Consider the following 244,939-nt stretch of genomic DNA (forward strand, 5'->3'; position numbering starts at 1 on the left):
GGGCTTCCTACACTTTCGCCGTTATCGCTCAATGGCAAACTATACAGAAACAGATTGTACGAGTTTTGTCTTTTTCTTCCTACATCGTCCTGCCAGTATTCAGTACGACAATGAATGCCTGTATTCGAAAATGAATGCGTGTATTCGTTATATCTGTGATGTTCTTATGCACAGCTATCTTGGCTGCGTGCAGGTAAGCCCAGAGATTTTCACACCCACTGTCTTAACAGTCTTATTGACGTACACTGTTCCCCATACCTCTCATCGACCTTAAAGCTCTTGCCTGAACAACATGGCAAAAACATCCGTTCCCATCAGGGCAAAATTGTTTCTGTCCCACGCCATCGTTCAGCCACTTTCGTGAAGGCTTTCCCATTAGCAGGGATGCGACTAAGGAATAACCTCCCGCGCAATATTAGTGAACTGAATAACATTTCCAGCTTCAGAAGACAATGACATATCTAATAAAACAACAATTATTATTACCCTTTTACATCCTTCTTTCCGATCAGGTCTTCATTTCCCAGCATTCTTAGCTGGTGTAGTCTCCTTAAATGTCTTACCCCAGAACACGCTATATCAGAAAAATCTATTTTGTAAAGCTGTAAATTCTTTTTATATCTGTCACTATCGTCATCCTCATCGTAGTCGCTATTAGTAGTAGTAGTAGTAGTAGTAGTAGTAGTAGTAGTAGTAGTAGTTGTCGTTGTAGCACAAGTACTGCTAGTATTACGAGGGGGCGTTGAATAACTAATGCAATACATTTTTTCTCTAGGCCAATTTCGGTTGAAAAAATGCAGAATCTGTTGTAGGACATCATGGAATGTTCCCGCTTCAGCCCCTACAGTTATGATACGTGCCGGCGCTTTACGTAGCCTTCTAAATGGCGTTTCTAACGAAGGTGCGTTCCAAGCAGAGCGCTGTCATTGGGCTTCTTTTGGCGAAAAACAAGAGCATCGCGCATATTCATGCGAGATTGCAGAATGTCTACAGAAACCCAACAGTGAACAAAAGAACGGTGACTCGGTGGGCGAGGCATGTGTCACCATGGCAACAACCCGCGCAAACCTGTCCGATCTCCCGCATGCCGGCCGGCCCCACACAGCTGTGACTCCAGCACTGTTGAAACGTGCGGATACTCATTCGAGGTGATCGACGGATCACAATCAAAGACTGGATGTCTCTGTTGGTAGTGCTGACACATTCGTCCACCAGTTGGGGTATTAATGGTGTGTGTCCACGGAGTTCCTCATCCACCCTACATCCCTGATCTCGCACCTTCGGACTTGTTTGCTCCAACGAAGGATGCCCTCACGAGATGCAGCTCGTCGACGATGGGGACGTTATTGATGCAGCAATGCGTTGGCGCCGATGTCGACCAGTAGAGTGGTACCACGCGGGCATACAGTCCCTCCCAGTAAGGTGGCGTAAGGCCGTCGCAGTGAACGGAGATTATGTTGAAAAATAGGGTTTTGTAGCTAAAAGCGTGGGAAATAATATGGCGTACTGGACTCCTGAATAAAACCAACCTGCTTTCAGCAAAACATGTGTTGCATTACTTATTGAACGCCCCCCATTGTCAGAATTATTCTCTCACATTGTCACTATAGACACTCAAATCGCTTTAATACTATTCTCGTATAAAAAATTGTTATTTCTTAGAGAACTATGATGTAAAAGAAGATACTGTATGTGTGAAAGCCTGGTCCCATGTAAGAGGGGGCCTTATGGCCCTAATAAGATTAGGTTAAATAAATAAATAAAAATACAATATGTATCGTTCACGAGCCGCATCAGAATACATTGCTGGCCATTAAAATTGCTACACCAAGAAGAAACGCAATGATAAACAGGTATTCATTGGACAAATATATTATACTAGACCTGACATGTGATTACATTTTCACGCAATTTGGGTGCATAGATCCTGAGGAATCAGTACCCAGAACAACCACCTCTGGACGTAATAATGGCCTTGATACGCCTGGGCATTGAGTCAAACAGAGCTTGGATGGCGTGTACAGGTACAGCTGCCCATGCAGCTTCAACACGATACCACAGTTCATCAAGAGTAGTGACTGGCGTATTGTGACGAGCCAGTTAATCGGCCACCATTGACCAGACGCTTTCAATTGATGAGAGATCTGGAGAATGTGTTGGCCAGAGCAGCAGCCGAACATTTTCTGTATCCAGAAAGGCCGGTACAGGACCTTCAACATGCGGTCGTGCATTATCCTGCTGAAATGTAGAGTGTTGCAGGAATCGAATGAAGGGTAGAGCCACGGGTAGTAACACATCTGAAATGTAACGTCCACTGTTCAAAGTGCCGTCATTGCGCACAATAGGTGACCGAGACGTGTAACCTATGGTACCGCATACCATCACGCTGGGTGATACGCCAGTATGGCGATGACGAATACACGTTTCCAATGTGCGTTCACCGCGATGTCGCCAAACACGGATGCGACCATAATGATGCTGTAAACAAAACCTGGATTGCATAAAAAGTTCTCGGTTTACTTGCCGCGTCAAATTTGCATAAAATCCCAAGCTTTCGATGACTACCTCCGTCATCTTCGTCAGGGGTAAAACTGACTGTCGTGGACCGGTGAGGCTTCTGCTTTTATAAGCAGTGGACGGCTTCTCATTGGCTGGATGACGTCACGGTAAAACCGATGCGTACTGAGGTGGCGGCCTCTATATCCATAGATTTTGTTTGCGCGCTTTATCCAGCGTTGCTTGCAGCGCCATCCATCGCAACAGGCGGAGAACTGCGAGGAATGTAAGAAGTCTCCCTCTGCGCTCTTTCTATATCAATTGCGCGCTTCCATGCATTGCTGAGTGCATAACCGGAATCTCTGTTGAAATTATTTTCACAGAGTCTAATTTCAACTGCTTCTCCGATGACAGAGTCCCAATAGTTTGAAGCGTGAGCAAGTAGTCTTGTTTCATCGAATAAAATCTTATGTTTATTTAACAAACTGTGCTCAGCCACCGCTGATTTTTCTAGATACCTGTATTTCAGGTGACGCTGATGTTCCACACTGCGATCGGCGACAGTTCTTATAGACTGGCCCACATAACTTTTGCCACACTCGCAAGGAATGCTGTAAATTCCCGGTACTCTCAGGCCAAGATTATCTTTCACGGGTCGCAGCATTTCCTTAATCTTCCTGGGTGGCCGGAAGACTGGTCTGATTCATTGCCGGCTCAGGACTCTGCCGATCTTGCTGGTCGTTGCACCGCAGAATGGTAGCCGCGCGATGTGTTGGTCCTCTTGATCTGTTCGAACAGCGTCCTTTCTTGGTTTCTTCGCCAGAGTAGATCTGATATCACGACCAGAATAACCATTTTTTTATGAATACCGTCGTCAGATGGTTAATCTCGGAGCCGAGATGATCCTATGGATATCTATGGATATAGAGGCCGCCACCTCAGTACGCATCGGTTTTACCGTGACGTCATCCAGCCAATGAGAAGCCGTCCACTGCTTATAAAAGCAGAAGCCTCACCGGTCCACGACAGTCAGTTTTACCCCTGACGAAGATGACGGAGGTAGTCATCGAAAGCTTGGGATTTTATCCAAATTTGACGCGGCAAGTAAACCGAAAACTTTTTATGCAAGGACTCCGTCGCGAAAGACTTCGTAGTCAAAACCTGGATTCATCCGAAAAAAGTACGTTTTGCCATTCGTGCACCCAGGTTCGTTGTTGAGTACACCATCGCAGGCGCTCCTGTCTGTGATGCAGCGTCAAGGGTAACCGCAGCCATGGTCTCCGAGCTGATAGTCCATGCTGCTGCAAACGACGTCGAACTGTTCGTACAGATGGTTGTTGTCTTGCAAACGTCCCCCATCTGTTGACTCAGGGATCGAGACGTGGCTGTACGATCCGTTACAGCCATGCGGATAAGATGCCTGTCATCTCGACTGCTATTGGCACGAGGCCGTTGGAATTCAGCACGGCTTTCCGTATTACCCTCCTGAACCCACCGATTCCATATTCTGCTAACAGTCATTGGATCTCGACCAACGCGAGCAGCAATGTCGCGATACGATAAACCGCAATCGCGATAGGCTAAAATCCGACCTTTATCAAAGTCGGAAACGCGATGGTACGCATTTCTCCTCCTTACACGAGGCATCACAACAACGTTTCACCAGGCAACGTCGGTCAACTGCTGTGTGTTTATGAGAAATCGGTTGGAAACTTTCCTCATGTCAGCACGTTGTAGGTGTCGCAAACGGTGCCAACCTTTTGTGAATGCTCTGAAAAGCTAATCATTTGCATATCACAGCATCTTCTTCCTGTCGGTTAAATTTCGCGTCTGTAGCACGTCATCTTCGTGGTGTAGCTATTTTAATGGTCAGTAGTGTACTTTGACAATACTCCAAGAACATGAGCGTGCTTGTGTGACTGCCCAAGCCACCTGGCCTCGGCTACATGAAACCGCTCTCCTATTAAACCTGCACAACTACATTCTGTATGAAGAATAGATTATGCAGTGAGTTTCCGATTCAGAATTCGCATTTGAATGATGGTTATTTGTGAGAAGATGGTGTTAAGCCTCGTTTAAGAAAGAGAAACACCCATCAATAAGTGTCAGGATTGAGAATGGCAGAATCGTGGGCTGTCTAGACTGCAGTTGTCGATCCTGGATCACCTTGGGTTGTCAGACGTTGACCACTGCTGCGGTTTCCTTGACGTGGTAGCAGAGACGAGAGCGCCGGCAGTTTTGCGCCCAGCAACACTGGCGCCACGCCGTCTTTTTAAACGCGTCCCGTCTTTGCTTGCAGCATCACGATGGACGTATCCATGTCTAGAGACTCAGGAGCTCGGTCGTTGGCAGACTACACTGAAGTGACAGAAGTCTTAGAATACGTCCTAATGTTTGTCGGACCTCCTTTTGCCCGGCCTAGTGTAGCAACTCGACGTGGCATGGACTTAATAAGTCGTTAGGTGTCCCCTGCAGAAATACTGAGGTATGCTGCCTCTATAACCGTCCTTAATTGCGTAAGTCTTTCCAGTGCAGGATTTACACACGAGTTGACCTTTCGATTACGGCCAATAAATGTTCGATGGGATTTATATCGGGCGATCTGGGTGGCCAAAGTATTCGCCCGAACTGTCGAGATGTTCTCCAAACCAGCTGAAAACAACCGTGGCCCGGTATCATGTTTGCAAACATGAAGTCCATGAATGGCTGCAAGTAGTCTCCAAGTAGCCGAGCATAACCATTTCGAGTCAATGATCGGTTCAGTAGGACCAGAGGACTCAGCCCATACCATGTAAACACAGCTCACCCCCATTAAGCAGCCACCATCAGCTTGAACAGTGCCTTATTGACAACTTAGGTCCATGGCTTCGTGGGGGCTGCGATATACTCGAACTCTACCATCAGCTCTTACCAACTGAAATCGGAACTCATCTGATTAAGCCAAGGTTTTCCAGTCGTCGAGGGTCCAACCGATATGGTCAAGAGCCAAGGAGAGGCGCTGCAGGTGATGTGCTGTTCGCAAAGACATACGCGTCTGTCGTCTGCTGCCTTAGACAAATTTTGCCACACTGTCCTAATAGATACGTTCGTCGTACGTCCCACACTGATTTCTCCGGTTGTTTGGCTCAGTGTTGCTTGTCTGTTAGCACTGACAACTCCACGCAAACGCCGCTGGTATCGGCCGTTAAGTGAAGGCCGTCGACCACTGTGTTGTCTGTGGCGAGCGGTAATCCCTGACATTTGGTATTGTCGGCACATACTTCACGTTGTGCATCTCGGAATACTGAATTCCCTAACGATTTCCGAAATAGAATGTCTCATGCGGCTAGCTCCAACTACCATTCCACGTTCAAAGTCTTAATTCCCGTCGTGCGGTCATAATCACATCGGAAATCCTTTCACATGAATCACCTGAGTCCAAATGACAGCTCCAACAACGCACTGCCCTTTTACATCTTTTGTAGGCGATACTATCGCCATCTGTATACGTGCATATCGCTATCCCATGACTTGCATCACCTCAGTGTATGCCTCCGAACGAGCCCTAATTTCTCTTATCTTCGTGGGCCTTACACGAAATGTACGTTGGCGACAGTAGAATCTTTCTGCAGCAAGTTTCAAATGCCAGTTCTCTATATTTTGTCAATAGGTTCCCCGTGAAGGACGTCGTCTTCGCTCCAGGGATTCCCATCTGCGTTCAGGAAGCATCTCCGCAATACTCGCGTGTAGATCGAGCCTACCGGTAACAAATCTAACAGCCCACCTCTGAATTACTTTAATGACTTCCTTTAATCCGACCTGCTGGGGATCCCAAACAGTCTAGGAGTATTGGAGAATGGGTCGCACTAGTGTTCTATACGCTCTCTCCCTTACAGTGAACCACACTTTCCTCAAACTCTCCCAATAAACTGAAGTCGACCATTCGCCTCCCCTACCACGTCCCTTACGTCCTCTTTCCATTTACGTGTCTTAGTTACAGCAAAGACACGTGCTCACTGAGTACATACGGCTATGTTCTTCACTTTTTAACATCTATTGACACGTGACGATTAATTTATCACTTCAGTTTATTGAGTACCGCGGTCGCGTATATCACGTTGGCTAGTGGTGCAGCTGTATATAAATAAACTTTACGAAAATTTCAAAATTTTGTAGCACAGGTTAAGTGCATGACAATACGAAAATGATTAGGAGTATGTAACTGCATATTAACTCAAGACATCGAGAATCCCTTGTACAAGGAAGCAATCAGAGCCAATAAATGTCATCCCATGAAATAAAGGAAGATTGGATACGATCCTGGGTATCTACCTCCACGCAATTAGCATGCGAGTCTACAAATCACTAACAGTAGTTGCTAGTGGACTGTTAATAATAAATTTCCGACCAAACACAACACTCACAAGTCAGACCAACGTACAAGCTAGGGGGAGTATAGGTACTCATATTTAAAAGAGGCTTGCAAGTTTCTCAGCACCTGTGACAATGGAACAACCGCTGTGGAAACGAGGGACAGAATCTCGGGTAATAAATCCACCTTTATGTACCGATAGCTGTTCAGATTCCCTCGGGAGGAAATGATATCGCATGTAGTATCAAGTTCCACCCCGATACATGACTCAACAATGCATGCTGCCAAGCTGCAGTCACAACGGTACAGCCTAACGCGTAGGCGACAACTTATGCTTCTCGACAGGAAAAAGCAGACCTAGTGCGAAAACTTTAGGGGAGGCCGGGGCGGAATGGACTACCGGGCTAGAATGGTCTCGATCGTCTAATTTCGTCTTGAGGCGCTAGGGTGCGCTCAGAATGAGAAATGTTCAGCAAACCATTGTCTGTTACCGTTTAGTAAGGTTGCAAATGTTCTCGCGCGCGAGTTGCGTAATCTGTCTATAAAGGTGAGTGAATTCGCTGTTCTATTATTACTTTCCGGACCATTTCCGACTAAGGTAAGTCTATCGATTTTCTTCTTCTTCTCCTTCTCCTCCTTCTTCTTCTTCTTCACAAGCAACGTTTAGTCCATCTAAATCAGCATTTTCTTAGCTACATTTGTATACAATGCAGTTGGAAATAATTATTTACGGTGGTTACTGAATATTTTCTCAATAGACATGTGTTTTTGGACGGAATGGTCTACTGATATAGTCTGTTCCTCCCCAGTCGCCTTTTATTCTTTATTTGACGAATTCTACGGAATGGTTCGCCGTTCTTGTTTGCAGATGGTACGTCACTGAGTACGGAAAACGGAGAGAGAAAATCATTCCACAAAAAACGTGGAAAAAAACTGTTGAATCGGTAGTTAATAAAACAATGGCCCACGAAAAACACATCGAAACAATTTTTCGTTCCTTTGACTACTTTAAAACTATAAGCAAAAATGAAAAAGGGCAATCCTCTTTCAACAACTGACAAAACCTGCAATAAAGACGAGTGCGTTTTCAATAAGGAGGATAGGTCACCGAAACTAAAAAAGAAAACCTGAGTCCACACTGCACGGGGCGGAACGAACTTAAGACACTTCTTTAGTTTATTGATATAACAAACGAAATATTTTATGCTATCTTAATTTGCAAATTTTATTACAAAAATATTTAAACAAACGGTTCCTAATTTTTCTACCGTTTCTTTCGTCATTGAGACCTCCAAAATATGCTCTAAATGTTAGTCGGACAGTTCCGCCTCGATCTCCCCTACCTTTTAGCTACTGAGAACGACAGGGCAGGCATACAGACGCCTTTCCAGTGTCATATGGTTTGCTGTTTCCGAAAGAGCGTTACAAAAATGCTCAAGTGGGTATTGATACATGAAATATATTGCACATCACATCAGAGCTTTTAAAAATTTTAGAACGTACGTTTTGAAAAACGTGATAAAGATACCGCCCTCGTACACTTAATGATAATGACGGTAAAATTAGACAAGCTGTGGTTTTTATACAGCGGCTTACCGACAATAGCGCTTCCCTCATACCAGAAGAAAACTGAATATGAAGGGACAAATCATACTACTACACTATGTAACCGCCCTCAGTTCATCGTACGATGCCTTGCGGAATGTTCACGTAGATGAAATACCAAGGAATACTTCGGAATACGACAGACACTCTTTCACTAATTACAAGTTAACTTCATCAGCCAGGAGGCGTTTTAGCTCCGTTCTATAATTCTTAACATTGTGTCACATCAAACATGATTGTATGAAACGACTGCTTTCTCTTACAAAACACCTCTAGAAAAAAAAGGTTTAAAGTGTGACGCCCACTCTACATCGAGATCACCATGGACGGAGCACAAGCTATGTCTTTTCCGTAAGAAAAGTTTCCGTCATTTGCCAGAGGTGCGTTGAGGGAAGAAGGGAAAACTTAATTTTGAACAGCCCGACAAAGATTTGAACTCTGTTCCTCTGAAATGTAAATAATACAACAGTTCTATGGCCTGGAGATTCTCCGGAGGAGAAACTGTTTCGAACCTGTTTCCTCTGAAATAATGCATCAGTTAGTTTCGCTTTCGTGTTGCAGGGAAGTATTTTAACTCCAAAAGCACCTCGCTCAAATGTACACGTAACATAATTCCTAGACAGCGCAAGCAGGATCGTGGATGAAGCTGGAGAAAGCATTATAAGTAGGATTCTTGGCCAAATCTAAGTAAATATTTCATTCATCGCAGTTTCCCGCTCTTAAATTGGATGCCTGAATAATTTTCACGTTCATTTGGCATCGCATGATTTGCAAAATAAAAAAATAGGAAAGAGAGAGAGGAAGATTAGGTTTTATGATGTCGATGTCAGAGAGGGGCATGAAAGTATATCGGCGTGACTTTATTGAAGGTGCTATTCCGATATTCGCCTTTAGTGATTTAGGGAAACCACCGACGACGAAATTCAGGATGACGTACGAAACAATGTCCAGTGCCTTAACAATTGCGCCACATTACCCGTTAATATGAATTTTGCGTTAGTAAAATGTGCTCTAGTGGTGTAAATACAATAGGACTGAAAGGAAGAGCAAGAAGGTCTGAGCAGAGACAACGAGAAACTTCACCAAGGCTGTGGCAGAATCGTTATACACCTACCTAACCATTTGTGCAAATGATATGTATATGCAGCCTTCAAACTCAAGTTTTAGGAATGGGTAAAATTGGAACTTTTAGCTTTTGCCGTAACAATCTACACAGCCAAAGTCAAAACAGGCATGAGCAGAAAAACACGCAACGCAACTGCATTATCTTATCAGAGTAGGTCGCGCATAGATAACATGACATTAAGCATTGGGAGAGTGTTTCAGAGAAAGCTTTAAAACGTCCCTTTTCTTCGCTTCAGAGACAGCGGCAAAATGAAGATGTTCTATCGAATCCCAGAGGTTCTTTCATCTTCAAATAACTCACTTTCTTTTTCAAGCACTGCTAGTGATATCCTCCGTATGTTTAGTGGTACTGGGTCTTTAATAGAGTTTTCTGCGCCATGAAGGTCCTAACTTATTTTTAATAAATTGTTAACTTTCACGTACCGCTACTGAATTACAGCGAATCCTCAGTACTGAAGAGTATGCAGATTGTCACATTCGGAAGCTGTAGGACTTGCTTGTTCTGGGCGACATACCCATGGTGGTAAGGCATTAACGTTTAACGACGTGGTTATCCCTATTCAGCGATTCCTTTGCTCATCGTCAAAACTAGACCTGTATATATTACGTCCCCAAAGATCACGCTGTTAATGAAATGTTAAAACATGACGCAATTTTTTTGTCTCGATGAGATAATTTAAAATTATTTATTCACCGCATATGAAAAGATTAGTTCTTTGTGAAACTTTGGACCGATGACGAAAACCGTGGAAAACGGAAACATGTACACCATAAGTGTAGATCCAAGGGGAGGGTCATGGAGTCGTGCTCCCCCCACCCCCCTCCCAAAAAAACACAGTAATAAGGGTGTCTGTATTCTTACATATAAAAATTTCCAAATTTCTCAGTTAACTTCCGAAGCACATTCTAAGAGAAAGAAGAAAAAAACAAAAAAAATTGACGCACCACGAAGGAATTATCTGAATTGGACGGAAATCCATAGATCTGATGCACATGTACAGATACATTATTACAACTTCAGAAAAATTGGGTTATTTATTCAAAAGCAAGAGCTTCACAAATTGAGAAGTCAGTAACGCGTTGGTCCATTTCTGGCCTTATGCAAGCAGTTATTCGGCTTGATATTGATTAATACTCCTGTCGAATGTTCTCCTGGCGGATTCTGTCCAATTGACGCGTTAGATCGTCAAAATCCCTAGCTGGGTGGAGGGCCCTGCTCATAACGCTCAAAGCGTCTTCAATTGATGAGTGATTCGGCGTCCTTGCTGGCGAAGGTAGGGTTTGACAAGCATAAAGACAAACAGTAGAAACTCTCGCCGTGTGCGGGTGGGCAGTATCTTGCTGAAATGTAAGCCCAGGATTGCTTGCCATGAAAGGCAACAAAACGGGGCGTAGAATAATGTCTACGTACCGCTGTGCTGTAAGGGTGCCATGGATGACAACCAGAGAGGTTACGAAAAGAAATGGAACCCCAGACCACCACTCCTGGTTGTCCGGCAATATGGCAGGCAACAAAAAAATGGTCAAATGTGTGTGAAATCTTATGGGACTTAACTGCTAAGGTCATCAGTCCCTAAGCTTACACACAACTTAACCTAAATCATCCTAAGGACAAACACACACACCCATGCCCGAGGGAGGACTCGAACCTCCGCCGGGACCAGCCGGACGGGGCAGGCAACAGTCAGGTTGATATCCCACTGCTGCCCACGGCGCCTCCAGACACGTTTTCGCTGCTCAGCGGGGCACAGTTAGAGGCATGGCTCATCACTGAAGACAATTATACTCCAGTCAATGAGGGTCCAGGCTGAAGACGTGTCTGGGGCGGTGGAATACCAACTTGACTGTCGCTCGCCATAAGGCCCGCCTACCAGGAGTAATGGTCTGGGGTGCCATTTCTTTTCATGGCAGGACCCCCTTTGGTTGTCATTCGCCGCACCCTATCAGCACAGAGGTACGTCGATGATATACGTCCCGTTTTCTTGCCTTACACGGCAAGTCATCCTGGGCTTACATTTCAGCAAGATAATGCCCGCCCACGGTGCGAGTTTCTACTGCTTGTCTCCGTGCTTGTCAGACCCTACCTTGGCCAGTAAGGACGCCGAATCTCTGCCCAATTGAGGACCCTTGGAGCATTACGGGCAGGGCCTTCCAACTAGCTCGAGATTTTGACAGTCTAACGCTTCAGCTGGACAGATTTCGGCGCGATATCCGTCAGGAGGACATCCAACAATTTCATCAATCAATGCCAGGCTGAATAATTGCTTGCAGAAGAGTCATTGAGGGAAGCAACACGTTACAGACTTCCTCTATTTGTGAAGCTCTTGCTCTCAAATCACCATTTTTTCTGAAATTACAGGGCTATTACAAATGATTGAAGCGATTTCATAAATTCACTGTAGCTCCATTCATTGACATACGTAGAAAAACTCATAAAGTTTTGTTCGGCTGAAGCTGCACTTCAGGTTTCTGCCGCCAGAGCGCTCGAGAGCGCAGTGAGACAAAATGGCGACAGGAGCCGAGAAAGTGTATGTCGTGCTTGAAATGCACTCACATCAGGCAGTCATAACAGTGCAACGACACTTCAGGACGAAGTTCAACAAAGATCCACCAACTGCTAGCTCCATTCGGCGATGGTATGCGCAGTTTAAAGCTTCTGGATGCCTCTGTAAGGGGAAATCAACGGGTCGGCCTGCAGTGAGCGAAGAAATGGTTGAACGCGTGCGGGCAAGTTTCACGCATAGTGATGTGAAAGATTCAGTGTTTAAACCTCCTCTACCAAGAAACGTGCCAGAACTGCGAGCTCGCATCAACAATGCTTTCGAACTCATTGATGGGGACATGCTGCACCGAGTGTGGGAGGAACTTGATTATCGGCTTGATGTCTGCCAAATCACTAAAGGGGCACATATCGAACATTTGTGAATGCCTAAACTTCTTGAGTTTTTGTATGTGTGTGCAAAGCATTGTGAAAATATCTCAAATAATAAAGTTATTGTAGAGCTGTGAAATCGCTTCAATCATTTGTAATAACCCTGTATAATCAAATGGTTCAAATGGCTCTCAGCACTATGGGACTTAACAGCTGAGATGATCAGTCCCCTAGCACATAGAACTACTTAAACCTAACTAACCTAAGTACATCAGATACATCCACGCCCGAGGCAGGATTCGAACCTGCGACCGTTGCGGTCGCGCGATTCCAGACTGAAGCGCGTACAACCGCTCGGCCACTCCAGCCGGCTGAAATTGTAATCACTTGTATTTCTGTACATGTGCATCAGATCTACGGATTTCCGTCCCATTCGGATAATTCCTTCGTGGTGCGTCGTTTTCTGTCTTAGAGTGTCTAAGGTAGCATGAAAATCGCGAAAGAATTTTAGGAAATTACAAGCTTTGTTTGACACATTCTGGTCAAACATTCTACAAACAAAAAATCAGACACACAGTCCGTGAGTCCACACGTAGAACCAGAAAAGCATATGACGTTGAATGAGGCAATACGGAAAGAGAAAGACCGTCCTTTAAAATAAAAATAAAAAAAAACGAAATCTTTCGCGAACATAGGCGAAAAGAAACAGCACTCCCCTCCCCTCTTTTAATTTACACACTGGAATTGTCTTTGTTTGCGCAACTGTGTTCACAATGCTTAGTACTGGTAATGGTATACATATAATGTATGTCGTGTAAATTACGACGTTGTCGAATCGAAGTTAGGGAGTTGCTTGCAGCTACATTCCTTAAATTAATTACATAACACACGTACTTTTCAAATTTTTGGAAAAATGGTTTTAAAATTTTGTATTTCTCTTAACTACGACTTGTTGGAAGTTATTCTAAAGCGATGTACTAAGCACTGATCTAAATAAATTTTTATTATAATATTGAAACATTTTACATAGTCATTGTTTTCGTGAAGGCATCTGCGACATGTTAAACGTGTTTAAGACTGGGGGGGGGGGGGGGGGAGGGGGAGAGGGTAAGCTCTTCCCCTCGCCCCTTATTCCACAACAAGTGAACCCTGGATCCGCATGCAGACCACAACTTGACAGAAAATTACAGTTTAGTAAGAGTCTAATACTACGTAGCTAGATTCAGGAAGCAGTGTGTAGAATATTGGACTAATAACCAAAAACGGAAACATCTCAAGTTAATGACGAAACCATGTTTTATGAGAAGTTCTGCCATCTTGGGCTTTAACAGGACGCAGATTAAACTCATAGCAGTTATAATGACTGGCCATGGGAACTTCATGAAACACACGCACACACGATGGTTATAGAGAAAGGAGCTAAGTGCAGACTGTGCAGTGTGAGGGGATGAAATCACACCACATTTAATCTTCCGCCGCGAAGCACTGTATGCCAAACGACAAAAAATTCTTTGGTTACCAATTCCCGAAAAGACTGTGTGTAACAAAGATCCCGTTGCTCTACTATTACTTTCGTATGGAACTGGCTTGCTTTGCTAGAATGACAGGGAAAGAAACCGCACAATAAACTTAGTTTCAGCGCGGGCAACAGGGGTCTAAGACTACTGTTGTTTTGTCTCCCTGACAAAATAAAATCAAGAGTCTAATACTGTATCTACTTGAAACACATCTGGCAGACAGCAGGCACTTGTTACAGATGACACTAAAACGTAACACGGTTTTGCATTTTTCATCTTATGAAAAAAAGCTGCCGATAACCAAGGGGTCGTGGCATAGTCCTGAGCAATGATTTTGTTAAGTCAGTCCGTGTACGTAATGCACGGAGGCCCGTCATTCTATAAGAAACTTGTACGCCCATAGAAATGGTTATTCTCTGTAGGAAGAGAAGTAAATGGAGGAAATAAACAATGCAGTACGCTGCTGCCAAAGCCCCGCATGTAGTTCATCAAACGAGCAGCCCAACCAAGTTTACGTTGTGCAAAGGTACCTACAGCAGTCGAAGAAATGGAATACGTATGGAAGAATATACTCATCCTATCAAGGGACATCTGATAAGTGGAAGAAATTAGACTGGAAACTTCAGACAGTGCAATGTTTGCTCGCTGCTAGCAAATACGGCGTCATATACATGTTCTAATCTAATGCCAGCTACAGCGCTAAATATCTTGAGACAATGAGTTCTGAAACAGTGAGTAAGGACACTAGTTACTGCTGTTACCTTTCTTTTTCCGTTGAGTATAGCAGCTGCGTGCCACACTCGCCGGTTTACCTTTCCAAATCGTTTCATTTTCCATACTACTTTATCTCGCTACTAAAAACCGTCATACCAAAGCATACTTTTATGACGTATTCGAGCACTGAACTCCGAGCTGTAATAAAGAAATATTTGCAAATACAGCTCGTCTCTGAATTCAGTACATCTGTCACCGCTTAGAACTTTAAGGTCAGATACGATTTATTAACTCATTTCTTTACTCGACGTAATTAACTACCTGTTTAAGAAATTGGCGAAGGAATTAAGGATTCCATTTAGAAGGAAAAAAATAGTCGTGAAATGAAAATTATTATGGAGGGATTTTACAATCTAAATAAAATTTACTTTATACCATACATTTGGTCAGTTTACGTTAAAATTTAGTAAATGTCATCAATAAGTTTCCGAATTTGGTGAAGAACCTCGTGCTTTGGAACGAATTCTGCATACCCACGTATCGATCAATTACACATTGGGCATTAGCGAACAAAGAACGACTAAAAATTTTAACTTTTGCTTGATAAATCTTAGTCTGCACACCTGGGAAAGTTCGCTACTTCCTGTCGTGTATACTGCAGGATTTGTAGTAAATGCACTCAAAACTACTTATAACTTGGGGAGTCATGTGTCTAATTCAAACCCCTGATATTCTGCGCAAAAAAGGAGTGAGAAAGAGTGAGAGAGAGAGAGAGAGAGAGAGAGAGAGAGAGATGGTGCAGTGATTGATAATGCTGTTTGGGTTCAGTGCTATATTCTCCAAGGTTTAGTACTAGTACAGTAGTAGGCGCTACAGTCTGGAGCCGAACGACCGCTCCGGTCGCAGGTTCGAATCCTGCCTCGGGCATGGATGTGTGTGATGTCCTTAGGTTAGTTAGGTTTAATTAGTTAGTTCTAGGGGACTGATGACCTCAGAAGTTAAGTCCCATAGTGCTCAGAGCCATTTGAACCATTTAGTACAGTAGTACAAGGAAACAATACAAGCGAACACACAAAAACCATGACACCAGGCGCCCGAAAAGTGCCCTTTTTTCACGATATTTTCCATTTCGCTGACAGCAGAGAACTTTAACAATTGACAATAATCTTACAAATACACCATTTGCATATCTTTTCTTAAAATCTTAATATGTGAAAGCTCTCCCATTTTCTGTCTGTGATGGCAGCTTTCATTTCACTACTGACTAACCTACATCTAGTAGCTGAAAACACACCATTAGAAACAGGGTTTTCTATGACTGTATGCCTAAATTAACAGCTGCTCAAATGTACCACATTGCTATTGTTTATCCAATACAACCAGGATCCAACAAAACCCAAAATAACATTGCTTCGATTTTTGATGGACGGGCTGATGATCTGAATGACTTCTTGGGCAGTGTCACCAGAATTCTTTCATCCACAGCACCAAAACTCTGCACGCGGTCCAAGTGTAATTATTACAGTGTATAATTTCTTTAGATCGATAACAATTTATCATAAGGCTTTATAAAGCAGGTACAGTACCATACTGAAAAGTACTCACTCTACATTTAATAAATTGTGCTTCCTTATCAGAACGAAACCTGTCCCTTGTTTACGTCAAGTAGTCTATGTTTGCTTGCAGGATGACTCGTATTGCTAATCAGATCAGTAAAACGTTCAACAAAGTTTCTAACACCACTTGAAAGCATAAAAAATTCAAATATCTGCAGTGGTTAAGACACTGTTCTTTTATTAGGGATTCACTCACTCTCCCGCGAGTGCGTATCTGTATGGCCCTAATATTGTTTTTTTTTTCACTTTCCCTAAACGTATTCAAGCAAAAGTGAAATAATAATAATAATAATAATAATAATAATAATAATAATGTCTAGCACAAACTGTACTGTATATTACATTTGCAATAATGTATTTGTAACCAGGATATTACACTGATAATTTACAATAAGCAAAATAATAATAATGTCTAGCACAAACTGTACTGTATATTACATTTTCAATAATGTATTTGTAACCAGGATATTACACTGATAATTTACAATAAGCAAATGTGTGGATCTAGATGGGCAGCGAAATTCTGCCGCAGTAGAACTTAATTTTCTGTCAGTAACCTCGGCATGTAAACATTGCACTTAGGCCTACATCTCTTCCTTAAAGCTTTAAACTATTACTAGGTCCGGCTACATTAGAGGGGGTAGATACCACAGTTTTTAGTATTTCCCTAATTGTTTGGCAAACTAGTTCCAGTGATGTTTCTTTGGGGTGTGAAATTTCTGAACAGTCGAGCGCACTGACTCCGTATCATTCTCGTCTCATTGGCGCTGGCGCCGTGGGGCACGCCGTTGCCCGGCAACGCAGCCGCTTCGTTTACATCATTCAAGAGACAGATTTTATAGAAGCTTATTTGAGGAGTGCAGCTTACCTGTTTTTTCCTTTATTTCGCACAAAACACTGAAGAGAGCTGGCTTCATACGGTGACAGTTAAGTGTGTGTTTCCTGCAAAGAACAAAAGCAATAACCACAAAATTCAGAGATGTGCATAAATTACAAAATTAACAACAAAAGAACTTTTTTTTAACAATACGTCCAATGCGATTTCCATGAAATGTTCTGTAGCAACGACCAGGTATGCGTAAATTTCCCACAATAAAGGAAAATCACAGCTTTGTGATGATTCTTAAATGCAATCTACCATCAAATGTGCGGAATAAGCTCTTAGTGAAAGTGCTTCGCGATAGGGCTATGTGATTGGGTACAAGTTGTTGAACTAATCCATTCACGAAAAGTTTGGAGACGCTGCTATAAACATAGCAAAGTGTGATATTTGTATGTAGCATCCCTGTCTATTCCGTTCTGTTGGAATTCAAAACAGTATATACTGTAACTGCCGGTACGGCATGTTTAGTACGAAAGCAGCAAAGAATTAACGCGTAACTACAAGACCAAAATTGTGAAAAATTCATGGTAATATAACGCATAATAGAGGTGCTGAGTTTTTAACAAACTTATCTGAAGGTGACAATCCTGCCAAGCCACCGAAGTTTGTAATAAGTAAGCTAGTGAAAATATTAGTCTCTGATTAAATTGAGATGTGGGATATGAATGTCTTAGACGGTATGTGAGACCGACTCAGTAATCATGCATCGTTTAGAGATTCTATAAACAGAACAATGCGCCACATTTTAGCAATTTTTGAAAGTAAAGTGTTAGTTTCAGTACCTGGCCTGCGCTTCGTCCAACGACTGGTCCGTGATATTCATTATCTGCTGCAAAATTTCGCCAATATCTTGTTTCCTAGTTTCTTGGTCTGGCGTTGTTGGTCCACCGTGATTTGGATCCACAGGTTGCATGCCATAAGGCTGGGGCATCATTCCGACTTGAGAAGTCACAGGGTGCATCATTCTGCTCTGATCGTCCATAATATTTTGACAGTACACTCCTGACCGCGACCCTCTTCTGTTCGAACTCTCCTTATTTTCAGGCCGCCGCCGCTACGGAAAAATAGCGAGCGACACACAATAGCAACGATACCTCTCCTCGCGAAGTCTAACAAGAACTGAGGTTCTAGCACCTCAGCCAAGCTCCAGCGTTGCTACGCTACAGCACGACCCCGCCACTCTCCCCTCCTCACCTCTTCGTGCTATCCCCACCACCCAGCTGTACCACGCATCCGTTCGATTACATCGCGCTTCCCTCACGTTGACTCTGTAAGATGAAAATGCAGCAAGCGGGTCAGGACGTTTTTGCTCATAATCGTTTTCCTCTCCCTCTATACATTTGTGTTGGTGCTAAAGTGGACACTTATTAATCTATTCCCCGCTTACAGTTTTAATGTTATACAAGTTTTACAGCAAATTTCACCGCAATATGAACCATTGAAAGCGACCAATGAAGAAAAGAGTTTAATTCCTCTAAAAAAAAAAAAAGTGAAACGAAGAAAAAGAAAACTGCCAATCGTAGCGAATACGGGAGGTGTGTCCGCGAGCCATTCACATTGGCTATCATGGTATCTAGAACTGCCGATTGGTCACAGCGAAACTACAGCGTCACTTGTGGCTCTCAGTTCACAAAGAAAGAATGTTAATAAAGTCTTGTTCTTATGAATAGTTAAAGTAATATTTAGTAATGAAATTGTGCCTTTACTTCAATTTATCCGCTGTTTTGTGGTGCAGCCTACACAATCACATGTATTTAAGAGATTTTATAGCTGAGAAAGACTGCGTTGTGTTGGCCTACGTTTAATGAACATAGTCAACACATGAAGACAAGGGCTGACCTAACCTGGATTACACGTTTCGTGTTGTGAGTGTTGGTCAATGAGAATAGTAGGAGGAATTGGGCAATAATAAATCTGTGAAATCAGCGTCGTGGTAGTTTACCTAGTGCCCGCCTACTTGCGCGGCTGATTCAAATTCGTAATGAACAAGTTATTCTCACGACAATTTAGGGAATCATTTACAGAAGCTTTGAATTATTTCTCTACGAGAAAAAGATCATATATACTTTTATATAAATATCTCGTGCAACTAGCGATTATTTGGACTAAAGAGCAGTTTTTCATAACCAGTGCAAAATGGAACACCGTAAGAAATTTATAAGTACAAGTAAACAATATAGAATGGCAAGGCGTTCATGATAACTGAACGGGAACCAATACATGAAAAGCAGCCAGCGTAAAACGCTTTCTCCTGAGTTATTTTATGTGAGTAGAGATGGAAGAAGTGATGAGAGGCTGGGGTTTTGGGGGCTGGTATGATGTCTTGAAACTGCGCACAGATTTACATAGTGAATCCTTGCCTCTAAAAGAAACCCACTTTCTGGCACGTATATCTAGTGGAAAAAAATCATTCCTGATGTTACGGGTACTCACCAGCTATTAATCATTTATTTGTCATTCGACCATTTGCTTGGAAACTACAAAGAACGCAAGTCAGGGTGCACAGAAGGGTTTTGGACCCTGCTCTTCCCGAATACAAGTCAGTGTATTAACATCAGCTTAGACACCTCACTTGGTATATGATTTGAAAAGAAAACCACATGTGCCTAGCCTCAAGTAGCTTACATCATGCACAAAAAATATAAACCATGATGTTACATTACAGGTCTGTAAAATGGTAAACACATGAACGCATTAAATTACACTTCTGAAAACTATGAACATACAAACACATACCAACACTTATCCTTCACAACTGTTCTTCACTGAGGGTTAAACAGGAAATCAACAGCAGAAACATTCTTGTGAAACAACACACCCAGCGGAGATGGTACATTTGTTAACAGATTAAAAAGTAATCAACAGTAAATGAAGATCTAGTATTTCTGTAAGCGAACATATTCATTTACACATTACAAACACTTATCAACAAGAATTGGTTTTAACTCTGCTTTAAAAGTTGTTTCCTTCTCCAACCTCCTTACATACGTTGGCATTGTATTATAAAGTACTAGTACTCACTGTTCTGCCAGGTGGTATGATAGAGACACATGTCATGTCGTATCACTTTTGGACCACTTTCAGCCAGTGTAGTCGCTTCAGATACTTTTTGCAGAATGCTGTGCCTGCTTGCCATACTTGCGGCAGGTGGTTGGCATAATGTTTATGAGAACTGTTTTAGGATTTGTTCTTAACATTACATACAAAAACCAGATCAGTTGTGTTATATTTTGACCACAGCTTTTCAACCTGAAGTATTGGGAGCAAAACCAGATGTAACACAATAAATGTGTAATAATACAGCAAGCTGCTTTTTAGCAACAAGGGAAGAACCCACATATGAATGTTTCAGAGCCATCTGTCAGTTATTGTCCAACTAACTCAAGTACTTCCAATGATTATTTTGTTGATTTAGATGATGTTCCATTTGTGCAAAAGCTTGGTGTGGTTATATGAAGTAAGAAAGATAGTAGTAGTAAAATGAAGAAGCAATGATCTTAATGTCATTAAAATTGACAGAGATATTCAGTATCATTTTATCACCTGATGAAGAAATAATGCCCATGCTACATTGTCAAATAAAGACTGTCAACTAAGGATTTATTACTAATTTAATGTTCTTTACCTCTAGATATTACCAGTAGGCCTAAATGGACCAATCTTAATATCCCATGCAGTATTTTTAGAAAAGAAATTAATATACAGTGTGTTATTGGTTCTACTAAAAGCCAAAACTATCATATATTTATGAACGGCCTCATAACTAGGAAAGGGTCATTCTTGCCATCCAGAAGCCCATAAGAAGACATTTATTCATTATACTATGTAATAAGTGAGTAAAGTGAAGTAAATCAATCAAGAGTTTTTCAAGATTTTTGCTACCAATGTTTCCCCTTTATATTCTATGTATTTATTTATATACTATATATATAGCCAAGTACACCCCAATGTTTATTAAAGTATCATGTAAAAATTTGAAATAAATCAACCAAGAACTTTTTGTGATTTTTGTTAAGAATATTGAACAATGACTGGTCTTTATATAGTAGTATAGATGATACCACTGTAGCTCATACATCTTTGGATCCAATATGTTCTTGCTAATTCAATATGGAGTGCCGTGAAGTTGTCTGTCTTATAACTATGGTCACTGCTATTTGTTTGCAGTTCTAAGTTTACTCATGTCATTAACACACATTTGTATATTTATTTGATAGATTTATTTCATCCAAGGATCATCTTACAATGATATAAAGGCTATCACACAAATACAATAAACATCAATAGCTCAAAATATAGATATACACAGAATACTTAAATATGATGTATAAGGATAGGACAGATGGTCGGCCGTTGCCTTCATGAAGTGATGCTCTTGGCACTTGGATGAAGTGATCTGTTGTTGTTGTTGTGGTCTTCAGTCCTGAGACTGGTTTGATGCAGCTCTCCATGCTACTCTATCCTGTGCAAGCTTCTTCATCTCCCAGTACCTACTGCAACCTACATCCTTCTGAATCTACTTAGTGTATTCATCTCTTGGTCTCCCCCTACGATTTTTACCCTCCACGCTGCCCTCCAATACTAAATTGGTGATCCCTTGATGCCTCAGAACATGTCCTACCAACCGATCCCTTCTTCTGGTCAAGTTGTGCCACAAACTTCTCTTCTCCCCAATCCTATTCAATACTTCCTCATTAGTTATGTGATCTCCCCATCTAATCTTCAGCATTCTTCTGTAGCACCACATTTCGAAAGCTTCTATTCTCTTCTTGGCCAAACTATTTACCGTCCATGTTTCCCTTCCATACATGGCTACACTCCATACAAATACTTTCAGAAATGACTTCCTGACACTTAAATCTATACTCGATGTTAACAAATTTCTCTTCTTCAGAAACGCTTTCCTTGCCATTAACAGTCTACATTTTATATCCTCTCTACTTCGACCATCATCAGTTATTTTGCTCCCCAAATAGCAAAACTCCTTTACTACTTTAAGTGTCTCATTTCCTAATCTAATTCCCTCAGCATCACCCGACTTAATTCGACTACTTTCCATTATCCTCGTTTTGCTTTTGTTGATGTTCATCTTATATCCTCCCTTCAAGATACCATCCATTCCGTTCAACTGCTCTTCCAAGTCCTTTGCTGTCTCTGACAGAATTACAATGTCATCGGCAAACCTCAAAGTTTTTATTTCTTCTCCATGGATTTTAATACCTACTCCGAAATTTTCTTTTGTTTCCTTTACTGCTTGCTCAATATACAGATTGAATAACATCGGGGAGAGGCTACAACCCTGTCTTACTCCCTTCCCCACCGCTGCTTCCCTTTCATGTCCCTTGACTCTTATAACAGCCATCTGGTTTCTGTACAAATTGTAAATAGCCTTTCGCTCCCTGTATTTTACCCCTGCCACCTTTAGAATTTGAAAGAGAGTATTCCACTCAACATTGTCAAAAGCTTTCTCTAAGTCTACAAATGCTAGAAACGTAGGTTTGCCTTTCCTTAATCTTTCTTCTAAGATAAGTCGTAAGGTCAGTATTGCCTCACGTGTTCCAGTATTTCTACGGAATCCAAACTGATCTTCCCCGAGACTGGCTTCTACTAGTTTTTCCATTCGTCTGTAAAGAATTCGTGTTAGTATTTTGCAGCTGTGGCTTATTAAACTGATTGTTCGGTAATTTTCACATCTATCAACACCTGCTTTCTTTGGGATTGGAATTATTATATTCTTCTTGAAGTCTGAGGGTATTTCACCTGTCTCATACATCTTGCTCACCAGATGGTAGAGTTTTGTCAGGACTGGCTCTCCCAAGGCCGTCAGTAGTTCCAATGGTATGTTGTCTACTCCGGGGGCCTTGTTTCGACTCAGGTCTTTCAGTGCTCTGTCAAACTCTTCACGCAGTATCGTATCTCCCATTTCATCTTCGTCTACATCCTCTTCCATTTCCATAATATTGTCCTCAAGTACATCGCCCTTGTATAGACCCTCTATATACTCCTTCCACCTTTCTGCTTTCCCTTCTTTGCTTACAACTGGGTTTCCATCTGAGCTCCTGATGTTCATACAAGTGGTTCTCTTATCTCCAAAGGTCTCTTTAATTTTCCTGTAGGCAGTATCTATCTTACCCCTAGTGAGATAAGCCTCTACATCCTTACATTTGTCCTCTAGCCATCCCTGCTTAGCCATTTTGCACTTCCTGTCGATCTCATTTTTGAGACGTTTGTATTCCTTTTTGCCTGCTTCATTTACTGCATTTTTATATTTTCTCCTTTCGTCAATTAAATTCAATATTTCTTCTGTTACCCAAGGATTTCTACTAGCCCTCGTCTTTTTACCTACTTGATCCTCTGCTGCCTTCACTACTTCATCCCTCAAAGCTACCCATTCTTCTTCTACTGTATTTCTTTCCCCCATTCCTGCAATTGTTCCCTTATGCTCTCCCTGAAACTCTGTACAACCTCTGGTTCTTTCAGTTTATCCAGGTCCCATCTCCTTAAATTCCCACCTGTTTGCAGTTTCTTCAGTTTTAATCTACAGGTCATAACCAATAGATTGTGGTCAGAGTCCACATCTGCCCCTGGAAATGTCTTACAATTTAAAACCTGGTTCCTAAATCTCTGTCTTACCATTATATAATCTACCTGATACCTTTTAGAATCTCCAGGGTTCTTCCATGTATACAACCTTCGATTATGATTCTTAAACCAAGTGTTAGCTATGATTAAGTTGTGCTCTGTGCAGAATTCTACCAGGCAGCTTCCTCTTTCATTTCTTAGCCCCAATCCATATTCACCTACTACGTTTCCTTCTCTCCCTTTTCCTACACTCGCATTCCAGTCACCCATGACTATTAAATTTTCGTCTCCCTTCACAATCTGAATAATTTCTTTTATTTCATCATACATTTCTTCAATTTCTTCGTCATCTGCAGAGCTAGTTGGCATATAAACTTGTACTACTGTAGTAGGTGTGGGCTTCGTATCTATCTTGGCCACAATAATGCGTTCACTATGCTGTTTGTAGTAGCTTACCCGCATTCCTATTTTCCTATTCATTATTAAACCTACTCCTGCATTACCCCTATTTGACTTTGTGTTTATAACCCTGTAGTCACCTGACCAGAAGTCTTCTTCCTCCTGCCACTGAACTTCACTAATTCCCACTATATCTAACTTTAATCTATCCATTTCCCTTTTTAAATTTTCTAACCTACCTGCCCGATTAAGGGATCTGACATTCCACGCTCCGATCCGTAGAACGCCAGTTTTCTTTCTTCTGATAACGACATCCTCTTGAGTAGTCCCCGCCCGGAGATCCGAATGGGGGACTATTTTACCTCTGGAATATTTTACCCAAGAGGACGCCATCATCATTTAATCATACAGTAAAGCTGCATGCCCTCGGGAAAAATTACGGCCGTAGTTTCCCCTTGCTTTCAGCCGTTCGCAGTACCAGCACAGCAAGGCCGTTTTGGTTATTGTTACAAGGCCAGATCAGTCAATCATCCAGACTGTTGCCCTTGCAACTACTGAAAAGGCTGCTGCCCCTCTTCAGGAACCACACGTTTGTCTGGCCTCTCAACAGATACCCCTCCGTTGTGGTTGTACCTACGGTACGGCTATCTGTATCACTGAGGCACGCAAGCCTCCCCACCAACGGCAAGGTCCATGGCTCATGGGGGTGGGGGGGGGGGGGGGGGGGGGTGATCTAGGAAAACCCAAATCAGAATGGCCATACAGAGCAAAACCCATGCTCTCGAATATGAGGCCAGTACTTAAACAGCTGCACCATATCATTTTGCTGGTCACTATTACACAATGTTCTTTGACTTACACATAAATATCTTCTGATAACTAATAATATAAAAACACAGTTTTGCTCTTCCTTACCACATTAAAGACACTGGTTAATGACTTCTGGGTCATAAAGGTGTTTCTACGCCCACTGCGATAACTCCAGCAAGTTCGGACAACCAATATCTGGACCACCAACACTTCAGTATGCTTTGTGGTTTCTTCCTGTCATACTCTCTGTCCACCTGGGTGGTGGGGACTGCAAAAACAGTGATCAGTGATCTCATATTGATATGCAACATGATGTTATAGTTAGTCTCTTTCATTATTATTCACTACTCTGAGTCCTCCAAGTGATCTTTAGTTGTGCAGTATGCATTAGTTAAGGACAATGTTTTACCTGCCTTTTTTGGACAGATATATTCGAGTAATGCCTTTCATTTTGTTGGGCAATTTATTACACAATTTTATTCCCATATACAAAATACTGATTTGAGCTTTTTGTTTATTTTTCCTTGGTAAATGCGATTCAATACTGGCTCTTTTTCTGTAATTACATATAGAACTATTAGTGGAACATGTAGTATATTATCCTTGCTATGCACCACAGATTGGTAAATGTAATCAGTTGGTGCACTAGGTATGCCCAGTTTTTCTAAATAGCTCTTTACAATGAGCCTGGCCACTATTTGTAGTTATTATTCTTATTGGCCTTTTCTGCAGTATAAGGAGGGTAATGTAAGCATACTCAACTTTTATTGATTGGCGACTCCATGTTGTCTTGTGCACTACGACCAGGTAACAGGTAGTCAGTCTATGTGATTGCTGTAAGCTTAGTGACAACAGTGCATCCCAATTTAAGTTATACAATATAGCACTGAAGATGGTCACCCAGTGACAGAAAATCGATTTTGCAATAGTAAAAAATATACGACCAATGCTGTCTCTTTTTTCAAGCATACTCAACTTTTTAAACAACAGCTTTCATCGTGCCCTTGTGGAGCTGTGTGTCAAGATTCGAATACCCCTTTTCAGTTATGTAAAAATTTCTTTTAATTGCCTATTACTTTTATTGTAAAAGAACTATTACATAAGATACAGGGAACTGGAAGTAACCAAGTAAGCCACCTTCCGAGGAGCATACTTCAAAAATGATTCTCAGTGCAAAACATGCACAGAACTCAGTCTCTGGGAGAGTTTTGTTTCATGGTCTTTCCAGTTTAAATCTTGATCACCATCCATTCTCCTAAAAGTTTTGTACATTGTACTCTTCCTAATTTATTTCTGCCCAGTACCAGTTGGAGACCATGGTTTTGATTCATTTTTCCAAACTGAATGTAATTTATTTTCTTCACATTAAGGATCAGCTCATTGGCATTGAACCATGAATGCATGGACTTAAGGACTTGTTGTAGCCAGAGATTTCTTAACATGGTGCAGTATTACCCTAGCGTCATCTGCAAACAACATGATCTTAGCTACAGTTTCTGAGGACTATATGTCATTTACATAAATAAGGAGCAGAAGGGTACCTAACACACTTCCCTGTGGTACACCTATTTTGACTTTCTTTGCATCAGATACTAATCTGATTTTATGTTTAGAGTGAGCTGATGTGAGCTAGGCAACCTGTGATCTGTTTTGCAAATGTGGTTGAAACCACTTGTTTTCTATCCCTTTGATCCCCATTACTTGCAGCTTATATAAAAGAATTTCATGACTAATGGTATCAAAAGCTTTAGAAAGATCTAAATGAACTTCTATGATACTACTGTTATTTTATAGGTCTCTAATTATTTCACCTGTGTAATTCATTATTGCTGTTTCTGTATTTTTACCTGTTTGAAAGCCATGTTTGTTATTATTCAGTAGCCTATTGTCAGTCAAATAATTGGTGATCTTTCCAGTACTTTATAGAATGCTGATAATAGTGATCTGGGTCAACAGCTTTCAACTTTATGCCCATTACCACTCTTTACTGAAAGTATCACTTACAAAATTTTTAGTCATTACCATATTACCAGTTCTTTGTCATTCACCAGCCATGGCTGGACAGACAGTGTCAATTTTGCAGTAGTATTACCACATTAAAATTAATAAAAAAATTGCGATTCAACCTATGATATTAAGTGGATACTATAAAACATTTATTTAAGAACTAGATTACAATATACATTGCAGTAACAAGTCAATCATTTAGTAAAATAGCAAACTTGTTGTTTTCATTGGCACTGTGTAGCAGTTCTGGTAGACACTGTTCTAACAAAGACAAGTATTCTTCTATACTGTACAAAGATAGTTCATTTAGTACACACAAAATTTTAGTTCTAAATTATATGACTGAAAATCCTTAGGTAGAGCATTAAATAATTTTAGAGCCACCATTGGGAAGCTGTTTTGTGTGTTAGTTAATTGACATCTTGGCCTGTCTATACTGTCCTTATAGCAAGTTTTGTATTGATGAACATCACTTCTCATTCTGTAAGCCTCATGATTTGTCTTTGTGTGAACAAGGCAATTGAAAATGTATTGGCTGAAAACAGTCAGAACATCTAATCTGGAAGAAATTGGTTTGCAGCGGCCATTCTTTTTGCTTGAGGTAATGATCCTCATTGCTTACTTTTGTAATAAAAGCACATCCTTGCAGCCTGCAGAATGGCCCCACAGCAACAGCCGGTAGCTGATGTGACTGTGGAACATAGCATAGTATACTGTTAATAGGTACTGGTGTAGTATAACACTTTTCAGCTTCCTCAAGAGGTATAGGACTCATGAGAGTTTGAAACATACGTGTTTAGTGTGTTGTTGCCAGGTTAACTTGGTATCAATGAAAAAGCACAGAAGTTTAACAGCTGCTGTGTCACCCAGTTCTCCAGTATTACTTAGGCTGCATATCATCCTCTGTGTTTTCTGGTCATTAATTTTCATCTTGTTCATGATGAACCAAGCCTTGGCCTCACTTCTGCTTGTTGAACAGCTTGAAGTACGTTCTCCCAGTCTGAGAACAAAGTTGAGTCTTCTGCAAACTGCAAGGTGTCCCCATTGGAGCCTACGTCATTATAAAATTAAGAACAACAAGGGCCCTTTTACTGATCTCTGTGGCACACTATGTTTTAGCTTCATTTCACCTGATTCTGCTCCTTGCACTGATACAATCTGTCATCTGTTATTTATGTAGGATTCAAGAGTTTGTAGAACAGCTCCCCCAATACCATATGATTTTAGCTTGCTGAGCAGGACCTTATGTGAGATACAATCAAATGCCTTACTAAGGTCACAGAGCACCAGTGCTATAGACTCCTTGTCTTCATAAACCTGGGTTATATTTGTAACTAAGTCAAATACTGTTGTTGTAGTTGACTTGCCCTTCCAAAAGCCGTGCTGTGTGTAATAAAAGAGGTTATTTCCTTCACAATAACTTAATACTGTAGCTGATCTGTCATTATGGACTCCATCACCTTAACTAGCACTGGTATTATAGATATAGGCCTGTAGCTTGACACTTCATGTGGATTACCTTTTTTGTAAACTGGTACTGTGCATGCTACTTTAAGGAAGTCTGGAAATTCACCAGCATGGAGGCATTTATTTATTGCTACTGACAGTGGTTGAGCAATTTTGCAGACTATAGTTTTTAATATAGTACAGGACATGCCATAAATCTCAGGGCTCCCTCAGTGTTTGTAGTCTTTTAGTATTTTTATTATGTATTTTGGATACACTCACTTCCAAATTACTGTGCTGCATTTAATTCCAAATTTCATGGCAGCTGCAGGATCTGTTCTGATGACAGGAATTTCACCTACTGTGCTTTCTGCTATGTTTATAAAATATTCATTAAATTAATCTGGGGTGCAAGAAGTAGAGCAAGAGGTGGGCTTTGCCTATGTTGATTAATCAGATCCCATGTGCCTTTCAAGGATTGTGAGCTTCTTCAATAAATCTGGCATTGCTTTCCATCTTTGCTTTCTCTACTTCTTTTCAGTACATCCTTTTGGCCTATAGATAATTGCAGTATAGTCTGTCCTTGATGCCAATATCTCCAGTGGCTTTGACATTTAGTAGTCATACAGTGCCTTTTATTTTAGCCAATCTGGATGTATACGAGCTCTTTACTTTCACTGTTTTCTGTATGTATTTTGATTTGGCAGTCAGATATCTCTTGGGTTTTAGTGGAAAATTTTCATCAAATTTGGCTTTAAGAGTCTGGAACATGGGACTGAATGTATCATTTGATGCCAATCTGTAGAAGACACTGCAGTTCTGAAATCAACTAAATTTTTCTTTGTAATAACCCTACTTCTGAAGACATGATTTGAATGCTGTCTGGGAATTTGTTGAGTACTTACTGAGTTTGTCCATAGCTTCATGACTACCGCACTGTGATCTGTAAGCATAGGGTCAACCACATTTACTTTGTTGTCACAACTATTTAGGTCTGTAACAACTGCATCAAGACAGATATGTCCTCTTGTTGGTAAATAACCTACAAACAGTCCATAGCTGCTTACTAAGTTCATAAAACCTCTCTCTTTGTCACTACCTTCTCCAATATGGATGTTGAAGTCTCCACATAAGGTGGTGTTTGCTCCTAGGCACATGAGATGACACAGACAGCTTTCCAATTTGTTGATGATGTTTTCAAAATTGCCATTTGAGGAATGGTACATAGAAACAACAGTTAAGTTAGCATCCGTGGGGGAACACTCCCTCATTAAATGATAACCTGACAATATGAGCTGGGGGCTTTGCAATTTTTGAAGCAGTACAGATTATAAATGACACTGGTACCTGAAAGGCAAGAGAGAATTTATGTTTCTGCTGGTTATCTGCACATAAGGGGAATGGGATAGCTGATGCAACAGTGAAGGAAGCATTTACCAAATACACTTGGTCTCCCTAAATCCCATAGTACTGTATTGTTACTAGATCTGCATCATTTACCGGTTGTGACTGGATGGGCTGCATCAAGATTACATACGAGTTTTTACAGTCTTTCATATGACATGTAAAGAAAATTTCTCACAATAAGGATATACTTAACAGATGAAAACAACATTATTTTGTACAACAAATTTGGTCATTTGAAAAATTCTCCAATCGAGTAGAATGGATGCTGTTTCAAATCCTGTGCAATTTTCCTTTTGGATAATCCCAGCAATAGACACTGCAATTCTTGAGACAGTATGTTGAACATTTTTAGATCAACCATTGGAAACCATGTTCCAGACAATCAACGGCTTGGTATATCAATATTCCTCTTGTTGTGGGTGTCATAATTACATATTTCTTGCCTCAAGCTGGAAGGCCTTTGATTTTCTTTTACACTGGTGAGGCATAAAAACACATACTGGCTGAAAATGGTCATTATTCCTAACTGAGTGAATACAGGCCTAGGTTTGCAGCCCTCCAATCTTTTGCTTAAAGTGATGATTCAATAGCTTTTTAGCATTAATATGTTCTTGCAACCCAAAGAGTGTCCCCATAATAGTAGGCTACAGTTAATGTAGCTATGAAAGAGTGCATAATACACTGTTATAAGGTACTGGTAAGTTAATACACCCTTTAGTCTCATGGGTGAACTTGGAGCACACACACACTGTATGCTCATTCATTGATAATGCATGTCAATCAGGAATACCAGCAGTTTGACAGCTTCCATATTATCCTGCCATCCAATGTTGCTGAGGCTGCATACCAGATGATGTGGTTTTTCTTCATTCATTTACATTTTATTTTTGACAAACCACTCTTTGATGTTCTCAAAAAGCATATCTGTTGCTTGTAGAGCTTGTGCAGCAGTTTTTCCTTTGGCAAAGAAGGTGGTGTCATCAGCAAACTGTAACATGTTGTTGTTACAACCTATATTATTGACAAAAATAAGAAACAGGAGAGGTCCTATGACAGATCACTGGGGAACACCATGCTCCAATTTTTGTTCTTGGGGGCTTGCTCCATGATTGATACTACCTGCATTTGGCTTTCAAGATAAGTTTGAAGAGTTGGCAGAACAACACCTCCAATACCACAACACTTCAGCTTATTAAGCAGTATCTTGTGCAAGATGCAGTCAAATGCCTTGCCAAGGTCACAGAGTGTCAGTGCCATAATTTCTCTGACCTCAAACTGCTGCCTTATCTTTGTAATTAAGTCAAGTACTGCTGTACCTGTTGACTTTCCTTTCTGAAAGCCATACTGTGTGTGCTGGAAGAGTTTATTGTCTTCATTAGTAGTATAGTAGTAGTAGCAGTAGTAGCTTTATTCTTCTGTAGATTTCTTTTTACAAGAATATAGGACATGTCAAAGTATTTACAAGTTTAGTCCAATTTAAAATAAGCTAGTTCATATACACATACATTTACAGACTTCTAGTTAGAGACAATCATTAGATTTACTCCTGGTATACAATACTTTTTTTTTACAAGTAACTTATTAAATAACATAATGCCACACTGTTCACACACTATACACACATTGTTTCATAACACTTCACTCACTATACACACAAACGCACACACACTGGTGATCTCTGGGCCATTCTCCGTACCACAACTTCCCATTTGCTATCCTGATAAACTGAGTCAGCATCCCTCTACAATGAGTGAGATGTTGAGCTCAGAAAGAGGAAGAGATGTTAGTATTATGCAATGCATAGCTTGGGGGTAAGTTTTTCTAGAAAAGGTAAAAAGAAGGGGAAAAAACATAGTGTGAAGGTGTTATGTGGAATGCTGGATGTTTTATAATCATTATTATTATTTATTTGTATAACATTTTTTTTACCAAACCCTTGCTCTGTTTTATCTAAGTAAACCTTCAATGTATAAAATGTATTGCATAACAGGTACTTTTTAGCTACCTTTTTAAATAAGTGTATTTTTGGAATTTCTTTGATCTCTTTTGGTAATTCATTGTACAGTTTTATTCCTTGGTAGAAAATGCTGTTTTGAGTTTTATGTATTGTAACTTAGTATCCTGTGTTTTATCACAGACTCTGTAACTTTAGCTAAAATTGGAATTATTTAAATCAGTCTAAAACTGAACACTTCAAGTGGTTCACATTTTTTGTAGACTGGTATAGTATGTGCCACTTTCAGGAATTAAGGGAAGACACCAATGGATAAACATTTGTTGATTACCATGGCTAGTGGTTGAGCAAGCATTGGAATAATTTTCTTCAGGACTGTGCAAGACATGCAATAGATATCTGCACTCTCTGAATGTTTATATGAATTCACTATTTTTGCAATGTCCGTAAGGTGCACTTTGCTCAAGTTTTTAATAATGCAACAGCTGTAGGGTACAAGTATGAGTCTGGAATTTCACTTACAGTATTTTCACTATCCCAACAAAATACTGTTTCAAGACATCAGGATTACAGGAATTTACAGTGGAACTAGGCTTGTTCTTGTGCTCATTTACCAGATGCCAAGCTTCTTTACATGGATAATGAGACTCTTTGATGAACTTGTCATTGTATTTCTTTTTTGCATCCTCTACTACACCCTTTCTGTAAATTCACTTGGCTCTGAAGTAGTTACAATGAAGCAGCTCCTTAGTTGAAAGATCTAAAGCTATCTTCATCCAGTCTCAGAACATTATGACATGCACTTTAATTTATCTAGCACAGGTATTCACCACACCTTCCATGTAATAGGTTTTTCCCTTCCTTGTGATTCACCTACAGGATTCTTCTTGGGGATTATTGGGAACATGTCATCAAATTCTTATGTTTTGGAACAGACAATCAAATGAATCACTGGCCCACATTTTTGCAATTTTCTGTTGCCAGTTTACACCAGACAGTGCTGCTTTTAGGTCATTTGGTCTCTCTTCTTTAATAAAACTTCTTCTGAGAGTGTTATGTGCTTGGTTGCAACTTAATCGCACTCTTCATACAAACATACGTACATACATACATTAATCCTTGTTCCATAGATCATGAATACGACATTTCGTAACATATCACTTTAACATAAATTTTCTTTACACAAAATTATTAATTAATTTTTTTACAGTTACTACTTCATATCTAAGAATTCATTTATTGAGTAGAAGGAGTTGTCATTCAGAAATTCTTTTAATTTGCTTCATACTGAGTTCCATTGCTACATTACTAATACACTGTGATCTGCAACCATTGGTTCAGCTACACTGATATTATAATCCCAAGTACTGTGACACTGGCCCTTGTGGGGCCCATAGCTGTTTATTAAGCTCATAAAGACCCTCTCTCTAATACTTCAACTACGTGTATGTACATGGAAGGCACCACACAACTCAGTTTTAGACTTAAGGTATGTAAGATAAGATGAACAGTTCGTCATCTGTGCAATAAAGTTTTCAAAGTTACCATCTGCTGAATGGTTTACAGAGATAACAATGACATCAATATTTGTTGACACTATTGTAGCCAGTTCAAGATCCAAGCCTGTACAAAAGTACCTTCTGCTTCAGTCAGCCAGTGCTCACAGATACATAATGCATTTTGTTTCACTTCCTCTATAAAGAATGATAAAAGGTCCACGTTGGGTCTTAAACATTGCAGAATAACACTTATAATAACTTAATGTGTATTAGTGTCAGCATTAAGATCCTTTGTGTGTGATAATCCAAGGCCCCGACCTTCAGTTTCAGACTGTTAAGGCAAGACATGTTAGTAGAGTGAATAAAGGCTGAATATGTAACACTGCTGTGGTGGAATAATTTTGACACACCTATCAGCTACTTTTCTGTTAGGTTTTTATTGTTCTTATTTTCCATTTTGTGACATGCTAACATAGTTCTTTTTTTGTCAAAGTGGGGATCATTGTAAAAAATGTTACAATAGTGAAATATTGGGTTACTGTGAGTTGTAGTGTTGCAGTAGACTGTACTCTGTGATATTTTGAAATAAATATTGGAATGTTCCCATTAGGTGACTGGTGGCTGTCTATAACTAAAACTATAATATCTACTGGAACATGAATTAAATGCTTTTCATAATTCAGTCATTCACTCTTAACTGTAAAATTATATACTATATAATCTCCAAAAACAGTCAGATAACCATATTCTTATTTGTTACTCCTACAAAAATGATTAACAGTATGGCAGATTATCAGGAAAAAGTCAGCAACGATATCATTTTAATTGATATAACTATGGATTCTTGGTGAAACACTGTATGTTGTTTTAAGTAAACAGTTTTTTGCCTTTTTTAACAAATCTTTATTATTTTTTGTATGGTTTTGGAAGGCCATACATAAAATAATAAAGTTTTGTGAAACAAGGCAAAAAATCATTTCGTTTAGTTAATACAAGCAAGTTTATCATACCTCAATCAGTTCACAGATACACAAAGCAAATATATCCAAATAAATATAGTAATTCCATAAAAATTCGTAGTGAGCTAGAATTTCTAAAACTTTTATTGTGTGTATAATATACTTACAAGTGACAATGGTAAGGTGGATGTAAGTGAATTCAGTAGCTGGCATTTCAAATACTTTTTCCTTAATCAAATCAGAATGTATTTGGATTTCTTTATACCTTAGATTCTGCTTTGAAGAGATAGCTGTCCCATGATGTTTATAATGAGATATGAAGAACTGCCTAGAAGAAAATCAGGTATATTTACAGTTTCTATTTGCTTTTTTAAATTTTTTATTTATGTGGATAACATCAACTTTTAAGTCAGAGTCTAGTATTATTTCTATTTCTTGTAATTTGTTGGTTAGAGATTGAAAATTATGATGTGTTATATGAAATTGGAGGAAGTTGGTTTTATTTTGCTTATTATTACTACTACTTTCTGATGAACCACTTACCTCAAATAACATCCTAAATCTGTTCATCTTGTGTTCTTCCTTGGTCTGTTATCTATTAAAAAATCATTCATATGGGGAAGAAGGCACATATTTCCTTCTGTTCACTTCACTGGCTAATGCTGCTGGTGTTGTGTCTTGTGTATTCATTTCCACAGGAGAGGTTGGAACTGCTGCTGCTGCTGCTGCTGTCTTCAAAGTGCTAGCATAACTTTTCCTGGGACATATTCCTTAACACTCTTTGTGTACTGTCAGTCTGAGAGGAATTCTCTGATGATGTTCCTGAGGTTTGGGACACTTCACTTCACTTTGTATGAATATTATTAGCACTTTCTGGTACTGTTGGGATTATCTGAGCTAGAGGAATGGCAGCTGAACTAGACGTACAATGAGTATTCTTCATAATTTCCATGATTTTTTTTACGGACAAAGTTTTTCCCTCCCTTTAAGATGCACACCATGCCTGGTAAAGAGTTCAAAATCCATATCCCCTGTGTGTAGGAAGAATGAGTTCCGAAAGGCTATGCAGATTTTGTAATAAAGTCTGTTTGCTTTCTCAATCTCTTTGTTTACACAGGAGAAATTACGAAGGTTGTATCTGTGTAGAATTCCTAAAACAATCATTATTTGCTTCTCCAGTAACATCAGTGTTTTCCTTATGCATCTTGTGGCTCCTTTGAGATCATTTTTATAAACATTGTTGGCACCTGCTATTAATACCGTACACCATTTGTTATTGGAACAGTTCCTCTGCCCTGATTGTCAGAATACATAAAGATTTTAAAACATTTCATCAGTTCTTTACATAAAGATGCCTTGTTGCTACTAATTGCTTTCATCTTATTTGCTGTAGGTGGAATAAATGAAGGCTTATTGACTGCATTTAGTGATGTGAGTGATTGTTCTTTGTTGCTCTTGTGTTTGTTATTTACCTCCACTATTATATTTCTTAATACTCTTTGAATTAGGTATATTTGGTGTCAAAGTGTTGTATTTGGTACTTGGAAGCATGTGATAGTTAATCCTAGGCATAGTATGGAAAGTTGCCTTGCACTCATTGATCTGAAACAGTTCATCATTTTTTGACTTCATAGGAGTTTGAATAATATCCCTTAGTGAATCTTCCAGCACCTTGACGTAATTTTTGGCATCCTTTAATTCACTGAGGAGTGATTCTGTCACAGAAAGTTCCTCTCATATCTGCCTGTATGAGTAAGCATAGCTCGGGATGTGCGCCATTTGCCCCCACCTCTCCCTAGCCCCCCCCCCCCCCCTCATCCACCCTCCGGTCCCCTCCACCAAACAGCCACAACATATGACAATGTGGCAATGTGGTACACCCAGTGTCATTGCTGAGCAGTGCATGCAGAGGGGCATGGGTAGGAGTGTGCATCTATGCATGGAGCTATTGAAGTAGCTATATGTTATACAACATGCACATTATGCAACAAATTTAATAATTTTTAACATTGCCATCATCATTGGTATAAGAAAAGCTGTTCCATTCTCCACTTCACCCTCTTAGGAGTTGATTTTTTCTTTTATTTTCTTTTTTACTCTCTACATTAGCTTATGATCTTCCTTGGGATTCAAGCTATCTCCATACCAAATTTCATTGAAATCACTTCAGTGGTTGAGTGGTGAAAACAAAACAGGCAGAGCTATGTTCTCATTTAACAGTATTAGTGTGGGAATATGGATTAAACATGTTAAGGATTGCATAAGTACTGTATTCACTACACTGAATAGTATTATGAAGAACATGTCAACCAATAATAGTATTTTCACACATATATTTAAGTTCAAAATTCAAAGAGTAAATAACTTTTTCAAAGAGTAAATATTTTTCCTTAATTCACATAACATTCTTCAAATCAATAAATAACTACATACTTTCTAAAAATAGCCCATGTTCTTCCTAAGGGTTAAAGCTATCGCCAAACCAAATTTCACTGAAACTGGTTTAGCAGTTTAGTCATAAAAATGTAACACAGAGAGTTACTTTCACATTTATAATATTAGTGTGGATAATTCTGTGTAGAGTGTATAGACCAAATGGATAATACCTTAACAACATTTAAAAAGTGAGTCTTTTGGTTCAGGTGGCTTTTGGAATACATAAAGTAAGCAAGAGTTGTGTGTCTACAAGAGAAAGCTAACACATAGGATATAGAAAACTACTGGCCTGCCTCTGCTGTCACTTTCCCAAAAGCAATACAATCAGCTATAAAAGATAGACTAAAGACTTTAAGATATCACTTCAAGAATTAAGTATGGGTAGTATTATTGTGTGTGTGTGTGTGTGGGGAGGGGGGGGGGGGGCGTGGCGTGATTCATTACTCAAATGCATTATAAGGTGCTTATTAAGGTGTTTACCAATAAATTTGAATCAGTGTGTGTGTGGGGGGGGGGGGGGTGTAGGTGGGCATGCCCAGTGGGGATCTGAGTTGTGAAAGGGGGGGAGAAGGATTTATTTACTCAAATGCATTCTAAGTTGTCAAGTAAACTGCCTTTTTTTATAAAAAGAGGTACAATGAAATCCAAAATTCTTTTAAGTGATTTTATGGCAATGAAGGGCACTGAGGAAAAGTATCTGCAATGAAAGAGAGCAACAATTTCTGTCAAAATGGAGGGAGGTTAGAGTGGAAGAGCTTAAAGGGATGGGAAAGTGTTTTGTAACCTGCAACATGCTGCTACTCCATGATATTGAGAACATGCTGAACTGTTGAGCTGGCCATTTCACCTACATAAAAAGCACAACAGTCATAATGAGGATACAGAGGGATGTTTTTGTATATTCAAGTTGTGACAGAATTCCACTACTCTTTGAGATGTTCAAGAAAGAATAGGCTCTCTCAGTTGCAAATGAGACTGTCTATTCTTTCTTGAACATCTCAAGAGGTTGCTGTACAATTAGCCACAAGATGGAGTGGTGTGGTTTTCACTAGTATCTGATGTCACAAACATATTGTGACCACAAAGCTGGCCATTTCATCTGTGTACATGCACGTAACTGATAGTGAGGATACTAAAGCAGACATCATATTTTTATTTAAAGAAATCATAAACATTTCATGCATTACCACCAAAGTGCTAGAGATATTTAAATGGATAATTCAACTTAAGTTAGACTGGCTAGCTCAAGATTTCCAAGTGGGAATATGAGATCAGTACAGCAGAGGAGCTGAGAACATTGTTCTGGAGCTCTCATGTAGGAACCATTGGTGTGATACAGCAGAAAAAGATCAGGAGATGATGGTAGTCTGTTTAACTTATTCTAAGCCAGAATCAGTAGTAGGATACAGCAGTAGAGGAATAGTGCTCTAGATGCTGAGGCAAGAACAGCCACATTAGTACCTAGAGCGTAGACAGTTTATACTAAGTCTTTTTGTTACGTGCTTCTGTGAAGAAATGAATAGTATCTGTGTATGTATCCATCTCGAGTGGAGTTTATTAATTTCTTCCTAAGTGTCTGAATAATTTACAAGAGCTCTCTGCCTGTGTGCTGTGCAGTATTTTCAGTGATATAGCATCTTGCCCATCTGATTTTTGTGACTTTATTTAGTTGTATCACCTTCAGGGACATGTAAAAGACACCAGAACTGGTTTGTATTTTTCTTGTTTATACTTTGTATGTATCGTAATTTTAGTAGTGTAGACTTAGGCTGCCAGTAGTTTGATTTCTTGTTGCGGGCTGTTTGTAATTTCTCAGTAACTATCTGACTGCTTTGGTTAGTACATATTTTTGTGATTTTATATAGTTTTACATAGAAGGAAATGAAAAGTGACTGTGCTTGATTTGTGTGGACACAAGGTGAATTGAACACAGTCAAGAATTAGCCAGAAGTGCATTGGCTGTATCTTTGGGCAAAAGTCAACTGTGGAAACTATCCACACAGTTGTATCCTTATGCTGTAGCAGCAGATACACTATGCTGACTATTGTTGATAATGCAGAGAGACAGGAATTCATGTGATCAAGCAAGCAAAGCAAAGCTCCAGGTTCTGGGGCTGATGGGCCAATTGGGACAGACTAACTGCCATGTCATCCCCTGCCAAAAGCATCATTGGATGTGGTGTGGATGGGTATGGGGTCACACACCTCTCTTCTGGCCATTGTCAGCTTTCTTGATCTAGGGGCTACTACTAATTATTCAAGTAGCTTCTCAGTTGGCCTCATGAGGCTGTGTGCACCCTGTGCCAATCCTCGTACCTCAGAAAAATCCCTGGCAGTAATGGAATCAAATTATATCATACTTGAACAGTTAGACACAGACACATGAGGGCAGCATTTTAGACATTCTAGTAACAAACAGATAGGAAATTTTTAAATAAATTAATATAAATGGGGTGAGGTGGAGGACAAAGTGACCATATGGCTAGCGTAGCATCAGTTAGTACAAGGGTTGTAAGAAAGTTTAAGCAAGATAAGAAACTATTTTTGCTTATAAAGCATGACAGGAAACAAATTTCACAGTATCTGAGCAACTATAGCTCTGATGAGGAAGAAGATGTGGAGCACAAATTGATAAAATTCAGAAGCATTGTACAATATGCCTTAGGCCTGTAGGTGCTGAGCAAGGTCATGACGAATGAGACTGACTGTGCTTCAGTGATAAAGTGAGCGTAATGAGAGAGCAAGCCAAGATGTGTTCAATAAATTTGAAAGTAAAATTTTGCCACCTGATATGGTCATAAATCCTAAGAAGTTTTGTTCATACATAAAATCAGTAAGCAGATCAAAATAATCTATTCAGTTGTTCAGTGACCATACTGGCACCAAAATGGAAGATGGCTGAGAGAATGCTGAGATACTGCATTTCGTATGGTTTCACTGTGAGAAAGTGTAATACAGTTCAGTTACTTAGGTGAAATAACTGTGAGAGTTTCAAATTATACAGGGATTATGCAAAAGAACTTGCTCCCCTTCTAGCAGCAGCATATCATAGGTCATTTGGACAACAAAGGGTACGAGGCAACTTGAAAACAGTGCAGTTTCATTCCTATTGTCAAGAAGGTTGTCAGATAGATAATACACTGAGGCACCAAAGAGAATGGTATAGACATGTGAATTCAAATACAGAGATATGTAAACAGGCCGAATACAGTACTGCAGCTGGCAATGCCTATATAACACAACAAGTGTCTGGCGCAGTTGTCAGATTGGTTACTACTGCTACAGAAGTGAGTTTTAACGTGGTGTTATACTCAGTGAATGATTGATGGAACACAGCATCTCCAAGGTCACAGTGAAGTGCGGATTTTGCCTTGTGACTATTTCATGACTGTACTGTGAATATCAGGAATCTAGTAAAACATCAAATCTCTGACATCGCTACAGCCAGAATAAGATCCTGCAAGAATGGGACCAACTATGACCGTAGAGAATCATTCAGTATGACAGAAGTGCAACCCTTATGCAAATTGCTGCAGATTTCAATGCTGGGCCATCAACAGGTGTCACCATGTGAACCATTCAATGAAACATCATTGATATGGGCTTTCGGAGCTGAAGGCCCACTCATGTACCCTTGATGACTGCAGGACACAAAGCTTCATGCCTTGCCTGATCCCATAAACACTTATATCAGGCTGTCCATGACTGGAAACATGTTGCTTGGTCAGACGAATCTCATTTCAAATTGTATTGAGTGGATGGATGTGTACGGTTATGGAGACCAACTCATGAATCTATGGCCCCTGCATGTCAGCAGGGGACTGTTCAAGCTGGTGGAGCCTCTGTAATGGTGTGGGTCATGTGCAGCTGGAGTGATATGGGACCCTTGATACGTCTAGATATGAGTCTGACAGGTGACACATATGTAAGCATCCTGTCTGATCACCTGCATCCATTCATGTCTATTGTGCATTCTGATGGACTTTGGCAACCAGCAGGACAATGGGATACCCCACATGCCCATAGAGTGGCTCCAGGAACACTCTTCTGAGTTTAAACACTTCCGCTGACCACAAAGCTCCCCAGACACCAACATTATTGAGCATATCTGGGATTTCTTGCAAGTTGCTATTCAGAAGAGATCTCCACCCCCTCATACTCTTATGGATTTATGGACAACCTTGCAGGATTCATGGTGTCAGTTCCCTCCAGCACTACTTAAGACATTAGTTGAGTCCATGCCATGTCATGTTGTGGCACTTCTGTATGCTTGTGGGGCCCCTACACAATATTAGGCAGGTGTACCAGTTTCTTTGGCTCTTCATTGTAATAGGCTGTGTAGCAGGTAGTGTAATAGGCAGTGTAATATCAGTGAAGTCAATCTGTTGTAAAATTCTGGACATGTCTTATGCTCACATATTATGACCTTCTTGGAGAACAAAAATCTCTACCAAAAAATCAACATGAATTCTGCAGACTGAAATCTTACAAAACTTAGACTGCTCTGTTTGTTCATGGTGTCCAACACACTGTAGACAACACTGTCCAGGTTAATGCCATGTTGCTTGACTTCTGGAAGGCATTTGATACAGCTGCACACTGTCAATTAATCAACAAAAGAGGACATGCTTTCAGATAGAACTCAACATTTTACTGTTACCAAGGCGAAGTAGACAGATGTAGATGCAATTGTGGTGATACTCCAAGTACATTCAAATTACCCAGTGAATAACCTTGGTATTTCCATAACACTGTTTGCAGATGATGCTGTTAATTGAGGAAGACCTGTAGATGATCAATGATTGGTGCAGCAACTGGTAGTTGACCCTGGACATGAATAAAAGTAACATATTAAATAGGTGAAGAGATCTACTACTGTTCAATTACACTATTGGTTGTAAATCACCGCAAACAGTAACAACTATAAAATACCTAGTAGTAACCATCTGGATCAATCTAATGTAGAATGGCCATATAAAATGAGTTTTTAGGACAAGAAGATGCCAGGATAAGATTCATTGTTCTGTTATTAAGGAAATTCTTCCATGAAAGAAGGGGCTTACAAAACACTCATTCACTTGAGTCTTGAGTATTGCTCATCATCAGTCTGGGACTCTTAACAAGATTGATTAACCAAAGAAATTGAGAAGAGTGGCATGTTTTATCAAAATTAAGAACATTACAGGCCTTCTCAACAAACTCCAGTGGCAGGTGTTACAAGAGAGGGGTCATAAATCAGGGAGAGGTTAATTGTTGAAATTTGAGAATGGTAGTACCCTAGCCAGAGACTTTTTGGTGCCTCCCATCCATCACCTGCAACTCCTTTGTTTTTGAGTTTCGGCATTTTTAGTTGTCATACATTTTTTATTTGTCCTATAAAATGAAGATTGAACATTACAAGAAAATGTTATTGTTAACGAAATTACTTAAAATAAATACATCAAGGACTATGCACTTAAAAGTTATATTTCTGCTTATCTATTTGCCATGAATAGGAAAACTATATCAAAGTAATGGAAAGAACGAGCTCAACATACATAGTGTCACATTTTGAATGGGAAGGAGGCATGTATGAGAGAAAGACACATTTCACCTTACAATAACAACAAAACAAATCAGACAAATGCAGTTTGTTCACAGAAATAAAGGAAAAAGAAAAGAATACATTTTGATCTGAAATCATGAATATAAACATCAGTCTAGGGAGTTATCAAAACACATATAAATCTTTTTGTCTAGGCCTCTTTTTGATAAAATCATCAATTATGTCATCAAAATTCATCCTGTTTACATTTCCACTTTTAATTTATAATACAGAAAATGTGTTAAGTCTTCCTTGCAAAGCAGTAGTTCAGGGATAGTTTTTAATTTTTATAAAACAGAGAATGACCTACCTACATACATACAGACATACATACATAGTCTCACACAGAATCCAACAAAAATATAAATGAATATTAAGTTTAGCCGGCTGCAGTGGCCGAGCAGTTCTAGGCGCTTCAGTCCAGAACTGCGCGACTGCTATGGTCGCAGGTTCAAATCCTGCCTCGGGCATGGATGTGTGTGATGTCCTTAGGTTAGTTAGGTTTAAATAGTTATAAGCTCTAGGGGACTGATGACCTCAGATGTTTTAAGTCCCATAGTTCTCAGAGCCAATATTAAGTTTCTAATACAGTCTCACAGTAAATGTTGATTGATAGGAAAAGTTTTAGCATGGAGTGAAATCTTTCAAGACTATCTAATGGAAACACAATCATAATCCCAGTTTCCAGTTGTTGCAGCTTGCTAAGCAGAGGAATAGGTTCATGCATTGCCAATGGCCTTTGGCCAGTATCTCCTGAAAATTCAGTAAAAGCTGCTTTTATTGCTGCCCAACAATACTGAAGAGTGTGGCAGCATTTGCGACAAGTGAATCGTCTTGTTGCTGACAAACTCTTGGTGATAGAATTTTTTTTTTTTTACCTTCTTCTCATTCAAGTTTCCTTCCAAGTATTTCCGCTATATAGTACTTGCAGAAAAGAAACTGTAGGAGTGCTTGAAGAAATCTGAGAAATGAAATTGCCTTGAGGAAAAAGCTCGAGTAAAGAAGCAAATGCAGTGATGTCACAAATAAATTGTGAAATGAATTTAAAATAAAGGAAATGTATTGATAAACAAACCTGTTCGCAAGCATTCAGCAGCATTCTTACCCAAAAGATTTAGAGAATATCCAGAATGCGGTATTCACTCAAGCCAAAGTGTTGAATCTCTCAATTATATTTTGCAGTCCTACATACTTTACTGGCACATTAAATGCATTGTCATACAACTGTCCTCTTGAGTTGTGGATGCCAGTTTGAAGGTTTTACAATCATTAAATAAATTCTCTGCTACGTTTGAAGCTTAGTATCCTGTGTTTGGTTTAAACTGTATAAATCACTCTGTAGGAGAGAATTTTCCATTCTCTTGATAATGATGATGAGGAGGAGGAGGAGGATGGAAAGGTTTGAAGGGCACACAACAGCAAGGTCTTTAGCACCAATCCGTTCTCTTGAGAAACACGCTAGTTCACAAGAGCTAATTGGTCCTCATGGTATAAGTCTGGTATAGAATTAACAATTATAAAAAATACTTTGCAGTCCAGATTTTCTTAACAGCCTTCTGCTGTCTGTATCCGAGATGATAAGAACAAACTTTAAACATACTTCAGTTGATACAGATGGTATGGTTTTACAAGTACACAAAAGTATCTACTGTCAAATGGAAACTGGACACTCCTTAACAGTGAGAAGTATTGTTTGCTCTTCTGCTCTGTAGTCACAGTCAGCAGGTGGATGGAAACACCATTTCTTCAAAGTGTAACCACATCTCCCTTGGCCTGTCCTAATGCAGTTCAGCTCTGACCAGGCTTGGCATGGAACGTGGAACCCCTCAACTTTCATTGCTGCATCTTGATCCATGAGAACACTATTGGGTGGACATTTGTTCCAGCGTTGTCACCACTAAGAGGTCACATCAAATGAACTGATTCCTTCTGAATCGATGCAGGGTGGTTTGGTGATTTCAAACGAGTTATTGGGTGATCTTGTAGGCCATTGCACAAGGGAGTGTTCTTACAAGAAGAGATCTACCTGAGAAAGTTTGCACTAATAACAGCAGCAGAAAATAGCATAATGGGAGTAAGATTTGTCATAAATAATAAGATATAGGGCAGAGAGTGAATTACAGTGAACAGTTCATTAAGAGGATTATTCTCATCACAATTAACAGAAATATCAACAACAACAGCACAGGTATACCTGCAATCACAAGCAGAAGATTAAGAGACAGAGAGATTATATGAGGACAGTGAAAGGGTAAGTCAGTACTTAAAGGGAAATGCAAATTTAATAATCATGGAGGATGGGAAACTTGAAGTAGGGGAAGGAGTAGAAAATAGAGTTTTAGGAGGAAGCTTGGTAGTAGGAATGAGAGAGGAGCAAGGCTCCTTGAGTTCTGCTACACATTTCATATTGTAATAGCATATACACTGTTCAAGAATCACAAGTCAAGGAAGTGTACTTGAAATTAGCCTGGATACAGATGACAGCTGGATTGCATCCTGATGAGACAGATATTTCTAAATCAGAGAAGCAGATATAGATTCAGATAACAATTTACTAATGATAAAGAGTAGGCTGAAGTTCAAGAAATTTCTCATCAAGAATCAATGTGAAGAAGTGGTGATTCTGAATGTAAAGGAATGGTGATGTGCATTCAAACTTCTCTGAGGCTTTAGATACTGTAAAAATGAGTACCACAGTAGGCAGTTCAGTTGAGGAAGAATGGACAACCCAAGAAAGAGCAACCCTAGTAATTGCACAGACAAATATAGATACAAGGGAGGTAACTGTGAAGAAACTTTGGGTAACAGGAGAAATACTTCAACTGATGGACAAAAGAAGGAAGTATAAAAGTCTAGGAAAGGACAAGAATACAGCAATATAAGTCACTTAGGAATGAATCAACAGGAAGTCCAGGAAAGATAAAGCAAAATTCCTGTAGGAAAAATGTGAAGGAATTGTAAAGGAAATGGTCATATGTGGGACAGGTTCAGCACATAGAAAAGTTAAAACCATTTTCAGTGAAATTAAAAGCAAATGCATCAACGTTAAGAGTGCTACCGGAATTCCACTGTTAAATGCAGACAAAAGAGCAAGTAGGTGGAAAGAGTACATTACAGGTGTCTATGAGGAGCAAGGACTTTCTACTGATATGATAGAAGAAGAAGTGGCAGACTTTGGCAATGCAGTAGTAGGGTTAGAGTTTTGGAAGACTTGCAATCAGTCAAATAAGAAGGAGGTATAGATCACATTCCTTCATCATCATCATCATCATCATCATCATCATCGTTTAAGACTGATTATGCCTTTCAGCGTTCAGTCTGGAGCATAGACCCCCTTATACAGTTCCTCCATGATCCCCTATTCAGTGCTAACATTGGTGCCTCTTCTGATGTTAAACCTATTACTTCAAAATCATTCTTAACCGAATCCAGGTACCTTCTCCTCGGTCTGCCCTGACTCCTCCTACCCTCTACTGCTGAATCCATGAGTCTCTTGGGTAACCTTGCTTCTCCCATGCGTGTAACATGACCCCACCATCTAAGCCTGTTCGCCCTGACTGCTACATCTATAGAGTTCATTCCCAGTTTTTCTTTGATTTCCTCATTGTGGACACCCTCCTGCCATTGTTCCCATCTACTAGTACCTGCAATCATCCTAGCTACTTTCATATCCGTAACCTCAACCTTGTTGATAAGGTAACCTGAATCCACCCAGCTTTCGCTCCCATACAATAAAGTTGGTCGAAAGATCGAACGGTGCACAGATAACTTAGTCTTGGTACTGACTTCCTTCTTGCAGAAGAGAGTAGATCGTAGCTGAGCGCTCACTGCATTAGCTTTGCTACACTCGCTTCCAGTTCTTTCACTATGTTGCCATCCTGTGAGAATATGCATCCTAAGTACTTGAAACCGTCCACCTGTTCTAACTTTGTTCCTCCTATTTGGCACTCAATCCATTTATATTTCTTTCCCACTGACATTACTTTAGTTTTGGAGATGCTAATCTTCATACCATAGTCCTTACATTTCTGATCTAGCTCTGAAATATTACTTTGCAAACTTTCAATCGAATCTGCCATCACAACTAAGTCATCCGCATATGCAAGACTGCTTATTTTGTGTTCACATATCTTAATCTCACCCAGCCAGTCTATTGTTTTCAACATATGATCCATAAATAATATGAACAACAGTGGAGACAGGTTGCAGCCTTGTCTTACCCCTGAAACTACTCTGAACCATGAACTCAATTTACCGTCAACTCTAACTGCTGCCTGACTATCCATGTAAAGACCTTTAATTGCTTGCAAAAGTTTGCCTCCTATTACATAATCTTGTAGAACAGACAATAACTTCCTCCTAGGAACCCGGTCATATGCCTTTTCTAGATCTATAAAGCATAGATACAACTCCCTGTTCCACTCATAACACTTCTCCATTATTTGCCGTAAGGTAAAGATCTGGTCCTGACAACCTCTAAGAGGCCTAAACCCACACTGATTTTCATCCAATTGGTCCTCAACTAATACTCGCACTTTCCTTTCAACAATACCTGAGAAGATTTTACCCACAACGCTGATTGAAGAGATACCTCTGTAGTTGTTACAATCTTTTCTGTTTCCATGTTTAAAGATTGGTGTGATTACTGCTTTTGTCCAGTCTGATGGAACCTGTCCCGACTCCCAGGCCATTTCAATTATCCTGTGTAGCCATTTAAGACCTGACATGCCACTGTATTTGATGAGTTCCGACTTAATTTCATCCACCCCACCGCTTTATTGCACTGCAATCTATTGACCATTTTTTCCACTTCCTCAAATGTGATCCTATTTCCATCATCATTCCTATCCCATTCTACCTCGAAGTCTGAAACATTACTGATCGCATTTTCACCTACATTGAGCAACTCTTCAAAATATTCCCTCCATCTGCCCAAGGCATCCACAGGATTCACCAGCAGTTTTCCTGACCTGTCCAAAATACTTGTCATTTCCTTCTTACCTCCCTTTTGAAGCCTGCTAATTACACTCCAGAATGGTTTTCCAGCAGCTTGACCCATAGTCTCCAACCTGTTTCCATAGTCTTCCCACATTCCTTCAGAATTTCTAAAATCACTGGGAGAAGTGGAAACTAAACAAATATTCAAATTAGTAAGTAGAATCTATGAGGGGGGACATAGCAATGGACTTTTGGAAGAATGTCATCCACACAACCCCAAAGATAGCAAGGGCAGATGATTGCAAGAACTATCACACAATCTCTGGTACCCTGGCCTGGCTAGTTTGAAAGCCCACCAGAAGGCATGGATCTTAATGAGAGCTGCTAGATAACACTCCCATAATCTGTGCATACAGCTGTCACTGCTGCAGTGCTGTCTACAAAGACACATCTCTCCTGCTGGCCTACATGGACTCGTGGCTGCTCTTTAAAGCCAACAGTGCAGCCATTCTGTCAGCCACTCATGATTTCACTGGGCTACAGTATTGATCTTGCTACACATCATTTTTGAATTCGCTATTGTCTTACATTTGATCTTGGTTTACCTCTGGTCTTCTTCCACCATACCATCACTGCTGTTTGCCCTTCTCTGTTATTCTTTTTCTGTTTACTTTCAGTGGCTCACTGTTAATGCCCTCAGCCAGTCAGCCAGTCCCAACTGATTTATGATCCATTTGCAGTCTTTTTAGACTCAAGTCACTATGATTGGAAATGATGTATAAGGTTAGCAATGTCACATGGATGTGAAGCTCATGGAACAGCAACAGCAACAACTGCTCCTGCAACAGGGATTGCAACAGCAGTTCTAACACCAGTTTCAATGATGGACTGAATTGTTCCAACAGGAAACTCAGTTATTGTTGGATTGCTTACAGGTTTAGGGTTTACAAACCATCCAGGTTGTGGTCACTTCCAAGGTGGAGAGGCACCCATCTGCATTTCTGCCATTTGATGACACCCAAGAGTATTGGGAAACGTATTTTCAGTGAATGAAACAGCATTTTGTGACTTTTTGAGTTTTGGATGATGCTCTCCAACAGTCACTCTTCCTTCCCTGGGCTTCCCCAGAGATGTTTTTCTTACTTAAGAAGTTGACTCCACTCTCAAATCCTGTCACACTCACATTCAAGGAGATTTGTTCATTGCTGTTCAATTACTATCTGCAAAAATTCCACATGGTCACATTGTACCATGAGTCCCATCAACACTGCAAGCAACTTGATCAGTCATACCACTCATGGGTGGGGAACTGCAAGGGATGAGTCAACATTGCAATATCACTTGCTGAATCCAGCTTGTAAAACTAGATGTGGCTTTGATCCAAGACACAGTGGTCCAACTGGTTCCAGATCTAGAAGTATGCACTGCTGCCTTCAAGCTACACAACCCTTCCTTGGATGATATTTTCAAAATTTCTCTCCCTTTCAAGGTCAGCAAATGAGAGCCTTGTGGTGACCCCAAGTGGCTTTGATTCAGCAGCTGCCTTGAGTGCAGAATTCTTCTAAGTCTTTTTCCCAACAACAGCATCATGATTTGTGAATTTTGGACATGTCAATGGCCTCTGAACAGCTTGCCACACCCCGTCAGCACAAGCAGTAGGGTTTCCTATCATGTTCTGACTGCTTCACAGCACACCCATGTGTGGACTGTCCAGATTGTTTGGCACACTGCACAAATTGCAGGCAGAATGGGCATCTCCGAACTGTCTGTCATCAACCATCAGGACAGTCAGATGCGACTCTTCCCATGCATTGTGGGACATTGGATGAACTTCAGGCAGTTGTTTCTCAGGCTGGTCTATCTGCTGCTAAGTTGCTTATCAACCTCATGATTGTAAACCAGGATGTCCATTTCCAGGTGGACACAGGAGCTACTGTTAATTTAATTATTCTCCCAACATATGCTCATCTTGGTTCCCCTAGCTTGACCCCACCCTCCCTTATGTTGGTCAGGTGTGGTGACAGTTCAGTTTCTCTCTGGGATCAACTCAAAATCCATGCTACCAATCAAAAAGGTAATACAGCTGATAACCCTGTTTTTTGTTGAGATTCATTACATCCAGAGTCAGTGCCCCGTTTCTGTCAGGCACATCCTATTCCTGTGTCCTTACAGGTGGCTCTAAGCAGGAACTCGATTGCCTCCAAAGAGCTGGGCTAAGTGAACCTGTTAAAACCAGTGCTTGGGCCACATCCATGGCAGTGGTCAAAAGCCCAATGGCTCCCTCTGATTATGTGGAGATTTTAAATTGAGAATCAATGCCCAGGCCCAGGTGGAAACTATCCCACACCACATCCGGAGAACCTCCTCATGAAGCTGGTTGGAGGTGAATATTTTTCTAAGATTGACCTTGCTGATACATATTTTCAGATCCCACTGGGTGAGGAATCACAGTGCTTTATGGTTGGCAACACCACCTTCGGTTTATACAAATACAAGCAATTGCCATTTGGAATCTTCTGCTCTGGGAATCTTCCAGAGATATCTGGAACAGTTAACCATGTCCATCCCTGCTAGTACTAACTATCTCAATGACTTAATTGTCATGGGCACTACGTATCAGGACTACCTGCACAACATTTGTGCCATCTCTTTACTACAGTGCATGATGCAGGTCTCAAGCATTGCTTACACAAATGACAGTTTTTTCTTGAGAAAGTAGAATACTTCAGACACTTGCCCACCAAAGAAACAATCCAGTCCATTGAGTGGAATGTTTTTGCCATTAACTCTCTACCCTGCCCTCTGGCTATGGTGGTTACCATCCATTGGTTGTGCCTTACAACGATTGATACTCCAAGAGGCTTGGAGCACCATCATACCAATCAACTTTGTCTGTTCCTACTGACTGCACCCCACTAGTGGATCAACCTGATCTGGAACACCCAACCTTGACATTCCCCCATCCGCACCAGTACAACTTGTGCTCCAGAGCATCAGTGGCGGTTCCCGATGACAAAGGCATGGAAGTGGAGGTCTCCTTGCATTCTCCACCCTCTCATTCATTGTTGCCCATGCCATCATTACCCTTGTCACCACACCCCAGCACTTTGCCAGGCACCCCAGTTTATCTCTCTCTCAGCTTGCGCTCTTGACATAATACTATGTGTGCTGTTGACATTCCTGGCTTGTGTACAGTTTCTCCCCACACTGTGGAAGATGAATGCGCCTGTGACCTTCAGTAACAACCATGGTGTTGCAGTGGCAAGTCCTGTTGCCTTATGTGATGAGAGAAAATACTGACATCATCTGTACGAGTTGTACACCCCAGAGTTGGCTCCTCAGTTGGCTGGCTATACTCACGTTGCTCTCATAATTGGTTTCTGTGTCTCATACACCTATAGTCTCTGAATGCGACCTCAACAAGTAACCAACCTTTGTTTTGGATTATCAACCTTTTTGTCCACCCTGGTTGATAGTCAAATGTGCAGGCCAAAACCAACACACCCTTCCAGAAATGGGGGTAAAACATGACTGCAGGGGGCAGGTGGGGGGGGGGGGGGGGGGAGGGTAGCATGCAAGAGATCCAACAGTGTATGGGGCCATAATTCATGCAAAAGCTCTGCTACAATATGCCCATTTACCAGGGTGGTGTGATACATGGGTAAGAAAAGTGAAAGAGCATCATCTACCAGCATGATTTGTACCACCTTCCTCATCTGGGTATTCTAACCATCAATATCACCTCTGAACAGTATGCAGAATGGATGGGCGAGGTGGTCAGGTGCGGGATACCACTGCGGCAACAGAACGCCTGAAACTCCAATGCTGTAAACTGGGGGGGGGGGGGGGCAATTATTTGTGACTGGTGCACCCTCTACTGCAAGTATAGTTGTGAGCACCCTGATGATGTATCTCACTGTTGTGGTGGACATCCATGCTGTATAAGGGAAGCTGGACAAGGCATCCACCAGTATCAACCACATTTCCCCAAGAAAGGGACTGATGAAATCTATGTGTGCAATATTTCATAATTAAGACAGTTAGGGTCATGGTAAAAACTTCTAGGGAGGGACCACTTGGTTTGTGAGCAGGCGTGATATTACCTCAGTGCATGTTTGATATGGGTGCTTATTGTAGGCCAATTAAATGCCATGGAGCTAATGTTTTCTTGTGAGACATCCCCAGTGAGAAGACTGCAGCAACTGGAGGACCTGTGGATCAAGTGAAGATGGAACTACAACATGGCACTCATCATTCACCACTGTAAGCAACAACACTCCCTGACGTACACTGAGCCACTCTTGCATACTTGCTCAGGACTCATGGGCAATCTGGATAATTTATCAGCATGTTATGTGGTGTCCAAAAAATTGATATCATAAAAATAATGGCTGAGAAATAGTGCCCAATGCTGTAGTCTCAGAACCACCTTGTCATGTAGTCCAGCCTTAGGGTTAAACAATGATACCAATGGTTTATGGTGCATGACAAAGTGAAATTTGGAGCCATACAGAAAAATGTAAAACTTTTTAAAACCATAAACCATAACCAGCAACCCCCCTCCTTCTCTATCTTGGAGTTGAGTTAGTATTTTGTGTGGGCAAGAAGGTCTGAGATGTAAAAGCAATCACTTGTCCTGATATGTCCGGATTTCTGCAGTCCTATACTGCAATTTATTAGCAATCTGGATTAAGAATGAGATTTTCACTCTGCAGTGGAGTGTGCGCTGATATGAAACTTCCTGGCAGATTAAAACTGTGTGCCCGACCGAGACTCAAACTCGGGACCTTTGCCTTTCGCGGGCAAGTGCTCTACCAACTGAGCTACCGAAGCACGACTCACGACCGGTACTCACAACTTTACTTCTGCCAGTACCTCGTCTCCTACCTTCCAAACTTTACAGAAGCTCTCCTGTGAACCTTGCAGAACTAGCACTCCTGAAAGAAAGGATATTGCGGAGACATGGCTTAGCCACAGCCTGGGGGGATGTTTCCAGAATGAGATTTTCACTCTGCAGTGGAGTGTGCGCTGATATGAAACTTCCTGGCAGATTAAAACTGTCTCGGTCAGGCGCACAGTTTTAATCTGCCAGGAAGTTTCATATCAGCGCACACTCCGCTGCAGAGTGAAAATCTCATTCTGGAAACATCCCCCCAGGCTGTGGCTAAGCCATGTCTCTGCAATATCCTTTCTTTCAGGAGTGCTAGTTCCGCAAGGTTCGCAGGAGAGCTTCTGTAAAGTTTGGAAGGTAGGAGATGAGGTACTGGCAGAAGTAAAGTTGTGAGTACCGGTTGTGAGTCGTGCTTCGGTAGCTCAGTTGGTAGAGCACTTGCCCGCGAAAGGCAGAGGTCCCGAGTTCGAGTCTCGGTCGAGCACACAGTTTTAATCTGCCAGGAAGTTTCAATCTGGATTAAGCTTTTCTTTGGATTGAAGGTAGCAAGGCAAGGGGGCAGAGCATAAACTATGTTTCACCCACAGATAAGGTTGATGACAAATGTCTGGCGTCTGACCAAAAAAATTCACACCTTGCATACAAAGCTGATTTAGAGGGTGTGAGACCTATCCTGGCTTTTCTGTCTACCACTCACTCCACTAAGGTTTTGGCCTCTTTTGTTTTTCTCCATGTATAAAGCTTTTAGTTCATGATCAATTTTGAGACTTAATGTCTCATCTTCAGATGCACCATAATATACTTCTGATTGATGGTTAGATATTAATTTCAGAGATCACAGCAGGTTATCAGCTGAAATCTTGTGAACACTCCCTATGGCTGCAACACCATGCAAGGTGACCCTACACCAGTGGGGGCAAGAGACAACAGGAGAAATGGATCATGAAATAAAACTGTAACTGCAACCTGAGGCTGTTCTACTACTACTACTACTACTACTACACCATGAGGCTGTGTTCCACCCATCTGCTATGATGCTTATTGAAGATGATTTATTTTTGTCTTGTAATTTTATGTGTGCTCATGCACACTTCATTTCATAGTTTTGATGGTTGTTCTGTGCATGTTTCACCTCCATTTACTCAAACCATTTGTTTCATGCAATATATGTTATTATTTCAATTATAATGTAGTGTTCTCTCATTGTTGTGTCTTCGATAATAATGCAGTGGCGTTAAGGTATTTTAGAATCTTGGACAATACACTCTAATTGATGTTCTAGCTTATGTACCTGTGACTTATTCTTTTCTGTATCTTTGAAATTTTAACCATATTGCCAGTTATTCATTTCATGTTGTCCATTAAGACTGTGTTTACTTCTTGTCACTATATGCTTTATTTACATGAGTTTTTTTTTTCTGTATAAATACTTATGGTCTTTTTTTTTAGTAAGGGTTTTCATGGGTGATGATGGAAATATACACCCAACGAGCCATCAATCTTTGTTCATCTTTTGTGTAGTTGTAGCAGTTACTCAGATATAACATATGCTGTTCTAATAAGATGCTCTTCTCAACTGTTTTCAAGAAATCAATGTTAAGTTTTATGAGTCTGTTGAATACCATACAAGAGTGCCAGCTATTGAGCTGTGGCATTAGAACAACTAGCTAAGGCACCAGACTAAAAGTCTGCCCTTGCTACTACTGGGTCATACTTTTTCCCCCTCTCCTAATCTTCCACCAAACACTTGTATTATTGCAGTGAATCATATTGCTTTATGAAAAAGAAGAAGAAGAAACAACAGTTATAATCATCATCATAATTATCATTGTGGTATATCCAGTATATGATTTAATTGAAGTACAATAAGTAATCATGATAAAATGAACATTTATCATCAACATCTTAGTCGTGTGTATCACACTGGCCTGTACTTGCTTCTAATAACGTAGAATGTATGTGTGATATGCTCATGAATATGTTGTGTTCAACAGACTTGTAAAACTTGGAGCCCAATTTCTCAGAAACAGTTGAGAAGCACATTATTCTAGAGCAGCATTTGTTACTCTGACCCTCAGCCAGCCATCATTGTTGTCTCCTGGCACTTATTGAATTATTTAAAACTATAGGTTATGCTTATATTGTCAATTTTAGTACTTGGGAGGACTGTTTTAAGGTTTTTGCTTATTACTTACTTGGTACTCTGGTGACAGTTTCATTTATAAAAATTTTGCTATGGAGAATTGTGACTAAACTTTTATTGAACTTGATACTGTTCCGTATTATAATGGAACTATGAAGTACCTAACTAATAGTAGGCGTTCACTGTTTATTGTTTGGTCTTAAATGAATGGGCCTGGCTTGTTCAACTGGCTGAGTATAGATGATGCATTTGGTATGAATTTGTAATAATAGTTCAACTTACCAGGGAATGACTGCAGCTCCTTCACATTCTGAGAAACAGGCAACTTATCAATGCTGTGATCATTGAGTGGTTTAATCACCTCCCTACTTAAGACATGCCCTAAATGCTTGACACTTGGTGCAAAAAACATACACTTTTCCAACTTACAATGTAGATTGCTGTCTACCAGCACCTGAAACACTACCTGTAAGTTTTCCAGATATTCCTCTCTGGTGACAATTAAATCATCCAGATAAGTTGCACACTTCAGGGTATGGCAAACTCTCTGCTCGATAAAATGCTGAAAAATTCCTGGGGTTGATTCAATGCCAAAAGGCAATCTGGTCAACTTATAGAGGCCAACTGGCATATTAATAATGAGCAACTGCTATGACTCAGCATCGAGGGTCATCTGCAGATAGGCATCTCTCAGATCAGCCCCACAAATAACTCCTCAGTGCAATGGCTTGGGTAAACTTCCACCTAACTCTGGGTGTTGATTGTGAATTTAAAATCACCACACAACTGTACTGCCCCTGTGGATTTCTAACCACCACTAAAGACATTGCCCACTAGCTTGATGCTATAAGTGAAATAAACTTTAATTCCTGTATACTGTCTAATTCAGCTTTGACTACATCTCTCATAGCAAATGGCAAAGGGCAAACACTGTGAAACTTAGGGGTCACAGATGGCTTAAGCTGAATGTGGGTCAGAAAAGCCCTTTGCTTTACACAATGTTGGCTCAAACAACTGTTAGCAGGGCTGCAAAAGTGACTCAAGGTCATGAAAAGGAATGACTGGTGACACTAAATTAATATGATCAACAACTCGGAAATGAAATGCCGTAAAAGCACCCAACTTCAAAATATTTGATGCTGAAGCAGAGCATACCACTAATGATGTTATTTGGTCTCCACATACTTATGTTTTGCCACCACAACCAGCTGATGCCTCAACACAATTCATTTGTGACTTAGAAGGCCACTGTTTTGTTCACTGATTGTAACCCAGCTCATGATACACAGTCAAATTGATCAACAAGGCTGCAGCCCCAGTATCAAGCTGAAACTCAACTGAGCATCCCAAAATAGACAATTGCAGCACAAGCTTATGAGCCATTTGTCAGATATATGAGACGGGCTTGTAAAGTGCATAAATAGACAATTGGTCAACATCTGAGCATTATGGTGCATAGCACAAACAGCAGTGATGTGGCCCCTGCAGTTGCACTTGAAACAAACTTTATTTAAATGTGGATATTTCTACTACATGTGTGGCAACTGAGGAAAGCCCCACAATTTAAGGAACTACCCAATACCAAAGGATGAATGCTGTTTCTGTGAATTGCGAAAACTGCTGCACCTTTTGAGTGAAGGCCACCCCAATGGCAAGGAAAACTGATTCCTAGTATCTACATTTCTAATTTGCTTTACAGTGCGGCAATAAGATTGCTTTTTGACTGCTAAGGGTGACCCAGACACATCAGCCCTAGGGAATGAGACCTGCTGTGCCAGCTAATGACATACTACAGGACAAATTTAAATCCACTTCCACCATGTGGCAGTCATTGACAAAGGCTTCTTGATCCACCACAGACAGTTTATACAACTGTGCTAACTGTGCTGCACCAGCTAGAGCAGCTAGAGATGCATCACATTACTCTTAGACTTTCACTCAAAATGGCTTATCTAGAGCTAATTGAATAATTAAATTGCAGATAATGGAATCTGTGTAACACATGCCACACTGCTGCTCCTGCCATAATTCCATAAACCGATTCTCCATGATGATGCAACACAACTGATGCATTCTTGAGACAGACTCATCACCACATTTGCTACTCATTCCTGGAGTATGGGTTTAAAAGAATTAAAAGTATAAACTCACAATTTGGAGAATACGTGGGCCATAACAAGTTGATAACAGTGAGAATTATAATGTCCAAAGAACTAAACCAATCAAAACTGCACACAAACCAGAAATTTCAACAGGACATGTTGAATGTCAGGGGAGTCAAATGGGAGATACTGCTAAACGAGGAACCATCTATATGTGGCAGAATATTAACAGGTCTGGCTCCTAACTAGCAAACACATAACTGAACTGCATTGGTGGTTGCCTTATTGTGTTGCCTCAGACACTAGAGACTGTTCCCAAAACACATTGTGCAGGCATGCCCTGTTGGCAGCCACTGTAACCAGTTCGCTGACTGCCAGCATCATTGGTTTCACATCCTTCATTGCCTTGGCATTATTGGCAGGTGAAGATACCAAAGTAAGGTCCTTATATTTGTCTCAATTATTAATGGTGATAAAGTGGACATAGTACAACAAACAGAACGTTGGCTGAAACCATAAGTGAATAGCAGCAAAATGTGAACTTTCCAATCAAATATATGTAGCAAAGACAGGCTGGATGCCATTAGTGGTGGAACATTTGTTGCTTTAAATATATTGAGCAAGCAGTAAAGGAAACAAAAGAAAAATTTGGAGTAGGTATTAAAATCCATGGAGAAAAAATAAAAACTTTGAGGTTCGCCGATGACATTGTAATTCTGTCAGAGACTGCAAAGGACTTGGAAGAGCAGTTGAACAGAATGGACATCATCTTGAAAGAAGGATTTAAGATGAACATCAAAAAAAGCAAAACTAGGATAATGGAATGTAGTCGAATTAAGTCGGGTGATGCTGAGGGAATTAGATTAGGAAATGAGACACTTAAAGTAGTAAAGCAGTTTTGCTATTTTGAGAGCAAAATGATGGTCGAAGTAGAGAGGATATAAAATGTAGACTGGCAATGGCAAGGAAAGCGTTTCTAAAGAAGAGAAATTTGTTAACATCGAGTATAGATTTAAGTGTCAGGAAGTCGTTTCTGAAAGTATTTGTATGGAGTGTAGCCATGTATGGAAGTGAAACATGGATGATAAATAGTTTAGACAAGAAGAGAATAGAAGCTTTCGAAATGTGGTGCTACAGAAGAATGCTGAAGGTTAGATGGTTAGATCACATAACTAATGAGGGGGTATTGAATATAACTGGGGAGAAGAGGATTTTGTGGCACAACTTGACTAGAAGAAGGGATTGGTTGGTAGGACATGTTCTGAGGTGTCAAGGGATCGCCAATTTAGTATTGGAGGGCAGCTTGGAGGGTAAAAACCATAGAGGGAGACCAAGAGATGAATACACTAAGCAGATTCAGCAGGATGTAGGCTGCACTACGTACTGGGAGATGAAGCAGCTTGCACAGGATAGAGTAGCATGGAGAGCTGCATCAAACCAGTCTCAGGACTGAAGACCACAACAACAACAAATATATTGATATTACGTACAGAAGTTATTATTGCTTTGGAATGTGAAATAACCTGGGTGAAAGTAAGCATCAGAGATGGGTGAGCCATGGTACTCTAATACTATTATACACCACCAGCCTTGGAAAAGTAGTGGCAGAATACTTCAAAGAAAACTTGGAGAGTATTGTGTGTATATTTTATAATCATCCTAAGGTAACATGGAGAGATTACTATAGACTGGATGACTTACTTGATCAGAACAGTTGCCACTGTTAGGAATACATGTGACACTGTTACAAATGTCTTATCCAAATAAATTACTTTGGGCCATTAGGTACAGAGTCGGCAGCTCGTGGTCTTGCGGTAGCGTTCTTGCTTCCTGTGCATGGAGTCCCGGGTTTGATTCCCAGCAGAGTCAGGGATTTTTCCTGCCTCAAGATGACTGGGTGTTGTTGTGTCATCTTCATCATCATCATTCATCCCCATTACAGTAGGAGGAAGGCAATGACAAACCACCTCGACTAAGACCTTGTCTAGTACAGCGGTGCGGATCTCCTGCATCATTCCCTACGCTCCTCAGAGTATGGGACCTCATCATCATCTGACTCATGGGAGCAGGCTGCTAGGTCTTCTGCTCACAAAGAGACCCAAAATTTTTGATTTAGTTAATAGAGAGGAGGGGATCAGTGACTGTTAAGTTGTTACATACAGAGATGTGTCCATTAGAACAGTGTGGCAAAATTTGGCATTAATGGCCTGTGGTGGCAGACGACTGAAGAAAATGCCTTTGCTAGCAGCACGACATTGCCTGCAGTGACTCAGTGACTCATGACCATATCGTTTGGACCCTAGATTACTGGAAAACCATGGCCTGGCCAGATGAATCCGGATTTCAGTGGTAAGAGGTAATGGTAGGGTTTAAGTGTGGTGCAGACCCCATGAAGCCATGGACCCAAGATGTCAACAAGGCATTGTGCAAGCTGGTGGTGGCTCTAAAATGGTGTGGGCTGTGTTTACATGGAATAAACTGGGTCTTCTAGTCCAAATGAATCAATCACTAATTGGAAATCATTATGTTTGGTTACTTGGAGACCATTTGCAGCCACTCAAGGATTTCATATTCTCAAACAATGATGGCATTTTTATGGATACCAATGTGCCATGTCACCAGGTCACAATTGTTCACTGTTGGTTTGAAGAAAATTATGTACAATTCAAGTGAATGATTGGGCTACCCATCAAACATTTATTGGACATAATAGAGAGGTCAGTTTGTGCACAGAATCCTGCATTGACAACACTTTACAATTATGGATGGCTATAGAGGCAGCATAGCTCAGTATTTCTGCAGGGGACTTCCAATGACTTGTTGAGTTCATGCCATGTCCAGATGCTGCACTACAGCAGGCAAAAGGAGGTCCAACCCGATATTAAGAGGTATCCCATGATTTTTGTCACCTCAGTGTATCATCAGTGATTACAGGTCTTAAAAGAAATGTTAAGTAGCAAAATAACTGCACTTAATGAGAGCAACAAAACTAAGTTTTCAGGTTATCTGAGCAGTCAGTATCAATGTTTCATGTCTGAGAACAAAAAAGGGAAGTTGTACAAATGTCATAAATTCAAGAATATTGTACAATATGCTTTAGATGTACAGGGTGTTCAGAAATTCCCATTACAAACTTCTAAGAATTGTAGAGGGGAGTGAGTACATAATATGTTGAATAGGAACCCATCTGTGGAATTGCCATCCGACAACGCTACAGAGCATCGAAATTATAGGCACTGGCACCTGTAAATGTAAGCATATTCAATGTGATTCCTTGATGATGTTACAAACTTCCTAGCATGATGGAGAAGGATAAATTTATCAATTTGAGGTAAGGGTCCCTGTACCAGAAATGAATGAGTCAAAAGTTACAACTGAAAACAGTTCTGATACTTCTGACAGTGAGATACAGGTACTGGTACTACTGTTGCTAAGATCGTAGGGCAGGCAACTTTCAGAGGTATTACTGTGGTCCAAACAAGAAAAAAATATCCAGTAACTATTGGCTCTAAAACACATACCTAAGAGCTATGAGTGCTTGTTCATCTGTGCTACTGTGAAACACATCTCCCCGATTGAACAAGTGCTTGTAGCTCTTAAGGTATGTATTTTAGAGCCCATGTTTACTGGACATTTTTTCCTTGTTGTGGTCCATACTACCACCGTCGTTACTTGCCTACCCTACAGTCTTACCAACAACAGTACCAGTAAATGTATTCCACTGTCAGAGGTATGAGAATGGTTTTGATTTATAACTTTCAGCTCATTCGTTTCTGGAATAGGGACCCTTACCTTAAATTGATACATTTATCCTTCTGCATCATCTTGGAAAGTTTGTAACATCATCACGGAATCACTCAGTATACATGATGGACCATTATTATCCATAATGGGAAATATCTCGGGCTAGAAATGAGATACAGCAAAATGTTTTCGATAAAAGTTGTTGGTGGCAAAGAGTGTCTCACATTGCTACTATTGGCTGTGACCTTAAATGTGATTTTCAAGGTGGTTTGGAGGTTAAAGTGATTTTTTTAAATGGGGAAAGAGCAGCAAATTTTATGTATAAAATGATATATTACTCAGGGTCAAGGCAAGGTTCAGTGAAGGTCAAATAAGCAAATATGTTTTAAGTTCCTGTAGGGATTAACACAGAATAAGGGAGGGATACAACAAAATACAATATTAGATACAGAATGAAATTTTTACTCTGCAGCAGAGTGCGTGCTGGTATGAAACTTCCTGGCAGATTAAAACTGTGTGCCAAACTGAGACTTGAACTTGGGACCTTTGCTTTTCGTGGCAAGTACTCCACCAACTGAGCCAACCAAGCACAACTCTGCTCCATTCTCACAGCTTCAATTCTGCCAGTATCTCATCACCTACCTTCCAAACTTCACAGAAGCTCTCCTATAAGAAAGGATAATGTGGAGACATGGCTTAGCCACAGCCTGGGGGATGTTTCCAGAATGAAATTTTCACTCTTCAGTGGAGTGTGAGCTGATATGAAAGTTCCTGGCAGATTAAAACTGGGTGCTGGATCGAGACATGAACCCAGGACCTTTTCATTTCAAAGGTAAATGTTCTACCGACTGAGCTAAGCTTCAAAGGTCCCAAGTTTGAGTCTCAGTCTGGCACATAGTTTTAATCTGCCAGGGAGTTTCAATGTTAGATACAATTTGAAGGGACATCCCAAGGGGTGAGAGGTGAGGGGACTCACTCACTGACTTGTAAATCGATGACACACATTTTATTTACGTTGTGATGTATTTATTTTTGCCAATAAACACGCCAATTAAAACTAAAAGTTCAAATTTCCCAGCACTCTTTCCAAATCTGATGTTACAAATAGAGGTTTCCATGAGATAAAATTAGATCTTCGAATGATTGTCAATAATTACGTTTAAGGTCATGGTTATTGGTAATGATATGCGACCCCTTATGCTCCTTTCAATTTGAATCTAACATTGTATTTTGCTGTATCTCTCCTCTGTTCTGAGTTAATCCCTACTAGAACTACAAATATATTTGCGTATTTGACCCTCATTGAACCTAGCCATGACCTCAAATACTGCATCATTCTATATGTAAAATTGGTGCTCTTCCCGAATTTTAAATGAAATATTAGCATTCCTTTTTAAAGAAATCGCTTTAACCTCCAAATCACCTGGAAAATAACATTTGGGGCCATGGCCAGAATTTTAATTTCCCACAACATACACAGTTAAATCAGAGATTTAATGTACAGTGGACTAATGAACACTGAAATTACGATACAAATGCAATGCAGAAACAATATATATCAATACCATTAATATAAAAAAGATAATTATTACAGTCATTTATTTGACATAAAAGTGCTAAGCATAATTAACCACCATTTGCTTTCTAGCTCAGACTTTCACATTAGCATTCAGAAATTCTTCCAAGGAATAATAGGATTTCTGTACTAATAACTTTTGTAGCTTTTGTTTCAGTTTCCCCAGCTCCATGCTGTGGATTTGTTTCTTTCTAGAATGTTGTAAAAAATTTTCATGCCCATATATTCAGGGGTTTGTTCATTAATGTACAAGTGGGAAGCACGAAATTCCCCTTGTTTCTATTGATGTACTGATATTTAAAACTATTGTCTATAAATAACGTAGTGTTACTGTACATAAAAATAATCAGTTCATAAATATACAAACAGGGGGAACTTAATATTTTTAAATTTCTTAGTAGTGGGTGAGAGGATTCTTTTGGTTTTGCATTACACATATTTGTAAAAACAAATTTTTGTAATTTTAATATTGTAATAATTGTACTCATGTTACCCCCAAAAATAATGCCATACTTTATAAATGACTCAAAATGGCTGTGGTCAACTACTTTTCTCGTCTCCATGCTAGTTGAATGTGGCAGAATCTTCATTGCGAAGATCGGACTGTTTAATTTATTTGCTAAGTACTCTCTATGTGAAGACCAGGATAAATATGGTCCAGATGCATTCTTAAAAACTTAACACAACCTACTTGTTTCAGTTCTTGGTTTCTATGATTAATGTGAGTTTCATTTACCTTATAGTTTTTAGTTTTAAATTTCAGTAAAAGTGTTTTTACAATATTCAGTTTCATTCCATTTAGTTGGAACCAGTTTTCTAAACTGGCTAGTATATTTGTGACAGTGGAGAGAAATTGTTCCAAGTCATTGATTATGACAAGGTCAGAAGTATCATAGGTGAATAAAACTGAATGTGAATTTATGTTAACGGGCAAGTCGTTTATATAAAGTAGAAATTAAATTGAACCTTGCAGAACACCTTTGAAATAATCACCCATTCAGAGAAGGAATTTCCCTTACTTGATGATATAACTACACGTTGTTTTCTGTTTGTGAAATAGAACCTAAACCAATCTAAAGTACAACCCCCAATTCCATATATTTCCATTTTACATGGGAGCAAGTGATGGTTTACACAATCAAATGCTTCAGAGAGGTCACAGAATAATCCTGCAACTTTTCACAACTTTTCTAAGATGGAGCTGATTTTTTCCACAAACTCATTAGTGGCCTCCATTGTGCTTTTGCCTTTTTGAATGCCATATTGATTATCTGAAATCATGTTTGCTTATCTATAATTTTTTTAATTTCCATTCCCACCACTATTTCAAATATTTTTGAAAATATTGGAAGAATACAGATTGGTTGGTAGTTCCCCATATATTCTCTTGAGCATTTTTTAAACAAAGGTTTTATCTCTGCATACTTTAGGGCATCTTGAAAACAGCCTGCTTCAAGTGACTTATTAATTATTGTACAAAGGGGTTGTGCTCTTATCCTGGCAGATGATTTAATTACTTTGTAGGTATGCCATCCCACCCATAAAATTTTTGGCTGAAATTTTCTCAGATTTGTTTGTTTTAATGTTTCTAGTTTATCTTTGTGTGGTATACCTTTTTGGTAGGGTTTTATTCAAAGGTATTCTTCTGCCTTCTGACCTAAATATACTTTTTCTGTGTAAGCATCTACATCTACATCTGATTTTGATACATTTATAAAAAAGTTATTGAATGATTCTGACATCTGAGGACGATTTGTTATAATGTTATTTCCCACTTTAATTTTGGAAATATATTTACTGTCAGTTCTAATTCCCAGTTCTGATTTTACAATAGGCCATACTGCCTCTGATTTGTGTTTATGAGCCATGATGTAATTATTATTAGCCATTTCTTTTGCTGTTTTCACTACCCTTTTAGATATGGTTTTATGCTGTTTGACATAATTAATGAAATAATGCTCTTTGTTGTATTTCAATTCCTCATGCAGTTGTCTTTTTTTCCCGCTGGGTATTTTTATGCCAACAGTGATCCAATTTAGCTTTTTTGACACTTTTGTGTGGCATACTCTAGGTGGAAATATTTCATTAAATATATGTAAAAAATTTCTAAAAATGTGTTAAAATGCTCAAGATTGGGATATCATCTTGAAGTTGCCACTCCACCTCTTCTAATTTAAAGCAGAACAAATTTAAATTTTCAGCAGTAAAATGTTTTTTGCTATAAGTTTTTCTAGTGCTTGGTTCATCTGCATTAGTTATTTTGATAAATAGAGCAATATGTAAGCCTCTTTGTCACCTACAACTTTTATTTAAATATTTTGTCGTACCTCAGCTCTACCCCAAGTTATTCCCCATTATGGATTACAAAGGTCCACACCGTACAAATATATTTACAGTTACTGACACCTATAACTCTGATGCTCTGTAGCATCTTTGGATGACATTTCCAGACATGGGTTCTTATTCAAACTATTATGTACTCACTCCCCTCTAAAAGTCCTAGAAGTTTGTAATGAGGATTTCTGAACACCCTGTATATAGGCTGAGCAAGGTTGTAAGTGATGGGAATGTCTTGCTGTGGTTCAGTAGCCTTGTTAAAAAGTTGCTACAAAGGCAAATAGAGCTTCATCACAGATTTGAAAGGAATCAAAGACTTGTTGACAAACAAATGCTGAACAAAGCCAATATGAACATAAGGAATGTAAAGTGAGAAGCATCTGTTGAATCTGAAGTAATATTTTGCCTACCAAATTGATGAAAAATCCTGGGAAGTCCCAATTCAGTCAATCACTGATCATTCTGACAGTAAACAGAGGAGCACACAGAGAAAGCCAGACTAAAGAGTATGGTCTTTCAAAATTGTTTAACTGTGGAAAACCATACTATCAGTATTTCTTTCAATCATCACACAGATGCCGAAGTGACCAATAGTGAGATAAGTTGTCACAGAATATAAAATCAACTACAATCACTTAACACATGCAAGACTGCTGGACCTACTGGGATACCAGTACAATTGTATATTGACTAAGCATAAGGACTTGCTCCCTTTCTAACAGCAGTTTAGTGTGCATTGCTGGAGTAATGAAGTATTCTGAGTAATTGGGAAAAGACATAGGTAGCTCTCAGTTTCATGAAGGATTTTTGGACAGGTATGCAGTATTATAGGCCAATATCACTTACATCATTCTGTTGTAGAATTAGAAAATACATTTTATACTTATGTTTGACCTTTTCAGTGACTGAAAATCATCTCTGGAGAAATCTACATGGATCCCATAAACAGTGATCTTGTGAATCTTGACACATGTTGTTCATCCATGCAGTCCAGGAAGTTATTGATAGTGATGTCCAGAATGATACAACATTCTTTGGCTTCCAGGAGGTATTGGATACATTTACACAGTCCCCTGATAAAATATGAGCTCATGGAATACTGGGCCCATTTTGTTGTTGGATTGAGGGCAGATAGAACACAGCACTTTTTTTTTTTTTTAATTGGCAGAAATCGTCAGATATTAATTTAGCTTTGGAGATATCCTAAGGGAGTGGAATCATTCTGAAAGGTAATCAAAAATTCCTGACCAAAAGAACTTTTCCCATTGTAACAGATATTAATATTCTCTTCCATTCATAAGTGGAATGTGCCCATATGCCAGTGTGCAATCAGTTATTACTCTAATGCAGGGATGAACAGTCCATGGCCTGTGGGCTGCATACGGCTGACCATTCATCTGATGGCAGTCTGCCCCCTTAGTTCTTTTTAGTCCAGTCTAGCTGGCATTGGAGCAAGGGTATCCCAATTTGAAAGTAATAACTTGTGTCAACGGCACAATATTTTTGAACTTGCTAACCTTATCTAGTGACAATAAGGGGTTAATGGCCCGTGGTACAAGCAAGTCCGTACGCCATTGCTCTAATGTCACATTACAAATACCTATGAGAACAGAGTGTATAAGGCTTGAGCATTTTTGCCAATTATACCATATAAACTGGTTCTCAGAATTTCCTAGGAGGGTACTTGCAAGTTACTAAATGTAGTTTTTAGATAGTTCAGATGATGCAGCAATTCAGTTACACTCATATGTGGGTCATACAAGTCTACAACCATAAATGCAAAAAATCTACATTAACATATGTAGTCCACAAGTACCCATATGGCATGTGTAGGAGAGTACATAACATAGCTACATGTATATTACTTAACATTTTCCAACACATAGCAGTAATATACTATGAAGAAACAGTCAGTCTTGGTTGCAGAGATGTATTTATTATTTTTTATTGGTGAATAAATAATAAATACAGCCCTGAAACCAAGACTGACTGTTTCTTCATAGCTATATTATTTCTTCTTTTCAGATTCTGTTCATAAAAGGACTGCCAGCATGCCTTTATGTAAACTGCAATATCTTAAAATTTACTGCCATGGTCATTATGTGAAATGTAGCCTGCTGGCCATTAAAACAGCAACACCAGGAAAGATGAAAATAATGAAATTTTGCTTATTTTGTATATAAAGTATACTAGGAAGAAGACATGATTATGTTTGTAGGTGATTTGGGGGTATACAGGGTTAAAATTTAGTACATCTGTCAGAACCACCGCGAGTCAAACTTAGCTCATATGACATAAAGGTATAGCATACCACACTGCCTCAGCTGTTCGCCAGAGTTCATTAATCATAGTGGCTGACAAGTGGTGGCATGCCAGTCTCTCAGCAACTGTGGCCAGATGTTTCCAGTGAGTGAGAGACCTGGCGAATGTGCTTGACAGGGCAACAGCCAAACATACTTCATGTACAGGTGTAGTAAGTCATCACAGCACAGACAGCAATTGGGCTTATGTTATCTTGTTGAAAGATAATGTTGCAGAGTCCTATAAGATAGGGTTCAGCTACTATCCTTAACACATCAGAAATGTAACAGCTGCTGTTAAAATTACCTGCTATGAGAAGCAAGTGAGAAATGAGATTCCACATCACCATGCCAGGTGCTGGGCCTGTATAATGATGATGAATGTGTTTTGTCAATGTTCAATCTCTTCAGAGTCTATACATGTGGCTATGTCCATTGCGATGCTGTATATAGAACTGAGACAACTGCAAAGATGACAAGGTGCCATGTATGTACCTAAGGATTGTCTTTAGACACCACATTTTCAGTACACCTCTCTTACCACCACTTGAAGAGAAGCTGCAACAATGGCCACTGTGCTAGTTGTGCATGATGATCCACACTGTCTGTGCGGATACTTGTCTTGCAGCTAACATGGCCATTTTCTGATTCAAGGTATGTGATGTGGCTCCACAAACTTGCACAGAGTCATGTAGCTATTGAGATCATGTATAGTGCTGAGTATGGCCATCCTCAGCCCTCCATTCTGTGTGGCAGTCATGGGCTCCCAACTGATGGGAGCAGCAGTATCACACAATGACTACCTACAATTTTGAAGGGTCACAGTCCTGCCACTGTCAAATTCTAATGTGCTGATAGACATTTATCCTTCTTGCAGGAGGCGTAACATGATCCTCTCACAATTAATCACCATTAAATTCTATTTCTGAATGCTAAAACTGCTGTGTAATCTTTCTTTCAAATAGAGTTACTTTTACCTCATTTGTGGGGTTGCAGTGAAATACTAATCCTTTGCACATCCAGGCATGTTGCACACTTCTTGGTGTTGCAATTTTGATGGCCAAAAGTGTATGTGGCTGGAATTAATATAAATCTGGACTTCATTTGATATACAACACTTTTCCTATAACACCTTCCATGAAGGCTGTTGGCAGTTCTCTGACACATTCATGTTTTCTAATCAAATTCATGATAAACTACACAGCTCCTTTTCAACTTACTCTCTCTGTTCAGCTGATGCAACTTAGGAAGACCTCATACTAACTGACAATAATGTGTGGCTTCAGCAGCCAGAGACAGTGGTCATGTGTGTGTGAGTTGTGTTGCATGTATCTGTGTGTGTAGAAGAAGGCCTTTTGACCAAAAGCTTAAGTCTTTTTGTTGTGCCTGTCTGCAACTCAGCATCACCACTAAATGGTGAGTAGTATCTTTTTCATAATACTGTCATTATTCCATCCTGGATTTTCCATTGTTTGATAATCAAGACTTGGTTAGACAAAAGTTTTGTAGGCAATGTCATTTGGGGATAAATTTCCATTCCTAATGATTCTGCCAATGCATCTGAGGCTACCATTTCAGCAACAGTCCTATCATACTTCCTTATGCACAGTACTACTTCAGTACTTAGGATACTACTCCTCTGAGCACAAGAGACTGCATTATGTTCACTAATAAGTCACCCCTCCACCCAGCCCTGCATCCATTTTCTTCTCTGCAAAAATCAACCTGTATTTTGCACAGTCATGTACTCAAAATGTCAGTGTTTCACAAAATGGCATTAAATTTCTTATCATCTGTGGTCCATATAGTGGCATACACAATGCACACCACAGTCAATAAGTTTTGTAATGTTACTTATAATCCATCTTGATTGCAAAATGTTTATTCATATAGGTGCTATGTGGGGACGGGTTACTCTGCTAACCGAAATATCAGATCTGAAGATGGTTCTAGAGGAACCAAAATCAGTCATATGAACAAACATTTTACAATCAAGATGGATTATAAGTAACACTGTAAAACCACTGATTGTGGCTATCCCATCAGATATTATGTCTGATTTTGCAAAATAAGCTTTGTGGACACATCTCGGAAACACAGTACAATATTTGACATATCATTGTCCCTGAACTGTACTATATAGGTGTCTCTCCTGGTTTACAGCTGGAAAACTGGAATCTCCTCCATTTATTATAGCATGGCCAAACAGTTTTCTCAGAACCAATCCACCACTCTGATTCTTGATATAGGGTCAAGGGTTTCTTCCAAGTACCATGCAGATATTACTGTCATTAATAAGTGAAAGTATTTCAGGGACTGTTGCCAGTTATAGAGTTAAAAAGGACAGTAACAAAGTTTAAATTATCAACTTGAGAAAATAAAGTTACAAATTACTTTTTTGTTTGTTTATGTGTATATGCTACAATTCACATGAAAATGTTTTAAACAAAGAGCCATTGGGTGCACTTCAATAACTTTCAGATGTGTAGACCACACTTTTTTTATTATTTCCAAGAACCACTTACGTGTTTTGGCATTTCATTTTCAAAGGCTATAAAATTGTGTGTGTTGTCTGCTTTACAAAAAGGCCTTTTGGCTGAAAGCTCACATGGTTAGCAGTCTTTTTGTTGTGCCTGTCTGTGACTCACCATCTCTTCTACATGGTGAGTAGCAATATATCCTTTTCATAATACTGAAAGTTATCAAAATTAAATGTATATACCTGCAGTCATGGTACTCACTAAAATCTCTGTGCCACAGTACTGGATCAGGTGCGAAAGGGGCCAAAACACAATGGCACAACCCGCTGATGAACTGGACATGTGCTGCACCACACATATTTAAATGTTCTTCAAAACTGCAGACATGGATCTGCAAAGAAACAAAAAACTAAATATGAAATTAATTAAATAACTTTTTTGAGGTAATAATTAAACCATTGACTACCCCTCATATGGGCAAGGGTGGGTATTACCCTTTGTAATTCACTTAGGCAAACTAGTCATCTCTCTCTGGGTAGAACTACCCACAACTGCTCATGAGACTTAAAAGCAGGTTTCTCCATTTGAGTATATCTCACATGTTCTGCTACCCAAGCAGTTGGTTCTGCATGTTGTGGGCACCTGATCTATTCAAACTGAGAAGCTTACATGGAAGACTGTTCTAGAAGTTACAGTGTCTTTACTTTAAGTCCTCCACCCAAAGTATCATAAAACACTACAAATGATTAAATGTGCATACACTCTGAAAGGGAGGACAGTAGTCTTCACTACCTAATCTAAGCAATGAAAGCAACTGTGAATGGCTTATGAACTCAAGTGATGTTCATCATTGATTCTAATATTAATCATAACCTACATCTATCTGCTCACTGTACATTTGCATAGCTGATAAAACCACTCTCGTGTATCAAATAGAACCACTAACAAACATACTGAATTCTCCTGAATTACTTCTTGTCCTGACTGTTATTTCCATGAGAATCTCCATTACATGTCTTACTCCCTTCGTATTCTAATCTTCCAGGAAAATCAGCTTCAGGTTCATCAGCTGAATTTGAATTGTGTTGTTTTATGTGTGCTTTCAGTAAGATACAGTACCCCACACCTAGGCTGTACAGGGACAACCAACCTGAACACAATCTGCCATCAATCCTTGAATGGAGACAATCTTACCAAGTCAGACAAGTCAGATATCATAGCAGCATTGTAGATATCAGGTAACATTGGACCCACATGTCGTGTCAAAGCCATCATCCCATGTGTGCCATTGCACAACCTATAATGGCATCCTAAAGCCTGTTAATTGTAAATAACATAGTTTCTAGTCATTTGCAGGTAGCAGCCGATTTTCCCTGTACTTTCGCACAAAATTGAGCAATATGGCACTGAACGTTTATTCAGAAGAGTGGGTTGCAAATTCCTACACTGCCACCTATAGCCACAGATTTATGTACTCATGACAAAATCTGATTGTTTCAGCTCATATGCCCATGGTGCACAACTTTACACTTCTCTACACTAAGAGCTAGTTGCCAGGTTTGCACCTGGCTTGCTTAAGATCTAGTTGGATATTACCATACATTTGTTTCAAGTAATACTGCATGAAAGACAACTTTTTACTTTACATAAGTGTGAAGTATCAGCAACAATGACAACTGTAAAACCATTAACCTATATTCAGAACAGCAGTGGCTCAACCAAATTACCTTGGAGTGTGCCAAAAATTACTTCTTTATGTGGATGAACTCCCATCCAGGATAACATGCTGTCATCTACCTTCAAAAAGTCCTCAATTCAGGCACCAATCTGGCCAGATACAGGTACCAGTGTAGTACTGAGTCAAATGCTTTTTGAAAGTTTAGAACTGTCAAGTCTATATACTCATAACTACAGATTTAAAGACATTATCTGTAAAAAGTGCCAGTTGGATTTTATATAATTAACATTTTCAGGATCTAAGCTAGTTATCATGGAGAATGACATTTTATTTCATGTATGTCATTATGTTTGAATTGCGAATACTTTCTAAAATTCTGCAAGAAATGGGGGCAAATGATATATGAAATATTTATGGATCAGTCTTTTGCAGATGAGTGTAGATTGAGTCTTTTCCAATTACTTGAGACAGCTAACCACTTAAAGGATCTGGAATAAAGTATCATTAACAGTGAAATTAGTTCAATTGTAAATTCTGTGTGATACCTGACAGGTACTCTGAAAAGCAAATGAAATCTACAAACTCAATAACAGTTTAAAGATAAGCAAACTCATTAATGCCAAAATCATTGTCACTTGCTGAAGATGAATGGTGGCATTATTTGTAAATAAAGGAGCATTTGAAAGCATAATTCAGTATTGCTCATTGGAATGTTACTCCACTGTTACTTTTGAATCATTTCCCAATTTTTTTGGCTCTTCAACTACAAAATTTTATACCTACCATTTCCTCTTCCTGTTTCCTTTTTTTTATCCTGATAATAAGGTTTTCAAAAATCTTAAAGCAATAAATTAGGTGAAATCCTTACATTTATGTCTGTGTATCTGGAATCTGGTTCCCTTCTGTCAAAAATATTGTTAATAATATATATTGTTAATAATTTCTTGAGTGATTTGTGAGCACAAATTTGCATTGTGCACAGACCTGTGAGTGTCTGAAGACATAAAGAAGAAACAGCATAAAAATGTTTTGAGAAACAGAAGGAACACTGAAATCTTGTGGATTAATTTAATAAGAATTTTGAAGTGTTAATGAAACAGCCAACAAGAAGCAGTTAAAACAAATGTTGCCAAGGAAAATAAAAAATCTCTTATTAAATAGGTAAGTGAGACAAAGGAGAGGACATGTTGCTTAACTTGAACTACAAATACAGGAATAAAATACACAGCAGCAGCAGCTTGGCTGTTTTTCGCTCACTGATGAAGATGCACAGTAAAGAGAGAAGTAGTATATTATTTATTACACTGAAGAAATTAAGGTAAAATATATTTACTGGATCTTTTTACAGGGGAAAAGTTACAGTATATGAGGGTATAAGATTGTTGCTGTGTCTTGAAACTTGAAACGTTATTAACCAGTATCAGTACATCAACAAAGTGAACGACTGTCGTCTACGTAGCTCCTAAATTTGTGATTTTTTGTTTTAGGCTCGCTCTTTTAATTACTATTATACGTGTTGTGGTGTTGTTATGGTCTTCAGTCCTGAGACTGGTTTGATGCAGCTCTCCATGCTACTCTATACTGTGCTAGCTACTTCATCTCCCAGTACGTACTGCAGCCTACATCCTTCTGAATCTGCTTAGTGTATTCATCTCTTGGTCTCCCTCTATGGTTTTTACCCTCCAAGCTGCCCTCTGATACTAAATTGGTGATCCCTTGATGCCTCAGAACATGACAAAGATGGCGCCGATAGAGAAAGTACGTGTAGGTTCAGCTCCCAGTTATGAAGATAAAAGTAATAGTAATTGTAAATTGTGTATCAGAAAAGTTTGTAAAGGAATTCAGTGTAGAACCTGCAAGTAATGGTTTCATGAAAATTGCTGCAAGATCAACTTAAAACTCGTAACTGATGACTATTTGTGGACCTGTGAGCCGTGCATAGCAGCCACATGTGAAAGTAAATTTTCAAACATTATCAAAAATAAGGACGAAATAATCAGAATGCTACAAACCTATATTGAAGTGCTAGAAGTGAACAACGCTGTCCTCCAAGACCGATATGTTGTTGTTGTTGTGGTCTTCAGTCCTGAGACTGGTTTGATGCAGCTCTCCATGCTACTCTATCCTGTGCAAGCTTCTTCATCTCCCAGTACCTACTGCAACCTACATCCTTCTGAATCTGCTTAGTGTATTCATCTCTTGGTCTCCCCCTATGATTTTTACCCTCCATGCTGCCCTCCAATGCCAAATTGGTGATCCCTTGATGCCTCAGAACATGTCCTACCAACCGATCCCTTCTTCTGGTCAAGTTGTGCCACAAACTTCTGTTCTCCCCAATTCTATTCAATACTTCCTCATTAGTTATGTGATTTACCCATCTAATCTTCAGCATTCTTCTGTAGCACCACATTTCGAAAGCTTCTATTCTCTTCATGTCCAAACTATTTACCGTCCATGTTTCACTTCCATACATGGCTACACTCCATACAAATACTTTCAGAAATGACTTCCTGACACTTAAATCTATACTCGATGTTAACAAATTTCTCTTCTTCAGAAACGCTTTCCTTGCCATTGCCAGTCTACATTTTATATCCTCTCTACTTCGACCATCATTTTGCTCCCAAAATAGCAAAACTCCTTTACTACTTTAAGTGTCTCATTTCCTAATCTAATTCCCTCAGCATCACCCGACTTAATTCGACTACATTCCATTATCCTCGTTTTGCTTTTGTTGATGTTCATCTTATATCCTCCATTCAAGATACCATCCATTCCGTTCAACTGCTCTTCCAAGTCCTTTGCTGTCTCTCACAGAATTATAATGTCATCGGCGAACCTCCAAGTTTTTATTTCTTCTCCATGGATTTTAATACCTACTCCGAATTTTTCTTTTGTTTCCTTTACTGCTTGCTCAATATACAGATTGAATAACATCGGGGAGAGGCTACAACTCTGTCTTACTCCCTTCCCAACCGCTGCTTCCCTTTCATGTCCCTCGACTCTTATAACTGCCATCTGGTTTCTGTACAAATTGTAAATAGCCTTTCGCTCCCTGTATTTTACCCCTGCCACCTTTAGAATTTGAAAGAGAGTATTCCACTCAACATTGTCAAAAGCTTTCTCTAAGTCTACAAATGCTAGAAACGTAGGTTTGCCTTTCCTTAATCTTTCTTCTAAGATAAGTCGTAAGGTCAGTATTGCCTCACGTGTTCCAGTATTTCTACGGAATCCAAACTGATCTTCCCTGAGGTCGGCTTCTACTAGTTTTTCCATTCATCTGTAAAGAATTCGTGTTAGTATTTTGCAGCTGTGGCTTATTAAACTGATTGTTTGGTAATTTTCACATCTGTCAACACCTGCTTTCTTTGGGATTGGAATCATTATATTCTTCTTGAATTCTGAGGGTATTTCACCTGTCTCATACATCTTGCTCACCAGATGGTAGAGTTTTGTCAGGACTGGCTCTCCCAAGGCCGTCAGTAGTTCCAATGGAATGTTGTCTACTCCGGGGGCCTTGTTTCGACTCAGGTCTTTCAGTGCTCTGTCAAACTCTTCACGCAGTATCGTATCTCCCATTTCATCTTCATCTACATCCTCTTCCATTTCCATAATATTGTCCTCAAGTACATCGCCCTTGTATAGACCCTCTATATACTCCTTCCACCTTTCTGCTTTCCCTTCTTTGCTTAGAACTGGGTTTCCATCTGAGCTCTTGATGTTTATACAAGTGGTTCTCTTATCTCCAAAGATCTCTTTAATTTTCCTGTAGGCAGTATCTATCTTATCTCTAGTGAGATAAGCCTCTACATCCTTACATTTGTCCTCTAGCCATCCCTGCTTAGCCATTTTGCACTTCCTGTCGATCTCATTTTTGAGACGTTTGTATTCCTTTTTGCCTGCTTCATTTACTGAATTTTTATATTTTCTCCTTTCATCAATTAAATTCAATATTTCTTCTGTTACCTAAGGATTTCTACTCGCCCTCGTCTTTTTACCTACTTGATCCTCTGCTGCCTTCACTACTTCATCCCTCAAAGCTACCCATTCCTCTTCTACTGTATTTCTTTCCCCCATTCCTGTCAATTGTTCCCTTATGCTCTCCCTGAAACTCTGTACAACCTCTGGTTCTTTCAGTTTATCCAGGTCCCATCTCCTTAAATTCCCACCTTTTTGAGGTTTCTTCAGTTTTAATCTACAGGTCATAACCAATAGATTGTGGTCAGAGTCCACATCTGCCCCTGGAAATGTCTTACAATTTAAAACCTGGTTCCTAAATCTCTGTCTTACCATTATATAATCTATCTGATACCTTTTAGTATCTTGATATACAGCTCTACAAAACAGTAGTGCTTCGACAGTGTGTGTAGATCGGTGTTATGTACGTCGTGAAAACGTAACCGTCGACGACACCACATTTATATACAAGAAAGGAAACCCACAAGTGAATAATGAAGCCTCAACAGTGGACAAAGTTCAGTGCTTGATAAACAGTGATAATTCAAATAACAAAAACAGTGCATCTAAAATTGTAGTAGACGGCAACACGTGTACACAAAACACGCGTGGTTGCATAAGAGAAAGTTCTGATCGCATACGTAAACAAACACAACGGAAAAATAACGTAAAAATATTTGGAGGTAGTCATGCTCGCAATATTTCGATGTGCATGTCTAACTCTGCTCAAGATGGTTAGTGTATATCAGCAATTGTTAAACCAGGAGCAAAATTTGTGAATGTGGTAGAAGACATACACACAGAATGTGCTAAATTCACGGAAAAAGACTGTGTTGCGATAATCGCAGGAGCAAATGATGTTTATTGCAACGAGGCCAGCACTTTCATTAAAAAGCTACTCGTATAGCTGCAGTTATTACAGCATACAAACATAATACTAACAACTGTGCCCACGAGATATGACCTGGCAGACTTGTCTTGTGTGAACAGAGAAATTCGCCTAACGAATAGTAAACTGAAACACTTTTGCACTAAGTTTACGAATGTGACACTACTGGATACAGACAGGTATGAGAGACACTGTTTCACAAAGCATGGACTACATCTAAATCAGTTTGGCAAAAATAAACTAGCAGCAGACATTGGAAAAGCTTTTCATGAAATAATAGGCCTAAACAATAACGATTATGAAAGCAGACCAGTCATAGCCCTATCTAACGAGGGAAACTAGTGAGCTGGGCCAACTCTAGCAGGATTTGGTCCAGTAACAAAAATCTGCAACAAGTAATTAATACGCAAACGAAAGTTCACTCAAACAGCAATAGAATTAAAGACAAACAAAAGTTAACAGTGTTTCATCAGGACATAAGAGGCCTATACTGCAAGCTGGATCAGTTCACAGCAAATATAGAAGACACAAAAGGTATAAACAGTGCCCACATTTTGTGTCTAACAGAACACCACATCACTGCTGGTATTGAAGTGGTCCCTATTCCCAACTATTTTTTGGCAACGTCTTATTGCAGGAACTATATGGACAAAGGAGGAGTAGCTTTATATGTAAAAAACAATGTCTTGTTCATGGCAATAGATGTACAAAGATTCTGCTTTGAGCTACATTTTGAAGTATGTGCTATAGAGGTGCCAGACACTGTCTCCAGATTAACAGTTGTGGCAGTTTACAGGGCACCATCTGGTAATTTTAAAGTGTTTGTTAAACAATTAGATACTCTTTTGTTGTACTTAAGTAGAAAAAATAGGGGCATGGTAGTTGTTGGGGATTTTAACATAGATTTCTTGGTTAATCCTCCCTGCAAGGTGGAGTTTGAAAATCTCATGTGCACGTACAACCTTGTTCCCGTGGTTAGCTCGCCCACCAGAACCACAACCTCTTCCAGTACTCTCATTGATAACGTTTTTGTTGATCAGAGTAAAGTCAACCATATTAATATTGAAATGGTTATAAATGGTCTGTCTGACCATGATGGACAACGAGTTACTTTCAACAGCTTGGGAATTCCTCTGAGTGACACCTCACTTAGATGGAAAACAGTAAGGAAAATAAGTGAGGAAGCTATTCAAACATTCAGATCATGTCTTCAGCATACTGACTGGACACCTGTTTATCTAGCAGAAACTGCTAATTCAAAATACAATTTATTCACAAATGAGATGGCAGGTACCTTTGAAAGTGTATTTCCAAAAAAGTCATACAGAGTCCAACCTGCTAGGTCTGGAAAAAAAACCATGGCTTACTAAGGGCATCATAGCTTCCTGTCAGAGAAAAAGACAACTCTCCATAGCATCAAAGACTTCTAACTACCCTGCTCAGCTAAAACATTATAAACTCTACTGTAAAATTCTTGCCAAAGTAATTAAAAACTCTAAAAGTATGTGTATAGCATCTGAAATTACTAATCTGAAAATAAAATTAAAACAATCTGGAATGTGATAAAGAGAGAAACAGGGACTGTAAACTACACCAAAGACAAAAATATTGTTTTAACTGTTGACAACTCAGAGATAACTAATAGTGAGGAAATTGCTGAAATCTTTAACCAACATTTTTTAACTGTCCCAACACAGATAGGTTGCCATGGTTATGTAGATAAAGCTGCCTGTATAATGAAAAATAATTTTCCAGAACCTTTCAGTCAAATAAGTGTGCTTCCCATTACTGCCAATGAAATCAAAAAAATCATACAGTCTTTGAAAAATAAACATTCTGCTGGTATCAACGATATTTCAAGCAAGCTGTTGACGGCTTGCTGTAGTGAAGTGACCAAAGTTTTGTCTCACATCTGCAACACATCCATGCAACAAGGAGTGTTTCCAGACAGAATGAAATACTCTGTTGTCAGGCCCCTGTACAAAGCAGCGGATGCTACAAATGTGTCAAACTCTCGCCCTATTTCTCTATTAACAACATTTTCAAAAGTCCTAGAAAAAGCTCTGTACAACAGGATTGTGGCACACCTTGGTGACCTGAACATCATTAACAGTCAGCAGTTTGGTTTTCAAAAGGGAGTTTCAATAGATAACACAATTTTCTCATTCACAAATGAGGTTCTAGAGTCTATAAACAGCAAGAGGCTGCCAATTGGTGTCTTATGCGAACTATCAAAGGTGTTCGACTGTGTAGATCACCAGATACTCTTCAAGAAGGCCTGTCATTATGGAATTACAGGACCTGTAGGGAACTGGTTAAAATCGTACCTCGAAAGTAGGAAGCAGAAGATTATTGTAGATGTTTCAGATAGTGTATCACAATATATAGTAGACTCTGAGTGGGGAATTGTGCAGCATGGAGTGCCACAGGGATCAGTGCTTGGGCCCTTGCTGTTCCTCATATATGTTAATGACCTGCCTTTATCCATCAATAAGCAGTGTAAATTTACAATGTTCGCTGATGATATGAGCATTGTGGTGGATAATGTGTCAACTACTGACTTAGAATCCGAGGTCAATGATATCCTTAAAGAAGTTCTGGGTTGGTTTAGTATTAACTCCCTTTCATAAACCTGAAAAAAAAAAAAACAAATTTTATCTAGCTCCAGACAACCCACAAAAACCCAAAAGAAATAGTTATCACACAGAATGATCAGATGATAAAGCAAGTGTACTTATCAAAATTCCTAGACGTATACGTGGACAGTAGGCTGAACTCGGAACATCACGTTCTACAAACACTAAAATGGCTGACGTCGGCAACATTTGCTTTACGAATTTTGTCACGCTTCAATGACATTACCATCTCAAAGTCAGCTTACTTTGGCTACTTTCATTCAGTCATGTGTTATGGCATCATCTTCTGGGGCAATACACCTGCCGCAAAGAAAATCCTCACAGCACAAAAAAGAGCAATAAGAATCATTTGTGGTGTACCCCCACGAACCTCATGTCAAAATCTTTTTAAACGACTTGAAATACTGACAGCAACACCTCAGTACATATATTCACTGATGTGCTTCATAATAAATAACCCCACTCTGTATGAAACGAATTGCCTACATCATGAACATAACACCAGAAGAAAACAGGATTTCCACTGTGAGTTAAAGAACTTGACACTTATTCAGAAAGGGGTACAGTATGCGGGAATGAAAATTTTCAATTCCCTACCCAACAGCATCAAAAGTATAAGGAGTAGTACATCAGTATTTAAACGTAGCTTGAAAAATTATTTACTTGAGACTTCACTTTATTCACTAGAGGAATTCTTTCAGAGAAATAAGTAAAACCCAGATTGGAAAGATGTTTTTAAATTTTTTGACACTGTTTACTGTTAAACTAATGTAATAATGCCCTAATGTAAAAATTCATGTTTTTATCATTTCCATTTTTGGGTCACTTTTAAACCCAAAGTGGGAAGTTTTGATTACTGTTCAAGGTTAAAATAGATGCAATAATGCCCTAAATATGAAACTGCTATCTTCACATTTATGTTGACTAGTTTTTAAGCTAATAAGTATGACTTTTGTGCACTGTTATTAATACTATAACAATGTCTTTATTCTATGTATTTTATTATGTACATTGACACATTCCACATCTGAGTGACTTGCTCACATGTACAGATCTATGGAACAAGTATATAAATAAATAAATAAAATAAATGTCCTACCAACCAATCCGTTCTTCTAGTCAAGTTGTGCCAAAAACTCCTCTTCTCCCCAATTCTATTCAATACCTCCTCATTAGTTATGTGATCTAACCATCTAATCTTCAGCATTCTTCTGTAGCACCACATTTCGAAAGCTTCTATTCTCTTCTTGTCCAAACTATTTATCGTCCATGTTTCACTTCCATACATGGCTACACTCCATACAAATACTTTCAGAAACGACTTCCTGACACTTAAATCTATACTCAATGTTAACAAATTTCTCTTCTTTAGAAACGCTTTCCTCGCCAATGCCAGTCTACATTTTATATCCTCTCTACTTCGACCATCATCAGTTATTTTGCTCCCAAAATAGCAAAACTCCTTTGCCAGTCTACATTTTATATCCTCTCTACTTCGACCATCATCAGTTATTTTGCTCCCAAAATAGCAAAACTCCTTTACTACTTTAAGTGTCTCATTTCCTAATCTAATTCCCTCAGCATCACTCGACTTAATTCAACTACATTCCATTATTCTTGTTTTGCTTTTGTTGATGTTCATCTTATATCCTCCTTTCAAGACACTGTCCATTCCGTTCAACTACTCTTCCAAGTCCTTTGCTGTCTCTGACAGAATTACTCAACTGTCATCTTAAATAATGTTATCAAACAAAATTTTGAAGAGCTGACACATGCTTTATTCATATTCACATACAGTAATAAAACTAGAGAAATAGAACTGTAGAAAACTGTAAAGAAATGAGTATAACTAAAGGCACTTAAACATGCCTTTGAATTCCTTACAGAATTCCATTACAATAAAGAGAGTGTTGGTGTTTATGTCTTAATGGATTTTATCTTGCATCTGAGAAATGACAAAGAAGGGGTATGCAGTCAATACAGAACACCATTTGACATTTGTTTAATGAAAATCATGTGACGATGTGCCTAGAATATGGATGATGGAAAACTGAGATAAAGTGAGTACAAGCAAAACTTAATGGAAGTGAGGTAAATCAATGGCACCCTCTCTCAAATCCTGCATAGAATATAATTTTTTATGGTATTAGAAATTGGTCCTGGAAATGGCAGTTAATATATATACAACTTGATCATCATCATCATCGTCGTCGTCGTCATCATCATTATCAGCTATTCAACATCCACTGCTGTGTATAAGCCTGTGCTACATTTTTCCGTGCTTTATTATTTCAGCTACACACTTCCATACCTGCTCCTGCAGGTTTTCAAGCGTCATATACTCACATTCCATTAGATCATCATCATGGCCCTTTCTTATCTTTTAGAATCTTGGCAAAGAACTTTCTTGGTCCAATTAGGAAATCTTAAAATTCTTCCAAAATATTAAATTAAAGGAAGATATGAGTGACCTAAATGTGATGTTCAGGGACACCAACCTGCAGTATTTATTAAAAAAGTATAAAACTTGCACAAATACATAGAGGGAATCCCTTAAAAAACTGAAAGCACAGTACTATGTAGACAGATAAGGCATTGTAGTAATGTTACTAACATAGCCTGGAGAATAGTAACTAATGAGTGTGATAAGAGAGAGCATCTTGGATGCAGTAATATAGTGCTAAGGGAAAATGGAATGTTGGTGAGTGAGCCTAAGAAAATATGTAATGCTTTCATACAAGAATTTAGTAAGACGTGCATGGAAGAAACAGATGACTTAACACCAGCAATAAACATAACTAAAATGAGTAATTTGTTTTTCCTTAAGAGTGTAGCACAACACTATGTCTAGAAAATAATCATGAAGGTCAAAGTAAAACCAGACACTAACTGCGATGATGTATCATCTAGACTATTTGAAGAATACAGAAATGAATTAATAAAGCCACTAACACATTTAACAAACAGTTCAGATGGTTGAGAGACTTTTCTTGATCTTTCAACACTCACTGAGATTTGACTGAAGTATAAAAAGGGAGCAAGCACTGACAAAGAATTACAGGCCAATTCCATTTACCTTGACACCTGAAACATTACTTGAAAGAGTAATTCCAGACCAAATAAAATCTTTCTTCTTCAAATATAACCCAATCATGGATTCTGAAAAGGGTAATCCCCAATAACAGCAGTAGTAACTTTTTGTACTTGAGATGTTGAACAGACTGGATTTAAATAAATAAATAAAAAGTCATTGAGACTATTGTAGATTATTTTCTTATCTCAGTGATAGAAGAGATTGTGCCAGATTATATTATAAAAATGAAGGTAGATTTTAATAGGGAAATTATAACTATGCTGATGATACATCCTTTATTAGCTGGGACAGCACTGAATAGTTAGCAATCAAAAGCATTAAAGAGAACTTTGGTGTGATCCCAGAATATCTTATCATGAATGAACCCATAAGAAATAGACATAAGGCAGTTGCAATGAAGGTTTTGTGAAATTGTACAGTAATTGATATCAAGTGGACATAAATGTCAAATCAGTGTCTTTAGTTGAAAAATCTGATAAACATTAAATTCTAAGCATTGTGAAAGATGAGTATGTTTCTTGGAAAGTGCATATCACATCTGTAAAAATGTGAGCTCTAACATTTATTTATCAATATGGCTTGTAACCACAACAACTCATACTATCCTAAAATAGATCTACTATGGGTTAATCCACTAATATTTGTAATACAAGACTGCAGTTTGGGGTGAGGTATCTGAAGTCTATATGGACAGGGTATTTGAGCTTCAGGAAAGAACAGTTAAGATAATTACTGACATAAATAAACACCAGTCCTGTAGAAACTACCATTTCAAGTGTAAATTACTAATTGTGTACTCACCATAAAACAGAACGTAGAAAATGTAACAATATTATGAAAAGGAAAGTTGCTACTCACCATATAGTGGATATGCTGAGTTGCAGATAGGCGCAACAAAACTACAATCTTTTTGTTGTGCCTATCTGCGACTCAGCATCTCCACTACCTAGTGAGTAGCAACTTTCCTTTTCAAAATATTGTTACACTCCTTTGTGGATTTCCCATTGCTAGAATGTAGCAAATAGCAGATTGAATAGAGAACTCCATTATTATCGTACAAAAACAAGATACGATTATCATATGACATCAACTAATAAAAGACCTACAGATCATAGCCCACTAGCTGTAAGAAGGCATTTGTTCAACAACTTGCCTAATAATATAAACCTTCTCTATCGAAGTATTTTGAAGGACAATTTGAAATAGTTATTAATTAAAAGACATTTAGTTTCATATAGTCCTGAACAGGACTATTCATTATATGTTAGTGACAGTAAATAATTATTTGCTACTATTTAATGTACCAATTTTTGTATATACACTCCTGGAAATGGAAAAAAGAACACATTGACATCGGTGTGTCAGACCCACCATACTTGCTCCGGACACTGCGAGAGGGCTGTACAAGCAATTATCACACGCGGACACACCAGGAACCGCGGTGTTGGCCGTCGAATGGTGCTAGCTGCGCAGCATTTGTGCACCGCCGCCGTCAGTGTCAGCCAGTTTGCCGTGGCATACGGAGCTCCATCGCAGTCTTTAACACTGGTAGCATGCCGCGACAGTGTGGACGTGAACCGTATGTGCAGTTGACGGACTTTGAGCGAGGGCGTATAGTGGGCATGCGGGAGGCCGGGTGGACGTACCGCCGAATTGCTCAACACGTGGGGCGTGAGGTCTCCACAGTACATCGATGTTGTCGCCAGTGGTCGGCGGAAGGTGCACGTGCCCGTCGACCTGGGACCGGACCGCAGCGACGCACGAATGCACGCCAAGACCGTAGGATCCTACGCAGTGCCGTAGGGGACCGCACCGCCACTTCTCAGCAAATTAGGGACACTGTTGCTCCTGGGGTATCAGCGAGGACCATTCGCAACCGTCTCCATGAAGCTGGGCTACGGTCCCGCACACCGTTAGGCCGTCTTCTGCTCACGCCCCAACATCGTGCAGCCCGCCTCCAGTGGTGTCGCGACAGGCGTGAATGGAGGGACGAATGGAGACGTGTCGTCTTCAGCGATGAGAGTCGCTTCTGCCTTGGTGCCAATGATGGTCGTATGCGTGTTTGGCGCCGTGCAGGTGAGCGCCACAATCAGGACTGCATACGACCGAGGCACACAGGGCCAACACCCGGCATCATGGTGTGGGGAGCGATCTCCTACACTGGCCGTACACCACTGGTGATCGTCGAGGGGACACTGAATAGTGCACGGTACATCCAAACCGTCATCGAACCCATCGTTCTACCATTCCTAGACCGGCAAGGGAACTTGCTGTTCCAACAGGACAATGCACGTCCGCATGTATCCCGTGCCACCCAACGTGCTCTAGAAGGTGTAAGTCAACTACCCTGGCCAGCAAGATCTCCGGATCTGTCCCCCATTGAGCATGTTTGGGACTGGATGAAGCGTCGTCTCACACGGTCTGCACGTCCAGCACGAACGCTGGTCCAACTGAGGCGCCAGGTGGAAATGGCATGGCAAGCCGTTCCACAGGACTACATCCAGCATCTCTACGATCGTCTCTATGGGAGAATAGCAGCCTGCATTGCTGCAAAAGGTGGATATACACTGTACTAGTGCCGACATTGTGCATGCTCTGTTGCCTGTGTCTATGTGACTGTGGTTCTGTCAGTGTGATCATGTGATGTATCTGACCCCAGGAATGTGTCAATAAAGTTTCCCCTTCCTGGGACAATGAATTCACGGTGTTCTTATTTCAATTTCCAGGAGTGTATTTATTACATTAGTGATATGATTTCACTGATGTAAATGTACAAAAAATGTCGATGTCCAAAGCTGTAAAGAATAGGGAAAATAGCTTATCATTAACTTATCTTCCATTCATTCACCTGGCTACATGTCCCACTAACCTCCATTACACTGTGGTCATAATTATGTCTTCCATTCCAATACCAGTTTTCTCCCTGATCCATTTGTTTAGTTTCCATTCCTCCTAGTAATTTCTTACACACATCTCTCCATTGACTGCTGAGTAATCCTCAGTTTTTAGTGTTTTTTTATATTAAAAGTCCATGTCTCTATGACACAGACCAAATCTGGTCCTAAACACTGATTGTGAAATGTCTGTTTCAGACACTCTGGGAACTTATGTTTGAAAACCTTACTCAGTTTAGCAAAGTACACCAGGCCATTTTTACTCTTCTCTTTATTTATTTTGCAGTTCACCTGACTAGTATGTTGCACTGTCCTAAATATAAAAACTCATTGACTGCCTAAGTAATGTCATTGTTGATTAATACTATTATTTCAATATGTTGGTTTACATTAATTTTGTCTTATTATAACTAATTATCAGGCCTACTTTCAAACTTGCTGCATTATGATCCTTCGCTTGTTGAAGTCTATCTGTGCTTCAGGCATACAGTATGATGTCATCAGCAAAGCAAAAGTAATCAAAATATGTTCCATTAACATTTATGTATTCCTTCCCGTTTTTTACCAGTGTAAGGACATGTAAAAATCACTAAGAATTGCTAAGAGTAGTTTTGGTAATACACTACCTCCTTGTCTGACTCCTCTTTCAAATCTGAGTTTCTCACAATTCTAATGAGGTCTAATGGAAGCTGTAACAGAGATGTAAGTAAAGTGTCCAAGGAGGAATGGTCAGTATACAGGGGTATAACAGGAACCATCAGTTGAAGCAAAAAAGTCTAGTAAACATGGGCTCTAAAATGCTTACCTTAAGAGCTATGAGCACTACTCCATCTTAAATGCTGTGAAACACATCTTTTCTATTGAAAGCTCTTTGCTTTCCGTATTTTGAGAGGTGGTAGTATGGACCAAACAGGATAATAATGTCCAGCAAACATGGGCTCTAAAGAATATACCTTACGAGCTATGTACAGTTGTTCAGCTTTGCTACAGTGAAACATCTCTTCTGCTGCATAAGCACTCATAGCTCTTAAGGTATGTATATGTTAGACAACAAAATTAGTAAGGAAATGTGAGAGTAAATTTTTTTCAAAGTTCAAACAGCTGGAAGTACTCAAGCCATGGAAGTGTTGCCAGCCACCAGCCGGGAAGAATAAACACTTCAACACCTTTACTGGATCAAGAAGACAGCCACCTTGGCACTCTTAGAGAGACTGCAAGCAACTCAGCAGAAAGTGGTTAGACTAGTGCAGACCAAACTGCTTTTGTTACTACTGTAACGTTACATAAGAGACATTAGGTAGGATGGAACAACATTTAGCAAGAGTTTGACTAAGCAGTAAAAAACCTGTACCAAATTCGTTAAGCAAATGTAGATGGACTAAAGACTGCTGATGACTCAGAAAGAATAGCATAAATTCAGTCATGAAGAATGATGTCATAGAGCAGATCCTCTCCTTGGCAACATAAATACTCCATGCCCACTAGCTTTTGGCACTCAATCAGTACAATCGACGGTGTTCATGTCATTCACACTCAGTTCTGTGGTTATGGTATGGCAACATCTTTGGTGTGAGATTGTTCTAATGTTGGTCTTGCACTTCCTGCCTTACAAGATGATCAGAGATCCGAAGCCATGGCTGATGGAGTCCAATAGCCAGAACTGGCACCAGCACAGCAGCCAGCACTGATGGGTAGACTGAGCATCTATCAACACAACTCCAGTTCAGGGCAGAAGCTGCCCTAAACTCCAGTGTCAGACAGGTCTGAAGACCTACCATATTGAAGGGCCAGGTTGAGCATTCAGCATGACTACATGGCATCTGACATTGTGGTCTGCCTGAGGGGATAATGCAGGCAGCGATCTGGGAAAGGCCAGGTACTCCCCAACACAGCATGTGAATCAAAACACAAGAACATTGTGGTCACTGCCACCTCCAAGCAGAACTACTGATGGGGTGTGGCTACCTCACCAGCAGGTAGCAAAACTACCCCATCAGGGTGTCACTGACTTCTACTCTGAGCTGATGCAGCACCCTCAGCAGCCATGAATCTGCTATTGGATTCAGCCGATTCTTCTCTGGATTACGTAGCTACCAGTCAACGCAGAAGAAACAGCACCTTTCCAGCCAGGCAGAAGGCAGGGCCTACACATTTTAGAACCCATGTTTAATAGACTTTTTTTCCTTCAAATGATAATTCCTGTCATATCCCTAAATATTGGCCATTCCTCCTGGGATGCCCTGTGTTTCCTTCAGTACAGTAACATATGTTGAATCAAAGGTTTGTGCAACAGATTTGATAATAGATATAGGTTGCTCATAATTAAAGTTCAAGTTTCACAATGCTGCAGACAGTGTACCATTGCTCAGAATGATGTCAAATTTGAACAGCATATTATCAACATGGGGGAAATGTCATGGAAAAAAATGGAGCAATAGATGGTGCTGTAAGCATCAGAATATGCACACCAATGAACCTGTGGCACACGGCTGTTTCATAGTTTGCATCCAAGATGCGCAACATGATTGTCCCCATGAAGAATTGTGCACTGCTGGTAAAGCTTTTTTACAAGAAAGTGACTGCACCAGTATTCCTGCAGAAGTATGAGACACTCAAGAGTATGAAAAAAGGCATTGCTCCAATGTCTGCTAAGGCTCAGGAGAAAATGAGCAAAAAATTTGAAAAGAGAAGTTCTTTTGAAGGGCAATATGGCAAATGGAGGAAACAAGTTAATCCGACATCTGTCAAAGATGTGGCCACAGCATTGCAGGATGGGTCGAATGGTGGTGTGAAAACATGCAGCAGGCAGAGAATTGCCCAAACACTGGACATGCCTATGAGGATGGTGTACAAAATACTATGATACATCCTGCATTACTATCCATACAAAATCACCTGTGTTCAGGAGCTGCTTCCTGCTGACCTGCTAGCAAGACAAATGCTTGCTCTAGAACTTCTTGCTCACATGGAAGTGGAAAATGAATGGCCATGGCACATTTTGTGGACAGACAAAGCCCATTCCCGTCACTAAGGACATGTCAATATGCAAATTGTGGAATATGGGCAATAAAAATCTGCACACACATCAACCAGTACAAATTTATTCTGCAAAGGTGACTGTGGTGCAGGCTGATGGCATTGTTTATCACAGGGCCATATTTTTTCAAGGAGATGAGTCCTGTGGGTCCTATTACTCATACCATCACCATCATGCTGTGAGAGTCTTTTGTACACCAACTTCATTCCAACCCTTCAACAGGATGGATATGTGGGTAGGATCATTTTTATGCAAGTTGGCACTTCTCTGCACATTTCATAGCCAGTGAAGTTGCTGCTGCAGAGGCATTTTGGAAATTTTAGAACTAACAGCCATCACCTCCCTACAGCCTGGCCATTGAGATAACCTGACCTTAATCCATATGACTTTTGGCTGTGGCGTTATCTGAAGGATGCTGTTTTCAGTGTTCCAAATAAGAAGACACGCATTGCACAACATATTCTGAATATGGCCCCTGAAACACTTCAATCTGCTATGGAACATTCTGTCTCTCAATTTCAACTTGAGGCAGAAAATTGTGGATAGTGTACTGAACATCTCCTATGCCAGCCTCACAACAATTAGTAACAGATGTTATTTTGCTTTTTATGTGGTTTTTGGCCACAGGACAATTAAAAACCGATTTTCCCATCCGATGTGATACAACCTTGCCGTGGTTGATGGGCTTACTTAACTAACAGTGTCACACCTGGTGACTACCAAACTTGTACAGTCATGTACATTGCACAGTGTGGATGGAGTAATGTGCAACTCAAACCATAGCCATAATATTGTGGTTTGTCATTTGTAGCAGACCCCATTTATGTTAAGATGGATACAGTGCCATCTACTGGCAAAATTTTCATTAAACTTTTTGTTCCATGAAGTTTCCCCCTATGTCAATAATATGCAGTTAAAATCTGATGTCATTCTGAACAGTGGTTATATTTCTACAGTGTACTGAAACTGAAACTTAAGTATGGAAACATTGTGTATCATAGTTTTTGTTCATTTTTCTTTACTTACATAGGGCCTCCCACTTTAAACTTTCCAGGAGATCATCTCAAAGAACCTAAATCCTACAACAATAATTTTTAAGGTAAAACTTGTCACTGAGAATTTTTTTGTGTGTGGGTGTGGAAGGATCACAAAAGAACCATGTTAAATTTATCCCATGACACTGCCATTGTTGAAAATTTGGCATTTTTTCATTACTGAGAGTCCAGATATTTTATTATAGGTTATGGTTCTATTATAAATTATAAATTTTCACCATTCACCACAAATTTTATCTCCACCAAGTTGTATCTCAGTCCTAGGTAATTGCACCCTCTGAAAGAGGGTAATAGGAAAAATGACCTTGAAGTATTACTCGGTTCTTTCAATTTGACACCCGTTATTGATTTTCCTACTCGGGCGGTAAAGGATAGCAGCTCACTGATAGATAACTTCTTTATAGACCAAGATAAGTTTAACCAGATAAATGCTCAGCCTGTTGAGAATGGTCTTTCTGATCATGGCGCACAGCTAGTTACAATATATGACATATCTCCATTCAGCGATACTAAACAGTCCTCCAAAGTAGTACGTTCAGTCAACGATTTAACAATTGCAAATTTCAGGGAAAGCCTACAGCAGTTAGACTGGGATGAGGTGTACCGTGAACCTGATGCCAATTTAAAATATAATTTATTTCATGACATTTTTGTAAATGCATTTGAAAACTGCTTCCCCAAGAAAATAGTTAAATATACTCGTAAGAAACCTTGTAACAAACCATGGCTTACTAAGGGTATAAAAATATCTTGTAACCGGAAAAGGGAAATGTATCTGACAGCAAGAAAGAGTAGTGACCCAGAAACTATCAAACATTATAAAAACTACTGTGTTATATTAAGAAAAGTTATTAAAAAATCCAGAAGTATGTGTATCATGTCTGAAATCAGCAACTCTGATAATAAAATTAAAACAATTTGGAATATTATTAAAAGAGAAACAGGTCAACCAAGAGCACAGGAAGACAGTATTACCATCAAATTGAATGAAAACTTTACGAACAAAAAGTCAGAAGTTGTGGATATAGTAGGATCCAGGTGTTCATTAGAAGATGCTAGGCTGTTAATGGAAGAGGCCATACCTATGCAATTTGATACAATTGAAATCTCACCCACTTCTCCCTCTGAAATTAGGAAAATAATAAACTTGCTTAAAAGCAAAAACTCACATGGAATTGACGGTATTTCCAGCAAAATACTAAAAGCTTGTTCTCAACAGATAAGTAAGATTCTGAGCCACCTGTGTAATAGCTCTCTGTGACAGGGCATTTTCCCTGATAGACTGAAATATGCTATTGTTATACCTTTGCATAAAAAGGGGGATAGATCTGATGTCAACAATTACCATCCAATCTCCCTTCTAACAGCTTTATCCAAAATTTTTGAGAAAGTAATGTATTCAAGAGTAGCTTCACATATCTGTAACAATGAAGTACTATCAAAATGTCAGTTTGGTTTCCAGAAAGGTTTTTCAACAGAAAATGCCATATATGCTTTCACCAATCAAATTTTGAATGATCTGAATAACCGCACACCACCCATTGGGATTTTTTGTGATCTCTCAAAGGCTTTTGATTGTGTAAATCATGAAATTCTGCTAGACAAGCTCAAGTACTGTGGCATGAGTGGGACAGTGCACAAATGGTTTAATTCGTACCTAACTGGAAGAGTGCAGAAAGTTGAAATAAGTAGTTCTCATAATATGCAAAAATCAGCACATTCCTCAAACTGGGGAACTATCAAGAATGGGGTTCCACAAGGGTCAGTCTTGGGTCCTTTGTTGTTCTTGCCATTCTATATTCATGAAGAGGCAAAGTTAGTTCTCTTTGCTGATGATACAAGTATAGTAATCACACCTGACAAACAAGACTTAACTGATGAAATTGTCAAAACTGTCTTTCAGAAAATTACTAAGTGGTTCCTTGTAAACGGACTCTCACTGAATTTTGATAAGACACAGTACATACAGTTCCGTACAGTGAATGGTATGATGCCATTAATAAATATAGATCTTAATCAGAAGCATATAGCTAAGGTAGAATATTCCAAATTTTTAGGTGTATCCATTGATGAGAGATTAAATTGGAAGAAACACATTGATGATCTGCTGAAACGTTTGAGTTCAGCTACTTATGCAATAAGGGTCATTACAAATTTTGGTGATAAACATCTTAGTAAATTAGCTTACTATGCCTATTTTCACGCGTTGCTTTCATATGGCATCATATTTTGGGGTAATTCGTCACTGAGGAATAAAGTATTTATTGCACAAAAGCGTGTAATCAGAATAATAGCTGGAGTCCACCCAAGATCATCCTGCAGACATTTATTTAAGGATCTAGGGACATTCACAGTAGCTTCTCAGTATATATACTCTCTTATGAAATTTGTTATTAACAACCAAACCCAATTCAAAAGTAATAGCAGTGTGCATAACTACAATACTAGGAGAAAGGATGATTTTCACTATTCAAGATTAAATCTAACTTTGGCACAGAAAGGGGTGAATTATACTGGCACTAAAGTCTTTGGTCACTTACCAAATAGTATCAAAAGTCTGACAGATAACCAACAAGTATTTAAGAAGAAATTAAAAGAATTTCTGAATGACAACTCCTTCTACTCCATAGAGGAATTTTTAGATATAAATTAAAAAAATATATTAATAAAAAAATAAAAAATAAATAAAAATAAAAAAACACAACAAATGAAAAAGTTGTTATTATTAACTTAAGTATGTTGTTAAATTAACTTAATTATGTCATGTATTGGAAAATTCGATTCGTTCCACATCATTACGAAATATCGTATTCATGATCTATGGAACTAGTATTAATCTAATCTAATCTAATCTAATCTAACTAAAAACTTATTTCATTACTCTACTAGACAGTGCTGTACTGACAAAAACAGGGTATACTTCAATTTTTAGTAAGAACCCCTATTTTCATCAGTTACTGTCCTGTCTTAGATGAAGTTAATATAATTAGTTTGTGTCACTCCACCCCTTAGTCTGCAAAAAAGTTCATATGAACGATTACCCCAAAGAAGGTGTATTTCTACAGACATTTTTTGCAAAAGTTAAAATGAATACCCTTTATACACTCTTGGAAATTGAAATAAGAACACCGTGAATTCATTGTCCCAGGAAGGGGAAACTTTATTGACACATTCCTGGGGTCAGATACATCACATGATCACACTGACAGAACCACAGGCACATAGACACAGGCAACAGAGCATGCACAATGTCGGCACTAGTACAGTGTATATCCACCTTTTGCAGCAATGCAGGCTGCTATTCTCCCATAGAGACGATCGTAGAGATGCTGGATGTAGTCCTGTGGAACGGCTTGCCATGCCATTTCCACCTGGCGCCTCAGTTGGACCAGCGTTCGTGCTGGACGTGCAGACCGTGTGAGACGACGCTTCATCCAGTCCCAAACATGCTCAATGGGGGACAGATCCGGAGATCTTGCTGGCCAGGGTAGTTGACTTACACCTTCTAGAGCACGTTGGGTGGCACGGGATACATGCGGACGTGCATTGTCCTGTTGGAACAGCAAGTTCCCTTGCCGGTCTAGGAATGGTAGAACGATGGGTTCGATGACGGTTTGGATGTACCGTGCACTATTCAGTGTCCCCTCGACGATCACCAGTGGTGTACGGCCAGTGTAGGAGATTGACGGGTGTTGGCCCTGTGTGCCTCGGTCGTATGCAGTCCTGATTGTGGCGCTCACCTGCACGGCGCCAAACATGCATACAACCATCATTGACACCAAGGCAGAAGCGACTCTCATCGCTGAAGACGACACGTCTCCATTCGTCCCTCCATACACGCCTGTCGCGACACCACTGGAGGCGGGCTGCACGATGTTGGGGCGTGAGCGGAAGACAGCCTAATGGTGTGCGGGACCGTAGCCCAGCTTCATGGAGACGGTTGCGAATGGTCCTCGCCGATACCCCAGGAGCAACAGTGTCCCTAATTTGCTGGGAAGTGGCGGTGCGGTCCCCTACGGCACTGCGTAGGATCCTACGGTCTTGGCATGCATCCGTGCGTTGCTGCGGTCCGGTCCCAGGTCGACGGGCACGTGCACCTTCCGCCGACCACTGGCGCCAACATCGATGTACTGTAGAGACCTCACGCCCCACGTGTTGAGCAATTCGGCGGTACGTCCACCCGGCCTCCCGCATGCCCACTATACGCCCTCGCTCAAAGTCCGTCAACTGCACATACGGTTCACGTCCACGCTGTCGTGGCATGCTACCAGTGTTAAAGACTGCGATGGAGCTCCGTATGCCACGGCAAACTGGCTGACACTGACGGCGGCGGTGCACAAATGCTGCGCAGCTAGCGCCATTCGACGGCCAACACCGCGGTTCCTGGTGTGTCCGCTGTGCCGTGCGTGTGATCATTGCTTGTACAGCCCTCTCGCAGTGTCCGGAGCAAGTATGGTGGGTCTGACACACCGGTATCAATGTGTTCTTTTTTCCATTTCCAGGAGTGTATTCACGGTGCTTTTAGCTTGGTGCAAGTCTTTCTACTTGACACCATTTCATCAGCTTGCGAATCATGTGTCTTAACTGTACATTTTTATCATAACAGCCTAATTTCTCTCAAACAGCGGCAATAGAACTACTGAGCTGAATGTTGCTATCCAGTGGATCAATTACTATCAACTACATTAGTGCCCTCACATCATGAGCCTCTATGGAGATGTCTGTGGATACCCACAACATTTATGCATAGTCTAGTGATTATGAAAGGCACACTGCTCTCTCCCTGTCCCTTGTCAGCCAAATACTATTTACAAAAATTTATTCCACCACCAGGATTTGAAACATTTACCTCTAAGTTGAATGCCACAACGTGCATGCCAGGCTGCAGAAGCTTCTGTCTATGACATGACTAGGTAATGATGGTGGCTGGTGCTGAAGATATCACTTATTAAAGTTGAAAAAATATGAGTAATGTAAGTGGGGTTTCCAAAAACAGTTTTGAGAATATAGACTAACTAATTATGAGAGCTCATGTTCTGAATACTGAAGGGAATAATGTTAAGAAGTATGAAAAATTTTAATACCTTACTATTTTATTTAATAAACAGTCAGGCTATGAGAAGGATATAGATGGTGACAATCACAGGTAAATGATGTTTTATCAGTGTGTTATAAACTTTTTAATTGGAAAAAGGCAGACTGTTTGTTATAGAGGAACATTAACTTTGTATAGCTGCTGCAGAATACAGCCACTCCATAAAACTTATTCAAATTGTACTACATGATACTTCCTCATGAAAAAAAGATTTTGAGGTGAATGAAACTTCCTGGCAGATTAAAACTGTGTGGCTGACAGTGACTCGAACTCGGGACCTTTGCCTTTCGCGGGCAAGTGCTCTACCAACTGAGCTACCGAAGCACGACTCACGCCCGGTACTCACAGCTTTACTTCTGCCAGTATCTCGTCTCCTACCTTCCAAACTTTACAGAAGCTCTCCTGCGAACCTTGCAGAACTAGCACTCCTGAAAGTAAGGATATTGCGGAGACATGGCTTAGCCACAGCCCGGGTGTGAGTCGTGCTTCGGTAGCTCAGTTGGTAGAGCACTTGCCCGCGAAAGGCAAAGGTCCCGAGTTCGAGTCTCGGTCGGGCACACAGTTTTAATCTGCCAGGAAGTTTCATATCAGCGCACACTCCGCTGCAGAGTGAAAATCTCATTTTGAGGTGAATATCTGATGCTGCCTTAACACAACAGTAAGTGTATAATGATGGTAAGAATTGGCATCAGAAGTGCAGAAGGTTTGAAATGTCATAAAAATTGTAAACATTAGTTGACAATAAACTACAAATTATATAAACAATTGGCACAGGGTTTTGCCATTGCCAAATGAGGGCTAAGAAATAGGTTTTATGAGTAGTGCCCCTGACATCCACATGCACATCAAAAGCAATTAAAAATTTACAGTACTGAGACACTGAAAATAAAAAACACAATTGGCTATCAAATTAATGCTTATGCATGCCTGATTGCTCCTCTCTTCAACCTCCTGTCCATCAACATGCCCCAAATAAGGTAGTTGCAGGGCATGAGATTAGATAAGTATGAAGGCTACCTCATGACTGATCAGTAGATTTGGGATAGTTAAAAGCAATGACTACCACTTTACTGTCCTTCAAGCAGAGCAAAAACAGATAGGATATGATGTGATCATGGCTCATTTTGCAAAAGTCATGACATTGTCACGCAGCAAATCCTATTCCTGTGTGTGCATATAAATTTTTAAAATTGTTATTTGGCGCAGATGGCAGAAACCAGGTCTGGTTCGTACTGTGTGTCATAATCAGTAGCTAGGACACACAAAGAGTGACAATTTTGCAGAAGGCAGAGCACCACTCATAATACATTTTCACATTGAGCCAATCTGTAATCAAGTAGTGTAAATGGCGCAGTATGACAGCACCCAATATGTCATTCTGTAAGCCCTGCAATATGGAGTCATAACATGTAACATCTGATCTCAGTCACTCCATGGTTTTCTTGAACTGACAGAAAGTGCATAGGCAAGGGGAACTGATAATATCTGAGAGAGCGTGGTGGGGACAAATCTGCTGACACCTCTGGATAATGAGGGAAAATAACAGCACTGCCAGCCAAGATATGTCCATCTTAAATACCCCCATTTCAGAAACCTCAGTCTCAGTGTCTGATGATGCCATCTGCATCTCTGATTCTGGTGGAATGCCACCCTTGTTAGTTGACAGGATAACTTAGTTGGCGAATCATGATGTACTGCCTGCTGCCCAAGTGAAGACTTCACCTCGAAGACTGTGGCCAGCTGGTTGTAATGAAACTTAGCCCCTGCACAAGCTTCCACTGCTGTTTGTTCACCTCTGCGACTGCTTGAATATGTGGATGAGCCCAGGCCATCCTCTGGTGAAGTGTCATACCAAGTGACAAAAAGACTACTGGGCAGGGCTCCTGAATACCGCCTCACTGGCTGTACATGGTACTGCCCCCCTGGGTGTATTTTGTTTTGCTGATTTGGTTTCTGGCTTCCTCTTCCATAACACCTGCCATCCATGATATCCAGTTGGCACCCTCTTAAGTGCACATTCATCTTAGAGACTGATGGGGCGAGCCACACTAGCTGCAGGTGAGTAATGGTAGCTGTGTGCCTACAGACTCCTGTTCCAGTATCTCCACAACATTGCTATTGGGTTTTGACCTACACCATGGCTGCAGACCACAAAGTGCTGTGTTCACATTCCTTTATGCTCTCAAGTGTGTGATTCAGCATGCCCTCTGCCACACCAGAGAAGCCAATTCATACTGTAAAATCACAAGCAATAAATATGTTTCCAGACAACACTGCTTAAGTGGTGCCATGACAGCCAACCATTCCAGTCCCAATTTTGGCTTCTGCACCTACAGCATCACCATCTCACTTGCTCAGCTTCCAGAAGCACTAAAATCCTGACCCTACGGGCGGAACCCTATATGCTTGGTGGATCCTCCAATGTTTGTGTACTGGGCAACAATTTGTTCCAAAACCAATATGTAGTTTCTGTTGACAGATTAAACCCTTACAGTCTGAATTTTCCTCGTTTGACTATAACTATTCTTAATTCTGTATGTCATTGCAATGGGTAGAAAATAGCTTTAATATAAAGAAAACAAGATGAATTACAGTTTTTTCATTTTCTCGCTTCAAAAGAGGGTTTGAGAGTCCCGTCAGCTCACAATGGAACCATCATTGACAAACAATCCTTCATGAGTAGAGATACTAATATACAGTTTTTTTCTCTCTCTGACAAAAAAGCCTTACATAGAGTACACATTGAATGATGTCATGATTCTACACTATTAATTGCATTTTTTCCCAAAATCTCTCATATGAGTTCCTAGGCTTTAGGTTTGAGTTTGAAGATTAAAATTCCTTCTTTTTTCTTTTATTTTGAAAAGAGCTGGGAGATGTTTGTACTCCCTGAGTAACCATTTGCTGGTACTCAAGCAGACAATCTTGACCATTGACTTGTGAATATATTACATAAGACTTTGAAAATGGTGTACTGACAGCATCGAAAAACAGCCAACGTCACAAATTTTTGCTTTACAATCTCTACCACAAATAGATCTGAGCATATTGTCTTTGTTGACTCCACTCATGAGTGAAATGTAACATCTAACCACAACTGGGACAGTTACATACATTTTTGTACCACCCTTTTGTTTGCATTTCTTTATTTTTTTTTTATTTACATGTCAAGTTCTGTAGGACCAGATTGAGAAGCAAATCTCCAAGGTCTGGAACATATCAGTACATGAAATTACAACTTAAAACTAATAACAGATAAAATAAAATGTTTATGAAACTGAAAAAAGTCAAGCCATAAGTTTAAGTAAACACAATCAACAATACAACAGGAAACAGCTTAATTTTTCAACGCACTCCTCAACAGAATAGAAGGAGTGACCCATGAGGAAACTCTTCATTTTTGATTTGAAAGCATGTGGAGTACTGCTAAGATTTTTTAATTCTTGTGGTAGCTTATTGAAAATGGATGCAGCAGTACACTAATTTGTGTGTCGAATCATCACTCACTTCAGATAGTAAAATTCACAGCATTAAGTCTTTGAATAAGATCCTGAATGTGGGCTTTTAACGACGGTTTACTGCCTATCTGAACACCTAGAAATCTGAACTGTTCACTTTCACTGATCATATGCCCATTCTGTGAAATTAAAATAGTTTTTGTTGAATTGTGTGTTAGATACTGTAAAAACTGAGTCTTACTGTTATTTAGAGTTAGTTTATTTTCTACGAGCCAAGAACTTGTGTCATGAACAGCACTAATTGAAACCAAACCAGTGCTGCACACAACATCCTTTACTACCAAGCTAGTGTCATCAGCAAACAGTAATATTTTGGAGGCACCTGTAATACAGGAGGGCATATCATTTATATAAATAATAAACATGAGAGGCCCCAACATTGATCCCTGGGGCACCCCACACTTGACTGTACCCCACACAGACTCCACATCACAGCCATTCTCAACACTGCAAATAATCACCTTTTGTTGTCTGTTGCTAAAGTAAGAGGTGAACCAATTGTGAACTACTCCCCATATTCTGTAATGGTCCAACTTCTGGAGCAATATTTTGTGGCCAACACAATCAAATGCCTTTGTTAAATCAAAAAATATGCTTATCATTCAAAACCTCACAGTGAAAAGAGAATATAGCATTTTCAGTTGTTAAATGACTTCTAAAGCTGAACTGTACATTTTATAGCAAATTATGTGATATAAAGTGATCAATTATCCTTATATACACAGGCTTTTCAATGACATCAGCAAACACTGATGGCTTAGAAATAGGTCTAAAATTGTCTACATTATCCCTTTGTCCCTTTTTATAAAGTGGCCTTACTACTAAGTACTTAAATCGTTCAGGAAACTGACCAATCCTAAAAGAAAAATTACAAGTATGACTAAATATGGGGCTACCATGTGCAGCACAGTACTTTAATATTATTCTAGGAGCTCCATCATATCCATGACAGTCCTTAGTCTTCAGTGATTTAATTATTGACTCAATCTCCCCATTGTCTGTATCACAGGAGTATTTCAGAGATCAATTTCAGAAAGGCATTTGCCAAGAGTGTTATACGATTCCCTGTAGAAACTAAATTTTGATTTAATTCACCAGCAATGCTCAGAAAATGATTGTTAAATACTGTACATATATCCAATTTATCAGTAACAGAAATATTTTTACTACAAACTGACTTTATATCATCAACCTTGTGCTGCTGACCAGACACTTCCTTCACAACTGACAATATGGTTTTAATTTTATCCTGTGAATTAGCTATTCTATTTGCATACCACATACTCTTTGCCTTCCTAATAACATTTTAAACACCTTACACTACTGTTTGTAATGGGCTACTGTAGCTTGATTATGACTACTTCTAACATTTTGATATGATTCCGCTTTGTTCTACATGTATCCTTATCCCACTAGTCAGCCACACAGGCTGCCTTTTACTGCTAGTACCCCGTTTAGAATGTTCTAATGGAAAGCAACTCTCAGAGAGCATGAGAAATGTACTAAGGAAAGCGTTATATTTGTCATTTATGTTATCGGCACTATAAACATCCTGCCACTTTTGTTTTTTGACTAGGTTTAAAAAACTCTCCATTGCTGTTGGATTAACTTTCCTATATAGTTTGTAATTGTACATGACATTTATTTGAGTACAAAAGCCTTTTAGTGTTAAAATTTGTGCATCATGGTCTGAAAGGTCATTCACCCTTTTACTAACAGAATGCCCATCTAGTGATGAAGAATGAATAAAAATATTGTCTACGGCTGTGCTACTGTTCCCCTGCACCCTAGTCGGAAAAAAACATCATATGAATATAAGAGATCTACCAACATCCTTTTTCTTGGACCATCATATAATAAATTTATATTGAAGTCACCACATATAACTAATTTCTGGTACTTCCTATAAAATGAATCAAGAAGCCTCTCTAGCTTGAGCAGAAATGCTCTGAAGTTAGAGTTAGGGGATCTATAAACAACAACAATTAGAAGTTTAGTTTCACAAAATTCAACTGCCCCTGCACAACATTCAGATATCTGTTCAGTGCAGTGCCATGGACTCAAATGGAATACTGTTTTTTACATACATTGCCACTCCCCCACCTCGCAAGGAATTCCTTGAAAAACAGCCAACTAATCTGTATCCTGGTAAAGGAAGCCTGTGAATTCTCAAATTATTTAAGTGGTGCCCCGATATACCAATAATTTCAGAGTCAGCATTTATAAGCAGTTCACTAACTTTATCTCTAATACCTCTTATATTTTGATGAAATATGCTAATTCCTTCTCTACTTAGAAACATGACATCCTCTAAAGATGAGCCCTTAGTTAGTGGTACTTCCTTCAAGCAGGTATACCCATCAACTGACTTCAATGTAAAAAAGGTGCAGCTCTAACACCAACTACCACAGGAATTTTTCCATGAGTGATCCCATCAGCACCCACTACACTGTCACCTATAAGGTTCATTTTGACTATTTCAGTTCGGTGACATTTGAAATGGGCATTTCCTTGCTATGAAATTTGACTGTTAAGTGTACAAACCCCATGAGCTCTTATATGTAGTTCTACAGATAAAAAGTACTTGCAGATCACAACTATATTATTATCATAGAAAAGAGTTTTCAAGTTTTGCAGTACACATCCAACAAGTCTGAACTTTTCTTTGCTGTCACTGGGCATTTTACTCTAGTACACATCAAATTCACAGATATATCCAGACATATCTGTGTGAGACCAAAGGTTACATCCAAATTTCACAGGCTCCATTGGATTGTAATTCATTAGGGGAGATCACCATATGCGTCTAACATTACTTTCACTGATACTCTGAATGTACTGACACATTCCACGACCCTGGAGATTTGCTCCTCAATTTGGTCCTGCGGAACTAGACGTGTAAAATAAAATAAAAATAAAATCTGGAAGCTTTAGTGTCTGAAGGTTTTCATTCACTGTTGTAATTAGAGACATACTTTACACAGTTCATACTGTTGGGAGGCACACTAAAATTGTCATTCAAGTACATGAATGATAGAATTTGTTTTACATCTCTCTTTCGTTTGCTTCAGTCATGACTGGAACATTCATGTCACTGTCACAGCACCAGTAATGATGTTTATACAGCACGTGATGATAACTGAAGAGAAGTTCAAGACCAAGAAACCTGTAAACTGTTCTTTAGATATGGCTTACATCATTTACTACAACATATACACTGACCAGCTAGAATATTATGACCAAAAAACCTGCTATCGATGTAAACTTGTCCAGGTGATAGCAGTGTCATCTGGCAAGGAATGACTGCTAGTCAGACACGCTCATGGTGCATGTAGTATCAGTGAGCATGCTGTCCGTATGTAGAGGAAGGTGTGCTATCTATCTGAGTTTGACTGAGGGCAGATTGTGATGGCCTGGAGGCTTGGCATGAGCATTTTGGAAAATGCACGATTTGTCAGGTGTTTGAGAAGTGCTGTGGTGAGTGTCTTCTACACATGGCAAAACCAAGATGAAACCATGTCCAGACATTGTGGGATTGGGCAGCTACCCCTAATTACAGATGCTGGACATCATAGACTGGGCAGACTGGTAAAACAGGACAGGCGGCGAACTGTGGCGCAACTAACATCAAACTTTAATGGTGGGCAGAGTACAAGTGAACACACAGTGCACTGCACACTCTTAACAATGGGCCTCCACAAACGACGACCCATGCATGTGCCAGTGTTAACACCATGACACTGGCAACTGTGACTGAAATGGGCACATGACCATCAGCAATGGATGTTGGCGCAGAGGCAGTGCATTGCATTGCATTGTGTGACGAATTCCAATACCTTCTTCATCATGTCAATGGAAGGGTGTAAATCCATCATGTTCCAAGAGAACAACTCGTTGACACCAGTATTACAGGATGGAGACAAGCTGGTGCCGGCTCCATTATGCTCTGGGGAAAATTCAAATGGGTATCCATGGGTCTAGTGGAGCTTGTGCAAGGCACTATGAGGGCCAAGAAGTATTGTATACTGGTTGCATATCACATACACCCTTTCATGACAATCATGTTTCCTGATGGAAGTGGCATTTTTCAACAAGATAATACACCACATCACAAGGCCAGAAGTGTCATGGAGTGGTTTGAGGAAAACAATGGTGAGTTGTAACTGAAGTGCTGGCCCCCACAACTTGGCAGATCTGAACTCAGTCAAACACATCTGGAGTGTGATTGAAAGCAGCATCTACATCTACATGGTTACTCTGCAATCACACTTGCCTGGAAGAGGGTTCATCAAACCATTTTCATACTACTTCTCTATCATTCCACTCTCAAATGGTGTGTGGGAAAAAGGAACACCTAAATCTTTCCGTTCGAGCTCTGATTTGTCTTATTTTATTATGATGATCATTTCTCCCTACGTAGGTGGGTGTCAACAAAATATTTTCGCATTCAGAAGAGAAAGTTGGTGATTCAAATAGATTTTGTCGCAAAGAAAACTGCCTTTGTTTCAGTGACTGCCATCCCAACTCGCATATCATATCAGTGACACCCTCACCCCTATTGCACGATAATACGAAATGAGCTGCCCTTCTTTGCATTTTTTCGATGTCCTCTGTCAATCTTACCTGGTAAGGATCCCATACCATGCAGCAATATTCCAGCAGAGGACAGACAAGTGTAATGTAGGCTGTCTCTTTAGTGGGTTTGTTGCATCTTCTAAGTGTTTTGCCAACAAAGAGCGGACTTTGTTTCATCTTCCCCACAATATTATCTATGTGGTCTTTCCAATTTAAGTTGCTCGTAATTGTAATTCCTAGGTATTTAATCGAATTGACAGCCCTTTTAGATTTGTGTGATTTATCGTATACCCAAAATTTTCTTTTCTTTTAGTATCCATGTGGATGACCTCGTACTTTTCTTTGTTTAGTGTCGATTGCCACTTTTCACACCATACAGAAATTATCTCTTGATCATTTTGTTATTGGTATTGATCGTCTGATGATTTTACTAGACGGTAAATTACAGCGTCATCTGCAAACAATCTAAGGGGGCTGCTCAGATTATCACCTAGATCATTTATGTAAATCAGGAACAGCAGAGGGCCTATGACACTACCTTGCAGAACGTCAGATATCACTTCTGTTCTACTCGATGATTTACCGTCAATCACTACGAACTGTGACCTCCCTGAGAGGAAATCACAAATCCAGTCACACAACTGAGACGATACACCATATGCCCACAATTTGATTAATAGTCGCTTGTGAGGAATGGTATCTAAAGCCTTTTGGAAATCTAGGCATATGGAATCGATCTGAGATCCCTTGTCGACAGCACTCATTGCTTCATGGGAATAAAGAGCTAGCTGTGTTGCACAAGAATGATATTTTTTGAATCTGTGTCGGTTATGTATTCATAAGTCATTTTCTTCAAGGTAATTCATAGTGTTTGAGTACAGTATATGCTCCAAAATCCTACTGCAAATTGAGGTAAGTGATATGGGTCTGTAATTCAATGGGTTACTCCTATTTCCTTTCTTGAACATTGGTGTGACTGTGCCACTTTCCAGTCTTTAGGAACAGACCTTTCGTCAAGTGAGCAGCTGTATATGATTGCTAAGAAAGGTGCTATTGTGTCTGCATACTGTGAAAGGAACTTGATTGGTATACTATCTGGACTGGAAGACTTGCCTTTCTCAAGTGATTTGAGTTGTTTCTCAACACCTAAGATATCTACTTTTATGTCGCTCATGCTAACAGCTGTTCTGGTTTTGAATTCTGAAATATTTATTTCGTCTTCTTTTGTGAAGGAATTATGGAAAACTGTATTTAGTAACTCCGCTTTAGAGACACCATCATCAGTAACATTTCCATCGCTACCTCACAGTGATGGTATTGACTGTTTTTTGCCACTGGTGTACTTAACATACGACCAGAATCTCTCTGGGTTTTCTACCATATTTAAGACAATATTTCATTGTGGAAACTATTAAAATCATGTTGCATTGACATCTGCACTAGCTTCCGTGAAATTTAGACAGTTCTTGGGGATTTTGCGTTCTTCTGAATTGGCATGCTTTTTTCGTTGCTTCTGCAACAGTGTTCTGACGTGTTTTGTGTACCATGGTGGATCAGTCCTGTCTATTATTAATTTATGCGGTATGAATTTATCTATTGCTGTCGATACTGTATCTTTGAATTTGAGCCATATCTGATCTGCACTTACATAATTAGCTTGGAAGGAGTTGGAGACTCTCTCTTAGGAAGGCATCAAGCGAATTTTTATCTGCTGTTTTAAATAGATATATTTTGTGTTTATTTTTAGTGGTTTTGGTTGATATGGTTTTAAGCCTTGCTACAATGACCTTGTGTTCACTAATCCCTGTATCCGTCATGACACTCTCTATTAGACCAGGATTACTTGTGGCTAAGAGGTCAAGTGTGTTTTCGCAACCATTTACAGTTTGTGTGGGCTCATGAACTAATTGTTAAAAGTAATTCTCAGAGAAAGCATTTAGTACAATTTCAGAAGATGTTTTCTGTCTTCCACAGGCTTTGAACATGTATTTTCACCAAGAAATTGAGGGTAGATTGAAGTCTCCACCAATTATACCTGTATGAGTGGGTACTTATTTGTAATGAGATTCAAGTTTTCTTTGAACTGTTCAGCTATTTTATCATCTGAGTCAGGGGGCTCATCGTCCCCATTCCCAGAATTTATGTGAATTAGGTGGTGTATGTGTGTGTGTGTGGGGGGGGGGGGGGGGCTGCATGCAGATGTGGTGCCAACTCTCTCCTGCTGCCTACCAAGGCATCACTGCTTCCATGCCATGATGTGTAACTGCTGTTATCTGTGACAAAGGTGGACATACCGGCTATTATGTAGGTGGTTATAATGTACTGGCTGATCATTGTAGATTGCTCTTAAAAACACCATTTTCGGTCACATTGTGTGATAGAATAGTCAAAAATGCATCCATTACACAATCCTTCAGTGTAAAGTGTTGCTTGATCTCTCTATTTTCCAATGCAAATTTTAAAAATGTTAGTTACGCAGTTTTGTCTTCAAAATTTATGAAAAACTTTCAGGATATGATTAATGTATTTGTTAAAGCCCTCAGGTTAAGTGGAGGGGAAGTGTGTATCATCAGCTTGACTATCAGCAAGTTTTGTGTTATTTTTCTCTTCTTGTGTTCATACAAGTTGCTTTCTGATTCTTTATCTATCAGATCAGTTTAGAAATTACTGCCACCTTCAAATTGGGTTGATTTTCTGGAGAATAAATGAAAGTATTCTCTTCTTGACTGGTGGGTGGTATGATGTCCTTTTTCTTTTGTTAGGTTTATAATTGTTGAGTTCAAATTCTTCAAGAACCTATTCTGTTTCAGAATGACTACTTTCCTCAAGTGGTATATCAGTGTTAAATAGGAAAACCTACAGGAGTGGCTCCAGTTTCTCCTCATCTTTCAACTTTCTCAGCATAATCTGCTGTGCAAAAACACAAAGGCCTAAAATGACACATTACTATATGTTCTTTTTTTATGAAGCAGGTCTCTCAAGTCCCACCAGATCATAAATGGTTAATGATTGTTCCTCACACAAGAATGGAGCCAATGTTGCCTTTATACAATACAGCAACTCAAATGGTCAATACTGGAAGAATTCTTTAGTCACATTTGACTTACAGGAGTGTTTTCTCAAATTCACGTTTTTTCTATTCACAAAACCCATACAACTGCAAATAGGTCTGATCTATGAGAGATACACAGCCACCATCAAATCCATCAGCACCAAACATGACAAGCATAGTGTTTATGTAGTTTTCTCTTTGTTTTAAGCATGGCTGGATATTTCCAAGTGATGTACAATCTTTTATCAATATGTGTAGGGTGTTCAGCATGACTTGATACACACTGCATGGCATTAATTAGGACTTAGCTGCAGTTTGACTTCCACAGATTACTTGAACAACAACAGCACCCGTCACACCATTCCCACTACAACTGCATTCTCCCAGGGACCGTTTCCATTAAAACCCTCCCTACCTGAAATTTGTCATATGTTGCAAGAGAAAAGTGGCATGATGATGTAGCATAAATGTAGAAAAGCATCTATTTACAGAGAGAGAAACAGTGAGGATATGATCTAGATGCTGATAGGAAACTAAATAAAATTGGTATCCAGTTCCATCAGTCAAATGATTGAATGGTAAATGATGCCTTTATGGTACCAAAGATGACAGATATTGTATTTTAACAGCAAACATAGTTAGGACACTTTGTTTTAATGTCACTGGTTAAAAATTAAAAATGTGATATTCTGTTACAAAAATAATCTGAAGTCTCTTTACAGTTTTGGAATGTGACTAGTCCATGTATGAGGATGAAGAATCACCTGACAATTAATATGTCAAAAGAATATAGGTGAAAATGTCAATATGGTTCATTTAACTTGTTCACAATTTTAAAATTGGTCATAATTCAGAGGAACCTGGATTCACTATTAGCACACTGAAGCTAATACATAACACAATAAAAATGTCAGTGGAAACTATAGATTTTAAAATGCGCATCATGAGTACTTACACATCAGTTTATACAACAGGTGTGGAAAATATATTGTGTATCTGCACTGCTGGAAGATTTTAGTTGTCACTCCCAGTTTAAAAATCCAGGATGCCTTTTGAAGGGCTGCTGGAGTGTTTGTACTACAATTAATATAAAGGTGCTGGACATCATTAACATTATTAGTAAGTTATGATCAAACTTTCTCTGGGCGCAGGGGGTTATGAGAGTAACTCTAGCAAACAAAACACACAATTCCATACCTTATTACCTCCAGACAAATGTATGCTTAGAATGTAGTTACATGCATTAGACAGGGTATAACACTGTGCAGCAGTAGACCAAAGTCCATGGAACAGCTGGCCAGCTTATACATGCACTGCTCCACATTAGCACACTGACACGAATTCAGGGTTAATGCAAATAAGGAATATTACATACAGAAAATAATATTTCCACATTTTAACTAGTAGAATGCATGGACTAAGTCATAGCTTACTAGCACACTATTAAGCCACCAGATTAACAAAACTGAACAAAGAGTTCAACAACCCACTTTCAAGTGACAATCACATCCTATTACTCAATGAATTGTTAAGATGAGGCACAATAAAAAGTTATGTCCACAATGGAAAATATCTTTAGTGATACTGTGAAACCAGAAAAGTTAAAGCAAAACATCAGATGATGAAATTCCATAGTATTACCAAGACACTACTAAAATGGCTTTAGAAAGGTAAGATTGTTCAGTGGGTAATTGAAACTCATCATACATAAGAACACTGATGCTACTTAATAGCAGTTACGAAAAACAGGACTATTTGGGAATTTGGCCACATAGTGTTATAGGTGTAATGTAAGAGATCTGAATCTGAGACAGCATACAGATTGTTTAGACAGGCTGCAGGGTAGAACTTTGACATGAATAAAGCACTGTCTCAGTTTTGTTATGTGTAATAAATCAATGTATTGAAGATGGAATAGGCAAATGCCTTATCCCTGTATGTATGATGATGGTGATCAAAATAGTTAGGACGCCAATGAGCCATGAACAGTATCATAAGTATATTCCATACAGGACATGGAACAGGTAACAATAGGTTGATCTGACTGCAACTTATCAAAAACTGCACAAAGACAACTGACACATTAATAGTGAAACCTCTGTACAAATACACTGTAAATATGATCAACTGATGACTGAGAGGAAGTTGACAAATAGAAATAAGAACCGGATAGCATTAACAATTACAAATCTACACAGTATCAAAGCAAAAATATATTATTTGTAAAGTTTCAATTTCCCTGTATCTTTCAGTCATTTACGCAGTTTTTTTATGTATTTGTCACTGGAAGAGTACTTTTATGTGTCACTATTTTCTTAAGTACAAACTGTTTTTAATTTTTTGCTGATTACATTTGTAACATTTCCATCCAAAAGTGAGAAAGTATCAATCCACAGAAAATACTTGAAGGACCACGAGGACGAATGATGAAAGTTCACTGAGATTAACATGGGAACTGGTAACTTATTACAGACAGTATGTAACTATGATATCATTCAGGCATGAAAGATCATAGTCCCTTAGTTATCTCAGGGAAATGACTGGGGCTGAATGAGAAGAATGATCAGAGTTCACACACCAGCAGGCAAAGGAGATCAAGGTCCATTTGTTCCCCTCCACCCATATCTGATAACTTCAGCAGTACTTGTTTTGTTTTCTGGCTTGTTGACATTCTGTGTACAATAACATAGACTAACCAGTTTAAATAGTATACACGAGTTATGTCAAATGATTTTTAGTGAAACAGACAGTGAAGAAGGGAACTGTGTACACAGTGATATGAAAAAATTGTGAACGTCAACTAACGAGATACGTAAGAATCACAGGCACTTTCGCTACAAGCGTTTTAAAGTTATAATTTCTGAGGAACCACAACGTATTACATCTAATCATAATAAACTGGGTGATTACAACAAGAATCAGTATCTGAGTGAATTGATCACCATTGTAACAGTCCAGTGGCGGCACAACAGAAATGATAACATACAGTCAAATAATCAAGTCTCTTCTTATTGTTATCATGTATGTGCACATGTTGATGGTAGCAATACATTGCAGGAGGTAATTGTTTGCCACAAAGCCTTCTTAGCATTACATGGTATTAGAAATTGCTGTGTACAAACTTTACAGAAACAGCTGGCTGAATCCATAAATCTCAGAGAGTCAAGGTAAACATGGAAAAAGGCCAAATCAACTATCTGAGGAAACTAAATCCAAAATTTATTCCTTCATTAAATCCCTGAGGAGAAGGAAATCTCATTATACTTTAAACGATTCATCAAGGGTGTACCTACCTGAAGGGCTAGATAAAGCCAAACTGCACTGAATGTAAAATGTGTCTGCCAAAGAGCATATTGTTGGTTTAACAAATTTCCATGAAATTTTTGATGTAAACTTCAATATTTCTTTTTGATACTCTTGAAAAGATAGAGGAGGAGGAGGAGATTAGTGTTTAACGTCCCGTCGACAACAAGGTCATTAGAGACGGTTGAAAAGATAATGCCATTGTTGTCATTGAAATCAGAGATATCAGTGTTCAAAAAAGAATTACTAGGTCTACTGACACACAAACTGAAGCATCATTAGCACAGAACCTACTTACAACAGGAAAAAAAAAAAACATTTGGCAAGAGGCACAAAGTTTTATTCCATCAAAAGAAACTGCCAAAAATAATCCAGAAAACATGAATAAATTGAGGTAGTTACTGTTGATTTTCAAAAAGTGTGCCTACCTGTAATATAACATCATCTGAAATAAACTATCATTGTCAAGTGAATTTCATATCTTTTAATATACATGTATTGTCAGTTTCCACCTCAGTATTTTAAACGTATGATGAAAGTGTCACCCGGAAGGAAGCAGATGACATTTGCTTTATGCTTAAACAGTTCTTTGAGAATATCCTCAGCCCAAAAGTAAAACACACAACACTTTTCTGAGAATTATGCGCAGCCCAGAACAAGAATTTCACAGTTATGCATTTTTTACACTACACAGTTCATACACTGATACAATTTGCAAACTTTAAAAGCAGTTTTACCTATAAGAGGCCATTTTTTAATGGAAGGAGACGAGGATATGAGTCTTGTCAATGTAAGACCTTACACTGGGGCATCAGATTACTTGAGGGATGTCATCAGAAATAGCAGAATCAAATCATCACCTTCCACTGTCACCAACTGAGCCACAGACATCAAATTTGAAACTTAGACAGACTTTTTATCTGGGCTTTATGTTAAAAAGTGCCTCATGCCTATATGAGTAGACTAGATTCAGTTTTTGTGCCATAGACACAAAAATGAGAAGCTTCTCATGGGTGCAGAACAAGTCAGAAATTATGATTGAAACAGACAAAATGAATCAAAATTTGTGCTGCGGCCAGGACTCAAATCCAGGTCTTCTTGCTTGCTAGGCAGAAATGCTAACCATTACACCACTGCAGTATGATGGTCAGCATTGCTGCACGAACTACCTAAGCTGAGTTCCCTCCCCAACACAAACTTCAATTCATTTTTCCCTTACATATTGTCACTACTGCCAGGGCTCTCCGATAATGGCAAGCACCCCAGCATTGGACGTAATGGGAGGGCACTCAGCTTAGGTAGTTTGTGCAGAGCAATGTTGACCATCATATTGTGGCGGTGTAATGGTTAGCATTTCTGCCTGGCAAGCAAGTCCTGGCCACAGCACAAATTTTGATTCATTATCGGTGATAATAAAAAGAGACTTAAATGTCTCAGGGAAAAATTTAATTATAAGATCTATAAAGTCAGAAATTTCTGCACAATGTTCTTGAATTTACACCACAAATGAGTCTCTTTACACACTTTTTCACCCTAAAATTTTTTGCTCAGTTTGACGAGTTACACCAGAATATAATCCCACATGACATAATAGAATGAAAGTATGCGAAGTATGAAAGTTTTTTTATATTTATATCTCCTTCATCTGACATCATTCACATTGCAAATACAGAATTGTTTAGGTGCTTCAGCAATTCTGTGGTATTCCCTTCGCAACAGAATTTATTATTGAGTTGTAATCCCAGAAATTTAACACTGTCAACCTCTTTTATCTGCACGTCTTCACATGTTATACACATGCCAGAAGGAAATCTCATACGGGTTCCACACTGCAATAATAATAATAATAATAATTTTATTGTCTTTAAGCCATTACAGCAATAGACAGTCATACACACAATACAATACAGTACAGTACATGCTATAAAAGAACAGAATTGTTAAGAACGTTACAGTTTAATATCACAGGTCATGAAATCCTTTATATTGTAGAAAGGGTTTACAACTAACCAGTCATAAAGTGTTTGTTTGTATTGTTGCTCTGGTAAATTTTGTATAGCTTGTGGAAGTTTGTTAAATAATTTGTGGCCCATAAGTTCATAACTATTAACTGATTTTGACAGGGCGTATAGATAGAGCTGTTTGTCCTAGTGCTGTAACAATGTATATTTGCCCTGTGTTTAACTTTAAGCAAGTTCTTTTTTGTGTAGATTAAAACATAATAAATATATAGGTTTATTACTGTCATGATTTTTTGTTGAGTAAACAAAGGTTTACAATGAGCCTTGTATGGTGAGCCTGTAATTATCCTAATAGCTTTCTTTTGCAGCAATAGTATATCATGCACACAAGTGGAGTTTCCCCATAAAATAATACCATAGGATATGATGCTTTGGAAAAATGAGTAGTTAGATACTCTATCATAATTTTTAGGTACACAGTGCATTAATCGCCTTAACAAATAGATTACCCTAGACAATTTACCACTAATATACTTAATATGTGGATTCCAAGAAAGTTTATCATCCAAATATACCCCCAAAAATTTAACACAACTAGGATCATCTGATGGAAACTTGTCTTTTAAATTAAATACCATCTGCTGGGTTTTGCTTTCATTAAGCAAGAACCCATTTGCTTTAAACCAGAGTGAAGCTTGCTCAATTGTCTCTGTAACACGTTTTAAGGCTATTAAGATCATTACTGCTGTTCAGAAACGTTGTATCATCAGCATATAGTACTGTTCTGGATTTAATAAATGATGGCAGATCATTTATCATTATTAGGAAAAGGAAAGGGCCCAGCACGGATCCCTGCAGAACACCTACCTTAACTTGTTCTATACTGGACATTTCTTTCCCAACACAGACGGCTTGCTTGCGGTTTTGTAAATATGATCTTAATAGCTTAAGGCTGTTACCTTTAACACCATAAAAGTCCATTTTTTCGAGTAGTAGTGTATGTTCTACACAGTCAAAGGCTTTCCTCAGGTCACAAAAAGTCACTTGAGCAAAGCATTTATCTTCAAATACTTGATGGATGTATTTAACAACATTGTCTATGGCATCAATGGTTGACAGGTTTTTCCTAAAGCCATACTGTGATCCACTTATTAATCCTATGTTATCAAAGTAAACAGATAATTGTTGGTAAATTATGCATTCTAGAACTTTTGAAAAAACTGGAACTATGGATATTGGCCTGTAACTTGAGACAGAATTTTTATCTCCTTTTTTATGTACTGGAACTACCCTAGACAGTTTAAGCTCATCAGGGAAAAAACCCTCCAGTATACATTTGTTTATACAATATGTTAGGGGGTACACTATACAGTCTATTACTTTCTTCAGCATGTTACAAGACAGGTCATATATGTCTACACTGTCTGATGATTTTAACTGTTTTACTATTCTTAACACAAAACCAGTTGAGACCTCAGAAAAATTGAAGGTACTTGTGTTTGTTGACGACCTAGCAATATTTTTTGACAGTAACTGTGATGAGCTGATTTCAGGTTTAATTATAGCACTTCCTACTTCCTCAACTGATTTAATAAAAAAGTCATTAAATTCCTGGGGGGAGATACTAATTTTGTCACTTCTTTTATCTTTGGCGACACTATTTATTAGTGTCCATGCTGCTTTGCACTTATTGGTGGATTTCTCAATACATCTGAGATTGTGTGCTTGTTTGGCTTCCACAATTGCTTTTTTGTACACATTCCTAGATCTAACATAGGCTAATTTAGCATGGTTGGTTTTCAGATTTTTATAAATATTGTACAACAACATAACTTGATTTTTCATAGTAGACAGCTGTTTTGTATACCATGTATTTTGTCTATTTGGAACTTTTGCTTTTAGGACTCTGTAAGTTACTTTGCATTTCCTTATTGGGATGCAGTCATTAAAGTGTCCCAAAAATGCTTTGAGAAACCTATCAAATAGTACCTTTGCTGGCAGATAATTGCTTAGAGTCATTTCAAAGTTTAATGACAGTCAACTAGCTTTAAACCATTTATTACTATCAGTGAAAATTTGATTAGCAGCAATTTCTAAATCTGTACTTGACTTGCTGTTTACTGCAATGTTTTCATCACCTGCAAACAAAATAAATTTAGAATCTGGGAATGTAATAGACGAGATACTGATCTCAGGTATTCCAATGCACTGTTTACTGAACCTGATAACCCGAAGCTGTCAGTAACAGAAACAAAGTACTTGTTTAAGAGGTTTGCAACACTACATGCACTTGTTATCAACGTCGTATTTATTTTTAGAGCTATCTGTTCCTCTTTCTTTCTGGCCCCACCTGTCTCTGTCCTCAAGATTTCTGGATTACTTGCTTCAATATGTTGCAGTATTCTTTGGAATACATTACAATGCTAACATCAGAGCTGTTCCTAGATAGTAGATATGACCAATTAGAATTTTAAAGGTTGACCAAAAGGAGGCAAGATTAACGCTTCAAAAGGCAAACTACTTTGGAAGCTATACGTAAGCTGTTTTTGTTGGTAATCAAGGCACAAAAACCAGAACGTCTTCCAAGCAAAGTGACCCAAATGTACTGAGAGAACATTAGAATGGAACACTGTGCCTTAAATCCACACAATTGATGGACCAACTACATTTAAAATAGTTCTTGACCAATTCCGATTTTCAAGCATTCTATGATTCACGGATTCCTGCCCTTGGTTTGGACAATGAAGTAGAAGATGACAGTGAGCATGCAGGCAACCAACCAATTGATTATGCTCCATAACTGGTAAAAACGATCTATGTTGTGATGCCTTTTTGTTTTGAAGTTAAGTGTTCGTGTCCCATCTGTTAAATGTTATTTTTATTTCTGAATATGTAATAAATGATATATTACAATGTACAAAGCTTAATAAATTTATTTTTATATCTATTTTTAAGTTTTTTATTCGACCTGAAACTTAAAAAAGCTAATACTAAAAACTGTTTTGTGCAGGACTATGATCATTCTTCCCTGTGGCCCTTAACTTATCAAATGAGTCCAGAAAGTTTTATGCTAAACCACCTGGAAAAAAAACCTTAGTCTTAATTAATAAGAGAATAGGAGAAAAGGTGCAAAACACTGTTCATTGTAATGTCTGCCGAGGGTAAGAAAAAATGTGATATTATGAACACCTCATTAACAACTACTGGTTATTTGTCATTTCTGGAAAGGTAGGACAGATGATCGTGAGGGTTTAAATGACTAAAGGCATTCTTTTGAGTGAAGCAGAGACATTAGGTTTCATTCCAGTTGCACATTGTATGATATGAAAGCCTACATTTAAATAGAAAGAACCATTTGCAGTAAAGCAGCTCTTAAGGGTATAAGGACACACGTTATCACACAATGCATTTTTTTTTTCTTTTATATCTAAACCTACCATTATACCAAAACTCAGTGGTAGCCTTTTCCAGGAAGTGCTAATCAGAATAAGAAACCGAAACATGAAAGAAGGGAAGATAAACAAAGGAATTTGATTTGTTGAAAGAACTCTGGATAAGACCAGAAGATCTGCAAATGAGAGTAATTTGAAGGTCAGCTCTTGAGTGTGTATCTTTCCAACTCCTCCCGAAAAGTTGTAAAAGTCTTCTGTTCTCTGTCACAAAAAACCACAGATCTGAAGAAGAATTTTAGAACTCAAAGAGGAGGAGAAAAAAATTGAAAATATGCACTCATAACATTACAGGGCAGCTAACACACTTGAAGGCATATCGCTTAGAAATTTCAATACACAGTTCATTTTTATTTTTTTCCTGCTTCCCTCTGAAAAATGATCTTAAAATGCATACTTTTGTATATCAGGAAACTTTCCACACCACTAGTACCATCAACATTTTTCTGCAGAAGACACATTTTTCACTCACAGTTAGGGCAGTGTGTTGTTTCATAACATAAAATCAACATAATATTGTCTCTTCAAATTAATACAAATTTTCATGTATAGAGAAGTGTCAGCAGTCAGTTAAAGTTAAAATTGCTTCAGGGTCTCTGATGTAGTTTATTGACAGCTCATTAATTTTCATGTTGCACAAATTATTTATTAATGCCTAACTAGTTTACCTAAATCTCTAGTAAACAGTTGTGTACATTATCTGATCAAAAGTATCAAGTACCCACAAACCACTACATGATGTTTAATTGATCATTAGATGTCTCAAAAAGTGGACGTGCCAGTATAAAAGAAGGTGGCAAACACTGTGTTATCAATAGAGAAGTAGTAACAGCAGAATGGATCAATTAGTTGAGCTCAGTAACTTTGAATATGTACTAATCATTGGATGTCACCTGAGTAACAAACCCATCAGGGACATTTCCACCCTTATAAATCTCCCAAAGTCAACTGTCAGTGATTTGATTGTGAAATGTAAAAGCGAAGGGATGACCACAATTAAATCAAGACCAGGCACACCTCAGGAACTGACAAACAGGGACCATCAAGCATTGTGGAGGGTGGTTGAAAATAACTGGAAACAAGTGTTTAGGACAGATGAATCATACTATCCACATGGCAATCCAATGGAAGGATTTGGGTGTGGTGAATGCCTGGAGAATGTTACCTAGCATCATGTGGAATGACAGTAATGGAGGAGAAAATGTACTTATTGTACAAAGGTGTTTTTTGTGGTTGGGGTGTGGTTCATTTATTGCATTTAAAAAAATTCTACATTCGGAAGGATAAATTGTGTTCTATTTACAGCACTGTGTACTATGTTCACTAGAGGAACAGTATGGAGATCATGATTATATGCATCAGCATGACAATGTACTCAGCAATACGGTATCATCTGCACGGCAATGGTTTGTGGAAAATAACATTCCTCAAATGAACTGGCCTGCCCAGAATCAAAATCCAAACTTGAACCCAACGGAACACATTTGGGATGAGTTAGAATGTTGACTCCATTCCAGACACCAGACTACCTTCTCTGGTTTCAGTTCTTAAGGAGAAATAAGCAAACATTACTCCACAGACATTCAGTCACTTCACTGAAAGTGTCCCCAGCATAGTTCAAGCTGTCATAAAAGTGAAAGGTGGACACACCCCATCCAGATGATTTATATCAGATAGTGTGAATGTAGATTTGAACAAACACAAGGAAGTGGTATCATAAGCAGGAAAGGACAGAATTAAACACTTCAAACAGCATATTTTATTTAAATTTAAAATTTCTCTCCTTACATATCCACAAGAATAGTAAATTCCAAACGTGGTCTAATTTCCATAATATGTAGTTATACACTCTAATCAATAAATGCCAATATTACAATGAGCATACTATTGTAATGTCAACAATTCACTTATTTACAGAAATGTTATTTGTGGATACATGAAATAAGAGCCACACTGCAATGGCATCTACAAAAGATTTTATATGGATTATGCACTTTTTAATTTTTTTTTTTTTTTTTGTCAAAAGTGACAAATTTACCTATCTGCTTAGTTCTGAAACATGGTGATAGCATGAAAAATTTTATAATATGATGCAAAATGTAAGCTTTGTTTCTGTACAGTACTCGATATAGCAGCTGTGAATTTCATTAGCTTTATTTATTCAGATCAGTTAAAAAAACTTATGGTACAAAACACAGCTTTTTGAAAAGCACTGTACATAGCTATTCAATGAGACTCTTGCATGTACTCAAGGACTCTTGTTAAAATCTCTGCCCACCCAAACTGGCTGGCTTATAGCTTACTTCCACCCTCAGAAAGAGAAAGGAGGAAGGAGTGTCATCACTGTAGTGTTACATCTATCACTTACACAGAATATATCATTATCGTGTTAACAACACAAGAAAACTTTCCTTTGGTACCATAACTTCAGCTATATGCTTTCAGACATATGATGCAAATTTCTGAACTCTTCTGTGGTGCTTATACGACAAACACAGGCAAGATGAACATAAACACTACATACAGACAATGTGCATGAAGCTATTGACAGATACTTCATCCATTAGGGCTATTCCATAGAACAGCTGCTTCTCCAACATGGTTGAAACACATCTCAACTGCTGCAAATACTGCAAGCAAGCGGCGATCTAGCGCATGCAAATGAGCAGCTGTCAATACTGGTGCTATCTGGCTGCCTTGCAACAATTTCTCCATGGAAAAACTCAGTGCTCCACCAGCTAGGACTCGCAAACGTTCCCAAGTTGTCTGCCGAATACTGCAACAATAAGAAGCAGAAGAAACTTCTAGACAATATATATTATTTCAATCTGCACAAATTGTTAGTCAAATATATCCAATATATAAAACCTACATGGTAACAGAACTTCTTGAATGAAATATGAATTCTCTCTCTCTCTCTCTCTCTCTCTCTCTCTCTCCCTCTCCCCCCCCCCCTCTCTCTCCCCCTACACACACACACACACACACACACACACACACACACACAATCACACACACACTACAGCATCCCACATTCAGAAATTCTTCTACGGAGTTGGGGGAGTTGTCAAGCAAACACAATTTCAGTATGTTTCTGAAATGAATATATTATCTTTCAAATTCTTCACAGAACAGGATAAGTGGTCGAAGATTTTTAGGTCTGAATACCTCAGTCCTAACATTAAGGTTGAATGAGGACTCATGTGATTCATTTTTCCTTCTAGTACTGTATTTACAAATGTTACTTATGTTTTCAAACTGTGGTTGTTGAACACAAACTTTATAAGGAAGTAAAAGTACTCAATGCCATTGTCAATGTGCACAGCTGTTTAAAGAAAGATTTACAAGAGATTCTAGAGTGTACACCACATGTTAACCTTATTACATATCTATGTACAGCAAACACATTCTTCCTCAACAAAAAGTTGCCCAGAACATGATACCATAACACATTAGTGAGTGAAAACAGCAAAAGCAACTCAACTTTTTGGCATTTCCAAAAGCAAAGTCAGCTTTTACCCTAATGCAAAATCTGCAGAGCTTACATTTTTATGGAGGACTATAACAAGTGACTTTCAGTTCTACATCTACAGCTGTGTCTCTTAAAACCACTGAAGTGCATGGCAAATGGTACTTTTCATTGTAACAACTATTAAGGTTTCTTCCTGTTTTATTTGCGTATGGAGCATGAGAAGAATTATTGCTTAAACACCTCTGTCATGCTTTGATTAATCTAATACTGTCTTTGTGGTCCATATTGGAATGACAGGTCGTGGCACTATATTATATTCCTGGATTCCTCACTTCGAACTGGTTCTTGAAACTAAGTTTTTACAGGATAATTTGTGTCTGTCTTCAAGCATTTCCCAAATTCAAGTTTTTAACATCTATGTGACCCTCTTCCATGAGTCAAACAATCCTGTTATCATTCCTGCTAATCTTTTTTGTCTATGTTCAATATCCTCTGATAGTTCTATTTTAGCACTGGTACCACACATTTGAATAATATTCTAAGATCGGCCACACAAGAGTCCTGTAAGCAATTTCCTTTGTAGATTGACTGAATTTTCCCATTATCCCTATTAATGAACTGAAGTCTGCCACCTGTTTTACCTTAGACTGAGCCTGTGTCATCATTCCATTTCATATCCCTACAAAGTGTTACACCAAGGTATTTGTTTAACGTGATTGTTTCTTTATTATCTACAGAAGGCATGACAATGCTCTTCTCAACATTACCAGTGACGGTAATTCACGGGCCGATGGTGGCTCAGTAACAACTGGGGAACAGAACCCTGTGAGAGTAGCAAACTCATTGTGTGAACTGATCTATGGGAAGCAGAGTGTCTGAACCCACATAAATACACGCACAGCAATATACTCAGCATGTGGGTGGTGCCGGTGGCTAATGAATAAGCACACGACACCACTCAGCACAAAGTGAAAAACGAAGTCCACGGCAGTTTAACTCCATGTGAGCACTGCCTACTCTGCTTATTGCCACTCACAAGTAAACACTCCCATCAGTGGGTCTGCCCATACAACGCGACATGTGTGTCATCCATGGCAGGTTTCTGAACTACTCCACTGCTCTACCCATGACAGCTCATCTGCCCCCAATGTGACGTTCACTGACAGGGGTACTAAAGTTTCCAACTGTGACCCTCTGATATTGTAGTAACAAGATACTACTTTTTTCGTTTCGTGAACTTTACATTTTTGAACATTTAAAGCAAGCTGCCAATTTTTGCACCACTTTGAAGTCTTATCGAGATCCAATTAAATATTTGTGCAGATTTTTTCACACAGTACTCTGTTGAAAGTAACTGCATCACATGCAAAAAGCCTGAGGTTACTATTACTATTGTTTGTCATGTCATGAATATACAACACGAACAGCTGGGCACAACACACTTCTCTGGGGTACATATGATGTTACTTTTGCATATGTTAATAACTCTACATCCAAGATAACATGCAGTGTCCTCCCTACAAAGAAATCCTCAATCCAGTTACAAATTTTGTTTGATAGCCCATACAACTGTATTTTCATTAAAAAATGTTGGTGTGGTGCTGTGTCAAGAAATACTGCATTTACCTGACTGCAATGATCCATGGCTTTCATCATATCATGTGAATAAAGGTAGAGTTGGGTTTTGCCTCACCAATACTTTCTAATTCAGTGTTGGTTGGCATGGAGGAAGTCAGTCTATTTGAGATAACTTATTATGTTTGAGCTCAGGACATGTTATAAGATTCTATAATAGATGGATGTCCAAGATTATGAAAAGTAGTTTTGTGGATCACTTCTGCTACCTTTCTTGTAGATTGAGTGTTACCTGTGATTCCTTCCATCTACTGGGCTCTCATACAGCTAAGAATTGAGAGTAATCTGTTTCATTTATTGATTTTCCTTCCTGCATTATTTCTAATGTGTTATCGGATGAGCAATTTTAGGACTCCCCTTGGTAGGTGAGGGATGTACTACAGAAATGAAGCAGCTACTCGGGTAGGAGACTGCTTGCGGAGTCCACATGGGGTCTTTTTTAGGCTAGGCAGGAGGTTGAGGAACTCTGATGAACATTGGCCAATCGACAAGCCAATAGCAAATCCAGAGTAATGACACTTCAACTGCAAAAATTTTATCAGTAAATTGTCACAGCACCTGTAACAAAGGTCCTGAATTTAGTCCCCTCCAGCAAATTTCTTGTGCTCAAATTGTTCTCAAGACTGAGAGCTGGCCAAAACCCGAAGTAGAAAGCTCAGACTTTTAGCGATTCACACAACACGCCATCTGCTTCACGTCTGCTGTGCAGCGAGCTACCTTAATTTAAGTATTAACTGTATTTTTCTTACTTGTCACTTCTTCTTCCGTGTGTTTTTGCTTTTAGGAAGCTTTAATTGTCGAGTGCTATTAATAGTATTCCATAGATTTCGTGTTTGTTTTGAATACAGTCAGAGAGAGTCCCTTTAGTCAACCATAGTGCCAGTAGTGGGGGGTAAGGTGTGGGATGCGTCACCAATAGCCTCTCCCACACAAATGTCAACCTCTCCGGCACGTGGTATCCCCTGCTACGCTAACGAGGCTCTGGCGACCGAGTTTCTCCCGGGATAAGGAGAACCCTCTACTAAGTCAACGACCTTCTAGAAGGGCGGATGAGCTGGTAGAGCAAGGGCACCCTCTTGTCCTTGAAGTGAGAAATCACTCCTAAAGACGGAAGAATCACCAAGGGTGGTCAACGGCATAGGATGCTGAAGGCAACGGGAAACCACAGCATTAAAGATCCAATGGATATCCCCAGGAAAACTCATCATGGCAGGGTTCAATGTCAAATTATCCGGAGTTTCAACTCCCCCACTCGGATCTCCGGGGGGGAGAGCCTTGAACAATGCCACAAGTAAATACAAAAATAATGCAACAATAGCAACTTGGAATGTAAGATCATTATACCAACCAGGCAAAGTAAATAATGTTATACAAGAAATGAAACGCCTAAAAATTAACATTTTGGGTGTAAGTGAAACAAGATGGCCTGACTCAGGAGAAATGACCATTGACAACATGAAAGTATATTACTCGGGAAATTCTGATAGCCAGCACAGGAATGGGGTAGGAATAATTTTAGATGAGTATGCTAGTAAATCTGTCAAAAGCATTTTACCAATCTCAGATAGAGTAATCAGTCTACATTTACAAACGAAACAAACAAATATTAATTTAATCCAAATCTATGCTCCAACAGCCGACAAAGACCAAGAAGAAATAGGAAAATTTTATGAAGAATTAACACAAGCAATAGGAACCTCAAAAAGCAGAGACATTATTATCATCATGGGAGATTTTAATGCCAAAATAGGTGAAGGAAGTGAAGGTGATCTTATTGGACCTTTTGGTTTAGGAACAATAAATGAAAGAGGAGATTTGCTGTCACAATTTTGCCAGGAAAACAATCTGTCTATTACAAACACATTTTTTAAACTCCCTAAATGAAGACTTTACACTTGGAAATCACCAAGAGACTGTAATGAAGAAGTTTGCAGAAATCAAATCGATTTCATACTTATAAACAAGAGGTACAAAAATTCTATTCATGGTGTGAAAACATATCCAGGAGCTGATATATTTTCTGATCATAACTTTTTAGTAGCAAAGTTCCATGTGAAACTGAAAGCCATACAAAAGAAACAAAAGAAGGACTATATAAATACAACTATTCTAAGAGACCCCTTGACTAAACAAAAGACTTCTGAAGAGATTAATAAGGAATTAGTTAGGATAAAGAATAATCAAACAGAAGACATTGATGGCAAATGGGAACTTATAAAAGACACATTAAATAATGCATGTAAAAACACAATGGCGACCAAACACGACAACATGAAAAAGAAGTGGATGACAGAGAAGATATTACAATTGATGGAACAAAGAAGAACACTTAAAAATAGAGATGAAAGTGAGTATAAAAGATTACATGCAGAAATACGAAAAGAAACACGGCGAGCAAAAGAAGAATGGTACAAGGAACAATGCTCTGAAATTGAGAGTTATGAAACAAGACATGATAGTTTCAACTTACACAAAAAAGTTAAAGATTTAGCTGGACTTAATAAAAAGAAAAGTACAAGTTTATTGTTAGATAAAAATGACAAAATAATTCCTGATGTTAAAGGTAAACTGGACAGGTGGACAGAATATGTCAAAGAACTATTTGAAGATACAAGAAAAGATCAAAAATTTTATGATAACATGATCGGAGAACGAGGACCAAGCATATCGAAAGAAGAAATATTACATGTTATCAACAAATCAAAGACAGGAAAAGCCCCTGGACCGGATAAGATACCAAATGACATCCTGAAACTCATAGGAATAGACCATATAGATATATTTGTACAACTGTTTAATGATATTTATAATTCGGGAATTATTCCTAGGGATTGGTTGACATCTACCTTTGTTATATTACCCAAAAAGGCTAATGCCAAAACTTGTAATGATCACCGTACAATAAGCTTAATGAGTCACACCTTGAAGATATTTCTAAAAGTTATACACCAACGAATATACAAAAAAGTAGAAGAAGGTATAAGTGAAACACAATTCGGTTTTAGAAGTTCCCTCGGTACAAGAGAAGCATTGTTTGCTTTGAACATATTAGCGCAACGATGTATGGAGGTTAATCAGCCACTATATGTGTGCTTCCTGGATTATAATAAAGCATTTGACAAAGTTCGTCATGATCATCTCATAGAATTGTTAGAAAAGAAAACACTTGATAAGAAAGACATCCGCATTATATATAACCTCTACTACAATCAAACCACAACCGTGAAGGTAGAAAATGAGTTATCGAATGATATAGAAATAAAGAGGGGTGTGAGACAAGGTTGCGTTCTCTCACCCTTATTGTTTAATATGTATTCAGAAGACATATTCCAGGCAGCTCTATCAGATGAAATAGCTGGCATCAAAGTGAATGGGCTAAACATTAACAATGTTAGGTTTGCTGATGACACTGCACTACTAGCTGGAAACCTCAAAGATCTACAATTACTTCTTGACAAAGTCGCAGAAAAAAGTGAAGAATTTGGCTTGACTCTTAACGTAAGCAAGACTAAGTTCATGGTGATATCTAAAACACACCAACAAGAAAATCTTACAATCAATAGGGAGAGAGTTGATCAAGTACGTAAAATTAAATATCTCGGAACAATTGTAAATGAGGAGATTGAAAGCTCAGAAGAAATTAAATCGAGAATAGGACAGGCCAGAAGTATCTTTAATAAGATGAAACATGCATTCTGTTCGAGAGACATTTGTTTAAACACAAAAATGAGGTTGCTAAGATGCTATGTATTCTCAAAATTACTATACGGAATGGAAGCGTGGACATTGAAAAAGAAGGACATGAACAGTTTAGAAGCTTTTGAAATGTGGGCATATAGAAGAATACTTAGAATTAGTTGGGTGTCGAGGATTACTAATCAAGATGTCCTAAGAAGAATGGGAAAGGAAAAAGAATTAATTAAAACTATTAAAGTAAAGAAGCTACAATATTTAGGCCATGTTATTAGGGGAGTAAATTACAAAATATTGCAAATAAGAGAACGAGGGGTAGAAGACGGACATCCTGGATTGACAATTTAAAAAATTGGTACAACTGCTCAACGTCAGAACTCCTTAGATCAGCCAAATCAAGATCAGAAATTGCCATGATGACAGCCAACCTTCTTAGAGGAGACGGCACATGAAGAAGAAGTGCCAGTAGTGGTAGTGTTTGTTTTCAATACAGTCCAGAGACAGGTAGTGCTAATTTCATTGTTTTCTACAAGAAGTGGCTAGCAATCACAGTTTAGTCAATAATCAGCCACCTTTAGTGAATTAGCAGTCTAGTTAAAAGTTGATTAACTGATTAACTCTCTTCAGTAAATTGATTCCTTAGGATGGATAGGATGTGTGACTGCTGTGTACGGACGCAGGAGGAGCTGGCCACTGTTCGCAAACAGCTGAACATGTTGATGGCCGCGGTCAGCCGTCTTCAGGCTGCTGCCTTGGAGTGTAGTGGCAGTGGGGAGTCTGGTGTGTCGCAAGGTACACCCCAGGTGTTACATGCTTCACCCACTGTCCCTGCTGTCGAGACATCTTCGCGGATACCGGGCGTGGTTGGGCCACCCTCTCCCCAAGGGGAGTGGCGGGTTCAGCGGCATTCGCGGCGCAGGGTAAATGTGGAGGCTGGCCGTGTGGCATCGCCCGCTCTGCCTGTGAGTGGACATGTGGCTGCTCCTTCAGCAAGGTCCGAGCAGGCACACGGGGGGAGGGGTTTATTAGTTATTGGGAGCTCCAACGTTAGGTGGGTGATGGAGCCCCTTAGGGAAATAGCAGAAAGGTCAGGGAAGAACGCCAGTGTTCACTCTGTCTGCTTGCCGGGGGTCTCATCCGAGATGTGGAGGAGGCCCTACCGGTGGCGATAGAGAGCACTGGGTGCACCCGACTGCAAATTGTTGCTCATGTCGGCACCACTGACTCCTGCCGTCTGGGTTCAGAGGTCATCCTCAGTTCGTACAGGCGGTTGGCGGAATTGGTGAAGGCGGAAAGCCTCGCTCGCGGGGTGGAATCAGAGCTAACTATTTGTAGTATCGTTCCCAGAACCGATTGCGGTCCTCTGGTTTGGAGCAGAGTGGAAGGCTTAAACCAGAGGCTCAGACGATTCTGCGGACATCTGGGGTGCAAATTTCTCGACCTCCGCTATTGGGTGGAGAAATGTAGGGACCCCCTGAATAGGTGAGGCGTGCACTACACACCGGAAGCGGCTACAAGGTTCAAAATGGCTCTGAGCGCTATGGGACTTAACATCTGTGGTCATCAGTCCCCTAGAACTTAGAACTACTTAAACCTAACTAACCTAAGGACATCACACACATCCACGCCCGAGGCAGGATTCGAACCTGCGACCGTAGTAGTCGCACGGTTCCGGACTGAGCACCTGAACCGCTAGACCACCGCGGCCGGCGCGGCTACAAGGGTAGCGGAGTACGTGTGGAGTGCACATGGGGGTTTTTTAGGATAGAGAATTCCCTCCCTAGGCCCGACAAGACGCCTCCTGAGACGCAGCAAGGTAGGATTAGGCAAAATGCAACAGGGAATAACAATATTAATGTGCTAATAGTAAACTGCAGGAGCGTCTATAGAAAGGTCCCAGAACTGCTCTCATTAATAAACAGTCACAACGCCCATATAGTACTAGGGACAGAAAGTTGGCTGAAACCAGACATAAGCAGTAGTGAAATCCTAAACTCAGATTGGAATGTATACCGCAGAGACAGGCTGGACAGTGAAGGGGGAGGCGTGTTTATAGCAATAAGAAGTGCAATAGTATCTAAGGAAATTGACGGAGATCCGAAATGTGAAATGATTTGGGTGAAGGTCATGGTTAAAGCAGGCTCAGACATGGTAATTGGATGTCTCTATAGGCCCCCGGGCTCAGGAGCTGTTGTGGCTGAGCACCTGAAGGATAATTTGGAAAATATTTCGAGTAGATTTCCCCACCATGTTATAGTTCTGGGTAGAGATTTTAATTTGCCGGATATAGACCGGGAGACTCAAACATTCAAAACTGGTGGCAGGGACAAAGAATCCAGTGAAATTTTTTTAAGTGCTTTATCTGAAAACTACCTTGAGCAGTTAAACAGAGAACCGACTCGTGGCGATAACATATTAGACCTTCTGGTGACAAACAGACCCGAACTATTTGAAACAGTTAACGCAGAACAGGGAATCAGTGATCATAAAGCGGTTACTGCATCGATGATTTCAGCCGTAAATAGAAATATTAAAAAAGGTAGGAAGATTTTTCTGTTTAGCAAAAGTGACAAAAAGCAGATTACAGAGTACCTGACGGCTCAACACAAAAGTTTTGTCTCAAGTACAGATAGTGTTGAGGATCAGTGGACAAAGTTCAAAACCATCGTACAATATGCGTTAGATGAGTACGTGCCAAGCAAGATCGTAAGAGATGGAAAAGAGAGCCACCGTGGTACAACAACGGAGTTAGAAAACTGCTGCGGAAGCAAAGGGAACTTCACAGCAAACGGGCTATGCGAGAGGCGTTCAATGAATTCGAAATTAAAGTTCTATGTACTGACTTGGCAGAAAATCCTAAGAAATTTTGGTCTTATGTCAGAGCAGTAGGTGGATCAAAAAAAAATGTCCAGACACTCTGTGACCAAAATAGTACTGAAACAGAGGATGACAGACTAAAGGCCGAAATACTAAATGTCTTTTTCCAAAGCTGTTTCACAGAGGAAGACTGCACTGTAGTTCCTTCTCTAGATTGTCGCACAGATGACAAAATGGTAGATATCGAAATAGACGACAGAGGGATAGAGAAACAATTAAAATCGCTCAAAAGAGGAAAGGCCGCTGGACCTGATGGTATACCAGTTCGATTTTACACAGAGTACGCGAAGGAACTTGCCCCCCTTCTTGCAGCGGTGTACCGTAGGTCTCTAGAAGAGTGTAGCATTCCAAAGGATTGGAAAAGGGCACTGGTCATCCCCGTTTTCAAGAAGGGACGTCGAACAGATGTGCAGAACTATAGACCTATATCTCTAATGTCAATGAGTTGCAGAATTTTGGAACACGTATTATGTTAGAGTATAATGACTTTTCTGGAGACTAGAAATCTACTCTGTAGGAATCAGCATGGGTTTCGAAAAAGACGGTCGTGTGAAACCCAGCTCGCGCTATTTGTCCATGAGACTCAGAGGGCCATAGACACGGGTTCACAGGTAGATGCCGTGTTTCTTGACTTCCGCAAGGCGTTCGATACAGTTCCCCACAGTCGTTTAATGAACAAAGTAAGAGCATATGGACTATCAAACCAATTGTGTGATTGCATTGAGGAGTTCCTAGATAACAGGACGCAGCATGTCATTCTCAATGGAGAGAAGTCTTCCGAAGTAAGAGTGATTTCAGGTGTGCCACAGGGGAGTGTCATAGGACCGTTGCTATTCACAATATACATAAATGACCTTGTGGATGACATCGGAAGTTCACTGAGGCTTTTTGCAGATGATGCTGTGGTGTATGGAGAGGTTGTAGCAATGGAAAATTGTACTGAAATGCAGGAGGATCTGCAGTGAATTGACGCATGGTGCAGGGAATGACACTTGAATCTCAATGTAGACAAGTGTAATATGCTGCAAATACATAGAAAGATAGATCCCTTATCATTTAGCTACAAAATAGCAGGTCAGCAACTGGAAGCAGTTAATTCCATAAATTATCTGGCAGTACGCATTAGTAGTGATTTAAAATGGAATGATCATATAAAGTTGATCGTCGGTAAAGCAGATGCCAGACTGAGATTCATTGGAAGAATCCTAAGGAAATGCAATCCGAAAACAAAGGAAGTAGGTTACAGTACGCTTGTTCGCCCACTGCTTGAATACTGCTCAGCAGTGTGGGATCCGTACCAGATAGGGTTGATAGAAGAGATAGAGAAGATCCAACGGAGAGCAGCGTGCTTCGTTACAGGATCATTTAGTAATCGCGAAAGCATTACAGAGATGATAGATAAACTCCAGTGGAAGACTCTGCAGGAGAGACGCTCAGTAGCTCGGTACGGGCTTTTGTTGAAGTTTCGAGAACATACCTTCACTGAAGAGTCAAGCAGTATATTGCTCCCTCCTACGTATATCTCGCGAAGAGACCATGAGGATAAACTCAGAGAGATTAGAGCCCACACAGAAGCATACCGACAATCCTTCTTTCCACGAACAATATGAGACTGGAATAGAAGGGAGAACCGATAGAGGTACTCAGGGTACCCTCCGCCACTCACCGTCAGGTGGCTTGCGGAATATGGATGTAGATGTAGATGTAGAACATATATCAAAAACACAGAGTAGATGCCATAGGATGAGGAATGTCATTGCAGTTGACAAAAATATTGTCTCTATTGATATCGAATTTGAGAGTGACAGTAAAGTTATCTGGTCCCGTATAACCAATATAGATGAAATTAAGTTCATTTTTGGATGTTCTTATTAGCTGTCTGATTCCACTGTGAAAATTTTAGAGTAATTCAAAGAAAGTCTATGGCCACTAGCGTGGAATACCCAGCTTATGCAATATTATTTGGAGTTGACTTTGACCTACTGAGTATAGATTGGGATGTCTATGGATTCATTGCACAGGTTACAGTCAGTGCAAAGTACTTTTGAACACATTTTGCAAAATCTTTCTTGAGCAGCTAGTTAGACAGCCCAAGTGCAATGGAAATATTTTAGACCTTGTTGATACAAACATGCCTGACCTTATAAATGGAGTCAGTATAGAGACAGAGATTAGTGATCATTATTTCATCTAAGCCAATGTCGTCATTATTGGTAATAAATCAATCAAGAAGGCTAGAAGAGTATTTCCGCTAGAAAGAGCAGATAAGCAGTTGTTAGCAATCCACTTAGACAATGAACTGACATCATTTAATTCCAGTATGATGGACATAGAGGTACTGGGGCAAAGTTTCACTTAGACAATGAACTGACATCATTTAATTCCAGTATGATGGACATAGAGGTATTGGGGCAGAGTTTCAATAAATTGTAAATTGTTCCCTGGAGAATTTTGTGCCGAGTAAGCAGATTAAGGACAGAAAAGATCCAACATGGTTTAACAGTGAAATTAGGAATATGCTGAGGAAGCAAAGGCCGTTGCACTCTCAGTTCAAAAGAGGACATACAAATGATGACAGGGAAAAGTTAGCAGAGATTCATGGGTCTGTAGAAAGATTAATGCGCAAAGCACTGCTGCCATCATACGATAGCAAACACTCTTGCTGAGAACCTGTGAAAAATCACTAAGCAGGTCAAAGGCTTCTATCCTGTCATTCATCAACCACTCTGGTGCGGAAATAGATTATAGCAACAGTAAGGCTGAAGTTTTAAGTTTCACATTTAAGAAATCATTCACAAGGAGAATCGTGCAAATGTTCTGTCATTTGACCACTGCACACTCTCCTGTTAGGAAGATATGGTAACAGGCATCCCTAGTGTAGAGAAGCAAGTGACAGAGTTGCAAACAAATAAGCCGTCAGGTCTGGATGAAATCCCAATTTGGTTTTACAAAGAGTTCTCTATGGCATTGGCCTCTTACTTACCTCGCATTTATCATGAATCTCTTGCCCAGTGCAAAGTTCCAATTGACTGAAAAAAAAAAAAAGCACGGGTGCCTCCAGTATATGTTGTTGTTGTTGTTGTTCTATCCTGTGCAAGCTTCTTCATCTCCCAGTACCTACTACAACCTACATACTTCTGAATCTGTTTAGTGTATTCATCTCTTGGTCTCCCTCTACGATTTTTACCCTCCATGCTGCCCTCCAATACTAAATTGGTGATCCCTTGATGCCTCAGAACATGTCCTACCAACCGATCCCTTCTTCTAGTCAAGTTGTGCCACAAACTCCTCTTCTTCCCAATTCTATTCAATACTTCCTCATTAGTTATATGATCTACCCATCTAATCTTCAGCATTCTTCTGTAGCACCACATTTCGAAAGCTTCTATTCTCTTCTTGTCCAAACTAGTTATCGCCCATGTTTCACTTCCATACATGGCTACGCTCCATACAAATACTTTCAGAAACAACTTCCTGACACTTAAATCTATACTCGATGTTAACAAATTTTTCTTCTTCAGAAACGCTTTCCTTGCCATTGCCAGTCTACATTTTATATCCTCTCTACTTCGACCATCATCAGTTATTTTGCTCCCAAGATAGCAAAACTCCTTTACTATTTTAAGTGCCTCATTTCCTAATCTAATTCCCTCGGCATCACCCGACTTAATTCGACTACATTCCATTATCCTCGTTTTGCTTTTGTTGATGTTCATCTTATACCCTCCTTTCAAGACACTGTCCATTCTGTTCAACTGCTCTTCCAAGTCCTTTGCTGTCTCTGACAGAATTACAATGTCATCGGCAAACCTCAAAGTTTTTATTTCTTCTCCATGGATTTTAATACCTACTCCAAATTTTTCTTTTGTTTCCTTCACTGCTTGCTCAATATACAGATTGAATAACATCGGGGATAGGCTACAGCCCTGTCTCACTCCCTTCCCAACCACTGCTTCCCTTTCATGCCCCTCGACCTATAACTGCCATCTGGTTTCTGTACAAATTGTAAATAGCCTTTCGCTCCCTGTATTTTACCCCTGCCAACTTCAGAATTTGAAAGAGAGTATTCTAGTCCCTCCAGTATATAAGAAAGGTAAAAGAATGGACACGCAAAATTACAGAGCAATATCCTTAACATTGGTTTGATGCAGAATTCTTGAACATATTCTCAGTTTGAATATAATAGATTTCCATTAGATGTAAAAGTTTCTGTCCACAAATCAGCATGGTTTCAGAAAGCACCGCTCGTGCGAAATTCGGCTTGCCCTTTTCTCAACCTTCAAACTATGGATGAAGGGCAATAAGCATAGTCCATATTTCAGGATTTACAGAAAACATCTGACACAGTGCCCCACTGCAGACTGTTAATAAAGGTGATATGGAAGAGGTTTCTTAATACGTGAGTGGCCCAAAAACTTCTTAAGTAACAGAACCCAGTACATTCTCCTCAATGTCGGGTGTTCATCAGAGACAAGGGCATAACCATGAGTGACTCTAGGAAGTGGGATACAACAGCCATTATTCTCTACATACATAAATGATCTTATGGACAAAGTGTTTGCTCACGATGCTGTGGTGTTATGGAAGGTGTTGCCACTGAGTAACTATAGGAGGATAAAAGATGACTTAGACAAAATTTCTAGTTGGTGTGATGAATGGCAGCTAGTTCTAAGTGTAGAAAAATGTAAGTTAATGCACATGAGTTAGAAAAATAATCCTGAAATGTTCAAATACAGCACTAGGTAGTGTGTTGCTTGACACAATCATGTTGATTAAGTATCTAGGCAAAGTGATATGAATAGGAATGAACACTTAAGGATTGACTAGAGAAGGCGAATGGTCAACTTTGGTTTATTGGGAGACTTTTAGGAAAGTGAAGTTCATCTGTAATGGAGGCCACAATAGGTACACTAGTAAGACTCATTCTTAAGTGCTTGAAATCTGCAACAGGTCAGACTGAAGTGAGACATCAAAGCAAGTCAGAGGCGGGCTCCTAGATTTTTTACTGGTAGGTTCGAACAACATGCACATATTATGGAGATGCTTTTGGAACTCAAATGTGAATCCGTTAAGTGAAGGCAACATTCCTGTTGAGGAACACTACTGAGAACATACAGAGAACCAGCATTTGAAGCTGACTGCAGAGCAATTCTACAGCCACCAACATACATTTCCAGTAAGGACTGTGAAGATGAGAGAAATTAGGACTCGTACAGAGTTTTCCCTTGCTCTATTTGCTAGTGGAACAGGAACAAAAATGACTAGTAGTGGCACACGGTATTCTCCACCACATACCATACAGCGGCTGGCAGAGTATTTGTGTAGATGTGGTGGTGTGCTCAGGCCTTGTGCAGCACTTTTAAAATCTAAGTTCAATGAAAGTCAGTTAGCAGAGAACCACTTATTCATATTCAAGAAAATGATGTTAATTGTGTTTTCAGTGTTGAAGTTTCCTTATTAGGTTTATTATAACGCTTACACTGTCAGGAAAGAGAACTATTTCAGTACCTTAGATTGCAATGACAGTTATTTTACATATAACAAGAAAACCACCAGCTCCAATATTGATCCCTGTTGTCCACATACAGTGATTAGTCTCCACTCTGAGGATGTTGCATCATGATGAACATTCCCTGGCTTACTTAATTTGGCACTGCATTCTTTTCAGTAGAAAAAGTGAAAAGCCGTTATCAGCATGATCTCTGATACCAAATTACTTGAGATTCCCTATGCAAATTCTGTGCCATACAAACAAATGTTTTTAACAAGTAACACAAAATATCACTTGGCAATATTTTGTCATTTAATTTTTGTATATCCTGATTTCCAAATTGAACACTGGCATGTTCTATGGAGAATCTTCTGAAGCTCAAAATCAGGATCATGAAAGTTGACTTCTTATCACAGGACTTACATTTACAAATCATCTGGTACCTGTCAGAAATTTGTATTACAGTTACAATAATGTTTATGATAATAAATAGAAGTATAAAAGTGAAAATATCATTCTGGAAATAGAAATATAACTTTAAAATGATATTTCTACAGGTAAACAGCTATATGAGGTGTGTTTAGAAATTTTGTAATTTCACTGGTTGTATTAAGTCGATTCGTGCAATTTTTTTTTTTGTTGTTTTGGTAAACGTGTCTGAAATGTATCAGTACAGTGGTAGCCATATTGGATGTTTACCCTGTTGTCAGCTGTCAACAGGGGTGGTGGCAAGGGGAGGGGGGGAGGCTATGGGGGCTAGAGCTGCCCCCTCCCCCCAACAGAGTATCATATTACACTGGATAAAATGACTTCATAAATCAGCAAATATATTACTCCAACAGATTCAATCATTTTTTTATTATTATGTGGCAATATAGGTTGCAATGTATTTCAAACACATTTTAACAAAGAATAAGAGCGGCAAATAGCTTACTATCGAAACCAATAAATATCATTTAACTTAAAATGGGCGTCTTATTGTTTATTAATACACATTTTTTACCCTGGCCTCCTAAACAGTAACCAAATTTTACGAATTTGTCAGTGGAGGACCACAATTTTCCTTTTGTTTTTTGTTAAGTGATATTCCACCTCCCCCCCCCTCCCCTCCCCTGGCAGCAGACTTCTAGAATCATCCACGGCTGTCAAGGTTACATGTGTGTGCTTACAAGAGGCGATCATAGACTTGTTTTAAAAATAGATCAGAGAATTTTTACTGAATTTTGCAATAAAAATGGAATAAAATCAACAAAGTTTTGGAAATGTTGAATACTGCTTTGGATCAGTCAGCTACAAGTAAAACGTAAGTGAACTACGTCCACAATAGATAAAAGACAGTAACTACATGTTCATAATAGCCACTATGCAGAATTCTGTACGATGCACGTCAACTACCAAACTATGTCCAAGAATGAAACGGAACACTCATCTGCAGAGCTTTGTGCCGAACACAATACAGTGATTTCAACAGCTACTTGACGACTCATGTCACATAGATTACCTCCACAATGACTCCTCTGAACTGTCCCTCCAGACTGCCCTAGGCTTTCACAATCCCTGCCAGAATAGCTCAGTGTTCTCCTCTTATTTCATTTTTAATCAACTTGTCCTTCACATGTGAGTGATTTTCCTCCCAAAGCACTTGGTAGCCATCACTAGTAAGGCTACAGAATATCATCATTTTGTTCTCAGAAACATAGATCAGTTGCAATGGAAAAATTAACACTGGTGCAAATGAAATAAATATGTGATGTTGTGGAACACATTCTTGTAGAATTTCACCACACAGAAAGTATGATTACAAAGAGTAAAGACAACCATTAAGTACTGTACTGTATCTCAGTTACTGATGTGCTCTGCATCTTCCTTCAATGTTTAATGGACTGATGACATGCATGTCACTGATGCAGTTCCTGCCTCCCGCAATCACTTTTATTTAAACTTTGTAATTTCTGTAGTGTTCTGCGACTGACTTACAGAATATTGTAATTTACTAGAATAGTCTGTGTATGTATAAATATAAGAACTCAGGCAGGTAGTTCAGCTCCGCATGTACTTCATGTATGCTCAGTAAACACACTTTCAGTGTAAAGTGTTACTTCGCCATGTCAATCACAGCGAGTACAACACACAACATGCCACACTATGTTTCCATTCAGGGTATCTGAGGCGTGTTGTGCGCTAGTTTAAAGAAAAAAGACAAAGGTTTGATAATTATTACTCTGCACGATATCAAACAACAAGGGAGTTCTATGATGCTAGACTATCACCAATGACTACAGCTGACCTATGGGATGTAGATCACTGCTACATCCTGGTCGAGGGGTCTCTACAACATGCCCCAATTGTTTCATATCACCACAGGTTTCAACCACCTACCCAGGAACCAAAATCAGGAAAACTAAATGAGGGGATCATCTATGGAGATGAAACCACCACAGACGAAAATTCTCTATGGACAACAATGGCCAAAGCAACAGGAAATCACACTGATATAATCAATGAGCTCCTTAGTCCCACATCAGCGGCCACTTTACAAACCCTGATGGGAATGGTTTGGTGACATATCAACTAGTTTTTCCATCAAAGATTTTCTGTGTCCAATGAGTCATTGTCAATGCCTGGAAGAGCAGGACAACTGCCTCCAGCACAACTGGATCCAGAAGCCAGTCCTTCAGCTCCAGCACCATGGGAGTTTTTGACATGCCCAGATGTGGAAATGGCAGAAGAAAATATTCATCACCATCTCCAGCACTGGTGGAAAGCAGCATTATGCAGTAGTTATCAGCAGCTACACCTCCAGACCACATCGGCCAGATGCAAGACACTGAAGAGTTTTCCAGCCATACTAGGCATCTTTGGGGAAAAGGGATCTTATATTATTGCCCTCAATGGACAAAGATACACTGATGGCAGAGACCACATTCATCATATGTCAGACAGTTTGGACTCATGTGGTATTAACTATACCATGTGACCATTGGCCAAGCAACAGTGATATTTGTGGAGCTACAGAGAAGCCGATATAACTAGCAACAGAGCAGGCTGGAGTTAGTTTCCCTTTGGACAGTCACCTCAACCTGATCTTTGCCAGCTATGCTACACCAGTCACCTTGTTGCCACTGCAGCTGGACTCTGCAAACTTTGTCATTTCAGTCTGCTGTACTGCCCCAGAACTTTGACCCTGTCAATAGTTTTCAAAAACAGGTGATAGACTTTGATGGAAAACTCTGAACTTACTCACATTATTATCAAGTATCACTAATTGCACCTGGAACTTCAGGCATCAGTTCCTTCTTCTTTGCTTATTTTCTTGTGGATTTCAATTTTTCCTCAACACAACAATCCAGTGATTTAAATTGTACTAATGTCTCATTGCCAGTAAATACTGTAGCTGTAAAAGTGTTTGTTTATTTGCTGCATGTTATAGTTGTATGGTGAAAACCAGGAGTCATGGAAAAGCATTCTAGAAAATTATAAACTATGTTTGTCAGAGGATACCTTCAGCTTCTTCCCACGTGGAAGATCTTCCATCCTCGCAGCCTGCAGAGAAGTTTTATGACAGGAAAAAGTGCCCATTGACAGACCGATCACAGCTACAGCTGATACTGAATCCATCCACAGATAGGACAAACAAACCACACACAGTTAAGTGATGGGGAGGGATCCAGCATTAAGTTAACAAAAAGGACAGGAAAATCAACTTCTTGAACCTAGGCGAAAAAAACCAATGAAACAGCATTCCCTCATTCACAAACTCATGTAGCCATGGGCTGGTGTCGTGTGTTCACAATCTTAGTGTTAAGCGAAATACTGATGGTGGTGAATTCACACTCCTGTTTTATATTATTTAAGTTTTGATGTTGTCAAAGCTGTGGGAGTTTGTTGCTATCACAGATCTCAGATCAACTGCATGAAAAATGTAATTCTGAAATTTTCAAAAAATGCTTTTCAAATGCCATATTTTCCTGAATTTGAATTCTAAAGTGATGAGCTATCCCATGGAAGAGAGAGGGAAGGGAGACTGTTAACATACTCTACCCCCCCCCCCCCCCCCCCAAGGGACCGATCCTGTGCCTGAATATCAAGATCAAGTGAGACAACAGCTGATTTGTTTGAGCCACTTGCAAACACAGCCCTGTTTCCTGTAAAGTTACAATGGTGGTAGCCTTACAACCTGAAATTCTGAAGTGTTTATCCTGCAAACACAAGCATTGTGGTCTTTCTTGAGCACAAGTTTCAGGTCCTTTACAAGTGTCTTGAACTTTTGAGACTGCCTATGTTCCACTGCAGTACAACAGTCACTTTAGCAATGATATTTCTCTTATTACCTTACTTTTCTCTTGACTTGCTCAGCACTTTGGATGGCTGGAAATGAGGAAATAGAAGTTGTTTGTTTCCTCTGTCCTCTGACAGACTTAAATTCCCATATGTTGTGTCCAAAGGAAGCCATATAACCCATCAGGCATAAGTAATGTGAGATGTCCCAACACTTCAAGTGTGTGTGTGTGTGTGTGTGTGTGTGTGTGTGTGTGTGAGTGGGGAGGGAGGGGGGGGGGGGAGACGGAGGGGGCGGGGGAGATGGCAACTTGTTGATATCTCCTTGTATTTAGAACTAACTTGTATAGACTTTATAACATTCTAAGACTGGTAATGATCACTCAGTTTGGAATGATGAGTTTCACGCAATGTAGACCTAACTAATGAAGATTGAGCCTTACATGGAGAAGTGGCGGAGACAACTAGCAATTCAAAAGTCAATAACAACTTATAAAAAAATTTTAACCGTATTTGGAGAAGGCTAGATCGCTACTCACCATAGAGATGACCCACTGAGTCACAGACAGGCACAACAAAAAGACAGTTGCGCATTATGCTTTCCACCAAAGCCTTCTTCAGCAATGAAAACACATACACATTCACACAAGCAAGCACACATCATGCACAAACGACTGCTACCACTGCCAATTCCAACCAGAATGATAAGCAATACTAGAAGCAAGCTGCCAATGGTAGCAGTCATGTGTGCTGAGGTGTGCTTGTTGTGTGTGTGTGTTTTCTTCGATGAAGGTTTTGGCCAAAAGCTATAATGTGGAACAGTCTTTTCGTTGTGACTGTCTGTGACTCAATGGGTCCTCTATATGGTGAATATAATATTGTTGATATTTCAACCAGGAGTTTCCATTGTTTCGTAACAAAATTTTCCAACAGATAACATACCATCATGTACTACCTCACACAAATAATAGGTTCGTAATTAACAATATACTTTATCTGCCTCAGAATACTTGACTAAACTCTTTGCTAAGCAAATTATAGGCAGTACTTCATTAAAAAATAACATTTTTTATGATATTTCTGTAACCGAAATTCACATTTGCATTTAAAACATCATTTCTGTTATAACAAAGGGAAAAAAAACCTGGCAATTGCACAGTTTGAAATAATCATGGTACTAGACTCAAAATAAGTTGTCAACTACAATTCCCTCCAAGATCATCAGCTACGTAGATCTTTTGAAATAATTCAAGCAAAGCATTCTGTTTAATATAATTCATTATGGATATAAGGTAATGGCTGTTATGCTTTTATAGTAACAATTGGTAGCTTTCAACTGTAATTTTTGTCCTACACACAACTCAACCTTTTAGCATTTTAATCTCAAGAGCCATTTTACAACCTGATGATGAGAGCATTGTCGCTCAAAAGATGTTAATGAGTTGTGTGTAGGACAAAAAGTTATGGTTGAAAGTTACTAATTATTACTGTAAAAGCATTCTGTACCTCTTAATGTAGTGGCTGATAAAACTACATAATTTAGCAGCAACTACTTACATGCAGCACTGGTACAGAGGTGCTAGTATGTCCAGATGGTCTTGTTTTGGGTGTCCAAAACTGAAAAGAATTACCATCATGTAATGATTGTAGCAAAAGGAGATGTTCTAGAGAATGTGGAACTTTATAATGTTTTAGTATGTCAAACTATAACTTGCATAACATTACCTCTTTCCATTATCCAAAAGCAAAACCATTGAATTAGAAACATTATCAAAAACTTCATAGTGATGTCGATCTCCATTGTCAATCAGGAAATCAAAAACTGCTGCATCAATAAGGTCTAAAATTCTAGTACTCTTCTGTGGATTATACAAGCGTGAAGTCATAACCTTTGTGCAGTAGTTATTATCAACTTCCCACCTGCATGAAAAAATTATGATTTAGCAAAGATTTTTCACAATTAATAAAGGCATTTAAATGTTTGTTATGAAGCTATACAAATGGGCAATAAATTCATCAGGAATTCAACTTATTCTAAAAATCTGATCTGTGCTTATTCCAAAGTGATTGTTTTCAGTTTCATTAAAACAACACTTCAATTTCGGTGCTCGCACTATTACATGTTTACAAATATTTTGCTACATGAATGAATATGGAAATTTGGAGTATATTTTAACTTACGCATATGACTACTAAGTCTTTTCTTTCAGTAGAACCATCCAACTTTATGAGGGTATATCTTTTACATAAATACATACACATACAAACCTGTGGTTCTGTTGACAACTGCATTTAGGTTTGAAGTTTTCATTTACCTTCCACAAATGTTCATTGTGCTCTCCACAAGGCACACGACAAACATCCAGGTGATAGTGATACTTGTCCAATACTTTTATGAGCATTTCTAAACCTACATCCTACATGCGTACTCTGTAATTCATAATTTAAGTGTTTGACAGAGGGTCCAATGACCCACTTTCAGATTATTCATTGGCTGTTGTACTAACAAATAGCGCTTGGGCAAAAATGAACACCTAAATCTTTTTGTGTGAGCTTTCGTTTCTCTTATTTCATCATGATCATCATTTCTCCCTAAGAAAGTGAGGGTCAAGAAAGTATTTTCGCATTTGGAGGAGAAAGCTGGTAACTGAAATTTCGTAAAAAGATTTCACCACATCGAAAAATGCCTTTGTATTTTGTGATAAGAAACAAATTGCCCTTCTTTGAACTTTTTCAATGTCCTCCATTGATCCTATCTGGTATGGATCCCATACCATGCAGCAAAATTTCAGAAAAGGATGGATAAGTATAGTGTAGGCAGTGTCTTTAGTAGATTTGGTGTATCTAAGTATTCTGTCAATGAACTGGAGTCTTTGGTTTGCTTTTCCACAACGTTTTCTATGTGATTGTTCCAACTTAATTTTTTTCTAATTGAATGCTATTTAGTTGAACTGACAACCTCTAAATTTAACAGAATTTTTTTTTAGTACTCATGCGGAGGACCTCATACTTTTTATTGATCATGATTAATTGCAGCTCACCATACATATATATCTTGTCTAAATCACTCTGCAATTCTTTCTGATCTTCTGATGACTTTACTCTAGTCTAGTTTGGTAAATGACAGAATCATCTGCAAACAATTTAAGAGGGCTGCTCAGATAGTCTTCTAAATCGTTTATGTAGACTAAGAACAGCAAAAGGTCTATAACACTTCTCCGGGGGAAGGTTTTACTAGATGACTTCCATCAATCACTCAAAACTGTGACCTTTCTGAAAGGAAATCGTGGATTCTGTGGCACAAATGAGACAATACCCCATAGGCACACAATTTGATTAGAAGACACTTGTGAGGAATGGTGTCAAAAGTCTTATGGAAGCTTCAGATCTCAAGTCAATAGCACTCGTTTTCCTTGTGGAAACTATTAAAAGCATTTAAGTCTGCACTAAGTTACAAGGATCTGTAAACTGTTGACAATATTGGAGATCTTGCATTGTTTTAAATCTGGTATGCTGTTTTTGTTGTTTCTTTAACAATGTCCTGACTTGTTCTTTGCACCACAGGGATCTGTTCCATCTTTTATTAATTTACTGTTATTTGGGGTTCCTGCATTTTCTGCTGTTGCTATGCAGTGTCACAGAGTACCCAAAGGTGTTGGAATGAGAGGCACATAGACAGAGTCTTTCACAAACACAAGAAAAAGTCATATACTGTGAAATCAAGTGATCTTTTAGGCCAAAATCTCAATGCAAGAGCTTTACATCACTCACAGCCATTCATCATTGAAGTCACTCATTGTTACTAAATATTCTTACATGCAAGTATCAGTGCGACTGCCTTTCGTCCTGTTGAAAAATTAAAGACCTTTTGTTCCTGTGTTTGCGCCATCTTGACTTGACACCCACATTGGATAATGAACAAGTGAGCTAACACCACAAGGGACTCTCCTATCAGCAACCAAATGAACTTTTAGTTTCATCACAGCAACAATAGTTACTTAAGTTTCCTCTGAGTCTTTTGTGGTTGCATGCTTCAATAAACTCTTCTTGGTCTACAATCCGTGTCACTTCAAATAAAACACTTGAGCTTTCGACAGGTGTCTCCACCACCATCATCATCAAGAGTTAAAATCACTACTACCGAAGCTGACACAGTGCTCTGCTTATACAGATGCAAAGGCAGTGTCTGGAACCTTCCAGAAAGGGCTAGAGTGAAGCATGCACAGAAGGCAAGTTGGACTACTACTAGCAGCGATGTCCTGCTGCAGAACTGAGGGGTCTCAAATGGCGCAAGTGGCCAGCATAATGTCTGAAATTGTCACTCCACATATCTACAAGTGTCAAGCCTCCAGTTTTGCTTTCCAGTTTTGCTTTCACTCAATGTCAAAAGCCCACCCCCAACCTGTACACAAGAAAGTGGTCCCGAGCACTAGTTTACTTTCCATCAAAACTGGATGTTGCATGAAAGATGTGATGAGCAATATTTGTTTGGGTCAAATCCAGCTACACATTACAAAAGCAAAATTGCAGATATCTCCCATAACACCAGAGAACAGCATGTGACGACTCTTAGGAGAGATACCTGATACATTTGCTACAACTTTCATTTATACAGTCTGCGTAGAGGTAGTTTTTCTATTTACTACTCTTCTGGATGCCAGTGTGCAGACTGTCATATACATACTGATGGCATAATACCATGATACACACTTTAGTTCAGCATAGGGAATCCACTTTGTAACCCAATATTCTAAAACCTCTCTCATTTATGAAACACGTACATTCATAAAGCCAAAATGCATAGTTTTCAGAGCAGATTACAAACAACAGTGATTATGAAAACAGTGTTCCAGGAAACAAGTAACATTCTCTTTCCATTAAAATAAATTTTTTTTGAATCTGTAAATGTTCTGTTAAGGACTTTAAATCTTAATTCTTAGAAAACAATCCTCCAAATATCAGCTGGTTGCTTGGGTGTGAACACTGCCCAGCAGAACACTGGAACCACTAGGAATGCTTTTGTTTGATACTGTAGGAACCACTGACTTTTCAGACCAGCCTAATACAACTGAGGTGTGTGTGTGTGTGTGTGTGTGTGTGTGTGTGTGTGTGTGTGTGAGAGAGAGAGAGAGAGAGAGTGCTCCAGGGTGATCACCACAGCATGCCCAGAGCTCTTAGCTCCAGAACAACAGCTGACAGATCACTCCACACTTATTCATTGGCAAAGTCATGAACAACCAACACCAGGAAAACAGTAATCTCCAGCAGTCAGCAGATTATTAACTGCCACAGCATGAGGAACAGTGTGTGCAGTTGTCAGGTGTGCATTACACAAAATAACTGGGGCGATAATACATGGTGCGGTCACATTAATGCCGCTATCCAAAACTGGTGCCGAGGCAACTATGGTGCACCGCAGGCCACAAACAACAGGAGTGAACAATGGATTGGGAGATGTGTACAGTCGAATTGACGTAATACTGTTGAGAAATTGACTGATCAAATGAACCACGGGGCTACCAACAGTGGCTTCTCAATGACCATTCAGAGAACATTGCCGTGTATGAGCCCTCGCCAGACCAGAATGAATGGGTGACAAAGCACATGGGTGCAGATTGCCATGTTTCTGTGTGGGAAACGACAACAGCAGCCTCCCGCGCCCAGCACTCAAGTCTGCCAACAGCACCAGCCTGGGCAACTAGCACGATGTTTAGCGGTAGCCATTACAATGCAGTTTCTGGTGGATACTGGCTTTACTTGGACAACTACCAACCAGTATCCTATATGCCACATCCGAGATTTTGCATGCCAACTAACTGAGTGCACCGTTTTCTTGACATTAGGTCTAGCAAAAACATTATCAAATACCTATTGCAAGAGAGGCCATCCATAAAACTGCAATAGCTATGGCCTCTGGATTATTTGAGTTTCCATACCTGTCGTATGGCCTACAGAAAGTGGCGTAGACTGTTCAGCGCTTTTATGAACTTCCCGCGAGACCGCTACGGTCGCAGGTTCAAATCCTGCCTCGGGCATGGATGTGTGTGATGTCCTTAGGTTAGTTAGGTTTAACTAGTTCTAAGTTCTAGGGGACTAATGACCTCAGCAGTTGAGTCCCATAGTGCTCAGAGACATTTGAACCATTTTATGAACTTCCAACATGCAGAATTATCGGTATGTGCTGTAACTATTCATTGCACATTTTTGACATGGTTTTCACGCCTTCAGAAATACCATTTTTGATAATGTTATGATGATATGAAAATGGGTCTCAGCCCAAAACTAGTCGTCGAGTGGATAAAAAAACTTTGGACTGGTTTCTCATAATACTGATTTTCAGCACTTTATCGATGAAGTTTTGTAGGGATTGGACAAATGTTTTGCATACGTACATGATGTATTTGTGGCATCCACAGCCTCAGAAGATGAAAGACATCTATGCATAGTTGACTACAGAAATCTCGTAAGCCTGGCTAAATGCGCAATCGGTGCTAATGAAGTAACATTCCTGATATATTGGGTTTCTGCAACCAGTACATATCTGCCAGCTGAGTGCATCAATGCACTTCCAACTTACCCAGTCCTGAAAATGATGCATGAAGTGTGTCGGTACTTGGGGATAAACTTTTGCCATTGTTTTTAACGCTGAGCTACTGAGGCCCAGACACCACTCCATACCTGCCACAAAGTGCATGGTTCCATTCTTGTCACTGGACTGAAGAACTACAGTCAGCATTTGAAGCCTGCCGGACAGGTCTCATGCCAGCAACCCTCTTTACACATCCAATTACCAATGCCCCACTAGAAATTTTCTCAGACACCTCATCCCACACTGTTCGTGCTGTCCTGCAACAGTATGTAAATAGGTACTGGCAACCTCTAGGTTTATTCTCCAAGAAGGTCACAGAGAAGCAGCACTCTTGGCCACCATTTTACACAGAATTTTTATTGGCTCATGAAGAATTAGAAACTTCCAGTTCATGGTGGAAGGGCATGCGTTCCCTACACAGCATGTTTAAAAAAAAGTGTCACATATTCCTACAGGAGCTAGTTTTGGACAAAACTAGAAAAAAAAAGTTTCTGTAATTTTATGTCCGGAAACCAATATCGGTTGAAAGATGGGCTGTTAAGAGTTGCTGTATCAACCATACTCTTGTGTCTCAGTCCTGCACGAGCAGTGACTTTATCCCTATCATACGTGAAGCAGGCAAGCTCTTCAACCAGCAGACCACCTGGCTCGATAACAGTTCCGCCATTGACTTCTACAACACATTACTTAAGATCTGCAGTTCACAGTCTGCATTTTATTTACAGGTAACGCATGATTCACGAGAGATGGCAAATTATCACAATACACACAAGTAGTCAGATGCAAATCCGCCGAGAGACCTGCAGGGCCCTCACCAAGGCCAGGCCGCCGAAATCGAACATCACAACCGAGGAGACGCTTGCACTCAAGAAACTACGGGAAGACAACAGCATTGTGGTACTGCCAGCAGACAAAGGGAACTCCACTGTCATCTTGCAGCGGGTGGATTATGATGAGAAAGTACGCCAACTTCTGGAGGACCCTGCATACAGAATTCAGGAGTGTGACCCCACAGACAAGGTGGCCAAGAAGACTAGTGCTCTCTTGAAGGAAACAGGGATGCCCGATAAGATCATCGGACAACTACGGGAATAAGCTCCAGTGCCACCTAGACTGTATGGTCTGCCTAAAATACATAAGGAGGGCGTGCCCCTACGTCCTATTGTCAGTAATATTGGGGCACCTACGTACACAACAGCCAAGTACTTGGAAGGTCTCCTGTCTCCATATGTGGGGAAATGTATTCACCACATCCGCAACTCAGAAGATTTCCTGCAACGCCTCAAGCAACTGCACATCACAGATTCGGACATCATGGTTAGTTTTGATGTGGTATCGCTGTTCACCAGGGTCCCACTGAAGGACTCACTAGAACTGATTGCAGAGGAATTTGACGATGCTCTTTGGACCTGTTCAGTCATACACTGACATCCACGTATTTCATGTACAGAAACCAATATTACGAGCAAACTGAAGGTGTAGCTATGGGCAGCCCACTGTCCCCTGTGGTTGCCAACATGTTTATGGAGAGTTTTGAGGAGAGGGCATTGGAGACAGCCACATTTAAACCCACATGCTTCTTTAGGTATGTGGATGACACCTTCGTGATCTGGCCACATGGGATGGACAGGCTCAATGAGTTTCTTGAACATCTTAACTCATGCCACCCTAATATCAAGTTCACCATGGAACTGGAGAAGAATGGCCAGCTGCTATTTCTGGATGTACTAGTCCAGAGGAAAGCAGATGGATCAATTGGCCACAGTGTGTACCGAAAACCAACACACACTGATTTATATCTGCAGGCCAGCAGCTGTCACCACCCTGCACAGAAGAATGGGGTTGTGAAGACTTTGGTCCACAGAGCACGTGCCCTGTCAGACCAAGAGAATCTACCTATAGAGATAGAACATCTCAAAACAGTTTTCTCCAAGAATGGATACACGGACAGACAAATTGAGAGGGCACTCCAATCAGCCACTATACCACAGGTTCCTGAAGAAGACCAAGATGAAGCAAAGAAGGTGGCATATCTGCCCTATGCTGGCTCTATTTCTGCCAGAATCAGTAGGATCCTCCGTAAACACAATATCAAGTGTGTTTTCTGTCCATCCAACAAGATCGGGGGACTGCTGGGGAGTGTCAAAGACGACCTGGGGTTACGAAAACCAGGGATTTACAATATACCTTGTCAATGTGGCATGTCCTACATTGGCCAGACGACAAGAACTGTGGAGATCAGGTGCAAAGAACATCAGAGGCACACTAGATTAAGACAGGTAACTAAGTCAGCCATTGCTGAACACTGTCTAGAACTAGATCATGCCATGAAGTATGAGGATACCAAGATTCTAGCACAAACACCCAGATTTTGGGACAGTGTTATAAGAGAATCGATAGAAATTAAAATGGCTGACGTTCTTATGAACCGTGACACAGGGTACCAGCTAAGCAGAGCCTGGGATCCAGCTCTGGAATTGTTAAAGGAGCAACGGGGCCAGCTGCAACACTACACAAACAGAAGAACCAGAGACATGGAGATGGAAAACGAGCCCCTGACGGACTGCCAGGCGCACCAGACCGAAGTTGGAACACCCAGAAGTGGGACTGGTGGGCGCGGACCGCAGAGGGAACATCCAGAGCCGCAGAGGACGAAAAACGGAGCGGCAACACTCCAACAGGTCGTGGTGAGCGGGCGCGGACCGCAGGGGGAACGCTTGGTACCCCAGACCATAGATGAAACCCCCAGGAGCGGGTTTGGTGGGCGCGGACCGCAGAGGGAACACCTAGAACCGTGGTGGATGGAAAACGGAGCAGCAACGCTCCAGCAGGTCGCAGGGAATGGGTGTGGACCACAGAGGAAGTGCCTGCAGCCGTTGGTGGAGGGGGAAGGCCATAGGCATAAATACTGGACCAGGTCCACTCGAGGAGCAGTCTCAGGTCGCACCTGATGAAGGTCACGAGGTACGTGACCGAAATATCGTGCAAGTACGACGCCGATATCTGGCAGAACACCCGACAACCCAAGATGTCATTAGATCACTGGAAAAGCCTGAAGAGTTACAATATGCAAGCTGTTTTAAAAATTTCCCCACCGACGTTTCATCTATGGAGGAAAGCATTTCCACACCTGTGGATTTCACCAAGCTGGCGGCATCACAAAAAGATGATGAAGATTTAAAGAACCTGGTGAAAGACAAGATGGCCCTGCACTTGCATCACACTCCACTGCCAGGCACTGAGGAGCTGATATACTGCAATGAGTCAGCAGGCCGACAGTGGCCGTATGTGCCTGTCCTTCTGCAATGACAGGTTTTCAACACTCTACATGGACTCAGCCACCTGCAGATCTCGGCTACAAGGGTGCTAGTAATGTAGCATTTTGTATGACTGGGTACAGAAAAGGACTGCTGTATGTGTACTCAGACCTGCATTCCCTGCCAGAAGTGCAAAGTGATACGGCACGTACAAGTTCTGCTCAGAAGTTTTGGCATACCAGAGGCACAAATTTCACACATCCACCTGGACTTCATAGCCCCCCTTCCCAGTTGCATGTAAGTATGAGTACTGACTTTTGATGACTGACTGATACACCGGGTGGCTGTTAGTATTCCCACCGCAGACACAAACTATTGAGAATGTGGCACACGCATCCACCTGCAGTTGGATTTCATGTTATGGCTGCCCCCAGCTACTGACTATTTTTTTATTTTTTATTTACATGTCAAGTTCTGTAGGGCCAAATTGAGGAGCAAATCTCCAATGTCATGGAACGTGACAGTACATGAAATTACAACATAAAAGTAATAATAGATAAAAATAAAATGTTTATGAAGCCCAAAAAAGTCAAGCCATAAGTTTAAGTAAACACAATCAATAATACAACAAGAATCAGCTTAATTTTTCAAGGAACTCCTCAACAGAATAGAAAGAGTGACCTATGAGGAAACTCTTCAGTTTTGATTTGAAAGTGCGTGGATTACTGCTAAGATTTTTGAATTCTTGTGGTAGCTTATTGAAAATGGATGCATCAGTATACTGCACACCTTTCTGCACAAGAGTTAAGGAAGTCTGATCCAAAGTCACATTTGATTTCTGCAGTGAAAGCTGCTTATTCTTGGGAATAAGCTAATATTGTTAACAAGAAATGACAGTAAGGAACATATATATTGAGAGGCCAGTGTCAAAATACAGAACTCATGAACAGGGATCACCAAGAGGTTCATGAACTTACACTACTTACTGCCCGAGCCACCTGTTTCTGAGCCAAAAATATCCTTTTAGAATGTGAAGAGTTACCCCAAAATATAATACCATATGACATAAGCGAATAAAAATAAGCAAAGTAGACTAATTTTCATGTTGAACGATCACTCACTTCAGATACAGTTATTATTATTATTATTATTATAATTATTATTATTATTACAGGATTAATCAATACAAAGATTAATTAATAACATCATCATCTTGTGTTCCTGTTATCCTCCGCCAAGCCTCTTTATCCAGCGCATCTTCCTTGTCGATGCTGCAATGTTCCATTACTCCAAATGTGGTCTGTCCAAGAACGTCGTGGTCTTCCGTGCTTACATCTACCGGTTGGTTTCCATTCATAAACCTTCTCTGGCAACCAATGATCTGGCATTCTCATCATATGTCCATACCATTTCAATGATTTTCTTTCAGTTCTATCTATCACTGTATCATTTGCCTTCATTCTAGCTCTTACATCATTTAATGGTTCTGAGCATTATGCGACTTAACTTCTGAGGTCATCAGTCGCCTAGAACTTAGAACTAATTAAACCTAACCAACCGAAGGACATCACACACATCCATGACTGAGGCAGGATTCGACCCTGCGACCGTAGCGGTCGCTTGGCTCCAGACTGTAGCGCCTAGAACCACACGGCCACTCCAGCCAGCTCTTACATCATCATTGGTTTTTCTTTTGATTCTTGATATTCTGGCACTCCCACGCAGATAATCCATTTCCACAGCTGTTAGTCTTCTTTTGAGATCTGCATTTAATATCCATTTGCTGTTGGAAATATTCTTATCCCACAAAATCTTACATTCTGACACTTTTCTGCTTTGCTGTATTCTATATTTTACTTCTGTTTGGCCCAGTCCATTTTTATCAATATGTGCCATGAGATATTTAAATTTCTCTTCCTGTTGTACCACTTACATTGATTAGAAGTAGGTTTATATTATGCAACTTTGTATCTGTAATTACGAAGTGTTTATTCTTTGTTAGTTAAGATCACTGATTTGTGACAGGAAAAGATAAATGATCATTTAAAATAATGAAATTTTATAATATGTGTAAGTTTATAAGACAAGCAATGTGTACTGGAAGCTCGTTCATGCTTAGGGCACTTGTACTGTAAAATGTAAAAGATGTAGAGAAGTCCCTCCGCAACGTAAGTGGCTTGGTGTGATGTAAAAGGTGGTTTTGGCTGTCAAACTGGGCGGCTCCTTGGTGTGAACGGTATGTAGTCAGTAGCTAGGTGTTACATGGTACACATAAACGGAGCCAAGGGAGGCAACTGGAAGCCACTTTGCAAGGAAGTTTGCCTCAGATGTGGATTTGGCAGTCGCTTGGTACTCTCGGCAATAAGGAATAGCTCTAACACATTAAAAATCTGCCACCAAGAAGAAATTTCATAGATCAATCAAACATGAAGAGCCGTGAGTACAGTTAGTCACCATGTTGCTTGCCACCACAACTTCGCCACTGCTCCATGAACTTCATGCATACAGATATGTATGCATGGACCAGTTAATTTGTGTGAGTGATTTCAATAATAATCCAAGTGCTATAAATCTGTGTTGGGAACCATATCTTCTATCTTGATCATGAACCTATGCAGGATCCTCTCCTAAGTGTTCAGAAAAGCGAGTATCCTGTTTCAAATGAATTAATGATTTATTTATGTTTGTCAAATGTGCAAGGATTAGCAAGAGTTGAAGTTAATTAGAATTTGCTAAAGTGCTCTCAGTTTAGTGCAAAGTATTGTTTTCCAAAAAATCTGTGCAAGACTGTGTAAATGTTACTGTCTAAAATACATGCTTCACCGGTGATGAAAAAGGAACATAAGTTAAACTTATATGAAACATAATTTAGCCTTGATTACTATTGTGAACAATTTTTTTAAGTTAATTGAGCCCAGTGTTGAACAATTTGTCTTGAAAAGTAAAAACATAAACTATTAAAAGTGGAGCAAAGAATTAACTTAAGTCGAATTAAATTTTGCTACTGAAATAATCATAGGGTTTGATTAGTGATATTATACCAGTTTATGGGTCCCCACCATATTCTTCTCATATTAGAAAGACAATTGGAATATTATTGCTACTAAAGAAATCTGATATCTTTCTTTAAATGGGAGTATAAACAGTGTAATTGTGATATTATTTTTTAAATTAGTTGTTGTTACATGTTAGTTAAGTCAGAAGCCCCTCCTGGCCAATTTTAGTTCTGCATTTCTTCCAAGTAGTGATCTTGAGTGTAACTATTATTAGTATGAGTTTGGTACATTTTTGCTTTCTATGATTACCAGTTTGTGCATTATCGGTAACTACTGCTCCCCGCAGTTCAGTGTCCTGTGTCAGTTTGTACACTATGTGCTATTCAAAGGGAAATCTTAAGGAAAGTCACTTCAATAACTACGAGGGCAATCCCAAAAATAAGGTCTCCTATTTTTTTATAAGTACATTGACTTGTTTATACCTACAATGGTTTACATTAGTTTACAGCTTGAACATTTAGCTATTTTTCAACATAATCACCATTTCTGTCGATGCATTTTTGTAGATGCTGTGGCAGTTTTTGTACGTCAGTGTCATACCAGCTCGCCGTCATGCTGTTCAGGATGTTATGAACCTCTTCTTTCACCTCGTCGTCAGAGCTGAATCGCTGCGAACACAATTAATCCTGACAGGTACTGTGAGACTCTGAAAAAACTCAAACGGGCAATTCAGAACCGGAGAAGAGGAATGTTAAGAAGAGTGTACACATTCTCCATGACAATGCTCGCCCACACACCGCTCGGCAAACCGTTGCTCTCCTGCAACAGTTTCAGTGGAACATAATCACCCACCCACCCTATAGTCCTAACTTCGGGCCCTTGACTATCACCTGTTCCCTAGGTTAAAAGAACATTTGGCCAGAAAGCGATTCAGCTCTGATGACAAGGTGAAAGAGGAGATTCATAACTTTCTGAACAGCATGACAGTGAGCTGGTATGACATGGGCATACAAAAATTGCCACAGTGTCTACAAAAATGCATTGACAGAAATGGTGATTATGTTTAAAAATAGCTAAATGTTCAAGCTGTAAACTGATGTAAACCATTGTACAAATAAACAGGTCTATGTACTTATAAAAAAATTGGAGACCTAACTTTTGGGATTACCCTTGTAATACTCAATTTTCTTAAACATACATTTCTAAATTAATGTGCCTAATTGGGCTGCAACCATTCATTTTGTTTATTCATATATGAACTTTTCTACTTTCATTAAACCCCAAAGTTAAAGCCTGTTTAGTTTTTGCTGTTAATTGCAATAATTTCAAAATTATAGTCCGATACCTTCATCCATTAGATACACGCACAGTCACATTTCCCAAATCCTCTCGGAGGGTAACAGCAAGTTGTGTCATGGCAGGCTAGTGTTGTACTGTCTCATAACTGCTTTGTCATTGATGTGTACTTCAAATTTAGCATCACTATTCACCACCAGATACCCTGTTTTTGTTACACTCATCTGTAGTCCCCATCTGTTGTATTTCTGATACAATTGCCGTATCATGAACTCAAGGTCATAATCATCTTGTGCTACAATAGCTTGATCATCAGCAAAACTTAATGAAAATATTTTTACATCGTTGACAGTGATTCCCATTCCTCTGTAGCTGTTCTTCCAATTTCAGAGAGCCACTTCTACATATCAGTTGAACAAGACGGGTGACATACTGCAACCTTGTTGCAAACCTTTAATGACATTCATAGCTTCTGATAACTTTGAACATCGTTTAATCTGTACCACATTATCTCTGTACATTTCAGTAATAATGTGTAAGAGGTGATCATCCATACCTATAGCTTTCATAGCTTCCCACAGCTTAGATCTAGGGACTGTATCATAAGCTTTTGCTAAATCTACAAAGGCAATGGGTAGCTCTTTCCCTACTGCTACTGTAAATTGAAATTCCCTCAAAATGGAAAAATGGGAATAGAAAAGACACAAACTGCTATAGAGGCATTAGTGCAACTCTACAATGTGCCACTTATTTGGCAAGATAATGTTTGAAAAAATTAGGAAAAATGTTGGCCAGAGGGTTTAGGCCGAATAGATCATGTACAGATACCCTATTTATTTTACAACAACTAATGGAGAAATTCAGATACAGTTCAAATAGTAAAAATGGCAGCATTAAGTCTTTCAACAAGATCCTGATCGTGGGCTTTCCATGACAGTTTACTATCTATCCGAACACCTAGAAGTTTGAACTGTTCAGTTTCACTAATCATATGCCCATTCTATGAAATTAAAACATCTGGTTTTGTCGAATTGTGTGTTAGAAACTGTAAAAAAAAATGAGTCTTACTGTGATTTAGTGTTAGTTTATTTTCTACAAGCCAAGAACTTGTCAAGAAATTAGAGTTACCCATAATACTAGGGGGCATACCATTTATATAAATAAGGAACAGCAGTGGCCGCAACACTAATCCCTGGGGCACCCCTCCCCCCCTCTCCCCATTTGACCGTACCCCACATCACAGGCATTCTGAACACTGTGAATAATGACCTTTTGCTGTCTGTTGCTAAAGTAAGAGGTGAACTAATTGTGAGCTACTCCCCGTATTCCATAATGGTTCAACTTCTGGAGCAACATTTTGTGATCAACACAATCAAACACCTTAGTTAAATAAAAAAAAATATGCCTAGCATTTGAAATCTTTTGTTTAACCCATCCTGTACCTCACAGAGAAAAGATAAAATAGCATTTTCAGTTGTTAAATGAATTCTAAAGACAAAGTGTACATTTGACAGCAAATTATGTGCTATAAAGTGATCAATTATCCTTACATACACAGCCTATTCAATAACTTTAGCAAACACTGATGGCATAGAAATAAGTCTAAAATTGTCTACATTATCCCTTTCTCCTTTTTTATAAAGCAGCTTTATTACTTAGTACTTTAATCGTTCTGCAAACTGACCATTCCTAAAGGAAATATTACAGATATGGCTAAATATGGGGCGAACATGTGCAGCACAGTACTTTAATATTCTGCTAGGAACTCCAACATATCCATGAGAGTCCTTAGTCTTCAGTGACTTCTGACCAGGGTCAACAGAAAATGGAGTGATATCCAAGACCAGACTGACTGATTCTCATCTTTGGAACCTGGAAAATGGTAAAGGTGTCTAATACAAGTCTATGAGTTAGAAGCCAACAGAGAGGTTACCATTAGAAGAGTCAAATTCCTAATAACTGCCAAACACATACTGTAATTTAGACTGTTAAGGGAAGGCCTGTGTAGTACACAATCAGTCTCATGTGCGTTCATTGCATTGGAGAGAATCCCATGATTGTATATGCATCATTTTCAGTTAAAAACACTGAGACTCCCCTGTCACAGTGAAAGTTTATTGGAGTATTGTTAAATTATAATGTCAGTATGATTTTACTCAGTGCTGTATTTTCCTAGTTGGACACAGGAACAATAATGTTTATGCACTAGTGAAGCAATGGCTGAAACTCCTTAACATGCAGTGGCAAGCTTTGACACATAACTGAAACATGTCAATGTTTGTGACAGTGCTGGCAAACTGTAAAGCACTCTAGGTAATTTATGAAACACTCTGGAGGAGCTGCAAATTATTCAATAAAGGAAGAAAGACTGCAGATGGTGAATAAATGCAGACTGGGGACAGATGCTGGCATTGCCATTTCAAAGGAAGCATCCTGGCTATTGCCTTAATTTAGTGACGTCACAGAAAAATTAAATCTGGATAGCCATACAGGGATTTGAACACCTGTCATCCTGAATGTGAGTCCAATGTCCCACCACTGAATCATCTCACTTGGACAAATCATAGAGGTTTATCATAAACATAATAAAAATTTCATCCTTTGCAACTGAATTTATTTCTACATAACAGACATGTTTCACCTACTCAAGTTAGGCAACTTCAATGGTCTATAATGTATAAAAAGATTATTTAGTAACACATATTTTGATTTGGTATTTGTAATGATTCTTTGGCAGTTTTGTTTAAATCTAGCAATTTCAATTTATAACAATAAATCTAGCTATTTCAATTTATAACAATAAATCTAGCTATTTCAATTTATAACAATATGATTGTGTTTTTTACTTACATCTGTTTTGTGTCCTGTGCATGCACCAATTTGTTGTCCTATATGTGCTAAATGCAAATAGTACACATTTCTTCAAGTAAAGCAGAGATGCTGAGTCACAGACAGGCACAACAAAAAGATTCTCACAGTTATAGCTTTTGGCTGTGTGTGTGCGTGTGTGTGTGTGTGTGTGTGTGTGTATTGTTGACAAATGCCTTAACGGCTGAAAGCTATAATTATGAGTATCTTTTTGTTGTGCCTGTCTGCGACTCAGCATCTCCACCATATGGCGAGTAGTAACTTTCCTTCTCTAATATTGTTACATTCCATCCTGGATTTTCCGTTGTTTGATTTCTTCAAGTAAAAATTTATTTGCACATTCAGCATGGATAACGGCAGTGATGCACTGTGACATGGAAGCAATGAGGCCTTGGTAGTTCGCTGGAGGGTGCGGGCATCACATCTGTACACACAGTCACCTAATTCCCTTAAATTCCATGGAGGGGGGTGATGAGCTCTGATGCCATGTTCAATCAAATCCTAGATGTTTTCAATTGAGTTCAGATCTGGCGAGATGGTGGTGGTGGGAGGGGGGGGGGGCAGCACATCAATTGGAAATCGCCACTGTGTTCCTTGAAGGACAGTGACATTGCGCATTATCTTGTTGAAAAAATGACACCGCCGTCGAGAAACATGATCGTCATGAGCAGTGTACATGGTCTGACAGCAGTGTATGATACTCCTTGGCCACCATGGTGCATTCCATCAGCTCCACTGGACAAATGGATGCCCATGTAAATGTTCCCCAGAGCATAATGGAGCTGCCGCCAGCTTGCCTTTGTTCCACAGTATACATGTCAAAGATGGTGACATCATTGGCACATGCCTGGATCATCAGCTGTGGAGACCCACTGTTAGGGGTTTTCGGTGCACTGTGTGTTCAGACACACTTGTACTCTGCCCAGCAGTAAAGTCTGACATTAGTTTCGCCACAGTTCACTGCCTGTCCTGTTTTACCAGTTTGCCCAGCCTACGATGTCCGATATTTGTAAAGAGGGGTGGCCGCCCAACCCCATGGCTTCTGGATGTTGTTTCACCTTGGTTTTACCATGTGTTGAAGACACTCACCATAGCACTACTTGAGTACCTAACAAGTTGTGCAGTTTCCAAAATGCTCGTGCTGAACCTCCGGACTATCAAAATCAGTCAAACTCAGATAGATCGTGCACCTTCGCCATTCTACACATGGACAGCACGCTCACTGACACTACACGCATCATGCGTGTGTCTGACTAGCAGTCATTTCTTGCCATGTGACACTGCTATCACCTGGACAGGTTCATATTGATAGTACACAGGCATAGTCAATTGCTCTACAAATCATTGGAAAACAGCAGGGGTGCCACCAAAAGGAAGGCACAAATATCGATTACAGACTAAAAGAAGAATTCAAATCCAGAATGTGCTGAGACTTTTTGTCCACAAGAACCTGCAGATATGCTTCAGACAAATCAATTTTAGAAAAGTACTGGCCACCCGATATTTTCGCTAACAGTTCCTCCTCGTACTGCGCATTGACAATAGTGCTGAAGTTGCCACAATGGCGAAGTTTCCCTGATGACTTCTGAACTACAACCAGTAGAGACGACCATTCACTAGCCATAATAGGTTGCACGACCCTTAGACCCTTACAAATTAAAGTCTGTCCAATTCTGCTTTAAGTTGATCTTTCAGGACGACAGGAACAGGACATGCACAACAAAACCAAGACCGAGCCATGGATTTCGAAGGTATATGAGCAGAAAAATTCGTAGCACACACTATCCCTACCAAAAATTCCACACACAATTTTTCCAATTGAGAATACAGTACCTGATCGGACACAAGGTGAACTGGGTTGGTGGTAGAAAATCTAAATGCCTGCAAAGCAGCCATCCCGAACAAGTTCTCAACACCGGAATCAGCAACCACCAAAATAAAATGGAACAAAGCACTGACATGTAAGAGGCAGATGCCATAAAATGTTCCAACAGCACAATGTTCTCTTTGTTATAACTAGAGACCGGATTATATGCATTTGCATGTTGCACATGCATTTGCATATTTGTCTCCTTTTTACTGGTTATTGCATATTTTAACTAAAAACTAGTGACAATGCATATTTTCGCTCTATGTTTACAGTATTTTAAAAATTTTGATGGTTGGTCTCTAGCTTGACCTAGTTTTCATGTCTCACAGATTGACTGCGACCTAGAACTGTGTACATTCACTAACCGGGAGGCCACTGCATAGCGAAATCATTACAGAAGAGGAACAGGAACAGGCAGACAGAGTCAATGCTCCTGCACCCACGCTCCCGGTTAATCCTCTCCACTGTTCTACTGTATGTGTCAGCAACAATTAAATTAAAGTACGCAAGCTTTTAGTCGCCCATCCATTGTTTCAGTTTAGCTTTCTATTTATTTGTAAACAGTTGAACATGTTTACAATGTTTAGTGTGTAACATGCTGTGAACCATGCAACCCGGGGAAAAAAAAATCGTTTTGTGGATAGCTGAACACCCTGGAACATTTACATATGACAGAATCGTTCCATATTTTTGAGTTTATGAGAAAAATATTTCATGCAAAAAAAGTTTCAAAAAGACCAGCATGTCAAGACAAACCTTCATATTACAGGAATGCACAAGAAAGGTCCACGACAACAACTAGTTGCAGTAGCAGGGATTTGTCCAAAGGTAACCAGAAAAGTCAGTTTAACATGGATCTATGTGAAGCATTCATTCCTCTTCACAAACTTTCAAAGGCTTCCTTCACAAATATTGCTTAAATCAAAACATACCAGATGAATCAACATAGTGTAAAAATTACATACTGACAATTTACATACATGTTCTGGAAGAAATACGCAATTAACTCCAGGACAGCATTATCTGGATTTCAGTTGATGAAACTACAGACACTTGTGGCCCTTTCATTGCAAATATAACTGTTGGTGCTTTAAAAGAAGAGCCTTCTTCCTATTTAGCGACCTGCAAAAAACTTGAAAAAGTAAATCATTCTATGATCCCCAGATTTGTGAATGAGTGTATTAGAAAAATATTTCCCGAATCTTCTGCAGATGAAAGGGTGTTTGTGTTTATTTCAGATGCTGCTACCTATATTATCAAAGGACGAAAAGCCCTCCAAGTATTTTAACCAAATTTGATTCATGTGACGTGCTTTGCTCATGGAGTACATCACCTTGCTGAAGAAGTACGTTCCACATTTGTGAATGTACATAAACTGATTTCATCTGCAAAGAAAGTGTTTCTATAGGCTTCTGCTCGCATCAAGACCTAGAAAGAAAAACTACCAAATGTGACTTTTACCTCCCAAACCAGTGGTAACTCGTTGGGGTACGTGGATTGAAGCTGCGTTGTTTTACAATGAACATTTCGAGGCCATTAGAGGGTAGTAAACAACTTTGATAGTGCAGAGACTTTGGCAGTTTGCCAGTGCAAGGAAGCCTTTAATGATTCTGGAATTCAAAAAAAGACATTGCTGTGATTAGCACTCGTACTTCCCCTATACCTGCAAGTATTAAAAGCTTGAAACTCAAGGTTTGGCACTAAATGAATCTACTCAGTTAATGAATATAATTATTCTAGTGAACTCCTCATTGCCAGAAGTATTCCCAAGAAAACTTAAAGAAAAGTTTGAAAAATTTTTAAACAATAACTCGGGCTTTGAACCCTTGTGCCAAATCGATAGTTTTATTAATGGGATGGGTCAAGTTTTACCAGAAACAATAAGTGCCAACATAGTACCCAAATTCAAATACTGCCCCGTTACCTCAGTTGATGTATAACGGTCCTTTTTCTGTTTATAAAAATGTTTTGAGTGATTGAAGACACAATCTTACTACCGAACATTTCGAACAGTGCTTGGTTGTTTATGTTTACAATAGTAGAAAAAGTAAGATAAATTGTAAATTATGCTTTGGTCCAATAGTATTAATTAAAAGTTGATACTGTTCAAAAAAATTCACGATTCTATGTTGTTTTTTAAATAAAATATTACAGAGTTTTTGTGCATGCCCCTCTGCGTGCAATTTATCTCAAAGTTGCTACTGTACATATCGACTGTTTTGCTGTGACTCACTCGCTTCACATCCGCTTGTTACCAACAACAATAGCAAATGGACAATTCTTGAAACATGGTATGCATCCCCATTTGGCAAATTTTTAGAAAAAAATCCCAGAAAGGACCACTTCCTAACCTCTACCACAAAGTATTCAGAAAATGATATCAACGTTCTAAATGTACTGATTTTTCGCATGGCCGGCACTCTTCCTTGTAATTGATATGCACAGGTTTGACTTTTAAAATATAATTCATGCAGTAACTACCATGTTTTTTTATTATTTGATCTTGCATATTTCAACAGATTTCAAGCACTTTTATGCATATTTTAAGGTTTTTATGATGCATATAACCTGGTCTCTTAGTTATAACTGACCAGCTTCTGCATGACCATAGTCAATCTTTGCCTGAAGATTACAAGTAGTGTTGAAACATCACAGAATGATGCCTTGGCTTGGCTGATAATTCAAGATGACTTCATCAAAGCCATGATTATTTTATCATATACGCATCATGAGGTATTTGTTGACACTACCACCCAGAAACTGCAGATTTTTATAACCACATCAAGGTAACTGTAGATTCTGTGGATGAGTAAGACGCCAACTACTGAAGTGGTTGACATACTAGGTGATGGTCAATGGAAATATTTTACCAGGTTCTGGACATTAGTACCGCCAGTTCATATGTGATATATAACTCCTTCAAACATAACTCACAGGCAAAAAGGCTTGAATACATGAAGAACCTTGCCACAACTCTCATCAAACCTCAGCCAGAAAGAATGTTGAATGACACAAAAATAAATTTTGAGCTCCTGGCGTGTATTTAAAGTGTTTTGGGGATATCAGAAGAGATGGCTGCTTACACGTTAAACAAAAAGTTTGAAATGAGGAAAACCTCCTGCTCGCATGAACCTCAAAAGAAAAAGATGAGTCTTATGTTTGTTTTCTGTGTAACAATCCAGTGTGTCTTGAATACACAAATAAATAAATAAATAAAAAATAAAAAATTAAAAAATAAGTAAACAATGTGCAGAATAGTTGTGAAGTGCAGGTATTTTTCCTCACTGCAAAAATATATATTCTTTAGGTTACAAAATAGTAGTCCTTTTTTCTATGTGTTGTTTGCCACATGTATTGATAAGTGAATATTTTCTTTGTAGCAGATGATAGCTGTGAATATTATACATGGGTGTTTCTTTGTTCTTTACAAAACATCACTGTTATCAAATATTTGCAATATCGTAAAAATGTAAAAAAAAAACATAATACATTATCATATATTCAGTTTTTAATGATTTGCAATCAATCACTTAATATTTTTACTAATCCACATAGTACCAAGTTTGAAATGAGTATGGTAATTTTCTCTTAATTTTTTGATCTGAATTAAAGCAAGCTGTATAAAGCATTCATACACAGAGTTTTGTCAGCATATAGTATTTTATCAGTTGCTGTTAGTCACTAAATACTATTCTGTACAATTAGGATATCAGATTTGAGATTTTTATAAATTTAAGGGAAAAATAAAGCAAAGTGGTCTGAAGATCTCACCTCACAAACTATGTCCCAACCTCACAAGTTAAGGGTTAAGTGTAGATGGTTGCCATTTGTACTTTATTGTAAGAATTAACCCGTGGCTTTTGAAGTAGTCATGTAATGTGTGATTGGTTAAAACGGATGAATTGTAATACTGCGCTATCATAAAATTCTTTGTTTTTAATGTTTTATCAACAAAAGAAACTCGTCCAAGGTTTGTATATGTTCATAAGGAGTCTATTCCTTCATTTTCAAAGGTTAAAAGCTAATGCTTTACTTCACTTGAAAATTACCATTGTGAACGATGCCTCCACACTGAAACCACTGGAAAAAAACCCTCCATGACAGCCCATAGTATGCTACTGGATGATCAGCAGTTAAATAGCTGATAGCACAAGCATATGTGAATGAAGACTAATAACATCATGTACAAAGCATTAATTATGAGAAAGCTTCAAACAATATGGATGCGGTAATTATTGAACACTGACCAAAAGTAAACACAAAAACAAATTCCTCAATGATGTTCAGACCCAACTGGCTTTTTGCACCAATTTGTTACTGTAGATAAGAGACTGATTCTCCAATGCATGCCAGAAATTAAATAGCACTCAAAGCAACCCACTGGCTTTACACCAAAACTTACGCCCTATTTAATCTACCAGACATTTCCTATGATGCAAAAAGAATTCTTCTTATTTGTTTTCTTGCAAAGTATAAAAAGGTAACTGAATGACATTATGAAAGTCTGCTGAACAAACGGGATCGAAACATTTATGACAAGTGGTACAGATGGTGATAGGATACAAGCTACTTTCATCAGGACAACAATGCATCTGTCCACACAGTGGCTTTGCCAAGAAAGAGAGATATTTTAAGTACAAACTATTGTAAGATCTACTCCACCATATCTGTCATCTCAGTTCCGAAAGTAAATGCCATTTGTACATGCAATACAGTATTTGTCACTGTCAAGTTGAGAGTTATTTTCCATGCATTTTCATATCTACAGCAGAATGGTGCTTGCATCGAATAATAAAACTGCTTTCTTAAAAAGTTATAGTTCTTCATTGTTTCATATCCTATCATCCAATAGATACTAATTATCATTTACTTAAATATTAAGATTCCCTAAATCTCTTCCATATCATGCAATTCCCAGTATGTACTAGTTGAAAGGAATACTGCTGGGGAAAAAATAGAAAAAATAATAATAAAAAAAATCAGCTGTTAAAGTTTAACAGTTGGTCACAATTTGGTTAACACCAAAGACAGGCACCTCCAAACAAAGCATCAGTATTTAAAACTTCCTCGCAGATTAAAACTGTGTGCTGGACAGAGACTCGAACTCGGGACCTGTGCCTATCGCGGGCAAGCACTCTACCAACTGAGCTACCCAAGCACGACCCATGACCCGTCCTCACAGCTTTAATTCTGCCAGTACCTCATCTCCTACCTACCAAACTTCACAGAAGCTCTTCTGCGAACTTGCACTTGCCCGTGAAAGGCAAAGGTCCTGAGTTCGAGCCTCGGTCCAGCACACAGTTTTAATGTGCCAGGAAGTTTCATATTGGTGCACACTCCGCTGCAGAGTGAAAATCTCATTCTGGAAACATCCCCCAGGCTGTGGCTAAGCCATGTCTCCGCAGTATCCTTTCTTCCGGGAGTACTAGTTTTGCAAGGTTCGTGGAAGAGCTTCTGTGAAGTTTGGAATGTAGGAGACGAGGTATGACAGAATTGAAGCTGTGAGGATGGGTCATGAGTAGTGCTTGGGTAGCTCAGTTGGTGAGCACTTGCCCACGAAAAGCAAAGGTCCCGAGTTCGAGTCTCAGTTCGGCACACAGTTTTAATCTGCCAGGAAGTTTCATATCGGCGCACACTCTGCTTGCTGCAGAGTGCAAATCTCATCCTGGCATTAGTATTTAGATTGAGAAAACACCAAGGATGCGAACAGCAAATTAAATTCTGGCCAAACTACGAAAATTTTGTCTGCATATGAAGTTCTGTTTATTACATCCAAATTTTACTGCAGAAAGTTAATATCCACACAAAATTAACTTAACAATATGAAGAAGACTTACCTTGCAACAGCATCAAATTTGTATGTGCGCTGCCAAGGATGTCTGTACTTCTTCAGCTTATAAGACTCGGGCAACCAATATATCAGTGCACCTTCCATGACATCTTTGTGTGCACACACAGGATCTTGAGGACTGCAGTAATAACACACTCCATATAAACATGTGTCATTACCTGAAAACAGTTACAAGTCTTAGATGGTGTCCAAAACTGAGAACTATGTTCAGTTGTTAACTAGATTTTTTATTTTGATCCATAAAATAAAAACATTTTCCATGTACACTTTCACCAGTTGTACCTACACATTTTTGCTATTGCAAAAGAAACTTAAAAGATTTTTCAAAAAATGTCGGGAAAAAGCTTCCTAGTTACTTATTTTATGTCTGCTCCTGTTATGATTGTATAATCCATAAACAAAGCCAATTTTGTTGTGAGCTGAATGTAGAAAGAATGAAAATAACAGTAACAAGAAAATCCAAGTCCTCAGCCAGGTCAGTATCCAAATAGCAGCTAAGCAGGATTTGTAAGTACTCGTGCAGCATACTATTGAAGACTGACTTGCATCAGCTACCCTAGTTCTGTGCAGCTATTGGCAGAACCTGAAGGATGAGAGTCAGTTAAGAGTTCTCAGTGGCCAATGTCAAGATGCCCTACAGGGTATTTAAATGATAGTGCAGTGTGAAATAACTGTGAAAAGCTGAGATGACCTGGAAGGAAACATGTTCTGATCATCCTTCTGGACCATCAACAAAACCTTCTTCAGAACTGGGTTACACGATGACGCCAAGACTATCTTGCATGCTATCAGAGGGAATTTATCCAAGGTTATTTGGAGATGTTGATTCAGGGCAAAACAAACAGTTTCCTGGTGGTCTAATCACATGTTGGGGCCAAGAAGCAGGCAGGACAGTACATCTGCATTGGCATGTTGGACAGTGAGATGAAAGTGGATCTTGTAGTGGTACCCACTCAAAAACAACACCTTGTGCTGCAGATGCTGCACTGTTTTATCTGCGAGCTTAGGACACTGCCTGAGTATTGAAATCCAGGGTTAGTGGTAGTCACAGGTGGAATTTGCTGCCATCCAAATACACACGACATTTCTTAACCTTATACAAATTATTGCTAAAACCACCTCCTCAGTTCTGGAATATTTGAGATGTGCAGAGTTGAACATTTTGGAGGCAAAGGCAACTGGGGACCTCGTACCATCCAACAACTTGTCAGACAAAACTCCCACAATGCTGTACTGGAATGTCAATGTCAACATCAGGCCCGGTGAATGTGGCATCAGACACGAATCCACCAAGATCGTCCTTAAGGTGGTGAAAAGCCAGATGACAGACGGCCGACCATACAAATTTGATGCCCTTCTTGTGCAGCTTATTGGGAGTGGTGTGTGTGTGTGTGTGTGTGTGTGTGTGTGTGTGTGTGTGTGTGTGTGTGTGTGTGAGATCTGTGCCACTTGCGGAAGAAACATGGCATAGCATGTGATTTTACCCAGAAATGAATGCAAATGTTTTATTAGATACCGGCATTTTTATGATTGCACAGACATGGTAGCACATGAGCACGATGCCTCTGTGACTAAGAATATGCCTCAAGTATTTGAAGCTGGGGCAAAGAAACAGCACTTTTCCAAATGAGGTTGTAAGCCGTTTCCCTGGAGCTGTTCAAAAAGGTATTCAAGATTCTTTTGATGTTCCACGTGCATAGAACCCGTAACAATGGCATTGTCCAAATAATTATCACAGTGCAGAATATCTTGAAGCCGTTGTTGTAAATACTTTTTGAAAATTGTGGATGAACACACAATGCTGAATGGTATGTTATTGTATCTGAATACACAAAACAGCATATTTAAGAATAGTAAGTCATGTGATCTATCGTCAAGTGGCAGTTGGAGATACGCAGCCTTTACTCCAATCTTTGAACAATAGTGGCCTCCATCCAGTTTAGTTAACAACTCCTCTGGGCAAGGCAATGGACAGAGATCAGTGTTAGACTGGGAATTACTAGTGAAATGAAAATCACTACACAAGCTTAACAACCAATTCATTTTTTTAATGACAACCATCGGCATTGCCCATTGACTTGTGGAAACTGTGGAAATAATGCTTTGATCCTGAAATTGCACAAGTTATGTCTGAACAGCCTCATAGAACACACATGGAAGCTGGTGACCTCTGAAACATTTGGGCACAGCAGAATGCTTCAGAGAAATGTGAGCCATATAATTACATGCATTGGTTCAAAATCTCTTTGTACGAATTGCACAGACTGTCAAGATCAGAAAAATCCACTACCTCTGACTCTAAGTTGACTTGGTCCTCTACTTTGAAACCAAAGATGGTAAATAAAGGTGCTAAGGAGGTTAGTACACATTCAGTGTTTTTGTACTTCACCATCAGTGACAATTCTCTGAGTAGAAGAATGACCCTGAGGCAGTAAGAGAGGGTCTGGCACAGCAGAGGTGAGGGTGCCCAAATGGAATTCCATAGACTGACCAAACAGCATAAAGTATGAAATGATCTTTCGTGGTGGCATGGGAGCCACTTGCTCCGCAGCCATGATAGTGTAAACCATTGTTTTATCCTCATGTCACAGCTGAGGATGTGGCTGGCAGGTCGCCTGTTGACAGAGGTGGCCCAGCTTGCTGACCCCAAACAGTCCACTGCACGATGTGGGCATCTGCTTCTGGCACGCCCACCACTGCAGTTATGACAGGACTAGAGTTTCTTTGACTTGCGTGTAGTTCATTGCAACACTGACAAGAGAGGTTCTGAACCAACCAGTTAACATTACAAAAAGGGTCATTCAACACTGACAAGGGAGGAGAACGATCAATGCAGTTAAGTCTCGCAAGGGACATTGATGATCTGGATGCCCATGAATTCAGGTGAGACTTATGAGCAGAAATAGAGGATGATGAGTCAAAATCATCAGCTGTCCACTGTTTGCAGTGGAAACTAACTGCTTTAGAAGCTTGAATGTCATTTGCAAAGGCATGCTGAGCTGCTGATGCAACCTCAAAAGATTTAGCAATTTTACGCACTTCAGCAAGACTCGGATTGGACTAGGCCAAAGCATTAGCCATGAACTCCCTTGCCAGGAGCAAGTGCACAATCACATCTCAAATCAATGGTTCCACACATGAAACTTTACAGCTCTGGCATTTGAAATAGTGCTTGTGTGCGAGACCCTATTAGTTGGTGACCAATGCTGTGCAAGATTATCCACATGTTGTTTATGACACTGAATAAACCATAGCCTTGCTGCAACAAGGTGTACCTGCTAACCATATTATTCAGTTAACAGATCACATAGATCATTGAAAGACAGGTCACCAGGGACCGAGAGAGGTTGCAATTTCTGCACCACATTGTATAACAACTATTAGAAGTCAAGAGCAATGGATTTAGCTGCCTAACAGATATGCCATAAGCAAAGTAGTACAGTTCAAAATGGTGGGGACAGACTTCCCAGATTTTCGAAGACTCATTAAGGCCACTAACAGTGGTATGGGCATAGCTGTGGCCACAGACTGACATCATTGCTTTTGCTGCTGCTTGTGCTCCTCCTGAGTTATGATCTGCAAGAGCACCTCCTGTTGTTCTTTGTGCTGTTGCTGTTGTAGTTGGAGTTGTTGCTGTCAAAGTTTTGGAAACTTGGGATCCATAACACTGTTACTGATTGTGAAGCCATAAGCACACTAGGATAAGACCTTGTCACCACTTTTATGTCCGTTCCTGGTATTAATGCAAAAACTGTAAACAAAGCAAAGTTCGAGATCTGAACACAAAAGGAACACCAATAATGATAACCAGAAAATTTAAGTCCTCAGCCAGGTCAGTGTCCAAATGAAAGCTTGGCAAGATCTGTAAGAGCAGCATAATATTAAAGACCCACTTGCAGCCACTGGCCTAGCTTCATGCTGCTAGTGGCTGGGCCCACATAATCTGTCACTCATGCCTCCAGTGATGCCTGTCAATCGCTAACTGTAACGTCTCTGACCCATTATCGATCTTATCTGCTGGCACGGATTTTAAAACTTATACATAATAGGTTGCAGTTTCTTACTTCCTGTGAATCACTTTACACAAGGAGCTGCACTGAGGATGATGAGAGAAATGATGATGATGATGATGATGATGATGATGACGATGATGATGTCATATGTGGTCCTTATATTGGTGTCCATGAAAAAGTTCTTTCACTGAAATCGTACAGGCTTTTTCAGAAGTGATGGTCAATATTCAGTGATATGACAGGAATCATCATTCAAAACAGAAAAGTCAAGTAAACATGGGATCTAAAATGCATACCTTAAGAGCTATGGGCACTCGTTCATCTTCACTACATTGAAAAATAACTCTTCTAATGAACAAGTGCTCATAAATTTAAAGGTATGGATTTTAGATCACACGTTTACTGGGCATTTTTTCTTGTTTTGGTCCATAGCACTACTTCTCAAAATATGGACAGCAAAAAGCATGCAGTATATGGTTTGTTTCACAGTATCGAGGATCAAGAATTGCTCACAGCTCTTAAGGTATGCGTTCTAGAGCCCATGTTCACTTGACTTTTTTTGTTTCGAGTGATCATTCCTGCCATATCCCTGAATATCACCCATCACTTCTGAAACTCCCTACACACAATTTCAAACCATTATGGAACTTTTTCCACCAACATCCCCCACAAAATGATGAAAGGAAAAAAAATTACTGCTTACTACACTTTTGTTGTTTGTGCAGTAAAACTTCAGCATCTGATATGACATTTTAATTTATCACTTTTTTTACTATGAACTCTATTCACAACACAGTTTGCAGACAGTATCAACATATACCACTGAATATACCTACAAACGTATATCATTGTACAACACACATTTCAGGAGACATGATGCCATATACATCAACATGTGTAAAAAACTTGCGTTTGCTTGAAATGGAGCACAAATTACACTAACTATATTGATCCAGTGTTTCATAATGAAAGTACCGAATAATTTCCAAAAAACTTTAAGCACAATTTCAAACATTTTCTAACCTTGTTCTCACTCACACGTTTAACACCACGTATTAACACTTTAACTCATTTCCAGAACAATCAGATGTCTGAAGCTGTTTTATACATGAGAGTTTGATTCTTTAAAGAGTGTATGAACTAAATAACAATGAATTTTTGTCACACTAACGTTCAATTTTGCATGAAAATATATAATGCATTGTGCAATTCCTCCTTGTTGGTCAAAGACACTGAACATAGGAGCTATACAGCACTCCAGCTGTATGTGCATTCAAGTGACATCAACACTTCAAATAGAAATCTTACACATACATGGAAGGTTTTAATGAAAACTTACATTTACAAAAAATAAATCTGATAAAAACAAAAACCTCATTAAATAAAATGCTAATAGCAGATTACAAGAAAATGTAATTTACTTTTAAATAATAAAAATTCTACACTTTGTCAGGCTGTTTGTCAGAAATACAAATAGTCTTTCGTACCTATAACAATGCACCATTCACAGCAACAACCACCCTGAGACATGTACTCAACATCAGGAGTACCACAGGGAAGTGTGAAATGACCACTCTTGTTCTCTACATACATAAACAATTTGAAAAATAAAGTGAACAGCAATCTGCAACTATTTGATAATTATGCTTTAGTGTGTGAGGAAAAGTGTCATCTTTGAATGATTTTAGGATACAGGAAAATTTTGACTGAATTTCTTTTTGATGTGATGAATGGCTGCTTGCTCTACATGTGAAAAAATGTAAGTTAATGCAGATGGGTAGGAAAAACAACACTCAGAAGTAACACTGTAAAATGACATGAAATGAAATGAGCAAGTAAGGTTGGTTGTAAGGATGGCAAATGGTCACCTTTGGTTTATTGGCAGAATTCTAGGAAAGTGTACCTCATCTATAAAAGAGGCCATATATCAAACACTTGTGCAATCTGTTCTTGATTGCTGCTCAATGAGTTAGCTAGCTAGTTAGTTAATGTTCTATAGATCATCTGAACAGTTGGCAACAGGAAGGGCATCCGACCACACCTTAGAATTAACATGCCATGTCCAATACTAATGGGTAATAATGGTAATTTTTTCTCTACTGTTAGAGGTATGGACAGCACAGTTCTTCTCAAATTGTGACAGATTACTTATAATGAATTTCACCAGTGGATATATGTGTTGTGAAAGTGCAATTAAAATGCCTAACTCCTTGCAGAGCTATCTCCATGACAAGTGTGTGAGAACACCACATATTATTCTTACTGGTCACTTCTGTGCAGTCAGTACTTTCTTTCTAAGTTGTGACTTATCTCAGAAGCTTAGTCCACAAGACATTGTTGTGCGGAAATATGCGAACTATGTCAGGAGGTTGATTCATTTATTTTCAAGACTAGCAAGTATATGAAGAGAAAAAGTAGCTGAACATAACTGTTGGAGAAGATCAGTAACACACTTCTTCCACTTCAAGTTTTCGTAAATACATACACCCAAAAATTTGGAGCATCCTGCACATTTACTGATTCCTGTTCCATGTGCTACATCAATTGAAGTGTGCGCACGAATAATGCTGTATGACACATTTTGACATTTTGTAGACTCCCCATGGAATAATGCTGTATATGGCAGTCTGAATCACCTGCTGTATTAGTTCACCTGCTCACTGTTCGAGGGAAGCACTAAACAGCGAGGAGACTTATGCAATTTTATGCCTCTGTGCGAACAATGCTGTATGTTACAAGAATGGTGGAGTGTAACAAATTGATGCTTAGTGCAAGTGGTTTGAAACGTACAAACAATGTGGGGAAAAGGAAAATTAACATTGGTAACTGGCAGGATATTAAGAGGAAAAGGCTTCATGATGCTGGATTGCAACATAAACCAAGAAAAGAAAGGAAGTTCCTGCGAAACAGACTCCAATGCAGGTGAATGGAATAACACTGTACATGTCTCTAAAAACACATGTTATGTGCACCTTCTGCAAACATTACAGTAAAAATGTGTAACATGAATAAAATTAATTATAGTTCTGTTGTTATCATCAATGAAAAAATATAATACATGATCTGAGCACTGCTATATTATTAAAAGAGAATGTGACATATGATAATCCAGTTGAATATTAGGCAGTAATTTTGATCCTTTGCATAATTCAGGATTGTATATGCAATGCAGGAGTGTGCTAAAAGAAGGATGCAAGGACATAATCCTGGAAATTAAGTTAAAACTGTACGAAAAATATCATGCCTTGACATATGACAAGCAGCCACACAAAAAAAAAGATACGACAGATGATACTTCATGGAAACAAGCTACTATCAAAAGAAGTGTGTCAATAAACATTGCCTGACAGATTCTGCATCATCTAGCGATGAATACAGCATCTTCAATGTAAACAGAAAGGGGGAATAAACACTCCTAAAGATGACTGAGGAAAACACTGCAATAGGCCATATGCCTTATCAAATGATGGTAGGGTTCTGATTCGGGAACACAAGAGTTTTCCAAAACAGATGAACCATTATAGCAAGAATAAATCCTCAAAAGAATGTCTGCACCCTAATCTCAATGTCTGCAGAACGTATCGATTGTTTACCAAAATGTTTCCTGATAAATCAATAAGCATGTCATACTATCAGAGTGTGTTTCAAACAGATTTCAATTTGCATTTCAGAACACTTAGGTCAGATACTTGCAGAGACTGAGAGTTGTTGTTTAAGAAAATGATCGCAGCTTCAGATGAAATAGAAAGGCACAACATTGAACTTGAGAGTCTCTAGCATCACGAGAAAGCAGACCAAGCACACAAAGAGCTACAAAAAGGCACAGAAATGGCTTAAAGGAACAACAATATACACGTGTTGACCTACAACAGGTTTTGCTCTATCCTACATTGGGGCACTTCATGATATCCTACCAGAGACAGCTGTCGTCATATACTTTCATGGTTCATGACACTGGTACTGCAAACATGACAGTAAATTTGTGAGATGAATCCACCACAAGAAGAGGTTCAACTGAAATAGTTTCCCATCTGCTTAAATTTGTGATGAACAATTACAATATGCTTGAAGAAGGTATGGAATGCAAACTGATTGTATGGTCTGACTGCTGTGTTGGGCGGAACAATAACTGGACTTTTTTAACGCTTTATTTCTATCTGGTCAGCTGCAAGTACTTCATGGAAATACATCAAAAGTTTTTATGTTCGGGTCATAGTTTCCTACCTTGTGACAGGAACTTTGCAATGATAGAGAAAAGAAAGAAGGTGTCAAAAGTTACAGTTCCTTCAGAAATTACTGATGTATTCTGGTTGAAGCTGTGTAATGATGATCCTCAAGGTGTAAGCGTGTGTTGTCGTCACAACGTGCTTCACCCATGGGAAAAACAATATACTGTAAAATGTGGCTGTGAACTTCAAGTAAAACATTTTCCATTACCTTCTGGTTTTCAGTTGCTCTATAACGGAGCACTGAAACATCACACACACACACACACACACACACACACACACACACACACACACACACACAAAAGAGGAGAGAGAGGGAGAGAGAGAGAGAGAGAGAGAGAGAGAGAGAGAAGGGGACAATGATGAAATATATGGAGCCAAAATACAGGCATTTTTACAAAAACCTGCAGTGGGATAAGTTGTTTTAATGTACCAATTTATGTCTCAACTTGATAACAAGCTCATGTTCTATTACTTTTTTTAAGACAAAAGTATCATCTGCAGTAAGTGCCAATTCTGGTTGTTGAATATTAAACGGAAGGTCATTTACATGTACAGCATGATTATGATTAAAGTTACACTTCCAAACTGCTGTAGAAATAACACCACTGGTCAGAATGATGTCAAATTACAACATAATATTACAGGAGGAGGAGGAAAACCAATGGCAGAACAAAAATAAATAGTTAAAAAATGTAGGAATAGATGGCACTGTAATCATCATAATTTAATAGTGGTCAACCACAAATGACAAATGAATCCTACAACAATGCCTAAGGTGTATGTTTGACATCAAACAAACTGTACTACTCAGTGTGCATGGGTGTACAGGTGTAATACTGTTAGTTATGTAAGCCCATCCACCATGACAAGGCCATATCACATCAGATGGGAAAAATCGATTTTTTATTGTCCTGAGGCCAAAAACCACATAAAAAGCATCACTCACATCGGTTTTTAATTGTCCTGAGGCCAAAAACCGCATAAAAAGCATCAATCACACCAGTTTTTAATTGTCCTAAGGCCAAAAACCGCATAAAAAGCATAAATCAAAATCAAATCGGATTATTAATTTCCATGTGACTGGTGCAAAACATGTTCAATATGCTGTCCACCATTTTCTGCAACAAGTCAAAATTGAGAAACAGCATGTTCCACAACTGATCAAAGTGTTTCCGGGGTCACATTCAGAATGTGCTGCGCAATGCATGCCTTCAATGCAGCTAAGTTTGCAGTTGGGACACTGAGCACAACATATTTCAGATAGCCCCACAGAAAGAAGTCACATGGATTAAAATCAGGTGATTGGGATAGCCAGGCTGTAGGGAAATGGCGGCTGATAATTCTAGATTTTCCGAAATTACGCTTCAGCGGCTGTTTAACTGGATTCACAATGTGTGGAAGTGTGCCACCTTGCATAAAAATGATCCCATCCACACATCCATACTGTTGGAGAGCTAGAATGACATGGTTGCACAAAAGACACTCATAGCACTTACCAGTGACGGTACTGGTAACAGGACCAGAAGTACCTGTCTCTTCGAAAAAATATGGCCCTATGATAAATGATGTTGTAAACCCGCACCACACAGTGACCATCTCAGGATGAAGTGGTACTGGTTGATTTTCCATTGCCCATATTCAACAATTCTGTGTATTGACATATCCTGTCAAATAAGTGGGCTTCGTCTGTTCACAAAATCTTCCACGGCCAATCACTTTCCACCTCCATGCGAGCGAGAAATTCTAAAGCAAAAGTCAACAGGAAGCAACTCGTGCACATGGGTAATTTTGAATGGATCGCAAAGAAGGATGTTTTGTAGGATTTTACGCATCGTGCTCACAGGTATGTCCAATGTTCGGGTAATTCTCCAGGCACTACATGTTTGCACACCACCACTTGTCTCCTCCTGCATTGCTGTGGCCAATGCTTTCACTGACGTTGAATCAGTTCGTTTCCTCCCTCTACCAGGTTGCACACCAAAAGAATCCATCTTTTCAGATTTCTGAATCATTTTCTCCAGACCCATGGCAGTCATAGGACCAATGCCTTTTTTCAAATCCTTAAGTGCCCGGAACTTCCGCAGAGTGATGTGAGCACAGTCATTGTTCTTGTAATACAGTTTTATAAGCAGAGTGCGATCCTACATTGAGACAGCCGTGGTGAATGTCACAGACGGGAAAGGAGGAAAAGCCGTGTACCCGGTGTGTTTATACCAATTTCAGTGGATCGTTTGTTGACAGGTGTTTTCATTTACGTATTCTGACACATACAGCGCCATGTATTGATCAATTTTTTACACTATCTTTTTTTACTGCCATATGTTTTCCCCCTTCTCCAATAATATTCCGTTGCAATTTGATGTCATTCTGACCAGTGGTGTTATTTCTACAGCGTTTTGAAAGTTTAGTTATAATCACCCTGTATATGGTGTCACAGGAGGAATGGTCAATATTCAGTGATATGACAGGAATGACCATTCGATGCAAAAAAGTCTAGTAAACATGGACTCTATAATTAACACCTTATGAACTATGAGCTCTTGTTTAGTAAAAATAGGTGTTTTCACAGCAGTGAAGATGAACAAGTGCTCACAGTTCTTAAAGTACACACTTTTTTTCTTGTTTGTTCCACACTAACACCTCTCAAAATATGGAAAGCAAGGAATTTGAAGTAGAAGGGATTTGTTTCACAGAATCAAAGACGAAGAAGTACTCACAGCACTTAAGTATGCATTTTAGAGCCCATGTTTACTGGGCTTTTTTGATCTGAATGATCATTCCTGTGATGACCATTCCTCCTGGGCATCTTGTACACGGAATAGGGGTGAACCCAGAATTGAACCCTGTGGGAATCCCTTTCTGATTTCTCCCCATTCACTAAAATTTTTTAACCTTCCAACATTGTTTGAATTATTCAGCACAAATTTTGCATTATGTTTGTTAAATAAGATTCAAAGCAGTTGTATGTAAATCCATCAATCACATCAAACTTGAGTTGATTTACACAATCAAACGCCTTGGTAGATCACAAAAAATTCAAACTGGTGGTGTCAGCAACCCTTCTGTAATCCAAACAGCATGTTGTGTACCACACTTAAAGATTACACAACAAATATCACGGGAGGCCACTAGCTTGGCATCTCTCAGTTCCGATCAGCAGCCTTCCGGTGGCACTTAAATTAGAACCACTTTCTGCTTTCGTACCATGTCCATCTGCGCATCATACTAGTCTGCCAATAGTGTTGCCAAACACCTAAGAGAACGCTGCTTCCACGTTGTACTGGCAGAGATGGAAATCCTTCTGCCAAGAGGTACAATGCTGCAGACATTCTCATAGTTCCAATCTTGTAATCAGGCAGTACAGTACAGTTCAGTGCCTGCCGCCAGCTAAGTATGTCTCCTACATTTACAGTATGGAGAACATTTCAACGAGTTCTGCTGAGAAGATAACATTCTGACTTAAAAGCCACTATTTATGGAAAACTAGAACAATAAAAAGGGTTATCTGAATGCATGGTGTCTGTTCCTTTGAAAGAACAGACACCATGCAGATCCCACAGCTGTGAAACACTATGTGTAAACTGAAGGGGGATGACTGCTATCGGCTGCAGCAGGACATTATCAGTGGCAACAGGCAAAAATGTGTACCGGACCAGGATTAAAACCCGGTCTAGTACACATTTTTGCCCATTGCCACTGATTCCGCTCAATGTCCCACTGCAGCTGATAGCAGTCATCCACCTTCAATTTCTTTTGGAGGAACAGACACCATGCATTCAAATAATTCATAAGCCTGGCTGGGCATGGATCCACTTCCTTCAGTGCGAATGCACAAATACGACTGACCACTTGTGGGAATCTCTGAGTAGTGAACGGGAATGTAATGGGCAGGGATTGTGGGTAGGTGGTGCTCGGTGGGAGTATGGATTGGCTATGAGGTGTACCAAGACAGTTTGTCCAGTTGCGATAATGCTCTGTCCCAGATGGTGCAGCACCCGTCTAGAAAGCAGGAGATCCGGGGTTCGACTCCTGGTCCGGTACACATTTTTCACCATCACGGCTGATTCCGCTTAATGTCCTGTTGCAACTAATAGTAGTCATCCCCCTTCAATTCACAAATAAAAAGAATGTCTGCAAAGTTACATTCATGGTGAAAATACCATAAACTGCCACAAAATAGCAAATTTATTTAGATTTCATTGTATAAGGTTTAGCAAAATCAGGCACCTTGCATCAAACAGTACCAAAGTTAAGTACAATTTTTGAAAATATTCTTAATAAATGGTATTGGTAATTTCTTACTGTGTTATCACATTTTTGTTCTAGTGCCGTCCTGTCAATTAATCATTTTAAAGTTGATAGTTATGGCATGCTGTCTGTCAGCTTTAAAGAACTATAACAGTAAAATCACTTTTATGCCACTGGCAATGTTTGGGTCGAATTAACAGTAGCATTCAGTTACAATATTCCCAACATTTGGTGACGAAGAGAAGGTTAAAACTTGTTGTCCATTTATGTCAATAACATTTGGTGACAAGACACCAGTTTACAAGTTACTTAAAAACTTTCATCATTTCTCAACACCAACAACAAGACAGTGCAAACCCACAGCATTCTCGTCATCAAGGATGACAAGCAAAGAGAAAAATTACTGGACATAACAGTCAGAAAAAAAGCAGAACAATTTTTTATTTTCACTTATTTCTGAGTGTATGATTCATTACCTTCATTTTTGTGACAACATCGCATGGCTTTTTATTCTATGATTGTTAGATTCTAGAACTGCTAATCCATTTCCTTTCCAGGAAGATTTTTGTCAATTCTGTAAACTATTCTGAGCATATTTTTTAGACATGGTCCAAACGGAACTCACCCTCCAGTCCATGCTAAACTTATTGCAACAACTCTCAGCTATCCATGAGCTCATGATAATGCACTTGGCCCAATTTGAAGAGAACAAGGATGTAGGCCACAAAGGGGAAGATCAAGGCCAGGGATGTAGCCTTTCGCCCTGCTGTTCAATGTATACACTGAAGAAGCAATGACAGAAATAAAAGAAAGGATCTAGAGTTGGATTAAAATACAATGTGAAAGAATATCAATGTTAAGATTGATTTATGCCATTGCTGTTCTTAGTGAAAGTGAAGAAGAATTACAGGATGTGTTGAATGGAATGAACACTCTAATGAGTAAAGAATGTGGATTGAAAGTAAATCAAAAAAAGACAAAAGAAATGAGAAGTAGCAGGAATGAGAATAGCGAGAAACTTATCATAATTGTTTCTTACGGAGCAGATGAAGTGATGGAAGTCTGCTACCTGGGCAGCAAAATAACCCTTGATGGATGGAGCAAGGAGGACGTAAAAAGCAGACTAGCACTGGCAAAAGGGGCATTCCTGGCCAAGAAAAGTCTACTAGTACCGCACATAGATCTTAATTTGAGGAAGAAGTTTCTGAGAATGTATGTTTGGAGCACAGCACGGTATGATGGTGAGATATGGACAATGGAAAAACCAGAACAGAAGAGAATAGAAGCATATGAGCTGAGGTGCTACAGAAGAAAGTTGAAAATTAAGTGGACTGACAAGGTATAGAATGAGGAGGTTCTCCGCAGAATCAGCAAAGAAAGGAATATATGTAAAACACTAACAAGAAGAAGAAGGGACAGGTTGATAGGACATCTGTTAAGACAGCAGGGAATAACTTCCATGGTACTAGAGGGAGCTGTAGACGGTAAAAACTGTAGAGGAAGGCATAGATTGGGATACATCTAGCGAATAATTGAGGTCATAGGCTGCAATCGCTACTCTGGAGGGGAAAAAAGGCCACAGCCACTGAAATTTACGATGCCACCAATACCTTTTGAAGCATTCAGTGGAAAAGTGAAATCGTGGAACAGCTACATCCAGCATCTGGAGCAGCACTACCTCATGCATGAGGTACCAGATGATATGGAATGAAAACATTTTTATTAGAGTATGCAGGTCCCATTGTATTTTAACTTTTTCAGAAACTGTCACCTACTTGTGAACCTGTGACTCTTACTCAAACATTAAAGAAATTCTTGCAAGTTCATGTTCCTGCTGCCAGACATAGGTTTTTTCAATGTTTGAAGAAGTCAAATCAAAGTATAATGAGTGGATTATTCAGTTACATAGACTGACTCGGGAATATAAATTTCATTGTGAAAATGATCAATGTAAGAAATATAATGCAGACTCACTAATTTGTGACATGCTTACCATGCATTCCCCAAACAATAATTAAAGAGTGACCTGCGTAGTCTAACAAACCAGTCTTTGCAAGACTGACTGCCACAGATTTGGGTATGTGAAGAAATGTGGTTAATAATAACAAATCAAGTAATGTCCATAACGAACATGTGCGAATTCAAAAACTTTCATGGATGAAATGTCACATAAATTCCTTCTTTTTTGTCAATAACAAGTCATTATGTGTAACTCTGCGAATTAACCAAGTGTCAACCAATTTCCAAATTGATAGAGGGTCGTCATTTTCAATCATTAATGTACTAAAAATTAGGAGCATTAGGGTGAACAGACTTTCAAACTTGCCTGTTCAGTTATAGTAATCAGGAGATTAGAGATGTGACATATAAACAATTTGTGAAACAGGTTATATCCATAGTTCTAATTTCAAATACAGCAATGAATTTACCAGAACTGGATCTCTTCAATGTTTTGGGCTTCACCTTTATGAAGGAGTGAATCAAATTCAAACTGACATCCTGACTGGTAAGTTCAAAAATATGACAATATTTTTCCCAAGAAACAAGCAGTATTAAAGAGGACGAGATACACATTATGCAGGAGATAAGCGTGCTGCCGAAATCTGGCAAAGTACACAACCTTCCATATGTGTTAAAAGATAAAGTAATGAAAGAAGTTTACCATCTTCAACAGAATGAGGTTATAGAAGCCATAACCAGTAGCCAATGTGTGATGTCAATCACAGTTGTAAAGAAGCGAACAGCTCACAACTCGTCTGCATAGATTTCACAGCAAAGGTTATGGCAAAGTTAGCTGATTGTGTGTACTTTGCCATGCTGGATCTTAAATACTCATATTTGCAAATCCCTTTGGATGAAGACAGAGAGAAATTTAAGGTGATAAATACTCCATTTGATGTTTCTTATGTATTACAACAGGTTAACCTTCAGAATAGCCAGTGCACCAATTTTGTTGAAGTGGCATTTAGAACAATTAATCTGGAAAGCTCCAAACGCTTCTGCAAAGTTTGGAAGGTAGGAGACGAGATACTGGCAGAAGTAAGGCTGTGAGGACGGGGCGTGAGTTGTGCTTGGGTAGCTCAGATGGTACAGCACTTGCCCGAGAAAGGCAAAGGTCCCAAGTTCGAGTCTCGGCCCAGCACACAGTTTTAATCTGCCAGGAAGTTCCATTTTTATCTCTGATTTTTAAAAACTTAATTATCCTATAAATTTCACTTGCTTCATTTGACCATAATTGGCATATATTTCACATTATGTAATATTTAGTTACAAAATTTTATAAAAACATTCATGTAACACTGAATTAAGAACTGTAATAATTTTTCATAGAAACCAGTAATGTGGATGAAAGTAAAAGATATTTGTTATTTTAGCGGTGTGACATACTTCATAAACTTTAAAAAATCTGCATTTCTAAATTATGTTCAATGACATATAATTATTTTATTTTTATAAATTTGTTTATATCAGGAGTCATGTTTTCTTGGTAACTGATCACTACAGTATGCAGGAAAATATGTACCAAAATTATTTTGATTAACTACAGGTTCTGGAACAATCTTGAACTCCAAGCTGTAATATATCACTGCACTGGGCTACATGCCAAAAGTTGTTAAGTCTTCATTTAGCTTTCATATAGGACAATCTTTGTATTGCTCTCAGGTACAGCAGTGTTTGTTTTAGAGCATCACAGTATGTTTGGTCTCTGGGCACTGTGAATCAAGTGTGCACCATGTACATTATTTTTATGTAAACTCTTAACTTTTATTTAAAAATGTATCTGAAACATCTTACTATTTTGTCATATTGTAAACAGCATTTGTTATAAAAACTATGGAAGACACTCTTTCGCAAAGTGTTTAAAGCTGAAGTATGAAGTTAGTCAAGAGCTTCTGTAAAGTTTGGAAGGCACGAGACGAGATACTGGCAGAAGTAAAGCTGTGAGTACCGGGCGTGAGTCGTGCTTCGGTAGCTCAGATGGTAGGGCACTTGCCCGCAAAAGGCAAAGGTCCCGAGTTCGAGTCTCGGTCGGGCACACAGTTTTAATCTGCCAGGAAGTTTCATATCAGCGCACACTCCGCTGCAGAGTGAAAATCTCATTCTGGTATGAAGTTAGTCATTTGTCATGTGTGAAGTGGAAATAACCCACAAAGTCTTGAAAATGTGAACAAGTATCTTCACTTGCATTTTAAAATTCTGGACCTGATCATCACCACCACCTAGACAGCATTAAGAAGTCAACTGGAGCCACAAAAACTTCAATACACATCTACACAGCAGATCATCTTATTGATGTATTTGCATTTCTTCAATAACAGTTTACATAACAAAGACTTTTAATTGGACTTAAGGAACGGCAGTGTTAGATGTGGGGAGTTGTGAAACTGATATTACTCTCTGGTTTTCTAAGAAACTACACAAGAATGCACCATGGAACACAGTGTACACAGAGGTAACATCATAACATGAGTAAACAAGTCAGGGACAAAGAAGTTAAACTTCATGAACATTAAAGCTGTTTATGCTGATGTGAGAACAATTAAAGGAACTATTTGAATGAAACAAAAGGAACAACACAACACAATACTTATTCTATGCATTAGCAATACCAATAAAAATAATGAGCTACAGACATTGCACATTGTTATATATGTGTCACTGACTTGTTTAACACGGGATTCTTTGATACTATTACCTAGAATAATACTCTAAACTAATGAACTCTCTGTAGCAATACATGGTAATATACCAAAAACATCTAAAACACCTGGGAGAACAAGGCTGCAATGATATGCAAGATACTATAGAATTGTTAAAACTATACAACAGAATTCTAAGAAAGTGAGACAATATACACAGTTCTATGAATTAAGAAGGCCACAGAATAATCTCCATTAGAGAGATATGTAAGAGAAATTAATAAAAATGACTGCACAGTATTTTACCTTCTTGGTAGAAAGTGTCTAGAAGGCTACCAGCTGCTACTGGCATCACTTCACTCCTTAAATTAATTTTGCGTCCAACCGTCAACGGGCTGCGCCTCAGCCCAAGTAGCAAGGACAGATGAAATGCAGCCACCTCAGCATTATGCCTGTCCTTGCCCGCATAAACAGGACCTTCTATTATCTGTGACCGTGAATACCTGAAATGTATTTTAATTACGTTTGCATATTTCTGGATTCAATTATTTTTGAAGTCTTTTGTGAAGGATACAGTACATATTATCTAAGGATTTTCTTTCATGCTATACACTGATTAAAATGCCCCCACACCATTTCAGGTTTATTTATTTATTTATTTATTTTTTGATTAGGGAGGGTGGGAATACAAACCCATATGAGAGTAATATTAAGTGCTGTAATTTCAGCCATAAGGTACACAATTCTTGACTCTAATGACTAAAAATAAATGCTGCATGCTACTATCAATATTAAAAGAGGGATTTACAGAGAAAGATGTAATATAAGTACTCCAGTTAAAAAATTTAAGTTAGGAAAGCTTTCTAGAAACAAAGGTCTGACAGGCAGCAAAGCAAATTCTAAATCTACCCTAAAATCATTTCTCCTGGACAACTCTTCCTGTTCCACGACCGAATTTCTAATGAAAAGCTGATAGCCTCTAAAAGGAAGAGGAGGAGGAGGAGGAGAAAGAAAGAAGTGTAGTTGCATGAACAGGATTTAAAAAATTGAGTGTTCGTTAATGTAAACTGAGTCAAACCACATCATTTCGATGAAAGGATCATTCAGATGACCTATTGAACATGTAAAAAACTAACTGGTCACAAACACTAACAGAAATAATCAAAATCTATTACTGCAGCAGCAGCAACATCATCATCATCATCATGAGTAAATCTCATTTACACTAAATTATGCTGATAATCTACTCCCATCATCAACCTAGTTCAGACAAAAAGTACAATGTAGAATACGCATCTTATAATTTTCCAGCTGTTACCATAATGAAACTACTAACAAGGGAACCACATGGCAATCAGATTTTTGACCGTTTTTCATGTACGGTATGTGAAGTTCAGAACTCAAATATTAATACGCCAAAATACACTCCTGGAAATTGAAATAAGAACACCGTGAATTCATTGTCCCAGGAAGGGGAAACTTTATTGACACATTCCTGGGGTCAGATACATCACATGATCACACTGACAGAACCACAGGCACATAGACACAGGCAACAGAGCATGCACGATGTCGGCACTAGTACAGTGTATATCCACCTTTCGCAGCAATGCAGGCTGCTATTCTCCCATGGAGACGATCGTAGAGATGCTGGATGTAGTCCTGTGGAACGGCTTGCCTTGCCATTTCCACCTGGCGCCTCAGTTGGACCAGCGTTCGTGCTGGATGTGCAGACCGCGTGAGACGACGCTTCATCCAGTCCCAAACATGCTCAATGGGGGACAGATCCGGAGATCTTGCTGGCCAGGGTAGTTGACTTACACCTTCTAGAGCACGTTGGGTGGCACGGGATACATGCGGACGTGCATTGTCCTGTTGGAACAGCAAGTTCCCTTGCCGGTCTAGGAATGGTAGAACGATGGGTTCGATGACGGTTTGGATGTACCGTGCACTATTCAGTGTCCCCTCGACGATCACCAGTGGTGTATGGCCAGTGTAGGAGATTGCTCCCCACACCATGATGCCGGGTGTTGGCCCTGTGTGCCTCGGTCGTATGCAGTCCTGATTGTGGCGCTCACCTGCACGGCGCCAAACACGCATACGACCATCATTGGCACCAAGGCAGAAGCGACTCTCATCGCTGAAGACGACACGTCTCCATTCGTCCCTCCATTCACGCCTGTCGCGACACCACTGGAGGCGGGCTGCACGATGTTGGGGCGTGAGCGGAAGACGGCCTAACGGTGTGCGGGACCGTAGCCCAGCTTCATGGAGACGGTTGCGAATGGTCCTCGCCGATACCCCAGGAGCAACAGTGTCCCTAATTTGCTGGGAAGTGGCGGTGCGGTCCCCTACGGCACTGCGTAGGATCCTACGGTCTTGGCGTGCATCCGTGCGTCGCTGCGGTCCAGTCCCAGGTCGACGGGCACGTGCACCTTCCGCCGACCACTGGCGACAACATCGATGTACTGTGGAGACCTCACGCCCCACGTGTTGAGCAATTCGGCGGTACGTCCACCCGGCCTCCCGCATGCCCACTATACGCCCTCGCTCAAAGTCCGTCAACTGCACATACGGTTCACGTCCACGCTGTCGCGGCATGCTACCAGTGTTAAAGACTGCGATGGAGCTCCGTATGCCACGGCAAACTGGCTGACACTGACGGCGGTGGTGCACAAATGCTGCGCAGCTAGCGCCATTCGACGGCCAACACCGCGGTTCCTGGTGTGTCCGCTGTGCCATGCGTGTGATCATTGCTTGTACAGCCCTCTCGCAGTGTCCGGAGCAAGTATGGTGGGTCTGACACACCGGTGTCAATGTGTTCTTTTTTCCATTTCCAGGAGTGTAGTTCAACACAACTCTCAACACTTCTCGAGAAAATCAACTCTTACATTTTCTGACGTCTTAAATATGCTAAAGAAGGCCATGTAGCTGTGTCGTAGAATGCTCGCCTGGCATATGGGGGTGGGTTTTGATTCCTGGCTGATGAAAATTTTTAAATGAAGGTGCCTGTTTTGCTAACAATTCCATGAAGTTTAAAATACATAAATATGGAAAAAAATCAGTAGCCACTAAGACTGGTAATTGTTGGCTTGTGTCTCATTTCAGTCTTTTTTTTTAAGACACAAATGAATTAATGACATTAGCTGCTAGTGGGCATAGATTAAATCAAGGGGGGAAGTTGAATATTTGTGCCAGACCAGGATTCAAACCCATGTCTCCTGCTTACTAGGCAGATGCACTGACCACTGTACCATGCAGACACAGATGTCATCGCAATTGCACTGACTGCAGTAGCATGCCTCCCATCAGATCCTGAGTCTGGATGCTGCAGTGCTCGGTGCATCTGACTACTAATCAGGAGACCCAGGTTTGCAGCCCATCTGGCACAAATTTTCAACTTTCCCCACTGATTTAATCAATACCCACTGGCAGCTACTGTCATTAATTAATTTGTGCCTTTATTCATAGTGGCTGCAGGATCAAAATGGTATTTGTTCTTACAAACATGTCTGAAAGAACAGACACCGATATTTATTATTTTTTTCATACAGTTTGAATACGAACATCATTTACATATAAAATTCATCAACTATATGCTACTTAGCAGATTTTGTTATTTTCATGATAAATGGACTTCTCCTTGTTTCTAATTACATAGCACACACAAATCTCCAGTTTTCATTGCAAATTTAAATTCTTAATTTCTGATCTTAAAAAAAAAAGTTTAAATTACGAAAAACATTACAAATTAAATTCTTTTTCATCCTTGCGTATTTCACACTTCATGGGACATGCATCTTTGGTTAAAATTTTGGCAGGACTAGGAACGAAATCTGTGGCATACATGTGGTAGTTGAGCATTCTACCATGCAGCGACATGACCAGTCGAGACAAATTGACCTTGATTTAACTTATTGTAGGTGGTTCAAAAATGTCAAAGTCAATTTTCTCGAGAATTTTTTAGAGTTGCACTGACTATTTTGGGGGATTAATATTTGAGTTCTGAACTTCACACACCATAAATAGAAAAAAAAGAAAAAAATCAAGAATCCAACTGCTGTGAGATCAAATTGTGGGCTGAAAACATTCAATTCTTTTAGAGATAGCTAATCTACTCATGGCAACATCATTCATACAACAGATCTTTTATGTTACTGTTCAGTGGCAGTTAAACACTGTTTCCCTTTACCACATTACAGTTTCAGCTAATGAGATGGAAACTGTGCAAAAGAGATCCTCTCAATGTTCATCTCCAGTGTTCTGTCAACCTTGATTAATCCTAATCCTGGTTATTATTTCTTCATTTATATTTCCAATAATCTCTTTTTCTGCTTCATTCTGTCAGCAACCACTAACACGGTGTTCTTTTTCCATTACTTTTGTTGTCTTGTCTCCTGATCATTTTCTGTTAAAGATTATTTCCTCTTTATTTCAAAGATAATTTCCAAATCAAAGTTTAGAAGTTAATTTTTCAAATTCTACAACTTAATGCAAAAGGAATAGCAACAAAAAATCCGTTCAGCATGCATTCTCTTCACTCACAATGTCTCAATATGTCAGATACTGCCATTGTCAGCTTCTTAGCTATTGGCTTGAGTAAAAAATCTCAGTACAAAGAAATACCATTGATTTCTGTAATCTACAGGGACCATTTGCAGGTATTAGTAGTAACTATTTAAACTGGCAACTATTTCTGCAGCTTTTTGAGAGGCCATCCTCCTCAATTTTATTGTTCTCTGAACCACATTTCTTCCTTGGCTGTTCATACTCACATGTATTTTCCTGTAATATTCCACTCCTTTATTTGTACACACCATGTTATCATATTGTCATCTCCCATCATGGGTCCCTGTGGTTTTGTTGACCATTTCCACATTTGTCATTTGTTGAAATGGACACTGTCTTCAATCCCATAAAATATATAATCCAAGGCTGTTTCCCATTTATAACATTTCTGCTCCTCCCTTTTTTATCCTTGCTTGCTCTCTCTCTCTCTCTCTCTCTCTCTCTCTCTCTATCTATCTAATCTATCTATCTATCTATCTATCTATCTATCTACCTCTCAGTGGTTAAGCTCTCCCTTTTTCAATTATTGTTACTGTCACTAGTAATTCACTCATCGTCTCTATCCCTTTTCCTTTCTTTCTTCCCAGTCAGTCCAATCATCCTGATTTTGATTTTCCTTGGTTGCCCTTTAGAGGAATGTGGGATGATTCCCATGACAAGATCACTGCCAATTCTTCCCACATCCCAGTACTATGTCCTCATGACCTCAATAGGACCGAGCGAGGTGACGCAGTGGCTAGCACACTGGACTCGCATTCGGGAGGACAACGGTTCAATCCCGCATCCGGCTATCTTGATTTAGGTTTTCCGTGATTTCCCTAAATCGCTACAGGCAAATGGCGGGATGGTTCCTATGAAAGGGCACGGCTGACTTCCTTCCCCGTCCTTCCCTAATCCGATGAGACCGATGACCTCGTTGTCTGGTCTTCTTCCCTAAAAACAACCCAACAACAACAACCTCAATAGGGACTGAGAGCTAGTTGCAAAATCACTTGAGTTCATAATATCCACATCCTCATTTCTTTATATGAAAATCTCCTGAGCTCATTTGTGCATTTGGAGGGGGAAGTGAGGTTCAAATCCATGTGGATTTATGTTTTCTGTGGTTTCCCTAAATCCCTTAGGACGACAAGTTCCTTTAAAAACACCACTGATTTCCTTCTACATCCTTGTTCTGTCTTAGTGTATGCTTAGTCTCTAATGACATCCTCCTCAAAGGTATGTTAAAATCTAATATTCCTTCTTTGCAGGGGGTACATGAGCACTCTGTTGTTGGATCTTCTTGGAGCCAACCTAACCTAAAATGTTTTCAAATTGTTCTGCTGTCTGAGTTGTGGCTGGAGGAAGGACAATAGCAGCAACTGCTCTCTGGAGTTACTCTTGTTGCTGATGGATTGCCATATGTAATAGCAGTGTTGAACATGCCACGAAAAACTTTATGCTATACCTGCAAATCTACTGTGTCATGAGTGCCATTACAAAATGAAAGAAATGTAACTAATCATATGATCACACACTTGTGTAACTTATTCCTTCACATTGTCACATTTGTAACACTATGAACATCAATGTGGCATCTTTACAATATTTCTAATATGTAATACTGACCCTGATCTCAAAACCTATTAAATTTATCTATCCAGCAGCCTCTCTATTGGGTTCAATGTGATATACAATAAAGGGGAAGGGTGTGTTTAGCTGCTATGTCATGGAATTAAGTCACTACATATGCAATTGATAGACTGCTGATTACTAAATAAAGTTTTAAAATTTTCAAACACACACACACACACACACACACACACACACACACACACACACACACACTGAAATACCAAAGCAACTGATACAGGCATGCGTATTGAAATACAGAATATGTAAACAGGCAGAACAAGGCACTGAGGCCTATATACGACAATAAGTGTCTGGTACAGTTGTTAGATCAGTTACTGCTGCTACAATGGCACGTTATCAAGATTTAAGGGAGTTTGAACATAGTGTTATGGTCGATCGCAAGACACAGCATCTCCGAGGTAGTGATGAAGTGGGGATTTTCCTGTACGATCATTTCATGAGTGTACAGTGAATATCAGGAATCCAGTAAAACACCAAATCTCCGACACTGCTGTGGCCGGCAAAAGATTCTGCAGGATGGGACCAATGACAACTGAAGAGAATCATTCAGTGTGACAGAAGCGCAACCCTTCTGCAAATTGCTGCAGATTTCACTGCTCAGCCATCAACAAGTGTCAGTGTGCAAACCATTCCACGAAACATCATCGATATGGGTTTTTGGAGCCGAAGGCCCACTCATGTGCCCTGGATGACTGCACAACACAAAGCTTTACGCCTGACCTGGGCCCCTCAACACTGACATTGGACTGTTGATGAGGCTGGAAACATGTTGCCTGGTCAGACGAGTCTCATTTCAAACTGTATCAAGTGGGTGGATGTGTATGGGCATGGAGACAACCTCATGAAGCCGTGGACCCTGCCTGTCAGCAGATGACTGTTCAAGCTGGTGGAAGCTCTGTAATGACGTGGGGCGTGCACAGTTGGAGTCATATGGGACCCCTGATACGTCTAGATATGACTCTGACAGGTGACACATACGTAAGCATCCTGCCTGATCACCTGCATCCATTCATGTCCATTGTGCATCCCGACGGACTTGGGCAATTACAGCAAGACAATGCGACACCCCAAACATCCAGAATTGCTACAGAGTGGCTCCAGAAACACTCTTGTGAATTTAAACACTTCTGCTGGCCACTAACAAAGATGAACATTATTCAGCATATCTGGGACATCTTGCAACATGCTATTCAGAAGAGATCTCCACCTCCTCGTACTCTTTTTGTATTTGTGAACAGGTCTGCAGGATTTACGGTGTCAATTCCCTCCAGCACTACTTCAGACATTAGTCGAGTCCATGCCACATCATGTTGCGGCACTACTGCATACTCGCGGAATGAGTGTATCACAAAGAAAGTACACACATTTTTTCAGTTCTACTTAAGACACAGTGAGAATGCATGCAAAGTAGTGCCCTCCCTTTAATACAAAGTCAAGACATTGTTACTCAGATGTAAGTCTTTCTCTGACTACAGTCCAATGAGTGAATACTGGGGTTCATTTCGAAGAAGTCCATATTATTGGCAACAATATTATATCAGCAACGTTACCAACACTAGTAACATAATATTAGAAACAACATCATATTAGCAACAAATCAAGTACATGTACTGGGGCAGCAGGGTTAGAATTCTTAGACAACTGAGCAATGGACATATTGTTCTGATCGCCCTTCTCTTGGCTACAAATACGCTTTGTGGATATACAGAACTGCTCCAAAATCTGATACAACTGAACAAAGTGAAAAATAACCAAATAGATAATGCATCACATTACAGTGTTAATAAGAGTGAATATTCTTAACATAGCCAAAATAGGTGCATTAGATCCTGAATTTCATACTTCCAGGAAAGCTTCTCATCTACTTTGAAATCTCACAAATTTAAAATTTTTCCAACTTACTCATTATTTTATCATATCATTCAAACAAAATCTCCCTTTCACAAGATTTTCACATCGGAAACTGTATGCAGTATGCTTTATCACAGTTCAGCAAGTTAAAGTGGAAAAGAAAGGTTAATGCTTAAGATCCCATTGATAGTGGGATTATTAAAGACGTAAATGCAGAGCAACTGGGACAAAAGTATGAAAGTAATCACGTGGAGACGAAAACAGAAGCAAGTAGCAGTGAAATGTCGGATTCAGGTATAGGCGACGGTAGTCTGTCAACAGAGATGGGAAGCCCTAATGCAGTGTCGTCACCAATCATGGAGTCGCCCAGACGGTATGAGCGTAAATTTAGGCCTGACCTGTCTATTGTTGGACATGCTCAAAACAACACTGAGTGATAAAAAAAACATTATTACATGAAAATAAACAATTAAAGGAAGACATTAAGCACCAGAGCGAAGATATTATGTTCCAAAAAGAAGATATTAGGCGATCAGTAGACAACCAGAAATTATTATTGCAAGATAAGAAACAATGAAAGGAAGATATTAAGTGATCGGTAGAGCATATAAATGAACGACTCAGTAAAAAGACCGATGAGACTAATGAGGCTCTAAAGAAGCTGGCTGAGTCAAATCATCAAAGGATAGATGAACTTACCGTTCGGTTTGAGGAGAGCGTTGCAGTCAATACTAAACGTTTTGAAAGGGTAGAATTGGATGTCAAAGGAGTGAAGGAAGAACTTACTAAAAAGGGTGATGTTTACGATGAGCATTTCGAACAACTGAATGAGGAAGTGAAACACTGTAAACACAGGATATCAGCTGTTGCGCTGAACCAGGATGCTTATGCACGGTGAATAGAAGAGGTGTAAGTGAGGTAGGACAGACTAAGGAGCAGGTCGGACAGCAGGTGAAGAATCAGGTGAAACCACTATTACATAATGGACACATTGCAGGAGGTAACTTAATTGGTATGCAAAATGTCTTCCTTGGCATAGGGAATTTTAAGAATTTCGAACCAAATGGCAGGTGGTATCCCAGAGATTTCTCAGATCAAGTTAAGGGCATGTTACCTGAATTACGGGATGGGTAGATCACACCATCCAAATCCAAAAACTTTTTACTAACTTACACTCATCGTTTTCTAAACACGAAATAAACCATTGATGAAATTTTCATGAAATTCCATTCAGCTACAACATACACAAGAGTGTGATGTGCTACTCACAATTAAATCCTTTTGCTAAATCATGTAAGACATCTATTAATCTCAACTTCTCACTTAATCCTAAAAGTATGCATATGGTATAAACTGATAGTTGTAATTTCATATTACTGATTCTCTGTTCACATTGTACTGGCATGCCAAACTACACCTTCACAATTTTGGAGTATTCTCTGAAGTGAAATTTTGCAAATATGATCTGGCTGTCCTTCAATTTATAAGACTCCAATTTTCTCCTACCTGATTTCTTAATTGAATTAGTTATTCAAAATGATTTATTTCAGACTACTGTGTGTATACTTGCAATAACTTAGCTGGGAAGAAATAATTGTGGAAATGATGAGTGTTTGTTAAAAAGTATAACTTTAACGTTCATTATGTACACTCCAGGAAATGGAAAAAAGAACACATTGACACCGGTGTGTCAGACCCACCATACTTGCTCCGGACACTGCGAGAGGGCTATACAAGCAATGATCACACGCACGGCACGGCGGACACACCAGGAACAGCGGTGTTGGCCGTCGAATGGCGCTAGCTGCGCAGCATTTGTGCACCGCCGCCGTCAGTGTCAGCCAGTTTGCCGTGGCATACGGAGCTCCATCGCAGTCTTTAACACTGGTAGCATGCCGCGACAGCGTGGACGTGAACCGTATGTGCAGTTGACGGACTTTGAGCGAGGGCGTATAGTGGGCATGCGGGAGGCCAGGTGGACGTACCGCCGAATTGCTCAACACATGGGGCGTGAGGTCTCCACAGTACATCGATGTTGTCGCCAGTGGTCGGCGGAAGGTGCACGTGCCCGTCGACCTGGGACCGGACCGCAGCGACGCACGGATGCACGCCAAGACCGTAAGATCCTACGCAGTGCCGTAGGGGACCGCACCGCCAATTCCCAGCAAATTAGGGACACTGTTGCTCCTGGGGTATCGGCGAGGACCATTCGCAACCATCTCCATGAAGCTGGGCTACGGTCCCGCACACCGTTAGGCCGTCTTCCGCTCATGCCCCAACATCGTGCAGCCCGCCTCCAGTGGTGTCGCGACAGGCGTGAATGGAGGGACGAATGGAGACGTGTCGTCTTCAGCGATGAGAGTCGCTTCTCCCTTGGTGCCAATGACGGTCGTATGCGTGTTTGGCGCCGTGCAGGTGAGCGCCACAATCAGGACTGCATACGACCGAGGCACACAGGGCCAACACCCGGCATCATGGTGTGGGGAGCGATCTCCTACACTGGCCATACACCACTGGTGATCGTCGAGGGGACACTGAATAGTGCACGGTACATCCAAACCGTCATCGAACCCATCGTTCTACCATTCCTAGACCGGCAAGGGAACTTGCTGTTCCAACAGGACAATGCACGTCCGCATGTATACCGTGCCACCCAACGTGCTCTAGAAGGTGTAAGTCAACTACCCTGGCCAGCAAGATCTCCGGATCTGTCCCCCATTGAGCATGTTTGGGACTGGATGAAGCGTCGTCTCACGCGGTCTGCACGTCCAGCACGAATGCTGGTCCAACTGAGGCGCCAGGTGCAAATGGCATGGCAAGCCGTTCCACAGGACTACATCCAGCATCTCTACGATCGTCTCCATGGGAGAATAGCAGCCTGCATTGCTGCGAAAGGTGGATATACACTTTACTAGTGCCGACATTGTGCATGCTCTGTTGCCTGTGTCTATGTGCCTGTGGTTCTGTCAGTGTGATCATGTGATGTATCTGACCCCAGGAATGTGTCAATAAAGTTTCCCCTTCCTGGGACAATGAATTCACGGTGTTCTTATTTCAATTTCCAGGAGTGTATTTTAGACTTCCTGCCCAGTATCCGTTTTCAGGCAGATTGTCTGAAGGGCCTGATGTTAAAATAATTTTGGAAAGTACTTTTGGAACTCACAAAATAAGGAGTTGCCCTGCCACACTTGTCGGGCTGAGGTGCTAAGTCGTGGGCTCTGTAGGGTGGAAATGGGGTTTTAGAGTGTTTCACTAAAGTCAGGAGTTGGCAATTCTTCATGATAAACAAAGTTACTTTTCAGATATGGAAATATTACAAGAATCAGAAGTTTTAGTTGTTCTCTAGTTTTTTAGGTCACTTGCCTTTTAGTGACTGAGCAAGTGGCTGACAGGAAGAAACATTTTATATCAGATCGTAAATCCATTAGGTAGCTGGAAGCAGGGGATGGTGTACGCACACACACACACACACACACACACACACACACACACACACAAAACTGGGTAGGTGGGGCGAATGGGGTGGGGGGCGATGAGTGCCTTAGGTTTAGGCCAGGAAGGTGAAGGATGTGTTATAAGTATAGCTTCCATCTGTGCAACTCTGATGAGGTAGCAATAAGCCTCTATTGGGACTGGAGTACGTCATGCTGGGTGGATGGACTCTGCAGGTCTTGCATCTGGGTCTTTCACACGGGTATGATCCCTGTGGCTTGGGGAGGGAGTGGCATAGGCAATAGAGGTGGAACAGGGTGTTATGGTGGTTGGATGGGCAGTGGAACACCACTTTGGGTGGGGTTGGAAGTATCTTGGGTAGGATGTCCCTCATGTCAGAGCATGATGATTGATAGTCAAAGCCCTGACAAAGGACATGGTTCAGTCATTCCAGTCCAGGAAGGATTGGGTGGTAAGGGGACTGCTAGGAGGAGATCAACATCTAGAAAGGTGGCTCAGTGGGTGGAGGAGGACCAGCTGAAGTGGATGGGAGAGGAGTTGTTGAGGTTGTGGAGGAATGAGGATAAAGTGTCCTGGCCTTGGGTCTAGATTATAAAGATGCATCAACAAATGTGAACCAGACCAGTGGTTTGGGGTTTTGGGAAGCAAGGAATGTTTCCTCCAGGTGGTCCATGAAGAGGTTGGCACAGGAGGGTGCCATGAAGGTGCCCACGGCTGTGCCACAAATTTGTTTGTATACCTTCCCCTCAGAGATGAAATAGTTATGAGTTAGGATGTAGTTGGTTAGGTTTATGAGGGGCAAAGTGGTGGGTTTGGAATCTGCAGGGCATTAGGAGAGGTAGTATTCAATCACGGCAAGGCCAAGGGGTTTGAGGGATGAATCAACAGTGAGGAGTAGGGATCAAGGAGGTAAGGGTGTGGATTTTTGGTTTTGTTTTGCTTTAGGGTGCAAAAAACAACTGGGGTCATATGTGCCCAAGTCAAAACTATAGAACACAAAGACAGAGAGAGTTAAAAAACAACTATACGTGAATCCCAATTGACAGAGAAGACAGCTAAAACATAGACGTGGAGAAAGGGCTAAAACAGACACCATACAGAAACAGAGGTCCAAAACTAAAAAAGAAATGCCCTTCACCATATTGCTTTGGCGGATAAAAAGTAAAACGCGGTCGACAGCCTGCACGTCATTTGCTAACATGGCCGATAACTCAGGTGGCAAACCCAAGCAGGAAGGATGTGGAGATGGTGGAGAGCAGGGAAGCAAGTGGATGGTATCCTTAATGTGGGAGGCTAGTATTGGACAACTGGTTGGAGATGTTGGTCAACAAGGGCTGAGATTCTTTTGGTGGGGGCACTGTAACTAGCCACAATGGGGCACCCAGGATTCTTAGGTTTGTGGATTTTCGGAGGCATGTAACCTACTGACATTGAACTGTATTCCTGCTTTTGTTGTTGTGGAGATTATCTATCAGTGGAAGTTGCTAGGAGTCAATTGGGTGTAGTATATGAACTGTTAGTGGTGTACATATTCCAGTGTATTGGTCAGATCTTTAAATGTTTTTGAGAGTAGTTAGACTTCAATTTCCTGCTTTGGAGTAGTGAGAAGTTTAACAATGTCTTGCAGGTCTGAGCAAGGTTCGCAGCCCTTAGATACACTGATTTTATAGGTCTATAAGTGTAGTAGTTCAGAGAATTAATTCAGGTCCACCAATGATGCTTCTGACTGAATCTGTTCAGCAGTATGGCATGTAATTTGTCTTGCATGCTGCAGATAGGCATGAGAGCATAGCCCTTGCCACAGCTACAATTGGGACTTTTGCATCATATCACTAAGCTCCAAGGATGGATGAAAAGATTGTTTTAAACTGTAGTGAGCTGTAGTTTTTTCCTTGCAAAGAAAGGAGGGGGGGGGGGGGGGGGGTGGGAGTACCAATTTCCACGAATAAGGGCTTATCCTTAAGGCTGAAAACTCTAAACTGCGTTCATTCCAAATTTTAAAAAAAGGAAAGGAGGAAATAAGAAATGGAGAGCTGTCTATCCAAGTTATCATAGGATATTCGCACCAATTTCATTGTTAACCCGAGTCACATCCCTGCAAGATAAGACTTCCCTCCAGCAATGGAGGGTGAAAGTGACAATCTAAGTGCCTAGGCGAAGTCAGACTGCCAGCAAGTTCTAATGACCAGCTACAGAGGTTGGTAACAGAGCAGAACTACATTTCACATCATGCAACATGTGGAACAAATAGTGCAGAGCTGAGTAACACTGTACGCTATGATATAAGTTGCACTCTGCTGCTTCCCAGGCAGAGTGTTCCTGCAATGCGTCTTCAAGTGTGTGCTATAAAATGGCTTGGTTCAAATGACTCTGAGCACTATGGGACTTAACATCTGAGGTCATCAGTCCCCTAGAACTTAGAACTACTTAAACCTAACTAACCTAAGGATATCACACACATCCATGCCCAAGGCAGGATTCGAACCTGCGACCGCAGCGGTCGCGCGGTTCCAGACTGAAGCGCCTAGAACCGCTCGTGTGCTATAAAGTTTCAATCACAGTCGCTACTACTGTTTCTGTCATTGCAACTCACCTGCACAAAGTGTGTCTGCCAACATTAAGAGTGGCTACACTGTGTAGAGGACTGTATTGTGCACCAATTGGAATTAGCCTAAGAGAAGGCTGTCATAGGCTAGAAATATTGTATAATGATTTACTGAAGTTGAATATTTGTGTGTCATTGTATAAATGTGTTTTTGTAAACAGAACTGGAGCCATTTCAGTAGTTATGCTTATAGGTATTGGTACCTGATGTTCAGATGGGAGTAACACCCCTGTTTACACTAATGTCAATGGCATCTCATTTTTTGTTGTAAACATTGCAGGATGGCAAACAGTGTATTTACAGGTATTTACAACAGTTACATTTTGGTGATGAGGATAATAGGGCAAGTCTAAATTCTGATGTTCTGGAAGGATATACAGACAGACTGACTTAATGCAATTAGAACAGTCTGTGAAAGACATCAAGGATTCAGTGGTTCAGGATGCCACAGTATCAATAAATTTGGTGTAGCTGAACATTTCAGTATGTTATATTTAATTTCCAAAGTTTTTTCCAGAAAGAAAAATTAAAGAGCAATAAACTCTGTAGGGTATATTTTCAGATGGAGCAACAAATTGACAGTGTGATACAGATACTTTAGCTGCTGCAGTCCATACCTAGGTAAGGCCACTGATCAAGCTGAGCATGAACAAGAGGAAGACAGAAAAACATTGCTAGCATTCCATCTGTTTCACAAAAGAAGAAAAAATGGACAAATTACATCACCCACATGGAGTAGCATTTTACAGGAGACACAACAACAGGTGAAGTAATGCAAAGAGCCTTTTGACTTTTCAATGCTGGAGCTGAAATTTACATGCTAGTTCAACAGTTGTTTCTGGACAAGGATCCACGTGTGTTAGGCTACATTGATATTAAGAAAAACCTGTCTGAATACTCTGAAAGTAAAATCCTCATAGCTCCTGATGCCAGTTTGAATGAGCTTATGGGTGCTCAATGGCAAGGTTATCAGTGTGACGCCAGTTTGAGACATTGCACCATAGTTTTATATAGCATACAGGAAATCTTAACAAAGTTACAAGTACTATGCTCCATGTACTGACCAGAGACTGTAAATTTAATCAGAGGCTGTATGTTTAAATGTGAAAATCCTGTGTGTAATCTTTCATATGCAGATTTGCTAGTAATGGATGTGTTACTAGTACATGCTCCTGACGCCAGTTTGAATGAGCTTATGGGTGCTCAATGGTGAGGTTACCAATGTGACGCCAGTTTGAGAAATGACCTAATTTGGTTAAATAAATCAACACTTGAGGAACGATTAAGTGCAATTCAGACATTTGAGTAGACAAAAGAAATCAGAAAAAGCTTTCAATAATGGAAAAAATGAAGTTTTCAAATCAAAATTTCATGGCCCCAGTAATTTGAAAGGGAAGACACATAGGTAGCGGTACTAAAACATCTCCATAAAAAGGCACAAAGGAAAATTATTTAGAAATGCAAATCATGATAGGCAGTAAAGTAAAATCAAATCCCAAATGTTTCATTACACATGACAGAAAAGCATGCCATACATACATACATACATTAATCCTTGTTCCATAGATCATCTACATCTACATTTATACTCCGCAAGCCACCCAACGGTGTGTGGCGGAGGGCACTTTACGTGCCACTGTCATTACCTCCCTTTCCTGTTCCAGTCGCGTATGGTTCGCGGGAAGAACGACTGTCTGAAAGCCTCCGTGCGCGCTCTAACCTCTCTAATTTTACATTCGTGATCTCCTCGGGAGGTATAAGTAGGGGGAAGCAATATATTCGATACCTCATCCAGAAACGCATCCTCTCGAAACCTGGCGAGCAAGCTACACCGCGATGCACAGCGCCTCTCTAGCAGAGTCTGCCACTTGAGTTTGTTAAACATCTCCGTAACGCTATCACGGTTACCAAATAACCCTGTGACAAAAAGCGCCGCTCTTCTTTGGATCTTCTCTATCTCCTCCGTCAACCCGATCTGGTACGGATCTCACACTGATGAGCAATACTCAAGTATAGGTCGAACGAGTGTTTCGTAAGCCACCTCCTTTGTTGATGGACTACATTTTCTAAGGACTCTTCCAATGAATCTCAACCTGATACCCGCCTTACCAACAATTAATTTTATATGATCATTCCACTTCAAATCGTTCCGCACGCATACTCCCAGATATTTTACAGAAGTAACTGCTACCAGTGTTTGTTCCGCTATCATATAATCATACAATAAAGGATCCTTCTTTCTATGTATTCGCAATACATTACATTCGCCTATGTTAAGGGTCAGTTGTCGCTCCGTGCACCAAGTGCCTATCCGCTGCAGATCTTCCTGCATTTCGCTACAATTTTCTAATGCTGCAACTGCTCTGTATACTACAGCATCATCCGCGAAAAGCCGCATGGAACTTCCGATACTATCTACTAGGTCATTTATATATATTGTGAAAAGCAATGGTCCCATAACACTCCCCTGTGGCACACCAGAGGTTACTTTAACGTCTGTAGACGTCTCTCCATTGATAACAACATGCTGCGTTCTGTTTGCTAAAAACTCTTCAATCCAGCCACACAGCTGGTCTGATATTCCGTAGGCTCTTACTTTGTTTATCAGGTGACAGTGCGGAACTGTATCGAACGCCTTCCTGAAGTCAAGAAAAATAGCATCTACCTGGGAGCCTGTATCTAATATTTTCTGGGTCTCATGAACAAATAAAGCGAGTTGGGTCTCACACGATACGACTTTTCATGACGACTTGGAAAGTGTCACTTCAACCTAAGTTTTCTTTACACAAAATAATTTTGACAGTTACTACTTCATATCTAAGAATTCATATATTGAGTAGAAGGAGTTGTCATTCATAAATTCTTTTAATTTGTTTTTAAATTTTGGTTGGCTATCTGTAAGATTTTTAATACTATTTGGCAAATGACCAAAGATTTTTGTGGCAGCATAATTCACCCCTTTCTGAGCCAAAGTGAGATTTAATCCAGAATAGTGAAGATCATCCTTTCTTCTAGTGTTGTAGCTATGCACTTCGCTGTTATTTTTGTATTGGGATGGGTTATTAATGACAAATTTCATAAGTGAATATATGTATTGCGAAGGTACTGGGAATATCCCAGAGTTCCTTAAATAAATGTCTGCAAGATGATCTTGGGTGGGCTCCAGCTATTATTCTGATTACATGCTTTTGTGCAATGAATACTTTTTCTCTTAATGACGAATTGCCCCAAAATATGATGCCATATGAAAGCAGTGAATGAAAATAGGCATAGTTGGCTAATTTACTCATATGTTTATCACCAAAATTTGCAATAACCATATTATTTATTTATTTAGCATATGGCATTACATATGAACAGTGACTAGCAATAGTGGGTTACATAGTTTTACAAAAATATATTAATTTCGAAATTTATAGTTTAAAAAGTAAGTCTATAAATTAATATCTAATTTGTCGACCCATTCAAGGGCTGCCTCTGTCTCAAAGAAATCTTCAAAGTTCCCATTGTAGGCTCTTCTGGTACAGCTTGTTACAATGTGATGGATTGCCTGGTGTTCATTTCCACAGTCACACTGAGAAGATGGAGCCCTTCCCCATCAGTAGAGGTTTTCAGCACAGATGCCATGGCCTGTGCGGATCTGATTAATTGTTTTCCAGGCACATCACATTTGTTCCATATCGGCTAATCTTGTGTCAGTCTTTGGAGGGTCTGATGTTCCTCATGGGCAATAGTGTTCCACACTTTTGTCCACTTTTTGTTGATACTGAAAGTAGCTGCCTGCAGCGATTCTGCCAGTAGGACAGATGGCTGCAATAACCCTAATAGCATAAGTAGCTGAACCTAACCATTTCTGCAGATCATCGATGTGTTTCTTCCAATTCAATTTCTCATCAGTGCACACACCCAGAACTTTTGAGTATTCTCTCTTAGCAACAGGCTTCTGTCCATAGTCTATATTTATCAATGGTGTTATGCCATTGACTGTACAGAATTGTATAAACTGTATTTTCTCAAAATTTAGTCAGAGTCCATTTGCAGAGAACCACTTAATAATTTTCTGAAAGATATTATTTGCAATTTCTTCAGCTGATTCTTGCTGGTTGGGTGTGATTACTATACTATTATCATCAGCAAAAAGAACTAGCTTTGCATCTTCATGAATATAGAGTGGCAAGACATTAATATATATTAAGAACAATAAGGGACCCAAGACTGAACCCTGTGGGACACCATTCTTGATACCTCCCCAGTTGTACGACTCTGCTGGTTTTCACAGACTATCTGTACTGTTAATTCCAACCTTCTGCATTCTTGCAGTTATTATGAATTAAACCATATGCGCACTGTCCCACTCACACCACAACGCTTAAGGTGAGCCGGAATGATGAAATTGACAAAATTAACGTTTTTTGTTTTTTTATTATAAAATTATTTGGAATTTTCTGTTTAAAACAAATCAAGTTTCACCCTTCCAAGTGAATTCTAAGTGTATTTTTTATCGCTGCAAAGTTGATGCTCCGCATATACGGTTGTAGTGACTTGGTGTGTCACCTCTGACGGCGCCGCTAGCTGGCTGCAAGCGGGGTATCTTTGCGGAATTAAGACAGTGTTTTGTTTTCCAACGTTGTATGGCTTTTCTCTGTGACAAGTGTCTGTTCATATCGGTAAACATAAATGCTATACCGTGTGTGTTGACTTGTGGAGTTTGCTTTGTGTTGTTTAGCTGTTCAATTTTGGGTATTTGACGAATTTTGCTTTTACCTGTTTTACATATTTCGTTTGTGGATATCAATATGCCCCGTTTCAGCAATCGAGTGTTTAAGAAAAGGTACAATGAGTGGAAGATGAAATCTTTTGTTGTTTCAAGGGGAGATGCTGCTCAGACTGTTTCACCGACTACTCCAAATGAATGTGATAGAACTTCTTCCAGCAAGAAACTTTGCAACAGCAAAGAAAAATTTGTAAACTATGAAAGCGACAGTAATTATGTGAATGAAATAATTAACATTTCCTTGCTCTCTCTCATATTTTAAAACATAACGTATTATGCCAAGTTTGCAAAGAAAGAGGACTGGAATTGAAAATAACTTCACACATTGGTTTGGCATGTAAAATGTTATTGAAGTGTAACAAATGCGCTTCAGAAGTTTTGTTTTCTAATTCTAACAGTATTCCTCATAGTGGTAATCGTGGAAAAAAGGTGTATGATATAAATGTTAGGCTAGTATATGGCTTGCGTTGCATTGGCAAGGGCAGTGCTGTAGGGACAATGTTATGTGGAATTATGAACTTGCCAAAACCACCAACCAAGTTTGGATTTTATAATGAATTGGTGGGATCTTCTGCTGAATATAATGCTCAAGCAATAATGAAGAAGGCAGTTGAAGAAGCTGTGACAGATAATGGGAAATGTAGGGATTTCACTGTTGCTTTAGATGGATCATGGCAACGTAAAGGTCATAAACCTCAAAATGGAGTTGTGACAGCTACCAGTGGAGACAGCTGCAAAGTAATTGATGTTGCTATGCTCTCAAAACATTGTAGATGTAAGGGTAATACCAAGGATGAACATAGAGAAAGTTGTGAAGCAAATTTTCACAGTACGAGTTGAGCGATGGAAGTAGAGGGAGTGAAAGCAATTTTTTCCAGATCACAGGAGTGGTATGATGCAGGATACACTAACTATCTAGGAGATGATGATTCTAAGGGATATAAAGCTGTAGAGGAACTCAAACTTTATGGCAATGAAATACACATTAAAAAACAGGAGTGCATTGGACATGTGCAGTAGTGCATGGGGGCTCGCTTGCACAAACTAAAGCAGACATTAGGATTCCAGAAACTTAGTGATGGTAAGGCCCTTGGAGGAAGAGGAAGATTGACAGATGAAGCACTTGATAGATTGCAGAGGTATTATGGGTGTGCAATTAGGCAAAATACAAGAAGCATTGAGCATATGAGGAGAGCAGTATGGGCATTATTTTTTCATACTGCATCAACAAACGAGCACCCACAACATGCATTGTGCCCCACAGGTGATGACTCATGGTGTAAGTACCAATCAGGAAAGGAATATGCCCATAAAAAGTTTGCCAAATGCTGTAATTGATGCAATTAAGCCCATATTCAGAGATTTATCACAGCCAAGTTTATTGTAAAAGTGTTTACATGGGAAAACACAAAATCCAAATGAAAGTGTAAATAATTTAATTCGGATTAGGATTCCCAAAAGAGTGTTTGTACAGATAAAAACATTTCACTTTGGAGTGTATGATGCAGTGGCAACATACAATGAAGGAAACATTATCAAATGTGATGTGCTGGAACGTTTAGGTTTCCAACCAGGACACACCACCATTTCCACAATGCACCTAATTGAAGTAGAAAGACTAAGAGGTGCAAGAAGAAGAGACAAAAAGTCTACAACATGCAGAAAAAGGGAAGAAAAGACCAGTGAAAAGGAAACTAACACAGGAAAAGGAAGAGGATGCTGATAATCCTTCATATGGGGCAGGAATGTATTAAAAAACTTCGGAAGCCATTTCCCATAACTTTTAATTTTTATTTTTGAGGAACATTTTCTCAAAAACTGCTAACAGTATATCAATTAAATTTATACAAATATTGTTTACTTCTTTTTCTTCATTTTTATAACAAATTGTAAAAAAATATTGTATAATTCAAGAGTTATAGAAGTAAAAGTGCAAAATTTTAGAGAAAAAATAAGCATCTGTTTAAAAAAATTGTAAAACAAAAATCAATAAATATTTCTTAACATGGCATCATAACTTTGTAGAGAAATATTCACTGAACATGTAATCCAAATTTCAGAGCAATATGTTTAATTGCTTTAGAAAACTTGTTCATTCTATTTGCTAAAATTAACATGGAGGAGATGGATCATTCCGGCTCCCCTTAAGGTTATCTACAAGAATTTCATGATTCACACAATCAAAAGCCTTTGAGAGATCACAAAACATCCCAATGGGTGATGTTCGGTTATTAAATGCATTTAATATTTGATCAGTGAAAGCATATATACCATTTTTTGTTGAAAAGCCTTTCTGAAAACCAAATTGACATTTCGTTAGTACTTCATTTTTTCAAAAATGTGATGCTACTCTTGAATACATTACTTTTTCAAGAATTTTGGATAAAGCTGTCAGAAGTGACATTGGGCGGTAGTTGTTAGCATCAGATCTATCCCCTTTTTCATGCAATGGTTTAACAATGGCGTATTTCAGTGTATCTGGAAAAATGCCCGTTTCAGTGAGCTGGTACTCTGTTGGAAATGCCATCAACTCCATGTTAGCTTTTACTTTGGAGTAAATTTATTATTTTCCTAATTTCAGTAGGCGAGGTGGGTTGAATTTCAATTTTATCAAATTGCATAGGCACTGCCCCCTCTTATATATGCCTTGTATTTTCTAATGAATAGCTGGATCCTATTTTCTCTACAACAGTTAAAAAATTATTATTAAAATGTTTTCTACTTCTGACTTCTTGTTAACAACATTTTCATTGTGTTTGATAGAAACATGGTCTTCCTATGCTCTCAGCTGCCCTGATTCCCTTTTAACAATATTCCAAATTGTTTTAATTTTATTATCAGATGTGCTAATCTCAAACATAATGCACACTTCTGGACTCCTTAATAACTTTTCTTAATACAGTGCAGTAGTTTTTATAATGTTTCATTGTTTTGGGATCGTTACTCCTCCTAGCTATAAGATACATTTCCCTTTTCTGTTTACAAGATTTTTTACTCCCTTAGTAAGCCATGGCTTTTTACATGGTTTCTTATAATTATATTTCACTGTTTTCTTGGGGAAACTGTTTTCAAATATACTCACAAAAAATATCATGAAATAGGTTAAATTTTAAATTAGAATCATGTTCCCTGTACACCTCATCCCAGTCTAACTGTTGCAAGCTTTCCCTAAAATTTTGAATTGTTAAATCATTAATTGAACACACTATTTTGGAGGACTGTTTTGCATTACTGTATGGAGCTATATCATATACTGTAACTAACTGTGCATCATGATCAGACAGATCATTCTTAACAGGCAAAGTTTTTATTTGATTAAATTTATCTTGGTCTATGAATACATTATATATCAGTGTGCTGCTTTCATGTACCACCCGAGTAGGAAAATCAATAACTGATGTCAAATTGAAAGAACCAAGTACTACTTCAAGGTCAAGCTTTCTATCAGACGCTTTCAGAAAATCTACATTGAAATCTCCACAAACAATAACTTGCTTTCCTCTGTCTGACAGATAGCACAACAAAGAATCCAAGTTTTTCAAAAATAGTTGAAAATTTCCCAATGGGGACCTACACATGGCTACAATTATAAAAGTGCCATTATTTAGTTTAAGTTCACATGCACATGCTTCTATATGTTGCTCTACGCAAAATTTTTTTGTTTCCAAATTTTTCACACTATGACAGATTTTCACATATATGGCAAATCCTCTCTCCATAGTGTGTCTACTTACATGTGCTGAAAGCTTATATCCACCTACATTTACCATTTCCATACCTGTGACCATATGATGTTCAAACAGGCATAGTACATCTATTCCACCCTCAGTTTCTAAATCCTCTAAACAAACAAGAAGCTCATCTACTTTGTTTTTTAATCCCCTGATATTCTGATGCAATATGTTAACATTATTTTACACTGTGCTTTTATGTGAATTTTGTAACATACTAACATTATTTTTCACTGTACTGTTATGAGAATCTTCTGATATTTTCACATCTCTAGTACCTGCATGTCTGAACTTCTCATTAAGCTTTATTTCAATCAAACGTAGGATGACTGGACACTGATCTTAGCCTAAAAAAATACTCCCATGAGTTTCAGTGCCCCTCTTTAAAGATTTTGCTATCATCACAGCCAGTTTACCCTTCCCTTTCCTATTGGGATGCAGACCATGCCTTTGTGAAGTCCCACCTACCAATACCATCAACAGGAACCAAACCTATGCCTGACAAAGTAGCTGCCCTAAGCAGCTGATCTAGCTCCATATTGACCCTCCTGCCAGAGCTGTTCAATTGGGGCCGATCATAACGCAAGAAAACAGGAACCAAGCCAACATTTGTATGGTTCATTGCAGATGTTATTTTTACCAGGTCGCACTCAATATTTTAGTCCTGATCCCTATCAAAGATGCAAAATGTTTACACTGTCATAAAATGGGGCACAGGCATAAGTTTCCATAGAAAAACAATGCAGAAATGCCAAATATAATACATACAGGGAAGCCACTGAAGGTGATCATGAAGAATTCGAAAATAGGATATACAAAGTAGTATCAAGTTGTGCTAAAGCAGTAATGGTAGATGTTGGAATAAAAGGGAATAGTGTGCAACATGTAGATATGGGTTCTTCCAAATTATTGGATCACCTCTGTTACGCAAATTCAAGGGTACACTTCAAAGCTATAGTGATCAATAAATTCCAATAAAAGGACACTGTACAGTAAGTACACATTATGATCTTTCCCAGTACAAGCAACAATACTTGTGTGGCACAGTCTCCAATGGTTGATAACATCATAGGACTCAAACTCTTTGGGGAACTCAAGTTTACAGTGCAGGATTCAGCAAATCAAATTCACATAATGGATGAAACAGAGGAATGAGAAAATCTCCATAAGAAATGCAAACAAACTTTTTGTGGAACCCCAGGAAGCATCAAAGATTACCTGATGCATATAATCTTGAAGGACTAGACTCAGAATGAAAAAGTCAAGCAAGAATTAGATAGGTAAGAAATAAATCGAATAACTGAACCCATGATGAACAGTCGAGGGGTCATTCCTTTAGTCACAGTGGAAAAACCAAACGGGAAGCTACAGTTGTGTGATACAATCCTGAGAGCTCAAGATATAATGGCAAAATTAAGTATAGACAAGTACTATTCATGCATTGATTTGATGAACACAATCTTCAACTGCCGTTTGACGGATAAGGCCAGAAATGGCCATTAATGGACCATTTGGCTTCTACAAATGTAAAAGATCCAGCAATGCTTCACAGGTGCTAAATATGTATGAAAATTGGATAAAGTCCTAATCACCTTCTCTCCCCTCTCTCTATCCACCTCCTTCTCCTCCATTTTTCTGTCTATCTCCTCCTCTCACAGGGGCACCACAAACAATTCAAGTACTGAAGCAGACACATGCAGTGAGTTCTGTATAGCTAACAAATCCACCATCTTTGTGCTCCACGATCCCATCCTGAATCTCCAATGGTGGTGTTGAATTTTTTTGTCAGGACTTTTAAAGCACATATGAGGGAACTCGGCAACAAATTAAAAGAAGGAAGGATGGTCTGAGAATGTTCCTCATTTCATACCGAAGCATTCCTCATAAGGACACATCCCCAATTGAAGTGCTTCACAGAAGGAAGATGAGAACTCTACTTTCCCTAACAGCACCTTGTAGCCTGCAGCAACCATTGGCAGAGTGTCTGGAAGTCCAAAATGGAATTTTCAGCGAAATATTATATTCATGTGCGTATAACAGGAACAAAGTATGATACCTGGAGACTGTGGTATGTAAACTAGGAACGAGATGTAGGCCTAGTTAATAATGACTGAAGATGGTGGTACCTGCTGTAAGCATATGGACCAGCTCCAACCACAACATGATATCCTTTCCTTTTCAGAGGCTATTAACCTTTTTCATTTCCAGATGGGGCAACATGTCAACCTTCAAGGCGGATGGAGGAGTCATGGAATTTCCGCCGTTAACCAGCACTGACACCCCACCATAACCAGAACCTATGGAATTGTAGCCCAGCAGTTGCGGAAATTAGCAAGGAGGTGGATCTCATCTGCCTGCAGCAGAAGAAGAAGAAGAAGAAGAAGAAGAAGAAGAAGAAGAAGTACTTCAGATCTCTCCCTTGTGGAGGGGGATGATGTAACCCCTAGCTGCAACTCCAGCAAAACATACTTTCCTCCAGCAACGGAGGATGAATGAGACAGCTTATGCATCTAGCCAACAAGAGTTTGCCAGCAACTTCAAACAGAGTGGGCCTATGTTTCATATCATGCATAATGTGGAACGAGTAGTGCAGAGCTAAGTATCACCACATGCTAGGATATAAGTCATGCCCTGTGGCTTCTCTGGTAACGTGTACCTGCAGAGTGTCTTAGAAAGTGTGCTCCTAAGTTCCAGTCACAGTCGCTGCTGAAACTCGAGTCATGCAGCTCACCTGAACAAAGTGTATCTGCCACTGCCGACATTGCCTACGCTGGACAGAGGACTCTATTGTGCACTAATCTGACTTATTCTCAGAACAAGACTGCCACAGACTAGGAATATTCTACAACAATTTCTAGAAGTTCAGCTTTTGTATGTCTGAGTAAACATTTTTTCTGAAATAGAATTGTAGCCACTTTAATAATTGTGCTTACAGATATGCATGCCTGATGTATGGTTAAGAGTAGTGCCGCTGATACAATGACATCAATGGCACCTTATTGTTTGTTGTCAAAGTCCCACTTTGACAATGAAGTGTAGCTACAACAGATTTGGCCCAATGTCAGTAATTACACTACTACTTAGAAGGTCAACTAACAATACACTTTTCATCATATTCAGATAAAAGAAGGAAGGAATATTAGGTTTAATATCCCATCGATGACAGGGCGATTAGAGATAGAGCACAAAAGCAGACTGGGGAAGGAAATAAGACATGTCATTTTCAAAGGAACTGTACTGGGATTCACCTTAAGCAGTTTAGGATAATCATGGAAATCCTAAATCTGGTGGCCTGATAGGGATTTGAGACACTGCCCGCCAAATGAAAGACCATTATCTTAATATTGCATCACCTCACTCAGTATATTCAGCTTTGGGCTGTAGATGGTGACACCCACTTAAAGAAACTTTCTTAAGTTTTCTATCCTGTGGCTGAGCTCTGTATTTGGGTTGAAAACCATGTCGACTTGCTACTCTACATCTAATATATCCACCACCGTGGTTCTCAACATCAATACCACTTAGCAGCTGATTTTTTTACCCCCAATCCAGTGACTATCTCTCCTAGGATAGTAAACAAAAATGGAAGTTTGTTTCGTCTTCACTGTTTCTAAAACTACAAAGTATGTTCTCTTTCTAAAAGTCTGCCTTCCAACTGCCAGTTTCCACCTTTCCAACCCAACTCTCTGCTGCCTACCTATTTACTGACAGCAGCTTCCTACAATTATGCCACACCATATAAAAAATTATGGACAGTTCATAACAGACCCAGATGGCTCCTTGCTAACAGAAAGAAGTGACATTGCTAACAGATGGAAGGAATATTTTAATGAGTTACTAAATGCTCCAACTATAAGCGTCTCTCAGGAAGATGACAATGAATATCTTACTGCTGACCCATCGGACGAAGAGCCCAGCTTAGCAGAAATTAAAGAAAGCATCAAGAAGCTGAAGAGACATAAAGCTCCTGGAAGTGATGGTATAGACACAGATATATGGAAGCTCAGTAAATTTCCTTTTGTAAACTGCTTACACAAAATCATCACCAACATCTGGAAGCAGGAACAGGTCCCACATGATTGGAAAGAAGTAGTTGTGTGCCCTATATACTAGAAGGGGGACCCAACAAATTGTTCAAACTACAGAGGAATTGCGTTACTAAACACAACATATAAAATTCTGACAAATATACTGTTAGCAAGGATAAGCCCTTACGTTGAAGACTCCCTAGATGATGCCCAATGTGGATTTAGACCTAACAGATCGACTATTGACAATATATATGTCCTAAGGATGTTGGGTGAAAAGAAATATGAATTCAATCAAAATGTACATATGCTTTTCATTGATTTTAAAAAAGCTTTTGACAGTATCAACAGGGAATATTTATGGAAGTGCATGAGGCAGATTGGCATCCCTAACAAATTGATAAATTTAATAAAAGCTTGCACTTTAAACTCAAAATACAAAATAAAAGTAGCTGGCAAACTTTCTGAAGACTTTGAGGTTAAAACTGGAGTCAAACAAGGGGATTCACTCTCACCAGTTCTTTTTAACATAGTAATCAATAGAATAATCCAAAAAGTAAAGCTACTACAAATTGGAGCACAACTGGCAAGCAAAATTAACATTGTAGCATACGCCGATGACATTGCATTATTATCTGACAGTGAGAATGATTTGAAGCTTCTTACAGCACAATTAATTAAAGCCACAAATGGCACAGGCCTCCAGCTGAATACAGACAAAACAATGTACTTTATCTTATCCCGCTATCCATCAAATAATAATGTACTGCAAATTAATAACACAGCTTTCACAAAGACAAATGAATTTAATTACCTTGGTACAATAGTAACCTCTGACAACTCCATAAAAATTGAAATAGAATCACGAATTCAGAAGGCTAATAAATGCTACTATAGTCTCTTGACAGTTTTCAAAAGTAAGTTAATATCTAGGAACACCAAACTACAAGTATACAAATCATTGATTATACCAGTACTCACCTATGGATCTGAAACCTGGACTCTCACAAAAAAAGAGGAAAACAGATTAAGAGTATTTGAACGAAAAATTTTGAGAAAAATATTTGGACCCATAAGAGATAGGATCAGTGATGAATGGAGATTGCTAAATAACAATGAAATTTACAAATTATATAAAGACTCCGATATAGTGGCCAAAATTAAAGCCAAAAGACTGAAATGGATAGGGCATGTCATCAGAGCACCACCAAACAGGACCATCAAGAAAGTGACTGAAGAGATTCCCACCGGAAGACGACCTCTTGGACGCCCACGCATGAGATACTTGGACAATATTCAAGACGATCTCAGAAAACTAGGACATGACAGACAGTGGCAAATTACTTGTAAAGACAGAGCAAAGTGGTTCAACATTGTCCATTCTGCAGCAAAAAGCCTTCATGGATTGTAATGCTTAATAATAATAATAATAATAATAATAATCAGTCTTTTTCTTCAATGTATCCTGCAGCTCTTTGTGATGGCCACACCAGTTCCCTCACCAGCACTTTACTATACTTCTTCCACTTGTTACAAAACTCACACTACAAACTTAAAATTTTTCATATAAACATACTGAAATAAGAGAAATAAGGTAAAAATCTATAAGTAGTGACTGCCCAATAACTCAACTATATAGTGAATGGTTACCTTTATCCTATTATTTGTGTTGCACCCAGAACTTTCTAGTATCATTATTTAAATATTTAAGATGTAATAGTAACAAAATAAAGCACATTTCTCTTAACAATGAGACAAGCAGTCTCCCGTAAAGTGACAAACTGCACTGCAAATCTGTTTATGTCTATGGAAACCTATGGCACTCTTCATATACAGGAGCAGTGTGAAGGTAAGAAGACAGGTGAGTGACACATTCTGCACAGAGAGTGAAGGAGAATAGCTTTTGATGTCACCAGTTCGCCTTTTGTGTGCTATTATTTTGACACAATGTCGACAGCTGCATGGGGTACATGCACACATGTGCAACAAAGCGATAACGGTACTGGTAAGATTTTTGTCATTGCAATGGGAGTCCTGCGGACCTCGTAAATAATGTACTACTGCTTTTTTAGAAACTGCAGTTGTCTGCCACAACATAATCATTAGAGATAGTAACAAGAACGGCACACTCTGAAATCATTTTGATCATGGAAATTTTGGAACACATGGACGACCAAATATGATAGCAAAGAGATAGAATTCTAAAAACAGCTTGGTTGAACAAAAATGGCTGATGGAAAATTCCAGTAGCAAAGTATGCCAGTACCAGTGAAAATAGTGAGTCTTGTAAACAACAAATGAAGAACTATGTAATAAATGATTCACTGATTACTGTTTAATGACACTGAAATGCATCTGAGCAAAAGTAAAAATAAAAAACTATATGTAAATCAAGGTAGCAATCTTTAGTAATGTGTTGAGAAACAATGTTGTGTATTGATCATTTACTTGTGCTTTACATATTCAAATGAACCTTAGTAAGCAGTTGGGTATAAGTAGTCTTTTTCATGCTCATTTTATGAAATCGGAAATGATGATCACTGTTCCAAAGATGGACCTTTAGCCACTAATATTTTGCAGTGTAGCCATGAACTAAACACCTGCATAAACAAGGCATACCTTTACAAGACAGTAATTTAGTTTAGTACTTATCAAGTTGCAAGCTGATAAATTCATATTCAAGACAATAAATTCACATTATTATTTTTACCATTCAATAAAAATGATTTTCAAAGATTTATGATGGCAGATCCAATCACAGATTCCACAATAATTTATCATTATTAATCTTGGATTTGTATCTCGTAGCAGTCTGCTCACACAGACATTGTGACGTTTTCATTTGCTACCTGCATGAGACTATCAATGTCTGCAATTTTAAACATTCTGTTTATCTCTGCAATATAAAATTTCACCTAAGCCCATATTAGCTCAATGAGACTGTAATAACAATTGTACAGGAGCAGTCTATCAACATGGTGCCCATATTGTTCTGCAGTCTAATCTATTTCACAGGAACAGTTTGTGAGCTTTTGAGCAAGAACAGGCAGCAGCAGTTCTACTATCGTCTGTGACAAATTGCTGGGGCATGAACACACATGCACTAAAGTGGAAATAATCACTGAATCTTCAAAGGACGTTCAGTTACATGTGGAAAAGACAGAATAGTTACATGTGGAGCAAACAGAATTGCTCCAGACTGCAGCATCATGAGGTTAGTGTCTTTTTCTGCTGCAATCTCCCTTCTACCTGTGTTCTTAACTGCACAGGACTCTCATGGTTGCAAACATGACACATTCCAGTTTCACACAGAAGCATCTGCGCTATATATTCTTGGTAAACGAATCCACCACAGTTGTAAAATGCTTTTATTGACTGAGGTCTTACATGACAGAAGTCGCAATACACTACCGCAGTTTCGGGGTCTTAGCCCCATCATCAGGTGAATCTGAAATCGAAAGTAAACCAATTTACACAATTAAAAATGTAAAAAAATAAAATTTAGAATCTAAGAAATCAGATAAAATGACTCAAAGAAGTTTACCTAGCAGAAGCAGTACATCATGTCCATGCCCAAACACCTAGTAGACAAACATCTACCATAGATTGACTGTATAACAGCATCCCATGTATCCCAACTTTCAATTGTGGTCTGGGAAAATGCCCCTTGTTCCAAAATTGCCACTGGGAATGCATGCAGTGTACAAAAATAAAGTCACCCTAGGACATTACATGGAAGTCACGTGCTACACCAAAGTCCTTCCACTTAATGTCCTGCGTTGGTTTTATTTTTGTAGAGCACATGCATTCCCAGTGGCATTTTTGGGACCAGAGGCATTTCCCCAGGCTGCACTTGAAAGCTGGGGTTCTTTGTAGCAACAATTTTGGATGCTATGATGACATCCTGTTACTGCTAGGTAAGCTATTTTTAATCATTTTATCTGATTGTTTTGTTTCTAAATTTTACTTTTCAAATGTTTAATTGTTTAAAGGTGTAGGTTACAACTATTGTTTTACATTAGATTTCAGACACACTAGATGATGGGGCTAAGACCCTGAAACCGTGGTAGTGTATAGCGACTGTCATGTAAGACTCCGGTCAATATAAGTATTTTACAACTGTGGCAGATTTGTTTACTGTGAACATGTTGCAGAACAATTGTAGATGTCCCACAAACAGAAATTTATGCTACATAACAGGTGGTTATAATTAAACTTTCCTTATTTAACATGTTATAACACAGAAACTAATTGCCATACAAGTACCAAACTTGGTATCATTAATGTCACGGACATGGGGGAGGAGAAATAATTCAGAACCAATTAAATTGAAACACTTTTATGTGCTGCTACGGTACATCACACCATTACATACCGGTACCATTACTGCTACAAAATGGGCTCAATATGATACCTACCAGCATCCAGAAGTGTCAGAAAGGACAGCAATGCATTCTGCACAGCAGAACGAAGCATGTCCGTAGCTATGCTGGCTACCTCTCGATATGCTGCGCTTCAGATCAACACATGTGTGAATGTTCCCCTGGTATACCCTGTCTTTCAGGTAGCCCCACAATCAGAAATCACAGGGAGAGAGATCAGATGATCGTGCCGGCCAAGCATTTGGAAAAGATAGGCTGATAATTTGATCGCTTCCAAATGTGTTTCAGAGAAGCAGGTGAACTTCACGAGAGATGTGTGGTGAGGCCCCACCTTGCATGAAAACTGTTAAGTTCAATGTGTCTGTCTCCTGTAGCGTGTGTATGACATGCTGGCGAAGCATATCACACTAACGCTGGCCGGTCACACTGCATGTCTTTGGTCCTTGAGTGCCAACCTGTCCAAAAGAATGGGCCAATGATGAATGTAGCTGTGAACCCATACCATACAGTGACACATTCACCTCACAGAGGAACTTCATGCACAGTGACTAGAGGAGAAGATCCCCACACTCAGCAATTCTGTGTGTTTACCTCACCTGTCAGAGAAAAATGAGCTTCGTCTGTCCATACAATAATCCAGGATCAGCCCCCATCAACTTCGCTTGTAACAAAGTGGAGAGCGAAGTGAACATGTCATTGTGTGTCCTGTGGTGCAACCTGCTGTATGATAGCGATCTTGTACAGATACCATCTGAGATTGGTTCGAAGCACCTACCGTACAGTGGACCATGGGATGTTCTACTGTGGTGACGCAGCACGTGCACTGCCTGACGATCGGAAACTGTGCACAGCATTGTCTGCCACAGCAACATCGATTTCATCAACCACAGGTGGTGCAAGAGGACATCGGCCTCTTCCCGGAGTGTTGCCCAGTTCTCCAGTTGATTCAAACTTCTTCATCATGCTCTGCACAGCAGGTGAAGAAAGAGGACCCTTCCTTAATCCTTTCAGTCAGTGATATTCGCAAAGTGCAGCTGCAGTATTAATGTTGTTTTGATGATATAGTTTCACCAATAATGCACTGCTCCTTTTGTCCACGCTCATGTTGACATGTCAACAAGTGCACTGCGATTGGTCAGGTGTGTGAAACTATGAATCATGATGACTGATCATGGCACCTAGTAGTCATAGTTGAAACTCAACGGTGGCACTGTGTTGCATGGAAATCATGCACCTCATACTCTGGAAATCAATTGGTTCTCGTACAGTAATTATTTCCATGTTATAATTTGTTAAATATGGAAAGTTTAATTGTAACCACCCAGTATTATGACCTATACCCAGAATTAAATTTCACAGTTGAGTGGGTTCTAGATGTGAAATATTAGTCCATTGCTGCCACTGAAGAGCAAGCTAGCTGTTCTAGGGGACTACTTCAGAAAATGTAGAGTTTGTCTTAATGTAACAGAAACTACAGTGTCAACAGACATGCAAAAATTAAACTATCAGTCCAGTTCAATTGGCACAATGCTCCACTATAATGGTCATCCTAAATATTTTGGGTGTCACACTTGACAGATCTCTAGCATACTGTGGTCATCATTCCTACACTAGAGTTAAAAGTAGAGCATCAAACAACATCCTGTGCAAACTAACTGTTCTAGGGGCTTCAGTCCAGAACTGTGCGACTGCTCCGGTTGCAGGTTCGAATCCTGCCTCGGGCAGGATGTGTGTGATGTCCTTAGGTTAGTTAGGTTTAAGTAGTTCTAAGTTCTAGGGGACTGATGACTTCAGATGTTAAGTCCCATAGTGCTCAGAGCCATTTGAACCAAACTAACTGTCATGTCGTTGGAAGCACAACCAACCACACTGGGGATAGATGTACTACATATGGTACACTCTGTGAGAGTGACATGCAATTCAACTCCACACTGAGGCTGGCTGGTTTGGGAACCATCAAGTGTAACTGAAATGTAGTCAGGTAGAATAGATCCACATGCTTTGGCATCACACCTTAAAAAGTAATATTTTTCTTCCAGAATGAAATTTTCACTCTGCAGCAGATTGTGCACTGATATGAAACTTCCTGGCAGATTAAAACTGCATGCCGGACTGAGACTTGAACTCGGGACCTTTGCCTTTCGCGGGCAAGTGCTCTGTCATCTGAGCTACCCAAGCATGACTCATGCCCCACCATCACAACTCTACTTCTGCCAGCTTCTGTGAAGTTTGGAAGGTAGGAGACAGGGTACAGGCAGAAGTAAAGCTGTGAGGATGGGGTGCGAGTTGTGCTTGGGTAGCTCAGATGGTAGAGCACTTGCCCGCGAAAGACAAAGGTCCCGAGTTTGAGTCTTGGTCTGGCATACAGTTTTAATCTGCCAGCAAGTTTCAATATTTTTCTTTCTTACTCATTTTTTTCTTTATGCATCTAACCTGTATTGGTATGCGTGTGACAGTACGCGTACCTAATATATTCCAAAACGTTGTGTATAAAAACGAGATTTTCCAGTGCTCATACCTTGTGTTCTATTGGTGATAAAAAGACAGAAGCAAGTGTTTTACACAATCCTTAGGCTAGGGTCCATTTGTATACCCAACAGAAGGATTGTCTTAGTGTCACTATCCTATAATACAGAGTCAGAGTCTGAATATCACACTTCCTCCTGATCAGGCAAATGGAGAAAATCAGTTAGTTCTTTTTGCATTTGATGTGGTCTATGGTGGACATGACATGGGTGGTTCCTCAGAAAATTCCCCCTAAACAGATGTTTACTATACTTTCACCAGTGGACCAAAACCCAGCGAAAGTTCCAAGATGGCTATGCACAGCAAATGTCTGAAATTTTTATGATATATTCCTAAGATGTCCATCTCCAACAAACTTGAAAATTTTCTTGAAATCTTTACCCATTTTCAAGATACAAAGGTTCAAAGTTATCCTACTTCTACACGTAAAACCTGGTACAAAGCAAAATCTAAGAAATAAATAATCACAACAAACTGCTCAAACTTTAATGGTATATTCTCTAGGCATTTATGTAGAAGAGTCATCTTCCCGTTTTCAAAAATCTTTATCCATTTTTGAGAAACACCCCAAAAACTTGTTTTTAGAGGTACCAAAACCCAGACACAAATTCCGAGACTGCTACGCACAGCAAATGCCTATAATTTTTACAATGTATTCCCAAGATCCTGATCTCAAACAACCCTCATCATTTTCTTCTTATCTTTACTCACTTCTGAGATACAAAGGGGGTTGGGTTGGGTTGTTTGTGGAAGGAGACCAGACAGCGAGGTTATCGGTCTCATTGGATTAGGGAAGGACGGGGAAGGAAGTCGGCCGTGCACTTTCAAAAGAACCATACCGGCATTTGCCTGGAACGATTTAGGGAAATCACGGATGGCCGGACGTGGGATTGCACCGTCGTCCTCCCGAATGCGACTCCAGTGTCTAACCACTGCGCCACCTTGCTCGGTGAGATACAAAGGTTCAAAGTTGACCTACTTCCACATGTAAAATGTGCATGTAAAATCCAGTGCAAGGCAAACATGTAATTTATAGAGTGACATAGCACAGAGAAATGTGCTGTTAAGTGTCTCAGTTATCATCTGGGAGCTCAGTGTTTTAGTATTGGAGCACATGCAAATCCAGTCTGAGGTGTAAAACTGACTAATACATTTCTTTTCATATGAGTTACATGCCCTGCTGCAGCAGAGAAAAGAAGAGAACCAGTAGAAAAATGCTCCTATTGGAGCACAAAAAATGTGAATATGTTCCTGTTCATTTAAAAGACTAACTGAAATGTGAGGTACTAGCTCCTCGTTCTACTTTCCTCAGCACCTTTCAAAATTTTCTCACAAATGTTGGCATTCAAACATACACTTATCAGCCAGAACATTATCAATACTGACCTACTATTGATATAAACCCATCCAATTGATAGCAGCATCACCAGGCAAGGAATGACTGCAAGTCAGACACCCGTATGGTACCTGTAGTATCAGTGAGCGTGCTGTCCACATGTAGAATGGTGAAGGCGCATAATCTATCCGAGTTTGACTGAGGACAGACTGTGATGGCCTCGAGGCTCAGCATGAGCATTTCAGAAACTGCACAACTTGGATGTTCATGGAATACTGTGGTGAGTGTCTTCAACAAACGGTGAAACCAATCCAGACATTGTGGGGTTGGGCAGCCAACCATCATTACAGATGTTGGATGTCGTAGAATGGGCAGACTGATAAAACAGGACAGGCGGTGAATTATGGCATAACTAACATCAGACTTTAATGCTGGGCAGAGAACAAGTGTGTGTGAGCACACAGTGCACTGAACACTCCTAACAATGGGCCTCTACAGCCAATGACCCATGAATGTTCCCAAGTTAACACAACTACATTGGCAACTACGACTGAAATGGGCATGTGACCATCGGCACTGGACATTGGCACAATGGCGGAGTGTTGTATGGTCTGATGACTCCCTGTACCTTCTTCATTGTGCTGATAGGAGAGTACAAATTCATTGTCTTCCAGGGAAGATGCTCCTTGACACCTGTACTGCAGGACGGAGACAAGCTGGCGGGAAATCCATTATGCTTTTAAGGACATTCATATGAGCATCCATGGGTCCAGTGCAGCTCATGCAAGGCTCTATGATGACCAAAGAGTATAATACACGGGTTGCAGATCACGTACACACCTTCATGATAATCACATTTCCAGGGGCAGCGCCATTTTTCAACAAGATAATGTGCCAAAGGCCTGGAGCATGATGGAGTGGTTCAAGGATCATAGTGGGCAGTTCCAATTCATGTGCTGACCTTCAACTCACCAGATCTGAACCCGATCAAACACATCTGGGATGTGATTGAATGTGATGTCAGAGCTCATCGCTGTCCGCCCCCCCCCCCCCTCCCCCTCCCAACCCATTTATGGGAATCAGGTGACTTGTGTGTACAGATGTGATGCCAACTCCATCCAGCAACCTACCAAGGCCTCACTGCTTCCACGCAATGACATGTTGCTGCTGTTCTCCATGTCAAAGGTGGAAATACCGGCTGTTAGGTAGGTGGCCATAATGTTCTGGGTGACCAGTGCATTCGAGCTTTCTTACACTGATAAGAAGAAAACAGTGGCAATGGCAAAGAGATGTAAAACTAATAAATACTGGGAGACAGTAGACAGTGGTTGCGTTATAGAAAGAGCGAAGGACACTATAGCAGCGTGTGTGTGCGTCTGTGTGTGTGTGTGTGTGTGTGTGTGTGTGTGTGTGTGTGAGAGAGAGAGAGAGAGAGAGAGAGAGAGAGAGAGAGAGAGAGAGAGAGAGAGAGGGGGGGGGGCTGGGGAATGGGGAACATAGTTGACAATGGCAGAACAGTGGTGTGTGTGTGTGTGTGTGTGTGTGTGTGTGTGTGTGTGTGTGTGAGAGAGAGAGAGAGAGAGAGAGAGAGAGAGAGAGAGAGAGAGAGAGGAGGGGGGGCTGGGGAATGGGGAACATAGTTGACAATGGCAGAACAGTGCTAAGGAAAGAGTGTAGGAGACAGTGCCGGGGGGAGGGGGGGGGGGAGATAAAGACAAAGATAAAAAGAGTCTATGACAATGACAACGATGAGAGAGAGACAGTGACAGAGAGAAGAGACAGCAGCAGTAGGAATGAAAGAATGAGGTATTAGCGGTAAGGGAGAGCAAGAGAGAGACAGTGACAATGAGAGGCAACTGTAGTAGTAGGATAGAATGAACGGGACTGTGGCTGTGACATAGAAGACAATGACAGAGAAACACAAAGAGATAATGACAATAAGTTGGGCTGAATGAGTGTGTGAGAAAGGGCATCTGGGAGAGGATGGGAACGAGTGACACAGCGATGGACTAGTGAGTGTGCGTGAGTTACAGTTAGCGGAGTTTGTGGAAGTCTGACACGAGCTGTATGTTAAAAACAGAACGAATATGTTCTAATGCCAAAATTTTTGGGAACATTTTTTAGAGGTGCTAAGGAAGGCAGATGAGGCAACTGGTACCCCACTTATCAGTCAGAGCCTTTTAAATTAACAGGAACATATTCACATATTTTGTGCTCCGATAAGAACAGTTATCCACCAGTACCACCTATGCATGAAATATCAACATCTTTTACAAGCTGTATTATTGTCCAGTGTGTAATTTATATGCAGTTAATAATTGTTTGTTTTAGATTTGACATATCTAATTTGAAAACTATGTAGTCAACTATTAGTATTCAGCTCACTTAAATAGTTATTCTAAATTGTCACTCATTTAATCAGATTGACTCCTTGAAGTTTTGTAGACTGTGACCTATGTTGTAAAACTAATAGATAGTGGTAACAGTAAGCTGATCATCATAAAATTGTTTCATAAAAGTAAAGGAGCACCAACTGAAATTTGGCATTGACAGTATCACCTTAGTTCTTTAAAATTGTTTGAAGCACATATTTGTCCATCAATGAAATGAAAAAAGAAGACATCTGAAGAGACACATAGCTGAAGTAATCTCTCACACTCCACTCCACTAACAACCCTCTGCAATATTGCTCTAACACATCTCAGAAAACATTATGCTTTTTTTATGAGAACACTGAAAAATATTGCCCAATTCATGCTGGCATCTTTAGCCGAGGCACCTTATATCACACAATAATGCAAAAAAATTCTCCAATAACTAGATGTCTCATTGAGTCTGCAAACACCTTCAGCCTTGTACGCAAATGGAATGAGGAGTGGACCACAGAAGAACCTCCACAGTGACATCCAAGCAAAAAATAAAATGCTAAACCCTCCAGAATTTGATCTACCTCATCCACTATGGGCTAAACACACGAGTATGCATAAACCACGGACACTGTGCTGCTTCAGCAGTAAAATAGTGTAATTAACAATCACCAGCCTTTAACTGTGGAATCAAAACCAGACTCTCGAGCGTATTGTCTCTGGCAGTAATGAAAACTCACCTCAGCTTTTTAATTACATTTCAGTCATTGATTTTGTTCCTTATTTTTGTATATGCTTTGTGTGTGTCATACAATATGTAAATTAATAAATGGTAATAATATATGTGGTGACATAGTTTACTGTCTATACGAAAGCAGCAATGCCAGAAGACAGTATCGGTTTGCAGAATGGTCTACAGAGGACTGATGAATAGTACGAGGTGCATTCAAGTTCTAAGGCCTCTGATTTTTTTTTCTCCGGACTGGAAAGAGATAGAAACATGCCCATTGTTTTAAAATGAGGCCGCGTTCATTGTCAATACGTCCCAGAGATGGCAGCACCGTACGGCAGATGCAATTTTACTGCCAGCGGCGAGAATGAGAACTGTTTTAAATACTTAAAATGGCGACGTTTTCCTTACTTGAACAGTGTGCAATCATTCGTTTTCTGAATTTGCGTGGTGTGAAACCAATTGAAATTCATCGACAGTTGAAGGAGACATGTGGTGATGGAGTTATGGATGTGTCGAAAGTGTGTTCGTGCGTGCGACAGTTTAATGAAGGCAGAACATCGTTTGACAACAAACCGAAACAACATCGGGCTCGCACAACCCGGTCTGACGACATGATCGAGAAAGTGGAGAGAATTGTTTTGGGGGATCGCCGAATGACTGTTGAACAGATCGCCTCCAGAGTTGGCATTTCTGTGGGTTCTGTGCACACAATCCTGCATGACGACCTGAAAATGTGAAAAGTGTCATCCAGGTGGGTGCCACGAATGCTGACGGACGACCACATGGCTGCCTGTGTGGCATGTTGCCAAGCAATGTTGACGCGCAATGACAGCATGAATGGGACTTTCTTTTCGTCGGTTGTGACAATGGATGAGATGTGGATGCCATTTTTCAATCCAGAAACAAAGCGCCAGTCAGCTCAATAGAAGCACACGGATTCACCACCACCAAAAAAATTTTGAGTAACCGCCAGTGCTGAAAAAATGATAGTGTCCATGTTCTGGGACAGCGAGGGCGGAATCCTTACCCATTGTGTTCCAAAGGGCACTACGGTAACAGGTGCATCCTATGAAAATGTTTTGAAGAACAAATTCCTTCCTGCACTGCAACAAAAACGTCCGGGAAGGGCTGCGCGTGTGCTGTTTCACCAAGACAACGCACCCGCACATCGAGCTAACGTTACGCAACAGTTTCTTCGTGATAACAACTTTGAAGTGATTCCTCATGCTCCCTACTCACCTGACCTGGCTCCTAGTGACTTTTGGCTTTTCCAACAATGAAAGACACTCTCCGTGGCCGCACATTCACCAGCCGTGCTGCTATTGCCTCAGCGATTTTCCAGTGGTCAAAACAGACTCCTAAAGAAGCCTTCGCGGCTGCCATGGAATCATGGCGTCAGCGTTGTGAAAAATGTGTACGTCTGCAGGGCGATTACGCCGAGAACTAACGCCAGTTTCATCAATTTCGGGTGAGTAGTTAATTAGAAAAAAAATCGGAGGCCTTAGAACTTGAATGAACCTCGTAGTGCATGCTCTGACAGTAGACCTTTAACATGAATAAATGTAACATATTGCACATACAAGGGTTGAACGAAAAGTAATGCCTCCACCTTCGTTAACTGGGTTTAGATGGGAATATTTTAATAAATCAAACGCAGAAATAATCCTTAGAATATGATGTTTAATTTTTCCATATAATCACCAGCCAATTGGATACATTTCTGCTAACGATGAACAAATTTTATGAAGCTGTTACGAAGAAATCGACACTTTGTTTCCAAAACCACAGTCTCACAGTTCTCTCAATGCCTTAATCAGAACCATAATGATGTCCCCGCAGATGGTCTTTTATTATTGGGAACAGATGGAAGTCAGACGGTGCTAAATCTGGACTGAGTGGAGGATGCCCTACGGTGGTAAGGTTCAGTCTCTGAAGTTCTGCTGTGGTGGCATGTGAAGTGTGTGGGAACCCATTGTGCACAGATCTGATAGCCAAGCAAAGCATTAATGTCACCCACACGTTCTTATGAAACACTGATTGTGCTTGCAGTTTCTCTCTGAGTGATACAATGATTGTCCTGAATCAATCTGTGAACATTTTGCTAGTGAACTCGGTGGTTGCTGTCACAGGACGCCCAACTTTTTGTTTGTCACGCAGGTCAGATGTTCCCGCCTCAACACCTTTAAACTTACTCGTCCAACGATGCATAGTACTCACATCAACACAATCACCATAGACTGCTTTTGTTCTCTGATGAATCTCCTTTGGGGTGACACCTTTTGCTGCCAAGAATTCAATGACTGCATGTTGCTTAAATCGCATTGACTGACCGTCTGCATAGGGTTCCATACTTTACACTGTAACAACACAACCATTCAATCCCAAGGCTTCCCACCAACTGGAGCTGCAGAGAAGAGGCTATGGAACAAGCCAGTACCTGCCACATACCAATGCTGCCAACTGTTGAAGAGTTACGAAGGTGGAAGCATTACTTTTCAGTCAACACTCGTACATAGCCAGAAGAAATCCACTACTGTACAATTATATTATTGATAACAAATTTCTGCAAACAGTATCTACTGTATAATATCTAGGAGTAACTATCCAAAGTGAGCTTAAGTGGAATGACCACATGAAACAAATAGTAGAAAAAGCAGATGCCAGACTGAGACACACAGGAAGTATCTTAAGGAAATTTAACTCATACATGAAAGAAGTGGCTTATAAGACCCTTCTTCGATCGATTCTTCAGTATTGTTCATCAATTTGGAACCCTTACCATGTAGGATGGGTAGAACAAAAGAAAAGGTTCAATGAAAAACTGCGCATTTAGTCACGGGATCATTTAGTTGTGAGAGAGCATTACACAAGCTCAACAAACACCAGTGGCAGATGCTGCAAGAAAGGTGTTGTCCGTCACTGAGAGGTTCACTATAGAAATTTTGAGAGAGTACTTTCTGGGAAGAAGAAGAAGATGATGATGATTGGGTTTTCGGGTGCTCAACTGCACCATTATCAGCGCCCGTACAAATTCCCAACCTATGTTCAGTCCAAACTTGTCACATTCATGAATGATGATGAAATGATGAGGACAACACAAACACCTAGTCATCTCAAGGCAGGAGAAAATTCCTACCCCACCGTTTCTGGGAAGAGTCAGACAACATATTACTTCCTTTCACATATATTTCGTGAAATGACCACGATGAGAAAATGCGCAATTGAAGCTAATACAGAGGATTACCATCAATAATTTTTACCAGGTGCCATTTTCAAGCACTACTCTGTAATTTTTAACATTTTGTTCGCCTCCCTTTTTATGTAACATGTGGATTAATGCTATTTTCCTGTCTTCTGGAATCTTCTCAATTTTCCAAATGCTCTCAAAAGGTGAGTGTAGATCTCTTATAATCTTTGGTTCTGACCATTTCAATAATTCTACTGTAATGGAATCTGCACCACTTGCTAAGGCTTCATGAATTTCTAGTCTGTTTGTGGGGAATCTTCCTCGAGATTTTTTGGGATTGCCTAAAATTTTAAGTTAACTGTTGAAACTGGGCAGTTTATGAGCCTGTCAATAAATTCAGCTAATACTTTACCATTTTCTTTGTCATTTAACCAAATTTTGCCTTTTTCATCTTTGAAACAAATACTCAGAGCTTGACAGCTTTACATGTTTAAAATTTTGGTAAAAATTCCTGCTATTATTTTTGCTGGAATTTTCTTTTATTTCCATAAGCTGAGTTTTTTCAAAGTATCTTTTGATTTTCCACATTACTTTTTGATAGTTCTTTTCTTTGTTGTCTGAATTGTTCTACGTGTTCTTTTTTCTAACATCATTTCATCCATTTTTGAGCTCTTTGTTCTAGTACCTCTTCACACTACTCATTCTATCATGTCTTCTCTGTGTTGTTCTTGTTATTTTATAGAAATTTACATTACACTTCTTGAACCATATTTCAAGAATGTGGAAAGAAATCAAATATGAACATCCTGATGTAATACAATAGAATGACTTAGATGGTAATACTGGTTATCCTGTAATCTACTGCATAAATTTTAAGTGTCCTTGTGAACATTTTCATTTGAGTAGACAGAGTTGCACAACAGAAAGTTCTTTATTTCACATTTAATCTCCTTCTTTTTACCAACAAGGCATTATTAGAGTCTGGCAGCTGTTGAATACAAATGTACCCATGTATTTGACTTATGTAATAACATTTACCACTATGTACATATTTTTGGTCCTAGTATTATAATAGTCTACATCTACATCTATACTATGCAATCCATCTTCAAGAATCTTCCCGTTCAGTTCCTTCAATATCTCAGTGGCACTCCCCATGGATTAAACAAATCTGTGGCCATTCATTCTGTCCTTTTTTGTATACATTCAATATCTCCTGTTAGTCCCACACATTGGAGTAATATTTTAGAACTGGACACATGAGTGATTTGTAAGCAATCCCCTTTGTAGACTGATTGCACTTTCCCCATATTTTACCAATAAACTGAAGTCTACCACCTGCCTTATCTAGAACAGAGCCTATATGAACATTCCATTCTATATCCCTACAAGTACTACATCCAGGTATTTGTATGAGGTGGCAGATTCCAGGAGCAACTCATTGATATTATAGTCAAAGGATACTACTTTTTTTCATTTTGTCAAGTGCACAATTTTACATTTCTGGACATTTAAAGCTAGTTGCCAATCTTTGCACCACTTCGAAAACTTATCAAGATCTGACTGAATATTTATGCGGCTTCTTTCAGATAGTACTTCATTATAGATAACTACATCATCTGCAAAAAGTCTGAGTTACTACCAATATTGTCTGCAAAGTCATTAATATACAACATGAACAGCAACGGCCCCAACACACTTCTCTGGGGTACACCCGAAGTTACTTCTACATCTGACGATGACTCTCCATCCAAGATAACATGTCATGTCTTCCATTCCAAAAGCCCTCAATCCAGTCACAAATTTCGATTGATACCCCATGTGATCATACTTCTGACAATAAGTTTAGGTGTGGTATTGAGTCAGATGCTTTTCCAAAATCAAGAAATACTGCATCTACCTGACTGCTTTAATCCAAAACTTCCAATACGTTATGTGGTGCGAGTTAGGTTTCACATGATCAGCATCTATAGAATCCATGCTGGTTGACATGGGTGAGGTCATCCTGTTCAAGATAACTCATTATGTTTGAGCTCAGAACATGTTCTAAGGTTCTACAACAAATTGATGTCAAGGATATCAGAGCATAGTTTTGTGGATCTCTTCTACTACCCTTCTTGTAGAAGAGTGTGACCTATGGTTTTTTTCCAAGAACTGAGCATGTTTTTTTTGGTTGAGGAATCTACGACAGATTATAGTTAGAGGAGGGGTTAACTCAACCCCAAATTCAGTATAGAATCTGACAGGAATTCTATCGGGCTCTGGAGCTTTGTTCAGTTTTAATAATTTCAGCTATTTCTCAACACCACTGCCACTAATACCTTTTCCATTCATCTTTTCAGTGGCACAAGGTCTGCCTCGATAGCTCAATGGTCAGCACGGTAGAATGCTATGCAAGGGGCCTGGGTTCAATTCCCAGCTGGGTCAGATATTTTCTCCATTTGGGGACTGGGTGTTGTGTTGTCTTCATCATCATATCATCCTCATCAACACACAAGTCACTGAAATGGTGTCAACAAGCAAGACTTGCAACAGATGATCGGTCTACCCAACGGGAGGCCATAGCCAAATGACATTTCATTTCATTCAGTGGTGCGAGGATTACACTGGGGCAATTCACCTGGGTTTCCTCTAAAGAGGTCAGGTCTATTTGCTGCCATTAGAACTGACATACATTTCCCTCGTGAGTGGGGTTCATAAGTATCTTTTCTAGGTAGTTTTCAGAAAAGGCATATTTCCATCGTGAGTGGGGTTCATAAGTATCTTTTCTAGGTAGTTTTCAGAAAAGGCATTTAGTAATGTTTCCCACAATGTCTTCTCATGCCCACCACTAACAAAACTGTAATTTTCCCAGGAAACTGTTTGATGATTTAAGTCTCCACCAATGATTACAGTATGATTGGAGAACTTACGTACAAGTGAATTGCGATTTTCTCTGAAGTTTCCCGTTACATTAGGAGATGAGTCTGGTGGGAGAAAGAAGGATCTAACCATCATTTTGTGCCCACCCCTCATACTGAGTCTTGCCCAAACAATCTCATTGTGCAGCTTCAATTTCTATCTTGGTGGATTTGAGTTTCTTGTCTACTGTGACAAATACACCACCTCCATTTCCCATCTGCCTATCCTTAAGATATACAATTAAAGTTTTACCAAAAATCTCAGTGCTATCAATTTCAGGTTTCAACAAGCTTTCTGTACCTAGTATGATGTGGGCATCACTGCCTTTTTTCATGAATGCTTCAAATTCTGGCACTTTGATGCGAATGCATTTCTTCCATCTTAAACTGATACTTCTGGGTTTCCCACAGCTATCATTATCTAGATTGGATGTAGAGTCATCTAATCTAAAAAAAAAAAAAAAAAAAAAAAAAAAAAAACCCCTCATGTGCACCTTACACACAGTGCGCCACATGAGTAGCAGCTTCTGATGAGTAGTGCAAACTTCACCCATTTAGGGGGACCCTACAGTTCTCAACTCTGTGGCGCAAGTCAAGGAAGTTGCAGCCTATCTTGTCATAGAACCTTCAAAGTCTCTGACTCAGTCATTTCACTTGATTAGAACCAAAGGGCCGCAATCAGTTTTGGGGACAATGCTGCAAATCACGAGCTTCGTTGAAACTCCTTGCACAAAGCTGGTCTTCCCAACTTTCTCTGTCAGTCACTGGAATTAACCAAGTAGAACCTCAGAGCCCAGACAAAAGGCATCATTTGTTCCAACGTATGCCACAATCCATAGTTAGTTGCACCCTGTATGTTATATCCTAGCCAGTAATGCCAACCGAGCCCGCTGCCAAAAGGTTGGCAGCATCAAAGTCCGGACGCCGTCCGCATAAGCAGCGCCAGCGAGACAGGAAATCGCTGCAAGTCTGCGCGCGCCACCGCTGGCTTCTGGCTTCTTAAGCGCTGGAGTCGTGAGCGCTAAGACAGTTCTGTATTCGCCGCTCAGTTGTATACTCGCCACCGATTTGTGTACTTGCTAGTCAGTTGTGTGTTCATCGCAGCAGAGTTGTTGTTTGTCGTCAGCCGACGCTGACCTAGCCGCTCCGACTCGAACTAGACAGATTTCTGTAGACACGGAGTTCACTGCTGTGTTTCTGTATCTTCGTTAATAAAGATAAGTACCGACTTTTATTTAATCAGAGTGTTTGGGTTTTCATCTTTCTGTTCACTGTTCCAGCGGACCGGTCGGCCCGCTATTAAAAGTGTGGCGGTGACTTCGTAAGCCGTTTCTACAGCGAAGTGTTTGTCGCTACGAACGCCGCCACAAAACTGGTGACGAGGACTTCCGAACTCGTGTGCAGGGCTGGTTCAACTTGTTTCTTGTTATACTAATTATAGAGATACCATTTTGGGGGCTGGTTTAATTTGTGTTCACTATGTCTGCCGAATTACAACAGTTGATCTTGTTACAGAGTCAGCAAATACAAAGTCTGGTGGATGCAATCGCCAAACAAGCGGCTAATCCACCAACACAAAAGGAACAAGCACAGGCAGCACCACCTTTCCGTGCTTTTGATGCATCAAGAGAAGAATGGCGAGAATATTTCGCGCAGTTGCAGGCGCACATGACAGTCTACAAAATCACAGGTAATGAGCGGCAGCTTTATTTAATTTCCACTGCAGGCGTGGAAGTCTATAGACTACTTTGTAAGTTGTTCCCGGAATCCAAGCCAGAAGCTTTAGACTATGACGTTGTTGTTAACAAGCTTGCTGAGTATTTCGAGTCGCGAGTTCATGTGGCAGCAGCCAGATTCAAGTTCTTCAGATTAAAGAAACTGCCACATCAATCTAATAAACAGTGGTTAACAGATTTACGGGGCCTCACCCGTCAGTGCCGATTTAAGTGTGTGTGTGGAGCTTCCTACAGTGATGTCATGTTACGAGACGCTATTACTCACAACATTGCAGATTCTCGTATTCGTGCTGCTATCTTACAGTTGCCTGACCCGTCATTAGAGACTGTGATGAACATCATTGAAGCCCAAGATACTTTTGACTATGCTGAGTGTGAGTTAGATCAGCCATGTATTTCTCAAATTGCCTGTGCTAAGCAAGTTATGTCACGCCCGCGGCCCCACCGGCAGAGTCAGACTGTACACACTAGCCGGCCGCGTCATGTTAAACACATTCGTCAGCCGCGTGTGCAAAATGATAGAGTTAAGTCTTGCCCTAAGTGTGTTCTTGCTCATCCTCATGAACGTTGCCCGTTAAGAAACGCGGTTTGTCACTTTTGTCAAAGGAAAGGACACATCCAGACTGTTTGTTTGCGTAAACGCAAGAACAATTCTAGTGCTGCCCAGCCCATGGATATTCATGTTATTCAAAGCCAGCCCGCCCAGAAGGTCGCGTTTAAAGACTCTTCCACAGTTCGTGTGGGTAATAAACTTGTTCGCAATAAGCCACCCACCCAGCCCTCTGCTATGCAACCCAAGCGTAATTCAAACGCTGTAAAAAGTAATGTACAGACTGCAAGTGAAGCGGGAGTTGTTGTTCCACCCGCCCAACCCACGAGTTGTCGTAAGCAGCGAACACGCGCTGATTTTGTGTCTTCCGCCTCCACTGCACCGATCCAGAGACAGTGTAATAAACTATTTGTGAAGCTACGCATCCAGGATAAGACCTTCAATTTTCAATTAGACACTGGTGCGTCTGTGACTCTAATAAATAGTGCTACGTATGCGGCTATAGGCCGCCCTAAACTTTCAGTGGCAAAACATTCTTTGGCTACTTATAGTGGAGAACAAATTCCTGTGTTAGGTGTATGTAGCGTGCCGGCCACATTCCGTGGCAATACAAAAACAGTTTCATTCACAGTGCTCCGCGCTACAGACAGTGTCAACATTTTCGGATTAGACTGTTTTGACTTGTTTGGCCTGTCTATCCAAGACAATGTGTTGCAAATTAATTCTGTTGTTGTTCCTCAAGACAGCATAACCGATTTGTGTAAACAATACAGTGACATATTTAAAGACGAACTAGGTTGTGCTGTGAACTTTGCCGCTCATATTACGTTAAAAGATAATGCTCAGCCTCGATTTTTTCGTGCTCGTCCAGTGCCTCACGCCCTCCGGGCACCTGTAGAAGATGAACTTCGTCGTTGGCAAAACAACGGTGTTATTCAACTCGTTTCAGCGAGCCAGTGGGCTTCTCCCTTAGTTATTATAAAGAAACCGTCTGGCAAGTTACGTTTGTGTGCTGATTTTAAGTCGACAGTTAATCCTCAGACTGTCATTGATTCTTTTCCTTTGCCTAGACCGGACGAGCTGATGGATAAGTTAGGGGAAGCTCGGTTCTTTTCCAAAATTGATCTCCGTGAAGCATATTTGCAATTGCCCCTCGACGAGCAATCACAACAGTATTTTGTCATAAACACGTCGTTGGGGTTGTTCCGTTTTCTGAGTTTGCCTTTTGGTTGTGCGTCGGCTCCAGCTGTTTTTCAGCGTTTTTTGTCACAACTTCTGGCTAATGTGCCATCGTGTTGCAACTATTTAGACGATATTGTTGTGTCCGGTCGGACGCCTGCTGAACATTTCCGTAATTTGGAGTGTTTGTTTACAGTGTTGTCTCAGGCAGGCCTACGTTGCAACATCGATAAATGTTCATTTTTCCTTACGGAGATGGAGTATCTGGGACATGTTATTAATGCTCAAGGCATTCATCCCTCCCAGTCACATTTAGCAGCTATTCGTGATTTGCCCGCCCCTCGCAATCTGCATGAATTGCAAGCAGTTCTTGGCAAATTGACATATTATATTAGGTTTATACCTAATGCATCACAGATTGCTGCACCGTTGCATCGTCTCCGCCGTAAGCATGTTCCGTTTGTGTGGTCAGCTGATTGTCAATCAGCCTTTCAGCAGCTTAAAGAGGCTTTATTGAATGATCGTTGTTTGGTCCATTACGACCCAAACAAGCCTCTAGTGTTAGCTTGTGATGCCTCTTCTTTCGGCCTCGGTGCAGTGTTGTCTCACCGAGTCGGTAACACCGAACGTCCTATTGCGTTCGCATCTAAATTGCTCAACAAAGCTCAGTGTAATTATAGCCAATTGGACAAGGAAGCGTTGGCTATTGTGTTCGGTGTCACAAAATTCCATCACTACCTCTATGGTAGACCATTCTATTTAGTAACAGATCACAAGCCTCTGACGTCACTGTTTCATCCGTCTAAACCAGTTCCTCAGCGGACAGCTCAGAGACTACAATCGGCGTGTGCCGAACACCAAGCTGCTCCGCCTCAACGCTATTTTGAGTGGGCACGCCCTGCCGGTCCCTGGCAGCGAGTACATATTGATTTCGCTGGTCCATATTGGACTTCTCGTTGGCTCATCGTGATAGATGCATTTAGTAATTTTCCGTTTGTTGTGCCCATGCAGTCTACAACGTCTGCACAAACTATACAGGCGTTGACTTCAATTTTTTGTATTGAGGGTCTTCCAGAAGTTTTAGTGTCTGACAATGGTCCACAATTTACCTCTGCTGAATTTGAAAGTTTTTGTTCTGCCAATGGCATTCGCCATGTTCTTACTCCGCCATTCCACCCTCAATCGAATGGTGCAGTGGAACGTTTTGTACGCACATTCAAGGATCATATGGACCGCCTTCATGCTACGCACTCTCATCAGCAGGCCCTCATCACGTTCCTGTCGTCGTACCGGACCACGCCACGCGACGGCCCTTCGCCTGCGGAGCTTCTCCACGGCCGTCGTCATCGCACCCTACTACGGTTGTTGCACCCCCCAGATCGACCCGCCGCTTCTGAGCATCACACGCGTTTTCAGCGCAACGATGCCGTTTTCTTCAGAGTTTATCACGGTCGCTGTCGTTGGGAACGAGGCACCGTGATAAGTGTCCAGGGTCGCGGTTTTTATACTGTTCAAGGTGCTACTGGGGTGCACAGGAGGCATCAGAACCAGTTGCGCCGCGCTGGCCGCCCGGATTCTGCCGCTCGTTCTTTGTCCACAGATTTGGTCCGCGGCGGGTTCCAGCCGCGCCTTCCGACTTCGCTGCCGCCACCAGGGCAGCAGCAGCAGCCGTCGCCGCTACCACGCCGACAGCCCGTCCCGTTGATGCATCCCGCACAGCTTCATCCAGGAGCGCCCCAGGTGGTCGCTCCGGCGCCTGCAGTCCCTCTTCAGTCGCCACCGCCTTCGGAGCAGATGGACATCGACCCGTCAGCCGGGCCGCCATCCCAAGCGGTGGCTGTGCAGCCTGTCCTGCACCCGCTTTCCTTGGGCACCCCCAAGGAGTATGACACCGCAGCGCCTTGTCCGGCGCCCACTCAGCAGCCGTCGACGCAGCGTCAGGAGACGCTGTCTCTCTTCGTGGGTCCCGACGCCCCGTCGCGTCCAGTACCAGAAGCTGCACCCGTGGTCACAGGCGTGCACCCTGACCTCGGTTTTCAGTCGGTGTTTCCCGAGGCCCCGCGCAGCCAATGCTGGGGTGCGGACCGGGGACTGCCACCGACAACGGTCTCCGCCCCGGTCTCTTCTGCTACGCCTGCGGCCAGACCCCTCCCCCACCGTCGACGCTCGCCACGTCATTATTCAACGACGGTGCGGCGATTTGGGGGGGAGGAGTGTTATATCCTAGCCAGTAATGCCAACCGAGCCCACTGCCAAAAGGTTGGCAGTATCAAAGTCCGGACGCCGTCCGCATAAGCAGCGCCAGCGAGACAGGAAATCGCTGCAAGTCTGCGCGCGCCACCGCTGGCTTCTGGCTTCTTAAGCGCTGGAGTCGTGAGCGCTAAGACAGTTCTGTATTCGCCGCTCAGTTGTATACTCGCCACCGATTTGTGTACTTGCTAGTCAGTTGTGTGTTCATGGCAGCAGAGTTGTTGTTTGTCATCAGCCGACGCTGACCTAGCCGCTCCGACTCGAACGAGACAGATTTCTGTAGACACGGAGTTCACTGCTGTGTTTCTGTATCTTCGTTAATAAAGATAAGTACCGACTTTTATTTAATCAGAGTGTTTGGGTTTTCATCTTTCTGTTCACTGTTCCAGCGGACTGGTCGGCCCGCTATTAAAAGTGTGGCGGTGACTTCGTAAGCCGTTTCTACAGCGAAGTGTTTGTCACTACGAACGCCGCCACAAAACTGTACCCTCAATGGCTGCTGGAATAGACTCTTCAACATGTGAATGAGGCCCCCAGGCATACACACTGAGTGCATCTGGTTTCCTTTCCTGTACCTTACTGCCATTTCCCTGAGGGGTACCATTATTCACCATATATTTGAACTGCCAATTATTAATAGACCCCTACCTTTTTGTGTTTGCCTCTTATTAACACTGGAAAAAACAGGTTTTCCTTAAACAGATGAAGTGTGTCCCACTGGCTCAGTTTCGGTGAAAGACAGCACCTCAAACTTGTTGGTTAGGAGGATTGGTACAACACCCTGAGTCCTCCCTGGTCCCCGTCCACCCCGTACAGGACACCTAGATCTACCACTGATACACCACTCTCAGTCACATGGATGAGTAATGACAGATCCCTACTTTCTACAGAGGAGACAGGATCCATGGGAGAGGATAATACTTGAGGTACCTCTGGTACCAGTATCACATATCACGACTCTCGGGAGCTCTGCCAGCACACCGATTCGCAGCAGCTGCCATTTGTTTGACAGCAGTCATGGCAATTTCCAGCTGATTATGAACTTCAAACCAAACACAATTTTTTTGACAAATGATAAATATTGGTAATGACAAAGAACATATAAATCAAATCATCCTTGCACCCTTCATAGCTTAATGACTCTCTCTTCTGCCACTTTTATATCTGCAGTTATCTTAAGCAATAGACTGTGGCAAAGTATGGCATAACTATACTAAGTATGCATATTCAGGATATAATTTTTACATTTTTTGACAATAACATGACAAAGTACATCTGTCTTTATTTGTGCCAACAGAGAACAATATCTGTTTCCTGCTTCAGAGACATACAACTTGAAGTTCTCTCTTCTTAGACTGCAGAAACAATACACAATCAATCTGTGATAAGTGTGCTGTTTACAGTGAAGTTTATGCCGAACTGTTCTGTCCTATGATTTAACATTTCAACTACAGGGACAGAGCGGTAGGTCAGCAAAATAAGGATCTCAGATGTTAGCCACAGCTTTACTCAGAGAACCATTCCAGCATACCAATTTATGAGGGCAAACAAGGAGAAAATACAAGAAACCTAAAGCAGGATAGCTGTAACAAACATATAAATGCCCTTCCAACAACATGAATATGGTATTGCACCACTGTTTCATACTGATAACATAGATAACAAATACTATCCACGTTTTGAGATTATTTATAGGTCAAGAAAAGTGACTGTTTGCCAAACTGCCCAATTTATAAAATGAGTAAAGATATCACTCATCTTACTTTTTGGTCAGCACTATACTATTAATAACTGTTAATAATAGAACACAGTGTGACTGACGACATTAAAGAGTAACAGATAATTACATGACTTTTGCAGAAGCTGCAGCATTCTACTGGTAAAGTATCAGTTTATACTGTATAACATTAAATACTAGGAATGGGTATCTAGCTTACCTACCACTGAGGCTTGAATACTGCTTTATGACCCCCTTCCAACGTCAGCAACAATTTCAGTTGTGTGCCCCGTTGTGCATTCTCAGCATGAATAATTTTTGTTGAAGATAACATGTTTAAGACAGTGCCAAGCAAGGATGACCTCTCTGGTATTACCTGACGTGGACCAACCCACTGCACACACAGACAGTCATCAAAACACAAACATTAAATACATTTAAGTGCAAATATGACTATCAATCGATCAAAAAAACAGTAGTCTGAAACAGTGAGAAACTTACACATCTATCAGTTATAGCACATTCTTAACATTTATACGGAATGAAGACATTCCTCATGAGTCTTTGGTTTACTTCTGACGAAAGTGTCTTGCAATGATAAACAGTCATCAGCAGAAGGTACTTATATAGCAACATGACGAATGGCAATGTTTTAGCTTTGCTACAAACAGTCAAGTAAGGTACTGTGGTTCTCAATGGAGGTAAGTAAACATTTGATGCACACAGTGCATATGCTATTACAATACTGTCAAAAGCTAACTAAAAATGGACTGTATTCATGAATGAACACCACAACCTTTGAATAAGGAAGGAAAATTAGTATTTAATGTCCTGCCAATGACAAGGATATTTGAGATGAAGCAAAGTTCTGGTTGGATAAAAATGAGGAGGGGAAAAAAAAGCCTTTCAAAAGAAATAGCAGCATTCATATTAAAGCCATGGAAACATAAATGCGAATGATCATGTGGGAGTCTGAATCCCACTCCTCCAAAATGAGAGTCCAGTGTGCTAACATGAGCTAACTCAGTCAGTCAACACCTTCTGAGAACACACACACACACACACACACACACACACACACACACACACACAACACACACACACACTTGAATTAACACTGTCTACACCAGTTAATGAATGGTAGATATCACGTGAAGATGGAACCCATGTTAATCTTTTGTAGCAAACACATTAGACATTTGCTGCAGAATTGTGGAAAACATTATCTGCTTGAGTATTATGACCTTCATAGAGACTGAAAAATCTCCTCATCAGGAATCAATATGGATCTGGATAAAGCGGTCTTGTGCAACTTCACTCGTTCTGTTCATCTTTAAGATCAAGAAGCCAATACATAATGTCCAGGCTGATGCTAGAACTCCACACATGAGGTGAACTCCACACGAGGTGAAATCATCAGAGATAAAAGTAACTTGGGCATTTCTAGAGTAGAGGATTAGCAGTTGTTCTTCACCATAAATGAATAATTCACTGCAAGTGATGTAAATAATCACAACAATAAATATATATAAGATTATGCAGCTGGACATATTTAAAGTGTGAAAAACACACAAAACTAACTGTAAGAGAAGGAGATAACAGACATGATCACTGGAAGAACCCAAAAGAAATTTAATTCACCCATGAAAGAAGCAGCTTAAAAAACCTCAGTCAGCTGATTTGTAGTACTGTTTGTCACTCCAGGAACATTACTAGATAAGATTAATAAAAGAGACTAGACGAAATCCACAACAGGGTGTCACATTTTGGCAAGAGTTTGTTTACACCTAGAGGTATCTCGTGAAATGACGAAGGAATTCAAGCTCATATAGAGGCTCGATGACAGTGTTTCTTCTTGTGTACCATTTGCATATGGAACAGGAAATGAGGGTAATTACGGTTGTACTTAAAGAAACTTCTGTTACATAATTACAGTAGTTTATGGAGTTTCTAATTATAGTTGTATTTAAAGAAACTTTTGTTACATCATATCCAGTAGTCTGCGGAGTTTAGTTATAACTCTAGTGTTAACAGTCAAGTAGACCAGCAGTTCAGCAGTTTTAAGATGGGCAGCATCCATTGAAAAGAAAACAATATTCAATATGAATTCTCTTACCACAAGTGGCGGATATGCTGCAGTGACAATTTGACAGGGTATATGCCAGAACACCACTCAAACCAGCATCCTTGCCTTTTGTGCCTGCACTCTCGAAGCATTCTTCATCAAAAATGATTCACACTGTCGGAGACTTTTTCCTATTGCACCCAAATCTTTCTAAGATTCTACTATGGTGGGTCTGGCAGCTTTGGGCAACATACATACCCAAATGTTTTCACTATCCACCAAAGTACTGTTGTTCAGCTTCAATTCTCTCGCTATGCACTTGGCACAAATAATCAAAATGCTGCTTGTTGAATAGATAATGAAAGATTAAAGATAAGTTAACCTGCTCTGGGTCCTAGATCAGTCAACAACTATTTATTTCACATTTTAAAAACATTGCCTGCCAAAAAACGTTAAGCACTCAGAAGGGCTAGAAAACTTCACAGGTTGCAAGGGTATGTGACTTGTGATTTTTAAAAGCTACTCAAATTTACAAAGAACTTGGCACGAAGAGCCCACTGATCAGTGGGACACTGCACTTCATCTGGCCTAGGCGCATGTCGGTTTCAGTTGGGAACAGTTTGAGATAGCCAATGTATTCTCTCCTGAGGCAAGCTGGCCCACAATGTAGTACATGGTCCTTGATATCCTGGATATTGGCACTGGGTCAGAGTTGACATCTGAGCTGGTCCCACATGTGTTCTATGAGGGACAGATCTGGGGATCTTGCTGGTCACAGAAGTTCCTCAACATCATGCAGACAGTTCACAGAGATATGTGCCATGTGTAGACAAGCATTGTCCTGTTGAAAAATGGCACCATAATACAGCCACATGAGAGGAAACACAAGAGGATGCAGGACGTTGGTGAAGTATCATTGTGCCACGATATTTCTCTCTGTTACTAGCAGCTGTGATGTGAAGTCATACCCGATGGCTTCCCACATCATGATGCCGCTAGTAAAACTGCTGTACCTCTCAAAAAACATTGGATGAATGGGACCTCTCCCCAGGTCATGACCATACTCATCAATGATGGTCATCTGGGGTAGTGCTGAACCACAAATCATTGCCAATCACAAAGCACCATCATTCATCAGGAGTCCATGATACCTGGTCATGGCACCAGTCCAAACACAACCATTTGTGTTGCAGTGTTAAACAACAGACTATGCATGGGACAATAATTACCTACTCCGGCTCTGACCAATGGTGTGGGATGATACAGAATATTAAAGGAAGTCCATTACTTGTTCCTGGATGGCAGGTGCAGATGTGAAGGGTTTAGGTTGTGTCTGATGCACAGCACAGTGTTCCTTCCTTGTGGTGGTCACATATCACTTTGCATAATCTTGATGATGGTTATGCCTGTCCTCACATTCCTGTGCAGTACATCAGACCACTGTCTCATCCAAATGACCCAGAAATCTGGATATTGCATGATTTGACCAGCCAGACAAATAGAGGGCCCCCTTTCAAACTCAGTAAGGCTCTGATAATGCTGCCTCACACGAGTATGTAGCATCTCCATGTCATTCACAATGATCACCCAATATCTGACACTTTTCATGTCCCTTATACAGGGTGTGTCGTGTCGCCACCAGACACCACACTTGCTAGGTGGTAGCCTTTAAATCGGCCGCGGTCCGTTAGTATACGTCAGACCCGCATGTCGCCACTATCAGTGATTGCAGACCGAGCGCCGCCACACGGCAGGTCTAGAGAGAGACTTCCTAGCACTCGCCCCAGTTGTACAGCCGACTTTGCTAGCGATGGTTCACTGACAAAATACGCTCTCATTTGCCGAGACGATAGTTAGCATAGCCTTCAGCTACGTCATTTGCTACGACCTAGCAAGGCGCCATTACCAGTTACTATTGATGCTGTAAAACATGTACCGTCAAGAGCGATGTTCACCATTAATGGATTAAAGTTAAGTATTCCACAGCTACGTCCTTTTTTGCTTGTCTAATTTCCTTGACCTGTTCTAGACCTCACGCCAGCCTGCGTGAGCTAAAATGCGTGCCTTTCGGCTTCCTCTCATACAGGGTTGGCTCTCTTGCCAATCCACAACAGGGTGAATCAACTAAAACTTGCACTGAAAATTTGTAGAAATGGAAAGTGATATTGATGTGCAGTTCTTACAGAATGGATTGTAGTCAGGCCAATCAACAGATTGAAATAATACATAGAAAGTGTATTTTTCCTGCAAACTTACACTTTTTTAAATGGAACAATGCCTATCACCATTAACAAATTAAAAGTAGGATAAATTACAATGTCAGAGCCATTTGTTACAGGGTTCTAGTGCAAGTCATTAATGAGGTATCATATTTTGAAGAGTTTCCACACTGACACCTGTTTACGCCATTCAACCTGCATAGCCGCTAGGTACGATGTCATCATGTTTGCTTACACTGTGCTTCTGTGTTCCTTGAGTGCACTACGACTTGCCGGTCAGTCAGTATGTGGCAGTCCAAGCAGTAGTTCATGAGCAGATAATGGGATTTACCAATGTAGAAAAAGCTGACATGCTCATGTTATATGGAGAGTGTAGGAAGAATGCAGTTTGTTCTTGTACGGTGTATGTGGCACAATATCTCAGCAATTATTTATCAACCTCTTCAACCAGTTATGTGACAGTGCTAGTGTAACACACAGACAGCATAAAAGAAGGAAACAAGTGATGACAGAAGAGGGGGAAATCAATGTTCTTGCTGATGTTGCGGTTGATCCGCACATTAGCTCCTGCACAATCACATGAGGCAGTGTCATGAGTCAGACAAGGGTCCTATGTATTCTCCATTGACATATGTTCCATTCCTTTTACTTCTCTCTCCATGGAGAGCTGCATGGAAATAATTATGAGAATCATGTTAACTACTGTACATGGGCATTAAGACAGGAGACTCCAGATGTGTCATGTATCTTGTTTAGTGACGAAGTCACATTTACCAATCATGGCCAGGTAAACCATGTAAACATGCACTATTGATCAGTTGACAATCCCCGTTTGTCAGGTGGACGTCAGCATCTATGGAGTGTAAATGTGTGGTGACAGTTCTTAGGCCAAAATTTCACAGACAGAACACTGACCATGCAGAAGTATCACAGCCTCCTAACAGACCATCTTCCATGGATGCTACAAGACATTCCTCTGCAGACTTCAAGGAACCTATGGTAGCATCATGATGGCTGTCCAGACCATAACCCACAAAGTACTATAGCATGTCTTCAAAAATTTCTTCCAAATTGTGGGATTGGACACAAAGGACTTGTACTGTGGCTGACCCGTTCCCTGGATTTGATGCCTGTAAGCCTTTTTCTGTGAGGAAAGCTGAAAGACATGGTCTACAAGGACATACCAACTACACCTGATGACATGCAACGACGTATTACTGGAGCTTGCTTGGACATCTCCACTGAAATGCTAGCATGTGTGCAGCAGTCGTTCCATATCAGACTGGAAGTGCATATTGCCACAGCCACTGGTCATTTTGAACACAACCTGTGATGATCAGTTGTCTTGTTACTGGTCAGAACCCATGTAACTAGTGTATGCACTTGTGTTGTTCTTAAGTGTGTGCTACCACACGTATTGCACAAGTGTCAGTGGGAGAACCTTTCAAAATACAATGTCTTGTAAATGACTCACAGTACCACTGACATTCTAATTTACCCTACTTTTGGTTTGTTAATATCAACAGGTATTGTTCCATTTAAAAAAAGTATTTGTTTGCAAAAAAATATATTTTCTAAGTATTATTACAATCTGTACAGGGCGAAAAGTATTTAAACCGACAAACTCTGCGAGGTTGTAGGGGACATCAAAACAAATATTTTTCCCTAATGTCATTTTTTCCTATGAGGTGTATTTAAACTGGTGGAGGAAGGTTTCCATGGTGGCAAATTAATTAAACCAACAAACACTTTTCCATTTTTTTATGACCAAGAGACAATACATTAACACAACCCAATTTCAATTACAGTAGATTTTCAAAAATGCCTCCTCTGCCACGTAAACAAAGGTTACACCAAGAGACAATACATTAACACAACCCAATTTCAATTACAGTAGATTTTCAAAAATGCCTCCTCTGCCACGTAAACAAAGGTTACACCGACGGATCATGTTCTGTCTGACACAGGCAAAAATCTCAGGAGTATCCTGAATTGTTCCTGCTGCTGCTACTATCCGGGCAACCAGATCCTCTTCTGACGCAACAGGAGTTGCGTAAACAAGGCTGCGCATCTCTCCCCACACAAAGAAGTCCAGAGGGGACATATCTGGGGATTGAGCAGGCCATGGTACAGGACCATCTCTGCCAATCCACGTTTCTGGGAACCGTTGGTCCAGGAATCGATGCACACGACGACTGAAATGTGCCGGCTCCCCGTCATGTTGGAACCACATGCATTGTCTTGTAGGGTGCGGGACGCCTTCCAGCAATTCTGGCAATGCTTTGGCTAGAAAATTGTAATAGTGCCTGCCATTTAATGGCCTAGGTGGCAGATACGGCCCAATTAATGAGTCCCCAACAACACCGACCCACACATTAATGAAGAACCGCACTTGATGAGCGCTAGTAACTGTGGCATGCGGGTTATCCTCACTCCAAACATGCGAATTGTGCATGTTGAAGACTCCATCATGCCCGAATGTTGCTTCATCGGTAAACAACACAGAGGATGGAAATGTAGGATGCATTTCACACTGTTCCAGGTACCACTTCAAAAACTGTGCTCTGGGTGGATAATCAACTGGTTCCAGGTTGTGGACACGCTGTAAGTGAAATGGACGTAACAATTGCTCTCGAAGGACTGTTCTTACATTCGTCAGATTCGTCCCCATGTTACGTGCAATCGCACGAGTGCTGATTGAAGGATCCCGCTCCACATGCTGCAAGACAGCTTTCTCAAATTGCATCATTCTTACCGTGCGATGGCGTCCCTGTCCAGGGAATCTGCTAAATGACCCGGTCTCATGCAGACGTTGGTACAGAGCAGCAAAGGTCGTATGATGCGGGATACGGCGATTAGGATACTGTTGTTGATAAACCTGCTGTGCAGCTCGTCCGTTGTGGTGCGCTACAATACGCACCAACCATATCAGTGTATTCACTCAAGGTGTATCGCTCCGTTAGTGAACAGACAATGCACTACTACACTGGTGGACACTAGTTGCCTACAACTGAAGAGCGTAATACGCCCTCTAACAACTGAAGATCATAATACGGCCTCTAACAACTGAAGAGCGCAATACAGCCTCCACCGGTTTAAATAATCCTCATAGGAAAAAATGACATTAGGGAAAAATATTTGTTTTGATGTCCTCTACAACATCCAAGAGTTTGTGTGTTTAAATACTTTTCATCCTGTATATCGGCTAACAATACAAGCCCCTGATTAATATTCCACTACATAAAAACTGCACATTGATAGCACTTTCAACTTCTGAGATATCTGTGATGCAATTTTTAGGTTATTCACCCTGTATACCCTACCAGGTTTGGTAACAACACTGTACAGGAACATCACTAATGCACTCTGGTGGCCATTCTACCTGTCAGAGAGAACTGCAGCTTTAATCATTTACGTGCCTGTTGACGGTATGTATGTGTACGAAGTTACAGTGACATCCAACCACATCTGGGGCTTTCACTTTTCTTGTCAGGTGTTAAGTTGTAAGGTACCTATGCACTTTTTATAACTTTCTGGTCAGTTTTAACTCTTTACACTTCTTTGCAGTCATAATGTATTGTGGACCCTATTTCAGGCAATTCCTGATGTGACCAATACAATCAACACAACCTGCTACAAGTTTAAAAAAGAGATTTTAGTAGAAGGAAGGCTACTACATATAATCTTTATGTTTAGGTCATTAGCGAGGAACACTAGCTCAGTTGTACAAGGATGGGATGGAAAATGGTCATGGCTTTTTGGATGGACTCGTTCTGGCATTTGTCAAAAGTGTTTCACGGGAACTACAGAAAACATAAATCATGATGGCTGGGGGTTAACTGAAACTTGATCACCATGAATAAAAGATCCATAAGATTAATCTTTATTTAGTAAAGTTGTGTTACATGTGTAGTTGTTGTGGCCTTCAGTCCATGGACTGGTTTGATGCAGTCCTCCTAATACTCTATTCTGTGCAAGCCTCTTCATCTCCGAGTAACTTCCAAATTTGCTTACTGTATTCTTCTCTTGGTCTATCTCTACAATTTTTACCCTCCACACTCCTCCAGTATTAAATTGGTGATCCCTTGATGCCTCAGAATGTGTCCAACCAACCGATCTCTTCTTTAGGTCAAGTTGTGCCACAAATTCATCTTCTCCTCAATTCCACTCAGTGCCTCCTCATTACTTATGTGGTATACCCAACTAATCTTCAGCATTCTTCTGTAGCACCACATTTCGAAAGCTTCTATTCTCTTCTTGTCTATGGCGTTTATCATCCATTCTTCACTTCCATACATGGCTACACCCCATACAAATACTTTCAGAAAAGACTTCCTGACATTTAAATCTATACTCCATGTTAACAAATTTCTCTTCTTCAGAAATGCTTTCGTTGCTATTGTCAGTCTACATTTTATATCCTTCCTATTTCGACCATGATCAGTTATTTTGTTCTCCAAGTAGCAAAACTCACCTACCGCTTTAAGCGTCTCATTTACTAATCTAATTTCCTCAGCATCACCTGATTTAATTCGATTACACTCCATTATCCTCGTTTTGCTTTTGTTGATGTTCATCTTACATCCCCCATTCAAGACACTGTCCATTCCATTCAACTGTTCTTCCAAGTCCTTTGTTGTCTCTGACACAACTTCAATGTCATCCCAAACCTCAAGGTTTAGATTTCTTCTCCACGGATTTTAATTTCTACTCCAATTTTTTCTTTTGTTTCCTTTAATGCTTGCTCAATATACAGATTGAGTAACATCGGGGATAGGCTACAACCCTGTCTCACTCCCTTCCTAACCACTGCTTCCCTTCCATGCCCCACGACTCTTATAACTACCATCTGGTTTCTGTACAAATTATAAATAGCCTTTTGTTCCCTGCATCTGACCCCTGCCACCTTCAAAATTTGAAAGAGAATATTCCAGTTAACATTGTTAAAAGCTTTCTCTAAGTCCACAAATGCTATAAACATAGATTTGCCTTTCCTTAACCTATCTTCTAAGATAAGTCGTAGAGTCACTATAGCCTCACAAGTTCCTACATTTATCCAGAATTCCACCCTGTCTTCCCCGAGGTCAGCTTCTACCAGTTTTTCCATTTGTCTGTAAAGAATTCGTGTTAGTATATTGCAACTGTGACTTATTAAACTGATAGTTTGGTAATTTTCACACCTGTCAGCATCTGCTTTCTTTGGAATTGGAATAATTATAGACCTTCTGAAGTCTAAGGATATTTCGCCTGTCTCATACACCTTGCTCACTAGATGGAAGAGTTTTGTCATGGCTGGCTCTCCCAAGGCTATCAGCAGTTCTAACACCATTTGCACAGTAGTGTCCCACAGAAATTATAGCTACACCATTTGGTACTTTTTCTTAAGTTAATATCACTAGTTACACACAAAAATCTTTTTAAAAATATCCTGATAAATCCTATAACAAATGATTGACTATGATAAGGGGATTCAAATCAGAAGATTCACAATAACAAGTGGATTGAGAACTTTTTTCGTAGCCACAGCATTCTTAAGCCATTCACAATATTGCCACTGAATCTAATCTCTAGCAAAACAGTGCACCAGTCAGATGTGAGCAGTTGTGAATGCAAAGGCTCATTTGATCAGCACAATGCATTACCTGAAATGGCCAGGTTGAAAGAAGTAAGCTCAGCCAATAAGTTAGAATGGTAGAGTCAGTTACACCACAGAAACTGGGCGGTCTTCACATGAAATCAGTATATCATCTTCTGGGTATATCGTCCTCATCAATGTCTATGTGCTGGTTTTAAAATTAATTTTAAAGTAAGAGCAGTGACAGACTGTGCTGATGTTAACTTGGGTGACTGTGAAATTTGTGCATACATTCACTAGTTTTCATAAGCTCTAAAAGATGAAATGACTGATTTTGCATTGGAAGGAAAAATATTTGAATGAGAACGGGATGCAGAAGGTCCATATTCAGGTGATGAGTGACACTGAAATTGCATTTGGGAGCTTCATGGTTCAAATCCCTTTCCAGTCATCTAGGTTTCCCTAAATCACTCAAGGTGAATTCTGGGATGCTCTCTTTGAATAAGACACAGTAAATTTCCTTTTTCATCACTGTCATTTCAGAACTTGTGCTTCATCTCCAATGAACTTGTCAGTGATGAAATGGTAAAACCTAATATCTCTCTCTCTCTCTCTCTCTCTCTCTCTCTCTCTCTCTCTCTCTCTCTCTCTCTCTCTGGGATGAATTATACGAGCTCAAAAGCTGGATTACAACATTCAACTACTTGTTTCTGAGTTCACTTAATGTGTCCACTACATGGCAAGTAGTTGCCTTGACACATTTCATCATGAAAAGTCCTCTTCATAAACACACAAGAAAAACATTTCACACACAACCATCTACAAAATACAGTTCACAATTTTGAGACAGTATTAATATTATGCATTACTAAGCATTACCTTTCAATAAAACTGAGTGACAGCTGTATTAGAGGTGCATTTAGCTGTAAGCACCAAACTACTTTGATATGCAACCTGGCATCATGAAATGAAGGTTACATGAGATGTGTTTCAAGAGAGGAAATAACATACAGCCACTGTCATTCAAAAAAACTGAGTTAACCCCGGATAAAACAGTGGACCACAAAATCAAAGTGCAGTAACAACGGCAGCAGAGAATGACTGATATGCCAAAGTATATCACAGCCTATTTACAAGGGACAAGTGGGAACACAAAATATCATGTACATATATACAATATGTAAATGCTCAGTACTTACAATCACAGGTCATATTACAAAATCACATCATTGAATATAAAGTGCTCAACACATAACAAATTGTACTGTATGCCAAATGCAGTTCCTTGCATTTATAGAAGAGTGTAAGGGTTCTTTACATTTAAAATGGCCCCTGTGAAGATAGTGTGAAAGGATATTCAGCTTTGTAAGCATAATGAAAGTAAAGTTAGTTAGTTAACTAATGTACCATGGATCATTTTGCACTATAAATCATCATGACGTGGGATGAGTTATTTTACATTCATATTGCAAATAAATTTGTACATCTATTTGTACTCTAAACATCACCATATAATTTTTTTTCCCTGAAATGGAAACAACATATACAGATTGAGTTAGCAATTCCAACCCACCACCTTTTACACGTTACAAACATAGAAATTCTTCTACAGTATAGAAGGAGTTGTCAAGGAGAAACTATTCCAATTTATTTTCAAATTTTACAATGCCGTCCGTTAAGAGGTTTTTGTTGCAGTTGTCTTAATGAAAGAAGTGGGAGAAGTGATGAGTCTAGCAAAATCTCCTAATTCCTTAACAGAATACTCAACTTAAGATTTTGCTTAACTACCATTACCACACCTTCTGCTTTTCTCAGGGTTCTTTCCTTGGCATTTATGTCAAATAAATAGGAGTATTTGATGCACGTTGTCAGCTTTGAACAGTGATGAAGGAAACATGTGACAAATGCTGTAAACAACATGGCAACTATAGCACGGTATCAGTGGCGATTTTTTCAAACGGTCTTAAGCTACAGATCAGTCTGTCACCACAACCATGTTTTTATGCTTTCACATTCATTGGCTTCACCAACGAAAAAACTGTGAATATACACAGTTATATATGTCATCACAGCAGCCATTAACATTACATCACTGCTTAAAGCTGACAACTCGTACTAATCATTTCTCTTCACCCTTATTTCTGGTATGACGAGGTGAGTGTTAAAGTACCGTGACCTTTCAAGACTGTCACACTCATGATCTTCGTTCAACAGCATATGCCAAGAGTGTCTACATTCAAACATACGGCAAAATTCTATTTTTTTTTTTTTTTTTTTTTTTCTTCTGAATTTTGATGTATTACAGCCTTCCTGTACTTTCAAAACTGGATGAATTCCCAGATTAACTGAAGGGTTTGAATCTGCTTTGCCAGTTCAAACCCAAATTGCCACATGTCAATTTAATCTTGACGTCAAGCAAAATTACAGACCAGTATGTAGTTGCAACACACATTTTAAAAAGTAATATAGATGCAAACGAAAACAAGGGTCCGGAATGGGACAATTATGGAAAGGACAGAGTGCTATTCGCCATGAAGATGGTGTTACATTGCAGACAGGCACAACAAAACAGCCAAAGATTGTGGCCATGCATGCATGAGGTGCAACTACTTGTTCGAATGTGTGTCCAAAACTTCTTTTTCTGTACACGGCTTTGGCTGAAAGCTCTGTTTGTAACAGTTCCCCCCCCCCCCCCATCTGAAACTCAATGTGTCATCTTTCCAGTGAGTAGCAGACTATCCTTTTCATAATTATAGATGCAAAAGAAATATTGTAAGTGCTTTGTTCTCTTTCTGTTTGGACGTGTATCATGTCACACACCACATTACCATTATGTTATGGGTCAAAGATGACATTCAGTACTTGTATGTTGAGTTGAGTTGACTCGACCTCCCTGCCTTGGTCGTCATTTAGGTAAAAGTTACATAGTTGAACCCCTGGCATTTTTCAATATTGCAATGACAGACAAACATTAGTCTTTACCACAGGTCAATTTGTTACCACCACCAGATTTTCTGCTTTCACATTCGTTAGCTTCAACAACTGACAACAAAATTGTCACCTTCCAACCAAACTTAGCCCACGGACTGTGTTACAAATCAGTCTACCACCAAAACCAAGATTCAAGGCAAGGGGTGTGGGGTTAATACATACCTTTAACTCACATTTGGCAAAGGATATGAGAGAGAACAATATTTGGATTAACATCTTATTCTTCATCAATGATATCTTAGTATATATATTTTTTCTCTCTTACTCTCTGATAGTTAATATGGGCAACAAGGAAGATATGCTGTATGATACATAAACAGTAAGTAAAACTCTTCTTCACAATTAGTCAAAAGGTATTTTACTAGTCTCTGTGATACTTCTAAATGAAGCACAATGTGACATACTGTATGTGCAGTCCTGTCACTAGTTTTGAGTCTCCTGCAGTGTATCCCACCACTTAAAAGCACACTTCTCAAAATGCAAACTTCAAATAAATATTTATATCTTCAGTTCAAAGGTTAAATGGCAGACAATGAATCTTGAGGTATGGGGTCCAATTCCCAGGCTCCTAGAAATTTTATTTCACACTTTTACTTCCTTCACCTCCAGCAATATTTGCTACAGTGAAACATGCCTAGGTCCAATGGCACTGAGGTCCACGTCAAACTACAGCTCCCCCCCCCCCCCCCCCCCACCTATAATTGGCTCCACAGGTTACAGGAAAGCAAGGGCGTGGCATACCACCTCCAATAGGACCATGTCTAGTAAATTTATTATTTATCGTATGGCAATACAGACATATAAGAAAGAAACAGACAAATCACTAATATAACAAACATTAATAATTGCAAACAAACATCACTAATATAACAAAGTTAAAGGATTACAAACAAACATCAAGTCTATTAATATAATCTATCAACTCTGGAGCTGCGAGCAGGAAGTCGTTGGGGCTCCCATTATAGAGTCTTCTGGAACACTCTTCAACAGTGTGGCTGATGGTCTGATTTTCGCTGCAGTCACACTGAGGGGATGGTATTTTACGCCATATCATATCTAGTAAAAAACTGTGGTGTTCAAACCAACCTTCAAGTCAATGACAGCACTACTTTACCTTGTCAGAAGCCTACAAAACTTTTTTTGTCTGTTTACTTAGAGGACAGAAGGCAATTACCATCCCCTCGTAAACTTTAGCCCCCAACAGGTCAGGATATTTAAGTATAAGTGACAGCATGAGTTATTTACGTTTTCTTTCAGTGGTAGAAGAGAGGTGGGGGCCAGTTTCATGGTAACTTTCCTGTTTGTCAATGGAGTGAGGTATACCTCAAATCCAGTGCATTATTGACTTGGCAGCATAATAACTACTGTGGAGCTACAAAGGGAAATTAATGCACACACCATCAGCGTGGAAGTTATATATATTATTATTAAAATACAAAATGGCAGAGCACGTATTGTAGTAGGGAGTCTCATTACCTTGTCCACAACAGCCCACAAACTATTTGATGCTCTGATAGTTTGTTTCAAATCATTTAGCAGATTACTGAGTATTTCTTTAAACGAAAATGAAATCTGCAAATACTTCTTGTGCAACTTTGGGATTATTTCCTTAATTTCCTGAATAGCACTTTGGGTAGCATTTTTGTATGGCAACAACCATGAGTCACGTTTAACATGTTTCTGTCGGTTTTTGTTATATAATGAGACATTCAAATTTCTGTCTGCTTTAACCTGTAATTTAAGATCACGAAACAATGTAATCAGTACAAACACCACGTGAAAAACATTTACAAACAGTGAAAATACTAAGAACGAGAATTACATGAACTTAGTGAAAGTGACAATTCTTGAGCCAATATTCGCCATCAATCTGACAGCAATTATTTTTTTTATCCTATGAAGTGGAATACTGGCAATTATTACAGCCAAAAAAACTAGCAATACACATTTGTTTGAATTCTATAGGCTAAAGTTTCGTTCATATAAACTAACCTGCTCTGTATTTGTAGGTGCAGAGCCTGAAGCTCTTTCGTCTACAATCACATACACGAAATAAAAGTTTGCTGATAACACTAGCAGTGAAAGAGCCGTCAAAAATGTAATCGCACAATATCTGCTAACTACCTGTAAATAATAATGCTTACTTATTTCTAGGAATACAAAAGCAAAACCAAATGTATTTCAGATCATGAGAATTTAGTCTAGTAAGTGAATAACTACCAAAGCCATATCCACGTCTGTTGAATCGCTAATTTACAAAATGTACTGGAGAACTAGTACGTGGTTCCACATGCGCCTAGCTTCTTAACAGCAAACATTTTCCGCATTACTGTAATGATAACATTCTTGATTGGTCGGTACTGGTCACCACATCCCTTATTCTCAAAGTTACATACCTAAAACGATATGTTTCAGTCTTTGCATACTTGAAACATGAATCTATTAAGAAATGTTAGCGGACAGACACCTAAGCGCTACGTTTGTTATGAGTGTGGTGTATGCGCAATTAACACGCTTGAATTTTATTGGTGCAAGCTGACTCAATGACATAAACGCATCCCCTACGCGTATCACATCTGCGCACGCAGCTTATACATCGCATTATATGCACCAGCACCACAGAGTATATAAAGTTATAAACAGTCTAAGTTTACAGTCGCGGCACTCCGTTTCCCTTTTGTTACCACATCGACAGCTGCGCGCCAAGCGGCCAGAAAGTGACACTTCTGAGTACTATATTGGATGAGTGCAATTACTTTCGTTTATATTGATTTGTAACACAGTTTTTAATATAAGAGCTTGTCTTTCCCTTAAAAACTTACTAAAAATAGCACCACATTTGTCATTGTTTAGTGTCCTAACGACCGTGGGAGTTATGAAAAAGTACATTACAGGACAGTTTATTTACGACTTTCTTGTAACTTACAGCTATTTGCTGAAGAATGTCGTTCTTGTTTAATACCAAAAAACTACTAGTAAGCACCAGAAGACCTAATCTTCTGCAGAAAGACGTCGTATATCTACCCAACAACTCCAAGTTTTGTTCACTATATTAGCAGTCAAATCTGAGAATGTGGAACGTAGGAAACCTACATTATGTAACGTACGAAATAAGCCACAACACCAATAACAAAGGAAAACCGCACATAAGTCATAAGCAATACAACTGTTTCCCAAAGGAAATGAAACCGATTCCACATTGCTGGTGAATCTGAGCCACAAATGTGAATCCTCAACACATTCGCTTTTGAAGTAAAAAGTAGTTACACTCATAAAAATATTTATGTATCAAAAAGTTGAGTGAATAAGTGTAATATACATAAATGACCTCGTGGATGACATCGTAAGTTCACTGAGGCTTTTTGCAGATGATGCTGTGGTGTATCGAGAGGTTGTAACAATGGAAAATTGTACTGAAATGCAGGAGGATCTGCAGTGAATTGACGCATGGTGCAGGGAATGGCAATTGAATCTCAATGTAGACAAGTGTAATGTGACCCGAATACATAGAAAGATAGATCCCTTATCATTTAGCTACAAAATAGCAGGTCAGCAACTGGAAGCAGTTAATTCCATAAATTATCTGGGAGTACGCATTAGGAGTGATTTAAAATGGAATGATCATATAAAGTTGATCGTCGGTAAAGCAGATGCCAGACTGAGATTCATTGGAAGAATCCTAAGGAAATGCAATCCGAAAACAAAGGAAGTAGGTTACAGTACGCTTGTTCGCCCACTGCTTGAATACTGCTCAGCAGTGTGGGATCTGTACCACATAGGGTTGATAGAAGAGATAGAGAAGATCCAACGGACAGCAGCGCTCTTCATTACAGGATCATTTAGTAATCGCGAAAGCGTTACAGAGATGATAGATAAACTCCAGTGGAAGACTCTGCAGGAGAGACGCTCAGTAGCTCGGTATGGGCTTTTGTTAAAGTTTCGAGAACATACCTTCACCGAAGAGTCAAGCAGTATATTGCTCCCTCCTACGTTTATCTCGCGAAGAGACCATGAGGATAAAATCAGAGACATTAGAGCCCACACAGAAGCATACCGACAATCCTTCTTTCCACGAACAATATGAGACTGGAATAGAAGGGAGAACTGATAGAGGTACTCAAGGTACCCTCCGCCACACACCGTCAGGTGGCTTGTGGAGTATGGATGTAGATGTAGACGTAGAATGGGAAAATCATTAAACTCCATAAAAACTTTTTTTACGTGTTAAGGAAAGAGTCGATCATAATAAGAACAGATAACAACAGAAATATATGCTTTCCATGCATGAGATAGGTATTTATATTCTCTT

At 39.8% G+C, this 244,939-nt stretch overlaps 2 protein-coding genes across 7 annotated transcripts in view; both read right to left on the minus strand.

The window, feature by feature from the left end:
- The window catches only part of LOC126183749 (homeobox protein extradenticle), a 352,888-nt gene extending 334,535 nt beyond the window's left edge, over positions 1 to 18,353 (minus strand). For 3 of the 6 annotated variants that reach the window (XM_049925967.1, XM_049925966.1, XM_049925968.1), the window contains exons 1-2: positions 17,962 to 18,353; positions 17,165 to 17,238 (exon numbers count right to left, since the gene is read on the minus strand). In XM_049925967.1, coding sequence (XP_049781924.1) covers positions 17,165 to 17,238; positions 17,962 to 18,161 — 274 coding nt within the window. In that variant the 5' untranslated portion in view covers positions 18,162 to 18,353. The remainder of the gene's footprint in view (positions 1 to 17,164; positions 17,239 to 17,961) is intronic. The other 3 variants (XM_049925970.1, XM_049925971.1, XM_049925969.1) reach the window with 1 other exon arrangement.
- Positions 18,354 to 114,929: 96,576 nt separating this feature from the next.
- LOC126183750 (glycosaminoglycan xylosylkinase) lies at positions 114,930 to 243,309 on the minus strand. Its single transcript, XM_049925972.1, has 9 exons — positions 242,851 to 243,309; positions 242,623 to 242,754; positions 242,107 to 242,361; positions 228,005 to 228,174; positions 176,579 to 176,775; positions 159,126 to 159,297; positions 136,138 to 136,332; positions 135,970 to 136,029; positions 114,930 to 115,742 (listed from the first exon to the last, which is right to left on the minus strand). The coding sequence occupies exons 1-9, from the start codon at positions 242,857 to 242,859 to the stop codon at positions 115,523 to 115,525; spliced, it is 1,410 nt and encodes a 469-aa protein (XP_049781929.1). The 5' UTR covers positions 242,860 to 243,309; the 3' UTR covers positions 114,930 to 115,522.
- Between the last annotated feature and the right edge of the window lie 1,630 nt (positions 243,310 to 244,939).

The sequence above is a fragment of the Schistocerca cancellata genome, chromosome 4 (assembly GCF_023864275.1).
Source record: "Schistocerca cancellata isolate TAMUIC-IGC-003103 chromosome 4, iqSchCanc2.1, whole genome shotgun sequence".
Lineage (NCBI taxonomy): Eukaryota > Metazoa > Arthropoda > Insecta > Orthoptera > Acrididae > Schistocerca > Schistocerca cancellata.

Bases quoted from the DNA above. Each gene is read 5' to 3' on its own strand.
- LOC126183750 (XM_049925972.1), bottom strand. The intron at 136,030-136,137 runs GTAATGTTATGC...AATTCTTTTCAG, and splicing joins CTTTTGGATAATGGAAAGAG to TTTTGGACACCCAAAACAAG. The intron at 115,743-135,969 runs GTAAGTAGTTGC...TTATTGTTGCAG, and splicing joins CCTCTGTACCAGTGCTGCAT to TATTCGGCAGACAACTTGGG.